We start from the raw sequence: 208,106 nt of genomic DNA on the forward strand, positions 1-208,106 counted from the left end.
CGATCTACATGCTGTTAAATAAATGAATCACATGCTGTGGCAAAACGTAAAGAGGCTTCGCCGCTGACGTCTGAGGTTCGATCCCCGAGAGGAGGTGCAGTGAGTGTGTATGCCTGATGAGCCCAGAATTAGGGCGAAACACGTGTCACGTACTCTTTGCATTATTTGACACTAAAACCATGCTATATATGTATATGTGTATACAGTTATGGCAGAAATTATCAGCACCCTTGGAATTTTCCTTGACAATGCACCATTTTTCCCAGAAAATTGTTGCAATTACAAATGTTTTGGTATCCACACGTTTATTTCCTTTATGTGCATTGGAACAACACAAAAAAAACAGAGAAAAAAAGCCAAATCTGACATCATGTCACACAGAACTCAAAAACCGGGCTGGACAAAATTATTGGCACCCTCTACTTAATATCTGGTTGCAAGCCCTTTGGAAAAAATAACTGAAATCAAGCGCTTCCTCTAACCATCAACAAGCTGGTTACACCTCTCAACTGGAATTTCTGACCACTCTTCTTTTGCAAACTGCTCAAGGTCTCTCAGATTTGAAGGGCGCCTTCTCCCAACAGCAATTTTGAGATCTCTCCATAAGTGTTCAATCGGATTTAGATTCGGACTCATTGCTGGTCACGTCAGAACTCTCCAGCGCTTTGTCTTCAACCATTTCTGAGTGCTTTTAGAGGTATGTTTGGGGTCATTGTCCTGCTGGAACACCCATGACCTCTGACGCAGACCCAGCTTTCTGACACTGGGCCCTACATTGCGCCCCAATATCTTTTGGTAGTCTTCAGATTTCATGATGCATTGCACACAGTCAAGGCATCCAGTGCTAGAGGCAGCAAAACATCTTAGAACCTCCACCATGTTTGACTGTAGGTACTGTGTTCTTTTCTTCATAGGCCTCATTCTGTTTTCTGTAAACAGCAGAATGATGAGCTTTACCAAAAAGCTCTATCTTGGTCTCATCTGTCCACAAGACGTTCGCACAGAAGGATTTTGGCTTCCTCAAGTACATTTTGGCAAACTCCAGTCTGGCTTTTTTATGTTTCTGTGTCAGCAGTGAGGTCCTCCTGGCTCTCCTGCCATAGCGTTTCATTTCGTTCAGATGTCGACGGATAGTTCGAGCTGACACCGTTGCACCCTGAGTCTGCAGAACAACTTGAATATGTTTTGAAGTTGATTGGGGTTGTTTATCCACCATTCGGACTATCCTTCATTGCGGTCTTTTATCAATTTTTCTCTTCCGTCCACGTCCAGGGAGATTAGCTACAGTGCCATGTGTTGTGAACTTCTGGATTATGTTGCGCACTGTGGACAAAGGAACATGAAGATCTCTGGAGATGGACTTGTAGCCTTGAGATTGTTGATATTTTTCCACAATTTTTGTTCTCAAGTCCTCAGACAATTCTCTGCTCTTCTTTCTGTTCTCCATGCTTAGTGTGGCACACTCAGACACACAACAGAAAGGTGGAGTCAACTCTTCTCCATTTTAACTGGTGTCAGGTGTGATTGCTATTATTGCCAGCACCTGTTTCGTGCCACAGGTGAGTTCAAACGAGCATCATATGCTTGAAATAAAACGATTTACACACAATTTTGAAAGGGTGTCAATAATTTTGTCCGGCCCGATTTTGGAGTTCTGTGTGACATGATGTCAGATTTGTTCCAATGCACATAAAGGAAATAAACGTATATACAAAAACATTTGTAATTGCAATAATTTTCTGGGAGAAATGGTGCATTTTCTGGGAAAATTCCAGGGGTGTCGATAATTTCGGCCGTGACTGTATATGTATGTATGTATGAAGAATGTCAAAGATGAAAGTCGTACGGCAGCTTTTGACCTGGCGATTGATGTTTTTCGTGAGATGCCTCTGCTGACGATCAGATGAAAATGTTTGCACGTCTCTTGCTCTTCTCTACCTCTCCTGACATTGTTTCGGTTGTCGCTCTTTTTGCTCCACAATGTTGGGGACAAAGACCCATTTCCCCTTGATGTACCTGTCCTCTGCTCCACAGTTTAAAATGACAAACCGATATTGTGATTAAAGTGCACATCACAGACTTTCATTTAAGGAGATTTTCAGACATTTCAGTCACACTGTGGCCCCCTCCCCATTTCAGGGCACCATAATGTTTTGGACGATTGGCATTACAGGTATTTGCGATTCCTCAGGTGGGCTTCATGGCTTCATAAGAGACCTCGGCTTGTTTCTCTACCCTTTGGAGTTTGTAGTTGCTGTTGTTCAACATGAGGACAAGAGCTGTGCAAGTGATATTCAAAGAAGCCAACGTGAGGCTGAACAACAAGAAGAAAACCATTGGAGACATCGGGTAAAACTTTAGGATGACCAAAATCAACTGTCTGGAATATCATGAAGAAGAAAGAGCACACTGGTGAGCTCAGTATTCACAGAAGGGCTGGTGGGCCAAGGAAGACCTCCACTGCTGATGATGACAGAATTATCCTCACTATGGCAAAGATAAAGGCCCATACCCCTGTCCGACAGACCAGACACAGTCTTCAGGGGGCCGATGTGTGTGTGTCAGAGACGACTATCCGCACAAGACGTCATGAACAGAAACTCGGAGGCCACACTGCAAGGTGCAGACCACACAAGCAGGACGGCCAGATTACAGTTTGTGAAAAAGGACTTCCTGCAGAATTCTGGGAAAAGGACTTGTGGACGGACGAGACAAAGATGAACCTCATCAGAGTGATGGCAAGAGCAGAGTGTGGAGATGAAAAGGAACTGCAGAAGATCCAAAGCAGACCACCTCATCTGTTAAACATGGGGGTGTTATGGCTGCCACGGGTCCTGGCACACTTCTCTCCACTAATGACTGCAGTGGTGCCATGAACTCTGAGGTGTATAGAAACATCTGATCTGCTCAAGTTCCAGTAAATCTTCCAAACTCACTGGACGGCACTTCATCCTATGAGAAGATAATGACATCGCTGGGGCAACACAGGAGTTTGTCAAACCTAAAAATGGAAAAGCCAGCCATTTTGATTTCAATCCAATTGAGCAGGCCTTCCATATGCTGAAGAGAAAACTTAAGGGGGCAAGCCCCCCAAAACAAGCAGGAGCTGAAGATGGCTACATTAGAGGCTTGGCACAGCAGCACCTGGTGATGTCTGTGAGACTTCAAGCAGTCCTTGCATGTCAGGGAAATGCAACAAAGAACTAAACATGACGACTGCTGTAATAGACCCGCCATTGCTGTGTGCCAAACATTATGGTGTCCTGAAATGGGTTGGGGGCCTCGCTATGACAGAGATCCCCTGCAAATGACAGTCTGCACTTTAATCACAAGTCTGAATTGTTTGATTTGTAATTTTATACTGGGGGGGGGGGGGTGATCAAGGAAAACAAAAAATGACTGTCCCAAATATTTGGATAGCTTTGTAGACATACCAGCCTGCAGTGTGTCGGCTGTTTACCTAAAGAGGAAATAGTGAGGGAGTGAATCGGTCACTCAGCTTTATATATAGAGTTATTTACTTCAGAGAAAACTAATAAATATTTAAATAGACAATAAAAGATGACGTGTTGCTTTTTAATAAAGCACTTATGGATTTAAGCCATGATCCGACTCTGGACAGGACACGGTCATGCTGACCCCCTCGCTCACTCGTGCCAGGGCTAATTTAAAGGCATCGAATAAACGTCATATGAATATCTGAGATCGGAGAGGGAAGATAAGAAAATCATCACAGCTACAAACTGTGCGCACAGATGAAGAAAATGAGTCTCTAGAATGTTGAGACAACCATGCCAGGTTCTGTGCCACCCACTATTTTATTTCTCCTTTCTCAATATAATACAACAACACGTGCTGTATTAAAGCTCACCCAGTGCGGTCAAAATGGAAACCTTTTTCAACGTTGTCTGTAATCCGTGACTTTTCCAGTTTGGACTGAAGAGAAGTGTGTTCTCTTTTCTTTCATCCCACCAACCCCAACACAGAGGTAAAAAAGAAATTGTGTTTTGTAGAGCGTCTATTCCTTTTGTAAATCTTGAAGTCAACTATTATATAATTGCAAGTTATGAATCAGAAGTGTACGGCACATCGGCTCGCGTCGCAAGCGGCGGAGACTCTGGCAGTAACCCTCTGGTTTGCAGTTCAGCACTTTAGCCACTAGAGGGCAACAGCGCATCAGGTAAGTCAATCGTGTGGAGCCTTTCGTGATTAACCAGCGTCTGAAGAAGGACGCAATACTTCGGACAAGATTTCATAAATAAGTAAAAGAAATGTATTGTTAAATGTTACAATAAGTAAATAAAAATAAAATAGGATGTGTCATAAATATGTCACGAATTCGTGTCGCCTTTTTCTTTGTATTTAATTAATTCTTCATTTACTCCTTTCAGTGACCCTACGCGAAACTACGGTGGAATATTTCGGACAAAGTTAAATAAAGAAATAAATAAATGTTTTGTGAAATGTGGCAACAGGTAAATTATTTAAAAAAAAAAAAAAGATACGTGTTATAAATAACTAAACGTGTCCTGAAATTTTGTTGCTTACTTCGTCATATGTGGATTTAACCGTTTTTTCATTTATTTTTTTAGTGACCCTACGCGAAACTATGAAGAAATATTAAGTAAATACGCACATCAGTAAATAAATACATAAATAAAGTACTTTATTTGTCTTCAGGGGGAAAATTTGGCTTGGTACAGAAGATTAATACTTAAATGTTATTAGATTAGATCATCTTTATTAATTGCAGGGAGAAATTTAAATGCATACAGCAGCAAAAACAAAAATCCAAACTGACAGGACAAATAATAATCACTCAATAGCTAGTTTGGCAGAAATTGAAAAATGAATTTAAAGAGTATCCACATGTAGTTGGGAATGTTACCTGATGGCAGTGGGCAGAAAAGACCCCCAAAGAGTGTTAGAAGGAGTCTGAGGCTAGATAGATAGATATTAATGTTAGTATAGTAGGCAGGATAAGATAGATAGATAGATAGATAGATATTAATGTTAGTATAGTAGGCAGGATAAGATAGATAGATAATTAGATAGATATTAATGTTAGTATAGTAGGCAGGATACGATAGATAGATAGATAGATATTAATGTTAGTATAGTAGGCAGGATAAGATAGATAGATAATTAGATAGATATTAATGTTAGTATAGTAGGCAGGATAAGATAGATAGATAGATTGATACTTTATTAATCCCAAGGGGAAATTCACATACTCCAGCAGCAGCATACTGATACAAAAAACAATTTTAAATTAAAGATTGATAACTATGCAGGTAAAAGCAGGCAATAACTTTGTATAAATGTCTAAATCAGTGGTTCCCAAAGTTGACTGGGCTCCGACCCACCTAACAAAAACTGCCAAATTCGGGACCCACCTCTTAGCCGTCTTAAAAAGGGGGCATAAAATATTGGTAACGCTCAGATTCCCTAGTAGTGAGTCGCGGAATTACTTAATGGTGTCTTATTTGTTCGGGCTGTTTATTTTGTTTAAAGTATTTTTTTCATTTGACATTAATTTGTTATCATCACAGACAACATATATTGTACTTTAGCTCACAAACAGTCACTATGGAAATTTAAGCGTCACCAATATGAATGAAGGACTTTTCAAATAAGAAAAAAAACAACTTTAAGTTACAATTTTTTATTACTTAAATACCTACAAGGACTGTTATTTCAATGAGAAGGGTGTATTTGTTTCCTATTTTTTGTCATTACAGCTTTAGCATCAACTTCAATTTTAGTTACTTTTAATCACAGTGAGTTTGATACGTCCAATTTATTTCGGTGTTTAGTTTTAATGCTGATCATAGCCGAAAATTCGGCCTCACATAGATATGAGGTACTGAAGGGGAGGAGGACTTTTATAGCTTCATCAAACAGGCAAGGATAGTTCCCAGCAACTGAGAGCCAGAATTTCGTTAACTGCTTGCGATTGAAACTATTTTTCAGTGACGTATCTTCTGATAAATCAATGAGTTCTTCACTTGCTTTTGTTGACATACTACTTGGTAGGCGGTCTTAAAATGGGTTACAAATCCAATTCAACGAGTCAAGCTTTTTCATCTCTTTCCCGAAATAGGCATCAAAGTTATTTTTTAACAATGATAAATGAGTGGAAATTGCAGACAGTACGTTCGTCGTTGGCTGCACTTGGTTTTCTATAATAAAAGTTTCAAGAGTTTCAAAACAATCATACTTGCCATCCTCAATACAACTTTTCCACAACATAAGCTTTTTCATAAACGCTAGAATTCTATCGTGAACTGCAAAAATGTCTGATTCGTTTGAACCTTGCAAATACAAATTGAGTTCGTTTCATTTCGAAAAAATATCCGCCAAGTATGTGAGCTTGAGAATGAATTCTTTGTCCAGTAGAGATTCAATATATTCAGTTTTTCCTTCCAAGTAAATTGTAACTTCATTGCGTAATTCCACTAATCGTGTCAGTACTTTCCCCCTGGATAACCAACATACCTCCGTATGCAGAAGAAGAGATGTATGAAGACTACCCATTTCTTCACACAGCTTTTGAAATAAACGTGCTTGTAAGGGTTTTGTTTTAATATAATTTACAATTTTCACAGCTGTATTTAGTACTGTTTTGAAATCATTAGGTAATGCTTTTGAAACCAGTGCTTCTCTGTGAAGTTTACAGTGTGTCCACAAAGCACAGGGGCTTGTAACGACACTGCTATTTTTCCCGCACATAGCCCGCGCACCGTCAGTGCATACTGTATACCGAAACAGTTCTTCCACTGTAAACCTTTCTCTTTTATATGGGAATCAATTGCATTGAAAATTTCCTCGGCCGTTCCACGACTAATTGGCTTGCAGAACAAGATATCTTCATGCGCGTCGTTTTGCCATATGTAACGCACAAAAACAAGCAGTTGAGATAGGCCTTGCACGTCAGTAGACTCATCTAGTTGTAGCGTATAATATTTACTACAAACTACCCTCCGGATTAATTCGTCCTCTGCCCATTCAGCCATTTCGTCGATTCGTCGTGCAACAGTATTATTGGACAGTGGTATGCGCTCGATTTCCTTTACTTCTTTTTCTCCAAACATCGCTCCAACAGCATCTTTAATCGATGGTAACACTAAATCTTCGCCAATGGTATGAGGCTTTCCTGCTCTGGCGATCCTTAAGCTAATGAGGTACGAGGCATATACAGCATTTTCATTAATATTAATGAAATGTGAAACAATATTTTTTGAAGATTTCATATCCAACAATTTTCTTTGAAAAAAATCTACTGGCTTATTCGTAAAATGGGAATGCTTCGTTTCTATATGACGCGTCAACTTACTTGGGCGCATACTTTCGTTCGCTAATATTTCGTAGCAAATCACGCATTGAGGACGCGGATCTATCGTATCATGATTCCAAGTGAATCCTAGTTTTAGATATTTTCTTACAACTTTCCGTCGTTTCGATTCATGCGAACTCGTTGAGGGAGCTTGGAAGTCAGCCTCAGTGCCACTTTTGTCATTTATAAGAACATCTTCTGTCTTTTCATCACAATCAACCGGCGGCGGCGACGTAGTTTTTGCTATCCGTTTCAACCACTTTTCCATTATTATATTCAAACGTTAATAATTGTTTTTAAAAAGATTATAAGGGTGTACGCTAACGAACACAACACAACGCGATAAAGAATGTCACAAAAACAAAAGACGTCCGGCTGTTAGCCCGATCGGTCGGAATATCGTCTTATGTTTCAGGGCCCACTCAATATTCGCGGGTCGCGACCCATAGTTTGGGAAATGCTGGTCTAAATAAATATTTTGCTAAATGTCCGCTGAGAGAGAGGGCACCTCCTGGTGGGGATTTTTCATGATGGCATCCAAATTTGCCCCCATCCTCTTCTGGGTCCAGTTTTAGCCCTCTGATGGCGCAGGCTGCCCCCGAGACGTTTCTTCAGGCTTTGTGTGTCTTTTGAACTGAAGTGGCTCCCCCCAGGAGACCACAGCATAGAACACCAGACTGGCTACTATGGACTGGTGGGATCATGAAGAACAACAATCCCCAAACCCAACCTGCCAGCCCCCCCTTCAAATACACAACAGAACGACTAAAAAGAAAGACAACTTCAGACTTGGCTAGGGATGAAAAGAGCGGTCCCTAGAGAAGAAAGAAGCCAAGCCCCGTAGTATTTCTCGACACCCTTCTGTCAGCTGAAAGTCCTCAGTGTTGGTGTCCGGACTGGGGGTCCGGAGTGTGTCTCATAACCCTTTTAATTAGCTTGTTAATTCGGTGGGCCTCTCTTGAAGTGACGTCACTGGCCCAGCACACCACGCTGGCCATCACAGAGCTGTAGAAGATGTGAAGGAGGTCACTACTGATGTTAACGGAATGCTGTCTCCTATGGGACAAGAGCCCACTCTGCAACTTTTACAGTTCCTCTGTGATACAAGAGCAGTCCGGTATGTAATGTCCGGTAATGAGAACGTCCAACGAGATACGAGCTGAATTCCATGTTCGGGGTCCATCAGTGTCTGATTGCACCATCTGTTGCTTTTTGAGTGACAGTGGGCTCAATGGAAGAAGACCCAGCAAGACTACACTGTTTGCAAAAATGCACATTGACAAGCCACAGTCCTTCTGGGAGAATGTCCTTTGGACAAATAAGACAAAACTGGAGCTTTTTGGCAAGTCACGTCAGCTCCCACGGACGAAGAAGATGAAGCTGACAGAGAAAAGATCAGCATAACTACTATGAAACATGGAGGAGTCTCAGTTGGGTTTTCCTTTGCTTTTCTGTGTCTGGCACGGGGTGCCTCGAGTCTGTGTAAGGGACAATGAAATCTCAAGACTAGCGGGATATTCTGGAGTGAAACGTACTGCCTAGTGTCACAAAGCTCTGTCACAGTCACAGGTCATGGGGTCCTCCAACAGGATAAGGAGCCAAAAAACACACAACTCAAAGTACCCAAGAATGGTGAAGAACAAAACATGAGACGGCTCTGATGTGGCCTTCTATGAGCCCTGATTTGAATATCGATGGAAAGAAACTGAGACATGCCATCTGGAGAAGACCCCCTTCAAACCTGACCCAGCTGGTGCAGTGGGCCAAGTAGGGCAAAGGACCTGTGGACCGGTGCAGAAGGCTCATGGAGAGTGTGGGGAACAGACAGGTAGACATGTTGTTTCTTCACCACTCACGTTTATTTACAACTATTATATACAATTAGTGCGCACAAACCCAGTGCCTCAGCACCAATCACCCCTTAAGTCCTTGGCAACACTCACAATGCCTTTCACCGTCTCTGGTCCGCTTCCACTCCTCTCCACCAAGCTTCGTCCTCTTCCACCCGACTCTTGCTCCCCGACTGGAGGGAGGCGGCCCCTTTTATTCACCCCGGAAGAGCTCCAGCTGCATCCTGAGGGCTCATAGCCACACCCCTGTGTGGCGGAAGCTCCCACGGTGAAACCAGAAGTCCTCCGGGTGTCTCCAAGTCTCTTCCCCCCCAGTACTTCCCGGTGTGGCGGAAGTACTGAGGTACAACACTCCCAAGGCATTGGGGCGCCCCCTGGTGGTGACCACGGGCCCCTACAGGGATGAGCTTCCAAGCTCTGTACCCGTGGTCCTCACAGCAACCAGGGAGGACGCCCCCTCGTGTTCCGGAGGATCCACAAGCCTTCCTCCGGTCCTCCTGGGTGTCCCGGCCGGGCATGAACACCCGCTGGGCACCACAAGAGCTATCAGGAATCGCTCGTGTCCAGTGCCTGCTCGCTTCCAAAGGTTACACAAGAAAACATTCGGTCAGCGGTTCTCAATCTGTGGGGCGGGCCCCCCAAGGGGGGGGGGGGGGGGTAGCACGAAGATTTGAAAAAAAGAAAACAAGAATCGAAAATATGAAAAATACATCTACTGAAACCAAAACAAATTAACTTAAACTACATTCTGATACTAGAAAAATAAATATAGAAATAGATAAATGTCGATAAAAGTTAAGTAGGTATAATAAAATATGCATCTATGATATATCATTAATTAAAAAAGAACAAATTGGTATTAGTGGGCTCCTTTCAAAAAAAAAAAAACGTTAGGGGGGCGCAATTAAAACTGTTATGACAACTCGGGTCGCAAATACTTAAAGGTTGAGAAACGCTGCCTTAGGTTAAGGTCCCCGTCAATTTTCTCCACGGCAATTCCATTTTTAAGTTATTATTTGAAATATTCCATTGGATCCAAACTCTAAAGCAAAGGCTGTTATTTTTTTTTTTTTAAAATATGCAATAAACAACCATGGGTGGATATTACTTTTGTCAGCTTCAAGTTCGTTCAGAGGCGATTGTGTGCTCTTCTTCTTTTGTGGAGGCGGACCAACAAATTTGTCCACATCTGTAATTATGAAGAAATGGTAGCTTATAATATATTCATAATGCTTCCATATATAGCAACAAATTGCATATTTAGGACAAACACACTTAAAACATTATTTGATTGCAAAAACATTGTTGTACCTGTACATACTAGCATGTTCATTTTATTGTGGCGTTTAAATGAAAGCATCATTTTCATAGAATTCAAATGAGCGCACGGAGTGTTCTTACGTTTTCAGCGCACTGCTCTGTTAACGCGATGTTTTACGTGCGCGTCCTCGTCCCGCTGCGGTCTCGAGCTCGTGGCTGCTATGATTTCTTCACACCACCAGATGTCACTGTTGTCAAACCTTCGGATATTTTCTCCGACACAATCGGGATGCATCTATTCACAGAACGGCAAGCCAGGTAGGCAGTGCCGGATTAACCAATAGGGACATGTAGCATATGCTACGGGCCCCGCAATTTCGGGGGCCCCCAAATGGTGGACCCAATATTTAATGAAAAAGTGTAGCATTGAAAAACTGGTCTTTAAAAATATTATCTTTACGTTTTTAAACTGTAAATTTCTTACACAACAAAACTTTAGGGGCCCAACACATAAAATTCACATAAATATTACAAGATTCTTATTATAATCGAGAGTAAAATAATTATTTAGTCCGGTTTGAACTGTTCAGAATCTAAACTTCAGATGATGCAGACCAAAAGGGCCCCCAAATTTGAAATGTGCTACGGGCCCCCAAAGCTCTTAATCCGGCCCTGCAGGTAGGTTTACATCAGGGGTGTCGAACTCCGGTCCTGGAGGGCCACAGTGGCTGCAGGTTTTCATTCTAACCATCTTCTTAATTAGTAACCAGTTTTTGATGCTAATTAACTTCTTTAGCCTTAGTTTTAATTAGCTTGACTCGGCCCCCTTAGTTGTTTTTTTTTTCCTTAATCAGCAGCCGGACAGTAATGAGACACAAAACAAGCCTCCACATGACCAGCTCGCCTGTACCCATCAAACAAAATGTGAAAATAAAGAAAGGTGAAGGTCTCAGGAAGGCTGATCTGTCAGGTCACCAAGAAAATAATAGAAAAGAAACAGTTTTGGAAATGTCTGCTGTGACAGAATGAGAGCAGCAACAAGCCATGGAATTGAATAAGGGGTTTTATTAACAGCAACAACCAGCTTCTCATTAAGGAACTGGTTGGAGTGAAATTAGTTGGAGTTTTGAAGCCCCAATTTAGCTGCTCATTTGTTGGCTTGTTCCACATCACATTTCTGTTTAGCTGTCATTTAATGAAGAAAAGAATCAATTCAGAAGACTTAATCATTAAAAACAGGGCTATTAAAATAGAGGGAATTAGCAGTGAAAACTGGACGCTGATTAGGAAAAGGGTTAGAAAGAAAACCTGCAGCCACTGCGGCCCTCTGGGCCTGGAGTTCGACACCCCTGGTTTACATCACGATGCTATTATGTGTAGTGTTTTTATCCACAGTTTTCCATGGCCTGTTGCAGATGTGGAATGACATTGTCCTTTTCTGTTTGCAAAAAGGAGTGGTGCATTGTGGACTATCTTACAGACAGACCTCAGTATGTGCGTCTCGGGAAGTGCAGGTCTGACATTGTGGTCAGCAACACAGCAGTACCACAAGGGACTGTACTTTCTCCAGTCCTGTTCAGCCTATATGCATCGGACTTCCAATACAACTCGGAGTCCTGCCATGTGCAAAAGTTCGCTGATGACACTGCTATCGTGGACTGCATCAGGAATGGGGTGGAGGAGGAGTATAGGAACCTCATGAAGGACTTTGTTAAATGGTGCTACTCAGACCACATACACCTGAACACCTACAAAACCAAGGAGCTGGTGGTGGATTTTAGGAGGCTCAGGACCATCATGGACCCCGTGATCATCAGAGGTGACTGTGCAGAGGGTGCAGACCTATAAATACCTGGGAGTGCAGCTGGATGATAAATTGGACTGGACTGCCAATACTGATGCTCTATGCAAGAGAGGACAGAGCCGACTATACTTCCTTAGAAGGCTGGCGTCCTTCAACATCTGCAATAAGATGCTGCAGATGTTCTATCAGACGGTTGTGGCGAGTGCCCTCTTCTACGCGGTGGTGTGCTGGGGAGGCAGCATAAAGAAGAGGGACGCTTCACACCTGGACAAACTGGCGAGGCTCTATTGTAGGCACGGAGCTGGACAGTTTAACATCAGTGGCTGGACTATATGTAGGGGAAACTGGTCAGACACTGCGCCCACGAATGAACTCACATAGATTTCATATTAATCAGAACAGGATTGATGTTCTGGTGGCAGCACACTTTAACAGTAATGGCCACAACATAAAGGATCTGAGGGTCACTCTGCTTATGGGTAATTTCAAGACCCAACAGGAGAGGAGAGAATGGGAATACAAACTTATGCTTAAATTCAACACTCTACAAAATGGTCTGAATAGAGACAAGAGTTTTATGACCAGATATGTGGACTGACTGACCAGCTGACTACATCAGAGGCCTATCTTACAGACAATGCACTTCAAAAAAAAACCTTACAGGACTTTCTCTAGCGATGGTTATCTCATCTCTACATTTTATGAGTTCATTGTTCTCTTCTTTCAGGGTTAGTTCATCTCAGGTGTATTCATTTTGCTAACATTTGAACAAAAAGGTTGTTAAGATGAAAGAAAAAAATCACTTTGCTGTTCCAATAAAAGCGAGAGTATTTTCAGTTTCTTTGTTACACCTTGCTTGATGAAGGGGCCTTAGCTGCCTCGAAAGCTTGCATTTGTAATCTCTTTAGTTAGCCAATAAAAGGTGTCATTTCACCTTACTTTCTCCTGTATCAATCTATGGCCAACACGGCACAACACTCTACATTTGTGGCAGAGCGACGGACGCTGAGCAGACTCCTGTCAATCATGGAGAATCCACTAAACAGGATCATCTCCAGACAGAGGAGCAGCTTCAGCGACAGACTGCTGTCACCGTCCTGCTCCACTGACAGACTGAGGAGATCGTTCCTCCCCCAAACTATGCGACTCTTCAATTCCACTTGGGGGGGGGGGTAAATGTTAACATTATATAAAGTTACTGTCTGTTATACCTGCATTGTTATCACTCTTTAATTTAATATTTTTTTTATCGATATGCTGCTGCTGGAGTATGTGACTTTCCCCTTTGGATTAATAAAGTATCCATCTATCTATCTTATCCTGCCTACTATACTAACATTAATATCTATCTATCTCTTATCCTGCCTACTATACTAACATTAATATCTATCTATCCTATCCTGCCTACTATACTAACATTAATATCTATCTATCTTATCCTGCCTACTATACTAACATTAATATCTATCTATCTCTTATCCTGCCTACTATACTAACATTAATATCTATCTATCCTATCCTGCCTACTATACTAACATTAATATCTATCTATCTTATCCTGCCTACTATACTAACATTAATATCTATCTATCTCTTATCCTGCCTACTATACTAACATTAATATCTATCTATCTTATCCTGCCTACTATACTAACATTAATATCTATCTATCTTATCCTGCCTACTATACTAACATTAATATCTATCTATCTATCTATCTATCTATCTAAAAATAAAATTTGCGCTGACGTTTGTAGTGTAGTGTGAGATAGGACCCTACTAGCAGCAGATCAAGACCACACAACACAGCGGGGTACTAAGAGGTGATGATCCTCAGATTTAGGCACTGCCTCAGCGAACAGCGGCACGAGATCAGTCCCATGTTTAACTTCCTAAGTGTGGCTTTTGCAAGGTGCGTTTATTCCAAATTTAATTTTAGCACATCACTATATAAATGTAAAGAATTATTATTACGGTATTACAAGTCTGTCTTGCAGGAGGTAGAGTGACTGAGATGGACAAATGGATGGACAGCCATGACAATATTTGCACAACAGTGCCATCTACTGGGAGATTGCAGGTCGGTGCCCCACTTGCCCCGAATGCGGAGACGGAATGCCCTGGAATATACACCTTAAGTCACTGTGGCCCACCAGGATCTGCGTTGGACTCACCTGCTTAATACATTGAGACCCTCAGCAATTAATTTGTATGGTTGTGTTTAGAATGTACTAGACCAGTGTCTTCCAGCCTTTATGGTTTCACGACCCAGTTTTTCCCATTCTAGTGAGTTTCCTACTGGTCTGTGGTGGACACTGTGCTGGGAAAATTAGAGCATAGACTAAACAAATGGATTAAACAGACTGGTTTAATCTTGGGAGCCACCCTGGGCTCACTTGAGGAAGTAGAAGAATCCTGGGACCTCATGTATAAACGGTGCGTATGCACAGAAATGTTGCGTAAGAACGTTTCCACGTTCAAATCACGAAGTATAAAACCTACACTTGGCGTAAAGCCACGCACTTTTCCACGGTACCTCATACCCTGTCGTACGCAAGTTCTCCACTCGGTTTTGCAGACTGGCAGCACCCAGCGTCAAAGCAGTGCTACTGTTCCTGTGTGTTCCTTTCTTAGATCCACATCCACAACGGTGGCTTTATCAAATACACTGAAATTAACTGCATATTGTTCATAAATTTAATGCATCTGATTCTAATTAACCTGTAACAATATAATGGTCCACAGAATGGTCAAACTATTCTAAATACCATAACTGCTTTAGCGTTGTTACTCTCACTGCACCTTCTTCTTCTTCTGTCAGCTGCTCCCGTTAGGGGTTGCCACAGCGGATCATCTTTTTTCATATTACTCTCACAGTGATATAAATACTCCGAGTGGTGCAGTATCTCAGTGGGGAATCACAGATCTAGATAGATAGATAGATAGATAGATAGATAGATAGATAGATAGATAGATAGATAGATACTTTATTAATCCCAGGGGGAAATTCACATATTCCAGCAGCAAAAATATTAAATTAAAGAGTAATAAAAAATGCAGATAAAAAAACAGACAATAACTTGAATAATGTTCAACGTTTACCCCCTCTGGTGGAATTGAAGAGTCGCATAGTTTGGGGGAGGAATGATCTTCTCAGTCTGTCAGTGGAGCAGGACAGTGACAGCAGTCTGTCACTGAAACTGCTCCTCTGTCTGGAGATGACACTGTTTAATGGATGTAGTGGATTCTCCATAATTGATAGGAGCCTGCTGAGTGCCCGTTGCTCTGCTACGGATGTCAGACCGTCCAGCTCTATGCCAACAATAGAGCCTGCCTTCCTCACCAGTTTGTCCAGGCGTGAGGCATCCTTCTTCTTAATGCTGCCTCCCCAGCACACCACTGCGTAGAAGAGGGCACTCGCCACAACCATCTGATAGAACATCTGCAGCATCTTACTGCAGATGTTGAAGGATGCCAGTCTTCTAAGGAAGTACAGGCGGCTCTGTCCTTTCTTGCACAGAGAATCAGTATTGGCAGTCCAGTCTAATTTATCGTCCAGCTGCACTCCTAGGTATTTATAGGTCTGCACCCTCTGCACACAGTCACCTCTGATGATCACGGGGTCCATGAGGGGCCTGGGTCTCCTAAAATCCACCACCAGTTCCTTGGTTTTGCTGGTGTTCAGGTGTAGGTGGTTTAAGTCGCACCATTTAACAAAGTCCTTGATGAGGTTTCTATACTCCTCCTCCTGCCCACTCCTGATGCAGCCCACGATAGCAGTGTCGTCAGCAAACTTTTGCACGTGGCAGGACTCTGAGTTATATTGGAAGTCCGATGTATATAGGCTGAATAGGACCGGAGAAAGTACAGTCCCCTGCGGCGCTCCTGTGTTGCTGACCACAATGTCAGATCTGCAATTCCCGAGACGCACATACTGAGGTCTGTTTGTAAGATAGTCCACGATCCATGCCACCAGGTATGACTCTACTCCCATCTCTGTCAGCTTGTCCCTAAGGAGCAGAGGTTGGATGGTGTTGAAGGCGCTAGAGAAGTCTAGAAACATAATTCTTACAGCACCACTGCCTCTGTCCAAGTGGGAGAGGGATCGATGTAGCATATAGATGATGGCATCTTCCGCTCCCACCTTCTCCTGGTATGCGAACTGCAGAGGGTCGAGGGCGTGTTGGACCTGTGGCCTCAGGTGGTGAAGCAGCAGCCGCTCCATGGTCTTCATCACATGTGATGTTAGAGCGACAGGCCGGAAGTCATTCAGCTCACCAGGATGTGATACCTTTGGGACTGGGGTGATGCAAGATGTTTTCCAAAGCCTCGGGACTTTCCCCTGTTCCAGGCTCAGGTTGAAGATGCGCTGTAGAGGACCCCCCAGCTCTGATGCACAGACCTTCAGCAGTCGTGGCGATACTCCATCTGGACCTGCTGCTTTGCTGGCACGAAGTTTCCTCAGCTCTCTGCTCACTTGCGCTGCTGTAATTGTGGGTGGGGATGTCTCTCCTATGTTGGTATCAGCAGAAGGATGTGTAGAGAGTGCAGTAATCCGAGGTGAGAGTGGGTTAGGGTGGTCAAACCTGTTAAAGAAGATGTTTATTTCGTTTGCTCTCTTCACGTCTCTCTCGATGGTGGCACCCTGCTTCGAGCTGCAGCCAGTGATGATCTTCATCCCATCCCACACTTCCTTCATGCTGTTGTTCTGCAACTTCTGCTCCAGCTTTCTCCTGTACTGCTCCTTCGCCGCCCTGAGCTGGACTCGGAGTTCCTTCTGCACGCGCTTGAGCTCATGCTGATCACCGTCTTTAAAAGCCCTTTTCTTCTGGTTCAAAAGGCCCTTGATGTCACTTGTAATCCATGGCTTGTTGTTAGCATAGCAGCGTACTGTTCTTACTGGAACTAAAGTGTCCATACAGAAGTTGATGTAGTCAGTAGTGCAGTCAACAACCTCCTCAATGTTCTCACTATGTGATCCCTGCAGGATATCCCAGTCTGTAGTTCCAAAACATTGTCTCAGAGTATTCTCAGCCTCCAGGGTCCACTTCCTGAATGATCGTGTGGTTACAGGTAGGACTCTCACTTTTGGTTTGTAGTGAGGCTGAAGCAGAACCAGGTTATGATCTCCTTTCCCAAGCGCAGGCAGCGGGGTGGCACTGTATGCGTCTTTAACGTTTGCATACAGTAAATCAATAGTCTTATTTCCCCTGGTGTTACAGTCCACATACTGGGAGAATGCAGGTAATGTTTTGTCCAGCGTCACATGGTTAAAGTCTCCAGCGATTAGCACAAGCGCCTCAGGGTGCTGCGTTTGTAACTTAGCAACAGCAGAATGGATGATGTCACTCGCTGACTCCACGTCCGCCCGAGGAGGAATGTAAACGATAACAACAATGACATGTCCAAACTCTCTGGGCAAGTAATAGGGACGCAGACTTATGGCCAACAGTTCGATGTCCCTGCAGCAAGTGGAGATTTTGACTTTAACATGTCCAGAGTTACACCACCGTGTATTAACATAGAGAGCGAGTCCTCCTCCTTTTTGCTTCCCACAGGTACTTGCATCTCTGTCCGCTCTAACTGTGCTAAACCCGGGTAGCTCCACATTAGCATCTGGGATGGTGTTAGTTAGCCACGTTTCGCAGAAACACAACAAACTGCATTCTCTGTAAGTTCTGACATTTTTCACCAGCGCAGCCAGTTCATCGATCTTATTTGAGATTGAGTTCACATTCCCCAGAATAACAGAAGGCACCGAAGGCTTAAAACGCCACTTTCTCGCAAGCTGCTTCATTTTAAGCTTAGTGCTGGCTCTGCTGCCACGATACCGCCTTCTTACCTCGTCGGGTAAATATGGAACCACACCGGCACTGGCATTTGTTCTCAGCGCCCGAAGTTGAGTACTTGAATAGGCGAGTCTCGGCGTGTTAAAATCCATGCCCATGTTGTAAAAGTAAGTGTATCCAGGGAACGAATCCACATAAAATAAAGTGGTAGGAGTGATCAATAAATAAAAATAGAAAAATAAAAGTAGAAAAATACACATATATATACAGTCATACACGGAGCTGCTGAAAAGGCTGCCACTCTCGGCGGCGCCGGATGTCTATCTATCTATCTATCTATCTATCTATCTATCTATCTATCTATCTATCTATCTATCTATCTATCTATCTATCTATCTATCTATCTATACACGCACTCAATCAATCCATCAAGTGCTTCTTGTAGAACTGTTTGTACTTGCAAGTTACCGTGAGGTACTTATGATACAGTTATAATATTGCACAACCTGAGCCACTTTATAAAGTGCGTATTTACGTATGATGACGATATCATTTTTAAGATGAAATGCAGCAAAATATGTTGATTATATTATACAGATAAAACTTTAACTACACGGTGCTGCAGCGCTAGCGAGCTTGAGCTTCGTTCACGGTTTGTTCCTGCCTCGCGCTGTTTTCATGCAGTGTCTGGCACGACACTGGAAGGATAGATGGATAGAATAATTAAACATTACGAAGATATTTCGATGTTCCTTAAAAGTTTTGAAGAATCGGCGTTCTAAGCTTACTGATGGTTTAACGTCTATTACAGAGCTGATTGTGTGGCGATTGGGTATTTGGAGAAAGAAAAGTAAGGACAGGAATTGTGGGGTTAGTACGTTTGAAAAAGACAGTACTTCTGTAATAAAGCATTTCATTGAAGGTCGTGCATGGCATGTGTTCCCATGTTTAATAACATGCTTTAACTCATATCATCATGAAAATGATATCACGTATACTTCTCAGTATTTTAATTACTCACAGAGCTGTAATTTTACGAACGTAATGGATTCTGTGTCCTGTCGGAGGAAGAGCACGTAGTGATTTGGGCACATAGAGCTCATATAAGATCAAATACACAACAAAGCATTTAATGTGCTACTTTAGTTACGATGGGATTTGAGAAACTAGTAAATTAAACGATTTTAAGATGAAGTTTATGATGTTCCACTTTAATGACAAAATAAACTATGTGATTAAAGTGGAAATTTTGAGATTAAAGTTGACATTTCGTGCTTTTTTCACATTGTGTGCCTTTTTTTCACTGTACCCTAATAAGCTTTCATATGACACTCAGACGGTGGGCTATGTTTCGCATTTTCACGCCAACTTTTTTTATTTAGGGCACTGTGCGACTTTGTGAACTTGAGCTTTCGAGTTTCTCCAACACGCTATGTCACTCGATCAACTTCCTTTTGTTGCTTGTATAACTGTTTAAACCAACAAATAGTACGTTTTTCTTTGCATCCATTTGGTATTCGCTGAAATTCTTCTATTTTTCCTCGTACTTTTGCCATTGCCTTTTCACAGAACGCTGGGCTTAAGGGCTATTTATATTGATTTGCATATTCAAAGAGGCGAAATTCTGGGAGGAGTTGGGGCGGGACAACAGGCGCGTGCACGTGCGTTTATTTCCACGCTTAGCGGGATTTATGTAGCGGAAGAACGCGGAAGTTGGCGAACTCACAGATTCCTGCATCTGGATTTTTCTGTGCGTACGCACATTTCGGCTTTTGTGCTTACGTCATGTTTTAGTGCGAATTCTACGCACGGCGTTATGCATGAGGCCCCTGGAGAATAACACTCACTCACCACCCCCCCCCCCCCCACTCCCCCTTAAACAGAAGAGCACCTTCGGTAAAAGACCAGTACAACTGTGATACTCCAAAGTAGGCGACCTTGAGGTTATTTCTACCCTCAGTCGTCAGGCTCTATAATTTTTCACCCCCAGCCGAGGTGGTCTTGTGCCCTGTGTGCTGAATGGTGAGTTCTTAACTGACAATGACGATGTGTGTAGTACATTGAACAACCTGTACGGTGAAATTGTAACTGACAAGTGTGTGCAAATCACTACACATTTTGTCAATGCCTACAGTTTGTTAATCTACTTTAGACAATTATGGTTATATATGTATGAGTACCTTTATTAGTATACGTAAGTCTGTTAAAATTCTTATTACATGTATATTTGTAACGTTTTCGTCTACGGCTGTAACCCTGCAACTTCCTTCGGGATTAATTAGGTTTCTGTCTATCACTATACGAAAAGAAAGACTTTCGCAACATTATAGTTGCACCAGTGTCCGCAATGAATCTCCAAGGTTTGTAATTTGCCATTGTTATTCACATCCACGTAGTTTCTAAAACTCGTTAAGACGCTCGAAACGGCTGCAAGACCTACCCAGCACCACGCTCAGCTGCTCAAACAAAACGTTTAACCACTTAGGTGTGAATGCGAGTAACAATTTTATTTTTATTGGTCAACTCTACAGTCGATCATATGTAGGAACGGCCCTAAGGCTGTCTTAGCTGTCATTGGTCGTAGGTAACATCAATCATAATTTCCCCACCCCCTAGGTAGGTTTTAGTACATGCACGCTCTCGACGCCTGGCTGGTGGGCGGGGTTGATGTAGATCCCGGAAGTTTGTCTACCTGTGAGGAGAATCTTCAAAAATTTCAATTCTTTGAGCGCCAAGTATGAATTAGAACATCGTGGACGTCTTCTAAAGTGTTTTAGTTTAAATACAGGTATAACAGAGTAGTTTTTTATTTCTTCCCGTAGCTAAGATTTGGATACTGTAATATATTCGTGCTTGTCCGTGGGAGCTCGGTCTTTTGTTTTACGTGATAATTTAACTCCAAACATTGCCTTTGATGAGCAAGAAATAAACAGCCGTTGCGTGTTCGGTAATGGATGAATAAATCATTTATATATTTCATAGTTGAGAAATTAATTAATATAAAAACAATCCAGAGCCCCTCAACATGGTGTGCTTCTCAAACCCGTTGTATCCACTTGTATTTTAGCAAAAGGATACGGGCGATAGTACAGAAACCTCAGAAATGCATTTTATACAAAGTGATAGATTTTATTGTTACCATAATAGCATTATTATTATGGATTATTATTATGGATTACATCTTGCCTGAAGAAGGGGCCTGAGTTGCCTCGAAAGCTTGCATATTGTAATCTTTCTAGTTAGCCAATAAAAGGTGTCATTTTGCTTGGCTTTTCTCTACATTCATAATGGCTAACACGGTACAACACCCTAGTACTACATAATAGCATTAGAAAGAGTGGGATAGTTTGCTAAACCTGATTAAAGCAGCATAGATTTTTTTTCTGCAGAAAGTTAGTCTAGTTTTTATTTCGATGCGTACTCGGATTACGGTGAATAACCTCGTGAAACCAGAATCTTTTTTAATTTAAATAATCCGCGTTTACATGCACAAGCACCGGGTCGGGGGTGGGGGGTAAACGTTAACATTATACAAAGTTATTGTCTGTTTTTACCTGCCTTGTTATCAATCTTTAATATTGTTTTTTGTATCAGTATGCTGCTGCTGGAGTATGTGAATTTTCCCTTGAGATTAATAAAGTATCTATCTGTCTATCTACAAGCAAACTTCAGGAGCTCTTTGGCAAAACGCTCTGACGTCATCAATACGCGCGAAAAAAAGTTAAACGTCATCATCGGCTACCGTGAATTCTAAAATAAGCGAAGACACTTGTGATCATTTTCTTGTGTTTTATGAATATGTTTAATCATAGTGACGCTTTGTTTGCAGGTTTTTGTTACCGGATTGCACTTTGCTCCGCTTGGCTGTGCGATTGAGCTCTGCCATTTACGTGTTGTTGTTATCTTACACCCAGTCTGGTCAGAATAAGAATAACGCAGGTATTTATACATCAATAAGATAAGTATTGCATCAGGTTACTGTTACACGTAAAAGTAATCGGACTACGTAACGCACGTTACTACCAAACGGGTTACTGCTCTCGGGATGGTGTTGCTGATCTTAGCAGTGCACATTTAGCTCATCATCATAAATTTATCAATAACAATATTACTGTAGCGACCTCCGTGTCAGGTTCGAAAAGAAGAGAAAAACAGAGTGACGAAGTAAAGCTCACAAAACCGTTTATCTGAACAGTAAAAAAAAAAAGAAGAAAAACCACAGGGTTGTAACAGCGGCGAAAAAAAATGAACGTCTTTGGCTTTGAATTGTTTACAATCTTCTCTATTTCTCTCATATTTGTGGTCCTGAGAGACGCCGTAAAAGAAAAACACACAACACAACCTTCTAGCCCCTTCTCCAACGAACCTCTCGACCCTCCTCCCGTCCCGGGTACCGACCCCCTCCTTACCGCGTCAATCATACCCCGGCTGTCAGTCCTCCGTGATGTGGGGCCCAACAGTCACTCCAAAAGACCTTCAACCTGGCTGGGACGTTACAATACCTTTTATTTATATAGCGCCTTAACAATTTCATTATACATTGATACAGATTATTTAACACAGCAAAATTAAAAATGCGGTCATCCCAGCATTTGCTCTTGGAAATGTAATTTTGTGCGCACTTCCACCCAAGGCTGCTGAAAGCGAATGCTAAACAAATACACAAGCACACAACAAAATCCTGAACAGTAACCTGGTTATGGGTTCACATGACCTCATAATGAGCTCAAAAACTAATCAGCACATCGTCATCTCATAACAGGCTTACCTTTCGAGTTTGGTGTTTTTTTGTCCAACTGTTTTAGCTCTAGATTGTCTTCAAGAAACTATGACACACAGACACCCATCATCAAGATTATCAATGTTTTTGGTATCAGGAGACCCTAAAACATCGAGATCTGTTAAAAAATGGAAGTCAAAATTTTTTATGAATCAAAAATTTTCACACCCCCCCCATTAAGCAAGAAAACATAAACCAGGCCAAGACCTTCACTGACCTGCCTAGAGAAAGGTCTCACCCCAGGCAGCTTGTCCCCAAACTATATAGGCAGGATTCAGCCTGCACAGGCCCAAAATGGGGCTTGGTCTTCACAGTTGAAAAATAGGCTTTAAATGTTATGGTGGGGGTGCTCGCAATGCAAAAATCAGTTCCTACCCACCCACAACCTGCATTTTTCCCTAAATTCGATATATGTGGTAGAGAAATTCCAGTTTTGGAAATGGATTCAACACACCTGAACATGTTTTATTTTTTTATTAGCTGATCTATCTGTTTAGCTATTTATTTCCTTTTGCCGATAAGGATTTTAGTCCCAACCAGTGTTTACATTTGCATGTAATTATTTGGCTGACACCTTTATCCCAGGTGACTTCCAACATTTCAGAGTTTCAATTGTGTTTTGTCAGATTGAAGCACAGGCGGGTGAAGTGACTTCCTCGTGGGATCTGAACCCACAATTGCAGGGTGTGAAGTCTAAAGCCTTAACCACCACATTGTACTTTGAGTTTTACAGGTAATACGTCAAGTGAATGTCAATGTCTGTTACATACTGTGACGCGTGAGAGACTGTCTTGCACCCGAAAGACAAGGTTTAGTCTCGAGGCTTTGGGAGAATCGCCTTTACTATTCAACTTCAAACAGGAACAGCATGCGTAATTATTGAAGCGGAAGCTACATGACACCCATACACAGCAAACAAACGGTGACTCCCACAGTCGTCCTGCCTCGGCTAGTACCTATCTATCTATAATGCCTACTATATACAACAATGAAAATCTATCGATCCTGCCTACTATACTAAAATGAAAACGTATCTATCTAATATAGTGTCTTGCATTTCTGTCTATCCATTTATCTAATATAGTGCCTTGCATATCTATCTATCATATTGTCTTTCACGCTTATATGTCTGTTGGTATACTATATAGTGCATTCATCTATCTTTCTATCATATAGTGCCATTCACATTTACCTATCATATAGTGCCTTTCATATATATGTCTAATATAGTGCCATTCACGTCTATCATGAGAAATTTCCTTAAAATGAAATCTGCCCCTTTGTCGCTGTGCCTTAGTCACGCTTTTATGTGAAATAAATATATCAAAAGTATTTGTAACCAATAAAGTGCATTGCGTTCCGATTTCATTTAATTAACCACGTATTAAGCTAACACGGCTAGGTTATGAAATAAAAAGATGTCATTCTCTAATGATCCATTCCATAAACTACCATGCATCCATTTTTCTGAACACGTTTAACCCGCTATAAAGCGCTTTTCTTTGTTTTAATGTTTATATGTAGTAATGATTTCCCTTTTACTACTCGGCTTTATCGTCCACGTTTTAAAGCGCCTTTTCAATTTAGCCGCGTCAGCCAACGCGCGATTAATAAGCGGCCTGCATCTTAAGGTAAGGTGACCAGAATTTTTTGGGACAATCCGGTGTTGGGGTGGGGGGTACAATCTACAGATCACGAGTAGGGACTCTAAACACTACAGAGTACAAAGCGAAAGCTTATCGCGTGATTTCTTGCCAAAGTTCCAGGATGCGGTAAAGCGTAACCTCCGTCAAAACACCGCGCACGCGCGCCGAGTTCAAATTATCGTGGTGATGAGATACAATCAAAAAAGTGAACCAGCTGAAACCGGGGACATGTTTCTGAGAGGGGACAGGTGTCCGAAAACGGGGACGGATGGTCACCTTATCTTAAGGTAGCTTCTGGCGTCACACGCAATTCATAAAACCAGGACGTAATGAAAAATATTCAGTGTTTAAGATTACCCATTCCTTACATTTTATCTGTTATATTTTTGCTGTAATTATAAAACGTGAAAGAAGAATATGAGTTCGGCCAGTTTATTTATTGAATGCCATCAGTTGGTACCCCGTGCTTTCTCAAGCTCAATTTAAGGCGCGTTCGAATAAATATAGACATACTTTATTAACCCCAAGGGGAAATTCACATACTCCAGCAGCAGCATACTGATACACAAAACAAAATTAAAGAGTGATAAAAATGCAGGTATAACAGACAATAACTTTATATAATGTTAACGTTTAACCCCCGGGTGGAATTGAAGAGTCGCGTAGTGAGAAAAGCGCTATATAAATGCAAAGAATTATTATTATTATTATTATAGTGGTGGGGGATGAAAGATTTCCTAAGTGTATCAGTAGAGCAGGACAGTGACAGCAGTCAAATATATATTTCTGTTTAAAATTAGTATTTGATTCACAATATTTGAACGCCCCAAAGCAGATAGGTTGTTTTATATGTCAGTATACATTGAAGCTGAAAATCCAAAACACACTTGAGCATCACCAGTGTGCAACTCTCCGGTTTAGCATCGCTGCAGCAGTGAAGTCGACGGCCGGCTGATCCCCGCTTTGCGCCCGTGTTGGTAGCGCGTGTTCAGAAAATGAAAGAATGGAATCCTTTCTTAGTGAATCACCCGAGGGTTGCTGTTTTCTCTTGCGGTAAACGAGCACGCGTCTCTCCACTCCTTTCCTCTTCTTCTCATACCCGATTCTTCCTGCTCAGGTTCCACATGTGCTGCGCACGCACTTTCTCCAGGATTTCCGCACTGCCGCTCTTTCCGGAAGATCCAGCGGTTTTGAGCCTCAGCTGACTGCCGTCAGTTGATTGAAGGAAGAAAGCACCGCGAAGTCGTCCAAGAACGTGTGCCCAGGAGTTATTTGTTAAGAGGTGAAACATGGTAACAAACCCACCCCCGAAACTACACGTTGTTGTTGCCGAGGATGAAAGGTGAGTTCAGTAACTCACTTCAGTTGCATTTGCTCAGGTGGTGTTTATCCTGTAATGTGGAGTTTACAGTTAAAGCTGCGCAGGGTTGTTTTAGTGCTGCAAATTGTACTTTGAAACTTTATTATAGAGAAGTAAACCATATTTAGAATTTTTCATCTCGGAGGCGATCAGTAAATCAATGCTATGTAGCGCCTGTCATAGCTACAAAGCATGCGCAGTGGGATCTCAGAAGTCCAGTAACTTTTGCGAGCCATCTGCACATGCAGAGTAACAAGCCCACTCAATTTTAACGTTAGACCATCAACTTTATGAAGCCACTTCAGTGTGAAAAGAAGACATCTGCTTTGATGTTTGATGTTTATGACTGCTTATGATGTTTTATATTCATCATGAGCGGCAGTATGTAGAGAAAATGGGCAATGCTGATGCATACCGTGTTTGAGCGCCCAAGTGTGGAGGCTGCCTGCAAAGATCTGCTTGGTCGTCAAATCTCCAATTTAAAGCTGGCCCTATGATTTGTAATGGACTGGTGTCCAGTCTGGAGCGGATTCCTTCTTTGCCCTAATTGCTGCTATGAAAAACAGCCCCCCCACAGCTCTGAATTGTATTAAGTGGGTTTGAGAATGTTTGTTTGATTCATTTCATTAATACTCAGTGCTCTTTGTCCGTTTTCAGTTTGTCATAAAGCACTTATGGAAAAAAAACAACTTTGATGTACAGATGTGGAGGGTGGCACGTTGGCGCAGTGGGTAGCGCTGCTGCTGGGTTCACTTCCCGGGTCCTCCCTACGTGGAGTTTGCATGTTCTCTCCGTGTCTGCGTGGGTTTCCTCCCACAATCCAAAGACATGCAGGTTAGGTGTATTGGCGTTCCTAAATTGTCCCTGGGGTGTGCTTGGTGAGTGGGTGTGGGTTTGTGTGCCCTGCGGTGGGCTGGCACCCTGCCTGGGGTTTGTTTCCTGCCTTGCACCCTGTGCTGGCTGGGATTGGCTCCAGCAGACCTTCGTGAAACCCCCTGTGTTAGGATATAGCAGGTTGGATGATGGATGGATGGTACAGATGTGGACAAATTTGTTGGTACCCCTCCGTGAAAAAAGAAGATCCCCACAATTATCTATGAAAGAACTTGAAGCTGATTAAAGTCATCGGCACCCGTCGTTGTTTATTCTTCATTTAACAAAAAAATCAGACTTTGCTTTGGAGTTTTGATTCAACAGAATATTTCAAATAAGGGCAGAAATGAAGATGGCACGAACAGACATGATGAGACCCTTAACCTAAGATTGTGTTGCACAACCTTCAGAGTTAATCACTGCAAATGAGAAATTCCAGGAGCTCTCCATGAGATTTCTGCCCTCGTCCTCAGCAACCTGCTCCAGCTGGGTCAGGTTTGAAGGGGGTCTTCTCCAGACTGCATGTCTCAGTTCTTTCCATTGATATTCAAATCAGGGCACACAGAAGGCCACTTCAGAGCAGTCCCATGTTTTGTTCTTTGCTATTTTTGGGTGCTTTTCGCTGTGTGTTTCGGCTCCTTATCCTGTTTGGGGACCCATGACGTGCGACTGAGATGGAGCTTTCTTACACTGGACAGTACGTTTCACCCCAGAATGTCCTGCTAGTCTTGAGATTTCATTGTCCCCTGTACAGACTCAAGGCACCCCATGCCAGACACAGCAAGGCAGCCCCAAAACATAACTGAACCTCCTCCATGATTCTCAGTAGCTGTGGTGGTCTTTTCTTTGACAGCTTCGTTTTGGAGTTGACATGACTTGTCAGGAAGGTCCAGTTTTGTGTCATCAGTCCAAAGGACATTCTCCCAGAAGCACTGTGGTTTGTCAATACGCATTTTAGCAAATCCCAGTCTGGCTTTTTATGTGGAGTCCTCCTGGATCTTCTTCCATTGAGTCCACTGTAGCTCAAAAAGTGATGGATGGTGCGATCAGACCCCCTGCCTGCCCTTGGAGTTCACCTTGTATCCCCTTGGAAGTCGTCCTTGGATTTGTGTCTACCATTCTGCCCATTTTGTGGTCGAGGTTCCTCTTGAGGAGGTTGGCTACAGCCCCATGGACCTTAAACTTCTTAATAATTTTGAACTGTTGTCACAGGAACATCAAGCAACCTGGAGGTGGTCTTCTAGCCTTTGACTTTCACATGCTGGTCTCTCATTTTCTTTCTGATCCCCTCATACAACCCTTTCCTTTTTGCTTTCTCTGCTCCACATTCAGGGTGGGACACTTGATGACACCCAACAGCAGAGTGTCTGAATGTCGTCTGAATGACTGACTGCACGATTGGAGACACGTGTGTGTGATACAAATTCAAGAAGACAGCGAGTTTGAACAATCACTCCAATCCAATTATTTGCAATCTTTTCTGGGGGTCCCCACAAATGGCCATTTCAGAAGATCTTGATAGAATAAGCGACACTTGATTTCTTGTCACACTTGCTTTGCTTTACTCGATGACATTTCAAAGGGGTGCAGGTGTACAGGGGACAATGGGGTCTCATTTTGTCAGCTTTTCATGGGGCACTCAGCACTTTTTCAACGAGCTGGAAGGGGACCGACATGGGTCCGCGTCTGTGCTAATGATGAAGTGATGTTTTAATGTAATAAACAAGAGTGCAAGGGAAATGAACAGATGTGATGAGGGCCAAAAGGGATGTCAAAAATGAAAGAAAATGTCCGTGCAGATGCAAGAAACCCAAGTGCTTGAACGAAAAACTTAGAATTTTCCTGTAGTAACAATGCGATTATAATGAAAGTGTGCACTCTCTGATTTAACGGTTGAAATGTTTCTTTCACATTTCGTTACAGGTTGCAGACGGTCAAAGAGAAGTTCATATCAAAGTTTGGATCTCCTCCATTGTTCTATGCACGGGCTCCTGGGCGAGTCAATTTAATTGGTAATAATGGATTCATTGTATTTGTTTTAATTACATGTATTATGTTATTTGTTAGGGTGGCGCAGTGGCTAGCGCTGCTGCCTCGCAGTTGGGAGACCTGGGTTCGCTTCCCGGGTCCTCCCTGCGTGGATTTTGCATGTTCTCCCCGTGTCTGCGTGGGTTTTCTCCCACATTCCAAATACATGCAGGTTAGGTGGATTGGCGATTCTAAATTGGCCCTAGTGTGTGCTTGGTGTGTGGGTGTGTGTGTCCTGCGGTGGGTTGGCACCCTGCCCAGGATTGGTTCCTGCCTTGCACCCTGTGTTGGCTGGGATTGGCTCCAGCAGACCCCCGCGACCCTGTGTTCGGATTTAGAGGGTTGGAAAATGGATGGATGTATTATGTTATTTGTTAGTTCACCATATTTCCTTCCGTATGTCTTACTTCAGTTAAAGGAGTACGGGGCACCATAAACCACCTGTAAGATTCCAACACAGGGCACAGTCACTCACAGGTCCAGTTTATAGATGCCAGATAGAAAAGGTGCTATATATGCTGAATAAAATGAATTGACTTTATTTGTCCTCACACATTTTTAGGCGGTGTGAGCAAAAGGGGAGCAACTCTTTGGCAGCCACACCAAGCACAGTGCCACCCTGTTACTATACGTTGGTCACTTTATACTTTAATAGTTTTGTAATACTAAGGGGTTTTGCACCCTGCTCACTTCGCTTTCCAAAACGGCCAGGCACTTCACGTCTCTGCCGCTCGTGTTGTGAAGAGGGGGGCTGAAAGCACCCCAAGGAGACGCGGTCGCTCCTCCAACACGCCCTCTTAAACGGCGATCCAATGGGAAACAAATACAGTGTTGTTGTTTTTTTTTGTTACCTCCTCTTTGCTCGATCAGCTGCTGCTGCCGTGTTGCGTGATCTGCACACGCTGCTCTTTCTTCTTCACTTAGTCGTTGACGTGTCATCTAGAATGTAAAAAGTTATTGTCCTGATTAAAATTTATAAGAGCTGAGAGCACAGGGCGTGTGTCTGATGAAAGCCTTTACACCACTAAGAGGTTAGATGTCCGTGATCTTATTTGAAAATGGTTGTAAGTAGGGCGTGACTTGACAGAATCTCATGTTAAAAGTCCCCACAAGGAGGTCCGGGGACAACAACAATCTCATCTTTTAATTCTTGCGGATATGCCTCTTCACAGGGAGGCAACACTACTTTTCCCTGATGGCAACACGAATTAGACGATCTACAAGTCTCCGACTTAAAAGTTTAAAGCCTTACAATATCTACATACTTCTGTCATATCTCCTATGTCCATGTATTCCCTGCGGGAATCAAGGGAACTTGCCATCCGGCGTCTTGGGGAAGGCAGTGTCTCATTGTAGCTGCCTTCCCCCATCCTTCTCTTCTTTGGGCGTCCCGGCCGAGTTGAGTAGCCCACCGTCCGCCACAGTGTCTTAATCCCAAGCGTTTAACAGAGATTGAATACTGTGTGGGTTTGAGAGGGTTGAAGCAACAGATAAAAGCGCCTCTGCCTTGAAGTGCTTCCTGCATTGGTTTCCTATTATGAGTGATTAATTGACAGTTGGGTTATTGGTATATTAACAATAATTTGTATCTACTGGGGCACAAATCAGGGTATATAAATAAAGTACAGAAAGATTATTTTCGCTACAGACCAGGCTTGTGTAAATTAATCAACTTGTCTCAGTTTCCAGGTTTTTATCACTTGTATATCTGCGGCCCAGTAATCAAATTGAAACTTAGGTAGTGCCATGCCACCGTCTGCTTTAGGTCTTTGAAGAGTCACCTTTTGAATGGGTGGACATCTCAAATTCAAAATAAATGAGGTTATAATTGAGTTTAATTTCTTAAAGAATGATTTGTTAATGTATATAAGGATGCTCTGAAATAGAAAAAGAAGTTCGGGATGGATGTTTATCTTGACAGGTATTGATTCTCCCTGCTAATGTGAGATGGAGGGTTGGCCATCTGTTCACCTTTGTTGGATTTTCTTTTCCATGCTCATAACAAAATTGTGTTGGAAAAGACCTTTACATTTACTTGTGATGTTTACCCCTAGATATCTGAACTGTTCTAATAAAATAAATGGGTAGATGTCCAGTTGAGTATGGTGTGCTAGAGAGTTCACTGCAAAAAGCACACTTTTATTCAAATTGATTTACTCTTGAAAGTCTTCTAGTACATTAGGGACTAGTTGTGAAGATGTTGTTTGTAAGTCTGATTGTACCATATCATCTCTGTATAGTGATATTTTCCGTTTAAGTCCTTCTCTGGTAATCCACTTTATCTGAAATGTATTTTAAAAATGAATGGCTAGTGGCTCAATGGCAATTGCAAAAAGCAATGGTGATGCAGGGCACCTTTGTCAAGTACCACATTCTAGTTTGAAGTAATTTGAGATCAGGTTGTTAATACAAACTGAGGCTTCTGGACTGGTGTAAAGTAATTTTATCAATGCACATATATTTGAGCCAAAAATTTCAGAAATTTACCAATGCCTACAAAGAGAAGAATCATCTTTATATAGCTCCGGAGTGGGTTTCTTTCACGTTGATATATGAAAATGTCCTTCCAGTTGAGTATGGTGTGATAGAGAGTTCACTGCAAAAAGCACACTTTTATTCAAATTGATTTTCTCTTGAAAGTCTTCTAGTACATTAGGAACTAGTTGTGAAGATGTTGTTTGGAAGTCTGATTGTACCATATCATCTGTGTATAGTGATATTTTCCGTTCAAGTCCTTCTCTGGTATTCGATCTCTTTTCGTTTTTACCTTTTCGTCAGTATCGCATTGAATTTTGATTCCGTGTTTGGAATTACATCGTGACAACTGCGTGAACCGTGTGCGTGGTTGGAAATGTGTTAGATGTGGGCGGGTCTTTTCCAAATCTCTTTGCATAAAGTCTTGTCTCGCGGGGCTTGAAATTTTCTTTCGCGGGATTTCACTTTCACCAAACAACAAATCTTTTAATTCTCTTGGATACGCCTCTTCACTGGGAGGCAACACCACTTTTCCCTGATGACAACACAAATTAGATGATCTACAAGTCTCCGACTTAAAGTTTAAAGCCTTACAATATGTACATACTTCTGTCATATCTCCTATGTCCATGTATTCGATCTCTTTTCGTTTTTACCTTTTTGTCAGTATCGCATTGAATTTTCATTCCGTGTTTGAAATTACATCGTGACAACTGCGTGAGTGAATATCATTTCTTTCTCTCTGCACAAACTGTGTCTGACAATAGCATTCACACAAATGAGAAATGATTGAACCGTGTGCGTGGTTGTAAATGTGTTAGATGTAGGCGGGTCTTTTCCAAATCTCATTGCATAAAGTCTTGTCTCGCGAGGCTTGAAATCTTCTTTCGCGGGATTTCACTTTCACCAAACAACAAATCTTTTAATTCTCGTGGAGATGCCTCTTCATTGGGATGAAACACTACTTTTCCCTGATGGCAACATGAATTAGACAATCTACAAGTCTCCGACTTAAAGTTTTAAAGCCTCACAATATCTACATACGGTACTTTTGCCATATATTCAATCTCTTATTACTGTTGCGTTATTTCACCGAGTCATAATTTTCGTTTTTTTTAGCGCTATGCAATATTTACTATCATTTTTCTGATACGTTCGAATTTTACTTCTTTCATAATCTGTAACCTGCGGTGGGCTGGCACCCTGCCCGGGGTTTGTCTCCTGCCTTGCGCCCTGTGTTGTCTGAGATTGGCTCCAGCAGACCCCCCGTGACCCTGTAGTTAGGATATAGCGGGTTGGATAATGGATGGATGAATGGATAATCTGTTACCTTCTCTGCATGTGTATCGCAACAACGCTTTTGAGCGTCTTTATGAAGTTTTTTATTTCTGACCCCGATTGGACCTGCTGGCCAAATGGGTGCCCTAAGCAGAAATTTACTTTTGTGCCCCTCCCCCAAATATTAGTTAGGCAGCCGTAACAGAGGTGAGGGCGCGTGCGTCTTCACGTGTGCTTAGCCTACTCTGCGTTCATCGTAAAATGCAATATATACGTTTATATTTTTGTTTATTTGTATGTGTATATTATTAATATTAATTTATTATTATAATATATAAAAACGATTTTTTTGAGCAGCTGGGATGGTGCCCCCCTGGGAGTTGGTGCCCTGTGCAGACTGCGTACTCTGCGTATAGGGAGCGGCGGTACTGCCTGCGAGCTTCTCAGTTCCACTTGGTTCGGGTTGATTACTACTTTCCTTATTTTCTGAATTTGCATGTAGATTATTATTGTTCTTTTTTTGCCTTCTTTTCTCTCCAACGCTTTTGGGTCTCTTTTCGACGTGCTGCTGTTACTTCTTCACTTAGTCGTCGACGTGATATGTAGCCAATAAAGGACAGGGGATGATTAGGGGGACTGAATGACCAGGCTATAGTGGGCAATTACGTACGCTGAACAATAGCTAGTATTTGAAACCTCGATTCTGAAACCGTGAAGCAGCAGTGTTAAATAAAGTCTTCTAAAGCCAGTTAATTCTTGTCCTTTATTTAAGTATTTTAGCATTTCGGTGTTTGACTTTTCTTAGACGTCTAATGTGCTGTTGTTTCCGCATTTGATGCCAGTTCACCAAGGGTTGGACCGCCACATTCTTTGGGCTCCATTACTCGCTTCTTACTGTGAGACCAGCTCCCCATGTCTGTTGACCGAGCTAAACCTTCGTACCCAGGCTTTTTTACAGGATATTCAGACCCCTTCAACTTTTTAAAATTTTATTCTGCGGCAACCGTCTTCTAAAATAATTTGAATTAAATTTTTCCCCTTCTCATCCGGTAACGCATAATATCCCAGAAAGCAAAAATAGGATTTTAGTAATATTTCCATATTTGTTAAAAGTAAAACAGCTGTGAAGTATCAAACTGACACACATATTTGGACCCAAGAACTTTAGGCTGGGCTAATGGCAATAGATCTTTTGACGTGTAGGTGCTTCGATGGATCAGATTGTGGTCAGATCTACCCAGATGTGCCCCAAGTTTACATTTAAAGGCATCATTTGAATGAAGTAGCACCAGCTTGATGTGCTCACGAGTGGAGACTGACACATACTGATGGAGGTTTGTCGTTGTTCCTTCCAGTCGCCACATATAACTATAAGGTCGGAATGATTCATCATTGCAGTTCCCGAGTCCCTGTTTTCAGAGGGATGATTATTATCATTTAACAGGACGATGTAACTTGTCTCTTTTGACAGTCTGTATTTCCGTATCAGAGGGCCGCCATGAGATGTGACAGTTCATCCGCATTATTCGAAAGCAAGAGCACATTCCTCTTTTTTTATGGAGTCGGGCCAGTTCTAAAACATTTCCAACTTACCTTTACCCTTTTTCTGTTCTCCCTGGCCTTCTTATCTTTGGATCAGCAGTTTCTCTGATAAGGTGTAACAAAGCTCCTTAGATGCTAGTGGTTGCAGGGCTAGGTCATAAATTCACAGTGATCAGTGGCAGTTGATTTTTTTTTTATAATTTTGTGTTAAAAGTGGTTCTTTTCTGGAGCCACTCTACTTAATTTATGACTGGTCATAGTTCTATAACATAAATAGTTATGTTTTTATTCTGTAATTCCATAAGCTTAAAACTGTAATTTTTTTTAGGGGAGCACATTGACTACTGCGGATATGCAGTGCTTCCGATGGCCATTGAGCAAGATATCTTGGCTGCAGTGTCTCCGAATCCAAAGCAACTTATCCAGTTGGTCAACACCAATCCTGCTTACCTGTAAGTGACATGTGGACTTTGGTTAAAGATCTCGTTGTAGTTTTCCATCTCACAAGAAAGCTGTAATTGATCACATTTCTTTCTTAGACCAACGTAATCCAATTCAGTGTTAGGGTGTGAGGCAGAAGCTAATCCTGACGGGAACCAGCCCATCACACACACACACAGAGGCACCCACACTCACGTGGCATCAGTTTAACATGGCCAGTTAACCCAGCACACTTCTTTTCGGGTGTGGGAGGAAGGCTGGTTATCCTGGAGAAAAGCTATGTGGCCTTAAGGAGAACATGTAAGCATGGTATTAAAAAAAAAAAGCCTCGATAGTCCTTTTATATGGTGAAATGATCTGACATTGACTTGGCTGTTTTAATTATTTACTGTGCGTTGACCAAGAGCCTTTTGTCTCTTTCAAGAACCTGCAAAAAAATTTCAGTTTGCATTTATCGGGCTGAACAGCAGATGGCAGCAGTGCACCACTTGTAATGGTCTTTTCGTTTCTTTTTTTTGTTGCAGTGATTTTACGAGGGCTGCCAGTGAGATCCATATTGATAAATCGAAACCTCTTTGGCAGTATTACTTTCTCTGTGGAATGAAAGGAGTCCAGGTAATGTTCTTTGGGTTTACAGTTCTAACCTTAAACACGTGAGTCATTAGAAATGTGTCTGTGGGGACTAAGAAGGGGGCTTATTTTATTGTGGGGATTTCTTTACGGCAATGATGTTGAATTGTACACACTGCGAACAGACAAAAGAACGGAGGATTCCTTGTGAGGGGACAAAGTTGAGGGGTGCCAGTTCAATTCCCACCTTCCATCCCCTGTTATGTCCATCAGCAAGTCCAGTATTCGACTTTTCTCTTCCTCTGCAGTGCTGAGAAACCATCCAGCGGGGGCAACTGAGCCTCGCCCAGAAACTCCGCACCCTAACCTGTAAGTATCGACATCCACCCCCATTTAATGTCAAAATCCATCCATCCATTCATCCATTTTCCAACCGGCTGAATCCAAATACAGGGTCACGGGGATCTGCTGGAGCCAATCCCAGCCAACACAGGGCACAAGGCAGGAATCAATCCCGGGTAGGGTGCCAACCCACCGCAGATGTCAAAATCCAAACCAAAGAACTAAAATAGGCAGTCGGTGGCACAAGAACAGAACATGGGCTTTCACAATGGCAGAAATGTCTGCTCGGTTTCTCTATTAGTGAGCGGGTCAAGTTCAGGGACATCCTGTGCTCCTAGTGTGACACCATTCTGGGGATGTCGATACTTACAGGTTAGGGTGCGGAGTTTCTGGGCGAGGCTCAGTTGCCCCCCACTGGATGGTTTCTCAGCACTGCCGAGGAAGAGAAAAGTCGAATACTGGACTTGCTGAAGGACTTAACAGGGGATGGAAGGTGGGAAGTGAACTGGCAACCTTGTAGTCCACTTCTTTCACCTCTACAGTTCTTCTTCCTCCTCCTTCTTCTGATCATCTTTTTCCACTTATGTGTGAAGTCGATGTTTTATAGGTTTCACCTCTACAATCATTTTAACAAAACATCGGGTTCAATCTGTATTGTTAGCTGATTGAAAATTGCTCAACCGCCTCATTTCAGAATTTTTTATTTTTATTGAAGCTGTCTGGGCCGTACCCTTGGTAGGTGTAGTTCCAGATTTCCCTGACCCTTTTAATCTGGATTAAAACATCCTGAAGCCCTTGCTTTCTGCTGACAGCCATTGTCTGCACCTCATTGTGAGTAATTTGACATGTAATTGATCGAAGCGTGTGAACCGGCTGCACTGATTGTTGATGTTGTCTTCTGGATGTTTTGATCCCACATTAATCATGGATACCGTTGCTCCATTATGCTGCAACCCACCCAGCACTTCCAGACCACAGATGTGTTGCCTTGCAGTATACTGAACTTGAATCAAATGCTGTTATATCCACATTATAAATTAAAACAAAGTTGTCAGAAAACAAATGATCGAAGTGGGTTCCATAACCTGTCAAGTGTCGGCTAAGTGCTTTGCTCGAAACTGCCACAAGGGGTCAGATATCCTGACAACTAAAATGCACACCTTTTCAGCTGCTTGATATTTCAGTCTTGTTTTGCATTTGTCATTCATGTCCGCTTAGTTTATCCTTGGACGGCCGTGTGTGAGTGATGACTCCCACCTGAGGTACTCATTGTAATTACTGTTCTGTGCTAAAAACATTTAAACATCTGTCATAGCTACACATGGCAGCTGGCTTCCGATTTCATTGAAAATAACTGTCATGTGTTTAATTTTCACTTCTGCTATTTTGGGGGATTACCATTTTAAGGCAGCACTTTGTCACATTGTGAAATAAAAAGGGTCGTTAAAAATAAGGGCATTGTGAAACCAAACCTCTAGTAATAAAATGATTTTGAATTTCATAATAGATGACTTTTAATTACACAATTTTTTCACAATTTATATATCGCTGTACTTATTTCATAATTGCCATTTTATTGATTTTTGTTTTGGCACAAAGGGCATTCCGTAGTAATGTACAGATGTTACTGCGCCAGACTGTGGGCTACAAAATGTCCTATTGAAGTCGTAATTATTACAATATTCGAAATGGAGTGAGCTACTAAATTTGAATTGTAAAGGCTGTTGATGACGTTCAGTGATAATCCCAATGCTGCTATTAAAATACAGTCATGCCTGAACATTTGTGATCCCATTTGCATATTTTGAATTTTGTCGTTTCCGATCATTACATGCATGTTTATTTGGAACTAGACAAAGAGCCCGTTTTGACAACGTAAGATGAAACGGGCATGAGTGGAATCTTATATATAATTCAACATTCTACTCACTAGTGATGGGAAGTTCGGATCATTTTACCGACTCGGACCTTTGAGTCTCGTTCAGCAAAATGAACGAATCTTTTTTCGAGTCATTTCGTTCATTTTAGCAAAATATAATTAAAATGTTACCTGTTACCTCCCTAACACATCTACTGCTTACATAAATGTTGATCACACTTCAAACAAGACAAAGCTATAATGCTATAAGAAACAGAAAATATTAATTCATTGTTTACCTGGGTCTTTAGTCTATGATTCGCTACTACTGAGCCGGTAAGTGGTCACGTGACAAAAGAACGAAAGACTCGAGGAATGAACTAATCAATTCTCTTTCCGGCTCAGACTGAGTTGGTTAAGCTTATGGGGCTGTCACGTGATGAACGAACGACTCGAAAAACCCGAAGACTCGAAAAACTATAGAAAGTTGCGCAAATGCGCATGCGCGACTGAACGACTCACTCCCACGAGACGACTCGTTCTTCCCGAGTCACATTAAAGATTCGTTCAAAATGAACGAATCGTTCAAGAACGACCCATCACTACTACTCACTCACTCATTCACTCATGTCTCTCCGAAGCCGAATGCACAGTCGCCTTCTGCACAGCTGCCCGAAAAACCTTACGAGACCAACATCGCGGCAGGTGGCGGATTTACGGCCGCAAAAATTCAAAGAGAAAGGCGACTTCGATTAAAGCTCTAGAGGCCTGAAAGGCGATTTCGACTGCAGCTCCAGGCCTAATTACACATTCATTCAATACACCTATATCAGGTTTGTGGTGCTTATACTTATTATTCCACTCGTGCCCGTTTCATCTTACGTTGTCGAAACGGGCTCTTTGTCTAGTAGTATAATATATAATAAGTATAAGCACTACAAACCTGATATAGGTGTATTGAATGAATGCGTAATTAGGCCTTGAGCTGTAGTCGAAATCGCCTTTCAGGCCTCTAGAGCTTTAATCGAAGTCGACTTTCTCTTCGAATTTTTGCAGCCGTAATTCCGCCGCCTCCCGCGATGTTGGGGTTGGATGTCGGTCGAAGTTGCCTTTCTCTTTGAATTTTCGTGGCCGTAGTCGCCTTTCTCTTTGAATTTTCGCGGCTGTAAATCCGCCGCCTGCCGCATTATCGGTCTTGTAAGGTTTTTCAGGCAGCTGCGCAGAAGGCGACTACGCATTCGGCTTCGGACGGGAGTGAGTGAGCGAGTGAGGATACTGGCGAATTATGTATTAAGATTTGTCTGAAAGTGCCCATTCAGCCAAATAATACACAGAGTATACAGTAACTGTGCAGGTGTAAAAAGAAGTTCTGTGGCAAGCAGAATCAGGTGGACCAGCGATGGAATGTGAGCCAATTAACAGAGATAACCAATGAAATGGGGGCGGCATGGTGGTGCAGTGGTAACACTGCTGCCTCGCAGTAAGGAGATGAGGGTTCGTGTCCCAGGCAGAGTTTGTGTGTTCTCCCCGTGTCTGTGTGGGTTTCCTCCAGGTTCACAGGTTTCCTCCCACAGTCCAAAGACACGCAGCTTAGGTGAATTAGAGGCTCTACATTGACCCTGGTGTGCGTGTTCGCCCTGCGATGGACTGGCACCATGTCCAGGGTAATTTTCTTTAAGCGAAGTTTCGATTTTGAAAGTAGTGGAAAAATTGTGTTGCTGGGAAGTTAAATTTCAATTGTAATTGTCCATAAGATGCAAAATACAAAACGTGTTGTTAGACGCTAGAGGTCGCTGTTGTCTCTTTCAACCCAACAGACAGACACACTGAAAACAGGGTAAAATCACCAAGAAGGTCTTTAATTCTCTTTCTTCTTGAAATAGTGTCCAAAAGCACCTCCGCCACCATACACAGGCAAAACAACAATAATCAGCACAACAATCAACACAAATCTCTACTCCACTGTTCCCAGCAAGCTCTGTCCTACTACCTGCCAAATCCCGGCTCGCTTGCTGGGTCCTCAGTAGTCCTTTATATAGTCCTTGACCCGGAAGTGCTTCCGTTCTTCCATCCCCATGACTTGCCAGCACTTCCGGGTCAGATGGAGGACTTGAGGTTTTCTTCATCCCGGAAGTACTTTGAGGTTTCTGACCCCGTGACTTGGGAGTACTTCTGGGCTATATGGGAAATACAAATCCCCAGATCTTTCTGCAGCGTCTCCTGGCGGCACCCTCAGTACCCAGCTGGGCTGTGATGCCGAACTACAGATTCTATGATGCCCTGCGGGAATCAAGGGAACTTGCCATCCGGCGTCTTGGGGAAGGCAGTGTCTCATTGTAGCTGCCTTCCCCCATCCTTCTCTTCTTTGGGCGTCCCAGCCGAGTTGAGTAGCCCGCCGTCCGCCACAGTGTCTTAATCCCAAGCGTTTAACAGACATTGAATACTGTGTGGGTTTGAGAGGGTTGAAGCAACGGATAAAAGCGCCTCTGCCTTGAAGTGCTTCCTGCATTGGTTTCCTATTATGAGTGATTAATGGACAGTTGGGTTATTGGTATATTAACAATAATTTGTATCTACTGGGGCACAAATCAGGGTATATAAATAAAGTACAGAAAGATTATTTTCGCTACAGACCAGGCTTGTGTAAATTAATCAACTTTCCTCAGTTTCCAGGTTTTTATCACTTGTATATTTGCGGCCCAGTAATCAAATTGAAACTTAGGTAGTGCCATGCCACCGTCTGCTTTAGGTCTTTGCAGAGTCACCTTTTGAATGGGTGGACATCTCAAATTCAAAATAAATGAGGTTATAATTGAGTTTAATTTCTTAAAGAATGATTTGTTAATTTATATAAAGATGCTCTGAAATAGAAAAAGAAGTTTGGGATGATTGTTTATCTTGACAGGTATTGATTCTCCCTGCTAATGTGAGATGGAGGGTTGGCCATCTGTTCACCTTTGTTGGATTTTCTTTTCCATGCTCATAACAAAATTGTGTTGGAAAAGATCTTTACATTTACTTGTGATGTTTACCCCTAGATATCTGAACTGTTCTAATAAAATAAATGGGTAGATGTCCAGTTGAGTATGGTGTGCTAGAGAGTTCACTGCAAAAAGAACACTTTTATTCAAAATGATTTTCTCTTGAAAGTCTTCTAGTACATTAGGGACTAGTTGTGAAGATGTTGTTTCTAAGTCTGATTGTACCATATCATCTGTGTATAGTGATATTTTCCGTTCAAGTCCTTCTCTGGTAATCCACTTTATCTCAAATGTATTTTAAAAATGGATGGCTAGTGGCTCAATGGCAATTGCAAAAAGCAATGGTGATGCAGGGCACCTTTGTCAAGTACCTCATTCTAGTTTGAAGTAATTTGAGATCAGGTTGTTAATACAAACTGAGGCTTCTGGACTGGTATAAAGTAATTTTATCGATGCACATATATTTGAGCCAAAAATTTCAGAAATTTACCAATGCCTACAAAGAGAAGAATCATCTTTATATAGCTCCAGAGTGGGTTTCTTTCACGTCGATATATGAAAATGTCCTTTTAACATTTTTATGGTGATCTTGTTTTTTGAAACCAAATAATAAAACGATCATGAAAAAGGAACTCTTGAAAGAACATCCAGAGAATTAGAAGCCTCCCTTGTTGCCTCTAATGCACAGAATGAAAAGAAGAGCTGTGAGCAGGAATGCCATCTATGGAAGGGTCACCAGAAAGAAGCCCCTTCTGTCACAAATGAACAAAGCAGCCTGTGTGAAGTTTGCCAGAGACCACCTGACACATTCAGGAAGACAGTTCTCTCGACAGATGAGCCCCAAAATGATTTATTTGGGCACAACAAGGTGCCACATGTTTGGCGGAGAGCCACTCACAAGCCTACCACAAACAAAACAAATGTATCCCTCCTGTCATGCATGGTGGTGGGAGCATCCTTGTAAGGGGCTGTTTTACTTACTCTGGTCCTGAAGACTTGACATCATTTAATCAACTCATGAATTTGGAATCCTTGAGAAGGGTCTTATTTTATATAGCACCTTTCACACTCTATGGCACAGGCGTCGAACTCCGGTCCTGGAGGGCCGCAGTGGCTGCAGGTTTTCATTCTAACCATCTTCATTAGTGACCAGATTGTGCTGCTAATTAACTTATTTTTCCTCAGTTTTAATTCACTAGACTCAGGCCCCTTAGTTGTTTCTTTTTCCTTAATTAACAGCCAAACAATAATGAGACACGAAACGAGCCGACACATGACCAGCTCACCTGTGCCCATCACTCAGTAGCTGAAAGTAAGGAAAGGTGAAGGTCTCAGTAAGGCTGATTGCTTAAATCACCAATCATTTTGGTGACGTTCTTAGAAAAAACAGAAAAATCAACAGTTTTGGAAATGTCTACTGTGTCAGAATGAGAGCAGCAACAAGCTGTGGAATTAAACAACGGGTTTAATTAACAGTAAGAATCAGCTTCTCATTAAGAGATTGGTTGGAGTGTGAAATCCCAGTTTAGCTGGTCATCTGTCAGCTCATTTCACATCACATTTCTGTTTGGCTGTCATTTAATGAAGAATGGAATCAACTCGGATGACTGAATCCTTAAAAACAGGGCTTTTAAAATGAAGGGAAAAGGAGTTAATTAGCAGTGAAAACTGGTCACTGATTAGGAGAAGGGTTAGAATGAAAACCTGTAGCCATTGCGGCCCTGCAGGCCTGGAGTTCGACATCCCTGCTCTATGGTACCTTTCATGGTCTGTCTGTGACAATGTGACTCGCAGGATTGTTTTTCAGCAGCTGCTCTCCACAAGCTTGGGTTACTTCTGGCCAAACCCAAACTTACTCCTCCCATGGTCAAGAGTTAAATTATTTTTGCTAAAGAAGCCCCAGATTTAAACTTCTTCTGGCCGATCCTGCTATTGCTGCCCTTTTTGTAAATGGGCAGATTTGTTGGGGAGCCCCTTCCATAAAGAGGCAGTTTCTCCATTTGTTTATAGTGGGCTGGAAGCACTGGTGGTTCCAAGTTACTTTTCTTTTCACTGCATGAGCAATAGCTGCATATTTGTTTGAGTGATCCCCCCCACTTAAGACACAACACGTAAACCCCATCCAACCCCACCCCTGGTTCGAACCCCTGAAAGAAATGCTCTGTTGACGTTTGGTGTCTCTTAAACCCTCTGTTAAGATTCACGAGGTGGGGTTCATGGACATTGTCACAGTATTAGTGCTGAACCAGTCAAGCTTAGCGTAGCTGCATATTTGTTCGAGTGATCCCCCCCACTTAAGACACAACACGTAAACCCCGTCCAACCCCACCCCTGGTTCGAACCCCTGAAAGAAATGCTCTGTTGACGTTTGGTGTCTCTTAAACCCTCTGTTAAGATTCACGAGGTGGGGTTCATGGACATTGTCACAGTATTAGTGGTGAGCCAGTCAGGCTTAGCGTATGCCGAATGACGAGTATGTTCTTTTTCACAAACTTCTAAACTAAACCTTTGTCACTGTACCACCTGCCTGTTTTAATTTTCAGCCCCCTTCCCTCTCATCAGGAGAATACGATTTCTCCAAATTCCTGCCCAGACCGTTTGTCTTTCCTGCCCCACCGTGCAGCACTAACTAACTACAGTGTGTAAGGTGAAATTGTATGTTTTATAAATATGCCAAGTGACCAAAGTGTTCGTTTAGAATTCCAAACGGCTCTTTTTAAGTCGCTACGCTTGTGTTTGTCAGGCAGCTCGCTAAGATTTAGCCACATTGTAACCCTTTGTCTGCTGGTTCGGCGTCCCGCTTAGGTTGACTTTGCTGTCTGTGCCCACCAGTGCCCCCCCATAGCTCCTGTGTTCATTCTGCCCTTGCCGCTTACCATCTTACTTAGCAGCCTTTATCGTATGGAATTCACCAGACATGGGAAGATTCAGATGGCGATGTTGCTCGATCATTCATTTAGATCTGCATGTTACACCAGCTCTCCGGTGAACAAGTTCTATTTTAATGATACCCTCTGCGACTTGTGTCTCCCTCAAGCACAGTTGACTGGATGCATGAAATTTAGAATGTAAATCATTGGGCAGACACGTTACTGTAAGGGTTCATTTATACTTCACGCTCAGAACGCGTACGCGCACGCAACATCGCTGTCGTACGTTCCCAGCGTTCATTTGATGCATCCTCTGAGCACATCCACAGAAATTAACGCAACGCGTGTGTGAGTTGCTGTACCGATAAAAAGTCGGGGAGGGTGCAGTGTAATAAAGTCAGAGTGTCTGTTTATTGTCTACATGTGACAGAAGGCCGCTTTGAGGATCGATGTGCGCGCTTCGATGTTTAATGAGCGGTCCGATGTGGTGAAGCAAAATGGCGACATACAGATGTATTCGTGGTGCTTTTATATTCAAGCGTCACATATTCCCCAATGTAATGACACGATGCATTTTAAAATTCTCGCATACCATCTTCGGTGCCGTCTTTTCTTTTTTTTTAGTACAGCACTGTATTTGAGCCACAGTGAAGAAAAATTAAGGACACAGTGTAAAGGTGTATTTAGTGATTAAAGTGGAGATTTCGGCTTTAATCTCAAAATGTCCACTTTAATCTCATAGTTTACTTTATCATTAAAGTAGACTGTCATAAACATCATCTTAAAACCGACCCCGTTGTTAATCACTACGTGCTTCTGGGGCTTCCTCCTGACCTGACCGCAGCAGCAAGCAGCAATCGCCACACAGAACACATTCCATGTATGATATTCCAACTCTCTGCACGTTTAGAATCCTTAGATTTATACTTGATAGCACTTTCATGATGAAATGCATTAAAGTATGTATATTACATTTTACAGATAAATTGTTAATTTCGTTTAAATAATGAATACTGTTAATAATTACACATGTGGGGGCGGCACGGTAGCTCAGGGGTAGTGCTGCTGTCTCACAGGGAGTCACGTCACTGGTGTTCCCTGCCTGGAGTTTCCACAGTGGGCTCCGGTTTCCTTCCAAAGATATGCAGGTTTGGTGACGCTAAAATGACGCCAATGTATGTGAGTGCGTGCTTGTGTTTGTGATGATGCACGTTTGCTCCACGCTCCCATCCGACTGCTGGGAGCTCTCAACCCGACACCGTCTGTAATGTCACCGAGATGAGCTGACAGATGAGGACAATTCTCTAATGAAGCCAGGGGATCATTCAAAAAGTGCCAAGGTGCTTTTATTAAAATAAACAGTTGTGTCAAAACAAAGCGCAGTGCTACACCGTTCCAATAAATAAATCCATTAAAAACAGTGAAACGTTGGGATAAAAACCAATAAATACAGTAAATCCTTTAAAATCTGACGTTAAAATCCATCCATTTTCCAACCCGCTGAATCCGAACACAGGGTCACGGGGGTCTGCTGGAGCCAATCCCAGCCAACACAGGGCACAAGGCAGGGAACCAATCCCGGGCAGGGTGCTAACCCACCGCAGGACACACACAAACACACCCACACACCAAGCACACACTAGGGCCAATTTAGAATCACCAATCCACCTAACCTGCATGTCTTTGGACTGTGGGAGGAAACCGGAGCGCCCGGAGGAAACCCACGCAGACACGGGGAGAACATGCAAACTCCACGCAGGGAGGACCCGGGAAGCAAACCCGGGTCTCCTAACTGCGAGGCAGCATTGCGACCACTGCGCTTATTACGATCTTAGCATGCCTCCTTCTCTCATTCTCCCTGGCTCACCCATAAGTCATGTAGCCGGCGGAGACCCAACAGCCACGAGCTCCTTTTGGCCGACCTCCGTCTTGGCTTCCATTAAAGACATCACTGCCGGACCGTCCTAGGTCGGCTCGCCTCCCTTCTTCCTTCATGCTCACGTAGTCGCTCCTCAGATCCCTCGGGGGGGACACCTGCCTTGCTCACCCCACTGACCCGAACATTCAGTGGGGTGGACTAGCCCATACAGCGCCACAACCAAACGCTTCTTCGTGGGGTCCCAGCTCATTCTGCTTCAAAACCGTCAGGTGACCAGATCCTCTTTCCAAACCTGCCTTTACACGTCCTTTAACCTCTTTTTCCTCTGTCCATCCCGATTTCTCGATTCATTCCCCTTCCTTTGTGCCGGCCTGTATATATATATATATATACACACACCACAGGAAGCCAATGAAGCAATTGCGAACGAACGCCCCCACACGTGCAGGTGCGACTCACTCCGACTACTCCAATTAACTCCCCGCGGCCGTGCAATCGCGCCCACGGAGAGTGACACGTCTTTATGGATTTAAAACCTGGCCCCTTTTCTTTTGAGAAAGTATTCACCTTGCGATGAGCTGATGCCCCATCCAGGAATTGTTTCTGCCTCATGCCCAATGCCAGCTGGAATGGGCACATCGCTGGATTGATGGATTTAATCATTAAACATCCTTTTCAGAGATATTGCGGCAAATTGTCCTCAGAATTTAATGAACGTTTCAGGCAATTCATAACACAGCGAAGCCGAACGTTTTCTCACCGTGATGATATCTCGCACTGCCACCTGGTGGAATCTTCCAGATTTACGTAAAGTAAGCGCGCAAGTATGAACAGTAAAATCTTGTGTAGCAGTAGCGTCCGCTGGAGCACGCGTCATGTCGCGTGAAATATAAACCTGGCCTTAGTGATGAAGTTTTATTTAGCAAGTCTGTAATCCAGAAAAGGCAAAGATCTTAAAACAGAAGAATATCCAAAAACAAAAAGGCAAAAAGGTCGTAGACCAGAACTAAAATTCTAAGCTCTCGCTAACATCCAAAGTTGAAGCTAATTGCTGGAAAAAAGAAGGTCAGGAGGTGGCATTGTGAGGTCGAGGGGTGATGGCTGATGCAAATGCTCAAGCAATAGCTCCATCTGAACTGAACTCGGACATTTTACATTCCCGCATTCCCGAGAATGAAACTGCTGTAATTCCTGGGAAAACGGGAACGGCCAAGCTCGCATATATAGTGTGTAAAAGTGTAAAAATCGATCAAGAAATAATGGAGTTATAGTTGAAAATAATTAAGGTGGCACCATTGCTGCAGCTTGCACTTTATCGGGCAACAGCTTTGAACAACAACTTGAAATTGCAATGCGCCAGTCTGTTGCATCCGCATTATCTGTGCCAAGATACTTGCCATCACATAATGCTGACAAGAAACTGGATGCATCAGTAAAAGCTGAAATGGCGGTGTTTCAGCGCAACGGCAAGCACGGGCGTTGTTTAGAACAAGTGTATCAGTATCTGGCGTTGTTTAGAACAAGTGTATCAGTTTCTGATGATTGTGCCGCCTACTTCAGTAGAGGCAGAGCGTGCTTTCTCAGCGGCTGGCGTACTTCTGCATGGACACAATAATAATAATAATAATTCATTACATTTATATAGCGCTTTTCTCAGTACTCAAAGCGCTATCCACACAGGGAGGAACCGGGAAGCGAACCCACAATCTTCGACAGTCTCCTTACTGCAAAGCAGCAGCACTACCACTGCGCCACCTGTAAGAATGTTGTGCTTTCTATGCTCTTATTACCACAACTAAAGATACATGTACTTCTATGACAGCATGAACTGCTTGTAGATAAGGTTAGTCTTTTATTTGTGTCAACATATTGCAGTAGTTTTATTAAAAATAAGTGTCGGTCAAAAAAACGTTCACAGCCCGGGATTCCTGGGAATGAAATGCGGAATTTTCGAATTCCTGGGAATGGATTCCCTAGTCTGAATTGCTCGTTCGTATTTCCGTTGCCCCCAATCCCATGTTCAATAAGGGCTTCTGAGCCATAGCCTGTCGGTACTACGTTAACCTACACTGGCTATTGTACACAAATAGGATTAGTTAAAATGAAGATATCTGTAGATTGATTAATTTACAAACGACAGCATTGGGAGGACCTTACTTGAATGATTTCAACTGCTGTCTTTGGAATCAAGGAAGTTTCTGACGGTTCAAATGGAAAAACAATGGGATTCTGTGGATGGCTTGGAATAGCAGCCGTTCAGGTACATTTAGTATCGGCGATTGGTGTTTCGCTTGAAGTGAGGTGACATGTATGAACGATGAACGTTTACAATTTTATTGTATTGAACAATAGACGATTCTCTCCTCTGCAAGCTGCCTGATCCGTGTGCCTCAGAGGTCCAATGGGCGTATTTTTTGCAGCAGATAAGCAAAGGATGGCTTCACTTCTGGTCTGGAATTCTGCGTGGGGTACAACTTGTCCTAAATAAGTAAAAACAAGGCACCAGGGCACATAATCCCACAGCCAGGCACACATCCCATTGTAATCATAGTTCTTTGGCGTAGACCTGCGGTGACGTATGATGCTGTGGCTCTGCAGGTCGACACATCTCCCATCTCTGCACTGGTACATTGGGATCCACATTCAGACCACAGGGTAAGCGCCTCCTGCTGGCCTCATCAACACCTCATCCAGCACTAATCCAAGTAGTGGACAAGCCCAAATATGCATAAACCAGAAAAATATAAAGTACAACAGAAACTGGTTAGCATAAAGACAAGGCACAATGCAGAGAGCCTCGTCAAATTTTCAACTGTGCTTCTTGATTTCCTCCACTACAGGGGTGGACAACGTTCGGTCCCGGATGTTCACAGTGGCCACAGGCCCTCACCCCTACACAACTGCTCGACTAGAAATCAATCTTTGCCAGTCTCAGAGCTTATTTAATTTTTATGGCTTGTTAGTCTGCAGTGTTGGGAAGAGCCACTCCTAGCTGGAAGTTCCCAACTTTGAAAGGGTAAGATGGTCCATCTTTTGCAGCACCCACTGGATCATCTGCCTTTGTGTTACCTGGAAGGACGTACAATATCTCCATCCATACTAAACCTCATTTCTTCATTCAGTGGTGCCCCCTTTTACTCGCACCCCACCTACTGACAGCCTCTGTCTTTCCATACTGGCCTGTGCAGGAACTTTTTGCAGGAATCTCCTTTTCTCTCCTAGAGGCCTTATGCCAGATAGTGGTATCCCTGTTCCATCCCCGGTGGCGCCCTTGCCCTAGCACCCTTTTCACATGTGAAAGATTTCCGTTCTTCTTCCTGCATTTGTTGAGATCAAAAGCAGTGGAACACAGGACTATTACAATTAACTTCAGATGAATATGACCACCCTCGGCTTTTGGAGCTTGAGGAAAACTCCCTCCTCCTCCTCCTCCTCCTCCTCCTCGCCCCATTGGCTTTGATAGTGTATCTCGCTAAAGTGCAACCGCAAAAATGTCTTTTGAGGATTATTGAACAAGAAAAGATGATTGCTCATAGTTGTCAAGAACTATGCAAAATGAGAACAGAATTAGGGATCGTTTTTGAAAAATAGAAGCAAATGACATCACTTTTTCATGTTCCGCAGAGTGGTTTTATACTTGATTTCGGCTAATTTGCCTTTCATTTTTGTGGCCAACTCTCTCATTGCTTAGATAGCAAGTGGCCTAAACTGCTAATGCACATTTTCTGATTCATTCTTTTAGAGGATAACTGTGGTTTAGAGTAAATCTGTTGTCTCTTCTCTGTTTAAATTGGAGCGCCATGTTATGCATGTGGGAGTAAGCAACTTTAGAGACCCCAACAGAACGGCTTGTATTCGTTTTCTGTTACCAATTTTCTAACGGAATTGATATCATAAAGATTTACCCATTATCGTTTGGTTTTGGATTGTTTAAGAGAAATTCTTTGGGGTCTTTCAGAAATGAATGGATCTGTATTTGATTCTTTCTTTCTTTCTTTCTTTCTTTCTTTCTTTCTTTCTTTCTTTCTTTCTTTCTTTCTTTCTTGATTTCTACTCCATTTACTTTCTTTCTTTCTTTCTTTCTTTCTACTCCATTTACTTTCTTTCTTTCTTTCTTTCTTTCTTTCTTTCTTTCTTTCTTGATTTCTACTCCATTTACTCTTTCTTTCTTGATTTCTACTCCATTTACTCTTTTTCTTTCTTTCTTGATTTCTTTCTTTCTTTCTTGATTTCTACTCCATTTACTCTTTCTTTCTTTCTTTCTTGATTTCTACTCCATTTACTCTTTCTTTCTTGATTTCCACTCCATTTACTTCTTTCTTTCTTTCTTTCTTTCTTTCTTTCTTTCTTTCTTTCTTTCTTTCTTGATTTCTACTCCATTTACTCTTTCTTTCTTGATTTCTACTCCATTTACTCTTTCTTTCTTGATTTCTACTCCATTTATTCTTTCTTTCTTGATTTCTACTCCATTTACCTTTCTTTCTTTCTTTCTTTCTTTCTTTCTTTCTTTTTTTCTTTCTTTCTTGATTTCTACTCCATTTACTCTTTCTTTCTTGATTTCTACTCCATTTACTTCTTTCTTTCTTTCTTGATTTCTACTCCATTTACTTCTTTCTTTCTTGATTTCTACTCCATTTACTCTTTCTTTCTTTCTTTCTTTCTTTCTTTCTTTCTTTCTTTCTTTCTTTCTTTCTTTCTTTCTTGATTTCTACTCCATTTACTCTTTCTTGATTTCTACTCCATTTACTCTTTCTTTCTTGATTTCTACTCCATTTACTTCTTTCTTTTTCTTGATTTCTACTCCATTTACTTCTTTCTTTCTTGATTTCTACTCCATTTACTCTTTCTTTCTTTCTTTCTTTCTTTCTTTCTTTCTTTCTTTCTTTCTTTCTTTCTTTCTTTCTTTCTTGATTTCTACTCCATTTACTCTTTCTTTCTTGATTTCTACTCCATTTACTCTTTTTCTTTCTTTCTTGATTTCTTTCTTTCTTTCTTGATTTCTACTCCATTTACTCTTTCTTTCTTTCTTTCTTGATTTCTACTCCATTTACTCTTTCTTTCTTGATTTCCACTCCATTTACTTCTTTCTTTCTTTCTTTCTTTCTTTCTTTCTTTCTTTCTTTCTTTCTTTCTTTCTTTCTTGATTTCTACTCCATTTACTCTTTCTTTCTTGATTTCTACTCCATTTATTCTTTCTTTCTTGATTTCTACTCCATTTACCTTTCTTTCTTTCTTTCTTTCTTTCTTTCTTTCTTTCTTTCTTTCTTTCTTTCTTGATTTCTACTCCATTTACTCTTTCTTGATTTCTACTCCATTTACTCTTTCTTTCTTGATTTCTACTCCATTTACTTCTTTCTTTCTTTCTTGATTTCTACTCCATTTACTTCTTTCTTTCTTGATTTCTACTCCATTTACTCTTTCTTTCTTTCTTTCTTTCTTTCTTTCTTTCTTTCTTTCTTTCTTTCTTTCTTTCTTTCTTTCTTTCTTTCTTGATTTCTACTCCATTTACTCTTTCTTGATTTCTACTCCATTTACTCTTTCTTTCTTTCTTTCTTTCTTTCTTTCTTTCTTTCTTTCTTTCTAAATGTACAATTTTTAGCCCTTACCAAGAGATTAATCCATGGCTTGCATCACTGGTTCGTGTGTTCGTAGCATCAGACAATGAAGATTTTGCTTCTTGAACACTTTTTGGTGAATCTTGTGGATTTTGCCCTGCTGATCACAAAAAACTCACAATGACATTCTCCTATTGTGTGCCGTTTTATTGCAATTGTCAATTTTTTTTTGTGACTTCCTCACATATCATAAGTATACATAAAGCAGGATATCAACTACTACCAGAACATCTGTGGTGATCTAAACATGCTGGCACTGCTGCGAGGAATGCAGCTTGGATATACTAAGTGTGGAGAAAGGGTCTCATTTCATGTTGTCATTTTTCATCCAGGGGTCTTGTTTCATGCCCTTTTTGCTCATTTTGTCCCATTTTATTTATGTTAATGTTGCTTTTGTTGATGATGCGCATTGTACTTTGTGTTTTGATCTTGTCGTTAAGCTTACCTGAATTTGGTGGGTGATCCTCTCCCAAGACGCGGGGCCACCTGCCGACCTCTGCCAGGAACTGCCCTGTAAATCTGGAGGGTCTCCCATAGTTCCTGGCAGGTTCAGTTCAGATGTAGTTGGGGATTCTGGCGAGTTCTTGTGTTTTGCTCTGCTTTTGTGATTTTCCTGGTTTCTGAACCTTTTTTCCTGCATTTTCTGACTATTCTCTTTATTTGTGACTCGGGACTTGGATTGTGTTTTAGGTGACACCATTTTGCCATCGTGCTGTTTGGAACATCACAGTTTCACAGAATGCATTTTGTGGAAATTAAAACTTTTTATTTTTTTTTGTAAGTTTCTGTGTTTACACTTTTATTTATTTATTTATAAAGCTGGGGCTTGGTAGTACAGTTAGGTCCATAAATATTTGGACAGAGACAACTTTTTTCTAATTTTGGTTCTGTACATTACCACAATGAATTTTAAATGAAACAACTCTGATGCAGTTGAAGTGCAGACTTTCAGCTTTAATTCAGTGGGGTGAACAAAACGATTGCATAAAAATGTGAGGCAACTTTTTGAACACAATCCCTTCATTTCAGGGGCTCAAAAGTAATTGGACAATTGACTCAAAGTCTGTTTCATGAGCAGGTGTGGGCAAGTCCGTCGTTATGTCATTATCAATTAAACAGATAAAAGGCCTGGAGTTGATTTGAGGTGTGGTGCTTGCATGTGGAAGATTTTGCTGTGAACAGACAACATGCGGTCAAAGGAGCTCTCCATGCAGGTGAAAGAAGTCATCCTTAAGCTGCGGAAACAGAAAAAACCCATCCAAGAAATTGCTACAATATTATGAGTGGCAAAATCTACAGTTTGGTACATCCTGAGAAAGAAATCAAGCACTGGTGAACTCAGCAACGCAAAAAGACCTGGACGTCCACGGAAGACAACAGTGGTGGATGATCGCAGAATCATTTCCATGGTGAAGAGAAACCCCTTCACAACAGCCAAGCAAGTGAACAACACTCTCCAGGGGGTAGGCGTATCGATATCCAAGTCTACCATAAAGAGAAGACTGCATGAAAGTAAATACAGAGGGTGCACTGCAAGGTGCAAGCCACTCATAAGCCTCAAGAATAGAAAGGCTAGATTGGACTTTGTTAAAGAACATCTAAAAAAGCCAGCACAGTTCTGGAAAAACATTCTTTGGACAGATGAAACCAAGATGAACCTCTACCAGAATGATGGCAAGAAAAAAGTATGGAGAAGGCGTGGAACAGCTCATTATCCAAAGCATAGCACATCATCTGTAAAACACGGTGGAGGCAGTGTGATGGCTTGGGCGTGCATGGCTGCCAGTGGCACTGGGACACTAGTGTTTATTGATGATGTGACACAGGACAGAAGCAGCTGAATGAATTCTGAGGTGTTCAGAGACATACTGTCTCCTCAAATCCAGCTAAATGCAGTCAAATTGATTCATGATACAGATGAACAATGACCCAAAACATACAGCCAAAGCAACCCAGGAGTTTATTAAAGCAAAGAAGTGGAAAATTCTTGAATGGCCAAGTCAGTCACCTGATCTTAACTCAATTGAGCAGGCATTTCACTTGTTGAAGAGTAAACTTCAGACAGAAAGGCCCACAAACAAACAGCAACTGAAAGCCGCTGCAGTAAAGGCCTGGCAGAGCATTAAAAAGGAGGAAACCCAACATCTGGTGATGTCCAGGAGTTCAAGACTTCAGGCTGTCATTGCCAGCTAAGGGTTTTCAACCAAGTATTAGAAATGAACATTTGATTTCCAGTTATTTCATTTGTCCAATTACTTTTGAGCCCCTGAAATGAAGGGTTTGTGTTAAAAAAATGCTTTAGTTGCCTCACATTTTTATGCAATCGTTTTGTTCACCCCACTGAATTAAAGCTGAAAGTCTGCACTTCAACTGCATCTGAGTTGTTTCATTTAAAATTCATTGTGGTAATGTACAGAACCAAAATTAGAAAAAGTTGTCTCTGTCCAAAATATTTATGGACCTAACTGTATATCCCCCTGTAGTGAGCATTACTGGACAGTAAACAGAGCAAGAAAAGATTAGGAATCGAGAAGAATCACAAAAGCCCAGTAAAACACTAGAACTTGCCAGAACTCCCTAGCACATTCAAAACGAACTTCTGCGAACTATGGGAGACCCTCCAGATTTATAGAGTTAGAAGGCGGTCCCTGGTGGTGATGGGCAGGTGGCCCCGCCTCTTGGGAGGGGATCACCCACCAAATTCATGGGACTAACACAGGTAAAGACACCCCTAAGCCTAACTCCACCCACAAACGACTTAACACGGGTAGCTAAAAGATAAAATCAAAAACAAACAGGCAACGTACATCGTTAACAAAAGCAACATAAATGAATGGCACAAAAAAAAGACAGAATTCCTCATGACATTAAAGACCTGGCCACTCCGGGGCAGAAAAGTGTGGCCCATAAACCACTTGTCGACTCAACAAAGATATTTTTTGCATCCTCATCATTTAAAACTTGGACCGATGAAACGTTTTAAGAAAGCAATGAACAAGAAAGGTGAAGAATTTCAATATTTGAGTCCAACAATTCCACAAATTAACTGATGCTAAACTGAAGGGTCCACAAACCAAACTTGTTTATCAATGACAAGCGGTTCAAAAATCTGCTCGTGGGGCTGGAGAAATCGCATGGAAGACATTCAAGGATTAGTTGTAGAGAATTTTCTTAGCAACCAGAGAGCACCATCTACATCCAGCAGTGCTGGAAACATCCAAATCCACGACATGCAATCAAGAGATTCGTCTTCTGTATTCACTCTCGGACTTCTTCCCAGCTAATCGGCGAATGAACGTTAGTGTTTTTTTACCAGGACATTGCAACGATGGAAGTACTTGGTGAGGGGAAGTGAAGTCCATCAATGCTTGGCCGACTATCGTCGGACACTGAAATGAGAAGAATTCAAATGAAAACAGATCTGTCGTGTGAAAATAAATAGCCTTGACACGTGAAGAAAGGTTTGGGGCAGCCATCCATATACTGGCTGCGAAAGGCAAAATAGGTTGTACGGAGCGGAGTCCAAAACAGAACTGAATACAAAGTGGAGGTTATCTTGCTTTTAGGACAGGTTGGTGGAAGTGACGTTCTTGGGGGACTGGAAATGGAAGTGACGTTCTTGGGGAGGTTGGACCGGAAATGACGTTCTCGGGACCGGAACTGAAAGTAACGTCATTGAACTAGAACCGAAAGTGACGTTGTCGCAGTCAGGTGCAGAATTTCCCGTGTCTGGTCTGCTGAGATATAAGAGGAAGGTTTACTGCACCCCATCACCATCCCCGGCCTGGCATGGAAATTACCTTCTTTTGGTCCTTCTAGTTGCCTCCCACGCGCATATGTGTGACAGTCGGCATCCATTGAGCGATTCAACACGTTAAATTCGATAAAAGTTAATGTGAAGTTTCTCCCAACTCCTACGTGATGCGGTCAATCTGAAATTATATTTGTGTTTTTAGCAGTCTTTCTCATCTTCGCCAAAAAATTTTTCAGGGAGGAAAACATTTTTTGGGAGATGTTGGGCAGTGTATTAAGAGTTTAGGCCTGATGGGTTAACGCCTTGCCAATATAAGCAGGACACCTCTAAATAAAGATTTAATGAATAGAGCGTGTTTAACGCACACAAGGTGGTCGAGGAGCTTTTTGAAAATGCTACAAACCGTTCTAAATCTGTTGTGCATGGGCTTCTGGTGGGGGGGGGGGGGGGGGGGGTTAAAATCTGTTTATATTAATTTGAGCTTGCAATCCTATGGGGATATAACTAGAGGAAAACTTGGCAGCAATTGTCGTCTTTTCTGAAACTGGATTATATATATATATATATTTTTTTTTTTCTGTAAAAACATTGCGTGATAACTGCAAGTCCGATTTCACTTTCAAGACATCTCTGTGGTTCAGGTTCAGTTTAAACATTATTCCTCATATGTTTCTTAAAAGAAGCTTGGCTGCCATTCTGCAAGAGAAGAAGAAAAAGGCATTGGCTGCCAGATCAGTTTTCGCCCGTAATCTGTTTTCTGTTTTTGGGAAGTTTACTCAAGCCGCAGTCGGCAACTCTTTTTATTTTATTGCAAAGGACTAGACTGTAAACGTATTCGACGAAGGCTCAGTACTTTTTTATTGAAGGGGGCAGAAGGCTGTGATAAGCAATTTCCCTTAAAGGATTTCGAGCACACCCAACCCATTTTAGCATTTTACGAGATAATAAATGTGCCTCCTTCAGCTAAATCAGATATGCGACATCGGGCCTAGTCGTGAATATGTACATTTTGAAATAAAATGAATGGAAGCTTTTTAACGGGTGACTAGGATATTGTTGTTTTGATTAAGTTATGCAGATGTACGAGTGCAACACACTCGAAGGATCATTTATGAGTCCCATCCGAAAACCTTAGGTCATGTGTGTTTTGTTTCCTTCTTTTACTTCAACAACAGGAGCATTTCGAGCTTCCATGTCCACCTGGGATGAACTGCGTCGTCGACGGAACAATCCCAGCCAGTTCTGGGCTATCGAGCTCCAGTGCCTTGGTGTGTTGTGCTGGTCTCGCCACCCTGGAAGTCAGCAAGATGGGCCTGTCAAAGGTAACGCATGTGCACATTTGGGATTTTGGGAATGGCGGTGGTGTGAAAATTCACAATTGATTCTAGAAAGTTGTCGTCTGCGAAAACACTCTGGACGAGAACAGGCCATTCGGCACAACAAAGCTCGCCAGTCCTATCCACTTAATTCTTCTAAAATGACATCAAGTCGAATTTTGAAAGCCCCTTAAAGTCATACTGTTTACCACACTACTTGGTCGTTTATTCCATGAGTCTGTGGTTATCTGTGTGAAGACAAACTTCGTAATGTTTGTGTGAATTTTACCCTGAACATTAGAACAATCTGAACAAGAATGGGCCATTCAAAGCTCTCTAGTCCTGTCTACTGAATTCTTCTAAAATAAAATCAAGTCGAATCTTCAAGGCCCCTAAAGTCCTACTGTCTACCACACTACTTGGTCGCTTATTCCAAGTGTCTCTGGTTCTCTGTATGAAGAAAAATTTCCTAATGTTTGTGTCAAATTTATTTCTTAACAAGTTTCCAGCTGTGTCCCCTTGTTCTTGATTAACTCATTTTAAAGTCACCGTCTCGATCCACTGCATTAATTCCCTTTATAATTTTAAACACTTCAGTCAGGTCTCCTCTTCATCTTCTTTTGCTTAAACTGTAAAGGCTCAGCTCTTTTAATCTTTCCTCATAACTCATCTGCTGTAGCCCTGAATCAGCCGAGTTGCTCTTCTCCGGACCTTTTCTAGTGCTGCTATGTCTTCATTGAGACCAAAACTGCACCCAATACTCCAGATGAGGCCTCACCAGTGTGTTATAAAACTTCAGCAAAACCTCCTTGGACTTGTACTCCACACATCGAGGCGCCATATAACCTGACATTCTGTTAGCCTTCTTAATGGCTTCTGAACACTGTCTGGCAGTTGATAGTTTTGAGTCCACTACAACTCCTAAATCCATCGATTTCCAGACCTCCCATTGTGTATTCAAACCTCACATTTTTACTTCTTACATGTAATACTTTACATTTACTGTTATTAGACAAGTTCAACTCCTTCAACCTTTCCTCATAACTCATCCCCTGTAGCCCTGGACTCAGCCTAGTCGCTCTTCTCTGGACTTTCTACAGTGCTTCTATGTCCTTTTTGTGGCCTGGAGACCAAAACTGTACCCTGAACTCCAGATGAGGCCTCACCAGTGTGTTATATAACTTCAGCAAAACCTCCTTGGACTTGTACAACGACATCAACATAAAAACGCTGTAGCTTAAAGTGCTTTAGAAGATGCCAAAGAGGAGCAAATCAAAAGTAGATAAGAAAACTAATGCATAGATAGTATGTCAGAATCAGAATCAGCTTTATTGGCCAAGTATATGTACACATACAAGGAATTGGACTCCGGTTTTACCTAGTATTGTCCCTGATGCTGTGAGATTGACTTAAGTGTTCATGAGAGTGATGGCCTGAGGAAAGAGACTGTTCACATGTCTGGTAGTTTTGGCGTACAGTGCTCTGTAGCGCCTACCAGAGGGAAGAAGTTGAAAAAGGTTGTAACCAGGGTGTGATGGGTCTGCAATGATGTTTTCGGCCCGTTTCCTGACTCGAGATCTGTATAAGTCTTGAATGGAGGGCAGATCAACACCAATGATTTTTTCTGCAATCCTGACTGTCCGTTGAAGTCTGTTCCTGTCCTGTTTTGTGGCTGAGCCAAACCAGACTGTGATAGATGAACAGAGAACAGACTGGATTACTGCAGAGTAAAATTGGATGAGCAGCTCCTGAGGCAGGTTGAACTTCCTGAGCTGGCGCAGGAAGTACAACCTCTGCTGGGCCTTTTTTAACAATTGTGTTTATGTTTAGTTCCCACTTTAGGTCCTGGGAAATTGTGGATCCCAGAAACCTAAAGTTTTCCACAGCAGACACAATGCTGTTGAGTAGTGTGAGAGGGGGCAGCACTGGGGGGCTCCTCCTGAAGTCCACTGTCATCTCCACAGTTTTAAGCTTGTTCAGCTCCAGGTTGTTTTGACCACACCGGTGGGCCAGCTGTTCGACCTCTCATCTGTATACAGACTCGTCACTGTCCTTGATGAGGCCAATGACTGTCATATCATCTGCGAACTTCAGGATTTTAACAGACGGGTCTCTTGAGGTGCAGTCATTTGTGTAGAGGGAGAAGAGCAGAGGAGAGAGGACACATCCCTGGGGGGCGCCAGTGCTGACTGTTCGTGTGCTGGATGTGATTTTTCCCAGTCTCACTTGCTGCTTCCTATCTGTCAGGAAGTTTTTGATCCACCGGGAGATGGGAGCTGGTACAGTGAGCCAAGTGAGTTTGGTGTGGAGGACTTCTGGAATGATAGTATTGAACGCCGAGCTGAAGTCCACAAACAGGATCCTAGCATATGTCCCTGGAGAGTCGAGATGTTGCAGGATGTAGTGCAGTCCCATGTTGATTGCATCATCCACTGACCTGTTTGCTCGGTAAGCAAACTGTAGGGGGTCAAGCAGGGGGTCTGTAATGTCCTTCAGGTAGGTCAACACCAGTCTTTCAAAGGATTTCGTGACCACAGACGTCAGGGCGACTGGCCTGTAGTCATTTAACCCTGCGATGGAGGCTTTCTTTGGAACCGGGATAATTGTGGAACGCTTAAGGCAGGAGGGAACTTCACATAGCTCCAGGGATCTGTTGAAGATCTGTGTAAATATGGGGGCCAGCTGATCAGCACAGACTTTAAGACAGGAGGTTGACACACCATCTGGACCTGGTGCCTTCCTGATCTTCTGTCTCCTGAAGAGCTGACTCACGTCCCCTTCACAGATCCTGAGTGCAGGTATGGTGTCAGTGGGGAGGGGCAGGGGCTTGGTAGTGAGTGCTGGGAGTGTATTTTGATTGGCGTGGGTGAGAGGTGTGAAAGAGGGATTATCAAACCTGCAGTGGAACAAATTCAGCTCGTTGGCCAGTTGATGGTTCTCTTCAGTATGGGGGAATGGTTTTCTGTAGTTGGTGATGTCTTTCAAACCTCTCCACACTGATGCAGGGTCGTTGGCTGTAAACCTATTTTCCAGCTTTTCAGTGTAGCACCTCTTTGCTACTCTGATCTCCTTTGTCAATGTGTTTCTGGCCTGATTATACAGGATTCTGTCCCCACTTCTGTAGGCCTTCTCCTTAGCCTGACGAAGCTGCCTGAGTTTTGTAGTAAACCAGGGTTTTTTGTTGTTGTATGTGCGAAAAGATTTCATGGGCACACACATATCCTCACAAAAACTGACGTAGGATGTCACAGTGTCAGTAAGCTCATCCAGGTCTGTCGCTGCAGACTCAAAAACACTCCAGTCAGTACAGTCAAAGCAGGCTTGTAGTTCCAGCTTTGCCTCGTTGGTCCATCTCTTCACCGTTTTCACCACAGGCTTTGCAGATCTTAAGTTCTGCCTGTAAGTTGGGAGAAGATGAACCAAACAGTGGTCAGAGAGTCCCAGGGCAGCACGAGGGACAGAGCGATAAGCATCCTTTAATGTAGTGTAGCAGTGGTTCAGTGTGTTTTTGTCCCTGGTAGGACACTTAATATGCTGACTGAATTTTGGCAGTTCTTGCCTGAGGTTTGCTCTGTTAAAATCACCAAGACAATGAGCAGGGAGTCTGGGTGTTTGTGCTCCATGTTAGTTATCTGGTCAGCCAGGTGTTTTAATGCTTCACTAACACAGGCCTGAGGTGGGATGTAAACACCAACCAGAATAAACGAGGAAAACTCCCGCGGTGAATAGAACGGTTTACAGTCAATGAAAAAAGACTCTAAGTGAGGGCTGCATGTTTTGATTAGTACTGTGACATCTGTACACCAACCTTCATTTATGTAGAAACAGATTCCGCCTCCTTTCGTTTTCCCCGAGAGCTCCATGACGCGGTCCGCACGGAGAAGTTGGAAGCTCGGCAGGTATAATGCGCTATCGGGATGTGTTCACCAAGCCAGGTTTCAGTGAAGCACAGGACGGCAGATCTGGAAAAGTCCGTGTTTATTCTGTTTAACAGTAGCAGTTCGTCCATCTTGTTGGCCAAAGAGCGGACGTTCGCCAGGTGTATTGAAATAAATAATGCACACTTGACATGAGATGTGTGCAGGTGTGGATGAATTTGTTGTTCCTCTTACAGCTCATTGAAATTGTGCCATATGGCTCGTGAAAGGTGATGAAATGAAAAGTCGTCATCCCTGGTACACCTGCATGCCTATGACGTGTCATCGAGAAAGTAAACCAAGTGTGACCAAAGATCAAGTGTCGCTTATTCTACAAAGATGTTCTAAAATGGTCCTGGACACATTTGTGGGGACCTCTAGAAAAGATCTTTTTTTTTTTTCTTCAAACATGCTGTTCTTTCGAATTCGTATCACACACACGTGTCTCCAATCGTGCAGTCACTCATTCAGCCGATTTAATTAGAGAAATGTCGTCACTCTGATGTTTGGTGTCCCACCCTGAACCTGGAGCAGAGAGAGTTGTGTGAGGAGATCAGAAAGAAAATGAGAGACCAGCACGTGAAAGGCAAAGGCTAGAAGACCACCTCCAGGCAGCTTGATGTTCCTGAGACAACAGTTGCAAGTATTCTTAAGAAGGTCCATGGGACTGCAGTCAACCTCCCTGGTCACAGCCACAAATGGAAAATCAACCCCAGAATGGGCAAGAGGGTAGTGAGAATGGTAGACAAAAAGCCAAGGATGACTTCCAATGAGATAACAGCTGAACTCCATCGGGGTCCATCAGTGTCTGAACACACCATCTGTCGCTTTTTGAGTGACCGCAGGCTAGATTGAAGAAGACCCAGGAGGACTACACTGTTGAAAGAAAAATATAAAAGAGCCAGACTGGAATTTGCATATTGACAAGCTTCTGGGAGAATGTCCTTTGTACAGATTAGACAAAAGTGGAGCCTTATGGCGAGTCATGTCATCTCCAAGTCCCAAGACAAAAAAAAAGGAAGCTGTCAAAGAAAAGAGCAGCTGTGAAGCATGGAGGAGGCTTGCTTATGTTTTAGGGCTGCTTTGCTGCATTTGGCATGTGGTGCCATGTGTCTGTGCAGAGAACAATGAAATCTCAAGACTAGCAGGACATTCTGGAGTGAAACGTACTGCCCACTGCCAGAAAGCTCGGTCTCCGTAGCAAGTCATGGATTCTCCAACAGGATAAGGAGCCAAAACACCGAAGAATGAAGATCAAAACACTGGACTGTTCCAATGTAGCCATCTGTAAGCCCTGATTTGAATCCCGTCGAATATCAATGGAAAGAACTGAACCATGCAGAGGCAGAGAAGGCTCTGAGAGACTGCTTTGGAACTACAGACTGGAATATCCTGCAGGGATCTCATAGTGAGAACATTGAGGAAGTTGTTGACTGCACTACTGACTACATCAACTTCTGTATGGACATTGTAGTTCTAGTAAGAACAGTATGCTGCTATGCTAACAACAAGCCATGGATTACAAGTGACATCAAGGGCTTTTTGAACCAGAAGAAAAGGGCTTTTAAAGACGGTGATCAGCATGAGCCCAAGCACGTGCAGAAGGAACTCCGAGTCCAGCTCAGGGCGGCGAAGGAGCAGTACAGGAGAAAGCTGGAGCAGAAGTTGCAGAATAACAGCATGAAGGAAGTGTGGGATGGGATGAAGATCATCACTGGCTGCAGCTCGAAGCGGGGTACCACCATTGAGAGAGACGTGAAGAGAGCAAACCAAATGAACAACTTCTTTAACAGGTTTGACCACCCTAACCCACTCTCACCTCGGAGTACTGCACCCTCCACACATCCTTCTGTTGATACCACCACTGGGCCAGAAGACTCATGGAGAGCTATTGGGAATTGCTTATTTGCTACGATTCCCTCTAAAGGTTGCGTAACAAAATCTTCAGTTAAGGATCCCATCACTTGTGTCCATGCCATTTTCGTGTGTTTTTGATTGAAATATTCTTTTGAATGAAAATTCCAAAGCAAAGTCGAATGTATATTTTTTTTTTTTTGTTAAATACGGACTTAACAAAGATGGATGCCGATTACTTTTCACAGCTTCGTGTAAGTTTAGAGACCATTGTGGGTGATTCTCTGTTCGTGGACGGGTACCAACAAATTTGTCCACATGTGTGTATATAATTAGGAAAAACAGAGTCCTTCCAATAGAATTTTTTTTGTTCTTTTGTTTGTATGTGGTAATAATCAAGCCTTGACAAGTAAAAAGGTTTTGGGGTCAGCCTCCCGTATAAATGGAAGGTGGCTGAAAATGTAGTCGAGAAAAGGTCTTTACAGATAAAGAGTTCAAAACAGAACTGAGGTTATGTGTACAGACAAGGTGGTTTTAAAGTCGGAAGGGAGGAAGTGACGTCGTCTGGGGGGTGGAACAGGAAGTGATGTCGTCTGGGGGGTGGAACAGGAAGTGGCGTCATAGGGCCCTGGCGGAATTTCCTGCATTCGTTCTGCAGGGAAGAAAAAGAAAGAATCAGAGTACTCTGCCACCCCCTGGTCTCACCAGGAATTACCTTCCTTTGAGCCCTTTAGCTGCCTCCCATGTGCACGTGTGTGACAGTCTCTAACGACGATCCAATGAGAAGGTCAGTTGGCCGGGATGGACAGAAAAAATAAATAATAATACTCCAAACTCTCACTATCAATTGTAGCAGTTGTGGTTCTGATCCACCTCTTGAACCCTCAGGTACCACTCCAAACACCAGGTAAAAGTCCAAGACTTCTTTATTGTGTGACAATTACGTGCACAAAGCACCCTCCACTCCACACTATTCATATAAATACCAATCACTACTACAATACAATTCCTCCACTCCCAGACACTTAGCCACCCTACCTCCCAGCTCAGCTCAATGTCTGGGCTTTCCCATGGTCCTTTATACACCCTGACCCGGAGGTGTTCCTGTTCCAAAACCCACAAGTCCTTATTACTTCCGGGCCAGGGTAAACAGTCCTGTTCTTCAACCTGGAAGCACGTCGTTTCTTCTTGTCATGTAATTATGACATACTTCCGGGTTATAGGGCATGTAAGAGTCCACGAGCCTCCCTACAGCGACTCCCGGTGGTCCCCAAGGTATTCAGCAGGGCTGTGCATAAAAACTACAAAGTCCATGAGGCCCTGCTGGAATTCAGGGCACGTTCATGCTGTCGGGAGAGCTCCTCCTGGCGGCCTGGGGGTGAGGGCCGGAATATGTAGCCGGCCATCCATCACACAATATATACAAGAAAATGGCTAAAGAGGGAGTGACAGACTGCCGAAACGTAGGCCAGAATACAAGTGGGTGACTTTTAATGTGTGTAGGACATTGGGACGTAACGATCTCCTCACGTTTCCTCCTTCTGCTCCTCATTTCCTGTCTTGGACTGTAACATCAGAAGACGCCGCTTTGACATGCCTGCCATAAGAGAGAAAGACAATAGCCGAGGAATATACAATATAACTGATCTGACCAGGCACAAGAAGGTATTTAAAATGACATGCGATACACGGTTCATAGCCTGGTTAATCAATTAGCTTTTTACCAAATGTTCGGTCGGTTGGAAAAAAAAAAAAAAAGAACAGTAAAGGGAAACGATACAAAATTATAAAACTCCAAAGCAGAGATTTAAAAGAAATTAAATGGTTTTGAGTATCACCAGAGAGGCTGGTAAGCATTAAAACGAGTCCATGTGTCGGTACCCCTTTAAGTCACTTGATTTGCGAGTTCTTTCTTTCCCAAATAGTGTAATGGATACCCTTACTGTAATTCATGTCACCTCAGGTTTATGAGAATAAGTTTGATTTCATCTTGTCTGTTATATATATATATTTTAATTCCCTCAGGTTGTTAATATTGTTTGGGTTTGATCATCTGGCTGTAGAGTTCCTGGATTTGCGCAGTAGGAAGGAGTTTCAGAGTTTTATTTTTATTCATCCAGAGCACAGAATCAGCCAGGTTGATTATTTTACATACTTTACTTACCTGAGGGGGCTTTAGCAGCTGCTGGATAAATAAAAATGTATGAAGTGTGATCGAGGATTAGGACTTGGCCAGCATTTCAGAGCGTCTCAGTTTCTGTTTCAGTACTGGTAAAGCACTCTAGGCCCAGTTTCAAATCTGTAACTTAACGGTAAGTTCTGCAGCATAAGCCTTAAATGCAGGAAAACTTCTTCTTCTTTCAGCTGCTCCCGTAAGGGGTCGCCACAGCGGATCATCTTCTTCCAGACCTTTCTGTCCTCTCCATCTTGCTCTGTCACACCCATCACCTGCATGTCTTCTCTCACCACATCCGTAAACCTTTGCTTAGCCTTCCTCTTTTCCTCTTCCCTGGCAGCTCTATCCTTAGCATCCTACTCCCAGTATAAAACGACGGATTAAAAAAAAGTAGCCATTTTTACATCTGAATTTCCAACTTTTAATGCTTTATTTTTTTATGTGTAGTCACTGGCGGAGTGCTGGTTCTGAGGCTAGGGATCTCTGCCAGAAATCGGAAGGTTGGTGGTTCGAATCCCGTAAACGGCAGAAGTGACTCCACTCCGTTGGGCCCTTGAGGCCCCTTAACCTGCAGTTGTTCAGTCCTGGGTATGACGACAACCCGCATCTAGTGTGGTGCTGAGGTGTCACCCTAATTTGGGATCTTGAGGTGGTTCATCGTGTGGAGGCTGGGTGCAGCAACGCGATGTATCAGTGCAGGCTGGCTCCTGACTGTGTGGACTGCGTATTTTCTGAGTTATCTGTGTGCCATTCTCTGTCACTACTCTGGATTTCCTTTCAAATCCTAAAGGGGGACATGTCACTTAACTGTCACTTCTAAATTAATCCTATTTCAGTGGATCCTGCTATGGGCTAGCCCAGGGGTCCCCAACTCCGGTCCTGGAGGGCACCTGTGGCTGCAGGTTTTCATTTTAACCCTTTTCTTAATTAGTGACCTGTTTTTGCAGCTAATTAACTTATTTTGTATTCATTTTAATTGTACTTGTTTTTAAGATTTGTTCCCCTGAATTTCTTCATACTTCCTCTGAATTGCTTCATTTCTTTTGAACCAGTAAGCCCCGATTCTCTAAAGAATCGCAAATCTAAGAATGGCAATTACTTTCTGTTCCTTCTAATCTATGTAGGGATGTAAGATCATGGAGGTTGGGAGCGTCCTGGGAAAGTTCTCATTTAATGGAAGAAATACATTTGTAGTAAAGCTGTTTCCGTTTGGAACCATGACTCGTTCTAAATACATACACATATATGGATAGACGCCGCATTCACTGTAACCAGGTTTCCATCCAAGGAGTTTTTGCGAAAAAATATTTAGCGCTTCGAATTTTTTTTACCGATATAGCTGATGGAAATGCTAATTATCGATAAAATGTTGTATATGTCGACATAATATTTTTCCGTTTAACTTTAGCGCATAAATTCCATATCGATACTTCAGATGTCGCAAAAACTACATTGGAAACACTTTTTGTCAGAAAAAAGGGCTTTAACGTAAATAAATGTGTCACATTTTCATCACGTGCAATCAAAACGAGAATGGCGGAGCGGTTCGCATGCTCTGATGAAGAGACTCGTTATTTCCTCAATTTAATTGAGGAAAACGACATCACCACTATTTTTGATGGAAAACGACAAAGGAATGCTACAACATTTAAGGATCCGGAAAGAAAAATGGCTACATGAAGCCGTGGCATATTCTTCGCAGCAAATGGAAGGTGCTGAAACAGCGTCATCAACACGGGCCTGGAGAACAATAGATGGCCACCCTTTGCGATTAATGTAATCGCGGTAGCCTTCCGTCGGGGGAAGAATAGGCACATGCGTGCCATCCAGCGCACCGTAAATCTGTGGCACAAGATGCACCAAGGAATTGCGGTATGCAATTTCATTGGCCTCCGCTACAGTCGGAAGTCTGATATAACGCCGCATTAATTTTTCTTTAATAGCTGTGCACACAGCATATACATATCGATGGACGGTAGTTTTACTAACCCCGAAAGTTTCTCCAACTACTCTATACTCGGCGCAGGTTGCCAGCTTGTAAAGGGCGATGGCAATCCGCTTTTGGGTTGGAACCGGTACTCGGTGGCAACCTGTTATGGGCGCAACATCAGGACTGATGAATCCACACAACATCTCAAACGTCGGCCGTGTCATTCTAAAATGTTGCAGCCAGAGATTTTCTGTGAAGTGTCTCTCCACCACCTCCTCCCAGAAGGTCTTATTCCGTCGTCTCTCCCATACCCGTGGGTTTCGTCGCACTGGGGTACTTTCTTCGAGCTCTAGGGCTGTCAGACAAGCAACTGCTTCATTCTGCTGTTGTCTTCGGATATTATGTACAATTCCAATTATTTGTGAAAATGAAATAACAGTAAGCTGGCAAATTTCAAAAAACTGTCTGAATAATCTCTCCATTTCTTTGTTTCTTTGTTTAGTGGAGGGGGTGTAACGTGGAAAACAAAAGGTAGATCATTTGCGACAAAATTATGTATGGAAACGGGTCAAGGGCAGATTTTTTTCGCGATACAACAAAACTTATGCGACAGTTCGTTTTGGGGGGGATGACGTCATCACGCACACCATTTTATCGATAAAAAGCCAGTTGGATGGAAACAGGCTGGAGACAGCAAATTTCGCACATTTTTTTTACGTATATTCTATTTGTCGATAACAAAACGTCGCAAAAAACTGGATGGAAACTTAGCTTGTGTTTCTCAGTAGACACGATACGTGAGCCTTATTGCGAGTGGCAAAAGTGCCATCTAAACTAATACAGTTAGACATGTAAACCGTGTATTCTGATGAAATATCAATAACGTATAAAACAGTATCGTTCACATGCAACAGATTTCGGCGAATCGTTTAAATTCAATTATTAATATCCATGTATACACCAGTACTGGCAAGTATTCTCGCTCACTCAGATCTTGTAATATGAGAGTATTCAGTCTGGCACTATGGGGGTCTCCCACAAATTACTGGATGAGATCGCTGAATTTACGGAATCAAGACCAATGTCCCACATATGGTTGTTTCCTTTGTTGTCTGATATTGCTGGGGTAACTTGTTGCCATCTTGTGATCTCATAGTGGAAAAATAGGGTTGACAAAATACGTAAGGTCACCTGACACAGTCATTCTAATTTATTAAATGTACGATGGATGGATGGATGGATGGATGGATGAATGGTGTGACCATTAGAGGGGGTTGCAGCATCCCAAACCCCAGACACAACCTTACAAGCACAACTCCTGGGTGCCAATACATATTTTATTTATACAAATACCTTACGGGTGGCACAGTGGTAGCGCTGCTACCTCACAGTAAGGAGACCTGGATTCACTTCCCGGGTCTTCCCTGCGTGGCGTTTGCATGTTCTCCCCGTGTCTGCGTCGGTTTCCTCCCACAGTCCAAAGACATGCAGGTTAGGTGCTTTGGCGATTCTACATTGTCCCTTGTTTGTTTTTGGTGCGTCTGTGTGTGCCCTGCGGTGGGCTGGTGCCCTGCCCATGGTTTGTTCCTGCCTTGCGCCCTGTGCTGGCTGCGATTGGTTCCAGCAGACCCCCGTGACCCTGTGTTAGGATACAGTGGGTTGGATGATGACTGACTGACTGACAAATGCCTTACACAAAGGCTTCTTATAAGGGTGGCAAAACCCAATTCTCTTTTTCTGTCTTTCTCCACCTCCATTCCTCCCAGGCGAGCTTTGTCCTCTTCCACCCGACTCCAACTCACCCAAGTAAGGCAAGATGGCTCCTTTTGTGTTGGATCTGGGGGTACTGCTGATGTCATGACGCAGAACGACTAAAGCACTTCGGGGTTATGTGGAAGCTCCCCGAAGTAGGGTGACCTTCTCCCCACAGCGCCCCCTGGTGGCACCCAGACATCCTGACAGGGTTGCCCTTCTGAATATTCAGGTCCCATGAAAACGTGTGGGGGTCAAAACTAGGGCCATGCCAGAGTAGCACTGCCACCTCTCACCCCAGGGGGGATGGTCTATTCCTGATAACCAGTCTCCCCCCATCCGTTCATTTATACGACTGCGCCAACTGTGATAGGAGCATAGAGTTATCCCGGCCGGGTTGCACCTGCACTTACGTAGCCCATCCACTGGTAAGATTTTACTCTCCGTCCCAGTTGGGATGCCAGTTCATCCGTTCAAGCATTTTCAATGGATAGGTACCATATGGATGGCACCATATGACAGGCAGATAGATAGATAGATAGGGGATGATAACAGATTCAGTAAATGGACCAGTCGGGATATCCTAAAATGATCATTCCTTATTCGTGCCCCCCTCTCTCCTGCCAGCTGACTTCCATAACCCAAATCAGCAAAGGGCCAAAGGTTTTTAGCACAAACTTAAAGAAGCAAATCATTTATTGTACCCGATGTTTCTATTAACCCTAGGAATTGCACGTCAGTGAAGTTTCAAGTGCATTCTAATCATTTATTGTTATATAGTGAGACTTACTGACTACTCGGTATTTTGAAATCATCAGTACTTCATTGTTTTAAATGGAAACAGTGTCGCTCATTAGCAATAAGAAAGAAACCCTGCAGAAGTTTTCTCAAGTGCCCAGCAAATGGTGGTGACAGAGTAATTGAGAACTCCAGATAACCGTCATTAGGAAAGAGCCGTTCCGTGAGATTTCCATCCAAGTGGACTGTAAGGCGATCACTCTGGGAAGGCTGTGCATCAGCCAAGAATGTGCTCGTCTGTACCCAGGCAGGAGAAGGAGATTGTTAATCATGAGAGGGACTGGAAGCTGCAGTGGAACACATTACAGCATAGGGATGGAGCCAAGGCGTAGTTTCACATTTTCACAATAGTGTCTGTTTCCTTCTTTCAAATGTCAATCGGTTCATAAATTTGCACAAGTTGATTTCTCCCTACACCCCCCATTAAAGTGGTGCATTCAGACTCTTGCACACTCCTATGTGAGTTATCATCGTTTTCGGTACAGATGCCATGCCTGGGTACTGCTAGTGTGAAGCTGGCACATTTCACCTGTGTCTCTGGGGGTTTTCTTCCAGGTAGTTCAGATTACCTCCTACATCCCTGTAAGATGTGCCAGATGGGTAAACTGGTCTTGGGGTGTGGGTGGGATCTGCATGTTATGAAGGGATAACGCAAACGAAAAGCTGAACGCGCAAAAGGTCTTCAAAACAAACAAAAAAACAATCGGACGTGAGCATCAGTAGGCTTTGTGCCCTCGGAACCAAGTTACCCGAACTATTCTGTAACATTTCAGTAATTGTTTACCGCTCTGATGTTGACCTTTCTCATTACAGTAGCAACTGATGAGAAGTCATAATTAATTGCAAAATTACGGTATTGCAGGGGTCCCCAATTCCGTTCTGTAACATTTCAGTAGTTGTTTACCGCTCTGATGTTGACCTTTCTCATTACAATCGCAACTGATGAGAAGAAGTCATAATTAATTGCAAAATTACGGTATTGCAGGGGTCCCAGTGGTTGCAGGTTTTCATTCTCACCCTTTTCTTAATTAGTGACCTATTTTTGCTGTTAATTAACTTCATTTGATTTCATTTTATTTGACTTACCGTAGATACTCACGTATTAGTCGATCTCGCAGATAAGTCGAGTGTATTTTTAAGCCGAAAATTACGAAATTTTGTTATGACCCGTGTATAAGTCGAGGGTAAAACTTGACAGCTATCAGAGATAGAGGGCGACAATCAACTGTTAATGGCGACAAAACTCACTGTCACGTCACAGGCATTCCCTCTGTGCTTGGAGAAATTCTAGACTCGTTGACTCGGCAACTAATCCTTGCGTGTGCGTGAGTTGCGAAATGTAAACAATGGCAAGATGGCGCCAACATGTCACAAGTGAGCGAAGCGAGTGCAGAAAAGATAACACTCGGCAGACGATGTTTTGCGCATTATCGCTGAGTCGGACTCTGATTTTTCAGAATTGGATTTTATTGACAGTGATCAGGAGATCGAACAAGAGAGTGAGAAGCCGGCATCAGCTGATCGGACACCAGCCGATGCCGTGCCAGCTGAACGCATTCGCGCAGCCAATGCACCTACGCCAAGGTTCGCGTGGGAGGAATACACCGACATTGATCCATGGGAGCCGAACTGGCTACTGGACTTCACAAGACGGCATGGCTTGCTGTTGGACACGACAGATCACCCGCTGCTGGACTACTTCAGGCTGCTCTCTCCTGATCCTGCTTTTCAGCTACTGTCAGACGAGACAAACAGGTAGGAAGAGAAATTTTTTGAATCGCGGGCTGCGCTTGCATCGCATTGATAGCGTGCGTTGCCTTGGTTCTTTTGATTCCAAATCTGGTTGCACGTGGCAGCTAATGGTATGTTTGTTATCCAAAACCTGCAAAAGCTAATGCTCAAATTCAAGTATTTCACAGTTTAAAGAATTATTTAATGAAATTAGAAAAAAACTAGCTAATTAGCAATAGTATTGCTGGCTTATAATTATTTCAAAGACCATGGGAAACGGCAGATGACCGGTGACTTAACACCGTGAAGCGTTGAGTGTACAATGTCATTACCCAAATTCTATGGACAATTGTGTTGCCCCGCGGATAAGTCGACCCTGTTTTTTTGAATGAATTTTAAGGCATACATTTTTCGACTTCTACGCAAGTATCTACGGTACTCTTGAAGACTCAGACCCCTGGGTTGTTTCTTTTTCCTTAATTAGCTGCCAGACAATAATGAGGTGCCCTACAGTGGGCTGGCGCCCTGCCCGAGGTTTGTTCCTGCAATTGCACCCTGTGCTGGCTGGGATTGGTTCCTGCGTGGAGTTTGCATGTTCTCCCTGTGTCTGCGTGGGTTTCCTCCCACAGTCCAAAGACATGCAGGTTAGGTACATTGGCAATCCTAAATTGTCCCTAGCTTGTGCTTGGTGTGTGTGTGTGTGTGTGTGTGTGTGTGCCCTGCAGTGGGCTGGCGCCCCGCCCGAGGTTTGTTCCTGCCTTGCACCCTGTGCTGGCTGGGATTGGCTCTAGCAGACCCCCGTGACCCTGTGTTAGGACGTAGCAGGTTGGAAAATGACTGTCTGACAATAATCAGGTACAAAATGAGCCAAAACAAGACCAGCAGACTGTGTCCATCGCACAATATCTGAAAATAAAGAAAGATGAAGGCCTCAGGAATGCTGATCTGCTCAGATCCCCAAAACGTTTTCACATCAACAATTTCTAAAATGTCTGCTACTGCACAATGAGAGCAGCAACAAGCCATGGAATTAAAGAACGGGTTTAACTAACGACAAGACCCTGCGCCTAAGTAAGCAACTGGCTGGAGTGAAATTGGTTGGATTTTGAGGCCCTGACTTTGACTTCTCATTGCATCCATAATGGCTAACACAGTGCAACACTCTACTACTACATTGTGGCATCTTTTAACGTTGCATTTTTTTTTTTGTTTAAAGAGATGTAGAGTCCTCTTGTCGCTTGGTGTCAAAAGTCTTTTCTGTATCTTACTGTTGTTCTCAAATTGGATGTCCATTTTTAATAATAATAATAATGCATTTTATTTATAGGGCACTTTACATTAGCAGTAAATCTCAAAGTGCAACATAAAAAGTTTAAACAAAGGCAAAGCAAGATAAAACAATAATTATAGCATTCTTATTAATAAGCTTTCCTAAATAGAAAAGTGTTTAGCTGTTTTTTAAAACAGCCCACAATCTGCTGTGTTCTTAGGGCTCATTTATACTTCACACTCAGAACGCGTACGCGCCCACATCATGGCCGCCACGTGTTCATTTGATGCGTCCTCTGAGCAGGTCCTCAGAAATTAACGTGACGCGTGCGTGAGTTGCAGTACCAGCAAAAAGTCGGGGGGGCGCAGTGTGCTAAAAGTTGGAATGTGACGTCAAAGTCTCTGTTTGCTATCTACAGGTGACAGAAAGCCGCTTTCCGGATCCTACGAGATCGGTGTGCGCGCTTCAATATTTGATAAAGGGTTCGATGTGGTGAAGCAAAATGCGGACATACAGATGTATTCGTGGTGCTTTTATATTCAAGCATCGCATATTCCCAATCGTAATGACACGATACGTTTTAAAATTCTCACATACCGTCTTCTGTGCCATCTTTTTTTCTAGGGCTTCCTCTGCTCCTGACAGCAGCGAATCGCCAGCAATAGATCGCCACACTGAGCACATTAAATGTATGATATTCCAACTCTCTGCACATTTAGAATCATTTATACTTGATATCACTTTCATGATGAAAAGCATTAAAGTATGTATATTACATTTTATAGATAAATCAGTAATTCCACATTGGGATTAATAAAGTATCTATCTATCTATCTATCTATCTATCTATCTATCTATCTATCTATCTATCTATCTATCTATCTATCTATCTATCTATCTATCTATCTATCTATCTATCTATCTATCTATCTATCTATCTATCTATCTATCTATCTATCTATCTATCTATCTATCTAATTTCGTTTAAATAATGAATACTGTTAATAATTACACACATGGGGTGACACAGTGGCTGAGCGTTAGTGCTGCTGTCCGCGTTTACACGTTTTCCTGCTGGGTTTCCTCAGTGTGCTCCAGTTTCCTTCCAAAGATATGCAGATTTGGGGATTTGGTGCCGCTAAAATGACGCCAGTGTATGTGTGTGCTTGTATTCACCTTGTGATGAGTAGAGGCATCGTCCAGGGATTGTTTCTCACTCATGCCCAGTGCTTGCTGGAATGGACACATCCCTGGATTTAATCAATAAACATCCTTTTCAGATATATTGCAGTAAGGTGTCATCGGAATTTAATGGGTGTTCCAGGCAATTCACAACACAGAGAAGCCGAACATGTTCTCACCGTGATAATATCTCGCACTGCCACCTGACGGATTCCTCCAGATTTACGTAAAGTATGCGCGCAAGTATAAACACTTCAACGCTTGCGTATCAGGAGCGTCCGCTGCAGCATGCATCGCGTTGCGTGAAGTATAACTCTGGCCTTAGACTCTCTGGTAGGGCATTCCAGAGCCGTGGAGCAGCGGATGCAAAGGCTCAGTCTCCCATTGTATAAAGTTTGGTCACAGGGGGGCGAAGGCGGTGGGTATTTGTAAAACGGAAGTTTCTTGTAGTGGATTGTAGTATAAGGAGTTCTTTAAGATATTGTGGAACATTTCCATGGATACACTGGTGAGTAAACAAACAGTTTGTATTCCAATACGGAGATGGATAGGGAGCCAATGAAGTGATCAAAGGATTGGTGAAATGTGTTCATATTTCCGCACCCTCATCAGAATTCTTGCAGCACTATTTTGAATTTGTTGTAACTTTTTGAAGGCTTATTTTTCTTTATGGTTTTCAGGTTTTTCACATTTGGCCTTAGCTGAAGCGCATCTCGCCTCCCGTATCATGTCGCATCCACCTCTAGTTAGTGGCTTCCAGCAGAGCAGGTATGATGGAGTGAAGGATGGCAGAGATATTCCTGCCCTGATAAGTGTCAACAGGTATCTATACTAATAAAAGGCAAAGCCCTCACTCACTCACTCACTCACTCACTCACTCACTCACTCACTCACTCACTCACTCATCACTAATTCTCCAACTTCCCATGTAGGTGGAAGGCTGAAATTTGGCAGGCTCATTCCTTACAGCTTACTTACAAAAGTTAGGCAGGTTTCATTTCGAAATTCAAAGCGTAACGGTCATAACTGGAACCTCTTTTTTGTCCATATACTGTAATGGACTGCAGCTCGCTGGCCGTGGGAGGCGGGGTTGCGTATCGCGTCATCACGCCTCCCACGTAATCACGTGAACTGACTGTGAAGGAGAAAGGACGGTCTTATATGGCGTTCGTTTATAAAACAGCGGACAGGCTGTGTAAAGGCAGCTTCACAAAAAAACAGATCCTTAACAAATTGTTATTGGTATATTTTCCCTCAATTTAAAAAGGTTTTCTTTTCTTCTTAGTTAAAATTTAAAAGCAATACTTCACCGCTGCGAAGCCCCTCTAGCGCTGACGTCCGAGGTTCGATTACCGTAAGCGAGTGCAGTGAGTGTGTACACCTGATGAGCCAAGAATTAGGGCGAAACACGTGTCGCGTACTCTTTGCATTATTTGACAGTAAACTATTTTCAACCATTCTATGATCTGCTTCTCACAACTGAAGGCACCGTGGCGGATGTTAGCTGACTTGCTGGCCAACCATAAGCGTTACCTGGTAGGTAACCACCCATACAATCAGATTGTGATTCAGACTACGAATGCCGTGAATATATATATGTGAATGTATGTATGTATGTCTATATTTATATATATATATATATATATATATATGTGTGCATATGTAAATATATGTGTATATATGTACATATGTATATATTTATATGTATATATATGTACATATGTATATATATGTGTATATATGTAGATATGTATATATTTATATGTATATATATGTACATATGTATATATATGTATATATATACATACATTAACACACACATATACATATATACATACATACATAGTGCGTTGTAACACAGGCTGTGATTGTTACATGGGAGGGAGACGACAAATCACAGCTTCCCGCTTTCTAATCGGGCCTGTGATTGGTGCTTTGACGGATGCCCAGATCCCACAGTATCTCCCCTTAGGAGAGGCATTAGGCAAGTGTAATTGAATAGCGGTGCTGCAAGTTTAGCTTTACACCTGTTTTTAAGGCTTATTGACTAAAAGGGGCTTTCATGAAAAAACTTAGGGCTTTGCTACAGGATACACCCTCCACAAGTTAAGGAAGTAAAAATAAAGGTATATATTTCTGTTTTATTTAAACCTTTTAAGTTTGTATGCAGGCGGTATGGTGGTGCAGTGAAAGGTGCCAGTTAGGAGACCCGGGTTCGCTTCCCTGCGTGGAGTTTGAATGTTCTCCCGTGTCTGTCTGGGTTTCCTCCGGGTACTCCGGTTTCCTCCCACAGTCCAAAGACATGCAGGTTAGGTGCATTGGCGATTCTAAATTGTCCGTGGTGTGTGGGTGTGTGCGCCCTGAGGTGGGCTGGCACCTTGCCCGGGGTTTGTTTCCTGCCTTGTACCCTGTGTTGGCAGGGATTGGCTCCTGTATTTAGGATATAGCGGGTTGGATAATGGATGGATGGACATTTGTATGCATAGCCCCATTTGCCCGTTTTCGTTTTTTTTCATTCTTCAGTAATATTTCAGCAAACCCGGAGCTTGTCAGTTCAAATCCTGGTACTGACACCACTGTGTGACCCTGAGGAAGTCACTTCACCTGCCTGTGCTGCAAAAAACCAAAGTAATGTAACAAATTGTACCTCAGATGTTGCAAGTTGCTGGAATAAAGGCATAAGTAAAATAGATAAATATGTATTATACACATAGGAACTATTCATTTCTTTTCAATTAAGTCATCTGCAGCAAACCTTTATAAATGAGGGTTTCTCCTTTTTAGATAGTGCAAGCTGTTTCTTCTTCATTGAGGTTTTCTCTTGGAGAGCTTTTTTCATTTCATTGAAAATTAAAGCAGCAGCTGCCAAAATATGTAGCTTTCTTATTAATTTTTCAACATTGTGTAAAATAACTATAAAGTAACATAAAAGATTTAAATACTCGTTATCCTTTTACACTAAAATATTACTAAAGAGATACAAAAAAAGTAAAATGCATATGTTGTTTTTCTTTAAGGAGATTAAATATTACTGAAAAAAAAACCAACCTAAAACAGCCAAATGGAGCTATGCATACGAACTTAAAAGGTTTAAATAAAACAGAAATATATAGTTTTATTTTTACTTCCTTAACTTGTGGAGGGTGTATCTTGTAGCAAAGCCCTAAGTTTTTTCATGAAATAAGTCTTAAAAAGAGGTGTAAAGATATTGACAATAAGCTACGCAAACCCACCAAGACATGTAATCGTTTAAATCAAGGCGCGAGTCGAAAAACACCATCCCATACTATTAGTTAACGATTAACACATTTGTATATGTATTGTAAGCATACAATACAACTGATAATATGTTGCGCTTATTTATCTGGTGTACCAACATTTTTGCGCGTTTAATGGCTGAAATCCAATGTGGTTTGTGTCCTTCAGAATGAAAACAGTTTGCATTTACCTTTTTAATAAAAAGTGAGCTTTTAAGCCTGAGAAATCACTCCGTAAATGCACACGTTTAATTCTTTATCACTTCAAACAACTGAACTATCCAGAACATTTCAGGCATACATCCAGCATTCAAACTATGTATAAAAAGCACAACTGTTAAAGGAATTCAGCATTTCTTCATTGAAAATGTTCCTTTAATCCTCAACATGTCTCAATGAGTCGTTCTGGTGGTTTTACTTGACATTTTGATATTCTGGTGAATTGTGTTTGCAGTTGAGATGTTCTTTCCTGATTTATACTTGTTTTCTCGTTAATATTTGTTTCGCTGGTGTTACTGTTCTGATTAGAGGTTATTGGTCCTTTGATGTCTTGACGGTTTCTTCTTAGAACAGCTCCTATTACGCAATTCCGTCACATACTGGTCTATTGTTTCTCCGCTTTTCTGGAAACATGTAAAAAAACTTGTGCCACTCAAACGTCACATTGCGCTTTGGGTTGCAATACGTTTCGAATTTTTCAACTATTTTGTTCAATTTTATATTGTCTCCATCTTCCTCAAACTGAAAATTGTTATACACCTCTAGCGCCTCTTCGCCAATTACATGTAGAAGCATAGACGCTTTCATTTTTTCACTTTTCCTATCTGCTTCAATTGCAGCAAGATACAACTCGAATCTCTGTTTAAATCTTTTCCAATTTTCAGCTACATTTCCCTTTAACTGGAGATTTGGTGGGGGCTGTAATCCTAACATATTTTTTTTTTCTCTTTTGCTAGAACGTCTTAGCGCTTTCTGATCACGTTTTCGGGTTACTCACAGACACGCGACTCGTTCAAAAGCTGAACCTCTTCTTCAGATTCCTCTTCCAATCTGCCACTTCTGACACCATGTAGTGATCTTGTTAGGTTCGTAGTTTAATCAATACACAGGATTGAAAGATATAATAACTTTTTAATAGACAGACTTTAGAGACATTTACTGTACAAGTTACTAATTGTTCTTTAGTTCATGCCCATTCTCCTACTTGCATCGGCATTCACAGGCATTACTAATCATTCTGTAAGTATCCCTTAATAGACCTTACTAATCAACTATCATTACAAAATCCAACGTGGTTTGTGCCCTTCAGAATGAAAACAGTTAGCATTTACCTTTTTAATAAAAGGTGAGCTTTTAAGCCTGAGAAATCACCCCGTAAATGCACACATTTAATTGCACATGTGTTAATATGTATGCTTACACAGTATTAAAAGACACTCAAAAATTAACGTCATTTACCTTCATTCCCGCGTTTGACTCGTGCTGTATCTCTTCCTTGTTTTTAGTATATGTATATATTTATGTAGATGTGTAAATTTGTATATGTATATATATGTATATGTATATATATGTTTACGTAACCTCTTTAACACACTACTTCTCCGCTGTGAAGCGCGGGTATTTTGCTAGTCTGATTATAAACTGACAAAAAAATAAATAAATACGCAGCATGGGCCCTCTTAAAAGTGAACTATAATACAGTCTGTACATCATATTCATCACTTAAAAATTTAAAATTGTTTGCCACATCAACGCACATTCTGATAAATGACTTGGTGATTTGAATCATTAAGCCTGCTAGTCGTCACTTAGCCGCATTTCCTTTCTTGACCAGGGGTGTCGCCATTTCCCAGTTTCTCTGAAATTTTGTGTATGCATGGGTCAGAATTGCCATAAATACATGCAGGTTCTCCCGTCAAGTTTTCTTTTATAAATCTCGATGTTCGCGTGGGCACATTTCAAGTCTCTTTGTTTTGAGCATACCCAAGCTTTATAAATGAGGCCCCAGGTGTAGCTATCTTGTTTGAATAGACTACCGTATGGGTCTGATGTTTTATTTTCTTCAATGCTGCTAGATAAGCAGGTTTCTGTGCCACCCTGAGCACCTATCACTTGTAAAGTGTTCTCATTTCACCCGGCATAAAGTAGTGGAGAGAGATGTGAGTTTTCTGTTGTTATGCTTTTACATTGCAGATTCCGCCCAGCGAGTTGTTTCCAAGTTTTCTCAGCAGCTGCAATGAAGCAGCTTATGATTCTGCAAAATGCGGCAGTCTGTTCTGATTCAGCATTAACGACTGACCCATAAAGGTGACCTGAGTCATTTACAGGCAATGAGTTTTATAGACAACACTTCATACTGGAAAAAACGCATGCAGCTGTTAGTTATAATGTAGGAGTCGTTTCATTTTTTTTTTCTCTCTCTCTCCTCGCTTTATAATTGTAATTGTGAAAGGTGGAAAAGCTTCTGGTTATTTAAAGAAAGAACTTCCATCCAGACCATCAGGTACACCAGTTAGAACAAAATGCAACTTCTAAAATGCAATCGCCCTGGAGAATGAAGCAATGTTGTGAATATTTTTTTATTTTTGAGCTCTGAGAATTAAGACACAAATACGCCATTCAAAGACGCGGCTGAAGTAAACATGTTACTGAAATGAAATTTCGGAAGCTTGCCAAAGTAAACTTCTAAATGTAGATAGCATGAACTTGTAAAGCCTTTGTTTGCGTTTCATGCTGACATTACAATGCCTGTTTGGAGGCATCGAGCCGTTTTGTGTTTCACAAAGTCTTGCGCACGCCCTCACATCGGTCAGGAGTATTCTGGAATAAATAGCAGATGGGATGTATTATTGCATATCTATTGGATTTCCTGCCATACAGAATACTTTACTCTGTTTGAAAGTTTGCAAATAGGCCGCTTTCATGATTCCTATTATGTTTTGGAGCTTAAGAGGGATCTCGGGACGCTCTGCCGGTTTTAGTTGATTCTGAGGTGATGTAAATTAAGTATGCTTGACTTAAATGTAAGTCCCGTTCTTTAGCAGTGCTACTATATGGATGTGGTGTCCTGGACATAAATCTCTTTTATGCATGGAGTTTGCCCAGTGTCTGTTTGTCATGGTCCAGGTCGGCTCCATGCTCCCTAGTTGCTTCTGGGAGCCCCTTGGACCCAAAACCGTCAATAATGTACCCGAGGATGAGCCAGGCAAATGAGGACACACACAGTCAGCAAGGGGTTGGTGCAAAGTGGATTGAATATTTCAAACCAAACAAAAGTGTCCCCACAGTGCAGTGCCTCAAAATTAGTCAATAAATAAAGAAATGATCCATTAAAAGCAAGGTGCCCAGTGGAGGATAAAACCCAAATAAATAATTCACTAAAAACCAGATTAAAATCCCAGGCAGGTTTCTTCTTTTAAAAACAGACACGAGCCCCCAATGTCTATTTCTAAAACCTGCCATCTTCTCAGCTTCTCCCAACAAGGCCTTGTAGCACAAGGAGAAACCCACCAACAGGTGCATCCTCCAATAAAATACCAGTTTGTCTGCACCTGTAGGACTCCCCAATGAACCCCACTCACGTCTCCCTCAGCCAGTCCTTCGATGTCAAAAAGGGAGAAGTCGTAACGCAGTTTCCTCTCCTCCTCCTCTTTGCATTGCTGTAAGGAGCGCCCCTTCCCAGGCCCCCACACTGAGGCGCAGGCCTGCCACTCACGTCTTTGGGGGCCACTCCAGACCACCTGCCTCCTCTCCTCACCCTCCCGCATCTTTCTCCTTCTTCAACCTCCATTCAATCTCTTCTTGTCTCTAGATCTATCTACACTAAAATAAAAAAATCTATCTATCCTGCCTACTATACTAAAATATCCTATCTATCTATCTATCTATCTATCTATCTATCTATCTATCTATCTATCTATCTATCTATCTATCTATCTATCTATCTATCTATCTATCTATCTATCTATCTATCTATCTATCTATCTATCTATCTATCTATCTATCTATCCTGCCTACTATACTAAAATTAATATCTATCTATCCTGCCTACTACAGTAATCCCTCCTCCATCGCGGGGGTTGCGTTCTAGAGCCACCCGCAAAATAAGAAAATCCGCGAAGTAGAAACCATATGTTTATATGGTTATTTTTATATTGTCATGCTTGGGTCACAGATTTGCGCAGAATCACAGGAGGTTGTAGAGAGACAGGAACATTATTCAAACACTGCAAACAAACATTTGTCTCTTTTTCAAAAGTTTAAACTGTGCTCCTTGACATGACAGAGATGACAGTTCCGTCTCACAATTAAAAGAATGCAAACATATCTTCCTCTTCAAATGAGTGCGTGTCAGGAGCAGATCATGTCACAGAGATAGAGAAAAGCAAACAAATCAATAGGGCTGTTTGCCTTTTAAGTATGCGAAGCACCGCCGGTACAAAGCTGTTGAAGGTGGCAGCTCACACCCCCTCCGTCAGGAGCAGAGAGAGAGAGAGAGAGAGACAGAATTTGTTTTTCAAGCAAAAATCAATACGTGCCCTTCGAGCTGACATGCAGCTGTACAAAAGGTAGCAACGTGAAGATAATCTTTCAGCATTTTTAGACGAGAGTCCGTATCGTCTAGGTGTGCGAACAGCCCCCCTGCTCAATCCCCCTACGTCAGGATCAGAGAAACTCAGCGCAAGAGAAAGAGAAAAGTAAGCTGGGTAGCTTCTCAGCCATCTGCCAATAGCGTCCCTTGTATGAAATCAACTGGGCAAACCAACTGAGGAAGCATGTACCAGAAATTAAAAGACCCATTGTCCGCAGAAACCCGCGAAGCAGCGAAAAATCCGCGATATATATTTAAGTATGCTTACATATAAAATCCGCGATGGAGTGAAGCCGCGAAAGGCGAAGCGCGATATAGCGAGGGATTACTGTATACTAAAATTAATATCTATCTATCTATCTATCTATCTATCTATCTATCTATCTATCTATCTATCTATCTATCTATCTATCCTGCCTACTATACTAAAATTAATATCTATCTATCTATCTATCTATCTATCTATCTATCTATCTATCTATCTATCTATCTATCTATCTATCTATCTATCTATCTATCTATCTATCTATCCTGCCTACTATACTAAAATATCTATCTATCTATCTATCTATCTATCTATCTATCTATCTATCTATCTATCTATCTATCTATCTATCTATCTATCGTCTTTTTCCGAAATTAAGACATCCCCCGAAAATAAGCCCTATCGAGATTTTCGGAACTTTTTGTAATATAAGCCCTCCCCCGAAAATAAGCCCTAGTTAAAATAATGTGAAAAAAAGAATTCGTTAAAAAATGCTGTTGATTTATTAAGTATGTTTAGCTTCCCTAATACTCGTATTTCAGAGAAATGTTTGAAATAAAATATTCCGAGAAATTCATTGTTTACCTCTACAGTTCGTTTCAAATTAATTCTTGGAATTTATCTTAAAAATACAACATAAGGCAGCATGAATACATAAATATTGTGTCCGCTCTGCTCTGCTGTGTTGTACTGCGTCGCGCGTATCGCAGAGTATGGTCGAATGAGGTGGGGAGGGGGTGGAGGGGGGCATGCATATGCGGAATGCGACGGAACGCGTCGTTGGCGCACACTATAAATAATTGTTCGTTAAGGCAGCAGTCTACATTGAGCGACAGTGCAGATACAGTGTTTGTTCATTTCAGTCTTGTAAGTCTGATTATTTCCTCATACGTAATTTTATTTTTTATAAAGTGAATAATTTTTAACCGCAGTTAAAATGAGTACAAAACGAAAGAGCTATTCCGTTGAGTACAAAAAGGGAATTGTGGAAGACTCCAGGGGTGTAAATCTTGATTTATGACGATGTTCCAGAAGAAGATGACATGACTGTAATTGAATCAATTTTAATTTCTGTATTCTGTGTAAAATAAATAAATATTAAATAAAAATATATAAATATACTTTTATTTTTGTCCTCCCCCGAAAATAAGCCCTAGTGCGTATTTTGGACCAAAAAAGAAAGTAAGACAGTGTCTTATTTTCGGAAAAAGACGGTATCTACGGAAAGCCACAAACCTCTCTCATCACACTGTCTTTATGGTTCTTCAGGTACTCCAGTTCTCCTCCTACATCTTAAAGATGTGCAGTTTCTAGTAACTGGCAGTTCGGATTGGCTCAGTGTGGAGGAGCGTGACTGTCGAGAGATCGGCTAGCTGCTCTCGTGGCGTCCCACAGCATCCAACATCATCTCTCGCCTCTGAATTCTGGGGTTTTGAGCATGTAACGTTATGATTAGAATTGCTTTTACATCCCCGATTCCAAAACTACCTCGATTTTAAGTGGATCATTTTAACATTATTCTTGGAAATTATTTGTATGATTTTAGGATTATGTAGATTTTTATTGAATAATTTAAGAGTATATGTTTTTTTTTAATTGCATGATTTTCAGATTGAATGGAGTTTTACTTTTACAGTTATGCTCATTTTAAATAACTTAGTGTTTTAGGATTTTAGTCGCATGGATTTCACATGAATGAGTTTAGGGTTTTTCAGATTTTTATTATTCAGATTTTAAACCAAGAGTTTATGAGGTTTCACAGATTAAATAGACAAAACAGATGTTAAATACACTGTGGTCATCAGAGGGAATGGTGGATCATGAGACAAGATAAATGCTGGGACACCAACCTGCTTGTCCCCATTTGCTTCAAGTGTCTATTCAAAAGCAGCGCAGGATGGTGCAGTAAACACACAGTAGGTTCACACAATGGCGCTATAAACAACAGAAGATTCTCCCTCTCGTGGGCTTCATTAGATCACTTGGGGTCAAGGCACGAAGGGGCTTCATCTCTTTGCTGTCCCAGTCAGTCAGTGACCTCTAAACTGGCTGGCTGTGCTTTTATGGTCCAGGGATCGGAAGGGGCGGAGTCACATGTCTGCACTGTGGAGGAAAAGGAGAACAACGCAGTTAGCAGCAGCGCCCCCTCTAGGCCCGCAGTAGAATTACATACCTGGGAAGAACTCTTGAGGGTGAGCCTCTGACACGCATGTGTGACAACACCTTGACCTGGGAGTGTAAAAGACCAATGGAGGCCTGGTAAGAGGCCATGAGACCTTCTAATTGATATGAGGCAGCACAGGGTCACTGAATGGAGACGCTAGTATTTAACTTATTCTTGAATGGCGCTTTTGACTGAGTACAGGCTCAGAGTAGGTACTTATATTTACAGCCGTTCAACACTGACAGTTACTTAGCATACCATCACATAGTTATAAACATAAATACAATGATTACACAGTACAACAGAATGGTGAGGATGACCAAAGTTCTGAAGTAATGTTGTTGTACTCCTTGAGAATGGTGTCAGAGAATGTTGCAAGTCGATGAAGACGAGCAAGTAAAAATCTCACTGAACCCTGCACAAGTGACAACAATGAACCTTAAAATATATATAACATAAACAAATTATGAGAAAATGTCTTTTCTTTTGCCGTTTGGTTGAGCCTAAATAAATGTCGGGGTGCCAGCCATGTTTACCATTTTAATTGTAAGGCAGGTTTAAGCAAAACAAGGGCACAAAGCATAGAAAAAAGAACCAGAAACAGCAGCCATCTTGGCTTCAAGATTGTAAACTCGTAAGAGTGGGTCTGCTTCCGAGAGCTCTGTCCTGCTCCAACTAAGACGTCCCGTTGTATTTTATATGGATCTCCGACCAGACTTTGTCCTCAGTGCTGCAGCAAAGTAAAGAGATGACACCATTGGTGACAGCGCCCTCTCTGGCCTGGTAGGGTATTGCTTACCTTAGATGATCCTTGAAAGTGCTGCTCTGACATGCATGCATTTTGTTAAAGTAATGAGCAATGTGTACAGTGGATTCAGAAAGTATTGAGACCCCTCCACGTTCTGCACACTTTCTTGTGTTGTTTAATTTTAAATGGATACATTTGCCATTTTTGCTCTTCCAACCCCATTCAGCAACTCATAATAGCAAAGTGAATGCAGGTTTTCAGATAGGTATATAATTTCAATTATTTATTATAAAAATAAATAACAAAGCAATAGAAATATTAGTAAATATTTAAGAAAAACAATTGTTTTGAGCTATTGTTTAAAAATATGAACTGTGACAGCTTCCTTCATATTTTTAGGAATGCAGTTCCACAGTGACAAAAGTCGAGCCATCCTAGGGGTAGAAATTCATCTTTACTGTTGGGTTGCACAGACCTGTATTTTGAGACAATGTAAGGAAACGGACGGGACTAAGAATATCCCTGCTTGGTGGACTTTGGAGAGAAAATCAACTCCTCCATCTGTGCCTTCCTCTGTGCTCTGGTCATCAGTCGTCATCATCATCATCAATGGTTTCCTAGCATGCAGGCTGTGCCGCACTCCCTCAAAGTATGGAACCGGCGTGGGAAACGCTTCAAAGCAGCCTCGCTGTTGTGTGCCACTCCATTACATGACAGTTTTGTATTCCAGCCCACTTTAATTATTTAGTGTTTACTTAATGGAGGTCCTCACAAGTATGAGAAATCCTGCTTGTACTTTGTGCCATTCCTGCTGGTCCATACAGGAGCCTCAGTTAAGCTAACACACACGTTTACGTGAAGATTTTTAAGTCACTTAAGCTTTTTTTTTTTAAACGTATGTGTGTATATATATATATATATATATATATATATATATATATATATATATATATATATATATAATCAGCTTTCAGGAAATCACAAACTAAAAATTTGTGTCAAATTATCATTTCAGTAATAATTTGATTTTCTTCCTATAAGTGATGTTGCACATTTTCTACTGCAAGCCTCATCTGAACTGTGTACATGTGATTCTTATTTAAACTCGGGTCACTCTTTCATTTTGATGAAACCAAAAGAAGGTCAAATTGTCAAAAGTCTTGGCTTCTGCTTTGTGTATTGTAGTCTAGGGGAGAAATCGGGATGAAAAATGTCAATTTGTCATGTTTCATTTAGGCATTGTATAACAGATAGGCAACGTTTATGATTAATAGATATAAGACACTATATAATAGATAGAAATTCAAAGGCGATATATAATAGGCAGTATTTATGATATAAAAGGCACTAATATATCAATTCAAATGTAAAGGCACTATATAACAATATTTATGATTGATAGATATGAACGGTACTATATAATAGATCAATAAAAATGTAAAGGCACTATATAATAGTATTTATGTTTGATAGATATGAAAGGTACTATATAATAGGCACTTCAGTGGGTTGGCACCCTGCCTGGGATTGGTTCCTGCCTTGTGCCCTGTGTTGGCTGGGATTGGCTCCAGCAGACCCCCGTGACCCTGTGTTCGGATTCAGCGGGTTGGAAAATGGATGGATGGATGGATATATAATAGGCAGTATTTAAGATTGATAGATATGAAAGGCACTATATAATACATCAGTAGAAATTTAAAGGCACTATATAATAGTATTTGATTGATTGATATAAAAGGTACTGTATGATAGATCAATAACAATGTAAAGACACTATATAATATTATTTATGATTGATAGATATAAAAGGTACTATATAATAGATCAATAAAAATGTAAAGGCACTATTTAATAGTATTTATTGATAGACATTAAAGGTACTATATAATAGGCAGTATTTAAGATTGATAGATATGAAAGGCACTATATAATAGATCAGTAGTAATTTAAAGGCACTGAATAATAGTATGATGGATTGATATAAAAGGTACTATTTAAAAGATAAATAACAATGAAAAGGCACTTTTAATCTATATATATATAAAAATGTATGTGTGTGTGTTTGTATGTATGCTCCAGCATCACTTCCGAACGGCCGGAGCGATTTTCATGAAACTTGGTACACATGTTTCTCATTGGTTGACTAAAAATACTGTGGGGTGAAATCAACCCTAACCCACCCCCTTCTGGGTAGGATGGGGGTGATCTTGCGCTCTTGTATGCATATTATCATCCAGTTGACACTCGGAACGACCACCAGAGGGCGAACTGGAGGTGACCGCCAGCATTCTTTATGGTTGAGCACCACTGCACCCCTGTTGCTTTTCAAATTAAATCAAGTTGGCCGGTTCCAAGCGTCAACTGGATGATAACATATATACAAGACCGCAAGACAAGCACATTACTGAATCTTCATGGTTTGCTAATTTTTTTTTTTTTTTTTAAAGTTGTGTTTTTTTTTTTAATGATATTTTTCTCAAACAATTTAAAAAAAAAACACTTTATTTTTCTCCCGGGCAACGCCGGGTATGCTAGTAGATCAATAAAAATATAAAGGCACTATATAATAGTATTTATGATTGATAGATATAAAAGGTACTATACAGTATACTAGGCAGTATTTAAGATTGACAGATATGAACGACACAAAGGCACAATATAGTTGATGGATGGATAGGCAGCATTTATGACTGATAGATATGAAAGGCACTATATCATAGATAGATACTGCGCTTTTATCTGGCAGAATGTGCTGTCCTGTGCCCGCTTGTCTGTGTGATTTTTGTCTTCATCCGAGGAGAGCTCCCTATCACAGCAAATCTCCACACTACAACTGGAACCTGGTAGGACAAAACTTTACATTTCTTTCAGAGGGCTGTTTACTGAATAGCGTCTGTTGTTTGACTTGGTTTAATGTATGTAATGTATTTAAATAATCATCGCTGTTTTGTAAAAGCGGAGAACTTTTGCATATGTTATTTTGTGTAATATGTTTTTTTTTTATTCCTTTGTTATTTGATCAGTACATCCTTTACTTATCGATTCATTGAGCTGCTTATCAGTGTCTGTGTGAATGTGACTGAATGTGTTCCTGGGGTACTTGTAATAAAATAAACGAATCACCATCTTCGGATGGTGTGAATCTTTGCGTCTTCGCTACTGCTACAACTTGGCTTTGTTGCTCTCCAACAGCAGCACAATACTCATTTTGTATTTATCAGTATTGGTGTTTTCAGTTTGACTTTTTTTTTTTACCACTATGTGGTGTGGCCAAGTGCGGTAAGGTAGGACGGACAACAGGAGAATATTTGGGACATCAAATAGGTCGTCCCGTTTAGTAACTTCAAGAAATGTAAACAAAAATTTCCAAATTACAACAGGAAATATATATTGCTGTCGCAACCCTTAATACAGTATACTTCCAGGTAGCTTCTCCGCAACACAATAATCATTCAATATTTCGGGAGCTCCATCTAGCGGTCCATTCTTGGGTCAAATGCCGACTCCTCTCTGGGTGGCTGGGCTTCTTATGTCAGCAAGTCTCAGAAGGGGTGGGGCTAAGTGCCCTCATTGGGCAGTTTCTCGGGGCTGCAGGGAGAGAAGGAGAAGAGAACATCAGTGACAGTACCCCCTGTCACCGTGGTAGGTTATCGGGTACCTTGTCCAAGCATGTGAGGAGGTCCTCCGACGCCCATGTGTGACAATGGGAAGGTGAATTTCTTTGCGATCCCAAAAGATTTAATAAAGGGCATTTTTTTTACATCCGACGTATTCTAAGATTTGTAATTTGATTTTGAGATTTCTGATTAAAAAAAAAAAACTCAATTCAGTCGCGACTGCAGTTAAAATTTTGACTACAGATTTGCTCCACGTTTATGACTTACTCTGTTGCTGCAACTTTTCATTTCACAACTTGTTCTGCAAGTGACCCCAGTTGTACTGTGCAAATGATGGACACTTGTGGGTCACTTCTGTGCAGTCCAAAGGTTATTTGTTCACCGCACAGCATTTAAGTAGCAAAGCACCTCGTCAGACCTCCAGTGATGAATACCCTCAAACCTAAACCCGCGTTCTGCCCTTTGTGCTTTTCCTGTGCCAACTCTTATATTTCCATTCACGTCCCTTCCTTTCAAAGCAAAAGGCAGTTTTCAGTATTTTACACTAAATTTTACATTACTTTAGTAATGGGGATACGTTTACCACAAATTTGCAGGCCCTAATCTAAGCTAATATACTACAAATGGTGATATTTTCAAAATGAAGAAACCGATGCACTTAAGAAAATGGCTGCACTTGCTTTAAATCGTAGTACTAAAACCAAAGCCTTATGTAAAGTGTGGCGAGATCTTTCCTCTACTAATCCAGACGCTGCTGATCATCAGTGCTGAAACTTTGTTTCACTTATCTTGGTTTTCACTCTGCAGACGACAGGACATTTAATTTTTACTGGCAATGGTGACTTTTTGGCGGGCTGGCTGGCACTTGCCATGGTGATAAATAAGAAACTCTTCAAAGAGTTGCAAGATCCTGTTTTTAACCATGGAGCCACTTGAACAGCTTTAAACACAGATAATATCCGCTCCACGTCATCGCCAAGACCAAAAATTATTGTTTACCATGTGGATTTTTTATTTGATTTAGACATCTGTCTCTATCTAGTCCTTCCATGCATATCTTTAAAATAGTGACAGCCATAAACCCAAATTGCAGTGGTTTTTACTGTAGGCCAGGCTGCAGGAGGTTTCTGACTTTTCCATCTTCTTATTTTTTAGGCTGTTACTCAAATTATTGCTTACATTTTCTTTATTCGGTCATGAACAGGGCTGTGGAGTCGGTACACAAAACCTTCAAATCTGACTCCCCGACTTATGGTACCACCAACTCTGACTCGTCTGTTTGTCATTAGACGAATATATTTATTATGTTGATTGAAAACGCACAACATATAAGACAGAGGTCATTTCATCGTTGCCATCGTGAATCATCAGGCTGCTTTTTAGGACAACCTATTAAAGTTTGGTTTTTAATGGCTGTAGAGATGATGACGTGGCTTACAATCACCACCTAACATTTAACATAAAACTAAACTTACAAAATTAAAAAAGAATCTATACTCGACTGGCCACTTTATTAGGTACAGTTTGCTAATACCTGGTTGGACCCCCTTTTGCCTTTAGAACTTTGTGGCATACGAGGTGAGACACAAAAATAACTGGACCGGTAAAAAAAATAAAATTATTGATGAATTCCAGCATTCTAAACATTGTCACCTTCTCTACACTCCCCCTCCCGATCTCTACACCACTCCATACGTAACTTCCATTGATTGAAACAGTGCTGGAAGTCTTCTTGCTTGAGGCTCTTCAACAGGCTTGACATTTCTGTCTTCACTTCATCCATTGAAGAAAAATGTGTTCCCTTCAGGTCACTTTTGATTTACGAGAACAAATAAAAATCACAGGGAGCTAAATTGGACAAATAGGGAGGATGATCGAGGACAGGAATGTCTTTGTCAGTAAAAAACTGCTTTACGGAAAAAGCATTGTGAGTGGGAGTGTTGTCTGGGTGAAGCACCCTTCACTCTCTCGACCTGGGTGTTGAACGTCTTCCACATTTTCTTGTCCTTCCTTGAAACGTTTGTGCCACTCAAAAACTTGTGTGCGAGACAGACTGTTATCACCGTACACTGTTTTTATCATTTCATAAGTTTCTGCGGCTGTTTTGTTCAATTTCGTGAGAAATTTGATGTTGATTCGCTGTTTGATTTTTTTTCACCCAACATTATCGCGGCAACTTGTGTAGCGATTGTTGTGCAAATACTGACTGGACTATTCACAGGATATACCTAGCCGGTCGGCAGTTTGAGGGGGCGTGTAGGAGGGGATGTAGGTCTAGGACTCACGTCCGGCAGACCTCCAGACGGTTTTCCAGGAAAGCCCCAAGCCCGGTCCGGTTATTTCAGTGTCTCTCACCTCGTAGATTGCTGGAAACATTCCTCAGGGATTTTAGTCCATATTGACATGACAGCATCATGCAATTGCTGCAGATTTGTTGGCTGCACATCCATGATGTGAATCTCCTGTTCCACCACATCCCATTGGTGCTCTACTGGATTGAGATCTGCTGACCGTGGAGGCCGTTTGAATCCAGTGAACTCCTTGTCATGTTCAAGAAAACAGTTTGTGATGATCTGAGTTTTGTGACATGGCGTGTTATCCTGCTGGAAGTCGCCATCAGAAGATGAGTACACTGTGGTCATAAAGGGATGAACGTGATCAGCAACAATACTCAGGTAGGCTGTGGCAATTAAATGATGCTCAGTTGGTACTAAGGGGTCCAAAGTCTGCCAAGATAATAAGCACTGCGGAACATCTCCTCTCTCTGTCTGCTTGCTTCGCTCACCAACCCCCCCTAGCCCAACGCCCCCCGCCCCCAATCACCCCACCCCCCACCCCCGGAGCCGCAGCCACTTTGCGTCTCTGCCGCTCGTGTGTTTTTTTTTTTTTTTTTACCTCCTCTTTGCTTGATCAGCTGCTGGCTTGCTGTTGCTGCTACCGTGCTGTGTGATCTCCATCTCGAATGGCGCTTCGAACATTTAAAAGCCTGTACAGCAGCTGTCCTACTCTTTGTCTTATTTCCGGTCCCGGGCGTGGTTAAATCTGTTAGCACAAAGTCTTGTCTCGTGGGATGTGAGTTCTTGATATTTTTTAGTTTATAATTTAAAAACGGAATAAGAATCTGAAAATCTAACAACATCACATTAAAGTTTGATAAATTCTGAAAAGAATGATACCAATCATATATTTGTAGGTTTTAAAATAAGCCCGATTTATAGGGTGACAAAAAACGTGACATAAAATCGTTGCACTTTTAGGCTTAGGATTTTATATATATATATATATATATATATATATATATATATATATATATATATATATATATATATATATATATATATATATATATATAGAGAGAGAGAGAGAAGATATATATATATACTGTATATATATATATATATACAGTGGAACCTAAGTTCACAAACGTCTCAGTACACGTACAAATCAGTTTACGACCAAAAAGTTCGCCAAACTTTTGCATCGGTTCATGACCACACTCTCGGTATACGAACAAACCAGTTTCCCTTTCTGTTTGTACATGTTCAGTCTCTCCCTGTGCATTTCCTGTGTAGTGAGCAAGAGAGAGAGCGAGAGAGTGCGACACACACACACACACACAGGCAGTGCGAGAGAGAGAGCTGGACACATAAGGTAGGAAGGCAGTTAAAGAATGCACTGGGCTTGATTTTGTTTTCACTTCTGTTTACAGCAATTAATTTGTAGCGTGCATTGTTGCAATGTTACTTTTCTTGGTGGTTTATTAAATTACGGATTTTTTCAAATGTTCATGTTTTTCCCTGTGCTTAAAACTCGTTAAAAAAAAAAAAGTGGTTTTAGCCAGCGGTTGGTAGCGCTATAGCACGAACTATTGCAGTGTTAGTTTTCTCTGTTGTTCAAGGTTTTCTGTGTTATTCAATGTTTTTACATTTAGTTTACTATTACGCTGTGCATTCTGTGGTTTAATTAACTATATTTGTGCTTAAAAACTTAAAAAATATATATATTTACATACAGTTCGTATGGTCTGGAACGGATTACTTGTATTTACATACAATCCTATGGGGGAAATTGCTTCAGTTCACGACCAAATCGGGTTACGACCAGAGTTTTGGAATGAATTATGGTTGTGAACCGAGGTTCCACTGTGTGTGTGTGTGTATATATATATATATATATATATATACAGTGATCCCTCGCTATATCGTGCTTCGCCTTTCGCGGCTTCACTCCATCGCGGATTTTATATGCAAGCATATTTAAATATGTATCGCGGATTTTTCGCTGCTTCGCGGATTTCTGAGGACAATGGGTCTTTTAATTTCTGGTACATGCTTCCTCAGTTGGTTTGCCCAGTTGATTTCATAAAAGGGACACTATTGGCAGATGGCTGAGAAGCTACCCGGCTTACTTTCTCTCTCTCTCTCTCTTGCGCTGACGTAGGGGGGTGTGAGCAGGGGGGCTGTTCGCACACCTAGACGATAGGGACGCTCGTCTAAAAATGCTGAAAGATTATCTTCACGTTGCTACCTTCTGTGTGCAGCTGCTTCCTGAAACGACATGCTGCACAGTGCTTCGCATACTTAAAAGCTCAAAGGGGCATGTATTGATTTTTGACTTTGTTTTTCTCTGGCTCTCTCTCTCTCCCTGCTCCTGACGAAGGGGGTGTGAGCTACCGCCTTCAACAGCTTTGTACCGGCGGTGCTTCGCATACTTAAAAGCCAAACAGCCCTATTGATTTGTTTGCTTTACTCTGTCTTTCTGACAGACTCTGCTCCTGACGAGCACTCCTTTGAAGAGGAAGATATGTTTGCATTCTTTTAATTGTGAGACAGAACTGTGATCTCTGTCTTGTCATGGAGCACAGTTTAAACTTTTGAAAAAGAGACAAATGTTTGTTTGCAGTGTTTGAATAAAGTTCCTGTCTCTCTACAACCTCCTGTGTTTCTGCGCAAATCTGTGACCCAAGCATGACAATATAAAAATAACCATATAAACATATGGTTTCTACTTCGCGGATTTTCTTATTTCGCGGGTGGCTCTGGAACGCAACCCCCGCGATGGAGGAGGGATTACTGTATATATATATATATATATATATATATATATATATATATATATATATTACATAGTTTATTGTCAAATAATGCAAAGAGTACGCAACATGTGTTTCGCTCTCATTTGGGCTCGTCAGGCATACACACTCTATTGCTTTCCTCTGCTCCCCTTGCGGGGATCGACCCTCGGACATCAGCATCAGAGACGAAGCCCCTTTACGCTGCGCCACGGCGTGTGGTTTATTTATTTGACAGCCTGTAGGTCCGGAGTAATTACATTCATTGCATTCGTAGTCTGAGTCTCGACCTGATTGTATGGGTGGTTACCTACTAGGTAATGCATGTGGTTGGTCTGCCCTCGGCAAACATCCACCACGGTGCCCTCTTCAGTTGTGAGAAGCAGATCATAGAATGTTGCATAGTTTACTGTCAAATACTGCACCACCTATACAATCAGGTCGGGACTCCGACTACGAATGCAATGAATGTAATATATATATATGCAGTATATATATCTATCTATCTATCTATATATATATATATATATATATATATATATATATATCCATCCATCCATCCATCCATCCATTTTCCAACCCGCTGAATCCAAACAGGGTCACGGGGGTCTGCTGGAGCCAATCCCAACCAACACAGGGCACAAGGCAGGGAACCAATCCCGGGCAGGGTGCCAACATATATATATATATATATATATATATATATATATATATATATATATAAAATCCAATGTCTGTCTGTATGTCTGTCCGCTTTTCACGAGAGAACTACTTAACAGATTTATATCGGGTTTTTTCCTACATTCCAGTTGATTTTGCGACTTCTCTCATTGCGCTAAGTATCATAATTCAGTTACGGCACCGATTTATTCGGGCGAATCCGAGAGAGAGACTGCAGGCCAAGGGAAGGGTGAGGCCGGACCTCAGCATTAGGGAGCCGAGCGGGGCCCTCCTCACTCACTCACATGCCAGCCTCCGTTAAAGTCGCTCTACCTCTCGCCACATGTTGGACTGTGTTATCTCACCTGGTTAGCTAGTGATACCTGTTTGTTCAGCAGACATTATCATCTACAGTTTTTTAGGAGTAACGCTTAGCGTTTTTGAGAGAGAGAGAGAGATCTCAGCTACGTGTGTTTTAGAGGATACCTGCTCATTGGCAGAGATATCATGGCCACATGCTCTTCTCCTCACGTGGGGGACGCTCTCCCGTCAGACCTAAACACGATCAGATATACAGTGCCAATGTTTGACGTACCTTCAACTTGGCCCAGAGATACTTTGCCAACTTTTTACATTTTTGGCAAAGAGATCACAGCTACATTCTCGCCCCTGATAGCAAAACCAAAAATATTGTATATCAAGAGCCCCTCGGATACGAAACCTATCAATATAAATTTTTCTCAATACAAATTATAACATTTTTTTTTTTTTTTATTGATTTTTAAAATTTGTCCTGTTTCACTACTACATGGGCGGAGCCACGGGGGACAGCTAGTTAAATATAAGACTAAACTTGCAAAACTAAAAAATTATTTATTTTTATCAAAAGTCTTAAGTTGAATCACATCAGTATATGTAAAAATTTACAATCTGAGCAGATTTTATTACAACTTTCATTTCGAGTCTGAGATGGTATGTGTTTACTCCAGTAACCCGATAATTCTTCTTAGTTGTAATTCTGTCCCACACATTATGGTGGACCCCGTAGAAGGCACTAACAGCATATTTTGCCGGAGTAGGGGGCTCAAGGCCGCGATAATGAAGTAAATGTTAACGTTAACCCTTCACTCCAGCGGCACCCTGTCAGTAGCTGTAACGTCGGCTCTGCATTTCGTAATCGGCGCTTTTTGTTCTAAGCGTTCGCTTCACATGTTGATTAACTGGTCAGAGTGATGTCTTTTGTAAGCATCTGGAAGCAATTAAAGGGAGGGGAAAACGTGGCGTTTTGTTTGAAAATCGACATATTTCTACAACAGTTTTGAAAGGTAGCGATAATGGATCGTGTCGATTAGCCCACAAATGAGCATGTGTTTATTCCACCGAATCCCTAATTCTGACAGTTTTATTATGTTAAAAGATTCTTTTCCACCTTTTATTAATAAAACACGTTTTTTAAACTTATAGTCTTTTGGACCTTTTGTTTATTGCATACAGTACTGTAATTAACAAATTAGCTGTAATATGGGTCAGAACTAAGTTTTACAGATTTACACTGTTATGTTAGTATAAATAAACTTTATCATTGAACCATGAAAGACAAATACAGTTGTTTAAGAGCACAATATGAAAAAAAATGAGATTTTGACAGATTAAAAACTTGAAAACCAGAGCATTACTCATCCCATTTAAGTACTGTCACATGTAAATCTGAGCCGTCACTTCATCATTCCATGAATTAATTTTTCAAACCTTCTTATTTCAATAAACAGTTTGAATGCTGAGAAGTCATGGAAAAACATTCTTCTAGTTAGACAGATAGTTTCAGTGTAGAAGGAGGGGTGGACGGGCGTTCCACCGTTGGTTTTGAGGAAGTGTTGCCCTCCAGCCGAAAGGCAGTAATGGAAGGAGTGCAGGAATGGAGGCACAAACCGGCCGGGAAGATCTAACATTTTTATCCCGTTCAGGAAGAACAATTTAATGAATGGACAGTTCATCCCCCAGAACGAGAGGTGACAGTGCTTCACTGAGGGTTGCCCAGTTTGGACACCTGCAGGGTTGCCTGGGATATGTAGTGTGGAAGGGCAACGCTGTCATGGACCTTGGGTGCCGCCAAGAGGCGCTGTGGAGAAAGGGCATTCCTGTTATGGGCATCGTGACCCGGAAGTGCTTCCAAAACACCGTACTGTGGCACCAGAAGGACTCATGGGTTCAGGATAAAAGGAGGCATCTCGCCTCATTCAGGGATTTGGAGTTGGGAGGTAAAGGGCAAGGCTTGCCTGGAGGAGAGAGGAGGAATTATTATATCTAATGGAGACAGTTGTTAGTATTGAAAGAAGAACCTGTGGAAGGTATTTAGTAAAATCAAAAAAAACTTTGTTTGTGCACTTGTGGTTGGAGTTGGAGGCTCTGAGGCGCCCCCTTTTGGTCATAATAGATGGATTATTTTTTTGGACTGCTTTAAGACGTTGCTTTCTTTACCACAATCTTAAAATGTCTGTGTTAAGTTAAGTGACAATTGGCCCCAGATGAGTGCATGTGTGTCCTGCGTTGGGACGGCGCCTCTTCACGGGTTGACTCCCGTCTTAATATCTAATACTGTTGGGATCAACTCCAACTTCCTCTTGTGGCCCCGAGTGACTTTGAGAAGGATTTATATTATTTTACATTTGTCTGTTTTTTAACCTTCCCCAATAATTTTTAAATCTTCTTCACTATTTCTAGTATTATCACTCTGGAATGATCGTAAAGCCTTTTTTCCCTGGGATTCTCCTATTCCTGACGCTTTACATTTAAGTCGTTAATTTATAACACTTTGGATTAAACTTTGACACTGATGGTGCACACTTATTTCTCCACATTTCACATGGAGTTTGTAATTTGACTTTTTTTATAGAAACTCTTTAAATAAATACAGATAGATAAATAAGTTTGTGTGTGTGTGAGTATATATATACTGTATATGTACTGTATATTTATATTTCAGTGTGTGTGTGTGTATGTATTGTGGGAAATGGCCAGTTGTTCATCCCGGCCAATACCCCCAGGCCGCTAGATGGAGCCCTCCCTGTAGCATGGAAGTGCCCCCAAAGACCAGCAGGGAATCGTGGACAATGGAGTTTTTATTCCCGACCCTGCTGGACACCGTTGGGCTCACCAGAGGACACTGCAGGGAGGCTCAAGGACTTACATGTGCCCTATAACCCGGAAGTGCGTCATAATTACCGCAACAGAGGAAACGATGTACTTCCGGGATGAAGGAGGAGAGTTTTCATCCGACCCGGAAGTGCTAACGAGTCACATGGACAAGGGTTCAGGAGCACTTCCGGGTCATGGACTATAAAAGACTGTGGGAAACCCAGACGAGTGAGCTGAGCTGGGAGGAAGGGTGGCTAAGTGTCTGGGAGTGGAGGATTAAGTACTGGTGATTGATTATTGTATAGTGTATGAGTAGTGTGGAGTGGAGGGTGCTTTGTGCACTTTATTATTATAAAATAAAAAAGTCTTGGACTTTTACCTGGTGTTTGGCATGGTACCTGAGGGTTCAAGGGAGCAATAGCGCCCCCCACTGTTACAGTATGTATATACAGTATCTCACAAAAGTGAGTACACCCCTAAGTGAAAAATGTCCAAATTGCGCCCAAATTGTCAATATTTTGTGTGGCCACCATTATTTTCCAGCACTGCCTTAACTCTCTTGGGCATGGAGTTCACACGAGCTTCACAGGTTGCCACTGGAATCCCGACATCACGGAGCTGGTGGATGTTAGAGACCTTGCGCTCCTCCACCTTCCGTTTGAGGATGGCCCCACAGATGCTCAATAGGGTTTAGGTCTGGAGACATGCTTGGCCAGTCCAGCACCTTTACCCTTAACTACCTTAACGCCTCTACCCGTTTAGTAGTGAAACAGGACAAACTTTAACGACCAATGAACAAACAGGTATCGCTAGTTAAGAGGAGGCAAGGTACACTGCAAAACGCAGAGGTAGAGCGACTCAAAGGGAGGCTGGCACGTTGAGTGAGGAGGGCCCTGTCCGGCTCCCCACTCCTGACGTCACGCTTCCCCCTCCACTGGCCTGCAGCCTCTGTCTTGGATTAGAGCAAATATATCGCTTCTGCAAGCAAACTATGATTCTAAGCACAATGAGGGAAGTCGCAAAATCAACTGGAATGTTCAAGCAAATTATAGAAAAAAACCTGATCTAGATCCGTTCAGTAGTTCTCTTGTGAAAAGCAAACAGACAGACAGATGTTGGATTGTATAAATATATATATATATATATATATATATATATATATATATATATATATACAGTGCATCCGGAAAGTGTTGACAGCGCAAAACTTTTTCCACATTTTGTTATGTTACAGCCTTATTCCAAAATTGATTAAATTCATTTTTACTCCTTAGTAAAAGGCACATGGCAGCCCACCTGGAGTTTGCCAAAAGGCACCTGAAGGACTCTCAGACCATGAGAAAGAAAATTCTCTGGTCTGATGAGACAAAGATTGAACTCTTTGGTGTGAATGCCAGGCGTCACATTTGGAGGAAACCAGGCACCGCTCATCACCAGGCCAATACCATCCCTACAGTGAAGCATGGTGGTGGCAGCATCATGCTGTGGGGATGTTTTTCAGCGGCAGGGACTGGGAGACTAGTCAGGATAAAGGGAAAGATGACTGCAGCAATGTACAGAGACATCCTGGATGAAAACCTGCTCCAGAGCTCTCTTGACCTCAGACTGGGGCGAAGGTTCATCTTTCAGCAGGACAACGACTTTAAGCACACAGCCAAGATATCAAAGGAGTGGCTTCAGGACAACTCTGTGAATGTCCTTGAGTGGCCCAGCCAGAGCCCAGACTTGAATCTGATTGAACATCTCTGGAGAGATCTTAAAATGGCTGTGCACCGACGCTTCCCATCCAACCTGATGGAGCTTGAGAGGTGCTGCAAAGAGGAATGGGCGAAACTGGCCAAGGATAGGTGTGCCAAGCTTGTGGCATCATATTCAACAAGACTTGAGGCTGGAATTGCTGCCAAAGGTGCATCGACAAAGTATTGAGCAAAGACTGTGAATACTTATGTACATGGGATTTCTCAGTGTTTTTATTTTTAATAAATTTGCAAAAACCTCAAGTAAACTTTTTTCACGTTGTCATTATGGGGTGTTGTGTGTAGAATTCTGGGGAAAAAAATGAATTTAATCCATTTTGGAATAAGGCTGTAACATAACAAAATGTGGAAAAAGTGAGGCGCTGTGAATACTTTCCGGATGCACTGTATATATACAGTGTGTATATACAGTATGTATATGTATACACACACACACACACTATGGTCTAAACACACACCAGAAAGACTAAAACGGAAGAAAATTTAAAAAGAAAGAAAACATTTTTGACTTGGCAGTCCCAGTGCCAGTGAGACATTATGCAGGCGTAATGCTGTTGGTATAAAGAAGCCCCCCTAGCATTTCTTAACACACTTCTGCTGAATGAGTTGTTGTCTAAAAGTCCTCAGTGCTGATGTGTCACCGAGTGGATGTGCAGCATTGTTCTTAGTGACACTCAGTTTTGTTTTAATCCTCTCCTCCTCTACTACCTCCAGAGCGTTCCAGAGTGTACCCCATAACTGATTCTGCCCTTTTAATTAGCTTGTTTAATTTAGTAGGCCTCGCTTGAAGTGATGTTACTAGCCCAACACACCACAGCGTAGAAAATCAAACTGACCATTAGGAGAGTTGTAGAAGATGGGAATGACATCATTTCCCACATTAAAAGAATGCAGTCTCCTAAAGAAGACCCTGCTCTACCTTTTCTTCTATAGTTCCTTTATGTTCCGAAAACCAGTCCAACCTGTCATTGAAGTGGACCCTCAAGTACTTGCAGAAGTGGACCACCTCTACATCTACTTCCTAATAGTGACCACAGCTAGAGGCTCTTTGCTGAAGCAAAAGTCAATAAGCAGCTCCTTGGCTTTGCTGATGTTAAGTTGCAGACAATTCTCAAAGTTCTCCCATTTACTCCTCTCCTCTGTCTCATCCCCCCTTATCAATACACCCCATAAGTGTAGAATCATCTCAGAATTCCTGCAAGTGACCTGTCCTTCTGTTATATTTATAGTCAGAGGTGTAAAGAGAGAAGCAGACAGGCCAGTTCCTTGTGGTGCTGACCACACACTCCTGCCACACAGATACTCCATCATCCAGGACACCCCAGGCTCGTCTACCCGCATATCTCAGAGTTTACCCCTTAACGGGGATGGCTGGATGGTACTAAAAGAACTGGAGAAATCAAAAGCCACAATCCTCACAGTGTTTCCAGATTTGTCCTAGTAAAGGCAGCCTTGTGGAGCAGAGAGATCAGATTTCTGGGATGTGGTAGGAACATCACTGCAAATGGTGGGCAGTGTGGCGAAGTGGACTTCAAACCCTGAGGTTGTGAGTTTAAATCCCGCTTACTGACATTGTGTGACCCAGAGCAAGTCACCTGACCTGCCTGAGCTCAAACTGGAAAACCAAAAAGAAATGGAGCCAATTGTATCATAAATGTTGTAAGTCACCTTGGATAATGGCGTCAGCCAAATAATTAAATGTAAATGGAAGGAAAGAGCTGTGCCAGACCATTGCAGTTTATTAAATTATTAGTCACCGTACCTGTCGAAGACAGACAGGAAATGACAAATATTTTAAATGATTTTATCACTTGCCTTTCGCTCTGTATTTGTGTGCGTCTCTTGACGGCCGCTCCCGTTCCCTCTCAGACTCGCTTGTTATTTTCGAAGCGCCCTTTCTCCCCTTCCTGTCCAGTTTCGGCCTTCATTGAAGGTGACTCTCTCAGTGTGCCTCATCCGCCTTTGCTACTCCTCATTATGTGTCTCCAAACTGACCAATCAGAATGCTCAGATGGACCAGACAGGCAGACCTTAGAGTTTCATCATATAATTAATATAATCCATCCATCCATCCAACTAACCATTTAGCTTCAAATACACGCAGGCCAGTTCAGGGTCTTTAGAGCTTCAGCATTACAAGGTGGGGGGGATTCCATCAGGACCCCCTCACAGACAAAGCTTTTTAAAACAAAGCAGAATAAATCGAATGTCGGCAGTAACCAGAACCCTACAACCATTAGGTGGCACTGCTTGTCTTTGCTCCACTGTGCAACCCTGCTTCTGTTTTAGCTCTATAAGTAAAAGCTGTACTTTGTTGCTTTTACAAATTTAAATCTTCTAGTACCTTCCATGCTATACTAATGTTTTGCAAATAAAAATATGACGAGGTTAAAAACATAAAAAATATTTAAATGAGCAATGAAGTATATGTGACTACAGCAGAGTATCTCAACAGAAGAAACCATCAACCAGGACAGAAATGAACAGACAGTTTATGGGCAGATAAAAATCAGCCCTTAAACGTTTCCTGGTAAATTATTAATTACTGACCTTTATTTGAAAGACTGTTTTGGGCCATTAAAGAAACCAAGCACACATGGAAGTCATTAGTTGTGTAAATTACTGAATACCTTAGATTTATGGAATCAAAGATGCCCAATTAATGAGGCTGCAGAATGTTTGTGCTTAAAACCACACATTTTGAGGATAAAACCGGATTACCGGTCTAAGCAGCTCTCTCCTCTTGTGATCGTGACAATTGGTCTTGTGAAATGAGGTGACCCGCCTGGCATCTCCAATATTAAATAACCAAGGATCCCAGACAAAAATGGTGCATGATGGCGTTACTACTACAGAACATAAACCGCCCACTGCTGGCAGCTTGTAGCGATCAAGTCTCATTTGAAGCTCCTTCTGTCACGGGCATCAGAGGTGCCATCTTCTGGGAGCGGGCAGAAAGGAGCGGAGTCAGTTGCCTTCACAGCGCGCCTTCTCTTGGCTGTGGGAACAGAAAGTGTGACAGACACACGTGCGTGACACCCTACATTAACCCTTAAACTGCCACAAACGTGGGGGGTTAATGCACACTTCAACTGCATCTGAGTTGTTTCATTTAAAATTCATTGTGGTAATGTACAGCAGTGCTCCGCAACCGGTGTGCCACGGCACACTGGTGTGCCTTGAGCCGATACATGTGTGACGCGGTCAAATAAGACAATTTTCTAACTAAATAATATTTCAACGGTCCTCCTTAGAAACACAATAACGAGAATACGTGCAATGAAATATTCGCGTAAATAGCCTTTTAAACGTTTCATAATTTTATGTGTCATTTCTCTGAAATAATAAATCCCATCGCCTGTCGCCTAAGACGTAGGCCCTACGTAGTTGCCAGACAACTCTGTAGTACGCTTTGATAGGCAGAGCGCTCCGTAACCTCACATAGATTCAATTCAAGCCAACGTATTAGTCGTGCTACGTCACATTCACTCGTCTTGCGACAGTAGTTATCATTCATTACTATTAGTTGTGTTGCTGAATTGTGTACGGTTAACGTTCTTCGTGTGATTCATATTTAGTTTTATACCCCTTTAAATACGGATAAATTTTAATGTGGAAAAGATCCGTCTTCACGTACAGATGATGAAGAACCCAGCACAAGTGTTGCAAAAAAAAAAAACCAGAAAATTGTGAAAAGGAAGTACAACGAAGACTACATTCGATATGGATTCTCGTGGTGTGGTGACGAAACGGCTCCAAAGCCACAAGGCATCATTTGCGGCGATCAGCTATCAAACGAGGCAATGGCACCCAGTAAACTAAATCGTCATCTAAATTCAAACCGTCCCAGTTACGCCAAAAAAGACAAACAACTCTTGTGTTAATTAAAAATGATAAGCAGTCATGCTTAAAAGATCTTGACCAAGAACTTCGGGTTGCGCTGTCAAATATTGAGCCGAATATAAAACTTTTGTGTTCATTGAAACAAGCGCAGGTATCACATTAATCAGTAATTATGTTATAATAATTATTAAGATTGCATAAAAGTAAATATACAGTAGTATAGTTTTTATGTATGTATACTTATAATAAATGTATACATATAATAAAAAATGAAAATTTATTGTAAAATTCGTGTATTAAATTAATATCTATATATCAGTGGCGTAGCTGGAGTTCATGTTGTCCGGGGCGGTGAAAAATTTGACGCCCCAAAGCTGAAAGAAATTTTTTTTTGCGCCTCCTCAAGGAACAAATAAAAAAAAGGAAAGTACCGTAGTTTGGACGCCCCTAAATAGCTGGAGCTCGGAGCGGACTACACGACCCCCCCCCCCCCATAGCTACGCCACTTGTATATATATTTTGGCTTTTGATGTGCCGCGGAATTCTAGGAAGAACTTTGGTGTGTCGTAGGTGAGAAAAGGTTGCAGAGCACTGATGTACAGAACCAAAATTAGAAAAATGTTGTCTCTGTCCAAATATTTATGGACCTAACTGTACATTGTTGTCTCCCCCAAGTCCTTCTGTTGTATTGGTGTTCCGGCTGAGTCAGAGTTCCAGTTCCATCCCGACCAGAAAGCCTGCCCATCCGTTTTCCTTTATTATAGCATCCTGGCCGGGCAAGGGATCATCTTCTATCCCACTGAGACCACCTGTGCTGTGGTACTCACACCTGTATTGTAAATTATGATTGAGGTTCTTCTGAATTCTGCTACTTCTTGGCTTTTTGTACATTTTCATGAAGGATTAGATTTATTAGCTTTAGCTCTCAACGTCCGCTTGTTATGAAATGACCAGGCAGCATAATTGAATAATAATTACACATTGTATTTACCTTGTTTACTTCAAATGTATGACCACACCACACTTTCCAGCCTGGTGGTCCTACATTGCTGTGGTCAGTTTTTCCATTGTTAAAAGCCAGATATAAATGGTATTTTCCATTCCTTTAAATAGACGAAAGCAGTAATTCTTAATAGGAAGTGAGTGCTCTTTGCTTTTTTATGTCTGTGATCTCAGTCAAGTTGAGTCAAATGTAATTTGCTTAAAAAGCAACAGTGTCATATTTGCCAAAGGAGTAGCGGGTGATTCATGCCAGACGTTGGTAAGCAGGGATAGATGTGCCGTATTTCAAAAATGCTTATTTACATACTGTACATGAAGTTTTTCTTATCCTGGAGAGACCACTTGTTGTTGCTGCTTTTTTTTTAATTGAGACCACCCCTGTAAAAGAATTATTATTATTTATGAATTAATGAACATACCTGTCTCAGTTTATGGTTGGGGGGTAGCAGCGGTGTCAAGCACAGAGAGAGAGAGAGGTTAGGAGCACACGCTGATATGGCGCATTGCCGCACCCACCATATGCCAAACCAACTGGTGACAACTCAGCACCACACTAGTTCAGATGGAATGGAACAGTGGGAGGTTTCTTATGGTGGCTGGAGTGCCAATTCTGCCCCCAACCCCCAGGTTTTTTTCCCTGCAGGTTGGTGGGCCTACATGCAGGGCTGGATGCTGGCTAACATCATACCCAGGATGGAGGAATTGCAGGTTAAGGGCCTTGCCCAACGAAGTAGAGTCACTTCTGGCATTTACAGGATTTGAACCGGCAACCTTCCAATTACCAGTGTAAATCAGAGCCGCCACTCCACGGACAAATTCAGAAGTGATAGTCCAGCACAGAATACATCCAAACACACATTCCATTTTACGTGCATGAAGTTGAATTCTTGAAAGTCACATGTGCCGGACACAAACATGCCTCATCTGAGTTAGGGGGAGATGACAAAAGACCAATGACAGAGGAAGCGATGTCCAAGATCGAGACACGTGTCATCTAGACATTCCAGAATGTAATCTACGAATAACACCAATCACTAAATAAAAAGCTGCCCAGGACAACATCCACTTCCTTGACATTTCTGATTTTATTCAGTAAGCTTTTCTAAGACTGGATTCAGACCTTTTCTGTTCCTTTTTCTTCTGTTTGGTATTTGTATTGTTAAAGAAAACAAGAAAGAGAAAAATCATAAAGAGTTGGGGAATCCACCCCATATAATGCAACAGCAGATACGAGTAGTCATAAAAGACTGAGGCAACGCTGACTGACTAACAGAATGAATGCCTGGAGGACAGGAAGGGGTGGGATCTCAGGCAGAAATAAGGTCTGCAGGAGGGTGTGGTGAAGAAGCAGAAGTGGGTGGAGTCATAATTGTTTTTTCTTCTAGTGATCAGTGGAAGAGGGGAAAAAAAGGTGTTAGTACCGTTCATCAACCCCTGCCTCTACATCTTAAGCCTTTAGACTGCCTCCCATGCGCACATGTGTGACAGTATATTTTATTAAACTAGGGGGCTTCACTCGCCCACCCCCGGGTTTGGTTAACCGCATATACAATTTAAAGAGATTGCTATTTTCATTTCATTCATTTTCATTCATTTTTTATTTCTTGATATTTACAAGTAATAAAGCTGTAGTGAATGAGCTATTCCCCCTCTCCCCCTGGGGCGCACTACACGCCAGCCACTTCACATCTCTGCCATGGGGGCTGAATGCATGCTAAGGAGATGCGGTCGCTCCTCTGAAACCCCCTCTTAAACAGTGATACATTGGGAAACAAATGCATTTTATTTTACCTCCTCTTTGCTCGATCTGCTGCTTCCTTGCTGCACGATCTGCATCTCGCATTGCACTTCGAACCTTTAAAAGCCTGTACAGCAGCTGTCCTTTTGTCTCACTGCCGTGTCTTGCGGGATGTTAACGTGTCTCTGAGAAAATCACGCATCGTCTCCTTCCAAGCCTTCCAAGATTTTTTTTTATAATAGAGAGATGCCTCATTGATTTTATACTTTCTACACTTTTCTCTAGAGTGATTGAAATAATAACAGGGCACCAAGTGTGTTGAAGATTGCTGCTTTCTTTCATTCCTGAGAGCATTTTTCGGGGAGTGGTTTATTCAACGATGTATTAGTAAAAATGCATGCGTCTGGGACATTGTGAGCGTACGTATTGTAGCGGTCCAGTGCCGCTAAGATTCACACCGTCATGATGACTGTGATTTATTTACTTTTATGGAGGAGATCCCAGGGACGCGTCCAGCCTTGGTCCGACCCGCACACGCTCACAAACAGAGACAAAATAATGCACACTGGAATAAACAACAATTAAAGAATATAATGAAATAAATGGAAACAATACCACCCCTGTACCCCTATGGCGAAATTACATAAAAATAGATAAACACAAACAACCCCCCACAGTAAAGTCCTTGGAAAACAGCACCGGATGTAATGAATGATGACGATAGTAAGTCCAGAGATCTGTACATTGGAAGGGAATGAAAGAAACAGTCCTACTGGTAGTCCCTGAAAATGGTGAAGGCGGGTGGACGGTTCAGGGGTGCTCCTTTTCTCGCTGGAAGGCCATGACCACCTATCAGTCCTCAGCATGCAGGTAGACAGAAGACAATCCAGACCCCAACAACGAAACGATCCAGGACACGACGACTAAATACGGTTAAACAACAGTAGGCAGCCAGACAGGTACACAGAATACAACAAAAAACACGTTTTTCTCTTTGGACACTTGCCCTCCTTTTAAGCCACTCTGACCACCTTTGACCCCACCAGCCCCTGCAGGGACTGCTGGGAGATGCAGTTTTAACTAATAGTAGCACTGCTACAGTATGAATGGGTGGCTTGACATGTGGACTGTGCAGCATTGAGTAACTTGAAATTTATTGAGGATGTTTGCTGTCGTCTAGCGTTTGTCTCTATAGATCCCTGTTATATCAGAAACTCTGTTCTGCATGAAACCCTGAGATTAAATTTGTTTTCTAGGTCATCACTACAAACTAAGTGGGTAAATAACATATTAAACAAATATTTCTGAGTGGAGTATTCCCTTAAAAGGGAGAAAGCGGCTTTGTGGATTTCTGTTACAAACAACTTGACATTTTATTATCCATCTGGCCTAACTGTAATAACCGAAGTGCCGGATTCTCAGAGAATTGAGATAGTGCGTAGTACATTCTTTGAAAGAAGCAGTGTGTTCCACATAATATTAGTATGGCCACTACAAAAGATCTTTTGCATTTAGATGTTTTCTGACTGTAGTAATCGCAGAAGGGGACTGGGGGGCAGCCAACATGCTTTTTATTGTATTTTCTAGGCAACTTTTTCTTGTTTTTCATCTATTCCAGATTTCCTAGTGTCACAATGATCTGGTTACAGGACAACCTTAAGCTAATTGAAAGCAGCACTGACTTTATTAACTTGTTTTATCCATTGTGAAAAACTGCATTTAATTCTATAGAACTGTTGAAAAAGCTGATGGGTAAAAGAAAAATCATCAGAATTACGTTTTTTTTTTTTTAAATTTTTTTTATTATTCTTACTTGACCATACAGTGATTGATCTAGCTCACCATCTGCACAAAACCAATTTGAAAAATTGTCCATTTCAACAAGTCAAAATTAAACGAGCAGGAGCCATTTCAAAACTTCCATAATGTGCTACCACATGTGGAATTAAAGATAAGCTCTATTATCATGGTTTCTGCCTCTGGTTAACACACAGTTAGCTTGATTTCGTCTTAATTACACATGATTGAGTATTCCAAAATCCTTACCTTGGGCACTCTATTTTGGGGAGGCAGTCAGCTTGCAATGTTTTGGATTTATAAAAATGTGTTGAGTCCTGTTTTTAAACAATAAGTCATTAGAATTACTGACATCCTGTAAAGATGAAACAAGTCCTGCAATTCGGTTATTCTATAGAATCCACAGTCATTCCCTAACTTAACTGGGCTTTTAAGGTGAAGTAGTCTCATGAAGGCAGCCATGAGTGGATTGTGCTTAAAAGTGGGTGGGGACGATTGGAGGACTCACTGAGTGTCACATTTCTAAACCAATCCAATGCTTTGTGAAGGCGGAGCTCAAAGTAAGGGGCGGTGATTTCAAACTGCAAAGATCACTGGTGCTCTTGTTGACCTGGGGCGACTGACAGTAAGCTTCTGATTACGATGAATCGTCAAAGTCTCCAAAACAAAAAAAGCCTATTAGACACATAAATGAGTGTCACATGTGCAGAGAGCACATTACACATTTTAAACATAAACATAACCTGATGCAAGGGGGGGAAAACAAACCTTTTCTGTAGCATCAAATTATAAATTGGCTTTCGAGTGGTAAACATGAACGAGGTGTTGTCACAGGTGCTGTGTGTGCTCTCTGTTGTTTAGCTTTACGAGGAGATCCGTTTTCAATTTAACTTTAAAGAGTCTTTTTCTGTTGGTCAGTGTCAAGAATGAAAATTATATCCACTGTGATTCAGTGTAGTGAATCATTTTTATAGGCATTGTATATAATTTTGTGCTGTTTATTAGTTTAAGAGTTTATATAGAAGTTTTATTTGTTATATGCCCTGCCTCCTATATGTAGAGCCTAAGTAATCATGTAATTAATGCACAGGCCCCAGGCCTCTCCTTCTTTTTGTGGATTTTTGTCAGATTTTGAACCCTGTGTATGTTGTATCATTTGAGTTTTGGAGCTTACCTATCACAGGTGAGGCCTACTCAATGGGTTCAAACCTGTGTAAAGAGCAGATCTGGTTTGTGTGTTTTTTTGAGGCCTTCATTTCTGCTTTTGATACCTTCTGAATGACAGGAATCCTAACAGCAGGGACTCCAGCTCAAATTCCTGGACCTCTGAGACAGCAGCACTAACCCCTGCACCATCATACTTTTATTTTCTTTATTTTTCAACTTTTCTTTATTTATTGGAGAAGTAATAATACGATCACATGTGCATTTGCCTCTGGAAATGTATTTTGTGGACACATCTACCTGTGGCTACTGAAAGTGAGTACAAAGCAAATACAGGAACAGGCAACTGGCATGAGTAGACTGCAAAATCCAGAACAGTAACCCATGTAAGGGTTTATATGTCCACATACTTGGATTATTCACAGAGTAATCTGTCTCTGTTAATCAGGCTTCTCAGAGACCAATAACCCAATTTCTCTATTCGGAATAAGGCTTAACATGGCATTTTTGAAATCGGGTTTCCATGAATAACCAGGTTATCGAAGCACATGTAAATGCACTACAAGTGTTTCGTTTAATCCTGCATATGCGCCAAACCATGAAATTCTCAAACTCACTTAATCCAGTTCAGGATTACAGAGAACCACAACTATTCCTGGCAGGCATCGCGTATAACCAAACCAGTAAAGGGCAGCAGTCCTTCACAGTAATCCCTGATGCTTACATCCTCACAAGGACAGGTCAGACACCAATTAACCTCATCTGCTAGTCTTCGAGGGATATGAAAGAAAGGCCCACCTAGACACGAGGGGGAAAATGTGCAAACTTCCAGACAATGACAGGGAATGAGATTTGAATACAAAATACTGGATCTGTTTGGCAACAGTATTAGCCACTGCACCACTGCCTTTCCTCCAACTTAAAATATATATATATATATATTGTGGTACCCAGCGGGGGTTCATGCCCGGCCAGGATGCCCAGGAGGACCAGAGGAGGGCTTGTGCCTCCTCCAGAACACGAGGGGGCGTCTTCCCTGGTTGCTGTGGGGGCCACGGGTACAGAGCTTGGAAGCTCAACCCTGTAGAGGCCCGTGGTCACCGCCAGGGGGTGCCCCGATGCCTTGGAAGCCCTGGACCTCAGTACTTCCACCACACCCGGAAGTGCTGGGGGGAAAGAGTATTGGGGACACCCGGAGGACTTCCGGATACACCGACAGAGCTTCCGCCACACAGGGGTGTGGCTACAAAAGCCCTTAGGATGCACCTGGAGTCCATTCAGGGTGGATTAAAGGGGCCACCTCCCTCCAGTCAGGGGCAAGAGTCGGGTGGAAGAGGACGAAGCTTGGTGAAGAGGAGTGGAGGCGGACCAGAGACTTGGAGAAGGCATTTTGTTGTGGCCAGGACTTAAGGGGTGATTGGTGCTGCGGCACTGGGTATTGTGCACTACGATGTATGTAAATAATGTAAATAAACGTGTGTTGGGTGATAACATCTTGTCTACCTGTCTGTGTCCGGGCTGTTCCCCACAATATATATATATTGTAATAAGACAGTTGACAATCATAAAGGTTTGGGGTGTTTAGCCCAGTATACTGCAACAAAATAAGGTCAGTAATTTTCAACAAAATCATCAGACACACAGGAACGGGTAGACGGACAGCTTATGAGGTCGGACCGGAAATTAAACAGTGGGATGCTGGGAAAAGCATGGTGATGGATGGGAGGTTGATGTCATCAAGCGGGAACCAGAGGGCTGAAAGGGACCCGGAAGTGCTGCGGCTCTTTTAGTCGTCCAGGCGATATTATGGTGGTGGTGCTTCGTCCTGTCTACAGAGATAAGAAGAGAAAGGTTAGTATGCCGTCATTGTCCCCTGGCACGACTTGTCGCGGTGCGCATCGGGTCCTTAAGCTGCTCCCCATGCGCTCGTGCATGACAATATATATAAATAATTACATTAGAGGGATCTGGACAAGTACAAGTCATTTATACCAAAAGGGCTCGCCAGTCCTATCCACGTATTTCTTCCAAAATAACCTTAAGTCAAGTTTTGAAGGCCCCTAGAGCCCTGCTGTCTACCACACTACTTGGTCTCTTATTCCAAGTGTCTATCGTTCTCTGTGTAAAGAAAAACTTCCTAATGTTTGTGTGAAATTTACCCTTAAGTTTCCAACTGTGTCCCCGTGTTCTTGATGAACTCATTTTAAAGTCACCGTCTCGATCCACTTGACTAATTCCCTTCATAATTTTAAACACTTCATCTTAAACTGTGAAGGCTCAGCTCTTTCCTCATATTTCATCTCCTGTAGCCCTGGAATCAGCCTAGTCGCTCTTCTCTGGACCTTTTCTAGTGCTGCTATGTTCTTTTTGTAGCCTGGAGACCAAAACTGCACCCAGGACTCCAGATGAGGCCTCACCAGTGTGTTATAAAACTTGAGCAGAACCTCCTGTGACTTGTACTCCACACATCAAGGCGCTATATAGCCTGACATTCCGTTAGCCTTCTTAATGGCTTCTGAACACTGTCTGGCTGTTGATAGTGTAGAGTTCACTATGACCCCTAAATCCTTCTCATGAGGTGTATTTTCAATTTCTAGACCTCCCATTGTGTATCAACATGTAATACTTTATGTTTACTTGTATTAAATTACATCTGCTGTTATAGCTTTAACATTATAACATATAAGCTATCACATCACATTATACATAACAATTATATACATTATTACATACTGTAAGGTCCTGGCAGTAGACATAACACGTTATTATAATAATAATAATAATATTTTTTTTTATAGCGCCTTTCATGTTTGACTGCACCTGCCCTTTTCAGGATCAGTTCCTGCAGGCACCTCAAACCCAAGGTTTCCGTTTCAGTAATTGATTTTAGTGGGTTCAGTAATAGATAGGTGAATAGATGCTTGGGCTATCCTCTAGTCACAAGAGTAAATTAAACGTTCAGAACTAAAGTTAAAACCAAAAATTTAAATTTCAGATATGGTCTGTAAGGATTCTGAATATTGCCATACATTTTTACTAAATGCTCTGGGCGCTCGTCCCGCTGCAAATGGAATTTCACTGTGATTAAGTAGTTGTTAAGTTGGCAGACATTATCCTCAGGTTTGAGGGGAAAGCAGGAAATGTTGGAACTGTATGTGTGGTAATCAACGGAGTTCATCTATTATTATTCAGGCAGCAGACCTAGAGTTTAGAAAGTTGCAGGAGATAACATCAGGCCACGATCTCTGTGGTTGTGATGACATTCAGATAATGTCTGACAAACATGTCCCTACTACTGATGAAAATAAGTGCCATTACCATACAAAACATATGTGAAATTCAGCAAATTGGAAGTTAGCATGCAAACTGTAAGCAGATGGGGGCTTTAATTAGTCTCATGTTTAATCAGAGCCCACAGATTTCATTTCTGTTTTTTTTTTTTCTGTAAAGTTGCTTTTTGTTTTTTTTCCTTTTTGTTTGGCAGGCGCATAACATTAATTGAGATTTAGTGCAGCAACCTCAAATGGGATAAGTGGTTTTTAAAAACGTAAAGATATCTCCAGTAAATATATGAGTGCATCTAAACATGTCCTCTTGGGATGACAGAACTCATGGAGTCGGTTTCTGGCCTCGTCGTGGAAGAAAAGACCTCATAGTTACAAGAAAACAAATAACCGAGGCGCTAACCTGAGTGGCATACTGTGTGTCCATTTCAACAGTGGGGGTCTTTGTAGTTAGAAGGGCATAGAGCCTCATACTGTATGTGCTCTCTGTCCATGTTGGAACCCTAAATAGGAACGTGAAGACAATATGGAGTTGGCCCTGCACCTCACCCAATCCAGCACTCCAAGAAAAGAGTCCATTTAAACGAATGAGCTAAGAAATCGGCAAGAAACTTCCAGGAAGCAGAGTTTCCTGGTGGTCTCGGGTCTACTAAAGCAATTTTCAACCCCTTGATGACATGAACTCCGTGAAGCTGGAAATCAACAGACTTGAAGAAAAAATTGCCATGTCGTCGGTTAGACAAAGCGTTGTGTTCACACTCAGACTGGGTAGTAGAGGGTAGAATTAGCATTTTACTTGATACTAGCCGTGTAAGCCCATGCTGTAAAAAGCCTGGGGTCCTATAAACTACTAAAATTGTCAGAACAAAAACTGAAATGTAGAAATGTCAGGTAATTGAAAGGAACTACTCTTGGCATCTCTCTCCTAGGAGGTTTCATTTTGCTGACATGCTCGCATCGTTTGTGCATTAGCGGCTAAGCGACTGTCTTTCTTCGGAGATTTCATTTTGCCAACGTGCTTGCCACCTTAGGCCACAGGTTCAACACATCCTTGACCCTCTGCAGTTTGCATATCAGGAGAAGGTGGGAGCGGAGGATGCCATCATCTATATGCTACACAGATCCCTCTCCCACTTAGACAGAGGTAGTGGTGCTGTAAGAATTATGTTTCTAGACTTCTCTAGCGCCTTCAACACAATCCAACCTCTGCTCCTTAGGGACAAGCTGACAGTGATGGGATTGAGATTCATACCTAGTGGCATGGATCGTGGACTATCTTAAAGACAGACCTCAGTATGTGCGTCTTGGGAACTGCACGTCTGACATTGTGGTCAGCAACACAGGAGTGCCACAGGGGACTGTACTTCCTCCGGTCCTGTTCGGCCTATATACATCGGACTTCCAATACAACTCGGAGTCCTGCCATGTGCAAAAGTTCGCTGATGACACTGCTATCATGGGCTGTATCAGGAATGGGCTGGAGGAGGAGTATAGGGACCTAATCAATGACTTTGTTAAATGGTGTGACTCAAACCACCTCCAACTGAACACCAGCAAAACCAAGGAGTTGGTGGTGGATTTTAGGAAGACCAGGCCCCTCATAGACCCAGTGATCATCAAACGTGACTGTGTGCAGATGGTGCAGACCTATAAATATCTGGGAGTGCATCTAGATGATAAATTAGGCTGGACTGCCAATACTGATGCGCTGTGCAAGAAAGGACAGAGCCGACTATACTTCCTTAGAAGGCTGGTGTCCTTCAACATCTGCAATAAGATGCTGCAGATGTTCTATCAGACAGTTGTGGTGAGCGCCCTCTTCTACGCGGTGGTGTGCTGGGGAGGCAGCATTAAGAGGAAAGACGCCTCACGCCTGGACAAACTGGTGAGGAAGGCAGGCTCTGTTGTTGGCATGGAGCTGGACAGTTTGACATCTGTGGCAGAGTGACGGGTGCTCAGCAGGTTCCTATCAATTATGGAGAATCCACTGCATCCACTAAATAGTGTCATCTCCAGACAGAAGAGCAACTTCAGTGACAGACTGCTGTCAATGTCCTGCTCCACTGTCAGATTGAGGAGATCGTTCCTCCCCCAAACTATGCAACTCTTCAATTCCACCCAGGGGTGTAAACGTTAACATTTAACATTATACAAGGTTATTGTCTGTTTTTCACCTGCATTATTATCATTCTTTAATTTAATATTATTTATTGTATCAGTATGCTGCTGCTGGAAAATGTGAATTTGCCATTGGGATTAATAAAGTATCTATCTATCTATCTATCTATCTATCTATCTATCTATCTATCTATCTATCTATCTATCTATCTATCTATCTATCTATCTATCTATCTATCTATCTATCTATCTATCTATCTATCTATCTATCTATCTATCTATCTATCTATCTATCTATCCTCGCTTCTCTATTAGCGGCGAGAGGAAAAGTAAAAGGGATAGCGTATTGCTGAATTGCTTGTCTCGCTTCTTTTTTAGCAGCTAAGCGAGCGTCTCTTTCTTCAGCAGTTTCGTTTTGCTGATGTGCTGGCCTCGCTTGTGTTTCCTCGGAGGTGGAGCCCTTACCCCGACTCCACTTCTTACTTCCGGGCCGGACAGACAGACACACATACTTCCCCGTGTAGACATTTGTATATACTGTAAGATAATATTTAAAGAGCAAGGACAACTTTAGGAATGCTGGTTTTTATGACTGAATTGCCGTGACAGAGAGGGCTAATTTTATTGCTTAATGACTTGAATGTCCTTCCTTGGTTGTCTGTCTGAAGGGTGCTGACAAGCAACAAAATTACTTAACACGTACCTGAGCTATTCCATTGGTGAATGGTGCGTAATGTATGTGTCAGGAACTAAACAGGGACAATAAAGAGAGAGGCTTGCAAAGGCCTGTTCTCTCACTCTGAAACAAAGCAGACTGCCTGAGCCTGACCAGGAAGAATCAAATGCGACTAGAAGTTATTGGGCCATCTGAAGAAATTTCACATCTAGCATTAATCGGGATGTATGGTTTTGGCTTGCAAAGCCACAATTTTATTTGCTTGTATGGCACTAGTTACCTTTAAGCATATTTCGTATAATGCATAGTTACAAGTGTAGCTCTTTCTCCTGCCTGTTTTTCACTCTGTCTAAATGCCTGAGGTTATAGGGGTATAGAAGGGAAGGAGGGAGAAAGTGCTGAAGTACTGTATCTGACCACAGAGTGGTTATTGTATGGGATTTGAGGCATTTTATTAAGAAAATGGAAAATAGGGTTACCCTAGGACCATACACGACAAAATAGTTACCTTATTATAATTTGTTTTAATTTAGCAGATGCCTTTATCCAGACTTACAAAGCAATTTATCATACATGCAGAATGACGGTGCAAGCATCAGAGCAACAGCCTCAAACACAAGGGAGTAGAACTACTCTACAATTATTCCTACAACTAAGCTAAGACAAACATCAGTTTTCTAAACTCTTTGTCAGTACAGCAGCAGCATCCTGATAGGAGAGAAGCTAAGCAGATCCAAAATATTGAAAAAAAGGTGCGTTTTCAAAAGACACCTAAACACTAGCCGATTGATCAGTATGACTAGATAAAGGGAGATCATTTCACATCTTTGGAGCAGGAATATTAGATGTGTCGTCCAGTGTTGGCACGTCTAGCAAGGAGGAGGAACAGTCAGTTGACAGGCAGAGGCAGGACGGATACTTCTGGAAAGACTAAGTACAGTGGAACCTCAGTTCACGACCATAATTCGTTCCAAAACTCTGGTCGTAAACCGATTTGGTCGTGAACCGAAGCAATTTCCCCCATAGGATTGTATGTACTGTAAATACAATTAATCCGTTCCAGACCATACGAACTGTATGTAAATATATATATTTATTTTAAGTTTTTAAGCACAAGTATAGTTAATTAAACCATAGAATGCACAGCGTAATAGTAAACTAAATGTAAAAACATTGAATAACACTGAGAAAACCTTGAACAACAGAGAAAACTAACACTGCAATAGTTTGCGCTAAAGCGCTACCAACAGCTGGCTAAAAACACTTTTTTTTTAATGAGTTTTAAGCGGCTTTATTAAGTGGTTAATAAACCACTAAGAAAAGTAACATTGCAACAATGTACGCTACGAACCGATCACTGTAAACAGAAGTGAAAACAAAATCAAGCCCAGTGCATTCTTTAACTGCCTTCCTACCTTATGCATCCAGCTCTCTCTCTCACACTGCCTGTGTGTGTGCGCGGCTCTCTCTCGCACTGCATGTGTGTGTGTGTGTGTGTGTGTGTGTGTGTGTGTCGCGCGCTCTCTCGCTCTCTCTCTTGCTCGCTGCACAGGAAATGCACAGGGAGAGACTGAACGTGTACAAACCGAAAGGGAAACTGGCTTGTTCGTATACCGAGTGTGTGGTCATGAACCGAGGCAAACGTTTAGCGAACTCTTTGTGTCGTAAACCGATTTGTACATGTACCGAGACGTTTGTGAACTGAGGTTCCACTGTATGGGAGATATTGAGAAGCAGAACCGATCAGAAAGCTGTAGGTCAAGACAAGAGCGTTGAACAGGATGGGGGCGATCGAAAAAGAGGAGTAGTAGGAGTGAAACGAGGGGCCGAGAACACCAGTCAAGCAGCTGCATTCTGGTGGAGCTTGGGGATGTCAGATAGCAACTGAAGGAAGTCCTGCTGTGACGATGCGGGTTCTGCTCCACGCTCTCATCTTACTTTTGGGAGCCCTTGAACCCAACAGCGTTGGCAGTGAGGCATAACAATGAAACAAGGGGATGGTGTAAAAGTGTCAAGTGCTTTTATTAAAACCAACAAAACAGTCAAAACAACAGTGTCCAAATAAATAAGTGCAGTGTCTCCAAAATCATTTAAATAAATAATCCATTAAAAACAGAGGTGAAGTAGTGGAGATCAAAACAATAAATAAATCCTTTAAAACCAGGTTTAAACAATGGCTGGAAGCAGTCTCTTATGGTGACTCCCCTGCTTCTCCCATTAGGCTTCTCAACAGTGGAGTCGCCCTTCCTGCAGCTGACCTTCTTTCCATTCCTGATCTGGAGGCTTCCCGATCCCTGGCTTTGGTTGCGCTCCCTCCAAACCGAGACTTGGCTTTTTCCCAACGGCCAAGATGCTCACGTTGGGGAATCCATCACCCAAGCCTCCCAACTCCCGCTGTCTTCCACGGCGAGCCAGCCTTCTGCTGGTCACTCCCGCTCTTCACAATGCTCAGCGGGAGTGACCACTACCAACTGCCCTCGGTGTCAGTCAAACACCCCAATAGGGCACACTGTCCAGCTGCCTGCAAGTGCTCACTTGCTTTCTCTCCCTCTAACACACACTGGCTTTCTCCTCACTGCTTCCTGCTTTCTTCCACACTCCTGCAACCTCAGTTTCTTTCTTTCTCTTTTTTCTTCATCTCCCTGCTAGCTGCCTCGCGCGTCTATTTAATATTACGGGGACGTGGATCAGCTGTGGCAATTAGCAGCTCCCGGGAACGATTATTTAATTAAAACTGGCCCTTTTGACATGAGCTGTGGACCCGCTATACCACACCCGCCAGGAGAGAGTTGCAGGAGTCCAGCCGAGAGGATCTTCAGTAAAAGTCTTCCTTTTGTCCTTATTATGTTTAAAAGCTTTTAACAAAGTATTGCAACGATAAGGGATATCACTAATTTACTAATTCACTTTAATTGGATATGCTCAATCATCCCTCATGAAACAGAAAGTTCTACACGGAACAGAATGACCGAAGGTTGCTTTTTGGGATGAACATATAGAAGCATTGTTGGACACAGACCCTGTTTTTTAAGAATAAAAGCACTGGTCCCCATTAACTGAACTTTTCTTTTTTTAATTTTAAAATATAAACAACACCCCATCGCCATTACGGACTCAAAGGTGTTGCAGGGTTCTCAAAATAGCAGTTTCCCAAAGTTCAAAAGTTGCAAAAGTTTTAGGCAGGTGTGAAAAATGCTGTAAACAAAGAATGCTTTCAAAAATGGAAGTGTTAATCATTTATTTTCATCAATCAACAAAATGCAGTGAATGAACAAAAGAGAAATCTAAATCAAATCAATATTTGGTGTGACCACCCTTTGCCTTCACAACAGCATCAATTCTTCTAGGTACACTTGCCCACAGTTTTTGAAGGAACTCGGCTGGTAGGTTGTTCCAAACATCTTGGAGAACTAACCACAGATCTTCTGTGGATGTAGGCTTCCTCACATCCTTCTGTCTCTTCATGTAATCCCAGACACACTTGATGATGTTGCTATCAGGGCTCTGTGGGGGCCATACCATCACTTTCAGGACTTCTTGTTCTTCTTTACGCTGAAGATAGTTCTTAATGACTTTGGCTGTATGTTTGGGGTCGTTGTCCTGCTGCAGAATAAATTTGGGGCCAATCATACGCCTCCCTGATGGTATGGCATGATGGATAAGTATCTGCCTGTATTTCTCAGCATTGAGAACACCATTAATCCTGACCAAATCTCCAACTCCATTTGCAGAAATGCAACCCCAAACGTTCAAGGAACCTCCACCATGCTTCACTGTTGCCTGCAGACACTCATTATTGTACCGCTCTCCAGCCCTTTGACGAACAAACTGCCTTCTGCTACAGCCAAATATTTCAAATTTTGACTCCTCAGTCCAGAGCACCTGCTGCCATTTATCTGCACCCCAGTTCCTATGTTTTCATGCATACTTGAGTTGCTTGGTCTTGTTTCCACATTGGAGGTATGGCTTTTTAGCTGCAACTCTTCCATGAAGACCACTTCTGGCCAGACTTCTCCGGACAGTAGATGGGTGTACCTGGGTCCCACTGGTTTCTGCCAGTTCTGAGCTGATGGCACTGCTGGACATCTTCCGATTTTGAAGGGTAATAAGCTTGATGTGTCTTTCATCTGCTCCACTAAGTTTCCTTGGCCGACCACTGCGTCTACGATCCTCAGCGTTGCCCGTTTCTTTGTGCTTCTTCAAAAGAGCTTGAACAGCACATCTTGAAACCCCAGTCTGCTTTGAAATCTTTGTCTGGGAGAGACCTTGCTGATGCAGTAGAACTACCTTGTGTCTTGTTGCTGTGCTCAATCTTGCCATGACATGAAACTGTCTTCCACAACCTCATCTTGGTAGCAGAGTTTGGCTGTTCCTCACCCAGTTTTAAGCCTCCTACACAGCTGTTTCTGTTTCAGTTAATGACTGTGTTTCAACCTATGTGTGACATTGATGATCATTAGCACCTGTTTGGTAGAATTGGTTGATCAGACACCTGACTAGAATCCTACAAAATCCCTGACTTTGTGCTAGTGGACCATAAGAATTGATGCTGGTTTTTAGGCAAAAGGTAGGAACACCAAATATTGATTTGATTTAGATTTTGCTTTTGTTCGCTCACTGTGCATTTTGTAAATTGATAACAATAAACAATCATTATTTATATTTCTGAAAGCATTCTTTGTTTACAGCATTTTTTCACACCTGCCTAAAACGTTTGCACAGTACTGTATGTAAATAATCACCACAGCCTAAAAGTTCACATAAAAATTACTGAATGAATAAATATTTGGACCTGTCTTTTATCATGCAGAAAATTACGAGGAGGAATTATGAGGGATTGAATACTTTTGCACACCACTGTATGTAGTTTTCATTTTTATTTTGCCAAGCATTTTCGTGCATATGGGATCTTGCTCCCTGCAACCGTAAAGTTGATTAAATGATTTTGTTTGTACATGTTTGTCCTTTTTATTGCTTTTGTTACATTTAACTTAAATATTCCCTTTTTTTTTCAGGTGGAGCTGGCAGAGATTTGTGCCAGGTGTGAGAGGTACATTGGCACAGAGGGTGGAGGAATGGATCAGTCTATTTCCTTTCTAGCAGAAAAAGGAAAAGTAAGTGATGGTATTCTCTGTAACGTTTTAAGACTTAACATTTTACCGACACAATATATGAAAATATGTATTGTTTTAATGTTATAACTATTTTAAATAACACAGAGCAGTAAAACGTGCCAGTGTATTATGAAGGCACAGGAGTCGTCTCCTACTCCTAATTCTCATTTCATGTAAAAGGTGCAGAGGTGTGAACCCCACCTTGTCCCATCAGTAAGAATGATTCAGCGCCGCCTGCATGATGTTTGCCCAGTGTCTTTGTATTTTTTTCAAAGTAACATCAGAATACTCCTCAGGGGTGGGCAGTGTCGGACACAGAGGTCCACAGTGGCTGCGTGGGTTTCCTCTGGGTGCTCCGGTTTTCTCCCACAGTCCAAAGACATGCAGGTTAGGTGCATTGGCGATTCTAAATTGTCCCTAGTGTGTGCTTGGTGTGTGAGTGTGTGTGTGTCCTGATGTGGGCTGGCACCCTGCCCGGGGATTATTTCCTGCCTTGCGCCCTGTATTGGCTGGGATTGGCTCCAGCAAACCCCCGTGACCCTGTGTTAGGATATAGCGGGTTGGATAATGGATGGATGGATGGATCAATGTTATGAAAGCTATTATATATAGGCCTATTATTCATTAGTGGCCACTTTATTAGGAAATCTGCTCATTAATGAATAAAAGCTGCTGCTTCCAACTTAGCAAGAGATGAAAGTAGGACCTTGGAGACCTTCAAATAACACTTTGATGATATTTTGGAAACATTCTGAGACTAGAGAAAAGATGAGCTGTTTTTGGCTGAATGGTTTGTTCTCCTCAGAACTTTCTGTGTTCTTCAGTAAGAAAGCCGTTTTTTTTTTTTTATGTCTGTTGTAAGACTGTACCCTCATTAACCGTTTCACTGTGTCCATCTACTGAATCTTCTTTTGCTTGGATAGTCAACCTCATTTGTTTTACATAGCACTTACTATTGAGAGCATCTTTCCCAAGATGCATTGTGTACACGGTACAGCACAATTAATTTGGCTGCATATATTCTGTCAGTAGTGCATTGTGGAAGTAAAAAACCCCGAGAAAGACAGGATAAGTTCAATCAATTAGATTTTTTATTCAGTCACAGATGAGTATGTGGATTCTACATTGCAAAGCAGAAGAGCAAAATTGCATTTTTTTCTATTGGTGTTTTATACTTTCTTCTTCCTCCCCCTTCCCCTTATTTCTTTAAAAATAAACATAATATTGTTTACTTAAGCATTTCATTTAAGTACGCTAATGGGCCATCTTGTTCTTATTTTTTTAAATTGTCAGATAGACCCTAAAGAAGGAAAGGTCAAATAGACGCGTTCCTAAGAAACTAGACATTTTCCTCGGTCAGCTTACTGCACCCTGTCTTATGACAGACGCCTGTATGAATGACCTGCCGTTAGAGCAAAACAGCTTTGTCAGCTTTTAACCCTTAGTAGCTTGCAAGCAGTTAATTTTTCTTTCACAGCATCCATCCAGTGTTTCAGTTTTTGGGCCTCAAGAGGCCACAGCCTGTCACGACCTCATTGGGAGCTGCACAGGAACCAACCCTGGATGGAATGGTTTACAGAAAGGTCGCCCCTCACATTTCACCCCCAACAATTCGCCTCTCACATTTAGCCCCCACCACATATCACCTTCCACAATTTGCCCCTTATAGATAATGAGCAGGTTACAGAAATGTAAAGAATACATCTGATTTTTGCTTTGCTCGCCCAATCCCCGCCCCACACTCACCCGTTTGCGCTACGCGCCAACCACTTCACGTCTCTGCCACTCACGTTGTGAAGAGGTTGGGCTGAACGCACCCCAAGGAGACGCGGTCGCTCCTCCGACACCCCCTCTTAAACGATGATACAATGGGAAACACATAGTGTTTTTTTTACCTCCTCTTTGCTCGATCAGCTGCTGCTGCCGTGCCGCGTGATCTTCATTTCACGCAACACACTTCTGTCATATCACCTATGTCCATATATTCGATATCTTTTCGCTTTTACCTTTTCATCAGTATCGCATTGAATTTTGATTACACGTTTGGAATTAAATCTTGACAATGCAACGTATAACTGCCCGTGAGTGAATATTGTTTCTTTCTCTCTACAAGAAATGAGTCTGACATAACCACGCAGGACTTTTCCAAATCTCTTTGCTTAAGCTCTTGTCTCGCAGGGCCTTCCAGCCCTGGATGTGGTTACATCGCTTGGCACGAAGACTCGTCTTGCGGGACGTGAAAGTATCTCTGAGACAATCACGTCTTGTCTCCTTCCAAGATTTTTTTTTTATAATAGAGAGATTTATAATTTGTAATTTATTTTGGTTTAATAAATGCACATGTTAAAATTGCCAAAAAATTAAACACGCCCTTTGCAGGTGGAACGTTTTTCACAAACCCATATTCAATGTTGTTCATCCACTGTTCTCTTTGAAAACACGTGAATGAAAGTCAGTCAGTCATATTCCAACCCGCTATATATATATATATATATATATATATATATATATATATATATATAACAAGTGCAATTTGTATATTTTGTAAAGTACTTTTATTGCTGTTTGGTTTGTTATTATTTTCTCTATTTTCTTATGCCTCACACTGAGTCGACTGCACCTTCAATGAGTTCTTGATATTTTTTAGTTTATAATTTAAAAACGGAATAAGAATCTGAAAATCTAACAACATCACATTAAAGTGCGATAAATTCTGAAAATAATACAATACGATACAATTTATTTTTGTATAGCCCAAAATCACACAAGAAGTGCCGCAATGGCCTTTAACAGGCCCTTGAGAGCCCCCCAGCCTTGACTCTCTAAGAAGACAAGGATAAACTCCCAAAAAAACCTTGTAGGGAAAAATGGGAGAAACCTTGGGAAAGGCAGTTCAAAGAGAGACCCCTTTCCAGGTAGGTTGGGCGTGCAGTGGGTGTCAAAAAGAAGGGGGTCAATACAATACAATACAATACACAGAACAAAACAAATCCTCAATACAGTATAAAAATAAAAATTTTAGAAGTATTGAGCAGAATTTAACAGTAGATGATATCACATAAGAAGATTTGGATATATTTAGAGTCCTGGAGACCTCATCCATCAAGCTGCCTCCCCCATTTGGCCATTCCATGGCTGAAACAGCGCTGGGCCAGCCAATCCAATGAAAGGACCCCTCTACCCCACGATTCCTGCGATCCTCCATCAGGGATGACTTTACCTTAGGCAGACAAAACATCTTGACAGGTGGGCCGTGGCACCAAGTGCCACATTTGAATACCGAGAAGAGAAACAGAATAGGTGAGTGTTAGTAACAAATCCTAACTATCATGTTACTTATTTTTTTAGTACTAATGACTAACAACAGAGATGCAGTCTGTACAGTTAATCAGCAGCTCTAGTCAGGGTGTGCTAAACTGAAGTAGTGAGTCTTCAGCCGGGATTTAAAAGCTGAGACCGAAGGGGCATCTCTTATAGTAGCAGGCAGACCATTCCACAGTTTAGGGGCCCTGTAACTAAAAGCTCGACCTCCCATTGTTATTTTATTAATCCTTGGAATCATAAGCAGACCGGCATCTTGAGATCTTAATGTGTGCTCTGGTTTGTAAGTCATGATAAGTTCCGACAAGTAAGCCAGACCGTGGCCATTTATGGAATGATACAAAACATATATATGTAGGTTTTAAAATAAGCCCGATTTAAAGTGTGACAAAAAATGTGACATAAAAACGTCACATAAAATCATTGCACTTTTAGGCTTAGGGTTTTATATAGAGAGGGTGAGGGAGTGAGCAAATGTATAGATTCTCTGCCCAACCCTTAGAGCCAATAGGGCATCATAGTACTTAAAGGCTTCTGATACAAGACAGTCCCAAACAGCCATACTTTAGACCAATGGGGGAACAGAACATCTTAACGCCTGCCATCCCCCAAAACCATATTTTAAGGTAAAGCTTGGCAGTTAGGTAGCCTGGCTTTGTGTGGGGGATGAGAGACTTCAGAGAAACACTAACCAAACGTGTTTCAGGCACATCCGCCAAATCCTGTCGTAAAATTCAAAGAGACTCAGTCCTGGTGGAGGGTTTGTTAACATGAATGCTTTTCACTAATGTAGCAGTAATATTCCATTGCTTTGCCTAAGTTATAAATAAAGACATACAAAATATTTATCAACTTGTATACAAAATCTCACATCATAACACTTGGTGACTATCGCATTCTGTGCATTGAGCATCTCTTCTTAATTGTTTATAGATTTGTGTTTGCTGTACACTGTGTAACTAGGATTGTGTGTGTACTGCATTTTGAAAATAATCATTGTCACATGAGAATGAATTTGCTGGGACTTTAATTGTAATACTTAAAATATCTCTTGCTGTGGCCTAATACTTCTATCTATCTATCTATCTATCTATCTATCTATCTATCTATCTATCTATCTATCTATCTATCTATCTATCTATCTATCTATCTATCTATCTATCTATCTATCTATCATCTGCCACGGTGCCCTCTTCAGTTGCGAGAAGCAGTTCATAGAATGTTGCAAAGTTTTACCTGGTAGGTAACCACCCATACAATCAGATTGTGATTCAGACTACGAATGCCATGAATGTAATTACCCCGATCTACATACTGTCAAATAAACAAACCACACGCCGTGGCGCAACGTAAAGAGGCTTCGCCTTGACGCTGACGTCCAAGATTGGATTCCCAAGAGGGGGTGCAGTGAGTGTGTACGCCTGATGAGCCCAGAATTAGGGCGAAACACGTGTCGCATACTCTTTGCATTATTTGACAGTAAAAACTTTGCAATATATATATATATATATATATCAGTGGCGGACCGTGCATTTCACACCTAGGCCTTCAGTAGGGCTCCGTCTGAATCAACCCACCCCTCAAAAACTAATTTATGGTTATAAAAACCATCTTAATATGCAGAAATACAGTATAAAGAGCCGTTGCATCGCAGATAGATAACTCCTGTAGCCACAATAAATGCCTTTATTGAATAGACAAACCAGGGGTGAACAAGTTCCTTTCTACTGCAGCTACAGCCCGCAACACACATAAAAAACATCAATAATAACTCATAAACTTGCAATATTATTTAGGAAAATCGCAACATTTTACTCACCAAAAATTCGGATTATTTGTAAACAAAATCCATCCTCCTCTCTTTCCTCAAAAACAGTTCAATTACTCTGTCATACAGATTATCCATGCGCTTCAGTTCCATCACGAAGTCCCTTTCTATCGCCATCGAAGCTAATGCTAAAAGTCGAACCTGCCCTGTCGTATTTCTGGCATAAGTTTTAATTCACTTTAGGGCTGAAAATGTCCGCTCGACAGAAGCAGTGGACACGGGAATGGTCACCGCTAAACATACCAATGTGTACAGCTGCCCCATGATGCTCTCATTCAGATTTTTCTATTACACCATCCTATCCAATCAACGGGTCTGAATACGGTGACATTGCCGTACACCTGCTAGAGGGCCCTATTGAAACCAACTCAAAATCTGATTGGTTGAAGCAACAGTTTAATCGACATTTATTTTGTGTTAGAGGGCCTGCAGAACGGATTGTGAAGGCCTCCGGGCAGACTTCTTTGACTTTGACCCTGCCTGGCAACAAATGATGGCTGAAATGTGATTGGTTAAATGCTTTAATACGAAAATACATGTCTGGAAGCAGCACAACGATCGGAAAAGCTATGAAAGGAAGCGGACAGACTATTTGGAATTATTTAATAAGTATTCATGAACAAAATATAATTAACATCAGTTTGTGATTCAGATATTTTTTTAGGCCAGCAGAGAAGGCCTTGCAGGGCCTGACGGCCCGCCACTAATATATATATATAAATAAATAGCATTTGTAAAAAGCCAAATTTCCCTCCAGGGTCAAATAAAGAGTTCTGTCTAAGTCTGAGTCAGTGATTACCTCTAAATTCTTTACCTCTGCGTTTGACTTTTAAACCTAACGTTTATTTCTAATACCCTCACTATTTCCATGTTTGCCAATCACTAAGATTTCTGTTTTTTTCCCCATAAACGTCAGAAGTGACTCTACTCTGTTGGGCCCTTGAGCAACACCCTTAACCTGCAATTGCTCCATCCTGGGTATGACGTTAATCTGAATCCAGCCCTGCAAGCAGGTCCTCCAACTTGCAAGGGTGAATTTGGGGGTTGATGGCAGGATTGGCACTCCAGCCACTGTAAAAAAAACTCACAGTGTTCCAGTGTGGTGCTGAGATGTCACCCATTGGATCCCAATCTGGGTGGCTGATTGTGTGGTGGGTGCATCAACTTGCTGTAATCAGTGCATGCTGCCAACCGCCTCCTCCTCCTCCTCCTCCTATCCATATAACAGAGGCGTATGGATTGCATTCAGCATTCCAACAGATGGCGCATCACAAACATTAACCCTGCTTTTACAAGTCCCATATCACATGACATATAACAGAGACATGTGCATGCAGTGGTGCACTGCAAGCATTAACGCTGAGGACTATCCATTGATTGCTTAGATTTCAACCCACCTTAGACAGATAGTACAGCTTGTACTTTTCTAAATATATGGATTTACTTATTTATTTCTTTTGTTTATTTATTCAGGCAAAGCTAATAGAATTCAGTCCTCTCAGAGCAACTGATGTACAACTTCCGAGTGGAGCCGTTTTTGTGATTGCTAACTGTTGTGTGGAAATGAACAAAGCTGCAACATCTCATTTCAACATCAGGGTGGTGGAATGCCGGCTGGCCGCAAAGGTAGGTCATCTTTATCATGCGTGAAAAATAAACTGATTTGTGTCCCAGCCAGTTGCTCTGCCATTTAACTTGGGAATGTGCCAGAGACCTTTGATGAAAAAAAGAAAAAGAAAACAAATGTCACATTGTACAAATCTCAACCTGTGAGGTTCACAAACACCAACCAGGCTGTTCAAGATGTGGTCCTCACTGAAGCAAAAATTACAATAAAGTAAGAGGAATAGCATAGTTAGAGTATTGTGTACTCACTACCTCCATTACTACCTTGGTGGTGTTTGACACAAATTGAGACATCAGCCTATCATAGGACTCCCCTGCACTTATGTGGGAACATTTTAGACTCTCCAGTATGGGATGTAAGGAAACCAAAGTACCCAGAGAACACACATGTAGGGTGACTGGACGCCATTTCAATGTCCATTTTAACTGCAACTTGGGCATAAAGTACAGTTTCCCAGTGTTTGCATGGATTTCCACTTACAGTCTTAGATGGGAATATTGTATTAATAGTAGTAGGTAAGTCCTGTCATGCAGGGTGAGGACACAACTGCATTTATAACTACTGTTAAAGTTTGAAATCCATTGTTTCAATTATTTCCTATTTCATTTAATTTGAGGAGCCTAAGCCTCTCTTTGCAGCATGAGGTGCAAGGCAGGGAGCAGCCCGTTGCACGGCACATTCTCATACACCCCGACACCGGCCAGTGGTCCAACATTCATGTCTTTTGAGTTTTTGAAAAGAGGATTGGATTTCCAGTGAAAACGCTCGTGCAAGCACACAGTATGCCAACACTCGCATATCATCATTTCTTCTTTTCCCACTTCTTTGTGAGGTCGATGTGCTCAATCAGCCTCCTCCAAACAACTTAGTCCCGCACCTCTTCCCCAGTCAAGCCCTTTTTCCTTCAGATCTTCTATTACTTTCTCCATCCACCTCTGCTTGGTCCTCCCTTGCTTTCTCTTCCACCTTGTACTTCCATTCCCATCACTCTTGCTCACATATTCCTTGTCTCTCCTCATCACGTGTCCACACCACTCCACCCTACTTTCCTTTCCTTTCTTAGATATCTCTCCCTCTTTTGTTTCACCTCTGCTTATCTCATTTCTTATTCTGTCCTTTTTTCGTACCTCAACATATCCATTTCAACATTTCTCCTTTCTGCCATATCCAACCTCTTCTCCCGCTCTCCCTTTACTGTCCGCCTCTCAGCTCCATACGTCATTGCTGGTCTTACCACGGTCTTAAAAAACGTCACCTTCAACCTTCACCTTAATTCTTCAGTCACGCAATACTCCAGATACCTTCTTCCAATTGGGCAGAGTGGTGGCTCTGAAGTTCGGGCTCTCTGCCAGTAATTTGAAGGTTGCCGGTTCGAATCCCATTAACGCCAGAAGTGACTCTATTGTGTTGGGCCCCTGAGCAAGGCCCTTAATCTACAATCACTCCGTCCTGAGTATGACATTAATCTGCAGGCAGGTCCTCCAACTTTAAGGAAAAACTTGGTTGGTTGGTGGCAGGATTGGCACTTCAGCCACTGCAAAAAGAAAAACAAAAAAACAAACCTCCCACTGTTCCAGTGTGGTGCTGAGGTGTCACCCACTGTACTCAGGTCTCAATCCAATGTGGTGGGTGCAGCTTCTTTTTCTTTTAGCTGCTCCCGTTAGGTGTTGCCACAGTGGATCATCTTGTTCCATATCTTCCTGTCCTCGTTATCTTGCTCTGTCACACCCATCACCTGCATGTCCTCTCTCACCACATCCATAAACCTTCTCTTAGGCCTTCCTCTGTTCCTCTTCCCTGACAGCTCTATCCTTACAACCCTTCTCCCAGTATACTCAGCGTCTGTCCTCTGCACATGTCCAAACCAACGCAATCTCGCCTCTCTGACTTTGTCTCCCAACCTGAGCTGACCCTCTAATGTCCTCATTTCTAATCTGTCCATTCTCGTCACACCCAATGCAAATCTTAGCATCTTTAACTCTGCCACCTCCAGCTCTGTCTCCTGCTTTCTGGTCAGTGCCACCGTCTCCAACCGATATAACATTGCTGGTCTCACTACCATCTTGTACACCTTCCCTTTCACTCTTTCTGATACCCGTCTGTCACAAATCACTCCTGACACTCTTCTCCACCCATTCCACCCTGCCTGCACTCTCTTCTTCACTTCTCTTCCACAATCCTCCTTACTCTGTACTGTTGATCCCAAGTATTTAAACTCATTCACCTTCTCCAACTCTACTCTCTACATCCTCACCATTCTACTGATCTCCCTCTCATTTACACACATGTATTCTGTCATGGTGATCCTACTGACCTTCATTCCTCTCCTCTCTGAGCATATCTCCACCTCTCCAGGGTCTCCTCAACCTGCTCCCTACTCTTGCTACAGATCATAATGTCATCAGCAAACATCATAGTCCACGGGGACTCCTGTCTAATCTCGTCTGTCAACCTGTCCATCACCATTGCAAATAAGAAAGGACTCAGAAAGGGCTACTATAATCAGCGCACGCTCCCAACCTCTTCTTCCAACCTGTGGGTTATCTCCGCATCTAATTTTTCATGTTGGAAATTTAAATATATCCACTTTTTTTTTTCTTTCAATGGCTGTCCCTGCAGGCTATCTTGTGAATCCTGATCATCGTTACACCTCAAATATTCTGACGTCTTCCTATCTATCTTCAATCCTCTAAGCCCTTCTCCATTCTTCCTGGTTCCTCTCCACTTCTTCTCTTCTGTCAGTGTCATTAGGAAAAAAGCCTTTTACCCCAGGACTCATCACTTCCATAACTAGATGAAAGAGGTAAGGACTTCAAGGAGACTCCTGGTGCAGACCTCCTCTAACTGGGATCTTGTCTGTCCTCACTCCCTCACGTGTATCCTATTCAATCCTCACACACTTCTCTGGTCCTCCTTTCTCTCTCACGCACCTCCAGACCTCTTGGATGTGCCACAAGAACACCCACCATATGTTATCCATTCTGTTTTTCTCAATGTTTCCCTCACATACCATCCCCAGTCTGGAGTTATAATCTAAATCCCTGGAGATGGGAGAAAGTGATGCTAAGTGCCGTTCCACCCTCCATTTTATATTTTGTTTTATTCCGAACTGCTGAACGAGGGACAGAATGTGTTGTGCTCACCTAATGGGGTTTCCATGCAAGCCATAATAAAGAGCTGATGTCATCTGTCTTGAACACGAAACAGCAGTCTGTTTTGAAGTCAATTTGCACATAAAAGCCGATCCAAACACAGACCGTTAGTTTCCATTTATCTCATGTGCGTGACTCGTGTCTCTGTTCAGTGTGTTAGGACAGACATCAGCAGGTCATCAGAAGAAGGTTGGAACAGGATCTGAATTTCAGGGGTCCTCCCCGTTATTGATGTCGTCCACCATTGGGTTCGTTTTGATTTATCCATTTTAGGATTCTGCTACCGAAAAACAAACTGCACAGCAGAATTTATCACCCGCTTTCTCCACTTTTCAGTTTCCTTTATGCAGACATCCATACAGATTTTTTTTATCGTGCTTGTTGTTTTCCATGTGTCTGCTATTTAATGCACAGCACGTTTACCCAGAAGCGGAACGTCGTGATGTTCGCCTTGCTCAACGTAACCCGAGTCCGTGCCAGAATGGAAACGAATAAATCGGCAAACCTCTGTTCCTGCTTAGTGTAAATGTAAGCTGACCGTATTGATCTGAATTGGCTGACATCACTCTTTTATGGGGGAGTTTCCATTGTGACAAATGGCCCGGGACGCCCCTTCACCACATCTGCCAGGGGGACAAGGGTGGGAAGCCCAGTATCTCCCCCTAGACGCTAGATGGCAGCCTTCCTGGGTTGCAGCGGTGCCTTGGACTACCCCAGGAGCTTAATGGGGGTTGGAGTTCTGTACAGCTCTGTGGAGTTCCGCAGGCACCAGCAGGGTGTGCTGCAACAGGAGCGGCTGGCCCCTTTTGGGCACTGGTTTCACCTTACCCGGAAGTGCAGCCGGATGTCCCTAATCAACCACCTGGAGCACTTCCGGGTGCCTGATAAAAGGGAGCCACCACTCGGCGGCCAGAGTCGGGTGGAGGTGGACAAGGAGGAGTGGTGGTGGAAGACAGGAGAGAAAGAGTGCTTAGTGTACTGTGCTTTATTTGGGACTGTGTTGTGGCTGGAGGGATTACGGGGAAGACGTGCCCTCCAGCTGAAGAAAAATAAAAAGTCTTTTCATTTTATACTTGCCTCCCGTGTCCAATCCGTGTCGGGTCAGGCGCTATACAGCGCCATTATTACACCATTATGGTGTGTGACTCACGTCTCTGTTCAATAGGTTGAAAGAGACATCGGCATGCGACGAGTGTGTAACCAACCAACTTGAAAAAGATGCAACTTTTTTATTTTGTTGTAACAGGATCTGCACGTCCCTGTTCAGGGAATGAGGAGAAATTCCTTTCATCTGTCAGAGTTATTTATTTGATTAGTCTTATTCTGTATTCCATGCCTTTTTTTTATGTTGGGTGTTTTCCACACATAAGCACGCACTTTGTTCACGTTCACATGGGGCCACCTGGAGATTTTTTTGGGGGTGTGGGGGGGGGCCTAGGGGTGTTGTGTGTGTTGTTTTTTTTTTATTACTGCTATGAGGCACTTAATGACTACATCTTTATGTATTTGCGTGCCGTCTTTAGTTGTACTTCAGGATTTTCCTTTTATGTGTGTGTGAGATCACTTTTCCACTAATGGCATTCCTCATAAAGCAAAGCAATATGTCAGCGTGAGGCAGAGATTTGACGTGCATTTTGTTTACAGCTTGGGGGTTGCTAGATTTTTGGGGGGAGCAAAAAAAAAAAAACAGTATAATAGAAATAAATATGACCTTTTAAAAACAAACCAAAGGAGTGTTACGTTCGTCTTTAAGTATATGAGAGAGAACGCTGGAATGTTAATGTAAAACTTTATTGTGTTTTCCTGTGTCTGGCGGTTACCTTGATGCCCCTCTAGCCATACATAGAGAAGAATGTTTTTTTTTTTTTATCTTGCTCAAATTTGTGAAGGGATTAGCTCTGCTGTCCCACTGACCGGGTGTCCAGCCAGTCATCTGCATGGAGAATGCATGTTCTCTACATATTTGTATGGAATATCCTTAGTTTCTCACCCAAATTCCCAACAAAAATGCACGTTTAGGTTGGTTAATGACCAGTAATGGCTGTGGACCTGTGTGGTGGGCTCTGTGGTGGGCTGTCATCCCGTTCAAGGTGCTGGTGCTGGATATTGGATCAGATCGGCTGTGGTCCACTCCCATGAATCTGGAATGACGTAAACTGGAATTCAGTGGACTTCAGAATTGTTTCTTATGTTGGGAACACAAATCGGACTTTAACACACTTATGAAAAAGTGAGCTGTCAAGTAATTGGATCTGAAGGATTAAAAAAAAAATTCCGTCTTTTGGGCATTAGGCGTGATGTTCCCCAATGAAAGGGACTATAAGTTTATTATATTTTTGAGCAGAAGAAACTACCAGTTTTGGGAACATGTACAGCACCCTCCACATTTTTCCTTGAATTACCACTCTGCTCCATAGCTTAGAATTACAAAATTATACCATTCAGACGTGATTAACTCGTTTAGGGTGGATGTCGACTTTTGTCGACACAAGGGGCCCAGGGCAGATGTCAACTAAAGTCGATATCTAGAGGCAAAGCTGTAAATGTCGACAAAACTCACCCATCGCATTATAGGTAGACCCTCTGTGCTAGGAAGAATGTTAGACTCGTTGACTTGACGTTGAATCCCTGTGTGTGCGTGAGTAGTGTGAACAATGTATAGGACGGAATCGACATCTGGCGAGAGAGCGATAGCACAAAGCAAAATGCTCAAAATGCAAAGCAAAATACGTGCGTTTTATTTATTTATTGTGTACTAGCCATGTGCGCCCAACTACGTTGCGCGTGTTAAAGTTGTCTGTGAAGGGCTCCCTGTTTAAACGTGGCTGCCAGTCGTGAACTGGGCCCTTCGTCGCACAGCATTATGATTTTTTATAAGGGAAACAAAATTACAAAACAAAACCCTTGGACATTGATTCGATAGGAACGGCCTACTCGGAATCACTGTCCGAAAATAATTATTATGGTGATGGAGGAGCATTTCTGCTTCTGTCCGTTCACAGTCCGTCTCGTTTTCACGATGCTGTCGTTTCCTCTCACGATCTCTTCTCAACCTTTCTCCAATCTCGCAGGTTGCTTTGTGGCAATCCAAAGAGTAAGGAAGAACCAATGCTTCTTTCTTGAACTCCAAACGCCGACTGATGGACACACTTCTGTGATTTTCCGACTTATATACTCTGACTGCCGACTCCAAGAAGTGGGTGAACATTCGATTTGGACGAAGTGCTGCCAACGACGGTCGATAGAAACACAAAAAAACACAGTCTTGACAACGAAGCAGGTGTCGACGCCAGATCTAAACACAAAGCACGGTGTCGACGCCAGATCTAAACACAAAGAGTGGTGTCGACGTCAGATCTAAACACAGAGAGCTATCGACAGTGTTTGTAAACAAAAGTAACAACCAAGGTGTTGTGTATTCAGCCAGTACAAACAGCACGTAGTCTCCTTTAGTTCAGTCCTCTTTAATCACCACACTCCAACGATCCTCCCCCTCACTTCCTCTCCTCCTCCATCACTACTGCCCTCTACTGAACACAGCAGGAACACCACACAAGGCAGTGAATTCGCGGACAAACAAAGATCAAGATCCAAATGAAGATTATATATAAAGATCTAATTATTGCTGAATCTGACTCTAACTTACCGAACTCCAATTTTGATGCAACTGAGCTGGAGATCAAAAAACGAAAGAGAGATGCCTGCATCAGCTGATTGTAGTGCTAAACACGCTCGTGCACCTGACGCGCCTACGGCAACGTTCACCCTCTTAGGACTACACAGACGTAGATCCGTGGGGAGGCAGGCTGGCTACTGGACTTCATCAATCGACACGACGTGCTAGCGGACACTGTTTTTTTTCCAGAAAGTGCCTTTCAGCTTATGAGCGATGAGACAAAACAGGTACTGTATGTACAAGGATGAGTCATAAATGATCCGCACCCCGGCTATAGAATGTATTTTAATCAACTTCCAGAAAAGGCAAATACATCATTTATTCGACATAATCTCCCTGCTTTTCAATACACTTTCTCCATCTGTTAATAAGCTTTTGTATTCCTTCTATAAAAACTGTTTTAGGCTGAGCTGCGAGCCACGAATGCACCACTGTCTTCACCTCTTCTTCAGACGTGAATCTTCATCCTCGTAGAGCTTCTTTCGAAACCCAAGTCTGTCGTGGATTATTGCATAGGCAGAGCCATGGCTGATTTGCAAATGATTTGCCACATCATCGACTGTCACTCGTCTATTCAACAGAATCATTTCCCATGCACGCTCAATGGTGTCATCAGTCGTGGACATGGATGGGTGTCCAGCTCCTTCTTCACAGCGGACACTTGTGCAACCTTCCTTGAACTTCTCTGTCCATTCATAGACACTTCTTCATGACGAAACACTTTCTCCATACTGTGCACAAATTCTTCGATAAATATCAGCACCAGGCACACCCTCAGACCACAAAAAATGAATCACTGCACATTGCTCTTCTTTCGTGCAGATCACAATGAAGGGGCAGCCATTGTTTCTCGCACCACAGTTACAAATGATCTGACGTAACCCGTCACGCCTGCACAGCGGTGACTGGGGAGATGGGGACCTTGTACAGAAAGTCAGTGCTGACAACAGAAGTTTTCATATAACCAAAGTGTGGATCATTTTTGACTCACCCTCGAAATCGTATATATAAACGTCTATATGTGGAAGTGCGTGTGTCTGTCTGTCCAGCCTGGAAGTACGAGGCTACAGCCTGAAGCTGAAACAAAGCGACTTTGTCACCAAAGTGAAACCGCAGAGAAAAGAGAAACTCGCTTAGCCACTGATAGACAATGGAGGCAAGCAGGTCAGCAAAACGAAATCGCTGCTGGAAAGAGAACCTCGCTTAGCCGGTAATGCACAACTGATGTGATTGATTGATTGAAGTGACAGAATCCATGGTTTCTTGGAGCCCAGGCTTTTTACAGCGCGGGCTTACACAGCTAGTAGTAAGCATATAATAAGTATGTGAATTCACATACTGTAGAGGCTCATGGTACATTAAATATGGTTTCATGCTAAGAAAGAGCACCACAGATGCGATGTTTGCTCTGAGGGTGATGATGGAGAAGTTTAGAGAAGGCCAGAAGGAGTTGCATTGCATCTTTGTGGACCTGGAGAAAGCATATGACAGGGTGCCTCAAAAGGAGCTGTGGTATTGTATGAGGAAGTCAGGAGTGGCAGAGAAGTACGTAAGAGTTGTACAGGATATGTACAAGGGAAGTGTGACCGTGGTGAGGTCTGTGGTAGGAGTGACGAATGCATTCCAGTTAGAGGTGGGATTACATCAGGACATCAGTCCTTTCTTATTTGCAATGGTGATGGACAGGTTTACAGACGAGATTAGACAGGAGTCCCAATGGACTATGATGTTTGCTGATGACATTGTGATCTGTAGCGAGAGTAGGGAGCAGGTTAAGGAGACCCTGGAGAGGTGGAGATATGCTCTAAAGAGGAGAGGAATGAAGGTCAGGAGGAACAAGACACAAAACATGTGTGTAAATGAGAGGGAGGTCAGTGGAATGGTGAGGATGCAGGGAGTAGAGGTGGATGCTAAGTTGATGCTAAGATTTCCGTTGGGTGTGACCAAGATGGACAGCATTAGAAATTAGGACATTAGAGGGTCAGCTCAAGTTGGACGGTTAAGAGACAAGATTGCGTTGGTTTGGACATGTCCAGAGTAGAGATGCCGGATATATTGGGAGAAGGGTGCTAAGGATAGAGCTGCCAGAGAAGAGGAGAAGAGGAAGGCCTAAGAGAAGGTTTATGGATGTGGTGAGAGAGGACATGCAGGTGATGGGTGTGACAGAACAAGATGACAAGGACAGAAACATATGGAAGAAGATGATCCGCTGTGGCAACCCCTAACAGGAGCAGCCGAAAGAAAAAGAAGAGGCTCATGGTACATTAAACAGAGTGATATTTGTTGTAAATAATTTATGTTGATTTATGTGTGAAACCGTTGCTTTGTGTGCTTTGTAGTTTTTTTGGAAAAATATTCAGCCCTGGGGCAAAAGGAAAAAAAAATTAATTAGCCCTAAAAGTGTTAAAGTGCACCTTGCAGACTTTCATTTAAGAGGATATGCATACATTATGGTCACACAACATGGTCCCCCCATTTCAGAGCACATTTGAGGTTCTACCTCTGGCCTTCCTAGAATAGGCCTAATCCTAGGCAGCCTGACCCCAAACACCACTGGCAGTCTTCCGCCTTTAAATGTCCCAAAATACTCAAAATTAGAAATGATTAAAAAAAAAAAATCTTTGGCTTGAGAGACAGGTACTATACAAAATCTTTATCAATGACTGTTTTTTTTTCATTAAACAAAAGAACAACACAAAAAATAATATAAGGCAGAAAGGGTTTGCCTAACAGTGTAACCCACCTCCACACATCTTAATCAGTAATCGAAATCCAGGGACAAAAGCAGAACATCGAAGCTCGCAAAGAAACAATAATAAACCACTGAAGGATGCCTGAATCCACACGGGCTGAGGGTGGTCCTTCAACTGTGAGGGCGGTCCTTCAGTTGTGAGGCCAGAGTGGCCCCGCCTCTTGGGGAGCCACCCATAAAACACAAGCTCCGTAATACATAGATAATAAATAGTAAATAAATAGAACAATGGTTAGAAGAAATTCAAAATAAAAAATGAAATAAATACAAGTTTAAAAAGTTAAATAAATAAAAGTTTAAAATAAACAAAACGCAGAAATGGAAAATTAACATAAGCCAGGAGAACGCACCCAGTTTGAAGCGCGACAATGAGCTCTAAACACACTGGTGCAGTTTCAAGCTCTGCTTATTTCTGTTGCTTTCCTACATTTCAAAAAATGTCGAGTGTGGTGCCATGAAGCAAGAGCACAAAAACTACTCGTCAGGTAAAATAAGTCGCGTTCTACTCAGGACTGATGTCTATGCTTCCAGCACAGCCAAGACAGCTTGTGGGCCCCCTCTAAGGCTGAACTGGAGCAGGAAGCAGGTTTGATGACAGATATTTTGTGTTCCTTAAACTTTGTTTAAAAAGACAATGGAGTAAGCTCTCTGCCAAAGGAGGGTCCTTAAACGAATCGATTCTCGCCATGTATGACTCATTAAGGAGCCGGCAGCATCTGTCTAAAGTGTAAAGCAGGTTTGTTCCAGCCATGCGAGATCCACGCCAGAGTGTTCTTTAGTTAGGTCAAGCATACTATAAAAAAAAAAATCTATTCCCTTTGTTTGAAATGAAAATATTCTTACACATTCATGGGTGGTCTTAGTGATTTGGAGGCCCCATGCCTTTTTTTTCCCCCCTGCTTTTCAGCTCCTCTAGGATAAGTTCCCTTCATCATGGCTAGCTGCCTAATAACGATAAAAATAGCAACGAAGAAATGAAGCATGAGTTTAATGTCAAATTATGATGGAAAGCCTGGCGTATTGTGATCTTTGGATCAGTGTTACAGGCCTCAATAACTGCACACGAAAACCAATAATACCTCGTTGACAAACAAGCCTAATATGAGCATAACGTGACCCGACAGCCCGACCTACAGCTTTCTGGGTCATTCTTTGGTGAGGAGCGCCAGGGTTTGCACTCCTGAAAGTGAAGGAGGCAGTCTGCTGATCGTCAATCCTGCATGTCAGTTGGGTTAGGGTTAGGGTTAACTAGTGTACCTTGTAATGACATCTGGGATTTAAACCCATGTTTGAGCAGAGGGGCCGGGGGATTTTAAATGTTAACTATGGGCTTGGGTTCTGATCACCAAGGTATACGGTTTAAGATTTAACTTTCTTCCTGGTCCTATCTGGTGTCTGTGCCTTGATATCTAAAACATATTGGTCCTTATTGATTCATTTATTCTGAGTATAGAGTCAGAAGGTTGTGGAGCCCATCATTGCAGCAGTGATTACAAGGCAGGAACCAATACTACATCGACATCAGTCCATTGCACGGCACACTCCCTCACATTAAACCTGTGTAATACACTGCCATTCGTTCACCCTCTGAACTTACTTATTTCATTTCGTCATTGCAGGGGGTCTAGCAGCCCTGGGCACAAGGCAGAAAACAACCCTGGAAGGGATGCCAGTTTCTCACACTTTACACTCACTAACTCACTCTGAGCAAGTATAATGTCATTTATTTATCTTCTGCACCCCCTTATTTCAGTTCATTGTCATGTAGGCAAAAGGCTATCCCAGAAGCCCTCGGTACCGTGCAGTTACAAACACTCACATTTTGTGAGCTCATGTCTACGGACTGGAGGCAGTCCTTTTCAGCGTCCAGTATAAGGCAGGGACTAGCATTGCCTGGTTGACAGTCCCTTATTGAAAGAGCATGTCAGTTTAACAGAAGTACGCATACAGCCAAACGGTGTGGCCTGTAGTGGCGACTCACTGCGTGAGACGGTAGGGACTGACACACACATACACACACAGATAGCTGATGTCACCAGGAGGCGCATGGCTCAGTGTTCAGAGACTACACGGCTGACTGTACGAGTTCTCCCTCTTGTGCACACTGTAAGCACTCACCTCTGAGCTCAAGACTACGGGTTGGTGATTGGCTGCCGACAGTTCACCACACAGCGAGCTGAGCAGTATGCCTCCTGGTGACGTCGGCTGATTTGTATCTGTGCGTCAGTCCCCACAGCGTCACCACTACAGGGCCCTAAGCAGAATGTTCTTGGGCCACCCAAACCTCCCTGTATCATCTATGTTAGTATTTCTTAGAACAGTTTTAATTTGAAATATATATATATAAATAATATAGAATTTATAAATATATATATGTATATATATAATAATAAACAAAGAAGCACACTTCACAACCTTAATCTTCTATCTATCATATATAGTGTCCTCCATATCCTATCTATCTATCTATCTATCTATCTATCTATCTATCTATCTATCTATCTATCTATCTATCTATCTATCTATCTATCTATCTATCTATCTATCTATCTATCTATCTATCTATCTAAAAGCCTTACCACGAAAAACTCTGATTTTCTGTTTGTCTTATTTGGACATTGCTAAAGATGCACAACTTATCCAGATAGTTAAATTTTCATGCCATGACGTTACTGTAATACTGGGGGAGGACTCTACTGAAAGAAAAAATTTTTTGGACTTACAACAAAAAAAGAACATATCACGTAACTTAATGTGTATGCAGATACAGGTAGGTCCATAAATATTTGGACAGAAACAACTTTTTTCTAATTTTGGTTCTGTACATTACCACAATGAATTTTAAATGAAACAACTCCGATGTAGTTGAAGTGCAGACTTTCAGTTTTAATTCAGTGGGGTGAACAAAACGATTGTATAAAAATGTGAGGCAACTGTTTTGTCTTTGTTAGAGTAATATATATATTGCTCTACTTTCCCCTATTGTATTATTAATATGTAGCCTTAGAATGCCTACCACTGTTTATAAGGTATTATTGTATATAACTTATCCCCACCTTCCCTTCTATATCTATAACCTCAGGCAATTAGATGTAGTAAAAAAGACAAGCAGAAGTTAAGTTACACATAAAATAATGTATTATTGATAATATTCATAAACAGTAACAAAATGCAAAGTACATTTGAATATTGGCAACCATACAACCTGATTAAATGATGATATGTAGTTCAGGTGGCACACAGTCTTCTGGTTACTTAAATGTCTCTAGTTAAGGCATCATTGATGCTCAGCTTTCAGCCACATGTCTGTTCAAAATGGCTGCTGAGCTGTGCTCTTCATCACAGGATAGCAAGAGAGATGCTTCTTCATCATATAGATAGATAGAGATACTGAGGTTAAACACATACATTTATAGATGTTCTGTCCAACCCCGAGAGCCAATAGCACATCATGGTACATAAAGGCTTCTGAACCAAGCCAATTCCAAACAGCCATACTTCAGACCAATGGGGGAAATAGAACATCTCAACACCTGCCCTCAAACCATATGTTAAAGTACACCTTAGCCCATTTGTGGGGGTAGAAATGACTTTAGCAAGGAAACACTTGCCAAACTGGTTTAAAACACACATCCCCCAAATCCTGTCGTAAAATTCAAACAGACCCATTCCTAAGGTGGGGGGGGGTAAACACTAAATTACATTGCTTTGTCTAAATTACAAATAAAGATATCCATCCATCCATTTTCCAACCCGCTGAATCCGAACACAGGGTCACGGGGGTCTGCTGGAGCCAATCCCAGCCAACACAGGGCACAAGGCAGGAAACAATCCCAGGCAGGGTGCCAACCCACCGCAGGACACACACAAACACACCCACACACCAAGCACACACTAGGGCCAATTTGGAATCACCAATCCACCTAACCTGCATGTCTTTGGACTGTGGGAGGAAACCGGAGCGCCCGGAGGAAACCCACGCAGACACGGGGAGAACATGCAAACTCCACGCAGGGAGGACCCAGGAAGCGAACTCAGGTCCCTAGGTCTCCCAACTGCGAGGCAGCAGCGCTACCCACTGCGCCACCATGCCGCCCAAATAAAGATATACAGTACAAAATATTCATCAAGTTATATGTAAAATCTCACATCACAACAGCAACTAAAGCATTTTTTGAACACAATCCCTTCATTTCAGGGGCTCAAAAGTAATTTGAAAATGTGGGGAAGTGGGGCACATCAAGGAAAACAAAAGTGTGTTTGTCCCAAGCATTGTGGAGAGCACTGTATCTGATCAAACATGTAATACACAAATAATTGCACTTCCATCCTTCCATCCATTATCCACCCCGCTATATTCCTAACTACAGGGTCACGGGGGTCTGCTGGAGCCAATCCCAGCCAGCACTGGGCGCAAGGCAGGAAACAAACACCGGGCAGGGTGCCAGCCCACCGCAGGGCACACACACCCACACACCAAGCACACACTAGGGACAATTTAGGGTTGCCAATGCACCTAACCTGCATACTTTTCATGTCTTTATCAGACACATTAATTCACGTTTTTGTGGGAATATTATGTTAACCCAATCAGCTTTATTTAATACATTGTCACGTCTGTGGCATGACAGTCTGCTGGGTTTTAAGAGGAAAGAAGCAATCCTTAGTTAAAAAAAAAAAATAATAATAATAACATGACGAAGACTCAACTGAAGCACTTTGGTTATGACCCTCTCAGTGTGCATGTGTGGTTTTCCACGTGTTGGCACGTAGCCCCCTTTATATATTGCACGGGTGAGTGCCTTTACCCTGCACGAGATACCAAGGCCTCATTACACATTTTATTTTAAGAACGTTTTTCTTTTCTTCTCTACATTGATGTAGTTTCTTTTTTTTTTTTGTAACCGCGGTAGAATCCTCCAAGGTCACAGCAGAGTGATTTTAGTTTACAAGAAGTACTGCATCATTAGAGTTCATGGCTGGTTATGTTATTCTTAGCTGGGCATGGCTCCTTTAGTTGTTTTTATTGCACAATGCCAGAATTAATTTAAACAATAGTTGAGATTTAATGACATTATTATTATGTTTTTGGTCTCTCCTTTGGGAACTTTCCAAGTGAAATCTCGCTTTCCTAAAAAGTAATATTTTCAGGCAGAAAAAAAAATTGCAGCAGACCTAACTAAAGACAGACTCTGTCTTATGGTGTCCTCTAGAAGTTGCACACTTGGTTATGTTGCACTGTCTGTGCCAGGGAAGAACAACACAGACAGGATTAAAGAGGGATTCTTGCCCGGCCAGGACTTAGCAAACGGGCATCTTGGGAGCAGTTCATCCCCCCACACCACAGGTGGCAGTGTTTCTCAGGGTTAAACTCGATTAAGACACCTGCAGGGTGGCATGGGAGCTGGAGTGTGGAAACGCAGCCCTGTTTTTTGGGCAGGGCCCTGGTTTCCGCACAATCTAGAAGTGCTTTGGACGACTTGGCCATGACACCAGAAGCAGTTCACAGGTCGGATTTAAAAAGAGCCCACGGCCTCACTTATTTGAGTCAGAGTTGGGAGGCAGCAGGTGACACTCTGAGGGCAGTAGGTGAAAGGAGAGAATTTATATTGGTGTATCATGGCAAGTCATTGTATAAATAAGCTGTTGGAGGTGAATAAATTATTTGAATCAGGAGTTTTGTTTGGGTATTTCTGTGTCTGTGCTTTGATTCTCAGTGACGCCCCCTTGTGGTTACAGTGGATTGTTCAAGTAGACACGTGAGGTGGGTGGCTGGTGCTGGATTGTGAGAGATGGCAGTAGGTGCTGACAAGTGCATTGATGGAGGCCATTCCACCAAATTAAAAGCTAATAAAAACATGGCAGCTACAGGTTTCTTGAACACTGTGAGATCCATAATGTTACAGGCATGTGAAAAAGTAAGTACACCCCATGAGCTTTGTTTTTCTTTTTTTATCTTAAGTGGATATATCATGATTTGATCTTCATTTAACTCGTTCAGGGCTGATGTTGACTTTTGTCAAAATTCAGGAGTAGAGGACGGTAATCGGCTGTAAACTGCGACAAAACTCGCCCTTACGTTTTAGTTCGACTCTCTTTGCTTGAAGGAAAGTTACGTAGCTTTGTTGATTTGACTTCGATTCCCTGCGTGTGAATGAGTAGTAAAGAGTAAACAGCCTCTAAAATGCTATCAACATCTGGCGAAACTAAAGCAAATGTGCAAAGCAAAATACTCCATGGACGTTTTACGTATTATCGCTGAATTGGACTCTGAGTTTGATGCAAGTGATCTGGAGATGGATATCAAAAACGATAGTGAGGTACCAGCATCGGCCTAGCGGTCCCCATCTGATCGTGGTGCTGAACACATTCGTGTAGCTGATACACCTACAGCAGCGTTCGCCTAGGAGGACCACCACTTATGATGATGAAGTACAAACCATATTGCGTCACACTACGACTGCCACCTGCTGTGCAAAGACAGAGCGGTAGCTGGCCAGCCATGCATTCCTGCTGACCATCGAGCCACCCCTGTGCAGCCGCTGCTTCCAGAGATGCCGAACAGGCACAGGCACAGCCACAGCACGTAGCAACACACATTTTATGTTGATTTTATGTGTGAAACCAGTGCATTGTGCGCTTTTCAGAAAACTGAGTTTTTTGGAAAAATATTCAGCCCTCAAAGAGTTGAGCAGTATCTTTAGATGAAGACATAATGAATGAAAAACGAACAGATACGCCATTTTTATTTGTGGGGAAAAGAAGGTCTACCCTTGTCTGTAATAACTGGTGTTGCCCCCACAAGTGGGCATTCCCTATAACTGCCCAGCAGTCTCTGACATTGAGTAGGAGAATGTTATTTCCCAACTCCGGCCTATAGAATTGTCTGATATTTGAGGGGTATCGTTCATGCACAGCCTGTTACAAGCCAGGAACAGCATCTTTCTGGGATTCAGATCTGAGTCGTTCCAGAACCTTCCATTTCTTTCTTTTCAGCCATTCCCTGGTCAATGCAGTGGTATCTTGAGGGTCATTGATATGTTGCAATATCCTCGTCTGGTTGAGATTCAATCTCCTGAAGGATGGTCTCACATTATCTTCAGGTATCCTCTGGTGATAATGAAATATTCAGAGTGGATTCTGTGATGGTGACCTGCCCAGGCCCCAATGCAGCAAAGCCATCCCATAGCATAGCATTTCTACCATCGTGCTTTGGAGTTGTATTAGGTCCTTCTGGGCAAATTCTGTCTCAGGTTTTCACCAAGTAAGTCTGTCTTTGCCTTTTCTGCCCAGAGCACGTTGTTCTCAAAGTCCTGGTCTGAGTCTAGATGTTCATGGGCAAACTTTAGTTTTGACCCGATGTTCTTTCTAGAGTCTAATGGTCTAACAGTCTAGGACCGTTGTATCCTGGCTCACCTCCCCTTCAGATCTAATCTGTGCAGCCTCTTTCTAGTGGTAGACTCATTCACTTTTGACATCCGCAGTGACAAGAGCTACCTGTAGGTCCTGCGATGACATTCTGGGGTTCTTAAAGGCTTCTTTCAGCTTCTTGTGTCCTGTCATCAACACTGAATTTGCCGAGGTGAGCGGACCTAATTTGGAGTCTTCTCCACTTGTAGATGATCTTCCGGGCAGTGGAATGGTTGATTTCCAGATGTTTGGAGATCTTTTTTATATCCTTTTCCAGATTCCTAGGCAGACTCTAACCTTCCTTCCCTCTGAAGGCCTCCGAGAACTCTTTTGATCTCAGCATGGTGACAACACACACTTTAACAACAAAGAGAAAACCTAGACGGGCTCAGACAAGATCTCCTCTTAACCTCCTTAGTGTTTTGCTTTTTCTCAAAAATAAAACATTTAAAAAGTATTGCATTTTTTTGGCTTGAAAAAATGACATTTTTATTAAACCTCACTCCAGCCATTGCACGCCTGCACTCGGATCTCAATCCAGGTGGTTCACCGTGTGGTGGGTGCTATGATCAGCGCCTGCTCCTAACTTCCTCCTCCTTTCTACTGTTAAATAGTGCAAAACACTAAAAATACAAAGTCGGAAGTGTAGAAAGTATAACAATACTGATAATGAATAATAAAAATATGAACAGCAGACTGCTCATGTGCGAGTGACTCGAGCGTCACTTTCAGATTCCCAGAATCCTTTTCGGTTTCACCAACCATTTCAGTTTCACTGCCTGTGCACAGATTCACTTCGGCATCACTGCTGATGAGAGGCGTTTCCTACGAGACGCCATTGTGAGGCCTGGAGGACATGCGTCAACACCATTACCTGGGTAACACCCAGGCCTGACGCGTACGCAAGACACTCCCCTACCGTTGCCCAAGTAATGCTCGGCACTAACATTGTTGCCATTTTTACAGCCCGAGTAAACCTTGGGTATTACGTGAGACGTATCTGTACCGATATGCGAGTGACACTCGGGACTAACGCTTTTAGCACTGTTTGTACAGCCCAAGTGACACTCAGGTCTAACACTGAGGAGGTTCATGATGGTCTGGTAATTTTCACCTTATCTGGTGCACCAGACTCTTAATTTGAGGTGGTGATATATGTATGGGTGGACTTTTTCCACATGCGAAATTTTCATTAATTTTTATTTAAATTATACGACAGAAAATTAAAAAGTAAAGGCAATTTTGAAATTACGCGGTAACTACAACGGATAAAAGCTGACACAATACACTGTGTTCATGATGGCGTATCACACATGGTCTCAGTCTAGTTAATGCTAAGGTAAAATGAACATGGACGCTCCACTGCCGGATTGCACCATTGTTGAACAACACGCCGTAGTGAGGTTTCTTTGGGTAGAGGGAATGAAAGGCCGGTTTAAAGACATCAGTTACGCTAACCTTTGTGTCTGTGGGATGCAGTGAGAGGGAGAAGGTACAAATGCTCATACAGCCTGGGATTGGAGCTCAACATTCCGGAGCTGCTAACACCTACGTATGTCACCATGCTATCCTACAACTACCATCTGTTAACACTTTGAGCGTGAGGTACGAGTTAACTCATACGTCACTGAGCCTGTAAAGATGTGACATACGAGAGAGTTCGTACCTCAGTGTACAGCCACTGTTGATGCAGCCTACTGGAGTGCTGCCATCTAGTGGGTACCCAAAGAATTTCTTTTTTCTGGTGGCAACTTGTAGAAAATTAATGTGAGTCCGTAGTTATGTTATAGCAAAAAAGGTGCGCAGCTGCTGATGTTTTGAAAACAACTAGATTTGAATAGTTTGATGATAATGTCGGTGATTGAGGTAGTGACAATCAATTGGAGACCTGTAGGCTCTGTTACCGATGTGGATTGCTGCCCCAAAGGTGTCTTGACTTGTCACGACTGTCAGGTTACCACTAAATGGACAATTCTGCAAACGGTCACCAACTACCAAATGCGCTGTGTGCACAGCATAAAGAAACGTGTTGGATTTTTGGCACATGAGCTCGTAAGCGAGGTGCCATTCAAATGGGGACTTTTAGTCATATTGCTGGTGAAAATACATCAGTTGTTAGTGTTGATAGTTGTTGCTTTCAAATGAATTTCTTTACAAGTTTTGTTAAATTTATCATGTATGCTCTGATGGGTGGCACATATGCACTGGCATCCATGTCGGGATGGGCTGCAGTCCCTTACCTGGCCGTGAGGCCATGGCACAATAAAGGGCAAGATGATTTATGCCATAACCAGAAGACTGATAAAATGTGGCAGTTTGCAAGTGGGCTTCCTGGCAGCTTTGGACCAAATCTAAGTACCATGATATTCCAACAATGATGGATGGATTAAAAGCCAGAAGTCTGTATGACCATCAGCATCAAGTGACTCCGTGAGACCCCTAAATACAAAGAGGACTATTTCATTTATGTTAGGTGGAATGCCCAGAGGGGACTGGGCGGTCTCGTGGCCTGGAACCCCTACAGATTTTATTTTTTTCTCCAGCTTTCTGGATTTTTTTTTTTTTTTTTTGCTTTTTCTGTCCACCCTGGCCATCGGATCTTACTCCTTTTCTATGTTAACTTATGTTGCCTTATTTTAATTTCTTATTTTGTCTTTTATTTTTCTTTTCTTCATTATGTAAAGCACTTTGAGCTACTTTTTGTATGAAAATGTGCTATATAAATAAATGTTGTTGTTGTTGTTGTTGTAAAATACCCTTACCTGACCGGGAGGCCAGTAGGGTGGAAGGACAGGGGAGACCAACCTGACATTGCTGCTTACTCACCAGACACGTTAAATGGCAGCCTCCCTGGCGAACGCTACGTGTGCGGATACCTGCAAGGCATGCTGGGAATTGGAGTCCGCTGGGGCTAGCCTTGTCGGGGTCCTGAGTGCTGCAGTGATCTGTGATCCCTAATTTGTGGAACTTCCGTTTGACCCAGAAGTGCTTCCAACGACCTGAGCCTAAGATATAAGGAGTCGCTCGACCTCATCCAGCCGGCTTGGAGCCGGGAGTAAAAAGGAGAGAGGAAAATAAAAGGAGAAGAATGTGCATTGTTCTTGCGTTTATTGAAAAAGTCTATTTGTAACGTATTTGTAAATACGTGGCACAGTGGTAGCGCTGATGCCTCGCAGTTAGGAGACCTGGGTTCGCTTCCCGGGTCCTCCCTACGTGGAGTTTGCATGTTCTCCTCGTGTCTGCGTGGGTTTCCTCCCACAATCCAAAGACATGCAGGTTAGGTACATTGGCGATTCTACATTGTCCCTAGTGTGTGCTTGGTGTGTGTGTGTCCTGTGGTGGGTTGGCACCCTGCCCAGGGTTTGTTTTCTGCCTTGCGCCCTGTGTTGACTGGGATTGGCTCCAGCAGACCCCCGTGTTGGATAATGGATGGATGGATGGATAAACCTTTTTTGTTTTGTTGGAACTTACGTCTGTGCAGTTGTGTCTAGGGTTTGGGGTGCTGCAGCACCCCCTAGTGGTCATAATGCAGTGTCCTGGTAATAAATGACCTGGCAGTCAGTCTTTTACTGATATCCTTATAATTTGGTTTTCCTTGAATAAAATTATGCTTTCTTTCCTGCATAGTCTGGGAGCATACAGAATTTTTAAGATCCATGCCAAAAAAAGAAGCAAAATCCTTGGCTTTTAGTGAATTTACAGGTAGTGTTTGTGGTGGTGGTGTTGATTCTCTTTTTTGTAATAAGTGTAGACATATCAGTCGCTATTCTAGCATACTGTACTATGAATAATTTCAAAAGTGCATCCTAAAAAGAAAGCAAAATCGCACAGTAAATGTGAAATAACCAGTCTGTATGATACACGAGATGAATTCCTGACTGACTATTAAACATCACAACATGGCGAGATGCAGTAATCTAGGGAAAAGTACATTTTAACTTTGGTGCTATATAAGGAATTAATTACCTTTTGCTGGAGCTGCCTTAGTTCTAATCTACAAATTTCAAGAATCATGTAAACAATTTAGTTAAAGCTTTTGATTAAAGCCCAGCATAAATCATTAAGAATCTATTTCATTTCTTTGTTTTAGACGTAAGCGGCACCGAGACGGCTTTACGCTGCTATTTCAGTGGTGTTTAAAAGGATTTCCAGTAAATGAGGCGACTTTAATTAGACCCGGCCCAGCTGCCTGCTGGGAAAAAAAATGTTCAGTAGTTGCTGAGTTATTTAAATCAGACACTTGGTTCTTGTGAACCGTGCTTGTAAAAACCACAAACATAATACCAACATGCCTCACAGATATTTAAACGTATTATTAGGCCGTATTTTTCAGACACTGTAATTTATTTTAAGTATAAAGTCTACTGATTGTCTTGTGGATTACTGAAATCAGCTTTGGCTATTAGAACTTGGGGTGCTTTGTTAATGTCAGCGTGGTGATATTTCTGCCTTAATTGGGACAGAACAAATAGTCACTTTCAGCCTTTTTGGTTATTTTTCCACTGAAGACAGAAACATGCGATATTTATGGGTCTGTTTCTAATATGCTTAATGGGGCCCCCAGTGCTCGGGTTGTGAAGTAAGAAGCTGGGAGAGAACAGATGGCTGAGGCTTGTGGGAACGTAACCCTCAGGTTGAGTCGATGATGGAGGGCATTTCTATTTAGCGTTACTCTCTCATCAAAGGAATTCCCACAGGTCAAGCTTTTAAGACGATGACAAGTATGCTGCATGCTGACAAAATGAAGAGTGGGACGCATGAAACGTTGGCGATAGGCGCATTCCCAAGATCAGCGCACTGAAGGTGAAAGGTAGCGGTGTTAGTATGAAAACGAATCACGGAAAAGGGATGGTTTCTCCACTTTTTACTTTTGTTTTTATTATTTTGGACATTGCAGTGCGAACGCGCACACACTCACAGAGGTTAGGTGAACTGGTGACGCTAAATTGGCCCTGGTGTATGAGTGTGTGTGGTTTTGCTCTGCGTTGGACTGGCACCATGTCCAGTGCTTGTTCCTGCCTCACACCCTATGCTGGCTGGGGTAGGCATCAGCAGACCCCCACCAGCGACCTTGATCTAGATTAAGCGGGTTAGAAAAACGTCATGATGGTTTAAAACTGTAGCTTTACTCAAGTGAGTTAAAACAAAAAAAAAAAAAAAAAGTTGGGAATTGTCTGAAAATAACTGATGGCACCATCTGTCCATGTGTCATTTTTTTTTCTTATGGCACTGCTAATGAAGTTGTCATTTCTCCTTCGAAAGTCGTTTGTTCACTCGGCTTTTAACTGCTTGTCTTGGTGAGAGTCACAGTGGTAACACACGTCACTGAATAGCAGCAGTCTCCTCTCCCTGCTGGGGAATTCCCATGCACGCCTAAGCCTGCCAGGCTTTTCGAGGAGCCCCCCTACAGTGGGGATTTGCACAGGGACCATCCTGACTACATGCTGCCTCACCTTGTTCCTCTCAATATGAAGAAACAATGGGCAGGATGCAAGAGTCTGAGAAGCGGGCTTTACGGGAGTGCTGGGGAAGAGATGTTCACACACACACGAATACCAAGGAAAGGCGCCGAAGGTACATGTAGGGCAAGGGATAGCAAATATATCATTTTTTATTGTTCTGTTAACTGTCTATTGCCCGACATGGAAACCTCCAGACGCCAAACAACCAAAAGAATGCCCACTTGGAGAAGAGTGTTGATACAAGACCCGGTGGTGCTGAACATTAGTTGTAAAGAAGCCGAGATCTTTACCAAAGACTAAAAATGCTGGAGAATAATTTTTGCCTGATATGATAAGTAGCATGGGAGGATCTAAGACTAAGATTACCTGTCTTCAACAAGTACTGGCATCCAGCAGGTTCATTGGAGATTGCAGCCTTTACTAAACCAACGTCCGTCTATCTATCTATCTATCTATCTATCTATCTATCTATCTATCTATCTATCTATCTATCTATCTATCTATCTATCTATCTATCTATCTATCTATCTATCTATCTATCTATACTAAAATTATTATCTATCTGTCCATCTATCGATATATACCTATATATATATATATATATATACAGTAATCCCTCACTATATCACGCTTTGACTTTCGCGGCTTCACTCTATCGCGGATTTTATATGTAAGCATATTTAAATATATATCGCGGATTTTTCGCTGGTTCGTGGGTTTCAGTGGACAATAGGTCTTTTAATTTCTGGTACATGCTTCCTCAGTTGGTTTGCTCAGTTGATTTCATACAAGGGACGCTATTGGCAGATAGCTGAGAAGCTACCCAATCAGAGCACGTATTATGTATTAAATAAAACTCCTCAAATATATTGTGAGCACGGGGGCTGTTCGCACCCCTAGAGCAGGGGTGGGCAGATTCAGTCCTGGAGGGCCGCAGTGGCTGCAGGTTTTTGCTCCAACCCAATTGCTTAATAAGAAGCCCTTATTGCTCAAGTAACACTTCAGCTTCACTTTAGTTGTCTCGCTCGTTAAGATTTTGAACCCTTATTGCTTATTTTAGTCTTAAATAGCTGTATTCTTGGTTTTTAATTGCTCCTAATTAGCAATACCATGCAAATGACAAAAGAGACCAGCATTTCTCCATTTAGCTTGTTTTCATTTACACCTGCGTGTATTTATCACACACTGTTTGGTTTAATTAAATACTTGGAAGGAAAGTGAAGAGAAAAAAGTGAAGCACTGAGAATTACTCATCTGTTTTAAACTTCAAATCATTTGGATGATATCCTTAGAAAGGAAAATAAATCTAGGATATGAGAATGACCTGACATGGCAGAGTTAAAGCACTAGCAAGCCATGAAATTAAATAATTGACAAGGATTGGTTTTTAATTAAGCAACTGGGTTGGAACAAAAACCTGTAACCACTGCGGCCCTCCAGGACTGAATCTGCCCACCCCTGCCCTAGAGGATAAAACCGCTGCTCAAAAAACGCTGAAAGACTACCTTCACATTACTGCCTTCCTTGCTGGGCTTACTTGTGGCTGCTTTGTCAAGTGACATGCTTCCCGCATGGTGCTTCGCATACTTAAAAGCTTGAACGGCACCTATTAGTTTTTGATTGTTTGCTTTTCTCACTCTCTCTCTCTCTGACATTCTCTGCTCCTGACGCGCACTTCTTTGAAGAGGAATATATGTTTGCGTTCTTTTACTTGTGGGACGGAACTGTCATCTCTGTCTTGTCATGGAGCACAGTTTAAACTTTTGAAAAAGAGACAAATGTTTGTTTGCAGCGTTTTTATAAAGTTCCTGTCTCTCTTCAACCTCCTGTGTTTCTGTGCAAATCTGTGACCCAAGCATGACAATATAAAAATAGCCATATAAACATATGGTTTCAACTTCGCGGATTTTCACCTTTCGCGGAGGGTTCTGGAACGCAACCCTCGCGATCGAGGAGGGATTACTAGATATATATATATATATATATATATATATATATATATATATATATATATATATATATATATATATATACAGTCAACCCTTGATATACAACTGGCCTGACATGCGAACAACTTGGTTTGCGACCAAAATTTTTGTTTTGAATTACGACCAACGTCTTGCGTTACGACCCGAATGCGGTCACGTGTATCCACTCGTGCGATTCTAAACAAACAGCCGAGAGCGTTCGTAAGTGTCAGTCGGAGCCCAGATACATGTGTTTATGGACGTAATTTCAGTCAGTGCAGTTATTTATATAATTTATTTCGATAATTGCTAACGAAGGAAGAGATGGTAACGAAGGTAAAGAAAGCGATCACAATCGAAACGAAGAAGGAAATTGTGTGGAAATATGAGAGTGGCGTTCGTGTGACAAATCTCGCTAATATGTACAGCATGTCGAAATCCACCATCTCGACAATTTTACAAAGAAAAGATTTGTATAAGGAAACTCCTTCCAAACAATAACCACCTTCCATTTCATTCTCCTCCTCCTTCCTTCCTGCATGCCGAAAGATGTCAACTTAAATGGTGAGTACAGTATGAAATTGTTGTTTCTGGTAGGCTAGGCACTTTTTATAACTTTTTGGTTAGTACATTAGAAAAATTATTGGTGTTTTTGGTAAATTATGCACATTATGCAACCTTTTTTATTAAAAAAGTTAAGTAGGTGTTGCTGTAGGAGGTTCGGAACACATTAAGGGCATTTCCATTATTTCTTATGGGAAAAAATAGTCTTGACTTACAACCAACTTGAGTTACAACCAGCCCTCACGAACGAATTGAGTTCGTAAGTCAACGGTCCACTGTATGTGTGTATATATATATATATATATATATATATATATATATATATATATATATATATATATATATATATACATACTAGGGGGTTTACCCCCTGCTCACTTCGCTTGCTAACACCCCCGGCCTGCGCTACACACCAGCCACTTTGTGTCTCTGATGCTGCTTGCTGCTGCTTCAGCCGTGTCACGTGATCTGCATCTCGCACGGTGCTTCGAGCATTTAAAATCCTGTACAGCAGCTGTCCTACTCTTTGTCTTTTATTTCCGGCCCCAGGCGTGGTTAAATCTCTTGGCACAAAGTCTCATCTCATGGGATGTGAGTTCTTGATATTTTTAGTTTAGAATTTAAAAATGAAATAAGAATCTGTAAATCTAACATCACATTAAAGTTCGATAAATTCTGAAAAGAATGATACCAAACATATATATTGTGGCGGACACCCCTTCACTCTATATTCAGGGGGAGCAGCCCTGGATGGTGCAATACCTCCCCCTAGATGTTAGATGGCCGCCCCCCTGGGTTGGAGCGGTGCCTCGGTTTCCTGCAGGGCTCCATGGGAATTGGAGTTGGGTGCAGCCCTGTTGGGTCCCACAGGCGCCACCGGGGGGTGCTGCAGCTGGAACTTCTGAGCCCTTATGGGCAGTGTATTCACCACACCCGGAACTCAGCAATCAAGAACCTGGAGCACTTCCGGGTGAACTATAAAAGCGGCCTGCAGCCACCACTCCCAGAGCCAGAGTTGGGAGGAGTAGGATGAGGTTGCCTGAGAGGAGTGGTGGACGAAGAAAAAAACAGTACTTTGCAGTATGTTTAATTTGGTGTTTGTGCACTTGGGGATTACAGGGAAGACATGCCCCACAGGTGAAGAAAAATAAAAAGTTTTTTATTTTACACGTGCCTCCATGTCCATCTGTGTCGGGTCAGGTGCCCATATAGAGCCTTTGTTACAATATGTAGGTTTTAAAATAAGCCCAATTTAAAGCGTGGCAAAAAACGTGGCATAAAAACTTCAGATAAAATCGTTGCACAAAATCGTTGCACTTTTAGGCTTAGGATTTTATATACAGTCATATGAAAATGTTTGGGAACCCCTCAGCAACCCCTAGCAACTTCCTTTTAATATATGACATGCCTTATGGAAACAGTAATATTTCAGCAGTGACATTAAGTTTATTGGATTAATAGAAAATATGCAATATGCATCATAACAAAATTAGACAGGTGCATAAATCTGGGCACCCAACAGAGATATGACATCAATACTTAGTTGAGCCTCCTTTTGCTAATCTAACAGCGTCTAGACGTTGTCCTCCTATAGCCTTTGATGAGTGTCTGGATTCTGGATGGAGGTATTTTTGATCCACTCTTCCATACAAAATCTCTCCAGTTCAGTTCAATTTGATGGCTGCTGAGCACAGACAGCCTACTTCAAATCATCCCATAGATTTTCGATGATATTCAAGTCAGGGGACTGTGACGGCCATTCCAGAACATTGTACTTCTCCCTCTGCATGAATGCCTTTGTAGATTTCGAACTGTGTTTTGGGCGATTGTCTTGTTGGAATATCCCACCCCTGCGTAACTTCAGCTTTGTGACTGATGCTTGAACATTATCCTGAAGAATTTGTTGATATTGAGTTGAAATTCATCTGACCCTCGACTTTAACAAGGGCCCCAGTCCCTGAACTAGCCACACAGCCCCACCGCATGATGGAACCTCCACCAAATTTGACAGTAGGTAGCAGGTGTTTTTTTTGGAATGCGATATTCTTCTTCTTCCATGCAAAGCTCTTTTTGTTCTGACCAGATAATTCAATTTTTGTCTTATCAGTCCAAAGCACTTTGTTCCAAAATGAATCTGGCTTGTCTAAATGAGCATTGGCATACAACAAGCGACTCAGTTTGTGACGTGAGTGCAGAAAGGGCTTCTTTCTCATCACCCTGCCATGCAGATGTTCTTTGTGCAAATTGCGCTGGATTGTAGAACGATGTACAGATACACCATCTGCAGCCAGATGTTCTTGCAGGTCTTTGGAGGTGATCTGTGGGTTGTCTGTAACCTTCTCATAATCCTGCGCATATGCCACTCCTGTATTTTTCATGGCCTGCCAGACCTGCTGGGTTTAACAGCAACTGTGCCTGTGGCCTTCCATTTCCTGATTCCATTCCTTACAGTTACAGAAACTGACAGTTTAAACCTCTGAGATGGCTTTTTGTAGCCTTCCACTAAACCAGGAGACTCAACAATCTTTGTTTTCAGATCTTTTGAGAGTTGCTTTGAGGATCCCATGCTGTCACTCTTCAGAGGAGAGTCAAAGGGAAGGAAGCACAACTTGACATTGACCACCTTAAATACCTTTATATCTCATGATTGTCTATGAAGTTCAAGGCTTACTGAGCTCATCCAACCAATTTGGTGTTACAAGTAATCAGCATTGAGCAGTGACAGGCATTCAGATCAGCACAATGACAAGGGGACCCACATTTGTGCACAGCCAGTTTTTCACATTTGATTTAATTTCATACAACTAAATACTGCATCACTAAAAATCTTTGTTCGGAAAACACCGCAGTACTCAGATGTTCCTAGGAAATGAAAGACGTACCACTGTTATCTTTTTTGTTGAAAGGAGAGTCAATTATTATGCAGGCTAAGAGGGGTTCCCAAAATTTTTCATATGTCTGTATATAGAGTAGATATACAGTGGTGTGAAAAACTATTTGCCCCCTTCCTGATTTCTTATTCTTTTGCATGTTTGTCACACAAAATGTTTCTGATCATCAAACACATTTAACCATTAGTCAAATATAACACAAGTAAACACAAAATGCAGTTTGTAAATGGTGGTTTTTATTATTTAGGGAGAAAAAAAAATCCAAACCTACATGGCCCTGTGTGAAAAAGTAATTGCCCCCTGAACCTAATAACTGGTTGGGCCACCCTTAGCAGCAATAACTGCAATCAAGCGTTTGCGATAACTTGCAATGAGTCTTTTACAGTGCTCTGGAGGAATTTTGGCCCACTCATCTGTGCAAAATTGTTGTAATTCAGCTTTATTTGAGGGTTTTCTAGCATGAACCGCCTTTTTAAGGTCATGCCATATGATCTCAATTGGATTCAGGTCAGGACTTTGACTAGGCCACTCCAAAGTCTTCATTTTGTTTTTCTTCAGCCATTCAGAGGTGGATTTGCTGGTGTGTTTTGGGTCATTGTCCTGTTGCAGCACCCAAGATCGCTTCAGCTTGAGTTGACGAACAGATGGCCGGACATTCTCCTTCAGGATTTTTTGGTAGACAGTAGAATTCATGGTTCCATCTATCACAGCAAGCCTTCCAGGTCCTGAAGCAGCAAAACAACCCCAGACCATCACACTACCACCACCATATTTTACTGTTGGTATGATGTTCTTTTTCTGAAATGCTGTGTTCCTTTTACGCCAGATGTAACGGGACATTTGCCTTCCAAAAAGTTCAACTTTTGACTCATCAGTCCACAAGGTATTTTCCCAAAAGTCTTGGCAATCATTGAGATGTTTCTTAGCAAAATTGAGACGAGCCCTAATGTTCTTTTTGCTTAACAGTGGTTTGCGTCTTGGAAATCTGCCATGCAGGCCGTTTTTGCCCAGTCTCTTTCTTATGGTGGAGTCGTGAACACTGACCTTAATTGAGGCAAGTGAGGCCTGCAGTTCTTTAGACGTTGTCCTGGGGTCTTTTGTGACCTCTCGGATGAGTCGTCTCTGCGCTCTTGGGGTAATTTTGGTCGGCCGGCCACTCCTGGGAAGGTTCACCACTGTTCCATGTTTTTGCCATTTGTGGATAATGGCTCTCACTGTGGTTCGCTGGAGTCCCAAAGCTTTAGAAATGGTTTTATAACCTTTACCAGACTGATAGATCTCAATTACTTCTGTTCTCATTTGTTCCTGAATTTCTTTGGATCTTGGCATGATGTCTAGCTTTTGAGGTGCTTTTGGTCTACTTCTCTGTGTCAGGCAGCTCCTATTTAAGTGATTTCTTGATTGAAACAGGTGTGGCAGTAATCAGGCCTGGGGGTGGCTACGGAAATTGAACTCAGGTGTGATACACCACAGTTAGGTTATTTTTTAACAAGGGGGCAATTACTTTTTCACACAGGGCCATGTAGGTTTGGATTTTTTTTCTCCCTAAATAATAAAAACCATCATTTAAAAACTGTATTTTGTGTTTACTTGTATTATATTTGACTAATGGTTAAATGTGTTTGATGATCAGAAACATTTTGTGTGACAAACATGCAAAAGAATAAGAAATCAGGAAGGGGGCAAATAGTTTTTCACACCACTGTATATATATGTGTGTGTGTATGTGTGTGTAGTGCTGGGCAGTATGACCAAAATTGTATATCACGGCATTTTTCAAAATTCTACCGGTTTCATGGTTTTCAGCTGTATTTTTTTTTCACATGCATGAGTGGATATTAACCACATTTTCCACTTACTGCAGTAGACTGGCTACGAATAACCTATTCCACTGTCATGAGAATTGTACATTGTACAAAACATTTTAATGTGCACACATGTATTAATCCAGGTTTGCATGGCCCCATAAAGTGATAGTTTTCAAGGGGGTGGCACTAATGAAGAGAACGAATCACAATGCATGACAGTTGCAGTCAAAATGTAGAACTTTTTTATTGAACAAATTTTGCAAACAACTTACAACTATAATTTTGACAACATATTTTCAACCATCCAAAGAGTCATTTAGACTTAGTAAAATATCCAGAGGTGCTTGTCAAAAGTTGTATTGCACCGAACATGTCTTAGAAAAGGAATAAAGAGTAAATATATTTTGTAGACCAACTGCACTTTCTGTTAATGTTAACAATCTCTGTCCACTGACACGTTAGCTATATGGATTGTAATGGCGTTGGTTATCTCGATCCACTGCTTGCTTTTTTTGTCATAGGCAGTACCTCTAGCAAACACGTCTACAAGTGACATCTGACTTGAGTGTCCTCTAGCTTTTTCAGTTTTACTTGAGGACGTGGAGGGTGCCAATCTTAGTTCAATACATTCATGGCACTCCAAAGCATGTTTGCGGCTAAGGTGGTGCAGCATATTACTCATGTTGCCGCCTCCAGTGACAACTTTAGCTCGACAGCATTTAGAGTAAATAGTTTTTTGATCCACATCTGACCTTTTAAAACCAAAGTATTTTCAGACACAACAGATACGGCTCCTTTTTTTGGCAAAAGTGTCATCATGTTCAACTTTATCGTCTGCTACAGCTTCAGTTTCAGAATGTTCTCTGTCCATTTTCACCACTCAATACCTCCACTAATGAATGTACTCAGTTGCATGCGTGTCTAGCGGTGTAGCAGTGAATATGGTCCCCCCTTAAACAGTTTCCCGCTGTGCCATGTTCCAAACGTTGTTTAGGCTATTTAAACCGGTATTGCGGTATAAGAAAAATCTATATCATAACAAAAATAAAAAACGGTTTTTGGTATGAACTGATATACCTCCCAGCACTATATATATACTGTATGTATGTTATACAGTATCTGCCAATTAATACAAAGAGTACACGATACATGTTTTGCCCTATTTGGAGCTCATCAAATGTATGCACCTTTGCTTCCCCTTACGGTGATCGAACCTCAGACGTCAGAGTCCGAGGCAAAGCCTCAGGCGTTACGCCATTGTGGCTGGTTTGCTTATTTGGCAGGGTGAAGATCGGAGTATTACATGCATAGGTCAGATCACAATCGGATATTTGGGTAGTTATCTGCCAGGTGGTCTTGATGAGCCCCAAATAAGGTGAAGCACATGTTGTATACTCTTTGTATTATTTGGCAGGTACTGTATCACATGTCTATGAGCGGCTTCTTGCAGCTGAGAGGACGTGGCAGATGTCTACTAGCTAGCCAAACATCCACATTCGTTACCTGGTAGGTATCCACCCAAATATCAGATTCTGATCAGACCTGTGTGTGTGTGTGTGTGTGTGTGTGTGTGTGTATATAGGGAGACCAACCACAAGTGTTACCTGGTAGGTAACCACCCAAATATCAGATTCTAATCAGACCTGTGTGTGTGTGTGTGTGTGTGTGTGTGTATGTATATAGGGAGACCAACCACAAGTGTTACCTGGTAGGTAACCACCGATACAATCAGATTGTGATTCAGACTACGAATGCCATGAATGTAATTACCCCGATCTACATGCTGTCAAATAAACAAACCACACGGTGTGGCGCAACGTTAGAGGCTTCGCCTCTGGCGCGGACGTCCGAGGTTCGATACCAGAGAGGGTGGAGCAGTGAGTGCGTACGCCTGATGAGCCCAGAATTAGGGCGAAACACATGTTGCGTACTCTTTGCATTATTTGACAGTAAAACTATTTCAACCATATATATACAGTATATATATATATGTGTATGTATATATATATGTGTACAGTGCATCCAGAAAGTATTCACAGCGCATCACTTTTTCCACATTTTGTTATGTTACAGCCTTATTCCAAAATGGATTAAATTCATTTTTTTCCTCAGAATTCTGCACACAACACCCCATAATGACAACGTGAAAAAAATTTACTTGAGGTTTTTGCAAATTTATTAAAAATAAAAAAATTGAGAAATCCCATGTACAGAAGTATTCACAGCCTTTGCCATGAAGCTCAAAATTGAGCTCCGGTGCATCCTGTTTCCCCTGATCATCCTTGAGATGTTTCTGCAGCTTCATTGGAGTCCACCTGTGGTAAATTCAGTTGACTGGACATGATTTGGAAAGGCACACACCTGTCTATATAAGGTCCCACAGTTGACAGTTCATGTCAGAACACAAACCAAGCATGAAGTCAAAGGAATTGTCTGTAGACCTCCGAGCAGGATTGTCTCCAGGCACAAATCTGGGGAAGGTTACAGAAAAATTTCTGCTGCTTTGAAGGTCCCAATGAGCACAGTGGCCTCCATCATCCATAAGTGGAAGAAGTTCGAAACCACCAGGACTCTTCCTAGAGCTGGCCGGCCATCTAAACTGAGCGATCTGGGGAGAAGGGCCTTAGTCAGGGAGGTGACCAAGAACCCGATGGTCACTCTGTCAGAGCTCCAGAGGTCCTCTGTGGAGAGAGGAGAACCTTCCAGAAGGACAACCATCTCTGCAGCAATCCACCAATCAGGCCTGTATGGTAGAGTGGCCAGACGGAAGCCACTCCTTAGTAAAAGGCACATGGCAGCCCACCTGGAGTTTGCCAAAAGGCACCTGAAGGACTCTCAGACCATGAGAAAGAAAATTCTCTGGTCTGATGAGACAAAGATTGAACTCTTTGGTGTGAATGCCAGGCGTCACGTTTGGAGGAAACCAGGCACCGCTCATCACCAGGCCAATACCATCCCTACAGTGAAGCATGGTGGTGGCAGCATCATGCTGTGGGGACTGGGAGACTAGTCAGGATAAAGGGAAAGATGACTGCAGCAATGTACAGAGACATCCTGGATGAAAACCTGCTCCAGAGCGCTCTTGACCTCAGACTGGGGCGACGGTTCATCTTTCAGCAGGACAACGAACCTAAGCACACAGCCAAGATATCAAAGGAGTGGCTTCAGGACAACTCTGTGAATGTCCTTGAGTGGCCCAGCCAGAGCCCAGACTTGAATCTGATTGAACATCTCTGGAGAGATCTTAAAATGGCTGTGCACCGACGCTTCCCATCCAACCTGATGGAGCTTGAGAGGTGCTGCAAAGAGGAATGGTCGAAACTGGCCAAGGATAGGTGTGCCAAGCTTGTGGCATCATATTCAAAAAGACTTGAGGCTGGAATTGCTGCCAAAGGGGCATCGACAAAGTATTGAGCAAAGGCTGTGAATACTTATGTACATGTGATTTCTCAGTTTTTTTATTTTTAATAAATTTGCAAAAACCTCAAGTAAACTTTTTTTACGTTGTCATTATGGGGTGTTGTGTGCAGAATTCTGAGGAAAAAAATGAATTTAATCCATTTTGGAATAAGGCTGTAACATAACAAAATGTGGAAAAAGTGATGTGCTGTGAATACTTTCCTGATGCACTGTATATATAATAATAATAATTCATTACATTTATATAGCGCTTTCTCAATACTCAAAGCGCTATCCACACAGGGAGGAACCGGGAAACGAACCCACAATCTTCCACAATTTCCTTACTGCAAAGCAGCAGCACTACCACTGCGTCACCTGTGAGGTATATATATATATATATATATATATATATATATATAATACATACACACAAGGGGGTTCCCCTCTGCTCTCTTCACTTCGCTACTTTCCGGATGCACTGTATGTGTATGTATATGTTTAATATCAGCTGAACACTCACAATAACACAATAGTCGAAGGAGAGCTATAGGTGAAAGTATGCTGCACTTGGGTGGTCCCACAGTTGGCATTGTCCACTTCAAGGAAGAGTGTGGAAGGCATGTTGTCCTTTGTACGGGCAGTACCGATATCTTCCTTCCGTCTGTTGGTTGAGCTCTAAGGTTCAGTGCAGTCGGCCGAGCTTTATAATTTTTCGGGTTCCACAATAAGAACACACATTTGCCAAATGTGGAATTTGTTCACAGGGAAAACTCCAAACAGCAGACAGTGTCCCCTGGCCAAATATTGATCATCACCAAACAGGGCACATCAGTAATGTTAAATAGTCCGCCTGAGTCGTCTTCCTCTTGTTTCTTCCCATCTCCCTCTCAAGTTCTCTCTCTCAGCTGGTTTCAGCTGCTTTTATTTATGGCCTCAATTACCCATTTTTAACAAAATAATGTGTTTGGAATAAACATCACAGATCACAGTGGCACACTTCAGACCTTTAGCTACAGTACCACAGCTTGTTTTAAATGAACTTCAAATATCCAGAATTCTTTTCTAATGGCTATATGCTTTCTCAAATTAGAAATCAATCATTTTTAGCCTTGAAAAGCCAAATGATATCATATCTGCCAAAATGTATATCCGTATTGAACCTTGGAATATAAAAGAAGCGCTTGTGCATGCAAACAGCTGGTTTCCTCAACCCTTAACTTTATGACACCGTGCAGATGTTTAGAATCACTGAAGACTGTTGCCTCCCATGAGGGTCAGGTCAGCTGTAAAACTTTTAGTCTCTGGAGTGATTCTGGTGTTCTTCCTGGTATGATTTCATACACCATTAACACAACTAACTACAAGTCTTTTTTTTAAGCTTTGCATACATTTGAATGTAGAGAAAAGCCAAGCAAAATGACACCTTTTATTGGCTAACTAGAAAGATTACAATATGCAAGCTTTCGAGGCAACTCAGGCCCCTTCTTCAGGCAAGATGTAATCAATGGCTAATGGCTAACACGGTACAACACCCTAGTACTACATACATTTGAAGATTTTTTTGTTCTGTTTTTTAGCTTCATTTCTGCTTCCCGTCACCAAGGTGGTAGAGCATGTCTTTCAAATTATATGCAGAACAATCGTTTAATTATTTGATTAATCAATACAGTTCAGGAGAACTTTGATGGTGATGTTTAAGTCCATTGTGACTGAATATCAGAATTGAGTTTGTCAGATTGGTGTTTCACTCTTTCTGTCTTTTTATTATAATTGACGATATCTCTTCCAACCCTTTGCTTATGGAGAGTTGATTTCTAATTCAACATAAACACCCCATTTTGTTGAATAGGCCTTTTTTTTTTGTTTGTTTCCAGATTTTCTGTCCAGGACATTGCCCCGTCTTCAGTCTTCTGCCCTCCTTGTTAGTTAGTACTGCCATTCATGTGGCCCGTTACCTGCTTCCGCTGCATCCTTTGTTTGAATAAAGCATTATGAATGTTCTGACCGGGATGCTTTATATCTTCTTTACTGGATGGGATTGCGTAACTGACGGACAGGTGAAAAATGCCAGTCAGGGCTGCATACTTCTCCTAACTTGTTGGCTGGCAATGCTATTGGATTGGTCTTTCCTACTTGTCCTGCTCCTACCAGTGGTTTGAGGTTCGACGTGGCGTAACGGAAAACCAAGATAAGAACCAGCATGCATCTAAGAGGGCCGGTAGTCAAAGCAATAAAACAGAGCTTACTAACCCTTCAGCTTCACCCAGCCTTCTCTTGCCTTTTCACAACATGATCGGGTCTCTTTTTCTCTGTCCAGAACACCAACCCATCTTCAGTCATCCATCCACCCTATTAGTTAGTGTTGCCATTCATGTGGCCTGTTAACCGCTTGTGATCCATCCTCTGTTTGAATAAAGCATAGTGAATGTCCTAACCAGGATGCTTTCTGTCTCTTTAACTGGGTGGGACTGTGTAATTGGCGGCCAGGTGAAGAATGCCAATCAGAGCTGTATACTTCCCTTAACCTATTGTCTGGCAATGCCACCATCAAAGAGCGGTTGGATTAGTCTGTCCTATTTGTCCTACTCCTACCATGGGTTGCAGGTCGACACAACATAATGGAAAACCAAGATAAGAACCGTCATGCATCTAAGAGGGCCGGTAGTCAACAGCAGTAGAATAGAGCTTACTAACCATTGAGCTTCAGCAAACTATTTATTGCCTTTTCACAACGTGATCGAGTCTCTTTTTCTCTGTCCAGGACACCAACCCATATTCAGTCATCCATCCACCCTTTTGGTTAGTGCTGCTATCTGTGTGGCCTGTTAATTACTTCTGCTCCATCCTTTGTTTGCATAAAGCACACACTTGGCGCAGTGTAGAGCATTTAAGTTAGTATAATACTAATAAATATTGACAAAGTAAAAAACAACTTAGCTACTTTTCTTTTTCTCTAATGTTGCCAAATTTCAATTACATCTGTCAAAGCATTTTTGAGATTTTCAGGTGTAGCGGGGCCACATAGTTAGTGTTGTTAAATGTCAGTTCTGAGTGCGTCTCGTTTCATTGTCCCGTTTGCTGTTTGTATGTGTATCAGTTAATGCCGTCCCCGTAAAGGGGGATGGATGATGGAAGGAGACCACAGCCGCAAACCTGGAAAACACCTGTTCACGATTAATCAATTACTGCCGTCACAGGACTATTTAAGCCAGCAGGAGGAGGAGGAAGGAGAGGAGAGAAGGAGATTTTTAACATTCACGACCACGAGCCATCTATACCTGTTATATTCCACATCGCGCATTTCCATCCAGTTTGTTTTTCTATCCGCCGGACTTGCTTCAAGAACCTCATCATGAGAGACCCCGGGGTCGGAGTTAATCATCCACCACGCACCGTGCATTCATGGTGAGGCTGCTCCATTTTGTCCGGGGAAAATCAAACGACTCACTTTTCGCTAGTTCAGTCAACCGCATTCAGGACAGTTTTTTTATAACCAGACTCAAGTTCACATTCATTTCCGTATCTCATTCAATTTTTGTTATTCGTGTTGTGTGTTTATATGTTACAGAAGCAAGGGAGGGTTTTTGTTGTATTTATATTTGGTGGAGTCTTGTTTTTGCTGGGGTGGAGGGTTATTTATATTTATATCTGTTTTCTATTTTTTGCATGTCTTGTTGTTTCATTTAATACATTTAATCCGTTTAATTTTACATCCTGCTTTTGTGTACTTATATTTATACCGTCGATTGTGGGGAAAAGTTTAATTGGTTAGAAGTACGGCTTGATAGTTAGATTCTTTCTCAGTAAACTATCCAGGCCACAGGTCTTGGAGGTGTAGCTGCCGGCTGGGTAAAGGGGTCGGCCGTTACACAGGTACTTGGTTTTTACTATTAGGGGGTCCCCTAAATGTTGACATATCAAAATATCCTTTCTTAGCAGATACCTGCTGCCCCAGATGTACCATTCTGCCAAATTTAATCTTTTTTAACTAATTTGGAAATAGAGAGTGAATGGCATGGAAATATTTGGTGGTCCCCCTTCACAAAAGAAGAAGAACCCACAGTTGTCTCTGCAATATCTTGAAACTGACAACAGTAATTGGCACCCATCATTGTTAATTCCGTGTTGAACAAAGCTCAGACTTTGCTTTAGAGTTTTGATTCAATGGTGTCGATTTTCTTCTTGTGGCCGCGGTATACAGGAGTGTATTCCATTGTTTTCTTTTTTTACCATGCCTGTTACTGCTCCATCTTTCTAAATAATTTTCAGTTTCAACAAACTAATATGAGAGAATCTGAACATGTTCAATGCAGATTTCCACCTGCTATTAAACCTATTGCACTTGTGTGCAATAATGTGGCACAAAGATCATTGTAAATGTTGCCAAAAGGAGAGAAAAGACATTAAGGATTTAAAGGCCTGTCTTGCACTTACACACATCTGTACCTGTGAGTCCATGAAAATGAAAACATTATGAGAGGTGCTTTTATAAAACTCAGTTCTACCTAATTGTTACTTTGCACATATCCATTTACAAGTCCCGAGTGCTGCCCGCATTTCTGATTTTAGTTTAGCCAAAGCAAAATACAATGAAACAAATTTTTAAAAAATGGCATTCAGAATTAGGCAGATTTTTCAAAGCTCTTTTTTTATTGTAATTAATTTGCTTACTTTTTAGCTTTTATCAAAAGCAAGAGGCCTGGACTGGAAAAAGGTGATGAAACTGGGAGAAGTTCAGACAATGCTTGGAGCCAATCTGCCAGAAATGCTAACGGCCGTTGAGGAGCTGCTGCACCCTGAGCCTTACAGCCGAGAGGAAATCTGTCAGCTGTTGGGAATCACCGTAGAAGAACTAGGCAGCAGCATTCTTAGCCAGAATACTCAAGACGGTGAGTCTTTATCAGACATGTCAAGGGTACAAAACTGCATTGAGTTACCCATAAATCACTATGTCTCAGTCTGTTGTTTTAATTCTAAATCCACAGAAAAAAAATTCAGTTATCTGCTTGTTAGTTTAATTAGCAGGCCTAAATTAGTCTAAGGCTGTTGTGTCATGAGAGAGACTGGCATCCCATCCCATCTAGCACTTGCTATTACTGACAAACCCGATCTCGATTACAATGTGCCATATATGATAAAATACACATGCGTTTAGTTTACTGACCATTATGAGGAAGAGTCAAATACCTACTAATGTCTGTAAATGAAAGACAAGCTTCCACGTTACAATTTCATATGGCACAACCTTGAAATAGAAAAACTATGTAACCACCACAGTCACGCTCAGGTGGCGGCAAGTTACACGCATTCCAGCTGTGCTGGTGTGAAGTCCGGACTTGGCCACGCCAGACTGTACTCACCCTTCAATTCCTTACCCGCCATTCGCTCAAGCACCCCAGTCGACAGACAAAAACAAAGACATAAAAGGTTCAGTAACTGTAAAATGAATATATTAGAAAAAGATGAAATATCACGCACACACTCCCCGAAATCCCTGATTCCAATGTAGATGCTAATATGATAGAAAAGAAAAACATGAAATAAACCTTGACCTCCACCCCAACCACACTGAAGTACAAAATGAAGAACAAACATCTACATACTCACAAAGTCCAAAGTGAAAACACGGTAACTTCATGAAATGACAGCAGAAGTGAGAACCAAAATGATCTCACCGGTGAGTCCAAATAGCAGTCCGGCAGCCATGATAAATATGAAACACATTACTGTAGTGTGCAACTGGATGAAAAGTGATGCCCGGTTGCTCCTTTCAGTGAAATGATAGCAGCAGTTATTATGGTTAATCCATCCATCCATCCATTTTCTAACCCGCTGAATCCGAACACAGGGTCACGGGGGTCTGCTGGAGCCAATCCCAGCCAACACAGGGCACAAGGCAGGGAACCAATCCCGGGCAGGGTGCCAACCCACCGCAGGACACACACAAACACACCCACACACCAAGCACACACTAGGGCCAATGTAGAATCACCAATCCACCTAACCTGCATGTCTTTGAACTGTGGGAGGAAACCAGAGCGCCTGGAGGAAACCCACGCAGACACGGGGAGAACATGCAAACTCCACGCAGGGTGGACCCGGGAAGCGAACCCGGGTCTCCTAACTGCGAGGCAACAGCGGTACCACTGCGCCACCGTGCCACCCATGGTAAATCTCGTTTTTTATTTTTTTTGATGATTCCTTTTCTCATTTTGTTTCGAAATGCGCCATCTTTTCTTTTAAAGGAAGCAAACAAGAAACTCTCCCTTTTTTAATAAAGGTCGAGTGTTGTGATTGGTGACGTCCTCACGGTTCTCGGTGTAAAACCCTTGTTCAGGTGTGTGTGTGTATGTATGTATGTGTGTATGTGTGTATGTATGTATGTATATATATATATATATATATAATGTGTGTGTGTGTGTGTGCGCTCGCGCACTGTAACGTGCGAGTCCCCGTCTTGCACCCTAAAACACAAAGCTGAGTCTCAGTACTTTAGCAACACAAGCTTTATTTAGCTTGAAACAGCAACAGCGCGGTTATTTATACACAGACACAGCAGTCAGGCAGGGCCGTGCAAATTTATAATGTTCCTTGTTCCTTGTATCACCCATTGACGGCAGGCGCTTATAGCATGTCCGCGATCTTTTCGGATTCGCTTTTACGGAGAACTGCTACAGCGCTGGGAGACTGCGATTGCTTTGGGACGCTCTTCCGCGTGTCGTCCCGTTGGGTGCAGTCCCACAAGAGTTTAGAAACTCACTCACACCAGCCATGATTCTTTTCAAAGGTAAAGTGCAAGTTAATTGTTTTATGTATTTTTACTTTATATTTAATCATTTTTATATGAATAGTTTTGGGTTGTGGAACAAATCATCTGAGTTTCCATTATTTCTTATGGGGAAATTCACTTTGATATACGAGTGCTTTGGACTACAAGCACGTTTCCGGAACGAATTATGCTCGCAAACCGAGGTTCCACTGTATATATATATATTGGTGGTATTGAAAAACATCAGCTTACAATATCCCAAAGAATATCTACAACTATTAACACTGTACGGTCTTCCGCAGCCCGAATTACTGTTGAAAGTAGGATGTATCCAAAAAAAGTAATGTAGTACCTCTCCCGCAGATAACATTAGACAGCAAAGGAGATCTTCATATGCCATTCGTATTAAAACGTTAACAGTTTCCCGTTAGAATAGATTTGCAAAGACAATTAACAAATCACAGAGACAAACATTCGATTGATGTATTTATTAGAGAGAAAGAAATTAAATTTACTCACGGGCAGTTATACTTTGCATTGTCACGATGAAAGTCCAAACACAAAATCAAAATTCAATGCGATATTGATGACAATTTTATTCAAAGAATTGTTTTTACTGAAGTTTTACAGTAAAAGTGCAAGTTTTAAAAAAGTATTTGTGTGTTCATTTCAAATCCAAACAGAACAAAATCGTATAACGCAATGAATATCTCTAATGCAACATGAAACATAATTTACATTCAAATTATTAGCTTTTACTGTTTTTTAATAAGGTTAATTACTCGCTGTAATGTGAAATAGTTAGTTCTATTATGTATATGTAACAATTCCCATGAAAATAACAATCTGTTTAAATTATATATCCACATCCCCATACGCGAGTGTCAGAGCCGTACAGTGGCTAGCGCATAGTGCAGGCCCAGGAGTTGGTGAGTGAAGCTAGCAGGGGGCAAAGCCCCCAAGATATAATAAAAAAAAAAACTTTTTTTTTATTTGAAAAGCAAGCTGTAAGGATATGTTAAGGCTACCCACAAACCAGGAACTGAACAAGCATCTTCACAAAATAGACGGCCAGGTATTCATCAGTGCTCCATATTGCTTTGAGTAATCCTGTAGATTCTCAGTGTGCACATCCCTATGGAAGTTAGCAAGAACAGAAACTGACATTACAGAAAGGAAGGACTCTTCTATATTGACGTAAGTAATATATGTTGTGGCAGATGGTGGAGTATCGAAGGACCAGGAAGACAGAGTATTTTCAAGACCAGTTGTCCCCCAGACTGACAGAGGGCAAGATCCATGGCTTGCAGCAGGGGCCACGGGTTGTGAGTATGGAAGCTCAGCCCTGCTGGGGCCCATGGCCACTGCCAAGGGGCGCCTGGATTTTTACAGGGCCCTATTTGGCAGAAGTGCTGCCAGGAAGAAGCTTTTTGGGCCCCCTCCCCTATAAAGAGTGCCAGTCACCACCACTCAATGGCCTGACTTGGGAGGAAGTGGACAAAGCTCTTGAGAAGGAGTGGAGGCAAGAAGGACTGTGGCATGGGCTTATGCTGGACTGGGTTGTGAATAAATAAACCCGTGTGCTGTGTGGCAAAGTCGTGTCCTGCCTGCATTTTCTGTGTCGGGCTGTACGTGCCCTGGGCTTCACAATGTGGATTCCTACAGTCTTTGCTTTAGGAACTGCTTAATGTTTTTTGTAACCAAAATCTGCGCTTCCCTCACTACCACAAATACGTCTCCTTTTCAGATTGTACAGACCACTGTCCCATCATCTTTCATCTTGCCATATTGAGATGGGTGTGACGGAAATGAGGAACTTTTTGCTTTGAACTGAGAATCTTGAGTTAAACAGCAATAAATCACGGTTGCCAAGCCAATTCAAAAAAAAAAATTCAAATTATATTAAGTTAACAAAAATCAGTCAGAAAGGTCTGTTTCTAAGAGAATTGGATTGACCCCAAAGCGTTTTTTTTTTTTCTTTTTCTTTTAATTTATTTGCTCAAAAGCCATATGTAGAAAGAATTTACATTTCTACAGTAACTCATCCTTATTTTCAAAAGACGAGCTCACGCACAGTTTAAATACAGACGGCGACTCGTAACCTCCGGGTGCTGCACACCCCCAGGAGACCAATGAGTCATCTAACCCTAACCCTGCAGGGTGACTAAGATTTATTCATTTTCAAACCCCAAAGAGACCATTAGGAACCCACCCGTCCAAACAACCACAAACCAAATGACTAATTTAATTGAAAAAGTGTATTAGTAAAGTAATCCCACCAAACAGCACAAACAAAATGTTAAAAACCTACAAACCGCCAATCCTCAACTTTCGCGACTTTGAGTATTTGCACGATTTTATTTGTAACTTCTTTTTCTCTTTTGCGTTGGCAACCTGGCACATTCGCAGACTTCGCTGCTATGCGTGGTAGAGGAAATTAAAAAAAAAAGTGAGAGGAGCAATTTTGGGGAGCAGTAATAACTTTTTTTGTTTTAACAGAATGGAATTTGGACCTTGCTGTGATCCGTAGGGTGGGTGTGCTCCAGTATAGTAAGTCCTGATCATGAAACGTCAAGGACTGATTGACGTTTTTTCCCATGGGGACGAGGGATGTAGACTGGATACCATACAGGTCTTGTTCACCCTGCCATTGTAGCTTAAAGAGCCCCTCATGCATTCGTTGTGTGTTTTCATTGTTTTGCTTAAAAAAAATCAAGTTTTGTGTTGCATTTATGCCCCCAAAGCATAATTCCATGTCCTTGAGATTCAAATCTCAAATTCAAATCTGGGCTCTGGCTGGGCCACTCATTCACAGAGTTGTCCTGAAGCCACTCCTTTGATATCTTGGCTGTGTGCTTAGGGTCGTTGTCCTGCTGAAAGATGAACCGTCGCCCAGTCTGAGGTCAAGGGATGGTATTGGCCTGGTGATGAGCGGTGCCTGGTTTCCTCCAAACGTGACTCCTGGCATTCACACCAAAGAGTTCAATCTTTGTCTCATCAGACCAGAGAATTTTCTTTCTCATGGTCTGAGAGTCCTTCAGGTGCCTTTTGGCAAACTCCAGGCGGGCTGCCATGTGCCTTTTACTAAGGAGTGGCTTCCGTCTGGCCACTCTACCATACAGGCCTGATTGGTGGATTGCTGCACAGATGGTTGTCCTTCTGGAAGGTTCTCCTCTCTCCACAGAGGACCTCTGGAGCTCTGACAGATTGACCATCGGGTTCTTGGTCACCTCCCTGACTAAGGCCCTTCTCCCCTGATCGCTCAGTTTAGATGGCCGGCCAGCTCTAGGAAGAGTCCTGGTGGTTTCGAACTTCTTCCACTTACGGATGATAGAGGCCACTGTGCTCATTGGGACCTTCAAAGCAGCAGAAATTTTTCTGTAACCTTCCCCAGATTTGTGCCTCGAGACAATCCTGTCTCGGAGGTCTACAGACAATTCCTTTGACTTCATGCTTGGTTTGTGCTCTGACATGAACTGTCAACTGTGGGACCTTATATAGACAGGTGTGTGCCTTTCCAAATCATGTCCAGTCAACTGAATTTACCACAGGTGGACTCCAATGAAGCTGCAGAAACATCTCAAGGATGATCAGGGGAAACAGGATGCACCTGAGCTCAGTTTCGAGGTTCATGGCAAAGGCTGTGAATACTTATGTACATGTGCGTCTCAATTATTTTATTTTTAATAAATTTGCAAAAATCTCAAGTAAACTTTTTTCACGTTGTCATTATGGGGTGTTGTGTGTAGAATTCTGAGGAAACAAATGAATTTAATCCATTTTGGAATAAGACTGTAAAATAACAAAATGTGGAAAAAGTGATGAGTGTGTGAAAAGAGTGAATACTTTCCGGATGCACTCTCTTCACTCACCAACCCCCCTGGCCTGTGCTACACACCAGCCCCTTCATGTCTCTGCCACTCGCGTTGTGTTTTAGCACCCCAAGGAGACGCAGTCGCTCTTCTGAAACCCCTTCTTAAACGGTGATACAATGGGAAACAAATACTTTTTTTTTTTTTTTACCTCCTCTTTGCTCGATCAGCTGCTGCTGCCGTGTCACGTGACCTGCATCTCGCACGGCCCTTCGAACATTTAAAAGTCTGTACAGCAGTTGTCTTACTCTTTGTCTTTTATTTCCGGTCCCGGGCCTAGTTAAATCTTTTGGCACAAAGTTTCGTCTCACGGGACATGAGTTCTTGATATTTTTTAGTTTAGAATTTAAAAACGGAATAAGAATCTGAAAATCTAACAACATCACATTAAAGTGCGATAAATTCTGAAAATAATACAATACAATACAATTTATTTTTGTATAGCCCAAAATCACACAAGAAGTGCTGCAATGGGCTTTAACAGGCCCTTGACAGCCCCCCAGCCTTGACTCTCTAAGAAGACAAGGATAAACTCCCAAAAAAACCTTGTAGCGAAAAATGGGAGAAACCTTGGGAAAGGCAGTTCAAAGAGAGACCCCTTTCCAGGTAGGTTGGGCGTGCAGTGGGTGTCAAAAACAAGGGGGTCAATACAATGCAATACACAGAACAGAACAAATCCTCAATACAGTATAAAAATAAAAATTTTAGAAGTACGGAGCAGAATTTAACAGTAGATGATATCACATAAGAAGATTTGGATATATTTAGAGTCCTGGAGACCTCATCCATCAAGCTGCCTCCCCCATTTGGCCATTCCATGGTTGGAACAGCGCTGGGCCAGCCAATCCGATGAAAGGACCCCTCTACCCCGCGATTCCTGCGATCCTCCATCAGGGATGACTTTACCTTAGGCAGGCAAAACATCTTGATAGGTAGGCCGTGGCACCAAGTGCCATATTTGAGTACCGAGAAGAGAACCAGAATAGGTGAGTGTTAGTAACAAATTCTAACTATCATGTTACTTATTTTTTTAGTGCTAATGACTAACAACAGAGATGCAGTCTGTACAGTTAATCAGCAGCTCTAGTCAGGGTGTGATAAACAGAAGTAGTGAGTCTTTAGCTGGGATTTAAAAGCTAAGACCGAAGGGGCATCTCTTATAGTAGCAGGCAGACCATTCCACAGTTTAGGGGCCTTGTAACTAAAAGCTCGACCTCCCATTGTTACTTTATTAATCCTTGGAATCATAAGCAGACCAGCATCTTGAGATCTTAATGTGCGCTCTGGTTTGTAAGTCATGATAAATTCCGACAAGTAAGCCAGACCTTGGCCATTTATGGAATGATACAAAACATATATATGTAGGTTTTAAAATAAGCCCGATTTAAAGTGTGACAAAAAATGTGACATAAAAACGTCACATAAAATCATTGCACTTTTAGGCTTAGGGTTTTATATAGAGAGGGTGAGGGAGTGAGCAAATGTATAGATTCTCTGCCCAACCCTTAGAGCCAATAGGGCATCATAGTACTTAAAGGCTTCTGATACAAGACAGTCCCAAACAGCCATACTTTAGACCAATGGGGGAACAGAACATCTTAACGCCTGCCATCCCCCAAAACCATATTTTAAGGTAAAGCTTGGCAGTTAGGTAGCCTGGCTTTGTGTGGGGGATGAGAGACTTCAGAGAAACACTAACCAAACTTGTTTCAGGCACATCCGCCAAATCCTGTCGTAAAATTCAAAGAGACTCAGTCCTGGTGGAGGGTTTGTTAACATGAATGCTTTTCACTAATGTAGCAGTAATATTCCATTGCTTTGCCTAAGTTATAAATAAAGACATACAAAATATTTATCAACTTGTATACAAAATCTCACATCATAACACTTGGTGACTATCGCATTCTGTGTATTGAGCATCTTTTCTTAATTGTTTATAGATTTGTGTTTGCTGTACACTGTGTAACTAGGATTGTGTGTGTACTGCATTTTGAAAATAATCATTGTCACATGAGAATGAATTTGCTGGGACTTTAATTGTAATACTTAAAATATCTCTTGCTGTGGCCTAATACTTCTATCTATCTATCTATCTATCTATCTATCTATCTATCTATCTATCTATCTATCTATCTATCTATCTATCTATCTATCTATCTATCTATCTATTATGTAGTGTCTTTCATATCTATGTATCTATCTATCTATTATAGAGTGTCTTTCATATCTATCTATCTATCTATCTATCTATCTATCTATCTATCTATCTATCTATCTATCTATCTATCTATTATAGAGTGTCTTTCATATCTATCTATCTATCTATCTATCTATCTATCTATCTATCTATCTATCTATCTATCTATTATAGAGTGTCTTTCATATCTATCTATCTATCTATCTATCTATCTATCTATCTATCTATCTATCTATCTATCTATCTATCTATCTATCTATCTATCTATCTATCTATCTATCTATCTATCTATCTATCTATCTATCTATCTATCTATCTATCTATCTATCTATCTGTTGTATTTAGTGCCTTTTATGTCTACCTGCCTATTTATCAACCAATACAAAGCTGACTCACTCACTCTTTCCTATTTAGTCATAAAGTTGAAATTTGCCAGGATGGCCCTTCAGGCCAGCAGCTGTCCTCTAAGAAAGGACATGTCGATAGATCTTTAGGGGTATTTAGGGGTAAACCCTGTAGCAGTGGCGCGTATTAGTGCTCCCTTGAACCCTCAGGTACCACTCCAAACACCAGGTAAAAGTATAATTATTTATTTTCCAATAATAATGTGCCCCAAGCACTCTACACTCCTCACTACACATACAATACTATACTTTCTCCAATAATCAATAATCAAACCAATCCTCTCCCAGACGCGTTGCCACCCTTCCTCCCAGCTCAGCGTCTGGGCTTTCCCATAGTCCATTTATACTCTCCGACCCGGAAGTGGCTCCAGCCCAGCAGTCCATGAGTCCTTATCACTTCCGGGTCAGATTAAAAGTCCTTTTCTTCAACCCGGACACACGTCGTCCCTTCTGGTCATATGATGATGACGTGTTGCCGGGTTATAGGGCATGCATAAGTCCTTGAGCCTCCCTGCAGCGTCCTCTGGTGGGCCCCACGGTGTCCAGCAGGGTTGGCAATAAAAACTCCACTGTCCATAATTCCCTGCTGGTCTTTGGGGCACTCCCATGCCACAGGGAGGGCTTCATCTAGCGGCCTGGGGGTGCTGTCCGGGTTGAACAGCCGGCCATCTCCCACAACCCCCAGAATAGAAAACCGAATAACCCAAAATCTTAAAGATCCCTTGAAGCATTTGAATGAAAGTTTCATGACATTCTAGCAAAAAGAAAATTAACTGACACCTTTGTTTGTTTGTTGATAAACGTTTTAATTTTTTTATTTTTCTTAATATTATGCTATATATATGCTCTGTGGGTTCTATGCAAATGAAGCACATAGCAGACGTGCTTGTCACCAACATCCAAATGTCATGTGCAGCAAGCATGCAAGAAACATGCTACACGTGCGACACTTGTTCTCCTAATCCTGCACTCGGCGTGGTTCCAAGCTTCAAGGACTCTCATGCAAATGGAAAACTTTCAGTCATGCTACTGGCAAATTGAAAGTAATTAACAGTTTGTTTACATTTTTTGACCAAGTTACTGTTTGGTAATAAAGTCATTGTTTTTGAATACATTTCTTTATATTTTTTTTAAGTGTTTTGATAGAGTTCATTCTTTATCGCATATGTGTAGACCAATGCTGCAGCATCCTGGTAATAAATATCCTAGGAGTCAATGTGTTAAGCCTCACACAGGCCTGCATTGAAGTCTGAGAATGTTATGTAATGATTACTTGGTATATTTTTTGTAAGTACTCGGGAGTTCTGCTCCCTGCTCTCTTCGCAGGCGAACCTCCAGGTGGGCGCTATGTGCCAACTACTTTGCGTCTCTGGATTTCACTTTCACCAAACAACAAATCTTTTAATTCTCACGGATAGGCCTCTTCATTGGGAAGAAACACTACTTTTCCCTGATGGCAACACAAATTAGTCGATCTACAAGTCTCCAACTTAAAGTTTAAAGCCAAACAATATCTACATACCTCTGTCATAACACCTACAGTTAGGTCCATAAATATTTGGACAGAGACAACTTTTTTCTCATTTTGGATCTGTACATCACCACAATGAATTTTAAATGAAACAACTCAGATGCAGTTGAAGTGCAGACTTTCAGCTTTAATTCAGTGGGGTGAACAAAACAATTGCATAAAAATGTGAGGCAACTAAAGCATTTTTTGAACACAATCCCTTCATTTCAGGGGCTCAAAAGTAATTGGACAAATGAAATAACTGGAAATAAAATGTTCATTTCTAATACTTGGTAGAAAACCCTTTGCTGGCAATGACAGCCTGAAGTCTTGAACTCCTGGACATCACCAGATGTTGGGTTTCCTCCTTTTTAATGCTCTGCCAGGCCTTTACTGCAGCGGCTTTCAGTTGCTGTTGGTCTGTGGGCCTTTCTGTCTGAAGTTTAGTCTTCAACAAGTGAAATGCCTGCTCGATTGAGTTAAGATCAGGTGACTGACTTGGCCATTCAAGAATTTTCCACTTCTTTGCTTTAATAAACTCCTGGGTTGCTTTGCCTGTATGTTTTGGGTCATTGTCCATCTGTATCATGAATCAATTTGACTGCATTTAGCTGGATTTGAGCAGACAGTATGTCTCTGAACACCTCAGAATTCATTCGGCTGCTTCTGTCCTGTGTCACATCATCAATAAACACTAGTGTCCCAGTGCCACTGGCAGCCATGCACGCCCAAGCCATCACACTGCCTCCACCATGTTTTACAGATGATGTGCTATGCTTTGGATAATGAGCTGTTCCACGCCTTCTCCATACTTTTTTATTGCCATCATTCTGGTAGAGGTTCATCTTAGTTTCATCTGTCCAAAGAACGTTTTTCCAGAACTGTGCTGGCTTTTTTAGATGTTCTTTAGCAAAGTCCAATCTAGCCTTTCTATTCTTGAGGCTTACGAGTGGCTTGCACCTTGCAGTGCACCCTCTGTATTTACTTTCATGCAGTCTTCTCTTTATGGTAGACTTGGATATCGATACGCCTACCCCCTGGAGAGTGTTGTTCACTTGGTTGGCTGTTGTGAAGGGGTTTCTCTTCACCATGGAAATGATTCTGCGATCATCCACCACTGTTGTCTTCCGTGGACGTCCAGGTCTTTTTGCGTTGCTGAGTTCACCAGTGCTTGCTTTCTTTCTCAGGATGTACCAAACTGTAGATTTTGCCACTCGTAATATTGTAGCAATTTCTCAGATGGGTTTTTTTCTGTTTTCACAGCTTAAGGATGGCTTCTTTCACCTGCATGGAGAGCTCCTTTTACCGCATGTTGTCTGTTCACAGCAAAATCTTCCACATGCAAACACCACACCTCAAATCAACTCCAGGCCTTTTATCTGCTTAATTGATAAGGACGTAACGACGGACTTGACCACACCTGCCCATGAAATAGCCTTTGAGTCAATTGTCCAATTACTTTTGAGCCCCTGAAATGAAGGGATTGTGTTCAAAAAATGCTTTAGTTGCCTCACATTTTTATGCAATCGTTTTGTTCACCCCACTGAATTAAAGCTGATAGTCTGCACTTCAACTGCATCTGAGTTGTTTCATTTAAAATTCATTGTGGTAATGTACAGAACCAAAATTAGAAACAAGTTGTCTCTGTCCAAATATTTATGGAAATAACTATGTCCATATACAGTGGAACCTCGGTTCACGAACGTCTCGGTACACGTACAAATCGGTTTATGACCAAAAAGTTCGCCAAACTTTTGCCTCGGTTGACGACCACACACTCGGTATATGAACAAGCCAGGTTCCCTTTCGGTTTGTACATGTTCAGTCTCTCCCTGTGCAGTGAGCGAGAGAGCGCGACACACACACACAGGCAGCGCGAGAGAGAGAGCTGGACACATAAGGTAGAGAAGGCAGTTAAAGAATGCACTGGGCTTGATTTTGTTTTCACTTCTGTTTACAGCGATCAGTTCGTAGCGTGCATTGTTGCAATGTTACTTTTCTTGGTGGTTTATTAAATTACGGATTTTTTCAAATGTTCATTTTTTACCCTGTGCTTAAAACTCATTAAAAAAAAAAGTGTTTTTAGCCAGCGGTTGGTAGCGCTATTGCGCGAACTATTGCAGTGTTAGTTTTCTCTGTTGTTCAAGGTTTTCTCAGTGTTATTCAATGTTTTTACATTTAGTTTACTATTATGCTGTGTATTCTATGATTTAATTAACTATATTTGTGCTTAAAAACTTAAAAAATATATATATATTTACAAACAGTTCTTATGGACTGGAACAGATTAATTGTATTTACATACAATCCTATGGGGGAAATTGCTTCGGTTCAGGACCAAATCGGTTTACGACCAGAGTTTTGGAACGAATTATGGTCGTGAACCGAGGTTCCACTGTATTCAATCTCTTTTCGCTGTTCCGTTATTTCACCAAGTAATAATTTCCATTTGTTAGCACTAATGCGACCTTTACTCTCAGTTTTTTTGAGACTTTCATAATCTCTCACCTGCTCTGCATGTGTAACACGCCAATGTTTTTGAACCTCTTTAGGACATTCTACTTTGTCTTCTACTCTTTGTCTTTTATTTCCGACCCCGCTTGGAGCTGAGAGCGCAGGAACTGTGTCTGACAATAACATTCACACAAATGAGAAGTGATTGGACCGTGGGCGTGGTTGTAAATGTTTGAGAGGAGGGCGGGACTTGTCAAAATCTCTTGGCAAAAAGTCTTGTTTTGCAGGACCTGAAGTTATCTCTTGCGGGAGTTATCTCTGAGAAAGTCTTGTCTCAGGATTTCCTTTTATAAATAGAGAGATATACAGTATATTCTGTTAGGGTGGCACAGCGGTCATGCGGTAAGAGTTTGCATCCCAGGTCCTCCCTGCGTGGAATTCCCATGTTCTCCCCGTGTCTGTGTGGGTTTCCTCTGGGTGCTCCGGTTTTCCTCCCACTATCCAAAGGGTAGGTGGATTAGCAAGACATCTTCGGCCTTAGTGTGAGCTTGGTGTGTGTGTGTTCATCCGGTGATGGACTGGCACCCTCTTCAGGGTTTATTCCTGCCCACTGCTATCTGGGATAGGCCTGGATTAAGCAGGCTGGAAACTGTAATGAAATGTGTTCTTTTAAATGCACCCTGTGCACAAACATTCATCCCTTTCAAATATTTCAGACATAATTTTTGGTACTTGCGTATACTTGGTAAGGGAGCAGAGTTGCATTTTTTTATTAATGAATTAGGAGCCTGTCGCGAATAAACAAAGGGTCTTCCAGTACCATAAGTAACACCCAGACAGCTCGCAGATTGTATACATACAGAGAAGCATGCAAGTGAAGTGCAATTTTCAGTTTCAAATCGAGAGCCAAGCAGCTGGGGAGTCAGCCTGGCTCCCATCTTATAATGTGCCCAGGGCTCTAAAGTCTTTAAGCATTTGAAGGTGATCTGGCCAGTAAAGTCTTGCTTTTACCAAAGGGTGGTCTTTGAATCAGTCCCAGTCTTTGGCAAGACTCGAAGACTAAAATTGAAAACAGACTTGTTTTAGTTCATTCTTTGACTTACTACTGTTCAGTTGTGATTTACAAGAGTGTGTGAGATATGGAAACCTCTCACGCAACTCAGATATGCCTTGAGTGAAAGCATATTGTCGGATCAATCTGCATGATTTTGGTCATTTGTAAACACTAGTTTTTGTTATTACCGCTGTAAATATCTCCCCGATTCCTTCTTATATTCAAATGGATGGAGATTATTTTGTGCCAGAGGGTTACCTGTTGTGAGGGAGGGGATGTGTTGTCACCTCGTATTGCTGAAGCCAAAGTTCTCCTCCCATCTGGAAGGCTTTCTGCGTAGAATTGCCGTTGCTTCCCATAACTTTGTGGGTTTCCTTCTCACAGTAGAAACATAACCTGTCAGGTTGCATGTCTGCTTTAAATTTCTTCGATTGCGATGTGCTTTGGCTGCTTTTAAATGAGACCCAGAGCCCTGTGACTCTTTCTCTGTGGTGGTTGATTGTTTGGTAAAATTTTGTTTCGACTTCCACATTATGATCACGTTTTTTGTAAAAGTTGTTCCGTTGCTTTTGGCTTGAGCTCTGCTCTCCAGTCAGGATCGTACTGATTTGAAATCTCGGACTAGATACACTAGAATGAAAATCCACGGCCCTTCTTAGGCAGGCTGTGTATCAAACCAGGTTGTGCAACAACAGGAATATGAAAGCCGTCTCTAATTCTGATCCTGCACTGCAGAAATCGAGAACCGTATGAAAATAAAAACTCGGAGCAAAGGAACTCTTGGGGGTTTAAGTAGTGCACATGGGACAGGTGAGGTCTATTTTTGCTGTTTGGAATGTACCCATTTCATGCCAGCTCCCTGCCCTACATTTGTTCCTGCCTTGTGCCTAATAGTATTGAAATAGCCTAAAAATTTTGAACTGGGGGTATGAGTTTAGTCGCATCTCATTGATCCTGTCAAGACGCGACATACGAGAGAACTCCTACCTCAGTATGCAGCCTCTATACCCTTTTTGGCTCATTTTGTGTGTTTTCTGTTATTTTTGGTGCTTCTTTTCATCGTTACAGATAAAAAAAACTTTATCGATATTCTACCTCAGCCTTGTCCTTCAACGCTATAGTTTTTCTTTTACAGTTCCTCTCCCTTAAAGCACATTTTTGATATTTTTGGAATATTCAAAGATTTATTTTGAACTTTTGAAGCCAAATCTCCTGTTTGAGCCTTTGTAGGCCAAAGCCTGCCTGTGGATTTGGGAGGTCTGGCTGCCTTGAGTGAGGCCTATTCTATTCTAGAGAAAGCCTGGCCTGGTTTTTTTAGGTGGCCTTACACTCATTTTTGCTGTTTGGAATGCACCCATTTCATGCCAGCTCCCTGCCGAACGTTTGTTCCTGCCTTGTGCCTGATACTATTGAAATAGCCTTCAAATTTTGAACTGGGGGTATGAGTTCAGTCACATCTCATTGATCCTGTCAAGACGCGACATACGAGAGAACTCCTACCTCAGTATGCAGCCTCTATACCCTTTTTGGCTCATTTTGTGTGTTTTCTGTTATTTTTGGTGCTTCTTTTCATCGTTACAGATAAAAAAAACTTTGTCGATATTCTACTTCAGCCTCGTCCTTCAACAATAGTTTTTTTTTTACAGTTCCTCTCCCTTAAAGCACATTTTTGATATTTTTGGAATATTCAAAGATTTATTTTGAACTTTTGAAGCCAAATCACCTGTTTGAGCCTCTGTAGGCCGAAGCCTGCCTGTGGATTTGGGAGGTCTGGCTGCCTGGAGTGAGGCCTATTTTATTCTAGACAAAGCCTGGCCTGGTTTTTTTAGGTGGCCTCACACTCCTTTTTGCTATTTGGAATGCACTCATTTCATGCCAGCTCCCTGTCCAACATTTGTTCCTGCCTTGTGCCTGATACTATTGAAATAGCCTTCAAATTTTGAATGTGAGGTACGAGTTCAGTCGCATCTCATTTATCCTGTCAAGACGCGACATACGAGAGAACTCCTACCTCAGTATTCAGCAGCATCAATAGACTCAGCTGCTCCCACATGTCCGCTGTTTACTAAAGTAAGCCATCTAGTGGATAGCCGTAGGATTGTTTTTATTTTATTTTTGGTGGCAACAGCTTGCAGGTTGGGCTTAGTGGAGGATGAGCATCCACAAGGGGCAAATGAACGGGTACACATACCCTGTAAATTTAATTTTTATTTACCTATCCCACCTCCCTACACTTATAAATAAATAAATAATGAATTTTACCTCCTAAAATACTTTTTCCAATACTTAAAAGTATTGACCCTCCAATAAAAATATTTTAAAAATCTGATAATGTTATTTAATAAAATTAATACATTATTAGTAAAAATCAAATTTCCATAAATTTTGTTTCAAATGTCATCTAAAAAGGTTTAAAATACAATAAATTAATTAAATTGTATTTAAAGGAGTATATAAAGTCATTAAAAGCCAGTACCATAAGACAGTTTAAAATGCCCCCTATTATATTGCACAGTGTGTAATATTTGGGAGAAGGACACGGTTTTCCTTGGTTTCCCCCTCTGCTCCACCATTTAAAATTACAAGTCAAATAATTTAGACATCATAATTAAAGTGCACATTGCAGAATTTCATTTAAGGGCATCTGCAGACATTTCAGTTTCACAACACTTATTCTACACCGTCCCCCCATAATGTTTGGGTCGATTGGCATCACAGGTGTTTGTGATTCCTCAGGTGGGTTTCATGTCTTCATATAGGAGACCGTGGCTTGTTTCTACCCTTTGGAGTTCAGAGTTGCTGTTGATCAACATGAGGACAAGAGTTGTGACAATGAAAGTCAATGAGGCTGAAGAACAAGAAGAAAACCACTGGAGACATCGGGAAGACCTTAGGATGACCAAAATCAACTGTCTGGAATATCATGAAGAAGGAAGAACACACCAGTGGGCTCAGTGATCACAGAAGGGCTGGTGGACCAAGGAAGACCTCCACTGCCGATGACAGAAGAATCCTCACTATGGCAAAGATAAAGCCCCAAACGTCTGTGCGAAAGACCAGACACAGTCTTCAAGGGGCCGATGTGTGTGTGTCAGAGATGACTATCAGCACCAGACGTCGTGAACAGAAACACAGAGGCCACACTGCAAGGTGCAGACCAGACAAACAGGATGGCCAGATTACAGTTTGGTAAAAAGGACTTCGAAGAGCCTGCAGAATTCTGGGAAAAGGTCTTGTGGACAGTCAAAGATGAACCTCATCAGAGTGAGGGCAAGAGCAGGGTGAGGAGAAGAAAAGGAACTGCACAAGATCCAAAGCAGACCACCTCATCTGTTGAATGTGGTGGTCGGGTGTTATGATTGGGCATACTGGTGCACTTCTCTTTATTGAAGATGGTACCCATGAGAGACCCATGAACGATGCAACATGTCTAAGCACTCTTAAAGATGAGTGTGCTGCATTTATCAGTTGAGGACACTGGAAGTAGGTGATTGGGTGGTACAACGTGGATGGGTCAGCAGTCCATTTCATGGAAAAAGCCTAATATGCTGCAGCCTGGCTAAAGATGGAGCTGCTGCTCAGGAAAAGCTTTAGAACTGGTGAGCCTGATTTCAGTGACCCATGTTGCCACCTCTGCCATCTTAGGGAGGACAGCTTGAGAACAAATGAAATTGTTGCCTTGAGTGATTCCTCACCGGTGAGATATACAGACCTCCTTAGACTGGGCCAATTTAAAGTCAACATACCCCACATGTCTCTTCTTGGATGGGAGACCATCTAGGAGAAGCTTGGGTTGTTGCTGGAGGAGGTGTTGTTGAGGCCTGTGATTTATGTGTAGCTCCCAGTGCAGTGACGGGGACACTGTGCTGTAAATATGGTGCCGTTCTTCGGATGAGACAAAAAACCTAGATCCTGACAGTCTGTGGTCATTAAAGACCCTGGGCATCTTTCAAAAAGAGTAGGGTATATCCCGATGTCCTGGATAAATTGCCCATCACGGCCTCTTCCATTCTGTCTCACTGATCATTCCCCTGTCTCTAACTGCTTCACCATCTAATGTGTGGTGAGTGTACTGGCGCAATAATGGCTGCCGTCACAACATCCAGGTGGCTGGTGGTTGACGTGGCACCCCTATGTCTATGTAAAGTGCTTTGAGTAGTGAAAAAAGCGCTATATAAATGTAATTAATTCTTATTATTGTTATCCCTAAGACATACTTCACATGTCAGGTTAGGTAAGGTTAGCGAGTGTGGGTTATTAACGTGTGGTCGGCCGTTATGATGGACTGGCACCACATTCAGGAATAGTTGTTGACTTTCAGAGTTTGTTCCTTAATGGCCCTTTCCCCTTTTACAGTAGAATTAGTGGACTCAAAATAAATAAATAATTGAAATTCCTTACACTTAATCCCTCATGAATGTTCTATAAAGAAAAACAACTTTATTCAGTTAATAGCAATTGAAAAAAAAAAAGAAAAAAGTCTTTTACCGCGATTGCCCTCAAGTAAAGGAAATGAGGCTTGTTTGCCAGGTTGCTTAGGTTTAGCCGTTTAAGAACTAATGCAGACTTGGCATGGCGGCACCAAGCTGACAACGTAAGAATCTTCATCAAGCTTAACTTTCTTTTTTTTTTTTATTTGCACTCATTTGCTGCTCATATTGTATATTTGAAATAGTATATCATACACAACTAAATAGGTTAAGTGAGGTACTCAACAAAATCCCTTTTTCTCACAATATCTTTGTTTTAAAGAAATGCACTCTGGTGGTGTTTTTTTTTTTTTTTTTCTAAATTCGGGGCTGGCCAGATTATTTTTTTGTGCTGTACCACCAGCTGCATTGGTATATTAGCAATAAAAGACCCCCTGAAGTTATCATTTGTAATGTCAGGTCACAATGAGACAAACTTCATTCAGAATGGCATTTCTAAAGAGCAAGACCAGGATCAAATGTAATGCGACTGGCATCCACACAGGACACACATTGTCTCCATTAATGTAAAACGATTACTCTGTTATTCTGGATATTCCTTTGGTTGCTCATGTCCTTTGCCTCTGTGGTTAATGATTCTTGTATGGTATCTCATGTTTTCTGTCAATACTCGATCTTTGTACAGATGAAATAGTGACACCACATCGTGATATTAGGCCCTGTCCATACTGCTGCATTTTCATTTAAAAAGCGCAGACGTTAGTTTTCATTTCCGCCTCTCATCCACATTACCCTGGCATTTTCAATTCCTATAAGCAGAGACCTCTTATAACGCTCTCCAGATATACATACAGGGCATCTGAAAATGAAATATAATGACAAGACAAAGCCCAAGTGTTGGGGCACCTTGTGGTAAACCTCATATAAGTGAATAATAATTAAAGAAAAATTTAGGATGTGAGCGTCAGTAGGCGGGCGGCACAGTGGCGCAGTGGTAGCGCTGCTGCTTCGCAGTTAGGAGACCTGGGTTCGCTTTCCGGGTCCTCCCTGCGTGGAGTTTGCATGTTCTCCCCGTGTCTGCGTGGGTTTCCTCCCACAGTCCAAAGACATGCAGGTTAGGTCGATTGGCGATTCTAAATTGGCCCTAGTGTTCGCTTGGTGTGTTTGTGTGTGTCCTGTGGTGGGTTGGCGCCCAGCCTTGTGCCCTGTGTTGGCTGGAATTGGCTCCAGCAGACCCCCGTGACTCTGTGTTCGGATTCAGCAGGTTGGAAAATGGATGGCTTCAGTAGACTTTGCACCATAGGAACCAAGGTACCCGAACTATTCTATAACATTTCAGTAATTATTTACCGCTCTGATGCCTGTCTTTCTGATCATAAAATAGGTCATTACGATAGCAACTGACGAGAAGAATTCGTAATTAATTGCAGAATTACGGAATTCAAGAGTTCCTCTAGACTGCCTCGGTCTCTTGCAAGATTTGACTCAAAAACTAATCAGCACATCGTCATCTCATAACAGATTTAAGTTTCGAGTTTGGTATTTTTCCGTCCAGCCATTCTAGCTCTAGACTGTCCTCAAGAAACACAGAGACACACACACCCATCATCAAGATATCAATGTTTTCGGTATCGGAGGGGCCATAAAACATCGAGATTCGTCGAAAACCAGAGATCTAAATTTTTGATGAATCTAAAGCTTTCACTCCTCCGCCATAAACAGTAGGTTATAGTGGGAGAGCGCAAAGCACACAGCGTGTGTTAAACACAAATCAAGTTGTCCTCTGACCGGAGTCCTCTCAGGTGACTGGCAGTTCCTCCGGTTATAATGTATGCTGGCAGGCAGAGAGGCGGATCCAGATGGGCAGACCTTAGAACTGACGTCCAAGGAAGAGAGTGGTCATTCATCCTTTCTGCAGAAGAAGGAAAAGAGAGTCCATTATCACACAGCGCCAACTCCAGGATCAGCAGAGAATTACCATCACCAAAGCCCTTGGACTGTCTCACCAGTGCAGCAGCGTCAGTGTTGCAGTGTTGACGGGCAAAAACACAAACTTGAATCACACCGTTTGTGCTTATGACGTGGCCCTTGACTGAATTCTGCTCATTACAATGTCTTATTCACTGATGGGTCACTCTTTTTGTAAAACAACCATAATCCAACATAGCAGACACAGAAGACTGGCTTTTCATGTTGCTTGTTGTGTTGCTTGCCTGCATCAATCTAAATTGTGTTTTTGTACAGTCTGAATGCTGCATGCGTGCACAAAAGGTAAATTTACTGATCACTGCAATTTCGCGATAAATCCCATGAACGTCTGTGTTAAAATCCCTTCTAGAAATGCTGGTTTTGGATAAGACCCCTATGCTCATTCTCAGCAAAAAAAAACTACGTGTGCCCAGTGTATGGCGACATCTACGTTATTATGCATTATTGGTCGTCTTAGTGGAATGGAGATACTTTTTTAATTGCTACAATTCTGCGATAAATCTCGTTGGACGTATGCATTACCATCCCTTTATGGATCGCCGGTTTTAGATTAAACGTCTATACTCATTCTCAACAACAACAACAACATTTATTTATATAGCACATTTTCATACAAAAAGTAGCTCAAAGTGCTTTACATAATGAAGAAAAGAGAAATAAAAGACAAAATTAAAATAAGACAACATTAGTTAACAGTGGAAAAAAGTGCGTGCATGTCCAGTGTAGGGTGACACCGACGTCATATGTGTTTTTGGTCATTTCAGTGTGGTGGAGATACTTTTCTGATCGCTAAAATCTTTCTATATAATACGCTACCGTGGCTGTTCGTTTGTCTGTCCAGGATTTTAAATCACCTGTAGCTCGCAAACCGTTTCACCTATTGACCTGAAATTTGGTACACATCTACTACGTGATGTCTACTACCCGCTTTCGGGGTGATGATTTTTATTATTCTTTTTATTTTTATTTTATTTTATTGTAGAATCAACTCTTGGCAGCGCGCAGCAAGGCGGCCGTGTGGCGCATGCATACGCGCATCGTTCTCATTCCCTACCACCTTCGCCGTCACTTCCCCTACCTCTTCATATCGTAAATCATTCCTGAGGCAGATTGAACACTTAAGTGCCAGCTTAAGTGAAAAATTAGGAAAAAGTACTAAGTAATTGCAACACAAAAACTAACTTAATTAGTTTTAATGCGAAAAGATGATGACGGAGAAGAGATGCAACGGGCCGCTAGGGTGGAGAAAAAAGAGTTGCTCAGGAAGCAGCAAACGCATCAACCTCTGAGCAAACGAATGATAAACGTACAGAGAAAGAAAGAGGATGAAAACTAGGAACGCTCAAGTCAAGTGGATTCACTGCACGTTTTCGTGCAGTGTGCCGTTACTGGTTTTTTGATAAAACCCGTGGATGTCCGTGTTAAAATCCCTTGAAGAGTTGCTGGTTTTGTATAAGACCCCCATACTCATACTCAGTGAAAAATTGCTTATTTACGCAGTGTAAGGGACATCTACATCATATACGTTTTTGGTCATTTTAGTAGGATGGAGATACCTTTCTGATCGCTACAATTTAGTGATAAATCCCATGGTCGTCCGTGTTAAAATCCCTTGAAGAGTTGCCAGTTTTGCGTAAAACCCTCATTCTCCGTGAAAAACTACCTATTTACCCAGTTTAGGGTTCATCTGCATCATATACATGCATCAAACTCAAACCAATTCTGCCTTACCACCTCCTGGAATCAGTAATCCATGCATTCATTACGTCCCGGCTCGACTATTCTAATTCCTGCCTATATGGTATTAGTAAAGCCACTCTTTCTAGACTCCATTTGGTTCAAAATGCGGCTGCAAGGCTTTTAACTGGAAGCAGCAAAAGCCAACACATTACACCGATTTTAAAAACCCTACACTGGCTGCCGGTTAGATTCAGAATTGATTTTAAGATACTCCTCTTAACCTATAAGGCACTAAATGGTCTAGCCCCTGCCTACTTGAGTGTCTTGCTCCATCGATACAATCCCCCTCGTGTTCTTAGATCCACAGATCAGCTGCTCCTAGCCGTTCCCAAGGCACATTTTAAAGTTCGTGGTGAAAGGGCTTTTTCCGTCTGTGCACCCAGGCTCTGGAACTCCTTACCTTTAGTGGTTAGGCAAGCCGCTTCAGTCGCCACATTCAAATCACACCTAAAAACGCACTTCTTCACATTGGCTTTTAATTCTTAACCTGTCTTATTTCCACTTGCTTTTTGCTATTTCTCTGTTTTATTGGGTCCCCTGACCTGTTTTTAGTGTCTCTGTTTTAATTCTCTCTTAATGTTTGTTTTTAATATTTTGCTTTTAGTCTTGCTTGTTTTAACTGTACAGCACTTCGGTCAGTTGTAATGCTGTGTTTTTAAGCGCTTAACAAATAAAAATGGTATGGTATGGTATATACATTTTTTGGTTATTTTAGTGGGGTGGAGATACGTTTCTGATTGCTACAGTTCTGTGATAAATCCCGTGGATGTCCATGTTAAAATTTGTTGAAGAGTTGCCGGTGTTAGGTAAGACCTCTACACTCATTCTCAGTGGGGAACAAATACGCATGTTTGGTGTTTTTAATGGGACAGAAATACTTTTGTAAATGGATGAAGGTTGTTTTTGCGTAAAATGAAAACGTAGTAGTGTAGCGGTCTGGTGCTGCTAAGATTCACACATTATCCAAAACTGATCATTTTTCATTTGTTATTGATAATTCCTCTGTCTCCCCTTCCCCACAGGTGTCATCCTTGACAGTACTTTATCCTTTCAGTCCTACATCAATAACATCTCCCGGTCTGCATATTTCCACTTGCGTAACGTTAATCGTATTCACCTCCCGTCCCTCACTCCCCACACCACTGCTATCCTCGTTCATAGCCTGGTCACTTCTTTTTTTGATTATTGCAATTCCCTTTTCTTTGGTCTTTCTCACAAATCTCTTTATAAGCTTCAACTGGTCCAGAACTCAGATGCCCGCATCATTACTAGAACCCCCTCTATTCACCAGATCACTCCCGTCTTGCAGCAGCTTCATTGGCTTCCAATTCAGTTCCGAATTCAATTCAAAATTCTCCTGCTAACTTTTAAGGCTCTCCACAACCTCGCCCCTCCATATCTGTCTGACCTCCTCCATGTTGCCATTCCCTCCCATACCCTTAGATCCTCTTCCTCCATCCACTTGACTGTCCCCTTTGTCCGTCTTACCACTATGAGGAGCAGAGCATTCAGTTGCTCTGCTCCCCAGCTCTGGAACTCACTACCATCTGAGCTTAGAAATATTGAATCATTTTCACTTTTCAAATCTGAACTTAAAACTCATTTGTTTACGACTGCTTTTTCTCTTTGATTGCAATTGCTCTGTCTGACTTTAACTTTTGTATTTTACTTATTGTTTATAATGTGTGTTTTGTCTATTGTTCGGTGTCCTTGAGTGTTTAGAAAGGCGCCTACAAATAAATAAAATGTATTATTATTTATTTATTTTTATGGTGGAGATTCCAGGGATGCACCCAGCCTTGGCCTGACCCGCACGCACTCACAAACAGAGAAAAAAATAAAGCAAACCCAATAATCAAACAGCAAATAAAGAATGTAATGAAAACAAAATGAAATAAATGAAAACAACAATACCACCCCTGTTCCCTTTACGGCGATTACACATTAAATACATAAAGCACCAACAAAACACACACAGTAAATCATGAAAAACATCAACGGATGAAATGTAATGATGAAAATAGATAGTCCAGAGATCCGCACATTGAATGAGAATGTAAAGATAGTCCTACCACTAGTTCCTGAAATGGTGAAGACGGGTGGACAGGTTCAGGAGCGCTCCTTTCTTTGTAGGATGGCCATGAATCCACTTACAGTCCTCATGTACACAGGCAGACAATCCAGACGCCAACCACGAAACGATCCAGGACAAAACGAATAAGTACAGGTAACCCAACAGAAGGCAGACAGACATGAACTTGAAACACAAATTACCAAAACTTTTTTTTCTTCTTGAGCTCACCGGCCCCCTTTTTAAAAGCCGTGCTGACATCCTTTTGACCCCAACAGCCCCTGCACCCTCGGCAGAAGACCAATCAGAGCTACTGCAAGGGACTGCTGGGACTTGTGGTTTCAAATTCTAGTAGCACCGCTACAGTAGTGTGGTCATAGGCCTAAACCGGCCCCCGTGTAAGTGCGATGAATGTCATTGTGTGGGCCCCATATTGGAGACGGCCATTGGGTTTTACCTTCTCTTTGTAGTAGTTGAGCAGATGCTGCCCAAGCAACTGTGTTTATGGTTAAGGTTTGTGAGCTTTTCGTTTCTCCTTGGATACACTTTTCCTAAATATAATCTATGAAATATAAGAAATTCCCAAGGGTCATTTTGGGTTCATGAACTCCTTTATGTTTTTTTGTTCTATTGGACATCTTCCTTTGACGAGTCCAGCCGTCATTTTTTGAGTCCTGCTGGCAAGATGTTTGGGGGGGGGGGTGTGCAGTGGTCACGGAGGTTGCGACCTTTGATGTAGTTTTATACAAAGGAGATTAAATCCTGGCACCGGCGGCCTTGTTTCTAGATGACAGCTTTGCGAACGAATTTATCTGTCCAATCTTGTTTAGTTTCTTTTTGATAATTTTTCGACTCTTGGTACCTCCTAAGATTTTGACTCTGAATTACATTCTTGATTTGGTGCCCGACTGACTTTTTTGACCTTTGGTTCTGATCCTTGCTGTTTGTTAGATAGATACATACATACATACATACATACATACTTTATTAATCCCAGTGGGAAATTCACATATGCACCAGCATATTGATACAAAAAACAATATTAAATTAAACATTGATAATAATGCAGGTAAAAACAGATAATAACTTTGTATAATGTTAATGTTTACAAAGCCCTGTGGAATTGAAGAGTCGCATAGTGTGGGGGAGGAATGATCTCCTCAGTCTGTCAGTGGAGCAGGACGGTGACAGCAGTCTGTCGCTGAAGCTGCTCCTCTGTCTGGAGATGATCCTGTTCAGTGGATGCAGTGGATTCTCCATAATTGATAGGAGCCTGCTGAGCACTCATCGCTCCGCCACAGATGTCAAACTGTCCAGCTCCGTGCCAACAATAGAGCCTGCCTTCCTCACCAGTTTGTCGAGGCGTGAGGCATCTTTCTTCTTAATGCTGCCTCCCCAGCACACCACCGCGTAGAAGAGGGCGCTCGCCACAACCGTCTGATAGAACATCTGCAGCATCTTATTGCAGATGTTGAAGGACGCCAGCCTTCTAAGGAAGTATAGTCAGCTCTGTCCTTTCTTACACAGAGCATCAGTATTGGCAGTCCAGTCTAATTTATCATCCAGCTGCACTCCCAGGTATTTCTAGGTCTGCACCATCTGCACACAGTCACCTCTGATGATCACAGGGTCCGTGAGGGGTCTGGGCCTCCTAAAATCCACCACCATCTCCTTGGTTTTGTGGGTGTTCAGGTGTAGGTGGTTTGAGTCGCACCATTTAACAAAGTCCTTGATTAGGTCCCTATACTCCTCCTCCTGACCACTCCTGATGCAGCCCACGATAGCAGTGTCGTCAGCGAACTTTTGCACATGGCAGGACTCCGAGTTGTATTGGAAGTTCAATGTATATAGGCTGAACAGGACCGGAGAAAGTACAGTTCCCTGTGGCGCTCCTGTGTTGCTGACCACAATGTTAGACGTACAGTTCCCGAGACGCACATACTGAGGTCTGTCTGTAAGATAGTCCACAATCCATGTCACCATGAATTGACTATGAATTTGGGTTATTCACTTCCTGATCCTTTACTCGGCTTCGACTCGGCATAACAAACCGTGAGTTGGATAAGCGAAGTTCGATGCTGTAATCCTTTGGCGCAGTAATGCAGCAGCACTCGCTATACCCCCACTGCGCTTATTTATATGGCGGATTGAAAACATTTCAGTGCTGAAGGAGGTAATAATACAGTTGGTGGTGGTACAGTAATACCTAACTAGTAAATTAGGAGTTGAATTCTTCCATAAGCAATTTATTTTTATGTAATAATTTAACACACCATTGATTCACCTTGCAAGGTGGAGAAATAAACTGAAACATGTGTATTTATTTATTCATTCATTTTTTTGTATGCAATTCATTGCACTCCATAGAAAGGTCTGGAACGTAACTGCTTACCAGCACAGTTTCTCTTTGCCCGAAGTGATGTTTTTTGCGTGCCTACACCTCCACAATCTTTATATGGCCGGAGTTGAAGCTTTCTAGATTGGCTCAGCACCCACTACCACCTGCTGCCACATACATGTTTAAGGTCGTTAAATTCAGTCGCTTACAGTTAGCTTATATAAATAGACTTTCAAGAAACACTTAATTATTGTCTAAAATGTGAAGTTTTACAGTGTTTCTGCATTCTTTGTTTCCATTGCAATTTTGTGCCCAAGATTGCAAATGTGCCCTGTAGGCGTACACAGCAAGATGCATCGCTTTGGAAGTGGGTGACTGAAGATATCGGCAAGAAATAAATACAAACGTTGGCTCCAAAGTGCTTTTCGAACACCTAATAAAAGTTTGAGCCAGCTTTTATTTTGTAAATTGTGTCCAACGTTTGTAGCCGGTCTTAGCCTTTTCTGAGCCCACTTCCTGGTGAAAGCCTAAACTTGAGAAACATCAAAAGATATGCGAAAGTGTTGCTGTAAAGCCCTGAGCTCCATGTATCCCGAAAATTCTGTAATAACTGTCGCTGGGATGAAGCAATCTGAACGAAACAACGTGCAATGTGTTCCTCAGTATATGGAGCTTCGAACAAGCTGGGATGCCCCTGCGTCGGAACGATGTGGTAGGCGCCGCACAGCCATTGTGACGTTTAACCTCCGTTTGCAACTTCTGGGTGCCTACGGCTCGTACTCCTTCACTCAGTCACTCAACTTCTCATCAGGATGGTGGTGTACGGTATTGAGCAGCGCGTCTTCCTGGTGTGAATTTATTGGGTTATCCGTTCGTTTAAGCGATGTCAGAATCAACTGGATGATTGTGAGTTAACGGAAGGTTACAAGATGGAGCAACGTGACATGGCAGAAATGAAGTCCTTCTTTGGCAACAGTGTCATTTCAAAGGGGCTTTGGCCACCATGGTCGCCAGATCTGACACCATCAGAGTTCTTCCTTTGGGGTCTGCTCAAAGTCTACCAGAACGAGCCTCGCACTGTGGAAGATTCGAAGGAAAACATCCAATGTGTAATTGCTGCTATTCCCGCCGAGACACTTGCCGATACATTCAGGAACATGGAGCGCCACGTCGAAATGTGTCTGGCAGAAAACAGAAACCACTTCCAGCATCGCATGTAATGCAATCGATCACACATACGTCAAGGGATAGAGCCGATTTTTTTGGTTCAGATTGCTTCATCCTAACGGGAGTAACAACAGAATATTCAGGGGCCTCTTTCGAGGGAATCTCCCCGTAGAAAGAGTGGTCGGTGACCGATCCCACCAAGTGTTCCCATAAATACGTCCCTCCGAAAAAGAGAGACTGCAATCCAAAGACTCCATTCAGATAGGGCGGGTTCAACAGGACCGGGCGCTCAGTAGTCAGGAACATCCTTTAGTGGTCTGCATGTCCAAAAGCCCTTGTAAATGTTTGCACTGCTCAATTCCGTGTTAAATCATTGCGACTGTGAGTATTATACATAATAGGAAAAATAATAGCAGGCAGCTACAACAAAAAGAAAAATTGAACAAATGGAAGAGGGTGATTTTGCCAGATGACTTTTTAAAGAGGAAATAAGGATTAAAAATAAGGAAATTAATCATCACCCACTTAAGAACTGCTGGCATGTCATCATTAAAACCAAAATTAAGATATAATTATTGAACATACCACAACATATGTTTCTAAGTATTTTCAGCAGAACGTGAAGTTTGTAGAAAGAAAGCAACTGAACTTGAAATTGCTGCACAAAACATGTTGATCTATTTCAGTACCGATTTGTCTAGCACTGATGTTCCACAATAATGTTATTTGCTTTTATTCAAATGTGCGGTTTTAAATTTAATATTAATAACCTCTGATTTTAATTATAATATTCAGTACTTTTCATACACAAACCAAGGTAAAAGTGCAAACGACCTGAGCTTTACGTTAGGGTTGTTAGATCGAACGTTGCTATTTGAATATAAATTACATTTTTGTAATATGAATACGGGTCTCGAGTCTGACGTTCGATTGTCTAAGAACGGTGGTTTGTTTCTCCCACACTGATTTTGGCATCAAGTTACTCCAGACGCACAGTGCAGAGCTGCAGTATTGTACCGATCTGTTTTTGCACTTCACTTTCATGATCGCCTTTTCGTGATTTTGAATGGTTAGCTTGTTATCTACAGTGCCCTCCATAATGTCTGGGACTTTCATTTAGCTGTTTTTGTTCTGTAACAAAGGAGCGCAAAAGGAGTTATCCGTAACAAAGAAAATCTGATAGCAAACAAAGTGCAACAAGTGTAATCCAAGGCAGAAGGAACAAAAAAAATTCAGGAAAAATTATAAAACCCAGGCACAGGACTGTGGGAAACTCTTACCTTTATAAGGCTGTGGGCGGTCTCAGGCTGTGATGGGCAGGTGGCCCCGCCTCTTTGAGAACCTCCCACAAGGCACATAACACAAGCATAGAAAACAGAGCAGATTTACTGTAACAAATACCGTATATACTCACGGATAAGTTCTCCCACGGATAAGTCGGGACTTGATTTTACAGTGTAATTTCTGGTATTTTATAATGTCGTTTGTATAAGTCGAATGCAGAAAACTCACGCTATTGGTCCAAGAGATTATGATATGCTAACACCCACCTGAGAGAGTAACCACGGAGCACATGGCCGTTTTTTGTCTATGTGGGTGTAGCAATGTGCTGTATCAGCGCGTCCTCCTAACCCGTCTGTCTCTATTGTGCCTACGTGACCACACCGTAATACCCGAACTATTCTGAAGCGACGTTCACACTGTTTTTTGTTTTTTGTATCTCACACTCTCATACACCTTTATCGTAAGATCATTCCTTATCTACGATGTAGCGATCAATCAGAAGAAAATATGAAGCTGGTTTTAAATTAAACGTCATTGAAGTAGCGAAAGAAATTGGTAACCGCGCTGCTGCAACAAAATTTGGTGCGTCTGAGAAACTGATGTGAGATTGGAGGAGGCAAGAAGATGTAAAAAAAAAAATAAAATGAAGTGTCGCATTTTTGAACGGGCGTACAGGTCGTGGTCTGATTTTATGATCAATTTTTCGGGTTTCAAGGCCCGAATTATACACAAGTATATACGGTAAGTAACATTGACATACACTGTAATGTTTGGAACAAAGACCCGTTTTTCCTTAATTTCTCTCTCTGCTCCACAGTTTAAAATAACAAACCATTCAGACATTGTGATTAAAGTGCATACTGCAGACTTTCATTTAAGGGGATTTGTCAATGTCGATTTATTTATAGAGCACATTTAAAATAACATCAGTAATGATGTAGCCAAAGTGTTTTACAATAAAATATACAATAAACACAAATAAAATACAATAGAAACCAGCAGTAAATTGAAACAAACAAATGACTATGAGGAATGAACCATCAGCATCACTGAAGGTCACAGAAAGCTAAAGAATAGATTTGCAGACATTTAAGTCACACTGTGGTCTCTCTGTTTTAGGGCACCATAATGTTTGGGACAGTTGGCGTCACAGGTATTTGTGATTCCTCAGATGGGTTTCATGTCTTCATATAAAAGACCTCGGCTTGCTTCTACCAATTGGAGTTTGTAGTTTGTTATTGTTCAACATGAGGACAAGAGCTGTGCCAATGAAAGTCAAAGAAGCCATTATGAGGCAGAAGAACAAGAAGAAAACCATTGGAGACGTCGGGAAGACCTTAGGATGACTAAAATCAACTGTCTGGAATATCATGAAGAAGGAAGAACACACCGGTGGGCTCAGTGATCACAGAAGAACTGGTGGGCCAAGGAAGACCTCCACTGATGATAACAGAAGAATCCTCACTATGGTCAAGAAAAAGCCCCCAATGCCTGTGCAACAGACCAGACACAGCCTTCAGGGGGCCGATGTGTGTGTGTGTCAGAGACGACTATCAGCACAAGATGTCATGAATAGAAATACGGAGGCCACACTGCAAGGTGCAGACCACACAAACAGGATGGCCATTTTGCAGTTTGTGAAAAAGGACTTCAAAGAGCCTGCAGAATTCTGGGAAAAGGTCTTGTGGACAGGTGAGACAAAGATGAACCTCATCAGAGTGACGGCAAGAGCAAAATGTGGAGACCAAAAGGAACTGCACAAGATTTGAAGCAGACCACCTCATCTGTTAAACATGGGGGTGTTATGGCTGCCACAGGTCCTGGCACACTTCTCTCCACTGATGATGTCATTAATGACTGCAGTGGCACAAAGACATGGTGGTGGGGTGTTATGGGCTGGGCATGTATGGCTGCCACAGGTCCTGGCACACTTCTCTCCACTGATGATGTCATTAATGACTGCAGTGGCACAAAGACATGGCGGTGGGGTGTTATGGGCTGGGCATGTATGGCTGCCACAGGTCCTGGCACACTTCTCTCCACTGATGATGTCATTAATGACTGCAGTGGCACAAAGACATGGTGGTGGGGTGTTATGGGCTGGGCATGTATGGCTGCCACAGGTCCTGACACACTTCTCTCCACTGATGATGTCATTAATGACTGCAGTGGCACAAAGACATGGTGGTGGGGTGTTATGGGCTGGGCATGTATGGCTGCCACAGGTCCTGGCACACCTCTCTCCACTGATGATGTCATTAATGACTGCAGTGGCACAAAGACATGGCGGTGGGGTGTTATGGGCTGGGCATGTATGGCTGCCACAGGTCCTGGCACACTTCTCTCCACTTATGATGTCATTAATGACTGCAGTGGCACAAAGACATGGCGGTGGGGTGTTATGGGCTGGGCATGTATGGCTGCCACAGGTCCTGGCACACTTCTCTCCACTGATGATGTCATTAATGACTGCAGTGGCACAAAGACATGGTGGTGGGGTGTTATGGGCTGGGCATGTATGGCTGCCACAGGTCCTGGCACACTTCTCTCCATTGATGATGTAACTAATGACGGCAGTCACTCAGTGAATTCTGAGGTGTATAGAAACATCTGATCTGCTCAAGTTCCAGTAAATCCTCCAAACTCATTGGTCGGCACTTCATCCTACGAGATGGTAATAAGCCAAACACACTTCTGGAGCAACACGGGTGTTTATCAAAGCTTAAAAAAAACTGAAAATGTTTGAATGGCCAAACCAGTCGGCCAATTTAAATCCAGATGAGCAGCCCTTCCATGCGCTGAAGGGAAAACTTAAGGGGACAAGCAACTGAAAGAAGCAGGAGCTGAAGATGACTGCATTAGGGGCTTGGCAGAGCATCACCAGAGAAGACCACCTCAGCACCTGGTGATGCCTGTGAAGTGAAGACTTCAACAGTCATTGCATGCTGGGATATGTGACAAACCTAAACATGACGGCTTTAATAGACCTTCCACTACTGTGTCCAAAACATTATGGTGTCCTGAAATGGGTAGAGACCATGGTGTGACTGAAATGTCTGCAAATCCCCTCAAATGAACAACGTCTGAAGTGTCCGAGTTGTAACTTTAAACTGGCGAGCAGAGGGGGAAATCCACAAAAGAAAAGTGTCCTCGTCCCAGCCGTCATGGAGGGCACCTCTCTTTCTAATTGCAGGCCAGATGGCTGAAGCTCTCTAACGTGTATATGTTTCATTTATTTTAGTGACCAGCTTCAGGCTGTACCAGCGTGCGAAGCACGTCTACGGGGAAGCAGAACGGGTTCTGCGCTTTAAAGATATCTGTGTTGAGGCACAAGATGAAGCTGTCCAGCTGCTGGGAGAGCTGATGAACCAAAGCCATGCGAGCTGCCGAGACCTTTACGAATGCAGCTGTCGGGAGTTGGATCAGCTGGTAGACATCTGTCTGTAAGTCTGAAAACCTGTTAAGCTTCATAATTTGTTTTATTACAAGAATGAAAAGCCAGAGCAAATGTGAAACAAATAAAATGCGTACATTGGCATTTTAATTAACAGGGTTCGGATAAACTCTTTATAAAAGCTGTTGTGCACAGAGAACACCACTGTGTAATAATGGGCACTGGGATTTAAACATGCTCTGCTGTTGATAAGTCTCAGACCGTAGCGTATGAATGCGCTGGCTAAGATCAAAATCCGACACCCTGTGTTTTGCTAAATAAGGGCCAAACATGGATTCAACTTTGTTTAAAACCCCGGTCGCCTGAAATGTGCAGTGTTAAATTACAGGCCGACTTTTAATTAGATAGCTGCCGACATCGATCCAGCAAAGATGTGAAGCGTCGATAAAATGCGTCTGCTCTGTTTACAGTCTTGTAAGCGTAGGATCGGAGCGCAGGGCGTACTACATTTCACATAAAAGAGTGGGAAAGTGCTTCCCGACATCTACAGTGCGCTTTCCTTTTTCTGTGCGTGACTGTGGGAGCGGAGTGGTCTCCATGTCACTAATACCCTGACCTTTGTGCTACGGCTTAATGACCGTAAAATCCAAGGGATATGAGAAGTGGAGCACTTTGGTACACGTGCAGCATTCTGTCGTGTATTTTAAATGGCTTCATTTTATTGTTAATCCACCTTTGGCAGCTGTCTTTACTCATCTTGACATACAGTAGTACTCGCTCACGTTTGTTTTAGGTTTAATAACACACTCAGGGTCAGAGAGCGAGTTAGACTTGAAATGTCCATCCATCCACCCAACCCTCCGTCTGTCTTCTTGGCCAGCATATCCATGAGCAGAGTCACATGAGCTGAGCTTTGCCCAGCAGTTGACAGTGTGGGTCGGCTCCACACTCCCTGGGCACTTCCAGGCGCCAGGCAAGTGAGGACACACGCAGTCAGCCAGGGGTTGGTGCAAAGTGTTTGTTTTTGTTTTTGGTTTTTTTTGCTTTTGCTTTTTTAACATTTTATTGCGGGCGACACGGTGGCGCAGTGGTAGCGCTGCTGCCTCGCAGTTAGGAGACCCGGTTTCGCTTGGAGCTTGCGTGTTCTCCCCGTGTCTGCGTGGGTTTCCTCCGGGTACTCCGGTTGTCCAAAGATATGCAGGTTAGGTGCATTGGTGATTCTAAATTGTCTGTAGTGTGTGCTTGGTGTGTGTGTGTGTGTGTGTGTGTGTGTGCCCGGTGGTGGGCTGGCGCCCTGCCCGGGGTTTGTTTCCTGCCTTGCGCCCTGTGCTGGCTGGGAATGGCTCCAGCCAACCCCCGTGACCCTGTATTAGGATATAGCAGGTTGGAAAATGACTGACTGACTGTTGTGATGTGAGATTTTACATATTATTTGATGAATATTTTTGTATGTCTTTATTTGATTTTTAGGCAAAGCAATGTAATTTAGTGTTACTTTGGTGAGAGGCATTTGTGTTTGCCCCCCTTTTACGGCTGAGCCTCTTTGAATTTTATGACAGGATTTGGGGGATGTGTGTTTTAAACCAGTTTGGCAAGTGTTTCTTTGCTAAAGTCATTTCTACCCCCGCAAATGGGCTAAGGTGTACTTAAACATATGGTTTGGGGGCAGATGTTAAGATGTTCTATTTTCCCCATTGGTCTGAAGTATGGCTGTTTGGAATTGGCTTGTCTCAGAGGCCATTAAGTACCATGATGTCCTATTGGCTCGAGGGGTTGGACAGAACATCTATAAATGTATGTGTTTAACCTCACACTCTCTCTCTTACCAACCAACTTATGATGAAGAAGCATCTTACTTGCTAACCTGTGATGATGAAGAGAACACAATAAACAGCACAGCTCAGCAGCCATTTTGAACAGACATGTGGCTGAAAGCTGAGCATCAATGATATCTTAACTAGAGACATTTAAGTAACCACAAGACTGTGTGCCATCTGAACTACATATCATCATTTAATCAGGTTGTATGGTTGCCAATATTCAAATATACTTTGCATTTTGTTATTATTTATGAATATTATCAATAATACTAATATATTGTTTAAACTGTAACTTAACTTCTGCTTGTCTTTTACTACATCTAATTGCCTGAGGTTATAGATATAGAAGGGAAAGTGGGGATAAGTTATATACAATAATACCTTATAAACAGTGGTAGGCATTCTAAGGCTACATATTAATAATACAATAGGGGAAAGTAGAGCAATATATATTACTCTACCAAGACAAAACACTGACATTTTATTGAATTTATTTAAAATCCAAAAACATTCCATACAAGCAAGTGACGTATTACAAAACCAGGTTCGAATCAAATCGAAGTGTTTTTATTAAAGTAAACAGACGAACTGTGTCCATAGTGCAGTGGTCAAAAAAGAAAGGGTCTTCAAATAAATAAATCAGAATGAAAATTGTATAAATGTGAAGGATAAAATCCTAATAAATGTATGCCATAAAACAAGGTTTAACTCGAGGGCCAACAACATTTACAGTCATATGAAGAAGGTTGTGAACCCCTCTCAGCCTGCATAATAATTGACTCTCCTTTCAACAACAAAGATAACAGTGGCATGTCTTTCATTTCCATGAACATCTGAGTACTGCGGTGTTTTCCAAACAAAGATTTTTAGTGACGCAGTATCTATTTGTATGAAATTAAATCAAATGTGAAAAACTGGCTGTGCACAAATGTGGGTCCCCTTGTCATTGTGCTGATCTGAATGCCTGTCACTGCTCAATGCTGATTACTTGCAACACCAAATTGGTTGGATGAGCTCGTTAAGCCTTGAACTTCATAGACAATCATGAGATATAAAGGTATTTAAGGTGGTCAATGTCAAGTTGTGCTTCCTTCCCTTTGACTCTCCTCTGAAGAGTGACAGCATGGGATCCTCAAAGCAACTCTCTAAAGATCTGAAAACAAAGATTGTTGAGTCTCCTGACTCAGAGGTTTAAACTGTCAGTTTCTGTAACTGTAAGGAATGGAATCAGGAAATGGAAGGCCACAGGCACAGTTGCTGTTAAACCCAGCAGGTCTGGCCAGCCACGAAAAATACAGGAGCGGCATATGAGCAGGATTGTGAGAATGGTTACAGACAACCACAGATCACCTCCAAAGACCTGCAAGAACATCTGGCTGCAGATGGTGTATCTGTACATCGTTCTACAATTCAGCACAATTTACACAAAGAACATCTGTATGGCAGGGTGATGAGAAAGAAGCCCTTTCTGCACTCACGCCACAAACAGAGTCGCTTGTTGTATGCCAATGCTCATTTAGACAAGCCAGATTCATTTTGGAACAAAGTGCTTTGGACTGATGAGACAAAAATGTCACTGCTGAAATACTACTGTTTCCATAAGGCATGTCATATATTAAAAGGAAGTTGCTACTTTGAAAGCTCAGCCAATGAGAAACAAAACTCCAAAGGATTAAGAGGGGTTCCCAAACATTTTCATATCACTGTATGTGTTGTGGGGAACAGCCTGGACACAGACAGGTAGACATGTTGGTTTCACCACACACACATTTATTATGCATAATATTTACAGTTTAAGTGCACAAACCCAGTGCCGCACCACCAATCACCCCTCAAGTCCTTGGCCACAACACAATGCCTTCTAGTCTCTGGTCCGCCTCCACTCCTCTCCTCTTAGCTTCGTCCTCTTCCTCCCGACTGGAGTGAGGCGGCCCGTTTTATCCACCCCGGATGGACTCCAGGTGCATCCCAATGAGCTTCTGTGGCCACACCCCTGTGTGGCAGAAGCTCTGGCGGTGTATCCGGAAGTTCTCCGGGTGTCCCCAATCCTCTTCCCCCCAGCACTTCCGGGTGTGGTGGAAGTGCTGAGGTCCAGGGCTCCCAAGGCATCGGGGAGCCCCCTGGTGGTGACCACGGGCCCCTACAGGGTTGAGCTTCCAAGCTCTGTACCCGTGGCCCCCAAAGCAACCAGGGCGGGTGCCACCTCGTGTTCTGGAGGAGGCACAAGTCCTCCTCCGGTCCTCCTGGGCATCCCGGCCAGGCATGAACCCCCGCCGGGTACCACAGTGTATAGCATGATTTCATACAAATGATGCAGCTCAAAGTGCTTTACGCGATGAAGATGGGCAATATACTAAGGAACAAAGAATAAAGTAAGGTCTGAGGGCCAGGAAGACAGAAAAAAAAAAATCTGCAGGGGACCCAAGGCCACGAGACCACCTGGCCAGCCCCCACTGGGCCTTCTACCTAACATAAATGATCTTAATCAGTCCTCATGCTTTTCAGACTTCACATGAAAGAACTTGATGATGATGGTCATGCGGACCTTTGGCCTTCAATCCATCAATGTAGGGACATCATGGTGCCCTGATCAGGTGGTGGTGGTGGCACAGATGGCCACCACAGAAAACCGGAAAAAGAACAGCAGGGAAGGTAGGGGTTAATACGGATTGCGGGGCCATGATAAAAACGATAATTCAATGCTCAGCGGGAGTGGCCCCTCTTGCCTGCCCGTTCAAGTGTCAACCCATACGCTACTCACCAGGAGCTCACTGTCCCATCACCTTCTTGCCTTCATTTTTCTTTCTTTTCTTCTTTTTAGTATTCCGCACTCTGCCCTGCAGGCTCCCTGATTGAGTGCAGGTGTGAATGAAGCACTTGCCTGAGCCGCTCACATTCGCACGTGAATATGCGATCAGCCAAACACCCCAATCGACCTCGGAGCGGCCCATGGAAGCTCACCCATGCACCCGCTTGGAGCCTACACCCTCTGGATCTCCCAGTTATTTATTTAAAATCGTGCCTCACCAGGGACCTCTTATCACCCAGCATGCATTACACGCTGGACAGTGTGGCAGCCTAGCAAAAGGTGAACACACACACACACACACACACATATTAGGGACTAATTTAGCACTGGCAGTGGCAGTGTGTTGTAGTGGTTAAGGCTTTGGACTTCAAACCTGGAGGTTGTGGGTTCAAATCCCACTAGTGACCCTGAACAAGTCATATGACCCACCTCTGCTCCAATTGGAAAACCAAAAGAAGTGGAACCAGTTGTTTCATAAATTTTGTAAGTCGCCTTGAATAAAGATGTCAGCCAAATAAGTAAATGTAAAGTAAGTGTCTTTGGACTGTGGGAGGAAACCCATGAGGGCACAGGGAGACTCCATGCAGGGAGCTCTTGGGGGCATGGGGTTACTACTGCACCACCGTCCCACTCTGAAACACTGTACTGCCAAACGTGTGATCCAGTGAGGTAAGTTCTCGTTCTGTTACTTTTGGGTTGAGTTTTATGAGAGTTTTCTACCTGTCAGAGTAATTGTGAGATGCGTTGCACGCTGTGAACTGCTAGGCCAATGTAACAGGGCTGGAGTAACTCTTAAATAAAATTTTATAACACCCGGGATACAATTACAAAGACAAGGAAACGTCCTGTGGAGTGGGACACAAAGAAGGGATATCAGTTGGAAGAAGGAAAATTTGGAAATTACATTTTTTTTTTAGTGCCTTGTGCCGGGGCAGGGTTCATAATTTATACTACAGTGTGTAACACTAGCCGACCACCCAGCAGTGCCAGACATTAGCTATGCCCATAAATCCTCCGTCCCCACTAAACTTTATCATTATTCACTGCTACGTTGGCATTATCCCTGACCATGACCCCGCAGTATTGTACACAGAATATTCCAGCGTGAGGCAGATCTACCTGCTCTGCTAAATATCCCCCAAGTGCACTCACTCCCTTGTCTTTGTTTCCTGTGATCTGTCCATCCGTCCACTTCCTGGCCCCTCACTTTTGCCACAGAGACCCTGAGCTTACACTGTCAGGATCAAATTCAAGGAAGAGTTGACAACCAGCTTGTTTTTTAATGAGATGGATAAGCTGCAGTAGAATGGTATTTATTTCATCTTTGTTTCCTTTGTCCACATTCTAATGAGCAAAGTATTAATGGCTTACAGTAGAGCAGGGCTGTCCAACTCCGGTCCTGGTGGGCCACAGTGCCTGCAGGTTGTCATTCTAACCATTTTCTTAATTAGTGAGCCATTTTTGCTGCTAATTCACTTGTTTTGCCTTAGTTTTAATTGACGTCACTCGGACCCCCTTAGTTGTTTCTTTTTCCATAATGAGCAGCCAAACAATAATGAGACCCAAAATAAGCTGCCATATGACCAGCTCACCTGAAAATAAAGAATGGTGAAGGTCTTAGTTGTGTTGGTCTGCTCAGGTCACCAAAACATCTTAACAGTGTTCTTAGGAAAAATAGAAAACAGTCTGCTGTGACAGAATGAAAGCAGCAGCACGTCATGATATTCAATAACGGCTTGAGAAGTGGCTTCTCATTTAGAAACTGGTTGGACTGAAATTGACTGGAGTTTGATGCTCCAATTTAGCTGGTCATCTGTTGGCTTCTTTCACGTCTCATTTCTGTTCGGCTGCCATTTAATGAAGAAACAAATCAATTCAGAGGACTGAATCCTTAAAAACATGACTATTAAAATGAAGGGAAAAGGAGTTAATTAGCAGTGAAAACTGCTCGCTAATTAGGAAAATAGTTAGAATAAAAACCTGCAGCCACTAAGGCCCACCAGGACCAGAATTGGACATCCCTGCAGTAGATCATGTAACATCAGACCTACATGGACAGCTTGGACTTGTGAGTCTTCTTTATAGCCGTGTCTTTGGAGTGTTGGCAGAAGCTGGAATATCTGGAGCAGACTCCCTGTGGACAATGAGAACGTCCGTGTTCTGGACTGGAACTTGAGGGCTGTTCCCTAGAGAAGCACAGATGTTAAAGCCACCATTACCTCTGCCTATAAAATGTCATGATTTTGGAACTGTTATTACTGAGAGTCCATGGTTAGTCTCGTTGAAGCCATATTTATAATTTACTTATCTGGAGACAACCATGAATGGATTGTGCTTCAAAATGTGTGTTTTTTTTTATCTTCGTAACTGTGCCCACCTTTTTGGAATTGGGATTTTTAAAGCAATGCCTTGGTGGGGTTAGGTATGGGGTGGGGGACACAGCTTATGTGGCACCAATAATTCTAATTTTATTTGACAGTCTTTTCATATTTTTTTTTTTTGTTTTCTTCTGTAGGCAGTCTGGGGCAATGGGCTCGCGGCTGACAGGAGCCGGCTGGGGAGGATGCACAGTGTCCATGGTGCCGAGAGAGAAGCTGGACTCGTTTCTGCTAAATGTCCGAGAAGCCTTTTACAGGGCAGATGCCGCGAGAGCAGCTTTGGAAAGGCAAAGTTTATTTGTCACCAAGCCTGGCGGAGGAGCAGCAATTCTTACTGAAATCTGAAGGATAAACAGATCACTTGGCTAAAGGCGACATGCTTTCATTAAGGGATATCTGACATATTCCCCGTAGTTGAAACCAAATGAAATTAGATATCCAGTATTTGGCAAAACGCAATGTTTTTTGCCTTATTATATTTCATATTAACCTTACAACTTGAACTATTCCTTCATTTACTCTGGAGTATCGTCAGAATCGTCGTCTGCCCTTTAAATTTCTTCCTCCTTCTCACGCTCATCCCTTCTGACTACCGAAGTAAGTTTCAAGCGCCTAATGGAAATGCAAACCATATGGTCGGCTGGGAAGACGATTCTTGTTTACACTGAATAATCTCTGCCTACTGCAGAAAGCTAACGTTATTAAGGGAAAAAAACAAAAGGCATTGTGAAGCCCCGTCAAAATATTTACCAGTTTTCAATAATTTGAAAAACCAGGCAATAAAGTAGGAGCAAAATAAAATGTAACGTTTGTATTGCACTAATAAAGGGAATCTTGCCTTAACCTGGAAATATCTCACTCAAACCAGCGCCAGCTCTTTCTAATAATAGGAAGTTTCTTGTTGACTGTGGCATCTGAGCATTTGCTTCTTGACATCATAATTATCTGTAGACAGAGTTGCTTTGACGGTCAAGAATTGCTTCTGTGCAGCCCCCCCTACCCCCACCCCGAGCTCTGATTCAGCATGTGGCTATGGTGACGCTGTTTCCACTTGCATTTGACAATCCGTTTACCTTCTCAGTCTTTTCAAATTAAAGGTAGGAGACCAGGTGACATACCTGTGGAAGCATGGAGGTGTTTAGGAGAGATGGCAGTGGAGTTTTTAACCAGATTGTTTACTGGAATTGTGGAAAGTGAGAGGATGCCTGAGGAGTGGAGAAGAAGTGGACTGGTGCCGATTTTTAAGAATAAGGGGATGTGCAGAGCTGTAGTAACTGCAGGAGGATAAAAGTGATGACCCACAGCATGAAGATATGGGAAAGAGTAGTGGAAGCGTGGTTAAGAAGTGAGGTGATGATTAGTGAGCAGCAGTTTGGTTTCATGCCAGCAGAGAGCACCACATATGTGATGTTTGCTCTGAGGGTGTTGATGGAGAAGTATAGAGAAGGCCAGAAGGAGTTGCATTGCGTCTTTGTGGACCTGGAGAAAGCATATGACAGGGTGCCTCGGGTGGAGCTGTGGTATTGTATGAGGAAGTCAGGAGTGGCAGAGAAGTATGTAGGAGTTGTACAGGATATGTACGAGGGAAGTGTGACAGTGGTGAGGACTGCGGTAGGAGTGATGGATGCATTCAACGTGGAGGTGGGATTACATCAGGGATCGGCTCTGAGCTCTTTCTTATTTGGTGATGAACAGGTTGACAGACAAGATTAGACAGGAGTCCCCGTGGACTATGATGTTTGCTGATGACATTTTGATCTGTAATGAGAGTAGGGAGCAGGTCGAGGAGACCCTGGAGAGGTGGAGATATGCTCTAGAGAGGAGAGGAGAGGAATGAAAATCAGTAGGACCACCACGACAGAATACATGTGTGTGAATGAGAGGAAGGTCAATGGAATGGTGAGGATGCAGGGCATAGAGTTGGTGAAGGTGGATGACTTTAAATACTTGGGATCAACAGTACAGAGTAATGGGGATTGTGGAAGAGAAGTGAAGAAGAGAGTGCAGTCAGGGTGGAGAAGAGTGTCAGGAGTGATTTGTGACAGACAGGTATCAGCAGGAGTGAAAGGGAAGGTCTACAGGATGGTAGTGAGACCAGCTATGTTATATGGGTTGGAGACGGTGACACTGACCAGAAAGCAGGAGACAGAGCTGGAGATAGCAGAGTTAAAGATTCTAAGATTTGCATTGGGTGTGACGAGGATGGACAGGATTAGAAATGAGGATCATCAGAGGGTCAGCTCAGGTTGGATGGTTGGGGGACAAAGTCAGAGAGGCGAGATTGCGTTGGTTTGGACATGTGCAGAGGAGAGATGCTGAGTATATTGGGAGAAGGGTGCTGAGGATAGAGCTGCCAGGGAAGAGGAGAAGAGGAAGGCCTAAGAGAAGATTTATGGATATGGTGAGAGTGGACATGCAGGTGATGGGTGTGAAAGAGCAAGATGTAGAGGACAGGAAGATTTGGAAATAAATGATCTGCTGTGGCAACCCCTTATGGGAACAGCCAACAACAGAAGAAGACACAGTGGCACAGTTGTTAGTACTCACCTGAGGCTTCATTTATAAAGCTGACATACGCACAAAAAGACATTTGAAATGTGCGTATGCAACTTCCCACACAAGCAGTGGAATTTATGAAAGAAAACCTGATGTGGGAACGTGCATATGTTTAAGACCAGTCTGAGCCACACATACGCAACATTTCAGAGAAACTGGGTAATGGCGACACTCTTGATAATTAATATCACTGAGCCTTTATTATTAAATATGTTGACAAATATATTGCACCTCAGAAGTGATGAATATGATGCACAGACTCCATTTTAGCTTCCTTTTAAGAGGGTCAATGCTGCATATTTGCACTTAAAATTTTTTTTTTGGTTATTCATCAGTTTATATCAGCTACCTGTTGTCACTTCTCAGGGAACTGGCCGACAGGTTGATGGAATCTCAGTCAAGCTTCACTCCACCATGCCTGCTGTGCTGAAAGCCATTAACTGACCGGCGAGGTGCTACATCCAGTTCTCATATGGTGTGGGTGTACATACACTACCGGTCGAAAGTTTTGGAACACCTCAGTTTTTAATGAAATGCACAAAATTTAAAGTCTAAATGTTTTATGAAATCAAGGCGTAGAACAAACAAACAACAGCACATAAAAAGTAAGTCAAGGAATTCTTAAGTGTACAAATCATATTCAAATTTTTGGTTCATCAAAGTTAGCCCCCTTTTGTTGATATAACAGCGAAAATGTGCTAACCCTTGCAGTTCAGAAAAAGTCGCCAACTCTGCCTCCAGCAAAAGAACCCCAGACCAGCACGCTTCCTTCTCTGTGTTCGACAGTTGGAACCGTCCTTTCACCAAGTCGATGGCATACAAACACCCTGAGTGATGAACTGAAGAGGCCCTATTGTGTTGTTTAAAGAATGGCTTTCTACCTGCCACTCGCCCTGTCAAACCTGCAGCACAACATTTTCTCTTCACAGTACAAACTGACGCTTGCTTTTCTCAACCAGCACTGTTAAGCTGTGCTTGAAGCTGCTGTGCTGTGGGGCACCCGTGATCACACCAGCTGGTGACCCTCAGAAAGCTGTCTTCTGATTGGCTTGTGACTTTGGCTCTGCCAGGTCTCCTCCTATCAGAGTTTCTTCCTGTTTCCATTTGCCTTTGGATTGTGTAGGACACCACTGGACTCACTGACACTTTTGAATTGTTTTGCAATTTCTCTAAACGAAAGGCCAACACTTCTAAGGGTAATAATAATTACTAGCCAGCCTGCGGCGTAGCATACGCCGCATAATTATGTATTGATGGGTGAACACTTCCTGAAAGACACAGTTGTCCAAATGGGGTGGGTTTGAGGATACGACTGTAAGTGAATGAAAAGATGGAACTCTGGAGAGAGCAACATACAATTGTCCGTGACTGAAAACTGGAGGACCACACCGTGCCCCCACCTCCCAGAGCAAGGGACGGGGCTGGACGGCAGTCGGGCACGGAGGGCGGAATGGGGGAGAGGGGAAGGATGCCCAGGGAGGATGCCCTTTCCGCCCCCTCAGGGCGGGGAAGCGGGCCCGAGAGGTTTCGGGTCCTAACCATCCAATGACAGGTCGGCACAACCGGTAATGATCCTTCCGCAGGTTCACCTATGGAATTATGACTTTTACTTCCTCTAGATAGTCAAGTTCGATCATCTTCTCGGCGCTCCGCCAGAGGCCGTGAGCGACCGCGGCAGCGCCGATCTGAGGACCTCACTAAACCATCCAATCGGTAGTAGCGACGGGCGGTGTGTACAATGGGCAGGGACTTAAATCAGTGCGAGCTTATGACCCGCACTTACTAGGAATTCCTTGTTCGTGGGGAACAATTACAAGCCCCGGTCCCCATCACAAATGGGGTTCAACGGCTTACCCACGCCTCTCATCGCCAGGTAGACACACGTTGATCCATTCAGTGTAGCGCTCGTGCAGCCCCGGACATCTAAGGGCATCACAGACCTGTTATTGCTCAATCTCACATGGCCGAAAGCTTAGCAGCTGTGATAGTTTTACACTCCAGTACATTGCGGTGAATGCTGGTAACAGTCAGGTGGGCATGGGCGGGTCAGCAGGCGTTCTCATCCCATGGTCTTAGAGTTGGTGGGCGTGGCACTGTGAGTTGTCGTCGTATCCCATGGTCTTAGAGTTGGTGGGCGGGGCTCGGTGAGTTGGTGGGCGTGGTTATGTCGTGCGTATCCCATGGTTGTCTTGCGTGCCCTGTCGGCTGCTTAGTGATTTATATATATAGATAATAATAATAATAATCATTTCATGTGTTAATTGCCACTTTCACTGGAATATTGTCCAAGTAGGACTTCAGAGAGTGTAGTCTGCTCAACTCTTCTTTAAGACGTACAGAATGGTTTGAAGTAATCAATAGAAGTTGGGTAACCTGTGCAAATTGTTTGCTTCGAGTTGCAAGGCTTCATTTAATTGCTGCAGAAACATCTGTAGGTTGTAACCTACTAGAAGGCCCATTTTGTGATATTCTGAAATTTCCTTTTTTTCCTTCAGTTTTTGCTGAACCTAAACTTTAAATTTAAACCTCTGGCATTTTACTGCTTACTTTTTCACCATTTTAGGTCATTTGTTGCATTTCAATTGATTACATTTGAAGAAAAAAACTGAGGTTTTCTAAACCTTTTGACCGGTAGTGTACATATAACATGTTTCTGCCAACATGAAAAGGCACTTTACAACAGTGTTCGGGTCTCCTAATGTAATCAGAGCGATTTATTTACTTACCAACTGATGGCTCCGTGTGTCCTGTGAGTAGTCTGTATGTGTCTGTTTCTGCTGCTGTATGCATCTGAATTTCCCCATGGGATTGATAAATGTTTATCCCGTCTCTCTAATCTAATCTAATAAGGGCACCTAGCGAGAATGAAGCTGCATGTGTTAACCCCGAGCAGTGACATTACATTAACACACAACTGTGATGCCAAGATGTGGTTGGCAAACATTGTGTCTCGATGGGCAGGGTCAAAATATTATTCATTTATTTTGAGGTGAAGTAGCTTTGGCAGACATGATGGTGCTGTACGTAGTGGCTGTCTTATATGTGTGTGTGTGTATATATATATATATATATATATATATATATATATATATATAAAGAGGAAGGCTTAAGACAAGGTTTATGGATGTGGTGAGAGAGGACATGCAGGTGATGGGTGTGACAGAACAAGATGACAAGGACAGAAAGATATGGAAAAAGATGATCCAAGATGATATACTGTATATATATATATAAATATATATATATATATATTCACGGCATTCGTAGTCTGTGTCACAATCTGATTGTATGGGTGGTTACCTACCAGGTAACGCTTGTGGTTGGCCAGCAATCTGCTAACATCCGCCACGGTGCCCTCAGTTTGTGAGTAGCAGATCATAGAATGGTTGATATATATAATATAATGTGTGTGTGTATGTTGTAATAAAAAGTACAAACAAGTATAAAGGTTTGGGGGTGTTTAGGCCCCATATACTGTAAAGCAAAGCAAAAAAGTCACAGTTTTCAACCAAAGTACAACAGACATCAAAACAAAGGAGGTTGGACAATTTCTAATGGTGCAACAGAAAATAATGGGGAAAGTCGTGATGGTTGATGGGAAAAGTGATGTCATCTTCGGGGGACCGGAGGTTAGAAAGGACCCCGGAAGCGGGTGGTAGTAGAAGACTTCTGGGTTTGTTTATGGCGGTGGCGCTCTGGTCTTTCTGAGGGAACAAGATAAGAGAGGTTAGTACCCTGCCAGTATACCCTGG

General features: G+C 42.2%; 1 protein-coding gene across 2 annotated transcripts; it reads left to right on the top strand.

Moving 5' to 3' along the window:
- The first annotated feature begins 20,680 nt into the window (after positions 1-20,680).
- On the top strand, positions 20,681-202,641 carry galk2 (galactokinase 2). Of its 2 annotated transcripts, XM_051920919.1 has the most exons (12): positions 20,681-20,827; positions 23,446-23,552; positions 25,583-25,807; positions 28,622-28,710; positions 34,350-34,473; positions 34,987-35,077; positions 55,507-55,653; positions 118,160-118,258; positions 124,881-125,033; positions 162,797-163,007; positions 194,639-194,840; positions 201,936-202,641. In XM_051920919.1, the coding sequence occupies exons 3-12, from the start codon at positions 25,755-25,757 to the stop codon at positions 202,141-202,143; spliced, it is 1,377 nt and encodes a 458-aa protein (XP_051776879.1). In that variant the 5' UTR covers positions 20,681-20,827; positions 23,446-23,552; positions 25,583-25,754; the 3' UTR covers positions 202,144-202,641. The 2 variants fall into 2 exon arrangements, with proteins under 2 accessions (XP_051776879.1, XP_028678784.1); XM_028822951.2 differs by lacking the exon at positions 23,446-23,552 and having other exon boundaries at positions 20,683-20,827.
- Positions 202,642-208,106: the final 5,465 nt, after the last annotated feature.

Source organism: Erpetoichthys calabaricus, chromosome 17 (genome assembly GCF_900747795.2).
Source record: "Erpetoichthys calabaricus chromosome 17, fErpCal1.3, whole genome shotgun sequence".
Classification (NCBI taxonomy): domain Eukaryota; kingdom Metazoa; phylum Chordata; class Cladistia; order Polypteriformes; family Polypteridae; genus Erpetoichthys; species Erpetoichthys calabaricus.

Excerpts from the sequence above, each read along its gene's own strand:
- galk2 (XM_051920919.1), top strand. The coding sequence starts at position 25,755 with ATGGTAACAAACCCACCCCCGAAACTACACGTTGTTGTTGCCGAGGAT. Across the intron at positions 125,034-162,796 it reads AATGCCGGCTGGCCGCAAAG|CTTTTATCAAAAGCAAGAGG; the intron begins GTAGGTCATCTT and ends CTTACTTTTTAG. Across the intron at positions 163,008-194,638 it reads TAGCCAGAATACTCAAGACG|TGACCAGCTTCAGGCTGTAC; the intron begins GTGAGTCTTTAT and ends CATTTATTTTAG.